This window comes from Pan paniscus, chromosome 1 (genome assembly GCF_029289425.2).
Source record: "Pan paniscus chromosome 1, NHGRI_mPanPan1-v2.0_pri, whole genome shotgun sequence".
Taxonomy (NCBI): Eukaryota; Metazoa; Chordata; class Mammalia; order Primates; family Hominidae; genus Pan; species Pan paniscus.
Window position 1 is genome coordinate 78156734 of NC_073249.2, and position 254957 is coordinate 78411690.

The 254957-nt window shown below is 40.7% G+C and overlaps 1 protein-coding gene, 3 non-coding genes and 1 pseudogene across 20 annotated transcripts; 2 read left to right on the forward strand and 3 right to left on the reverse strand.

Moving 5' to 3' along the window:
- Nucleotides 1-4338: 4338 nt before the first annotated feature.
- PRRC2C (proline rich coiled-coil 2C) lies at nucleotides 4339-114228 on the reverse strand. 17 transcript variants are annotated; one of them, XM_034940483.3, is made up of 36 exons: nucleotides 113972-114228; nucleotides 87552-87720; nucleotides 86581-86758; nucleotides 85117-85226; nucleotides 83904-84029; nucleotides 81948-82171; nucleotides 75776-75858; nucleotides 74674-74807; nucleotides 74506-74593; nucleotides 73065-73209; nucleotides 70181-70234; nucleotides 65048-65663; nucleotides 62409-62578; nucleotides 61729-61978; nucleotides 60541-60751; nucleotides 55792-58050; nucleotides 52322-52530; nucleotides 47759-47913; nucleotides 39829-40732; nucleotides 36864-36949; nucleotides 31535-31723; nucleotides 31113-31364; nucleotides 29621-29713; nucleotides 26537-26638; nucleotides 22740-22941; nucleotides 20234-20437; nucleotides 18406-18518; nucleotides 17908-18044; nucleotides 13675-13906; nucleotides 13321-13443; nucleotides 10642-10860; nucleotides 10112-10215; nucleotides 9358-9484; nucleotides 8257-8493; nucleotides 6654-6706; nucleotides 6051-6268 (listed from the first exon to the last, which is right to left on the reverse strand). In XM_034940483.3, exons 2-36 carry the CDS (start codon nucleotides 87661-87663, stop codon nucleotides 6196-6198), a joined length of 8574 nt encoding a protein of 2857 aa, XP_034796374.3. In that variant the 5' UTR covers nucleotides 87664-87720; nucleotides 113972-114228; the 3' UTR covers nucleotides 6051-6195. The 17 variants fall into 17 exon arrangements, with proteins under 17 accessions (XP_034796346.3, XP_054967618.2, XP_034796360.3 ...); XM_034940455.3 differs by lacking the exon at nucleotides 6654-6706 and having other exon boundaries at nucleotides 4339-6268; nucleotides 36864-36946; XM_055111643.2 differs by lacking the exon at nucleotides 8257-8493 and having other exon boundaries at nucleotides 4339-6268; nucleotides 13336-13443.
- Nucleotides 79866-79969, forward strand: LOC112438342 (U6 spliceosomal RNA). The gene has a single exon (XR_003026788.1). It is a non-coding gene; the product is annotated as a U6 spliceosomal RNA (small nuclear RNA).
- Nucleotides 114229-117693: 3465 nt separating the features above from the next.
- On the reverse strand, nucleotides 117694-117796 carry LOC112438693 (small nucleolar RNA U13). The gene has a single exon (XR_003027068.1). It is a non-coding gene; the product is annotated as a small nucleolar RNA U13 (small nucleolar RNA).
- A 64938-nt stretch (nucleotides 117797-182734) lies between these two features.
- LOC112438305 (U6 spliceosomal RNA) lies at nucleotides 182735-182841 on the forward strand. Its single transcript, XR_003026761.1, has one exon. It is a non-coding gene; the product is annotated as a U6 spliceosomal RNA (small nuclear RNA).
- Nucleotides 182842-207797: 24956 nt separating this feature from the next.
- LOC100968752 (ganglioside GM2 activator-like) lies at nucleotides 207798-209262 on the reverse strand (annotated as a pseudogene).
- Between the last annotated feature and the right edge of the window lie 45695 nt (nucleotides 209263-254957).

The window sequence follows — 254957 nt, forward strand, 5'->3', positions numbered from 1 at the left end:
GGCCACTGTAGGGCTATTAATTGGCCTAATTTCAATATTGTGTCTCCGGGAATACAGAGGCCTAAGGAGACGGAGAGAGGGAACAGCCTGTTTGTGGAGCAATCAGAACACGTGCATTTATGTTCACCATCGTATGGGTGTGGTTCATGAGGCTCCAAAACAATTACACTAGTAACATTCAAGATCCCGGATCACCATAACATGATAATTTAAGCCTGAAATAATTTTAAGAGTTATCAAATGTGACACAGACAGGAAATGAGCACACACTGTTAGAAAAATAGCACTAATGAACTTGCTCAACATGGAGTTGCCACAAACCTTCGATATTTTGAAGAAAAAATCTTGCAATATCTGCAAAGTGCAGTAAAACAAGGTATGCCTGTAACTTCAAGTACAGTGCTTTCACAACAGTGCAGCTTAATAAAGAGCTTACACTTAAGAATTAGACTGTCTGGACCAAAAAACCCTGCCTCCTCTGCTTACTGTGTATCATTGGGCAGGTTACCACACCTCATTCTCTGCATGTGTAAATAATATTACCTACCTTATAAAGTTGGGGGGTGGAGGGGGCAAGTGGGTGATATTTATGTGTAATTTCCAGTTTTTCCCTGTAAGGTTCTAAGCTGGAGATACAATTCTGATAACTGAGTCATGTAACACGAAACTTTATAACACCCATTTATATTCCCAGGTTATAGAAAGCTAAGGCCCAATCAGTCTCCTCAATGGGTATCACGATCAGCTTCTGTGAAGAGTGGGGTTTTTACTCCAAGTACAACCTTCTTTGCAGCTTCTCATACTAGAGAGGGTGTCTCCTCCCCAGAACCAATAAACCTTATTCACATTGGTAATTAAAAAAAAAAAAAAAAGCCACTGAATCCTTTAGCCAAGCAAAATTTTAAAGTGGAATTGCTTCTGTTTAATAGTGTGTACTTCCAATCTGAAAACCACTGCCCTAAGTAAACCAGATTACCTCAGTTCCAGAGAACTGTCTGAAATTAACTATTTCGCCTCTTGACAAATCTAACCCTGGAGGGCCAGAATGCATCTCTGTCCCTCTACACCATCCTTGAACTTAAGACTTATTCACCTGGAACCACAGGCTCTGCTTATTGGAATTCTCTTCCTCTGTTCTCCACTGAACATTAGTGCCTTTTTCAGCTCAGATAAGGAAACTATTGCTTTTTTTGCTCATATACCAGGAAGACCCAAATTTACACTTAATTCTACTTATTAAATATTAGCTAGTATGTGAAGAAATGGTGAGAAGGCCAGATCAGGGCTGACTAAAAACCTCTGGAAGATTTTAATCATATTTAGAAGGTTATGCAGTACAGGCAAATAGATTAGGGGTGAAAGCTTAGACTGGAAAATGGGGTTTGAGGCATCCATGAAATAAGGGCTAGGTATCTATCAGTGATGAAAACCTGAAAGGCCTCAAAGCCACCACATGTATCTCCACCTACACCCCAGACTGTGTTAAGAAACTGTCCTCTATATTCCCAGCACCTGACACATACAGAGTTAATACTTGACTCCTTGCCTGATTACATCAGATTCACCTCTTGCTTAAACTCTCTACCTCAGGTAAGTTTTCCTTTTCCTGTAGCACATTATTCCTTTCTGTTGAGGGAAGTTTTTAAAAAAATCATTACATTACAGTATGAAGTAAATTTGTGGCTCTTAACCAAACTCTATTTAACCACTTCCAAGCTAATATAAGTTGACTGATGACTATTAGCTAGTAGGTGGTTGTCAATATTACTTGATTTCTACAATTTTTACTGTAAAAACTGTGGTCAAATTAGGAGTATGAAGAAAGCTGGAAAACTGAGGGAAGGTATCTGTGAAAGTTCAAGGGAATTCTCTATTCAGATTTCTTTAAGACAAAACTGAAAACTATATATGATGCGTATGTAATAGAATCTAGGCAGCAGACATCTCAAAGAAATGGTGTAGTCCTTCATTAAAAGATTGTATGGAAAATAAGCATACATCTAATACAAGCAATCAAAGTATCTAGACTTTGTGACTTTCCATTTTAACTGACCAACCACCAATCCTAGTTCTTCTACTTCTAAAGCACCTACAAAATAATTAGGTCTGTCAAACTATAATATAGTTTTATATTTATCCATAAGGTGGAAAAAGGTTGCAGGGGCATGTGAAGTCAGTACTGAAAATGGTAAGCATCTATGAAATATGCTGCAATGGCAACATGAAAAATCACTGGTTACTTGTTAGAAGACACTTAAATAGCTTCTGACTCATTCTGCCCTCTGTATCTTGCCTCTGGCCAAGAGTTTGTTGGAACTTTATAAACTATACCCTCCTCTCATTCCCCAACCCTCCTCCCCCAATCACTCTTCTATCATAAGCACTATTTGTTATTAACTAGGGGCAAGGACCTGGACTCCCCTTACCTTCTACCAGGGCAGCTCAAGGGACAATGTTCAGAAGCTTATGTGACCAAGTATCTACAGTCAACTATTAACTGCAAAACCTTTTGGGTTATTCTGTCACATGTCAGAGAAGCCATGGACAAAACTACATGGCCAACTGCAGAGACACTTATATACATTATCTTACTTTCATTCGATATGCTTTTGGTGCCATTTTTCCATTGTAGGTTCTAGCGAAGGACCCAAAGTATTAGTGGTATTTTAACAGTTAATACAACCAAATAGCACATGCCTGCTGGTTTGCAAGTGGGGGTAATGCAAGCTGTATAGCTGGTCACCCATTAGGTCTTAAAATTTAGGAGGATTAAACTTAAAAACTAGAATATGAAAAATACTGACAATGGCAGTGACTTAGTAAGGCAAGTATTTGATTCCCATTCTTATCCATCATACCTCTTCCCCCAATCCCCTGCAATAAACCACAGCTTTTTATTTAGAGCATATTTTGAGAAAAACCCTAGACTGAAAACTTGGATCAAGGCAGGGCCTATTAATACGTATCAGACCTGGTGCGGTGGCTCACGCCTGTAATCCCAGAACTTTGGGAGGCTGAGGCAGGTGGACTGCTTGAGCTCAGGAGTTCAAGACCAGCCTGGGCAACATGGAGAAACCCTGTCTCTACCCAACACAAAACCATCAAAACTTGATTATCTTGTGTTTAACAATCGCAGTATCCATGAGTTAAGAAGGCACATGCGTCATTAGTGACTAAATGACTAGTTTTCTCAAAGCTGGGTCTGGAAGCCGTATGTTCTGAACACGGGATTAAGTAATTACAATCCCTCAGTATTTCATTTCATAAATTGAGTAAATGATAGAATAAATGCCCTATAGCCTTTTAGGGCAGGTGATGTTCATGAACATGCTAACAAAGCTATGAAAAATACAAATGTAAATAATACTGAGATCTATTTTTGGTCCTTCAGCTTCTGACCAAAAGATGGTGAAACTCTTCTACATCTGGCACTGTGCATCAAGAGAATTTTACTCCTTGACATCTCCTGCTTCGGCCTCACAAGTAGCTGGGACTACAGGCATGCACCACCATGCACAGCTAATTTTCGTATTTTTAGTAGAGACAGGGCTTCACCATGTTGGCCAGGCTGGTCTCGAACTCCTGACCTCAGGTGATCCGTCCACCTCAGCCTCCCAAAGTGCTGGGATTATAGGCATGAGCCACCACGCCCAGCTGACAGATTTGTTTTCAATATGAGTTTGGCTACTTCAGAACAGGGGCCATGACTATCTGCCATGACAATAGTTACTTTAGTTGAATGATCTCCAGAGTTCTTCAAAGCGAGAAGTCAAGGCTTTGGATGATAATCCTTTTCTAGAGTATAATGTAATTTTTTTTTTTTTGAGACGGAGTTTCACTCTTTTGCCCAGGCTGGAGTGAAGTGGCTTGATCTTGGCTCATTGCAACCTCTGACTCCCGCCCTAGGTTCAAGCAATTCTCCTGCCTCAGCTTCCCAAGTAGCTGGGATTATAGGCACCTGCCACCAGGCCAGCTAATTTTTGTATTTTTAGTAGAGACAGGGTTTTGCCATGCTGGCCAGGCTGGTCTCAAACTCCTGACCTCAGGTGATCCACCTGCCTTGGCCTCCCAAAGTGTTAGGATTACAGGCATGAGCCATTGCTCCCGGCTGTATAATGTACTTTTTTTTTTGTATTTTTAGTAGAGATGGGGTTTCACCATGTTGCCCAGGCTGGTCTCGTACTCCTGAGCTCAGGCAATTCACCCGCCTCGGCCTCCCAAAGTGCTAGGATTACAGGCATGAGCCACTGCGACTGGCCAGTACTCTTGACCACTATTTTTAATACATGACAAACCCTCTTGCTTCAGATTTTAGGAAATGATTATAAGCTCCAAGAATCATTATTTAGAGAATACTTTATTAGTTTCTGTAATCAAACCCATGTAGATAAGACCTTACATATTTAATACAGTGCGTTACCCCTGTACAAATGGAAAAAAATTAAGTTTAACGTTTCTAGACCAATATGGCTGTTAATTTCTGTACAATGCCAACTCAACACAGTAAACTGGGATACTTTTTCCAAAGTTGACAGCACAGCTAAAGTTTCCAAAAATTCAAATTATATATATATATGTATATATATATATATATATTTATATAAAAAGACCAATAGCAGTATGTTATGCATCAATAGCAGCAACAGCTTTTCCAGGTTCTGCAGTCATCTGAATAAAATTATAGAGACATCCAGCACACTCCATTTAAAAAAAAGGGGGGAAAAAGGTAAAAAACAAAACCCCAGAAAATCGCAAAGTTCTGTTACTGTTGTGGTACCTGGCACCATTTTTTAAAATTAGCTTCTGAATCATCATCTGGAAAGAAAACATTCTAGAATAACATCATTAAAAACAGCTCTGATAAAGCACGGTCACTACTACGTATCATAAAGCAGGTACAAGATATTTTACATTCACAGAGGTATGATACAGTACTGTCCTATATCTATAATACTAGAGGATACAATTAAAAAGGCATTATTTGAGACTTGATTCTACTTTTCCAGCAGAGGGCCCAAAGGATGGCATGACACAGCTCTGTAAAGAAATGCACCTTCTTAGGATTTCCTTTAATTAGTGGCACAGTTCTAGGTACTCACTGTTCTTCATAAACACCAGCTAAAAACTGGTATAAAAAAAAAAAAAAGAAAAAAACCCCCAAATCATGGGATTCATACAAAGATGACTGAGTGGGGGCAAGGAAGACTCAACCTAACCAGCATTTTACCAAATCTGTCATGTTTGAATCATGAGAGCTCCATGGAAGAAAGGAGATGCTAAGTAGCGCTTCAAAGCTTCAGACCACAACCAAAACACAGCACCATTTCAAATAGAAGCAGTAGCCAAACACTGCTCACTTTGATATGGTTCAAGGATGCTGACATCAATATTTATCTGCTCATTCATCCAGGAAGAAGGGGACATCAGTTACTACTGTACTTTGATTGTGTTCAACTCAATCACCATGTTATAAAAATAGCAAGCTGCCATAATAAAAAATAAGGCTCCTCTATCCAGCACCAGTTATCTTCAGTTCTTCACCTCCAAGCCTACAAATGCCATAACCGTATCCGAAGAACATAAGGGAGCAAAAAAACCGCATCTGATGTAGTAGCTGGGACCATCACACTGTTCAGGCTGAGCTATTCCTCTGCTGTGTTATTTAGCTTATATTTTTGGTGTTTCATCTAATCATAAGGATTTTTAGGTCTAAATTATATGCACTCAAAAAAATGGGTGCATATATTTATATATAAATTCTGACTGAAGATGCATGGCCATCAACCAAGCACACGTTATATAGTAGGTACAAGCTTGCAAAGCCTCGTTTTCACTGGTACAGCAGCTGTGTGTCAGTGTAAATTGCTCCTATGTCCCTTGTACATCTCCAAGCTCTGAACAGGATAATGTCACAGGCCATTTTGCCCCTTTGGCTGCCAGCATTATCTGACTTAATTCTCCATGTTTTCCCGCCCCCCTCCCAATCCCCTGCAATAAACCATAGCCTTTAAGATTTTGTTTCTTCGGTTTTGATCGCCTGAGGTTTGATTGGTCCAGTTCTAACAGGTTTGGTGGCTATGGAGGGTGCAGGGGGTGGCTTTTCTTCTACTTTTTCCTGACAGACCCCAGGAGGGTCGGTCAGTGTTTCAGGAGGTTTACTTGAATCACTGTCCACTTTCTGGGCTTTGCCTCCTCCTATCTGTTTGCTCTGTTGCTGTTCAGAGAAGAACCGTTGCGTGGACTGAAGAACCTCTGCTCTCTGCTTTGCCTTAAAAAATGAGAAAGAACAACTGAAAATACTGCAGCATTACCAAAGCCTGTCAAATCACTCTTGGTTCAAATTCTTTTACCAATCACAAATCAGTTTTCCCCACACTGGTTTGGCCAAAGCCAAAAGTACCTCATTGATCTTTGAGCTTTTAATGAATAGATTTCTTCCTATTTTTGAAATATTTCATGTGATTTAAAAAAAAAAAAAAAAAAACCACAGGACCACCTCCCACCACCTTTTCAAGGTCTGCCCTCTCATATTAAATTTTATTTAGGGAACCTGCTTGCAAATCTAAAAACATACATGTAACACTTAAAACTTCTAGTTATCAATATGTGGTCTACAATAAAATGAAAAGGAAGCACTTATATTGTGGCATTACCAACACCTAGGACCAAATGTCTTGTGGCTGAGTCCTCTTCCCACAGCTCTCTTCTGCAGGGGAAGAGCATCAGAAATTAGTAACTACGACTTCACTTGATCACTAAGTTCTGATAGCTCCTACCACATTCTGAGCTGGTAAATAATTTCTTAGTTTTGACTATGTGCCCCCAAAAATATACTTACGTCAAATCTGTAAATTTTACCACTGTAACATTCACAATTAAAACTTAAGTTTCCATCCTTCTTGCATATTAAAAAAATGCTTTATGTTCTATAGGTAACCTGTACTATCCAAAGATCTGAAGCAATTTTCAAGAAGCTTGTACCCTCTCCCACCCCATTACTACTATTAAGCTCTAATGTTATTTCCAACATGGGAATATGCGAAAATCAAGAGCCAAGGAGCCAGGAGTAGAACTGGAATCCAAGGCCAAATAACTTCCTAAGATTTTTACTCACACTGGTATTTCTAATTATAACAAACAGATGGAAATCCTAGGCATACAGCCTTAATAAAAGTAGATAATTATTTAATAAAAGTTTTGCTGCTGGGTAGTCTTTAAATTTGATTACTCAGGATCAGAAACACTAGGGATGTCGACCCAAAAAGGAAACTTTAATCAATCAATCAAATTTTCTAATAGGATTATCATAAACATGTTTCTAATTCAGAGTAAAGCATTACTATGCACATTTCCCTGTTTGAAAGCAGTAAGCTTTTCTTTGTTCTAGTCTGATCTGATGACATATGTAGTGACAAAACAGGCAAAAATTACTAAGATCCCTGAAAGTCAAGCCTAAAGTAAATATAGAAATAAACGGATTCAACTGGCTGTACTGGCAGACATGTAAGGTTTATGCTACAAAACTGTCCCCACACAGACTCCTAAAGGCACTCTTTCTGCATTAGCAAACCTCATGTTTATCAGTGCCTTTCATCATGAAGGATCCCAAAGTGCTTTTCTGAGTTCTTTATCTATAACTGCACAATCCACTGTGGAATACAACCACCTCATGTGGTAGGCCAAAAAGGGTATGAAAACAGTTTGAGAAGAAAACTGTACTTTGATGACTCATAATGGAAAAAAGTACTAAGATAGTAACACATCTTACCCATTCCAGAGTTTTCATATAACCATGATTTACATTTTAAGCTGCTGGGAGGAGGAGAGTCAGGGGAAAGGGGGGAAGAAAATATATATTAAAAAAAAAAAGAAAAAAGAAAGAAAATGGGGAAGTCTATAATAATTCATATTACTTCTTTGCTATTCCAAAAAAAAAGTTTGCATCTAAACTCAGATCTCCCTCAAATATTTATTTGATAACAATTCATTTGGCCACAGTTTAAGACATTAATTCATTTCCTGACTACAGTTGCAAAAAAAAGAAAAAGAAAAAGAAACAAAAAGAAAAAAAAAGATGAAAGGAATGGGAATGGGGGAAAAAAAAGAAAAAAAAAGGGGGAATGAATAAAAGTAGTTAGCTTGGTTAAGTCTGCTAAGACAATGAATGCCTGGATATACAGTTATGGGTCCAGAGGCATTTTAAGACATGGTTCAGAGACAGATTCTTGATCTGTTGGCTGTTAACACTGTACTAACCTTCATGTCTTGTTCAGCCTTCAACGCAGCCTGGGCCTGATTACCTCTGACTCCAGATAGTGATCCACAAGGACCCCTGGCTACATGTGGCAAACGAGCATGGCTCATGAGGCCTGTGGTCAGCGGAGGAGGCATCTGACTGGCCAGTGCCATTGGTGGCCTCTGAACAGGCGCTGGGAAGGTGTTAGTATGTGGGGCTCTTACCAATGGAGGGACCAGGTTAGGCTGAGAGAGAATCTGAGTGAAAAAAACAAAACATACAACATTGAACTGTTAAAAAAAAAAAAAAAAAAAAGAACTGCCAACTAGACCAGGTTGGCTCATCCCAGAGTAAATCTGTGCCCATCCTACCAGTGAAAGGAAGTGTACAGATTGTGCCATTCCATTAACAAGGACAAGGAATAAACAGGCCATGCTTGGAGAGTTTAACAGAAAAATTAGGCAAAGCATGCTATGGCACTTCAGTTGGTCCTAGCATCTCAGTTGTAAATTCTGAAGGGGGGATAGAAAGACTTTTAATTAGGCTATCTTTTCAAAAGGTAGTTGCAGAAAAGGCACACACCTGTAACAAATGTAATCTGAAGATAAATAAAATCAATACTAATTCAACAAATGTGAATTTCTCAGGAACCAGTTCTAGTTTGTGAGAGTTCTTAGTCCTTTTATACGATCAGCAAGGGGAAGAGAAGCCAACATTTTTTACATATATTAAAACATCTTTTTGGAAATTTTATCTCAATTGCACATAAATATCTTAACAACAACAAAAAACAACTTTAAACCTAGAAAACTTCAAGCACTGGGACCCTTCGCTGAAAAGTCAACTCATTAAAAAAAGTTAAAAGGAAAAGGACTCATTATCAGAGCTGTGTGGGGAATCTTTTAACTATTTCTCTTGTCTGCTTTAGAACTAAACAATTACCATGTCTGGCTATAAATCGCAGACTATCTTTATAAAATAAATTTATTGTTAAATTCAGAAACAATTTTTAATTAAAAACTGTACTTCTTAACTGGTTAACATAAGGCAAGATGATAATTTATCAGATTAGCAACTATTTTTAAGTAAATAATACTCATTTCTTAATTATGTCTGCCCACCTGGGGTGCAAACTGTGTAGGAAATGGTTGTGTCATTCTCACAGTGGCAGGGGCTGACTGGAACTGCTTCTGGTAGACAATGCTGTTCATTTTGCTGGACTGGCTGTTCGGACTCGTAGAAGTAGCCCTTGGAAAGAAGCCATTACTAGTCAGTATAGTAATACCAAGTAAATAATGCTGTTAGATTTTTGCAAACACCGTTCTTGGTATTTTCATCATACTTGGCAGTTGGTAAAAATTTACTATGATGATTACCAAAACATTCTGGTAGAAGAGAGACATTGGAGGAGCAGAGGTAAGAAAGGATACCAGTTACCAGTTAGATTGGCTGGTTCGAGACCAGCTTGGACAATATTTTTTAAAAAATTAGCCAGGTGTGGTGGCATGTGTATGTAGTCCCAGCTACTCAGGAGGCTGAGGCAGGAGGATTGCTTGAGCCCAGGTGTTTGAGGTTGCAGTGAGCTATAATCATGGCACTGCACTCTAGTCTGGGTAACAGTGTGAGACTCTGTCTCAAAAAAAATAAAAGAAAAAAAGGTTTGCTCTGTAACAAAAGAATTTACTTAAAATATAGTACAATAAACACATTTTAAATAATTTAAAAGCTTAACATTTTAGACAAAACTATCAAAAAGAATGTCTTAATAATTCCTTTTCTGCTTGGAAAAGGGATTATGTCACACAGGACTGATAAGTATTTAACAAATAGTGACCAAATTGGAATTTCATAAGCAAATTTAAATGCCCATTTTACCGGAAGGGACTAGATGTTGGTGTGGTGCTTCTACCAGCGATTGGAGGTGTGCCTGGTTTTATATCAATGCCACTTCCAAAGGCTTTTAGTTCCATTTCAGACATCTGAGGAGAAGCATAAAATAAACTTAACATTTCTTTAATTCCATAAGCTAAGTGCTGTGTTTACATGTCCTATACGTGAAGACGTAATCTAGGAAAGGGCAAAGAACCTTAGTACAAAACTCCTATAGTTAGGCTTCAAGTATTATGAAATTACCAGACCAAACAGACTTATAATTAAATAAGCCCAAGAGACACTATAAATCCAATTCTTCCAATAAATTTGTGAATTCTTTGTTATTAGGTAAAAACTAGATGGGGCCAAACACATTAAAAGTAAATAGATAAAATGTAAATATACTGGGGTTTGAGATTTTTGCAGGGTGGTAAAAACTGACGCATTTTAGTTTTTTAGATAACACAGATGCATATATCTGAACACACTACCTTAAATTCTCAAATAACCTGTGCAAATGTCTCTTTACTTACTTTTCCTGTGGTTGCAATCATGCTATGCTGTGTTCCAGCAGGAATTAATCCTCTGAAAGGCTGGCTTACTTGTGCAGGACGACTCAGACTCTGAGCCTGTGCTTGGGGAGTGGTATGCTGTAATGGGGGCTGAAGAGTCTGAGGCAAAGCAATTAGAGGTTGCCCTGTAGATCCAAAATTAGGCAAGGAAAGCTGGGATGCTGGTAAAGGTACTGTAACCTAGAAAATAAGTAAAGAGAAACTGAAGCAATTTGTTTCTGTTTACTACAGACATATCCATACAACTATACACAACTCTTCAAATACTTTTGAGTAAGATTTAAAACAGAACACATCGGCCAGGTGCAGTGGCTCATGCCTGTAATCCCAGCACTTTGGAAGGCCAAGGCGGGCAGATCACGAGGTCAAGAGATCGAGACCATCCTGGCCAACATGGTGAAACCCTGTCTCTACTAAAAAAAAAAAAAAATACGAAAATTAGCTGTATGTGGTGGCATGTGTCTGTAGTCTCAGCTACTTGGGAGGCTGAGGCATGAGAATCACTTGGACCCAGGAGGGGGAGGTTGCAGTGAGCCGAGATCCTGCCACTGCACTCCAGCCTGGCGACAGAGCGAGACTCTGTCTCAAAATAAAATAAAATAAAATACATAGAACACATCCATCTACTAATATATTTCACATATTTCTTTTGCTTAGTGATGACAAGTTGAGTATCTCTAATCTGAAAATCAAAATCCAAAATGCTCCAAAACTTTCTGAGAGGCTGATATGACACCACAAGTAAAGAATTTGACACCAAGTCCAGGCACGGTGGCTCACGCCTATAATCCCAGCACTTTGGGAGGCCAAGGTAGGCAGATCACTTGAGGTCAGGGGTTTGAGACCAGCCTGGCCAACATGGGGAAACTCCGTCTCTACTAAAAAATAAATAAATAAATAAATAAATAAATAAAATAAAATAAAATACAAAAATTAGCCAGGCATGGTGGTGGGTGCCTGTAATCTCAGCTACTTGGGAGGCTGAGGCATGAGAATCACTTGAACCTGGGAGGTGGAGGTTGCAGTGAGCCAAGATCATGCCACTGTACTCCAGCCTGGGTGAGGGAGACTCTGTCTCAAAAAAAAAAAAAAAAAAAAAAAAAAAAAAAAAAAATCAACACCTGACCTCCTGCGACAGATCAGTCGAAGTGAGGTCAGAACTTCTGTTTCATGCACAAAGTTATTTAAAATGTTGCTTAAAATTACCTTCAGGTTATATGTATAAAGTATGTATGAAACAAAGGAATTTCATGTTTAGACAGGCTCCACGCCCCAAGACACCTCATTATGTATACGCAAACACACACACAAAAAAACCAATCTGAAATCCGAGACACTTCTGGTCCCAAGCATTTCGGTAAGAGACACTCAACCCTCAACCGTATCTCCATTCTTCTATTAAAGGTATAACATAGTTTAGTTAATGCTACTTGTAGCGAAGAGAATAGAAACTGAAAGAATTAGGACTATCTTTGAATTTATCCACAGGACATGTCAAATAATCACAAAGTAAATGAGGACACAATATAAGTAGTATTCACAAGTTTCCAAACAGATATTTTACATAATACTTTCAAGGCTGGTCAAAATGAGCTATGAGAAGAACAAGAATCTCTCAGTTTTCACATAAACACTATATTTAATCTGAATGTCAGTAAGATATTCATGAATTATCACTCCCTAAAATAGCAAACAACAACAGTTATAAGAAAATGACTAATGACTTGTTCCCCCACCAGCCCTCCACCACTTTTAAAGAATAAGCTAATGAAATTATTAGAGGAGATAGTTTTAAACGTACCATATACTTTTCACTGAAAATTATTATTGCATTCATACACTTAAGAAAGCGTTTGTCATTTATACTCGATCACAGTCTGCCACACTGTTGTATGTATGCTAACCTGCCAGATGGTCTTTGGGAGGCTTCTCCCTAGCACTAATGGGTAAACCACCTGTATCACACTTAATGTAACTATACTCTGGACAATGGTTTTCAAGGTTTTATATTCATTGAATCCTTTGTTAAAATAGAATAAATAATTACACGGAAACCTAAGTTGTTTCTTCCCCCTTAATTAAAAAAAAAACAAAAAACAAAAAGCAGCCAGGTGTGGTGGCTCAAGCCTGTAATCCCAACACTTTGGAAGGCCGAGGCAGGCAGATCGCTCGAAACCAGTAGTTCAAGATCAGCCTGGGGCAACATGGCAAAACCCTGTCTCTACAAAAAGTACGAAGAAAAATTAGCCAGGCATAATGGCGTGAGCCTGTAGTCCCAGCTACACAGGAGGCTGCGGTGCGAGGATCACTTGAGCCTGGGAGGTTGGGCTGCAATGAGCCATGATCACACCACTGCACTCTGGCCTAGGTGACAGAAAAAAACAAAACAAAACCCCCCAAACCAACAAAAAACCTGGAAGATATAAAAAAACAGGAATGACTGAAGTAGGGGGTGATGGTGGTGAGAAGAGGGGTGTCATGAGCCTGAAACCCCTTCTACGTGGACCCAATGGAATTCTTCAGGACATCTCAGTGAACAGTTTAAAAACCATCCTCCATCTTGCATCTTGGTTCAATTTAAATTCCCAAACAATAACAAAAGCAATAAAAATAATAATAAATAAAATTGAGGAAATTTACCATGCCATAGTTTACCTGCTGGAGAGCACTTGGTGACTGGGCAGTGTTATAAAAATTTGTCTGACCAGGCTGTTGTACTTGTCCAGAATAAAGATTTGAGGCCTGGGTAAGATTTGCTCTGGCCTAGAAAAAATTTTTTAAGAAAACATGAGTAAGACTGAAAAAAATTTCAAATTCAGAGGTGGAGATTATGACTTCAAAGCAATGTCTAGCAATTTTTAGTATTAGATAAATGAAAGGACTTTGTTTTTTTCATTGCATCTTCTAACATGTTTTCTTTTAAAAATGTTTCCTTAAAATGATCTGTGGCATAGGAATACAATGAGGGTGCATTGCTTTAGTCCCCTGACTTACCTGGAGAAGATGTGTGTCAATCAGCTGGGAACCTCCTAGTCCTGATGCCTGCCCCAGTTGATGTTCATACAATATAGGAATGGGCTGAGTATTTGATGTTTGCTGAAAGGCAAGACCGGATTGTGCCTTGGCAAGTTCTTGGTGTTGGACAGTTGGAAAGTTGTGAATAGCAGTACCAGAAAGGACCACAGATGGCTGGGATAAACTGCTTTGCATAAAAGCTGGCTGAGATCTACATAAGGATTAAAGAGAAAATATTGTTAGAAGTTAATTTCATCTGGAATCTGAAAATCTTAAGAATGCAAATCCCAAATGACCCAATACAGTCATGTGCTGCCTGACATTTTAGTCAACAACAGATCACATATATATTGATGGTCCCATAAGATCATATGGAAGCTGAAAAATTCCTATCACCTAGTGACATCATAGCTGTTCTAATATCATAGAACATATGACTCAAGTGTTTTTGCTGGTGCTAGTATTAAATATAAACAAACCTACTATACCGACAGTCATAACAGTTCAGAACATACAGTTACATACAGTACATAATATCTGATACTGATAAAAAGAATTATGTTACTAGTTTATGTATTTACTATACATTTTCTGGTTATTTTAGAGTGTACTCTTTTTACTTAAAACTTATAAAACAGCTTCAGGTAGATCCTTTAGCGGGTATTCCAGAAGAAGGCATTGTTATCATAGGACATGACAGCTCTGTATGTGTTACTGCCCCTGAAGACCTCCCAGTGGGACAGGATGTGGAGGTAGATGAAAGTATATTGATGATCCTAGCCCTGCGTAGGCCTAGCCTAATGTGTGTGTTTGCATCTTAGTTTTTAACAAAAAAGTTTAAAAAGTTAAAAAAAAATTAAAAAACAGAAAAACGTTACAAAAGAAAAGGCCAGACATGGTGTTCATGCTCATAATCCCAGCACTTTGGGAGGCTGAGGTGAAAGGGCTGCTTGAGGCCAGGAATTTGAGACCAGCCTGGGCAAGAGAACAAGACATCATCTCTACAAAAAAACAAAAAATTAGGTGGGCATGGTAGCAAGTGCCTGTAGTCCTAGCTACTTGGGAAGCTGAGGCTGGACAATGGCTTGAGCTCAGGAGTTCGAGGTAGTGAGCTGTATGTGCCACTGCACTCCAGCCTGGGTGACACAGACCTTGTCTCAAAAAACAAACAAAAAAACAAACAAAAAAAGAAATACTTCTGTGCAGATGTACAATGTGTTTGTGTTGTAAGCTAAATGTTATTATAAGAGTCAAAAAATTATAGTAAGTTGAGGTTAATTTATTACTGAAGAAAAATTTGTTTTTTTTTTTTTAACAAGTTTAGTGTACCCACAGTGTAGTATAGAGTCCACAGTAGTGTACAGTAATATCACTCGCCACTCACTCAATGACTCACCTACAGCAACTGCCAGTCCTGCAAGCTCCATTCATGGTAAGTGCTCTATACATGGTACGTACCATTTTTAATCTTGTATGCTATATTTTTATTGTACCTTTTCTGTTTAGATTGTTTAGATTTCTATGTTTAGACACAAATATTTACCACTGTGTTACAACTGCCTACAGTATTAAGTACAGTAAAATGCTGCACGGGTTTATAGCCTAATTAGACACAATAGGCTGTACTCTACAGCCTAGGTGTATAGCTGCAGGCTATGCCACCTAGGTTCCTGTAGGTACACTCTATGATGTTTGAAAAAGGATGCATACTTCAGAATGTCTCCCCATCACTGATACCTGGATGCACTCTAATTAGCTCAGAAATCAAGAAAAGAGGCAGAGAATACAGACTGTGTCTAAAGCAACTTGTTTCAAGATTTAAAGCCCTGTATACAAGGAAGCTTCACATGTAAAAGTTCTGTGAAAAGGCCTGTTCTCCCTAAGAAGTGGATTGCTCTTTCCTTTTGAACAGTGAGAATAATTCTCTTTTTGTGTTCACTACAAAGTTCAGAACAAAATCTCTTTTTCTCTTTGGCAACATTCTAATTCATAGCACCAATAGCCCCAACTTTTCTTATTTGTATTTCATTACTTCCCCACATATATTTTTAATATAAATGGCTTAGCCTCAAGATCTCCATGGAATAAAGCACAGTAGTAGCTCATGTCAGAGTTACCCATGAAGATTAAGCAAGCAAACAAACAAACAAACAAGAACATAAACCAAAACCAAACCAAGTCAAAACACACCCCCTCAAAACAAAACCACAATATGCCAGAATCTAACTCCAGACTTCCCTATCATCTCTGAGATGGATGCCTCCAGTCTACACTTTTAAGATGCAGAGATAAAGAATAAGCACCTAAATCAAAAGTAGTGGGTTAAAGAACATTATGCTTTGTTGCTTTGTTAAAACTGACCTATGTGGCAGGAACAAAAGTCACTAAGAAAGAATGCTAGTCTAGGATCATAGCAGTCTTTACAATACCTACTTATAATTTATGTTTCAAACACGAGGTAAGAAAACATGAATATACTGCTATAAACTATCCTGTCTTTGCAGAAACCAATTCAGAGATTCCCTAATAAACACTATGCTGATTAGGTTAAGGAACAAGCAAGGAATGTTTAGGGATAAAATAACTGCTTTCAAAATCTAAACCTGTACTTTCCAATGTGGTAGCCAAGTGCCACAATTATATATGTGTCTTACATTTTATTTCTATTGACCACGTCTGGTCTTAAAAAGTATATCTTCCAAGACAATTAGTGAAATGGGGATTACAAATATAGTACATTGCTACTCCACCTCCCACGGCCTGTGGAAAACATTACTAATTAATCACTGTACTCTTTTTCACAGTACTGAAAAGCGGTTGCAAACTTTTCAACAGTGTTTCAAGCAGCCAATACAATTTAAAAGGAGACTGGCTTGTGAGATTAAATCTAGCTGCTATTCCTGTGTCAGAAATTTTCAAGTTTTATTTTTAATATAAATTCCAAGATAATCCCAAATTCAATACAAGACTTCCTTTAGCTTCTAGTTGGGGCTTCTAACGGGAGAAAATAACGAAATTAAATGAGAGTAAGATGAGGAGGGAAGACCTACAACAGCTATATAAGTAATGATACAGGTGTCTTACATTTTACTAAAGCATCTTTAATCAAAAGGTAAAAATAAAAGCCACATTTATGAGGTTTACTAATGACTAGGCTCTCTGTTAAGAAAGTTTCATTAGCTGAACCTGGCTTCTCTAGGCGTATCATTATGGTAATATAAAACATACTGTATTAACTGATGACAGGTTTAATCTATAAAGTATAGAAATTCTATCTGAACCCACTTCTGAAAACAAATTCCTAAAAACAAATGCACAGCCTTCCTAAACTAAGTGTCCTGAATGTAACTTATTTTTCTTTATGATGATTTAAGGCCACCATCATGAGTATGGATGACAGCTATGCCATGATGCACTGCTCCTACTATCTGACTCTTACTCACTCTTCTTCCCTCATGAAACTGGAAACCAGAGACACTGAGGGTCTGCCACTTTATGTATAACCTCAGGTTAAAACAAAACAAAACAAAAAAAGCCTCACCCTCTTCAAGTCCTAACATCCACATGTTAAATGAGGGTGACTTATCTTAGGTGGTTGTGTGAAGACTAAATTTAGTTAATGTATGTGAAAGGCTGAATATCTATCATATATAAGGAAAGTTCAATAAAAATCAGTTTTCATTATTTCCCTAGTTGCAAAGGTAACTTACAGTGCATCTGAGTGAATTTTTGGAAAAAATGCTTTCTTCACTACACAGCATATTTATCACCATTACTTCCATGCTTTGATATTTACCCCTCTCTGTTCTGTTATATTCCACCCTGCCCTGCACCCCCTAACATGATGTAGTTAACTGCCATGCCTCAGCTCGTACATAGAGGAGATTCAGATTTATAGTTTTTGGTAGCCAGATGGCACACATACTTTTAGGTTCTTTAGCAGCTGCTTTCTATAATTTCTAACAGTTTTGGGGTTGCTGTTGTTCACTACTTCAAGAGGGTTTGAAACCTGACATTCTTTAATAAGATATGGTTGAAATTACCAGAGGCTGAGGTTCATGACATATAATCAACATGCTCAATTAGCCAATGTAGTTTATAGCAGAGTCATCCTAGGTTTTTTTGGGAAGGAACAGTATGGATTACGGCAAGGAGGATCAGCAGTTACAATGTTTTCAACATCATTACAAACATAACTTTTAAAGCATTTACCTATATGGTTGAAGTGAGGAGCTGAACAATTCCTGAGCCTGGGAAACAGCAGGGCCAGCCCCCAAACTCAGTTGGGCTTGATGCTGCCCTTGCAGTGGTGCATAAATAGGGATTGGAATCTGCTGAACTGAAGTTGGCTGCAATGCATTGAGAAGGTATGTAAACATATATATCAACATCATACAGATAAATCATTAACACTGGAATATAAAAATTTGAGACATGAAAAGAGTAAGATTAATACTATATATCAGCTCCATTTTAAAACAAATCTGAATGTAAACATCTAAATTTCCCTTTCAACCCACTACTTATTCTACATTATTACTATTAAGCTTTGGTAAATTTGGGAAAAATTTTAAATTTTGCTTATAGAATATCAAGCTAATCGTGGGTAGCTTGCAATTTCAGAGTCTATTATTTATGTTCCAAGATAACTATTATAACCACAGAAATGCAAAGGAACAAATACAGGATGGAAGAAGTCTTTGATATTACCTGAGAGAGACCTGGTTGGAAACCCTGTTGTTGAGCCAAGGATGGCGGAGCCAATCGTGCATGTTGGGTATTGAATAAATGACTTGTGTCCATATAGAAGGCTGGGATTTGAGCTGTAGACCATCAGGATAAACAAGCAGTAGTAAGTGTCCTAATTTCAGAATTTTCCAAACAGTAAATAAAAACCAAGTTTTGTAGCAGATTCCAAATTAAGTGCACCCTCTGAAAATACAGCCATGGAAAAACTAAAAACGTGACAAGATGCAAATGTGAAAAGATGGAAAACTTCTAGTAGACAGGTACACACAAACATAACTAGTACCTGTGAAGGCATGAAAAAAAAAATTTATATACCGCCAATGGGGTATAGATACGCAGATTTTGTCAGTGGTAAAATTTCACATAATCTACTAAAATTGAAAATGAATCTACCCATTGAACCAGCAATTCTACTCCAATTTTAAACCTACCTACTAGAATCTAGCAAAATATTTAGAGGATTGACATTTAATTTTAAAAGTTTGGTATAAATTTTAAACACATTTCTATGTATGATACATAATATTTGGTGACTTGCTGTTTTTTTTTGTTTTTGTTTTTTGTTTTGAAACAGTCTCGCTTTGTCACCCAGGCTGAAGTGCAGTGGCACGATTGATCCCAGCTCACTGCAACCTCCACCTCCCGGGTTCAAGTGATTCTTGTGCCTCAGCCACCTGAGCAGCTGAGTGTGCGCCACCACGCCCAACCAATTTTTGTATTTTTAGTAGAGACGTGGTTTCACCATGTTGGCCAGGTGGGTCTTGAACTGCTGGCCTCAACTGATCTGCCCGCCTCAGCCTCCCAAAGTGCTGGGATTACAGGCGTGAGCCACGGTGCCTAGCTGACTCGCTGTTTTTATATAGTAGTATGTTCTGCAGAACTCCACATATTATTACGACGAGACAGGGCCTCACTCCGCCAGGCTGGAGTGCAGTGGCATGATTATCACCTGGGTTCAAATGATTCTCTCACCTCAGCCTCCCAAGTAGCTGGAACTAGAGGCATGTGCCACCACATCCAGCTAATGTTTAAAATTTTTTGTAGAGATGGGTCTCACTATGTTGCTCAGGTTGGTCTTGAACTCCTAGGGTCAAGTAATCCTTCTGCCTTGGCCTCTCAAAGTGCTGGGATTATAGGTATGAGCCACCACACCCAGCCTATATATTGTTTTTAACTTGTCATTATTAGAAATAATACTGCAATGAATACCCTTACTTAATCTCTAATAGCTTAAATGTATCCATATGAGATTCCTAGTTATGAAACTGTTACTACAGTAAGTATGTACACTTATATTTTCCAAGACACTTTTAAAAAGAATTATGCCAATTTAGGCTGGGTGAGGTGGCTCATGCCTATAATTCCAGCACTTTGGGAGGCTGAGGCAGGAGGATCACTTGAGCTCAGGAGTTCGAGGCCAGCCTGGGCAACACGGTAAAACCTGTCTCTACCAAAAATGCAAAAAAAAAAAAAAAAGAAAAGAAAAATTAGCTGGGTGTGGTGGTGTGCTCCTGTGGCCCCAGCTACTTGGGAGGCTGAGGTGAGAGGATCACTTGAACCTGGGAGGTGGAGGTGGCAGTAAGCCAAGACCGCGTCACTGCAATCCAGCCTGGGCAACAGAGCCAGATACCATCTCAAAAAAAAAAAAAAAATTATGCGAATTTAAATATTTACAGCAATGTACTTTAAGAGCCTTATGCTTAGCTGAAAGGGTAAGAAGAGACAAAAATAAGCATTTTAGTAAGTCTTCATTTTCTAAATTCCTTATATTCAAGCCTAAAAACATTACCTGCTGCAGACTGAGACACATAAACTTGCGGACTCTGTTGCTGCTGGGCAATAAGGGAAGGCATACAGCTTAACTGTGAAAAATGACTTGCAGAAGGCAGGCTGCTTGTCTGTAACTGCTGAGGTTTCACTTTACAAATATTTGGAGGGTCCGATGTGGTTGTAGATTTTGTGCTCAAAGAAGAGGTAGTGTATGTACCAGCTCCTATATTTGGGGAAGCAAATAAAGCGGAAAATAGAACATATTTAAAAGTGTTGCTATTGTTCACAGTACCAACCAGAAACTGCAAAATTAATGTTTCTACCCATCACGTACTTATATACTGCTTCAGGCCAAAAGTAGATGAGGTAGCTTATAAAAAAGTAATTATCACCAAATGTAAATATGACTAGAAAATATGGAACAATAAACAACAGAAAATCAAAACAAGAAAGAAACAAAACACAAAATTAATAAAATGAGGCTGAGAGCCTATGTAACTGTTATAGTTTAGCCAGAAATGATTTGTTTTTTAATCATCACAAAGAATAGGATATATAATCAAGAGCTTCATTCACTTATGACCACAGATATAAGGACACAAAAGAGAAAAGTGCTATACCTTAGAAATAATTATGAATATACATGGGCCTTGAAAGATCTCAACTGGTCCTAAAATGTCACATAAACTTAAGGCTGGATTTCTCTCTCCTGCAAAAACTGGCACATGTTGAGGCCAGGAGTATAAGACCAGCCTGGGGAACATTGTAAGATCCTGTCTCTACACAAAATTAAAAAATTAGTTGGGCATGGTGGTGCCTGTAGTCGCAGCTACTTGGGAGGCTGAGATGGAAGGATTGCTTGAACCCAGGAGTTTGAGGCTGCAGTGAACAGTGATGACATCGCTGCACTCCAGCCTGAGCGACAGAGCAAGACATCAACTCTTAAAAAACAAAACAAAAAAACCCACACAACTCCAAAAACAACTAACCAAAAAACAAACAAAAACAAAACAAAACCACCTGGTATATAGTAATACCTTTAAAACAAATTAAATAAACTACTTAAGTAAATAGAATTATAAAACTTAGGTGTTAGGGTTAATTTGTTTTATTGATTAGTGAGCTATTATGACTTTATTACTAGCCCAAAATGTCAATACTGGTATTTGATTAAAAAGTAAGGTATAAGTTGTCGTTATCTTCAGATGATGTTCCACCTGAGAGTGGACCAAAATTCAAGTGCTTCTATCCTTCTAGTGAATCATCTACCAGTAGGATGACTAGGCAATAAGGGCCTTGTTAAAAAAATTATCCCAGTCAAGCATAGTGGAGGAAATCTAGACCTGGGGAAACGGGTTAGTTGGGTTCCAAAGAAAGAACTAGGAACCATTATTTCCAGATCTTCCTACCGTACTCTCCTGTTTCCTTTACACCACCTTCACTAACCCCCCATCCCAAAGTGGACTGGGGTTCAAGCTAGTCTAGTAAACATAAGTGAAGATGCCTTGGCAAATGAGTGGTGGAGGAATGCTAGGAAGGGTTTTAAAGTGAAAAGAAATATAGTTGGAACACAGTTTGATTTAAAATGTTAATGCAGCATAGAATCTCGGGAGTTTGTGTTAATATATACTTCTGATTACAGACAATATCAAAATAACTTGTATAAACCTAAGACCAGCTTTTTGGTACCTAAAAATAGCACAGTGGGCTGGAATACTAAAAAGCAATATTGAATGAGAACCAGTCAAACAAAATAATTTATATCACTGGAAAGGAGCTTCCTACTGCTTTGGAAGCAGATAATACTGAGAAAGCTTGAAATTAAATTTTATTTTTTCAACAGAAGAAACTTGGTTCTACATATGGTAAAAGGAAAAGGGTGTACTTTTCTAGAGTCAAGCATTTTGGAAACATCTGTGTTTCTTTAAGAACCGTAAGGTCTCCAAATAATGAGATAGTTCAATGAAAAGATTACACACCAGTAAAAATTTAAGAAAATCTAAGGAAAAAGAGCAAGAAAAGCACCTTCTAACTTTGGGCACCAAAAGACTCTCCTAAAAAACAAAATAAAACAAAATCCAAACCAAACTAAAGCCAAATCCAATGAATTACATCACTCAAATAGCAGAGGCTGAAAATTCTCCATCCCTAAGTCTTTACCAGAAAATACGTTATCCCAACAAGTTTAGGCCAATAGCACCTTCAAATTAGATACAGATTGTCAAACATTTAAAAGAGGTGTGATTCTCTGTTCTTTTTGAGCTGATCTAGTTAGTTGTACATACATAAAAAATGACAATCAAAAGGTGAACTTCCTAGAAAAATTTAGAGGAAAATGACATTTTAAAAAGCAATTACTGGCCACATGTGGTGGCTCATGCCTGTAATCCCAGCACTTTGGGAGGCTGAGGTGGGAAGATTGAATATTACTATTTTGGGAGGGCTAGAGATAGTAAACAAGAAGAGATCATAAAAAATTTTAAATAATGTAAGATATTTAAAGAAACAGAACGAAAAAGTTCTACCTGATAGTGATGCTGTAGGAGTGACTGAAGCAACAGGAATCTGGGGCATGGATGCACTTGAGAACGAATTGTAATTAGCAGTGCTTGGTCCACTGGCACTACTGCTGACTCCAGTTGCAATTGGAGGTGCTGTGGAAGTTACTGGAGACCCCTTTTCCCTTACATTTGGAGAATTCTCCCATGCTTTGCGTGCAGACTCCATCTGCAATAAAACGGACATTTTATAGTAAAAAAATGATGTTAATACAGAATATACATATGTATATACATGTATCAGTATTTAAGTGCCAAATATAATCTTTCAAAAACCACACACACACAAAGATATTTAAAGAAAATCTAAGACCCTAAGACCCTAGGGATTTCAGACTTTCCATTTGCCTCTTTATCTTTGCTCCATTACTCAAACTGGGACTGTGAGAGTGGGGCTTAATTATGTTTCTACAGAGAACTTGTTGATGGTTTTAGAACAAGTCAGCGTACTTTAAAGTCACAGCTCCTGTATCATTTAAACATGAGCCCTTATCCCTACCAGTGAATAAGGAAAGGCCTTCCCCAGTAAATATGCATTCTCTCCATTCTTTCTTTTTACTCCAATGCTTCTTAAATGGCAAATGGCAGGCATCTTTTGGTTGGCTGCTTCATGCTCACAGTGTTTTAAAAGGCAAGGTAACAAGATAGGTTTTAGGCTTGGGTGCAATAGAAATGCTTTTGTTTCACATCCAGATCTCAAGCATTTCATGTACCACCAGATGTAACCATTTGCATTTATGACCCCTGGTTTCAGCTGTATTTTCTTCTCCTAGTTTCTTAAATGGCAGAAAATGGCCTTATTTCAATCTAGAGCAGCACTATTCAGTAGTTTTCAACAGATACATATCTAAATGCAAATCAAATATGTAATTTTAAATTTTCTAGTAGCTACATTTTAAAAAGTAAATACAAATAGATTATATATTTATTTTGAAAACATTTAATTCAACCCAATATTTATAACTAAAACACTAATGAACATAAATTGATATTTTATAAGTTTTTTTAATATTAAAATTTCATATGCAGTATATATCCAACATAATCTATAAGATCCAGCTGCAATGACTTATGAGAGAGGAACTTTTTCAAGTAACATATTTAATATCACTGTTAGGAACTTTGTGGGTCCTTAAAGTATCAATTTCTAAAATTTTATTTTGGTTATAAGAATTTTGAGAAATAGAGGCCGGGTGCGGTGGCTCACGCCTGTAATCCCAGCACTTTGAGAGGCTGAGGCAGGCGGATCACGAGGTCAGAAGTTCGAGACCAGTCTGGCCAACATAGTGAAACCCTGTCTCTACTAAAAATACAAAAAAATTTAGCCGGGCATGGTGTGCGCCTGTAAATCCAGCTACTCGGGAGGCTGAGGCAGGAGAATTGCGTGAACCCGGGAGGCAGAGGTTGCAGTGAGCCGAGATCGCGCCACTGCACTCCAGCCTGGGCGACAGAACGAGGCTCCAACTCAAAAAAAAAAAAAAAAAAAAAAAAAGAATTTTGAGACATAGTACATATTTTACCCTGCCTTCCTTTAAAAACACACTATTCATAATTTAACCTTTTCTTAAGACTAATTGTTATCATTAGATATTTAAAATACAGAACACTTTTATATTTGAGAAAAATCTGAAATCTTTTCTTTTTCTCAAAATCACTTGGTTGATTTCAAATGTGTTTTATTTTAAAATAGAAGTCTTGGGGGAATTTAGGAAGTAAGCTAGAATATAATTTACCTGTACCATCTGAGATTTTGTGGTTTACAGCAAGTTGACAGAGTACAATGTCTTTCATGCCAATTTTGTTTTACTGGGAACATATAAATTAAGTTATAGCTAATCAAACTTACATAACATACAAGCCACATGTATGCATACAGGCCACAAGTTTGACTTGATTCCATTCCTTAAGCAGAAAGATAATTTGAAGTTTTTATTTTCGGAAATTCAGTGAAACTAAAAGTACAATTAGTTAATCATACTTTTTTTCATATTTTGTCAATGATGTCCATAAAAACTTAATGTCGTCAATAGGTTCTTGGAAACTGTGACTAAGCCCAACAATGTATAATCAATATTTTTTCTCATACACTTTAGAACAAGTGGCACTGAACCAAATGATGCTATTCTATGGATCCATCATACAGTTTTGCTTAGAGTTGCAGTTTCCATGAACCCACTGATAATAAGTAAGAATTTACTGTGTAATATAACTTTTCTATGCTTTATGTATTACTCCAACAAAAAGGAGATGGCAGAGGAAGTAAAAATAAAGAAATCAGAGGTTTTAAGCTAATGTAATTTGACTTAAATTTAATTCTCAATGTGTATATTTCTTCTTGGAATGTTAAAAACATGAGTGAAAGGCAAAGTTGAATAGGTATTCTAAAGAAATAAATACTGGCTTAAAAATAATTAAAGATGACATTATATTTGCTTATGTGAAATTAGATTATTACCTTGCTAGTATAATGATAAAAACCATAAAAGTAAGACTAAGTAAGGAACACAGATTAAGACAGTCATTCAAGCCGAAAGACAACAGAAAAGGCTGAACAGGAATTGGCAGTAAAGACTAGGCAAAGACAGGGATGGCACAAAGCAGAAGCTGTTGTCTTATAAAATTTTATGATCTCAAACTTATATTTGTTAAGCCTCTTACAAAGAAGTTGGGCAGACAGGGGAAAAGATAAGGGGACAAAAGTAATATGAGTCCAAAATGAATATTGGCCACATTGTAAAACAACAAAGTTCCTGTGACCCCAACTGAAGATCATCAAAGAGATTGTCAACCAGTGCAACATCAGGAAGCCCTACTATATTAGAGATTAAGAACTTCCCTGGATTATGAACAAAGAACATCAATGAGATAAATAGACTTAAAAAAAATCTTCCCTTGGCCAGGTGTGGTGGTTCCCACCTGTAATTCCAATACTTTGGGAGGCTGAGGCAGGTGGATTGCTGGAGCCCAGAGTTCAAGACCAACCTGGGCAACATGGCAAAACCCCATCTCTATTTAAAAAAAAAATTTTTTTTAATTAAAAAAAACCTCCTTTAATTCCATGTTTGCACTTTTTTAAACTACTGACTACTCCAAAGATGAACTGATTTAAAATACTCTCAAACAACACAACTGTAAAAAATCATTAACATAGCTCAAAATTATAATAGGAGATTTAAAAAAAAGGCCAAAACATTTTGACATCAAAAAGCGCTGAATCTCTTTTGCCCTCTTATTAAATAATTATCCAAAAAAAATCAACTGAAAATCTTCTGACGTCATCTATAAAGCATACTTGTCAATTATCTTCCCATAAAATAATCATACAGTGTTCATTCAATTCACACATAACTTACAGGGAAGACAAACAACATTCTTACTATTATCAGTACTTAATATTTTGGTAACAATCATAAAAACATGAAATAATTAAGATTTTATTTTTTGTATACAAACCCATATATCCAAAAATTATTAAGATCTCTGGGAGGAACTTAACACAAACATGGAAAAATACTCTCCTGTATTTTTAAGACAAAATTCACAAGCATAATAGGCCTCACTTTAAATATGAGGATATCACGTCACCACTTAGTGGTATCAGAAGCTAATAAAACTGTAAGGTATAATTTGACAGCACTCTATTTCCTCAGCTTAGTATTGTTGCTTACCACATAAATCTAGTAAAAATACCCCATGAATATTGTTAACTTATGTCCCCTTGCATGCAACAATTAAGGACTCTTAGAGATGGATGTTGTACATACCTTGAAGGTGAGGCTGAAAGTAGTGGGAGGAACTGAAGTTAGGCTGGAGCTCTGTTGTATAGTCTCCCTCTTAGGGAGGGGAAGGGTGTTGGGCAGGGGCACCTGAAAAGGTAGGCAACACATATCACAATCTAACTATGTGTCTACTACGAAAGCCCCATTAAAGACAATGCTAAGGTGTTCTAAGGGTAGTGTTTATTTTTCATCAGAGCTAACAGAAATATGTGATTACTTAAGAGTCACATTGTGTTTATAGTAGTTGGTAATTAAGGATACCTCAGATAAAACTTCTGAAGGGAAATTATTATCTGCCTTTTTATACGTTAAGTTGGCAGAAAGAGAGTCTGCACCAGATATAAGGTGTATACTCAGAAGGCAGTGCTTCTCATATTTTAATATGTACATAAATCACCTGAGGATGCTGATAAAAAGCAGATTTTGATTCAATTGGTCTATGTTAAGGCCTGAAATGCTGGGTTTCAAACAAGTTGCCAGGTGATGCTGATGGTGCTGGTCTACAGGCTGCATACTGTGTAGCAAAGCTCTAAGGAATAAAACCTTCACCATATATCTACAGGTTCCACCAGAAGTATTTAACATGACAGCAAAAATATAAAAAATTAATCTCTTTCCTGCAATATGGTTAACTTTTATAACAAGATTCAAGAACAAAAGTAATCTTGGGAAGAAAGTATGGACTGTTAGCACCATCTCATTACAATAAAACTGTTCTGCTATAGTAATAATTATGGCAAATATTGTTAGAAACTTTAAGATATTAGAAACTCACTGCCTTTATCTCTGGATCTTGGGACTTTATTATGTATTACGTTTTGGATGGTTCGTTCAGTTGTTCAGGAAAAATAACTGGGATGCTTGAGAGTTTTAAGATAATCACTTTGTGATACTATGGACTACCTAATGGAGATTCTTTCATACATGTTGAAAGCAGCTGTGCTATGATAATCCAAAAGGCCACCTGCATTTAATCTTCAAGACATTCAAGATACAAGATGATTGTACTACTGAGTAATACTAACCAACATGTATCAGTTAAGACCATAAAAAAAGTGTATTAAGCCCCAATAAGAGAAATAAGCCATTTTCAAGTATAATTAAGAAAGACAAAAGTTCTATGTGCAAAATGGAACCCCCAGACAGACAAGTGAAAGAAAAAAGGACATCTCAAGAGGTCCTAAATTTTTTCCCATGAAGGACATTTGTTTTTAACTCTACATTTGAGTTCAGAATCACCAACACACTTGGCACAAGTAAGCAACACCATGAAATCCTTTCAAACTGATGACCATTTATAATGCTCCCTAACCCAAACTGATCTTTCTGCTTTCAAACATACCCTGGCTACACTGCTAACAACTGCATGCAGACTATTCACCTATATATGAGGCTGGGTCTGTTGCCTCCAGTAGTTATCAGTATATAAGTCGCTCCATTAATTAGCCTTATAGATCACACAGAAACCATCAAAATGCTCATCTGGATATTTTCAATGAATTTTAAGGGTTCTGAGAATAATAATTTTTTCTTCCTTATTTTATATATTTTATAAATCATATTTTCAGAGGGTAGTTTCGCAAAAAGCATCATATACTTTAAAAACCACTATCGTAGAAATATTCTGTATTTTTTAAAAATGAGAAAAGACACAAAGTATAATTAAACTTTATTGAGATCTTACTGATTGAATATTTCATAATCTAGACAGTGATATCACAGCACTTAAACTGAAAGGAAGTCTTTTCCTCCTTCCCGTCTTCCATTATTTTTCACAGGAGGTATAAGGAGTTAAAAAAAGAAAAAAAAAAAAAAATATATATATATATATATTTAAACCACTTTCATAAAAGTGGGGGGTGGGTGGGAGGAAAGTTGAACAAATCACATTAATCAGCTCCTAGAGAGCTCTCAACACCAAGAAAAAATATGTGACTCACTCCTTTCTATTCCTTTTCTCAACTACATATTTAGTACAGTCCTTCAGCTGAACTACAAAAATTGGATTAAGTGACCCCTAATGCAGCTCACCTTTCTAAAATTCCATATACTTGATGCTAGAGGGAAGAATAGAAAGCATAGAAAAAAAGTAAGAAGATAATAAAGATTTTTATAAGTCAAAATGATAGTTAAAGCTCTTTGTGACAGACCTTTAAATATTTATCTGTAAAGGATTTTTTTAAAAAAAGGATGATCAACATTTTAGTCTGATAGCCTTTACTTATTACAGAAGGCTATATTTAAAACAGAGAGCACTAACCAAATTTCCATCATACCTCTCTCCAAAATAAGGACCGTGCAAGTAACTTTTAAAATGTTCTTCTAAATAAATGACACTGTATAACTATGGCAAGCTACCTAATGTTTCTGGGCTAACAATTTTTCATCTATCAGACAGTGAGCTAAGCAAAATGATGAACTGTACAGACTTTTAACACAACCTTGAATTATATTAGTAACATGGTTGCTCTGGAAAACTAGGTCCTAAGTTACAACATGACTTAACATCACCTTATATTAGAGCATATCAGAGTGTTTGGCGTACTTATGTATACAATACAATATAGCTCAATCTACACAACAAGAATGTTGTTAACACGCTGGTATTTTTTCTTTTTTAAAGACATACTTGATTCTTTGGGAATTCTATAGTTGTCTTTTAATTCTAATTTTAGTTATCTTAAATAAGTTGGGTTTCACTGAATTATAAAAAGGTTTTATGTAAGAACAAAATCACCAACCGTTCATGTTAAATTTGTAAATGTGAGAGCTAAAAAAACTTCTTACCAATACCAGGTTAATAAGATTAGTATTTACATGAAACCAAGCCTACGCACCACAAACCTTCATCTTAAATGGAAAGCAGATGGCTTTCAGAGGAAAAATAAAAAACTCAGCTTTGACTATTTTTGCTAATTATATTACAGTACTCCTAAACACAAATTTACTATCAACTCTTTCCCTGAGTTAAATATTGATCACTACAGTAAATAAAACATGAAATAATGTGCTTGATAATAATAGCCAGGTTCCAATCCAAACTTGCCACATCTCAAACTGATTACTTACATTATTAACCAAAGTATCCTCCATCTTTGTATTATTAGTAGCCACAGTGTTAGGCAGAGAAGAAGAGGGTGTAGTATAGTCTGTTACAGACTCCTGTGAAGTAGTAATAGAAAAAAAATACATTTTAAACTGAATTAATTGCTCACTTCTTCTTTTTTTTGAGTCTCGCTATCATGCAGGCTGGAGTGCAGTGGCATGATCTCAGCTCACTGCAACCTCTGCCTTCCAGGCTCAAGTGATTCTTGTGCCTGAGTCACTGCAGTAGCTGGGATTACAGGCGTGCGCCACCATGACATTAATTTTTGTATTTTTAGTAGAGATGGGGTTTCACCATGTTGGCCAGGCTGGTCTCGAACTCCTGGCCTTAAGTGATCTGCCTGCCTCAGCCCACCAAAGTGCTGAGATTACTGGCATGAGCCACCACGCCTGGCCAAATTGCTCACTTTCTAATGATAGCCTAATAGTTGTAAAGTTGTTCTGGAAGAAAGCAGGGGAAGAGAGCAGACTTTAAGACTCAACTCACTCAATCAACTAACAATGGAATAATACAACATGGACTCACGATCAAAATGATAGCATTTCAACTACTACTGCATTCTTGTACATTTAGTACTAGGAGACTGTCAACAGTACCAAATATTTATTTCTGTAGGTTATTAAAAGAACCTTTTATGTGTTTCCCACATTCATTCTTAGCTTACTATCAATTACCAAGATCTTAGTTGTTGCAATTACTCAGGTTTTAGGGTACACTCCTTGTTTCCTGTCACAAATCTCATTTTGAAATATGGCAGATTAGGACCACATAAGCTATTACTTATATGAATTCAGCTGTATGGCAATTAAAAAGAGACTAATATTCAGATAATATAAAAAATTGCATGTAACTTTTTTCTCAGAGTTTATGTCCCAGAGTCAATATAAAATCGCAGATATGTTTGCTATTCCCACGAGTGTCTGTTCCCATGGTCAATCAACATATCTTGTCTTAATGAGCATTTTTAGATACACGTTTCATTCAATGTGGCCCCTAAATGTGAGTCAACAGCCTCTAGTGTTCAACCAAAGAAACAGTAATCTGTTCCAACTATGGAAAAAAACTGGCTATACTGGAGTTACTAAAAGTCTGCCTTATTTCCTGACTTTAGAATGTCACCAGTGGGCAAGATAAAGCTCTACTGTAATTCTATTTATATTAAAAGTGATATAGAGCCATCTTTCAAAGTATTCAGATTTTGTATAGATGTTTTTCACTTTAAGCTACTCAAATAGTCCAGAATTCAGAGTAAATTTCCTCAAAAAGAAATATAATTTGCTATAAAGAACTTCTTTAGATTACATATGCAAATCATGAAACAAAATCTTCTTTGTGGAAATAATCTATAGTTATATGCCTCTGCAGGAAAAAAAAAAGCAGACTGTTGCTGTTCTTCTCGTTCATTTTAGACATGGCTTGCATCTGTTGAACTGGTAATCCCTACATGTGGCTTACCTTTGCATTAGTACCATATTCTGCAGATGATACCGAGATCATTGTTCCTATTTCAGTAGACATTTCTGAGACTGCTTTAGTCTCCTTTGTCGTGACAGGATCTGTGCTTCTGACTGTAGCTGGGCTTGGTTTCTCTTGTCCTTCTGGCTCCACCTGTTGGGCATCTTTTACTTTTCTATTTTTTAATGAACGTTCCTTTCCAATGGGACCAGGTTTGTGTTCTTTGTTTTCTACTGGACTCAAATCTGGAAGCTAAAGTCAAATGTTTATGATAAAACTATGTTTATGATAGATGAGTATCTTTCATCATTGCACCATGATCAAAGATATTCATTAAAATTAAGTTCACTTTTAAAAGTATTATTTGCTCTTCATGTCAGTGGCCTTCATAAAATTTTATCTGGATTATAAAGTATATTTACCTTCTGGGCTTTGATAGGTCCTGCTCGTGGCTGCTTCTGCCGCTGTTCTTTAGGTTCAGGTATTTTGTCAGCAGATTTTTCCGAAAGCACAGGAACAACTTCATTTTCATTTCCATTTGAGGCTGGAGCACCAAACTGAATTGTGTCAGTTCCAATTTCGAGTCCACTTTCTTGACCATTCTTCGCTCCCTAGTAAAAGAATATTTTAAAACTTGCTTGCAAAGTATAGTTCAGATGTGACTGATTTATGAAGCACTATACAGTTTAAGTACAATAGAAGGTTTAAGACAATCTACATATTAACTGAGACCGACATTAATTATATTTTAGGATAATTTTCTCTTAACTGTTGTTTGTCTGTACTAGAAAACAACTGATAAAATGAAACTAGCACAAGACTTAAGTTTTTAAAGTCCTGGCTCTCATGAGTGTGATCATGGGCAAAGCACAGCTTCAAGTTGTTTCCTCATTTAAAACAAACATAAAAGCAACACACAAAGACACCACTACCAACAAACAGATGAATACACTGGAAATAAAAGACAGTAATAAGTGTCACCTGCTTCTCAGAAGTCTGCTTTGAAAATGAAATTTAAGAAATATAATAAAAACTTTGTGATTGGTAACACAGAGCAAACATCTAAGCAATCAATCCACCAATTAAACAGTTAATTTGGGCCGGGTATGGTGGCTCATGCCTGTAATCCCAGCACTCTGGGAGGCCTAGGTGGGCGGATCATGAGGTCAGGAGTTTGAGACCAGCCTGACCAACATGGTGAAACTCTGTCTCTACTAAAAATACAAAAACTAGCAGGGCTTGGTGGCATGTGCCTGTAATCACAGCTACTCAGGAGGCTGATGCAGGAGAATCGCTTGAACCTGGGAGGTGGACGTTGCAGTGAGCCTAGGTTGCGCCACTGCACTCCAGCCTGGGTGACAAAGCGAGACCTGTCTCAAAAACAAACAAACCAACCCAGCTAATTTGTTGAGCATCTTCTTTGTGCTAATCAGATGTGCTAATCAGTCTAATTGCACAATTTGCATTCTAGCAGGTGAAGCAAATAAAGAACTGAAAAGTCAGATAAGGAATCTGCAAAGGCAAAATAGGGTTAAGAGACCAGCTACTAGACTGGTAGACAGAGAAAGCCCCTGAGGAGGACACACTGACATTGAATCTAGAAGACAAGATCAGTGGAAAGAGTTTAGGGAGACCACATACCTAGGGTAAAGGTCAAGAACCAAAAAAGGTCAGTGAGGCTGAAGCATAGCAGGTATGGGGAACAGTTGTAGAAACAGACAAGCAGATTAGGTGACCTAGGGCTTTGTTACAACAACTAATCTTTTCATGAAAAGACAAACATAAAAAGCAAAACTAGGGTCAAAATTCAACTAAAGCTTGTTTTAATAATTGAATCACTACTCCATGTCATTTTTGGCATTCCTAAACCTAGCATGGTCAATTACTACATAAGGTTAATGTTATATCTACCCGGATATAATGTCAAGAGTATGAACAATGCATGCAATTCAGATTTACTTTTAATATCTAAATAGTCACCTTCAAATACAGTCATGTGCCATATAATGGTGATGTTTAGCCAATGATGGACCACATATACAAGGGTGGTTCCATAAAATTATAATATCGTATTTTTACTGTACCTTTTCTATGCTTAGAAACACAAATACTTATCATTGTGTTACAACTGCCTATGGTATTCAGTGTAGTAATAAGCTGTATAGGTTTGTAGCCTAGAAGCCATAGGCTATACCATCTAGGTTTGTGTAAGTAGACTCTATGATGTTCACACAATGACCCATTTCTCAGGACGTATCTCTGTTGTTAAGCAAAGCATGAATGTATTGGAAAATACTGATGTACATTAGAATAAAAATTTCTTTGCTTTAGTCAATGTTGAAATTCTACAGTCAGTTAAATGTAAGTGTACAGTAGTATTAGAAAAGAAAATAATGCAGTAAGTAGACTGTGAAGGCTATTAACTGTATATACAAAAATGTTAAGAACTTGTACATATTTAAATGAGTAGAAAAATAACTGTCAAGTTAATGACTGTTAGAGAATGTTATATCCTTTGAAATGAAAGTGTTTATGAAATATACATAACACAAAGAATGATAAAAGCTTAGACAATATTATAATATCAAGTCTTTGTAAGGCTAGTTGGTGTAACTAACGTTGATAACTTTAAGTAAAATAATCATTAAGAGTTCTATTTCACTAGAATAATCTAAGAAAAAGTCCATTAGGGAATTCTTTCCATCCTATGAAATGTCAACTTTGCTAATACAAAATTTCTTCATGAGGAAAAACTCCAAAATAATGTATGATATTCACAAAAAATCATCTTCCATCCAGAAAACATAAAGAACACAAAGACAATGAAGAAAAAGGTATGAGAGAAAAATGAGACACCAATAAAATATCTTGCTCCACCACTGACTGAAGGTAAGCGTAAACACCCATTTATCACTGTAAATTTGTAGAATGCCTGCAAGAAAAATCTTGCGGTTGGGAAACAAACTTCCACTCTTTCCTTCATACCAGCATGAAAAATCCTGAAATGCTCTCTATGACTAATCATGATGCTAATACCAACAGGCAAAGGAAAAATTATTAAACTGAGACTCTTAAATATTGAATGCAGTGACTCTTGAGTTTTAGAGTTCTCTGAAGAATCTGTAACATCAAAACAGATGGTGAAGCCTACTCTAGACCTACTAAGTCAGAAAACTGGAGTGGAGATAGAAGTAGCAGGAAGACTTCTTTAAAGAAAAAAAAATCTTTTAGCACCTATAGGCTATACAAAAATTAAAATAAAAAATTAAAATCTCAACTATATCTTCTTTACTGCCCCATTTTTTTCTGTACTCCTTTATAGCAAAATGACGTTCAAGTTCTTTATACAGTTGGCTCTCCTTATTTGCAGGTTCCACATCTGTAGATTCAACCCAGTATGGATGGAAAATATTCAGAAAAAAATTATAAATGGTTGTCAGTGCTATACAAGAACAGACTGTTCTTTCTTGTCATTATTCCCTAAATAATATGGTATAACAACAATTTACATAGCATTTACATTGTATTAGGTATATAATTAATCTAGAGATGATTTAAAGTACACAGGGAGGTTATGCATAGGTTACATGCAAATACTGCTTCATTTTATATGAGACTTGAGCATCCCTGGGTTTTGGTTTCTATGGTGTTGAGAACCAATCTCTACAGATATGGAGAGAAAATGGTACTCATCTTTCCTTTCATTTTCTCTTAAACTCACTCTTTCATCCAGGCTTTCATCCCTACTACTCCACCAATAATGTTCTTATCAAAGTCATCAGTGACCATCATGTAACTCTATCAATTGAACACCTATATTACTTGACCTACCAGCAGCCATCTGACACACTTAATCTATCCCTTCTTTGAACTTATCTTTCACTTGACTTTTAGGATACTTCTCTAATCACTTAGCTTCTCTAATTCCTACATTTCCTGGAGTCAGAAAGCCCCAAGACTTAATTTTTGATTCTCTTTCCTAACTACTCTCATTCTCCCTTGGTAACCTTATACCATTCCATCACTTTAAACATCATCTATATGCTAATGACTTCAAATTCATTATCTTCAAACTAGATGAACTCTTCTGAACTACAGACTCATATCCAACTACATTTCCACTCAGAGGCATAATAAGCATCTTAAATCTAACATGTCAAAAACTGTCCAATCTCAGTTACTGAAAATTCTAGTATTTCCTACTGTTCAACCCAAAAACTTTGGAGCTAACTTTGACTCCTCTGTCCCTTCTCATACTCCATTTAACACTTTAGTAAATCTTGTCAGCTCAATCTTCAAAATACTCAGAAACCAACTATTTCTCATGACCTTTCATGCCACTTCCCAGGTTTTAAGCTATCATGCAATTATTGTAATATCGTAACTTCTACTCTTGCCACCTATGAATTTATTTTTCACAGACAACCCAGAATAATTTGAAAAGTCAGATCCTGTTGCTCCTTGCTCAAAACCCTTCAGTGTCTTCCCACCTCTTCCATAGGCCCTACAGGATCCACCTGCTACTCAGGTGTGACTTCCAACTTCATCTATTCTCTTTCCATCTCTTACTTCATTCCAGCCACATGGACTTCCCTGAACTTCCTCAAACAAACCAAGTGTGCTCCTGTCTCATGGCATTCATATTTGCTATTATCTGAACCTGGAATCTCTTTTCCTCAGACATTTGAATAGCATACTCTCTTATATCCTTCAAGTCTTTAACTCAAGCATTATCTAAGTAGGCTTTCGTGGTCACCCTATATTAAACTGTCTTCGTGAACCTTGGAAAATTCCTTATGTACCTTTCCTGCTTCGTTTTTCTCCACAGTGCTGATCACGATGTTTTTTTATTAGTGGTTTCTCCTCACAGGACAATGGAAGTCCCATGACAGTAGGGCTTTTTGACTGTTTTTAGTCCCAGTTTTGTAAGCCCGCAGGTTAGAACACTACGTAGAATACTGTGAGTGCTTAGTAAATGTTCATTCAATGAATGAATGAAGAATCACTGACCCCCAACAGTCATTTACCAATATCACATTTGAGAAATTATGTTAGAATAACAATCTGCTATAAACAGTTTCTAAATACTTATACTACTTAAGTCCTCAAGATAGAAACATGGGAGAAACGTCCAGAAAACAATAATTGCACTTTTATTTTCTGTTTTGTTAAGATCTTTCTTGAGACTAAATTGAAAATAAGTGTTTAATGTCTAAAAGTGAGACACACCTTATAAATGTAAAGATGTAGCAGCAAGAGTATCACTTGGGAAATTGTTAGCATTTATTCAAACCTCAACCCAGACCTAATAAGTCATGAACTATGGACATGGGGCTCAGCAATCTGTTTTAATTGCCCTCCAAGTTAATTCTGAGGCATGCTATAAGCATTGTTTTGCTTTCCAGGTGGGGTCTTGCTCTATCACCTAGGCTGGAGTACAGTGGCACAGTTATGACTTTACTGTAGCCTTGACCTCCCAGGCTCAAGTGACAGTCCAACCTCAGCTCCAGAGTAGCTGAGACTACAAGCACATGCCACCACAACTGGCTATTTTTTATTCTGTATGTAGAGACAGGGTCTTCCTACATCGCCCAGGCGGGTCTCACTATGTTGCCCAGGCTGGTCTCAAACTCCCGGACTCAAGCAACCCTCCCACCACGCTAGGATTACAGGTGTAAGCCACCACACCCGGCCACACTGAAATATTAGGGAAAATCCAGCACACCTATGCTGTTAAAAGCCTATTCTTACCTCTGATGAAGTAGCTGATCCAAACGATGTTAAGGGCTTATTCCATGCACTGACTGAAGGTGGCTGTGGTGGACTAATGGGACCTACTGGAAAGAAGAAGCCATAAAAAACATGATTAAGATTTAGAGTCTAATAATCTCTAACCCATTTAACCCTTTCCTTAATCTCCTACTGTGTAGCTATTACTAGCCAGGAAATAAAACAATCACTTTTCAAATCAGACTTACAAAGATTATTATGTATCAACATACAGGCATACCCCAGAAACATTGTGGGTTCAGTTCCAGACCACTGCAATAAAGCAAGTATTGCAATAAAGCAAATCACACTAATTTTCTGGTTTCCAAGTGCATATCAAAAGTTATGTTTACATTATACTACAGTCTAATAGGTAATAGCATCATGTCTTAAAAAAGATGCATACTTTTTAATTTAAAAAAAACTACTGCTAAAAAGGAAGCTAATCATCATCTTAGCCTTTGAATCGTACTTTTTTTGCTGGTGGAATCTTGCCAGTGGAGATGTTGATGGCTGCTAACTGACTAGGATGGTGTTTGCTGAAAGCTAGCATGGCTGTGGCAGTTACTTAAAATAAGACAACAATGAAGTTTGTAACATCAACTGACTATTCCTTTCATGAATTCTCTGTAGCATGTGATACTGTTTACCCATATGGTAGAACTTCTTTCAAAACTGGAGTCAATAGTCTCAAATCCCATTGTTTAATCAACTAAGTTTATGTAATATTCTAGATCCTTTGCTGTCATTTCAACAATGTCCACATCATCTTCACCAGGAGATTCCATCACAAAAAACAACTTTCTTTGCGTCAGAGTTATTTCCTCCACTGATGTCTTGAATTCCTCCAAGTCATCCATGAGGGTTACAATCAACTTCTTCCAAACCCCTGTTAATGTTGATATTCTGACATCCTCCCATGAATCACTAATGTTCTTAAAGGAGTCTAGAATGGTAAATCCTTTCCACATGGTTTTCAAATTTCTTTGCCCAGATCCATCAGAAGAATCACTGTGTATGGAGGCTGCAGCCTTAGAAAATGTATTTCTTAAATAACAAGTCTTGAAAGTCAAAATACTCCTTGATCCATGGGCTGCAGAATGGATGCCATGTTGGAAGGCATGAAAACAACATAAATCTTCCTGTATATCTTCATCACAACTCTAGGGTGACTAGGTGCCCTGTCAACAAGCTTATATTTTGAAGGAAAGCTTTTGAGCATTTTTCCCCCTGAGCAGTAGGTCTCAACAGTGGGCTTAAAAATAATAGGTATGGGCCGGGCATGGTGGCTCACACCTGTAATCCCAGCACTTTGGGAGGCCGAGGTGGGTGGATCACCTGAAGTCAGGGGTTCGAGACCAGCCTGGCCAACATGGCAAAACCCCGTCTCTATGAAAAAATACAAAATTAGCCAGGCATGGTGACGTGTGCCTGTAGTCCCAGATACTCAGGAGGCTGAGGCAGGGGAATTGCTTGAATCCGGGAGGCGGAGGTTGCAGTGAGCTGAGATTGAGCCACTGCACTCCAGCCTAGGTGACAAGAGTGAAACTCTGTCTCAAAAAAAAAAAAAAAAAAAAAAAAACTTGGTATGCCATTTTGTAAACAGATGTGATGTCATCTAGGCTTTGTTGTTCCATTTCTAGAGTACAGGCAGAATAGATTTAGCATAATTTTTAAGGGCTCTAGGATTTCAAACATGGTAAATGAGCAGGGGCTTCAGCTTCAAGTCATCAGATACATTAGCCCCTAACAAGAGAGTTAGCCTGTCCTTTTAAGTCAGGCATTGACTTCTCTCTAGCCATGAAAGGCCTAGATGGCATCTCCTTCCAATAGAAGGCTGCTTCATCTACGTTAAAAATTTATTATTTAATGTAGCCACCTTCATCCATTATCTCAGTTTTGGATCTTCTGGATAACTTGCTGCTTTGCCTTGCACTTTAATGTGATAGAGGTGGCTGCTTTCCTTAAACTTCCTGAACCAACCTCTGCTAGGTTCAAACTTTTCTTTGGCAGCTGCCTCACCTCTCTCAGGCATCACAGAATTGAATAGAGATAGAACACTTGCTTTGGATTAGGCTTTGGGTTAAGGGAATGTTGTGTCTGGATTGACCTGCTATCCAGACCACTATAACTTTGTATCAGCAATAAGACTGTTTTACTTTCTTATCATTAGTGTTGATTACTGAAGTAGCACTTAACTTTTTACCTATCTTGGCTTTTACCATGCCTTCTTCAATAAGCTTAGTCGTTCCCAGCTTTTGATTTAAAGTGAGACGTACGTGACTCTTCCATCCACTTGAACACTTAGAAGCCACCAGAGAGTTATTAATCGGCCTAATTTCAACATTGTTGTGTTCTTAAAGAATAGGGAGGTCCAGGAGAGGTAGAGATCAGGGAACAGCTGGTCAATGGAGTGGTCAGAACATACAAAACATTTATCAATTAAGTTCACTATCTTATTTGGGTGTTCATGGTACCCTGAAACAATTACAATATCAAAGATAACTGACCACCATAACAGATAAATGATGAAAAATTTGACATATTGCAAGAATGACCAAAATGTGACACAGAACATGAAATGACCACATGCTGTTGGAAAAATGACACCAGAAGACTTGCTTGACACAGTTACCATGAACTTTTAATTTTTAAAAATGCAGTGTCCACAAACTGTAATCAAATGAGATATGCATGTACAAGTCCCCCCCCAAACATTGCCTATTATTTTCTCATCAACACAAAATTATTTCCATAAAATATAATATGCTTGTTAAACATGCTTAAAACAAAAATTTTAAGAAAGTTGAGAGGATTACTATTACTTTTTCCTGCAATAAAAAATGAGATGGCTAGAAAACACTTAAAGAGTATATAAATAAAATTGAAAAGAAACCTCAGTATTCCCATGCCATTCCCCACCCCTCACTTCTCTTTTGCAACTTACATTTCTTAGAGATATCATTCAGCACAGCTGGTGGGGCCACCTTGTTATCCCATAATTCAGCTGTCAGAGTGCCATGTGACTGTGGGGTCTGGATGGATTTTCCTGAGGCTACATAATCTGTGCCATTAGGTGTTTGAGCTGAAGGCAGCCTAATTGATGGTGGTGGTTGTTTTGAAGACTGAGATGTAGTCTGTAGTGGATTCTGGACTGGTTTGTGGGTCTGTGCCTGAGTCTGGGCTGGGGCAGGCAGGGCAGGATTTGGGGCTGAGACTGGGGTAGGGGCTGGGGCTGGGGCTGAAGCTGAGGCAGGGGCAAGTGGGACTGAGGCAGTTGGGGCTGAGGCTGGGATAGCTGGTGCTGTGATGACTGGGGCAGCTGGGGAAGAGGCTGCTGGAGCTGGCGTTGGAGCTGAAGTTGATGCTAGGGCTGAAGCAAGAATTGGAATTGAGGCTGAGGCAAGAATGGGGACAGAAGCTGGGGTTGAAACTGAGGCAAGGATGGGGGTTGGAGCTGGGGCTGAGGGTGGAGCTGAAGAAGAGGTTATAGCTGCAGCTGAAGTAGAGGCTGGAACTGAAGCTGAGACTGAGGCTGAGGCTGAAACTGGAGCTAAGGGTGAAGCTGGAACTGGAGCTGAGGTTGAGGCCAGAACTGGAGCTAAAGTTGAGGCTGGAACCGGAGCTGAGGTTGAGGCTGGAACTGGAGTTAAGGTTGCTGGAAGTGGAGCTGAGGTTGAGGCTGGAACTGAAGCTGAGGTTGAAGGTGGAAGTGGAGCCGAAGCTAGAGGTGGAACTGAGGCTGAAGACTGTGCTTGCTGGATCCCTGTAGCCTGTTTTTTGGCAAATCTTGGAGGAAGCTTAGAAGTCTGGCTTCTTCCTTTTTCATTTGCATTCTTTTTGTTCCAGACCTTAAAAAATTAACGGGGACCATTTTTGTCAATAATGCAGCTGAATGCAACAGTTCATAAATGCAACTTTTAACAACTCCCACTAACTTGGCTCCTTTACTTTTCAAAATAGGTACTCAAACCACAAAATGTCAGGGTTGCTAATAAGATTTTGAATGATGAGAAGCCAAAATGATATTGAGACAAAAGACAAATAGGTATTGTACATTCTTGACATACAGGTACACAATTCTGAAATTCAAGAACTAAGAAATTTTGCAGTAAATTCACTGGCAGCAAAACTTACCTGAGCTAACAAAATGCTACTCACAGTCTTAACTCATATATTTGCCACAGGCATTAATTTGGGCAGTGTGGCTGGTACGTTATGATATAGGGTAGATGCACAACTATTTTACCTTTCTAAATAAATGACCTCTGAAAATTTGGTTCCAAAGGTTATAGGCAATTAAATGAATAATTTACCTTGATTCATTCTGTGTATTTAAATGAACTAATATAAATTACAATAGATACTTCTGTAGGCCAGGAATCCAAAATCTACTGGTTCGTGATATTTGTGTTCATTAGCTTTCCAAGATAATTTAAAATCAACTCAACTTTGCCTTGGGGCAAATAAGGTGTCCCTAGCATACAATATGTTGTTAAAGTAAAGATGGTCTTGAGGAAGTAGTGGTTGCCATTCCAAGACAGCTGAATAGGAACAGCTCCAGTCTGCAGCTCCCAGTGTGACTGACGCAGAAGACGGGTGATTTCTGCATTTCCAAATGAGATACCTGGTTCATCTCACTGGGACTGGTTGGACAGTGGGTGCAGCCCACGGAGGGTGAGCCAAAGCAGGGCAGGGCATTGCCTCACCCAGGAAGCACAAGGGGTGGGGGGATTTCTCTTTCCTAGCCAAGGGAAGACATGACAGACTGTACCTGGAAAATCGGGACTCCCGCCCTAATACTGCACTTTTCCAACGGTCTTAGCAAACGGCACACCAGGAGATTATATCCCGCACCTGGCTTGGCGGGTCCCACGCCCATAGAGCCTTGCTCACTGCTAGCGCAGCAGTCCGAGACCAAACTGCAAGGTGGCAGCCTGGCTGGGGGAGTGGCGTCCACCATTGTTGAGGCTTGAGTAGGTAAACAAAGCAACCGGGAAGCTTGAACTGCGGGGAGCCCACCGCAGTTCAATGAGGCCTGCCTGTCTCTGTAGACTCTGTATGCTCTGGGGGCAGGGCATAGCTGAACAAAAGGCAGCAGAAACTTCTGCAAACTTAAAAGTCCCTGTCTGACTGCTCTGAATAGGGCAGTGGTTCTCCCAGCACAGTGTTTGAGCTCTGAGAACAGACAGACTGCCTCCTCAAGTTGGTCCCTGGCCCTGTGTAGCCTAACTGGGAGACATCTCCCAGTAGGCGCCGACTGACACCTCATACAAACAGATGCCCCTGAGATGAAGCTTCCAGAGGAAGGATCAGGCAGCAATATTTGCTGTTCTGCAGCCTCTGCTGGTGATACCCAGGCAGTGGACCTCCAGCAAATTCCAACAGACCTGCAGCTGAGGGACCTGGCTGTTAGAAGGAAAACTAACAAACAGAAAGGAATAGCATCAACATCAACAAAAAGGACATCCACACCAAAACCCCATCTGTAGGTCACCATCATCAAAGACCAAAGGTAAATAAAACCACAAAGCTGGGGAGAAACCAGAGCAGAAAAGCTGAAAATTCTAAAAACCAGAGCAACTCTTCTCCTCCAAATGACCGCAGCTCCTCGCCAGCAACGGAACAAAGCTAGACAGAGAATGACTTTGACAAGTTGATAGAAGTAGGCTTCAGAAGGTTGGTAATAACAAACTTCTCTGAGCTAAAGGAGGACGTTCGAACCCATCACAAGGAAACTAAAAACCTTGAAAAAAGATTAGACGAATGGCTAACTAGAATAAACAGTGTAAAAAAGACCTTAAATGACCTGATGGAGCTGAAAACCATGTCACGAGAGCTACGTGACACATGCTCAAGCTTCAGTAGCCGATTCAATCAAGTGGAAGAAAGTGTATCAGTGACTGAAGATCAAATAAATGAAATGAAGCGAGAAGAGAAGTTTAGAGAAAAAAGAGTAAAAAGAAACGAACAAAGCCTCCAAGAAATATGGGACTATGTGAAAAGACCAAATCTACATCTGATTGGTGTACCTGAAAGTGACGGGGAGAATGGAACCAAGTTGGAAAACATTCTTCCGGATACTATCCAGGAGAACTTCCCCAACCTAGCAAGGCAGGCTAACATTCAAATTCAGGAAACACGGAGACCACCACAAAGATACTCCTCGAGAAGAGTAACCCCAAGACACATAATTGTCAGATTCACCAAAGTTGAAATGAAGGAAAAAATATTAAGCTCAGCCAGAGAGAAAGGTCGGGTTACCCTCAAAGGGAAGCCCATCAGACTAACAGCTGATCTCTCGGCAGAAACTCTATAAGCCAGAAGAGAGTGGGGGCCAATATTCAACATTCTTAAAGAAAAGAATTTTCAACCCAGAATTTCATATGCAGCCAAACTAAGCTTCGTAAGTGAAGGAGAAATAAAATCCTTTACGGACAAGCAAATGCTGAGAGATTTTGTCAACACCAGGCCTGCCTTACAAGAGCTCCTGACACTAAACATGGAAAGCAAGAACCAGTACTAGTCACTGCAAAAACATGCCAAATTGTAAAGACCATCAATGCTAGGAAGAAACTGCATCAATTAACGGGCAAAACAACCAGCTAACATCATAATGACAGGATCAAATTCACACATAACAATATTAACCTTAAATGTAAATGGACTAAATGCCCCAATTAAAAGACACAGACTGGCAAATTGGATAAAGAGTCAAGACTCATCAATGTGCTGTATTCAGGAGACCCATCTCATGTGCAGAGACAGAGATAGGCTCAAAACAAAGGGATGGAGGAAGATCTACTAAGCAAATGGAAAACAAAAAAAGCAGGGGTTGCAATCCTAGTCTCTGATAAAACAGACTTTAAACCAACAAAGATCAAAAGAGACAAAGAAGACCATTACATAATGGTAAAGGGATCAATTCAACAAGAAGAGGTAACTATTCTAAATATATATGCACCCAATACAGGAGCATATATATTCATTTAAGCAAGTCCTTAGAGACCTACAAAGAGACTTAGACTCCCACACAATACTAATGGGAGACTTTAACACCCCATTGTCAATATTAGACAGATCAACGAGACAGAAGGTTAACAAGGATATCCAGGACTTGAACTCAGCTCTGCAACAAGCAGAACTAATAGACATCTACAGAACTCTCCACCCCAAATTAACAGAATATACATTCTTCTCACTATCACATCACACTTATTCCAAAACTGACCAAATAGTTGGAAGTAAGCACTCCTCACCAAATGTAAAAGAACAGAAATCACAACAAACTGTCTCTCAGACCACAGTGCAATCAAATTAGAACTCAGGATTAAGAAACTCACTCAAAACCACACAACTACATGGAAACTGAACAACCTGCTCCTAAATGACTACTGGATAAATAACAAAATGAAGGTAGAAATAAAGATGTTCTTTGAAACCAAAGAGAACAAAGACACAACATACCAGAATCTCTGGGACACACTTAAAACAGTGTGTAGAGGGAAATTTATAGCACTAAGTGCCCAAAAGAGAAAGCAGGAAAGATCTGAAATTGATACCCTAACATCACAATTAAAACAACTAGAGAAGCAAGAGCAAACACATTCAAAAGCTAGCAGAAGGCAAGAAATAACTAAGATCAGAGCAGAACTGAAGGAGACAGAGACACAAAGAAACCCTTCAAAAAAAAAAATCAATGAATCTAGGAGCTGGTTTTTTGAAAAGATCAATAAAATTGACAGACCGCTAGCAAGACTAATAAAGAAGAGAGAAGAATCAAATAGACGCAATAAAAAATGATAAAGGGGATATCACCACCAATCCCACGGAAATACAAACTTACCATTGGAGAATACTTTAAATACCTCTATACAAATAAACTGGAAAATCTAGAAGAAATGGATAAATTCCTCGACACACACACCCTCCCAAGACTAAACCAGGAAGAAGTTGAATCCCTGAATAGACCAGTAACAGGTTCTGAAATTGAGACAATAATTAACAGCCTACCAACCAAAAAAAGTCCAGGGCCAGACAGATTCAGAGCTGAATTCTACCAGAGGTACAAAGAGGAGCCGGTACCATTCCTTCTGAAACTGTTCCAATCGACAGAAAAAGAGGGAATCCTCCCTAACTCATTTTATGAGGCCAGCATCATCCTGATACCAAAACCTGGCAGACACAACGAAAATAGAGAATTTTAGACCAATATCCCTGATGAACATTGATGCAAAAATCCTCAATAAAATACTGGTCAACCAAATCCAGCAGCACATCAAAAAGCTTATCCACCAAGATCAACTTGGCTTCATTCCTAGGATGCAAGGCTGATTCAACATATGCAAATCAATAAACATTATCCATCACATAAACAGAACCAAAGACAAAAACCACATGATTATCTCAATAGATGCAGAAAAGGCCTTCGACAAAATTCAACAGCACTTCATACTAAAAACTCTCAATAAACTAGGTATCAATGGAACGTGTCTCAAAATAATAAGAGCTACTTATGACAAACCCACAGCCAATATCACACTGAACGGGCAAAAACTAGAAGCATTCTCTTTGAAAACTGGCACAAGACAGGGATGCCCTCTCTCAACACTCCTATTCAGCATAGTGTTGGAAGTTCTGGCTAGGGCAATCAGGGAAGAGAAAGAAATAAAGGATATTCAATTAGGAAAAGAGGAAGTCAAATTGTCCCTGTTTGCAGATGACATGACTGTATATTTAGAAAACCCCATTGTCTCAGCCCAAAATCTCCTTAAGCTGATAAACAACTTCAGCAAAGTCTCAGAATATAAAATCAATGTGCAAAAATCACAAGTATTCCTATACACCAATAACAGACAAACAGAGAGCCAAATCATGAGTGAACTCCCATTCACAATTGCTTCAAAGAGAATAAAATACCTAGGAATCCAACTTACAAGGGATGTGAAGGACCTCTTCAAGAAGAACTAGAAACCACTGCTCAACAAAATAAAAGAGAACACAAACAAATGGAAGAACATTCCATGCTCATGGATAGAAAGAATCAGTATCGTAAAAATGGCCATACTGCCCAAGGTAATTTACAGATTCAATGCCATCTCCATCAAGCTACCAATGACTTTCTTCACAGAATTGGAAAAAACTACTTTAAAGTTCATATGGAACCAAAAAAGAGCCCGCATTGCCAAGATAATCCTAAACAAAAAGAACAAAGCTGGAGGCATCACGCTACCTGACTTCAAACTACACTACAAGTCTACAGTAACCAAAACAGCATGGTACTGGTACCAAAACAGAGATACAGACCAATGGAACAGAACAGAGGCCTCAGAAATAACACCACCCATCTACAACCATCTGATTTTTGGCAAACCTGACAAAAACAAGAAATGGAGAAAGGATTCCCTATTTAATAAATGGTGCTGGGAAAACTGGCTAGCCATATGTAGAAAGCTGAAACTGGATCCCTTCCTTACACCTTATACAAAAATTAATTCAAGATGGATTAAAGACTTAAATGTTAGACCTAAAACCATAAAAACCCTAGAAGAAAACCTAGGCCATACCATTCAGGATAGAGGCATGGGAAAGGACTTGGTGACTAAAATACCAAAAGCAATGGCAACAAAAGCCAAAACAGACAAAAGGGATCTAATTAAACTAAAGAGCTTCTGCACAGCAAAAGAAACTACCATCAGAGTGAACAGGCAACCTACAGAATGGGAGAAAATTTTTGCAATCTACTCATCTGACAAAGGGCTAATATCCAGAATCTACAATGAACTTAAATTTACAAGAAAAAATCAAACAACCCCATCAAAAAGTGGGCAAAGGATATGAACAGACACTTTTCAAAAGAAGACATATATGCAGCCAGCAGACACATGAAAAAATGATCATCATCACTGGTCAGAGAAATGCAAATCAAAACCACAATAAGATACCATCTCACACCAGTTAGAATGGCAATCATTAAAAAGTCAGGAAACAACAGGTGCTGGAGAGGATGTGGAGAAATAGGAACGCTTTTACACTGCTGGTGGGAGTGTAAACTAGTTCAACCATTGTGGAAGACAGTGTGGTGATTCCTCAAGGATCTAGAACTAGACATACCATTTGCCCCAGCGATCCCATTACTGGGTATATACCCAAAGGATTATAAATCATGCTACTATAAAGACACATGCACACGTATATTTATTGTGGCACTATTCACAATAGCAAAGACTTGGAACCAACCCAAATGTCCATCAATGATAGACTGGATTAAGAAAATGTGGCACATATACACCATGGAATACTATGCAGCCATAAAAAAGGATGAGTTCATGTCCTTTGCAGGGATATGGATGAAGCTGGAAACCATCATTCTGAGCAAACTATTGCAAGGACAGAAAACCAAACACCTCATGTTCTCACTCATAGGTAGGAACTGAACAACGAGGACACTTGCACACAGGGCAGGGAACATCACACACCTGGGCCTGTTGTGGGATGGGGGGGGGGGGATAGCATTAGGAGAAATACGTAGTGTAAACGATGAGTTAATGGGTGCAGCATACCAACATAGCACATGTATACATATGTAACAAACCTGCATGTTGTGCACATGTACTCTAGAACTTACAGTATTAAAAAAAAAGAAAAAAAAGATGGTCTTTGCTGTAAGTCAAAATATAAGGAGCTACAGTCCTTATATTTTATTTAAAATTTCCTTTGATTCCGGTCAAAATGATTAAAAGTTGGGAAGATGATGTCACTTTTAACACTTGAATAATGAAAACAGCCTTGACAAGTATAAAAACCTTGAACATTTGCTGATACACTTTGGGCAACAAATCTAGATAACTAGCAACAAGTTGAAACAAGATTTAAACCTGTATGACTTGTTCTTCCTTCTTTCGGCGTTCTTCATCCTGTAAACGTTTTTGTTGTTTTTTGGATACCACTTCAGTAAAACCATCATCATTCAAATTTGACTGGGGATCTTCAATTACTGTTACTTCAGGATGATCATCAATTATAACAACACCTGTGGGTGTGGGAAAGGATTTAAGATATTTTCTGTTTTTCAAATGAAAATTAATAAAAATGTTTAGTATAGTAGTACTTAAAAAAAAAAAAAAAACTAGCCAAAGGCCTAGTTCCTATAACTTACAGTGTATAACCTATTTCTCACCCTATCGCATGGCCATTCATTGTAAAGATTTGAAAAGATTTCATACTCTTAAAGTTAAAAATAAAAATCCTAAAACTGGCCAGGTGCAGTGGCTCACGTCTGTAATCCCAGCACTTTTGGAGGCCGAGATGGGCATACTGCTTGAGGCCGAAAGTTTGAGACCAGCCTGGCCAACATGGCAAAACTCTGTCTCTACTAAAAATACAAAAATTAGATGTGTGTGGTGGTACACACCTGTAGTCCCAGATACTCAGGAGGCTGAAGCACAAGAATCACTTGAACCTGGGAGGTGGAAGTTGCAATGAGCTGAGACCGTGCCACTGCATTCCAGCCTGGGTGACAGAGTGCGACTCTGTCCAAAAAATCCTAAAAATACCTGTTTTGAATGATATAGGTCTTTTTTCTTTTCCTTAAGTAATATAGAAGTAATGCCTTAAAAAAGAAAAAAAATCAAAATTATCCTATGACCTAACCTCCACCTCTTAGCCTCAGATCTGTATAGTGCTTTAAAAGATCTACAAAGCATTCTACCTCATTTGCATCTAACCATTCTAAGAGGTGGCTGTTACTATTATTTCTCCTTTGCAAAAAATGAAATAAATTGGCTTAGTGCTGTGGCACATGCCTGTAGTATCAGCATAATGGGAGGCCAAAGTGGGAGGACCATTTGAGGCCAACAGTTTCACACCAGCCTGGGCAACATGGGGAGACCCTGTCTCTACTTTAAAAACAAACACATAAATAAATAAATAATGTTTTAAAAAATGAAATAAACTGATTTGTTTAAGGTAAGATGACCAGCCTAGCTGGTCTTATGACTCTTAATGTCTCTGTTTTATGTAGACCCTTGTCTACAATGTGGAGTTGTTAAAAATAAATATATGTTATGGGCAACACAGTGAAACCCTGTCTCTACAAAAAATGCAAAAATTGGCTGGCGCATGCCTGTGGTCCCAGCTACTTGGCAGGCTGAGGTAGGGGAATCACTTCAGTTGGGGAGGTTGAGACTGCAATGAGCTGAGATCAAGCCACTGCACTCCAGCCTGGGAGAGCAAGACCCTGTCTCAATAAATAAAGAAATGAATAAGTTAATTAATTAAAATAAATGTGTAAGCTGTGTGTGAATGTAAGATGGCATAGGTGAACACATACCAGAATCATCTAAGTGATGAACAACTCAAGATCATTTTTCAACTTATTTTCCAACTAACCAATTATTTTGGCTATCTTAAAATTACCCTATATCCCAGTCAGTATGTGAAATATAAATCCATCAAATAATATTTCCAAGAAAAATTAAATTACCTCAGGTGATGTAATTTTTTATTACAGGTATAATGTCTGAATAATAAGTATCAAGAAAGAGTGAAGCAATTTAAAGAAATTATTTAATTTTCAAACAATATACAATGTTTTAATTGGAAATTACATATACAATAAAAATATTTTTCTTGGAAACGATAAGTATACAATTCAGGATGGTGATAACTTGTTAGGTACAGCAACAAGGGAAGGTGATACTTGTTAGGTATGGCAACATAGGTATGATCAAGGAAGTGGTCACAGAGAAACTATCTACAAACATTTCTTCTAAAATAGTTAAAACTTAGCATTAACATACTCTGAGAGATGAAATGAAAAATGAATACTGGCTTTCACTCCTTAGAAACTGGCTGGGCATGGTGGTTCACACCTGTAATCCCAGCACTTTGGGAGGCCAAGGAAGGCGGATAACATGAGGTCAGGAGTTCCTGACTAGCCTGGCTAACATGGTAAAAAACCCTCTCTCTACTAAAAATACAAAAAATTAGCTGGGAATAGTGGTGCGCGCCTGTAGTCCCACCTATTCAGAAGGTTGAGGTAGGAGAATCGCTTGAACCTGGGAGGCAGAGGTTGCAGTGAGCCGAGATCACGCCACTGTACTCCATCTTGGGTGACAGGGCAAGACATTACCATTATTCCATTTTTCTAATAGAAACTTGTTTTCAGCCAGGCACGGTGGCTCATGCCTTTAATCCAGCACTTTGGGAGGCCAAGGTGGGCGGATCACTTGAAGTCAGGAGTTTGAGAGCAGCCTGGCCAACATGGCGAAACCCTCTACTAAAGTCGCTACTAAAAATACAAAAAATTAGCTGGGCATGGTGGCATGTGCCTGTAATCCTAACTATTAAGGAGGCTGAGGCAGGAGAATCACTTGAACCGAGGAGGTAGAGGTTGCAGTGAGCTGAGATTACACCACCGCATTCCAGCCTGGGGGACAGAGCAAGACTGTGTCTCAAAAAAAAAAAAAAAAAAAAAAAAAAAAAAAAAAAAGAAGGGAAACTTGATTTCAAAAGAAAAAAACCCAGTTTATTCTGATTTATAAAACACTTCTACTTGTTTTTAAAATTCTTTTAAAAATCATTAACTCTGTAAAATGAAGCATATTCTCATTTCGATGAAAGGTCTAAGTCAAACATTTCAAAGGATGTCATGCACACATTACTTCAGACTGATGGAAAGACCTCATCATAATTCTAATTTCATCTCAGTTTTTCACTTACACTAAAATGTGTGTGTGTAAAGCCTATCTTATTATTTCAACTTCCTTAGTTCACCCAACTACATGTAGCATTTATGGAAAATTCGAACACTACTTTTTAGTTTCCAATGTCCTCTTCTTTTTAACATTTTAGGTTAGAGATATTACTTAAAAACAATGTTACCAGGAAAAAGAACTAAAGACGACTAACTCTTAAAGATAACTTTAATGAGTTGAAATGAATAGCTTAATTTCTATCACCACTTCAGAAATATATATAGTTTTTACCTGTTTTTACTGTCTTTTTTGTTTTGTTTTGTTTTTACAGGCATGTACCATCATGCCTGGCTAATTTTGTATTTTTAGAGACAAGGTTTCTCCATGTTGGTCAGGCTGGTCTCAAACTCCCAACCTCAGGTGATCCGCCCACCTCAGCCTCCCAAAGTGCTGGGATGACAGGCCTGAGCCACTGCCCTGGGCCTATTATGTCCTAATATAGCAATATTATGGCTGGGCGTGGTGGCTCATGCCCGTAATCCCAGCACTTTGGGAGGCCAAGGTGGGTGGATGGCTTAAGCTCAGGAGTTCCGGACCGACCTGGACAACATGGCGAAAACCCATTTCTACAAACAAAAATAATAATAATAATAATAATAATAATAATAATAAATTAGCTGGGCATGGTGGCTCATGCTTGTAGTCCCAGCTACTCGGGAAGCTGAGGCTGGGGAATTGCTTGACGTCTGAGACGCAGATGTTGCAGTGAGCCGAGATTGCATCACTGTACACCAGCCTGGGCAACAGAGTAAGTCTCTGTCTCAAAACAAACAAACAAACAAACAAATGAAGAATTTGCATTGCTCACAAATTTCCAGGTAATGCTGATGATGTGGGGACCACACTTTGAGAACCACTGGTCAAAAAATAATGTCCATGAGCTGTGCTCAAATCAGAGCTTAATATGTACAAATAACAATTAGGCAGATGAAAGAAAAACCTCATCTATATCTCTTATACTAGAATAACTGCAACTAACCCAACTTTCCTATTACTACTATTATTACCACTATTGAGCTATCTGGTCTTAACTTAGTAAATCTCTCAATTTTATTCAGTATTTCCAGTTTCATCCAAATGAATGGCAAATAGTACATTTTACATGTACAATGTCTATACACAGATATTCCTTGTCTTTTTCTTCATCCAATATTTTCTTGTTGCTTGTATTATCCTTCATATTTGATCCTCTATTACTTCATGGCTTTCCTATTTATCCACAGTGACACTGCCTCTCGTCCTATTATTTATTCTGAATTTTGCCACATCTTAGACACCAATTTTACCAAGGACATAATTATTGAGTTTAACATTTAGTTCCTTTTGTTTTTAATAATACATCTATACCAATATAACTAACTAAGAATCAAATTTCTGTGCTTTCTCAAATCTGGCAAAGTAGAGTGGTTACTGAATTTTCTTCCTCTTTTTTGGAAGAACAGTGCAATGCTGTTGGATTATTTTTAACAAAAATTTTATTAAGCATTCAAGGCTACGCTAAAAGCTGGAGTTATTTTAGTTTAAGTTCAATCAGTTAGTGTTTCATAATCAGCCACTATGTATACCTTGAATGTCCAAATCTTTCCTTCTTGGAAAACTTCTTTAATTGTGGCATCTACATTTTAAAATGTAACAAATAAATAAATAAATAAATAAATAAAATGAAAGAAACCTAAGACATACTTGCATAATTGTTGAGATCAAACTGTGATAGAGCATCCACTTTCTCTTTTGGTTTTTTAGGGCCTGGTTTGGGGTCTTCTCTTTTTTTCCCAGTAGAATCTTTGGAGTTCTTTTGTCCTGTACCATTAGGTACTCCTTCCTGATGGTGTGCAGAGCTGCCATTGACGAGGTCAACCCCAGTTGTGCCTGCAGGCTGGTCATCAAATGGCCTACAAAAAAATAACTTGAGATATTACTATTTCCACCTACCCAAACAAAAGAAAAATGCTCTTATTGGCAGTTTCTAAAGTTAATTCTAAGATGAAACACTGTTGGGATAGAAAACTCTTAACTGTAACCAAACGAGCATTAGTAACTTTTGTTCAGCACAACCTTACTAAAACCGGGTTTCCCAAGAAAGTACACTAGCTCCCTAGAGTTCTTTCCAGCAATTAAATTCTAGAATTCTAATTATACCAGAAGTTCTTAGAGTCTATTTGTCTATCATATTATAAATGAGCTAATTAACGCTGTTTATAGCAGAAAATTTCTGTGATCCAAGCAAGTTCAAAGTATTCACAAATGGATGCTCTCCAAAAGTGGGCAGCATATGAAAACAAAAATTTTTTAAAAGCATTCTATATTTACAACTATGTACATTTAAAAAAATGTAATCAGATTTACACATTGATATAATTATTTAAAAAAACCTTAATATGGAAATAATTCACTTCACAAACCAAATGTATCCCCTACAGTTCTTAATAGTTCTTATTTCCTAAAAGAATAATTTCAGGTTGATTTTTTTAAATTTCCAAGTGAAAATGATCATGGGAAATGGGTTTACTAATTCATTTGCATCTTAGCCTATAGTATTACTCAAGATAAAAGCTTACCAGGTCCCTGGTCATAACCTGAAACATTTTAAGAATGAGTTCATTTCTTCTATATGGTGCTCTTATAAAAAACATTTAATTATAATCGTCACTGCCATTTCTACAGGTTCAAAGTTGTTGTTATCTATCTACGTGGCACAAAAATCTTGCTACATAGTTGAGATTTACATGGCACAAAAATCTTATCAAAATTTTCCCTGAGTATTGTTACTTAAAATTCTAATAGTTTGGTTACAGGAAATAAACTATTCTGTTTATTTTGGTTATCCTGATTCTCTTGGAATTTTAAGGGAATGTTCAAATTCCAAGTAAAAATTTCCTTTTTCTAAATTATCTGGAACAGCAAAAAGATTTTCTCTAATGCTGTGATTTGAACATATCCCTCAAAAGTTCATGTGTTGGGCCACGTGCAGTGGCTCACGCCTGTAATCCCAGCACTTTGGGAGGCCGAGGTGGGCAGATCACCTGAGGTCAGGAGTTCGAGACCAACCTGGCAAACATGGCGAAACCCTGTCTCTTCTAAAAATACAAAAATTAGCCGGGCATGGTAGCGTACGCCTGTAATCCCAGCTACTAGAGAGGCTGAGCCAGGAGAAATGCTTGAACCCAGGGGGGTGGAGGTTGCAGTGAGCAGAGATTGCGCCACTGCACTCCAGCCTGGGTGACAGAGTGAGACTCCGTCCCTCACCCACGCCCTCAATAAAAAAAAAAAAGTTTATGTGTTGGAAACTTGGTCCCTAATGGCAATGCAGCAGTGGTGAGAGGTGAGAACTTTGGAAGGTGATTATGTCATGAGGGCTCTGCCCTTCTGAATGGATTGATCCTTAACAGGTTAATGAATGGGTTATCAAGGGAGTTGGTTAGTTACCATGAATGGGTCTGTTATAAAAGCCAGTTGTGCCATCTCTTGTGAGCCCCCTCACCATGTGATAAGCATGCTGCCTTGGGACTCTGCAGAGTCTCTACCAACAAGAAGGCCCTCATGAGATGTCGCCCCCTCAACCTTGGACTTTGCAGCCAACAGATTTGCAAGAAATACATTTATTTTCTTTATAAATTACCAGATCTCAGGTATTTAGTTATATCAACAGAAAACAGACAAATATACCTTACGAGTATAGTAATCTGAAGTGCTAAGTATGTAAAACTAAGGAACTCAGATTAATACCATACAGTCCAAATAAATTCTTAAATTCTTATCAGCTCAGGCTGCAAACCTGGCAATTGCTCTAAAAGCAGGGCACACATAATAATGATTACTTACTATATACCAGGTATTAAGTGCATCACAAGTATCATCTTAGTATCTTCACACATTAAGTGCTATTATTTTCTCCCCATTTTACCGGTGAGGAAGCAAAGGGGAAGCAACTAGAAAGTACTAGAGCCGAGATTTGAACCTAGGCATTCTGAATCTTAACTGCTACTTTATAATGCTAACACTAAATAAATAAATCAATACTAGCTTACTATAACCAACATTTTTTTTTTTTTTTTTGAGACGGAGTCTCGCTCTGTGGCCCAGGCTGGAATGCAGTGGCACAATCTCGGCTCACTGCAAGCTCCACTCCCAGTGGCGCCTGCCACCACACCTGGCTAATTTTTTGTATTTTTAGTAGAGGACGGGGTTTCACTGTGTTAGCCAGGATGGTCTCGATATCCTGACCTTGTGATCCGCCCACCTTGGCCTCCCAAAGTGCTGGGATTACAGGTGTGAGCCACCGCACCTGGCCCAACATCTGAATACTTAAAAAAACAGGCCAAGCAACAGGTGCAGTGGCTCACACCTGTAATCTCAGCACTTTGGGAGGCCGAGGCAGGTGGATCACGAGGTCAGGATATCGAGACCATCCTGGCTAACACAGTGAAACCCCGTCTCTACTAAAAATACAAAAAATTAACCAGGCGTGGTGGCAGGCACCTGTAGTCCCAGCTACTTGGGAGGCTGAGGCAGGAGAATGGCATGAACCCTGGAGGTGGAGCTTGCAGTGAGCCGAGATCACGCCACTGCACTCCAGCCTGGGTGACAAGGTGAGACTCCATCTCAACAACAACAACAAAAAACAGGCCAAGTTTAGCTTACTTGAGAAAAAATATTTTTTAAAAAAAATCCATTGCCATGGCAATTATGTTATTGGTGTCCTTGGTAGTAGAACAGGGATTTGTTTTCTGGGCCTCTCTCTAGAGTGACAAAGTATATGGTTATAACATTAATTTAAATCTCAGAGGACACCTGTGCAGCATTAGAGGTTTATTAGGAGAAACTGAGAAAGAAGGGAGGGCTACTCATCAGATAACTTACCAAATAAGGACACAGTACATGTCCCTCCTTAGATGTGAACATTTTCCCAAAGCTACAAGTTTCCAAGAGAACTCTTCTGGAAAATGTAACGTAGCAGGCAAAGACTCCTAAGACACCTTAACCTCTCTTCCTTAAGTACCCTTACACTTTGAGAACAGAGAATAAAGCATTTGGGAAGAACAATGTTTTTTGGTCCTTTATCTAGACTGGCTCTTTGCATAATTCAACCAAGAACTCTACTTTTAGCTTCTTTAAAGGTGCAAAAGCAACTATATTTAAAACAAAGTACTCACCCTCTCTTCCCACTTTTTGATGGTGGGCCACTTCTCCTTTCATTTCTAGGACCTGAGAAATTCCTTCCTGATTTGGGTGGACCATTGTTGCCACGTCGATTCTGACGATCTACTGGTCTCTGACTAGAAAAACTTCTCTTTGCAATTTCCCTCTTTGGAGGTAGAACATTCTCTCCAACCTTTACAACTGTTTGTGCATTCAAGTCAGCATTTTTTTTTTCATCCCTCTCTCGCCTCTCATTGAAATCACTGCTTTCAGAAGCTGTTTCCCATTCTTCATTTGCCTGATCTGAAGAGTTCTGATTAGATAAATCTGGTGTCTTATTCCCCGAAATATCCCCAAGAGTATTAACTGGTTCTTGAGCCATATTATTAACTGTGCCATTTGTGGGCACTGCTACCACCTCATTTGATTTTGAAGCAGCCTCCCTCTCTCTTAGCCGTCTAAATCGAGGTGGCTTGTCTTGCCTTGGTGGTCGAGTAGGACGCTGCCTTCGAGGCCTTTCTCTAGCTGGGTCAAATTTTCGCTCAAATTTTGGAGGTCGTTTATCTGCTGCTATAGGAATAAACTGCTCATGTCTTCTTGGCGGCTCTCCATCTTCTGGTTTAGGAACTTCTGACTGCCTTGGGTTCCACTGATTGTCCCGATAAGCTGGTCTTCGTAAAGTGGAAGGGCGTGATGGACGGCCTCCAGGATCCCTTCCACCACGCCTGAATGTTCCCCCTCTGCCTCTCCTTGTAGGCTCTCCTTTAGGAAGAAAGCCTGGTTTAGCTTTATCGTCATCCCTTACATAAGGCTTTTCTAGCAGTCTATTATCTATTCGAACATGATTATCAGGCTTGAAAGAAGAATGAGGCTTTACAGGTTTTTTGTTTTCAGGCCGTTCCTCTCTTTTGGGAAGTTTGCCTTTACTTAAACTGTCCTTGTCACTTGCACTTTCATGAATTTCACTGTCTGTGTCAGTCTCTGAACCCCGCTGTCGTCTTCTTTTGGGGACAACTTCAAAATCAGAGCTCTCACTCCGTGTTTCACTTTCTTCTCGCTGTCTGAGAGGCCCTGAGGGTATATGCTCTGCTCTTGGCTTATTGTCTCTATACTGAGGATAATCTCGAGTGTGTCCCCTACCACCCCTGCCACGCCCTCCATAAGAACCTCTATAGCTTCGACCTCTGGAGTAATATTCACCTCGGCCTCGACCTCTGTATCCTTGATCTGGAAACCAATCTCTATCTCTAGCTTCTTTCCAATAGGTCCTGGGAGGCAAAGTTGATTCTTTTTTAACTGCTGGTCTTGAATCTGGTCGAGGCCTCTCTATAACAAGGTCTTTGCTGATGACTTTCTCAGGTTGTTTTTCTTCTTTGACTACTGGTGCTGCCATAGTCTGTTGGTTTACAGTCTTAACTGCAGGCTCTACCTGAACAGTACTCACAGGTTCCAGAGGCTTCTCAGTATCCTGAGATGGTTTTTGAGCCAAAGTTGCAGTTTCTGTTGAAGGAAATTTCTCTGCTTCTGGTTGAATTGGTGGTGGAACTGACTGTGGCTGAATTGGTGCTGGTGGCTGAGGTGGTGGTGGGGGAGGAGGAAGATCCTTCTTTTCCGTCTTTTCAGGCTTTACAACTACTTTTTCAGTGACCTTTTCAGCCTTTTCTCCTTCTTTCTCCTTCCTCTGTTCCCGTTCCTCTTTCATATCTCGAAGTACAGGTTTTTTAATGGGACCTGATCTTCTCACAGGTCTATCATTAACTTCTTCCCTTCTGTTAGAGCTTGGTCGTGGGCCCCAACGAGTTTCTGATTTAGATTTATATACTTTTTCAGGTTTTGGTCCTTCAGAAGATCGTATAAAGCCTTCCTTTTTTGGTTTCTCCTCTGGCCTTTCTATTGGTTCTTTTGAATCAATGCATCTGCTGGTTACTTTAGGAATGCCTGCAGATGGTTCACTTCTCTGCTCGTCTGGTTTTTGCGTATGGTTAGATCCATGGGAAACACTTCTTTTCCGGGAAGGCTGACTTTCTACAGCTGAAATCCGCTCCTCTTGAGGAGCGGATAAGGTCTTTTGATCAGGTGCTTCAAAACAAGCAGACTGATTATTTGCATCAGTATGCTGAGGTCTAACATCTTCCACAGATCTGCTTAAAAACTTTTGTACTTCTGCCTCACTTGATTCTCTGACAAAGTCTGCCTTTGGGTGAGCCTCTAATTGATTATGTTCTACAGAATAAGCAGCAGTAATCTGTTCCTGGTCCAACGCAGCTTCAGACCTATGATGATAAGAATTCAAAGGTATAATCAACAAAGCAATCTTTCCCATGTGTAAGTATATAGCAAAATAATCCCTCTAAAACAGAAAGCAATGACTCTTAACCATAATGAGAATCTTTCTCTCGCTATATAAAAAGTTTAGAGGAGAATTACTCACAATAGCCAAGAGGTGGAAACAGCCTAAATATCCAATAGCTGAATGGATAAAGAAAATGTGGTATACACATACAATAGAATATTATTCAGGGATAAAAAAGAAGGAAATAGTGTCATATGCTACAACATGGATAAACCCTGAGGACATTATGCTTAAGTGAAGTCAGTCAGTCAGGACAAATATCTTACATGAGGAACATGAAGTAATCAACCTCATCAAAGCAGAAACCATAATGGTGGCTGCCAGGGGCTAGGAGTAGGGGGAAATAGGAAATATAGGTATAGGTATAATATAGGAAATATAGGTAAAGGTAAATATAGGAAATACAGGTAAAGGTAAAAATAGGAAATAGGTATAAAGTTTCAGTCATGCAAGATAAAAAAAAGTTCTGGAGATTTGCTGTATAACACTGTGCTTACAGTTAACTACATGGTACCATATGATTAAATTTTTGTTAAGAGGATATATCTAATGTTCTAAGTGGTTTCTGCCACAATTAAAAATAAATAGGGCCGGGTGCAGTGGCTCACGCCTGTAATCCCAATCCTCACTTTGGGAGGCCGAGGAGGGCAGATCACCTGAGGTCGGGAGTTCGAGACCAGCCTGACCAACATGGAGAAACCCTGTCTCTACTAAAAATACAGAATCAGCTGGGCGTGGTGGCACATGCCTGTAATCCCAGCTACTAGGGAGGCTGAGGCAGGAGAATCGCTTGAACCTGGGAGGCGGAGGTTGCGGTGAGCTGAGATGGCACCATTGCACTCCAGCCTGGGCAACAAGAGCAAAACTCCATTTAAAAAAAAAAAAAATGGGCCTGAAGCGGTGGCTCATGCCTGTAATCCTTGCACTCTGGGAGGCAGGAGGATCACTAGGGCCCCAGGAGTTTGAGACCAGCCAGGGCAACACGAAAAAACCCTGTCTGTACAAAAAATACAAAAATTAGCCGGGTATGGTACTGCATGCCTGTAGTCCAGCTACTCAGGAGGCTGAGGTGAGAGGATCACTTGAGCCTGGGAGGTCAAGGCTGCAGTGAGCTGTGATTGCATCACTGCACTCCAGCCTGGGTGACAGAGCGAGACCCTTCTCAAAAAATAAAAATAAAAAATAGAAATAAATAAATGAAGTTTATTCCTTAAGGAAAAACAAAGTTAAGACCATGCTGATGTGAATTTCTAATCCATCAAGACCAGTAATTTCCACCTAGAATGAAAGAGTACACTTGAGTAAGCTTATCTGTCCCAGTTAATTACAAATAATTATAAAACATTATAAAACATTACCAAAAAAATATAGCCCATAAAAGGGCAGGAAGTTCCAACTGTATGGCTATAAATTATTACAGTCATCACCAATTGTGCGCCATTTCAAAGTTAACTTTGTATTATTGTATTTCTCCTTATCTTGGCCTTAAAAATGTTCCCTAAAATACTGTTAAAAAGAAACATCTCACTAATGGAAAAATTACATCTAGCTATATTATATAAGCATTGTAGATACACTTAAATTTCTTCACACCTACTCTACAATAAAGACATCCCAAGTGGCTGCACACGATGGCTCACGTCTATAATCCCAGCACTTTGGGAGGTAAGGCAGTCAGACTGCTTGAGCCCAAGAGTTCAAGACCAGCCTGGGCAACACGGCAAAACCCCATCTCTATAAAAAATACAAAGATTATCACAAGGTCAGGAGATCGAGACCATCCTGGCTAACATGGTGAAACCCCGTCTCTACTAAAAATACAAAAATTTAGCTGGGCATGGTGGCGGGTGCCTGTAGTCCCAGCTACTCGGGAGGCTGAGGCAGAAGAATGGTGTGAACCCGGGAGGCAGAGCTTGCAGTGAGCCGAGATCGCGCCACTGCACTCCAGCCTGGGAGACAGAGCAAGACTCTGTCTCAAAAACAAAAACAAAACAAAAAAACCCCACAAAGATTAGCGGGGTGTGGTGGTGAACGCATGTAGTCTCAGCTACTCAGGAAGCTGAGGTAAGCCGATCACTTGAGCCTGGGAGGTGAAGGCTGCAGTGAGCCAAGATCATACCACCGCACTCCAGCCTGAATAACAGAGCAAGTTCCTATCTCAAAAAAGAACCTACCAATTTCAACATCTAATACTAAATTACAGCATACAATTGAGTACAGAACCAGGTTACAAAATGCCCTAATGAATACAGAGAATATGTCCAAAGAGTAAGCATAGCATGCTAAATTAAATAGAAGGAAACCAGATTTATGCTTCAGTCCTAAATTGGAATGATCTTCAGAAACACTACACAGTTTTCCTTTTACCAAAATATTCTGTATCATCTATTAAATTGAAATAATTTATTACCTTACATCCTCAGGCTCTTCTGTTGCTTTGGGAGTAGTTGCTTGTTGAGGCTCAGCATGAGGATAGGGATCTGACCCCCACAGCATACGAGGCTCAGAAAGGGAAACTGCGTGATCTCTTGCAGATCGAGCTATATGCTCAAATGACTCAGAACTGTTCGGTGACCCTTCCATCTGGTCTCTTCTCATTAATGGTTTAGGAGGAATCATTCCTGTAACAAAAGTTCAGAAAAAGGTGAAATGAGGATTTTGAAAAATGAACAAAACAAAACCATGATAGACATAGAATACAGGTTATTAATTGTTAGGTGGAATTCTCCATATGAAAAGCATTTTTTTCCTGAGTAAAAGATTGGTGGAAATTATGTAAGGGTTGTTCTGTGAATGGAATTTTATTACTGCTGTTAAATAAAAATTGCATTTAAGAACTGAGGAAGCAAAATAAGCAAAATCACAATAGCAGCCTGTTTTACTTCAAAAGAAAGAAAATATTACACATATAAAAATCAGACACCAAGTACTGTGACTCTGGATGTCAATACAAACATCATGAAAATTATACTATGATAACTTTCAGAGAAAATTCTTTCCTAAATTCCATTAACCTACCTTAGTTGGTCAATATTCTACAAAATATGCCACTTAAATTTCCAAATACCAGTATAAATGTAAAAATCAAAACATGATTTGTGATCAGCTTATCATCCCTAAAATTTCCTCTGTAACATTTTGGTAATAGATTATCTTGATTTATTCTGATGGATTCCATAAAAGACTGCTAATTCACTTTTTTTCCCCCTAACCTAAAAGGAAATTCAAGTGTTAGGTTGGTAAATGATGGAAGAACCTGAAAAGGAATATATATAACATATGGACAAAATTCAAATGCTGAAAACACTTTAAAGAAGAACAACAATGTAGCCAATAACAAATACTGTTAATAACACATAATTATTTCCATCTGAAGTTTTAAATAATACTTACAAAACAGAAATGAACTAGTATTTTGTTCTTGCCACATAATATGAGTGTCAGATATTTAATTACTCGATGCTGAAAGTTACATCATTTTGATTAAAAATCGGAGGTTTAAGTTTTTCCTAGATTACAACTCTCAAAGGAACTGAAACTAAAAGCAGGGGAAAAAAAATTTTGATCCTGTAAAACTATAAATGCAAATTCAACTGACCAGGATGAATGGGTGGAATATCCATAGCAGGTCTTCCTGACATCATTCGAGGATCCATGTAGGACTGCATCATGAGCCACCTTGGATCAAAACCCATAGAAGCCAAATGCTGAGGATGAGGCTGCATAGGCTGATAAAGAGGTCTGTGTGGTGGAGGAGGGACAGTACTACTGGACGGTTGTGAAGGAACAGTCTGTGGAAGTACACCTTGCTGTTGCTGCTGCTGCCACTGCTGCTGTTTCATCTGTTCCTGAAAAAGTAAGATCCCATATCTTGAGAGTTTAGTTCCACATGACAAATTAATATAATCAATCATATCACAAAATAATGGCCTGTTTTGAATCCCTGAAGGAAAAGTAAGAGTTCAAAAGGTATTTAACAGTTAGAGTTGGCAAGACAAAAAACTGAAAGATGAACTATAACATTTTACCTTATACTCAAGCACTGTATGATCTATCTCCTAGAAATGGAAGATGGTGTCTATAAATGAGGCAGAAGATCAAAAGGAATGACACAGAAGGTCAAGGTAAAACCCACGTTAACTTTTATTTACAAGGAAAAATAATTTCAAGGGAACTTTGTGTGCTTTACGTATTATCAGTTTTATGTCTAATTTCCCAGACTATTGCATAATAAACCACTTCAATCACACATACATGATAAAATATTTTTATCATTACCTGCTGCCGCTGGAATCGTGGAGGTAAAGACTTCTGAAACTGTTTGAAATAGCCAGATAATACAGCCGGCCGAGGTTGAGACCCTGATTCTGGTTCTGTTTCATGCACCACTGGTGTGGCTTCCTTTTCACTGCGATTGCTGTCTTGTCTAGTGAAAACGGGTTCCTCCTCTGCTCAAAGAAAAGGTGAAAGGTAATAGTATTCATCTATGACACTTATCAAACACAGGATTTTTACAAAGACTGAGGTATAATAAAAGTTAATGAGAAAGAAAATATCCTCGACACTCTAAAACATTATTTTCTACTTTAACATTGGTAGTTATCAATGAAGTAACATTAGATTATCAAAACCTTAGATTTCCTAAAAGCTGCATTCTTAGAGATGGAGGGCAGAGATCCAAATGCTTCATCATATAAAATCTATGTTTGTTTCTTTTTTTAAATAATGAAACATTTCCAACTCCACATATTTTTTATTTGTTTCAATAAACATCAATGTAATTGTCAGTATTTACTGGTAGTTCATTAAAATCTACATGAAAACACAAATGGCCTATAAATATTTAAAAAGAGAGCATGTTGGTTTAGTTATTTATTGGATAAAGGGACTATTATCTGTAAGGAAAACTAATGAGTTTAAGTCTGAAGACAACAGAGTGATCACCAGTTATCTTCAAACATAATTCATTCTAGAATGTCATTTGTCACAATTACAAAGCCACGCTTGTTACAAATTCTTTTCTCAAATGACTAGTAATGAATTTAAAATGGAAGTTTATCTCCCAATGTAAAAGCATGCTGTTAAGAATCACAAATAACATTTTTATTGCTTGGATTACATTCAATATTAAGAATGTTGTAAAAGAGTGAGCAGGTCATGGTGGTGCATGACTGTAATAACAGTAACTCAGGAGGCTGAGGTGAGAGGATCACTTTAGCCTGGGAGTTTGAGACCAGCCTGGGCAACACAGCAAAAAAAAAAAAAAAGAATGGAAAATAATATACTGGAGGAAAAAGAGCCACATAGGCACTGACTTTAAAATCACGTGTGTCTTGAGAACATCTCAGAGAGCATTAAAACAAACAAAAAAATTGTATGTGTCTAGTATCAGAATTGAGGGGGAAAAAAAAAATCACATGGGTACATCTCACTGATAAACAAGCTAAAATTAAATTGCCATGAGAGAGAATATATAAAATGTGAATGAAAATAAAAGCACAAATAAAACTTATTAAACTATGACAATGTTTTCCTTTCTCTTGTGAACACTTTATTTCACTATTTTGGTGTTATGAGCAATCTTCATAAGTACTTATGTAATATAAGCCCACTATTCAATAGCAAAGTCTCTCTAGATTGATTAATATGAAAAAAATCTGAAATCTTAGAGTCTTAACAAATGGTCCATACAGGCCTTATTTCATTAAAAAAATTAAAGATAAAATACTCATACTCCTTTATAGTTAAATTAAGAGCCAAGTTTGAAGGTAACCCTGCATATAAATAAAAACTTTATTTTTAAAAACACATTCTTATTATTTTAAGCAGCAGTGCCTTGTAGAAAAGAGCATGAGACATCAGGTTAGAAAACTTACAATATTTCGACATCAGAAAATACACTGAAATAAAATTGCATTTCTATTTTAATTCAAGTCGTTCATTAAAACTAAACTTTAGGCTGGGCGCGGTGGCTCACGTCTATAATCCCAGTACTTTGGGAGGCCGAGGCAGGCAGATCACGAGGTCAAGAGATTGAGACTATGCTAGCCAACATAGTGAAACCCCGTCTCTACTAAAAATACAAAAATTAGCTGGGTGCGGTGGCACGTGCCTGTAGCCCCAGCTACTCGGGAGGCTGGGGCAGGAGAATCACTTGAACCTGGGAGGTGGAGTTTGCAGTGAGCTGAGATTCCGCCACTGCACTCCAGCCTGGAGACAGAGAGAGACTCTGTCTCAAAAACAACAACAACCACCACCACCACAACAACAACAAACAAAAAACGAAAACCCTGAACTTTAACTTTGCCAAGGCTTTATACTATATTTGAATGCCATTAATCAGTCTACAAGCCAACCCGGAGAAGAACAAAAAAGTTGATTAGATCTAGAAAAAGAATTTTATTTTAAAGTATAATTACTCCAGGAAATTACAGTTTAATAGCATATCAACTACACCATGGAAGCTTGCATGTTTAAAATGATTAAACAGCAAACCTGAAATTATGAACTAGGTGCAGTCATTTAATTATGATAATCCAACATACTCATTAAGCTCTATGCCAGTTCAGTTTTAGAGGTATTAATGCATGTGAACAAATGAGATTTTGTTTAGTTAAATGTCTTGGAGTCAGAAAAAAGCAGGGGGAGAATCAGTATATGTGACTATGAAGCCAATACAATTCTGCAGATAAAACAGAAATGAAGCTCATCTAATAACTGGGAAACACTTCAGAGACGTCTGTTCATATACAGAATTAGAAAACATGGCTCTAGCCCATATTTTGTACTGCAAATGCTATCATAAAACAATCACTTTTATATTGATTACATATATTTAAAATATACAAACCCCAAACTGTAACCAACATAAAGCTCTTTGTAAAGTTTTTAAAAGAGAATGAAGAAGACTATCAAACCTTTATTACAGCTGTTTTCACTTTCTTGTTTTTCTACCATGGGCTCTAAATTAGGTTCTCTGGGTTCAATTTTCTCCTCTAATTTCTCCCTTTCCTTCTCCAGCTCACATTCCTTTTCTTGTTCTTTCATCTTTTGTAGTTCTTTTTCCTTTTCTTTCTGCCGTTCTAGTTCTTTTTCTTTTTCTTGCTTTCTTTCTTTCTCCATTTCTCTTTGTTTTTCCTGCTCCTTCTCCAGCTCTTTCTCCTTTTCCTGTCTCTCTCTCTCTTTTTCCCTCTCCTTCTCTCGCTCCTGTTCTTGTTCTTTTTCGAGTTCTTTCTCACGCTCCCGTTCTTTTTCTCGCTCCCTTTCCCTAATTTCCTCAGGAGATGGTTGTTTTTCCAGGATGCCAAGCTTCTCATCCAATCGTTTCAGTTTCTCCGCACAAGCTGCCTTCCTTTGTTCTTCCATTCTTCGCTCTTCCTCTTCACGCCGTTTACGAGCACGTTCTACTGCTGCAGAAATTTCTGATTGTTGTCTTCGTCTTTGCTTCCATATTTCATCTTCATCAGCTACTTGCTGCTTGGAGGGAAAGGGGCCTGGTCTTCCAGGTACTGCCTGTCGATCTGGAGGTGGATGCTGAAACATTAAGGTATCAGATGAGTATGACAACTCTATTTCTGACTAACACTGGGTATCAGGCATGGAGAAGGAAAAACCCCACAAAAATATCAGAAATTTCTCTGATGAACGTACACATTAAAATGAAAACACATAAGATGGGAAATATATTACATCTAGATAATTCACCAAACTAAGACCAGAATAATTAATCCAGCGGTCCAATGTTTACTGAGTATGTACCTATTATTGTGCCAGACGTTGTTGCTCATTCAGTATTTGCTGAATAAAACTAGAAGCACAACAGTGAATCTCAAAATCTAAATTTAGAGACAAAGGAAATTTAGCATGGATACTTTAGAAGCAGCTGCCAGAGTTGGAATGTCTAAGGGAGAGAAATGAAGGTATTAAATATCCAAAATGATGGCATGTGAGCCCTGAGAAAATTAAGGTACAGCTACAGGTAAAAAGCACAGAGCCAAAGAAGCAAAGTGAAAAAGACAGAGTCAGTGCTGTAATGATACCCCAAAGGAGAAGAAATTCCTACAAATTAGTCTGGGTGAAGAAAAGTTCTATCTTTAGACTGAAAGATCCAGAAAAGCGTATCTAGAACCCGGAGTGGAGAATCGGAGGATCATCTGAAATATCCAAGTTTCAATGACTAAATTTTCATTAATGTGTTATAAAACAATGACAGGTTTTAAAATCACTGCTTGCAACTATGCAAAAACAATAAAAGTAATTAAAAAAATTTTTTTTAACATATTGATTTTAAAAGCTACTAGGGTGAAGAAATCTTAAAGAGCCATATGTAACCCAGCTGGAATGCTTATAAAAAGATTAAACAATGACACAACGAAAACACTTGACTGAGTATCTTTTTAAATGAATGCAGACTACCATTTACTAATAGTGCCATCATATGCAAATTACTTCATCTCTCTTGTGCTGAGGTTCTTCATCCACAGCTCAGAGATAAGCTGAAAAACCAAATATATTAGTGCCTAATTTACACAACTCACTTCATAAAAGTAAAATTTACATAAAATGTGCTGTGCTGCACATATTTTAAGTGTATAGTTTGATGAGTTTGGACAAATGATACACCTGTGTAACCACTGCTCCAACGCAGACACAACATTTCCATCACTCCTCTGCCTCCCCCTGTGGCCCCAAGCACCCCAACCCTAACCTTGTATAGTTCTGTTTGTCCTAGAATTTTATATACATGTATAAAATTATATTCTCTTTTGTGCTAGCTTCTTTTGCTAAGTATAATGGCATTGAGGTTATTTTATGTATGAGTAGTTTGCTCCATTTTACTGCTGGATAGTATTCCATTGTGGGCACGTTGTTTCATGTATGATAGACATGTGGATTGCTTCCAGTTTTTAAACTATGAATAAAACAGCTATGAACATTCATGCGTAAGTCTTTGTGTAAATGTATGTTTTCCTGGCTGTTGGATAAACAGCTACAAGTGAAAATCCTGTGTCATATGGTAAATAGATATTTCATTTACAAGAAACTGCCAAACTGTTTTCCAAAGTGGTTATAAGGTTTTCCAATGTATAAGGGTGCCAGCTGCTCTATACATCCGTGCCAACACATGGTGTCATCAGTCTTTAATTCTGGCAGTGTAGTAAAATCTCAGTGGTTTTAACTTGCATTTCCCTAATAACTAAAGACACTGAATATCTTTTCATGTGCATACTGGCCATTCTTACATTTTCTTTTGAGAAACAAATGTTCAAGTCTTTTTGTTTAACTACGTATGATTGAGTTGTAAGATATTAAAAAAAAAAAAAAATACGGCCCAGGCTAGACACGGTGGCTCACATCTATAATCCCAGCACTTTAGGAGGCCAAGGCAGGAGGACTGCTTGAGCTCAGGAGTTCAAGACTAGCCTGGGCAACATGGCGAAACCCCATCTCTACAAAAAATACAAAAAAATTAGCCGGGCATAGAGGCACATGCCTGTGGTCCCAGCTACTTGGTAGGCTGAGGCAGGAGGATCGCTTGAGCCCAGGAGGTTTAGGCTGCAATGAGCTGAGATCTTGCTCCAGCCTCGGCAACAGAGCAAGACTCTGTCGCGCAAAAAAAAAAAAAAAAAAAAAAAAAAAGCCCAGATACAAGTCCTTCGTCAGATGTATTAGGAATATTTTTTTCTGTAACATTGCATTCTTTGGGAAATGTTCTCCAAAGTCCAACTGACCAGCTGCTTTTCCTTTCTAATTCGTGGCCAAGGTCTTATTTATCGAAGAAAACTTTGTCAGCTCCAAGTTCATGAACACTTGATCTTCTATACTTTTTTCTAGATGTTTTAGTTTTAGTTTCTGTGTATGCAGAAATGTTATAAAGAGCTTTCAGTGGTTATGAGGAGAGGGATTGCTGGAAATGATGGTGATGGTTGCGATATGTACAGCTATCACAGTAGGGTGATTACAGAAGGTCTGGAGACCCTGATCATAACAACGATTTCAGGAAAAGAAAAATCTGCTAGTTAGAAAGAAGAACAAGTAAAAAAGTCAAGAAGAGCAATGTGTATGTGGTGAGAACAGCAGATGAAATTAGAAAAGTAGACAGAGATCTGAAAGATCATGAGAAGGACTTGAACAAGGAGTAACGGACCTAATCCATAGTTTTAAAAAGACAACAACTACTACAGAAGAATATGGGATGAAGGTGGCAAGTGAGCAGGCAGCATAAGAGGAAAGCAGTATCTGTCAAGAACCCACTCCAATAGTTCAAAGGAAATATAAAAGGTGGTAGCAAGTAGTCAGTGTACATTTTGAAGGTACAGGTGACAATCTGCTGATAGATAAAGCTAGATGTAGGGTAAAAAAAGAAGAGTTAAGAGTAACTTCTAAGTTTCAGCCTTAGCAAATATGTGAATGATAATGCCATTACCTGAAATGGGAAAGACAGGAGAAGCAGCACTGTGGGTATGCAGGAAAGGTGGGGGTGTGTGTTATGGTTTGGACATATTTGAGCTGTTTACTAGAGATCCAAGTGGAGATGTTGAGTTGATTGTTGAATATATGACTCTTAAAAGTCAGCGCAAAGCTTTTCGGGCTAAATGTACATTTGAATGCCATCAGCTCATAGAAGACATCCCCAAGGAAAAGGATACAGATTTTTAAAATGGACTGAGAAAAAGGCTGAGTGCTCCAACACTCGAAGTGTAGGAGGCCCAGAAGGAATAGAAAGCAAAGAAAAACAAAATAGCGAGGTGTCTCAGATGCAAGTAGATAAAAAAGTGTTTTAAGGATAGGCCAGGGATGGTGGCTCAAGTCTGTAATTCCAGCACTTTGGTAGGTCAAGGTGGTATCTTGTCTAGGAGTTCGAGACCAGCCTGGGCATGAAGGTGAGACCCTGTCTCTGCAAAAAATTAGCCTGGCGTGGTGGTGTGCACCTGTAGTCCCAGCTGCTGGGGAGGTGAGAGGACCCTTGAGCCCAGGAGTCCAGGTGGCAGTGAGCTATGATTACACAACTGCACTCCAGCCTGGGCCACAAAGCAAGACCCTGTCTCTAAAAATATATGCATATACAAAAGAAGGATAGAGAAATCAACTATGTCAATGACTCAGTTGAGATTTAAATGAGATGAAGACAAGAAAACTGAATTTGTCAAGATGGAAGTCATCATTGACTCTGATAATAATAGTTTCAAAGGTAGAGTGGGAAAAGAAAGCATGCCTGGAGAGGGCTAATGAGAGAATGAGCAGCAAAAGACGGTAAGTATAAATAGTTCACTAAAAGAATTTCATTGGCCGGGCGCGGTGGCTCACGCCTGTAATCCCAGCACTTTGGGAGGCCAACGTGGGCGGATCACGAGGTCAGGATATCGAGACCGCCCTGACTAACACGGTGAAACCCCGTCTCTACTAAAAAAAACACAAAAAATTAGCCGGGCGTGGTGGCGGGCACCTGTAGTGCCAGCCACTCAGGAGGCTGAGGCAGGAGAATGCTGTGAACCCAGGAGGCAGAGGTTGCAGTGAGCCAAGATCACGCCACTGCACTGCGGCCTGGGCGACAGAGCTAGACTCTATCTAAAAAAAAAAAAAAAAAAAAAAAAAAAAAAAAAATTTCACTGATGGAGAACAGAGAAATAGGGTAGACACTGCAATGGGATGGAAAGTGGGATGGAGTAATGTAAAGTGAGAGGTTTTTGTGAAGTTGTTTTTCTTAAAATATGAGATAACATTTTCATAAGTGGAAAAGGATACAAGGAACCAAGTAAAAAAGTGTCCTTAGCACCAAAAACAATAGGAAGAAAAAGTATATGGGCAGTGAGATAGAAAAAAAAAGTTATCTCCTAGGTACTTCTTATTTTCTTAGTGAAACTTGAAGCATGCTTATCAACTGAGAATGAAAATGAAAAGGATGAAGAGTAAGACATGTAAGAGTCACAAGGTAAAAAGTTAGTAACTGTTTCATAAAAGTTTTGAATAAAAAATTTGGTGTCTTTCCACCAAAACAAAAGGTCAAATAAAATATATAATCCATAAACAAGCACTTAGTTAAAATTTACCTGCTGTGCAAGCAACTTTGGAGGTGGTGGCAGATGTGAAGATGTTCCACGTTCCTATTATAAAGAAGAAAGAATTATTCTTATTATTCTGGAGACAGTCTTGCTCTGTTGCCCATGCTGGAGTGCAGTGGCATGATCTTGGCTCACTGCAACCTCTGTCTCCCGGGGCCAAGCAATTCTCATGCCTCAGCCTGCTAAATACCTGGGATTACAGGCGCCTGCCACCACAACCGGGTAATTTTGCATTTTTAGTAGAGACAGGGTTTTGCCATGTTGGCCAGGCTGTTCTTGAACTCCTGATGTCAAGTGATCTGCCTGCCTTAGCCTCCTAAAGTGCTAGGATTACAGATGTGAGCCACCACACCAGCTTGAAAGAATTACTTAAAAAGAACCATATAAGAAAAAATATATCTGCTGGGTGCGGTGATCCACACGTGTAATCCCAGCACTTTGGGAGGCAGAGGCAGGCGGATCACCTGAGGTCAGGAGTTCAAGACCAGCCTGGCCAACATGGCAAAACCCTGTCTCTACTAAAAATACAAAAATTAGCCAGGCGTGGTGGCGGGTGCCTGTAATCCCAGCTACTCTGGAGGCTGAGACAGGAGAACTGCTTGAACCTGGGAGGCGGAGGCTGCAGTGAGCCAAGATCATGCTACTGCACTCCAGCCTGGGTGACAGAGCAAGACTCCGTCTCAAAAAAGGAAAGAAAAAGAAAAGATATATCTATTAGAAATATTTCAGCCGGGCACGGTGGCTCATGCCTGTGAGCCTAGCACTTCGGAAGGCCAAGGCAGGCGGATCACAAGGTCTGGAGTTAGAGACCAGCCTGGCGAACATGGCGAAACCTGTCTCTACTAAAGATACAAAAATTAGCCAGGCATGGTGGCGGGAGCCTGTAATCCCAGCTACTTGGGAGGCTGAGGCAGAAGAATCACTTGAACCTGAGAGGCAGAGGTTGCAGTGAGCGGAGATCACGCCACTGCATTACAGCCTGGGAGACAGATCAAGACTCCATCTCAAAAAAAAAAAAAAAAGATATATTTCTGAATGTAATGATTTTCTCAATACCATAAGATTGCTAAACATCTTTCTCCTCTCTTTTTAAATAAAAGCATATCACTCATTACAAGATTACTTTCTATGCAATCACTCTATTTCAGTAAGGTTAGAATCTTAAATGCACTTTACAATAAAAATTTTAGCCAGGCGTGGTGCCTCACGCCTGTAATCCCAGCACTTTGGGAGGCTGAGGCGGGTGGGTCATTTGAGGCCAGGAGTTCAAGACCAGCCTGGCCAACATGGGGAAACCCCAGCCCTATTAAAAATACAAAAATTAGCTGGGTGTGGTGGTGCACCACTGTAGTCCCAGCTAGTTGGGAGGCTGAGGCACAAGAATCTCTTGAGCCCAGGAGGTGGAGGTTGCAGTGAGCCAAGATCACGCAACTCCATTCCAGCCTGGGTGAAAGAGCAAGGCTCTGTCTCAAGAGGGAAAAAAAGAATTTTAGTCTAGCTGTTCTGGAATTCTGATCCAGCAAATCTGACTGAGGAGATCTATGCCTCTAATTATTAAATTTTATTTATGTAAGCTCAATTCTTTTCTAGTGGCAAACTAAAAATATGAGATTTATCTTAAAAAAAGAAAATCTAAAACATAATGGAACAAAATATATGAAACATTCACTTGCTAATATAAACTGTCACATAAACTGTCACATGACTGTCACAAAAAAGTCAAAGACATCAAGACATATTCCATCTATTCCTCTATTCTTTCATGAAAAATTCTCATTCCCCATTATGCCAATAAGTAAAAAGTCACACAAAAAAGTTATTAAAATGTTATTTAAAAAATTCTTCTTTTTCAGGGTTCATAAATTTATTCAATGGATCATCAATGCCTTAAGATTAAAACCCTCATATAGCATACATTTTAAAGAAGTGGTTCTTACATAGCTCTCTTACCTCTCTCCCATATCAAACTACTTAGAATTTCTTGAATGTGCCATGTTTTCTCATACTTCTCTACATGTGTTTCCACTGCTTGTAACAGCTATATTCCCTTTGAATACTGCCTAAATCATGCTTGTTTAAGAATTAGCTCAAGTACTTAGTCTTCTGCAGCCTTCTACCTTAAATGAATTCTCAAAGAACTTATTTTGTACCCTCTATGATTACGCCACTTAGCACACTGTAACTGCTTACTGACTTTTTTTCCTGTCAAGGAAACTGTTAGCTACCTCCTTTTAGCCCTCAGAAGGGACAAGTTCCTCCATCTATTTTGTATGAATCCAACAAATACATGCTAACTATACTGATTCCTTAATAAAGAGATAAGTGGACTCCCTTGAAAGTAGTCCTTTTTATTCCCAGTTTATAATGCAGCTTTTGCAACCATTTACCATCTCAGAAGTGGGATCAAATATCTGTTGCACACACATTTCCCTTCATTCACAATGTTCTTCAAAATGATTCAGACTTTAGATCTCCCTACTCACTATGTGATTTCCCTACAGATAGTGTACCATTCACACAAAAAGACTGACTAGTATTTAAGTATTCAATAAACCATAAAGCACTTCAGCAATGTTTATTTTATTTTAGAAAAATATTATCCCTACACTTTGCTATGATTGAGCTATATCATAAGGTAAAAAAAAAGTGAAGCTTTAGTTTTCACTTGATAATTTTAGCTACTGTATTGATAATTCCGGTTAAATGCAATAAAAATTATGATAGATTCAAGACTATTCAAGAAAAAAATACACAGTTTCCTTTTTCTAAGTCCCGTTCCACTCTGTGGTAAGAATAATTATCCATAGTATTACACAGTAATTACAATAAGGAGATCCTTGCAATAACAAGGATCTCCATGAGTCCAACAAACCTGATTAAATGAAGGTCCTTTCCCATAGGGAACTTTTGCCACTGATGCTTGGGCAGGTATTTGGGAAGATGATTTAGTGTTGGAAACTTCATCTGTTTCTTTTTTGTTTTCATTGTTTTCAGAGGCTTTTGAACCTTGATCCTCACTGAAAAATCAAAATGCAGAAGAAATAAAGTGGACCAACTGTATCATAAGTACACACATTATTTTTGCAATTAAAAAAATTATTTCTGTATGGTTTCTGGGGGGGGGAATGTATTAAGGAATGAGATGGGTGTGTGACCCATTAGTGCTAATTTGTTCTTTCAATAAATATATACTATGAAAGTGCAATACAGTAGTTGTCAAATCTAAACACACGTCAGGCATATATCCTGGCAAAAGAATATAATCACATCATTTCCTATCTCCTCTACGTAAGAAATACAATCCAAATATAACTGGGTAATATTGGAATTATTATTTAACTGCATTCTAATTTATTCTGATTTAATAAAAAGATAAATCAAACTACAGTATTTTTTCAAAGCCACGACAAACCACAGGTATCTCTTAAATGATCATAAAACGATGTTTGTCACAATGCCATAACTGAAAAATCATACCAAATGTGCTTCCAAACTTCCATATATTTTAAAAGCCCAACTTTTATGATATATAACCCATATATTCCTGACTGGTGCTCCAATATTCCAGAATGAAGGAAAAAGAAAGAAAAAGCTCCCCATTTTCCAAGGCCCTAATGCAGTTTACTAAGTTTTAAGAAATCGAGGACCTGAAGCAGCTGTAGTAACCCAGGGAATTATTCTCCAATTTTGTAAATACAGATCAGGTCAAGCAAGTAACAGTTTAAAAAATTGTTCCTAATACCAATTCTCAAAAGATCTCCAAACTAGGTGCCAAGCATCTAAATATCTTTTTTTTTTTTTTTGAGATACAGTCTTGCTCTGTCACCCAGACTGGAGTGCAGTGGCATGATCTTGGCTCACTGCAACCTCCGCCTCCCGGATTCAAGTGATTCTCCTGCCTTAGCCTCCTGAGTAGCTGGGATTACAGGCATGCACCACCACGCCTGGATAATTTTTGTATTTTTAGTAGAGATGGGGTTTCACCATGTCGGCCAAGCTGGTCTCGAACTCCTGACCTCAAGTGATCTGCCTGCCTCGGCCTCCCAAAGTGCTGGGATTACAGATGTGAGCCACCGCACCCAGCCCTAAATGTTTTTAAATAAACTTTCTTGAGACGCATCAAATTTTAATTCCTTGATTAGCTGTATACTGTATTAATCTAGCTCATTAAGCACCCTCTATTCAGTAAAACTTCTGAGAATATATAAATTCTACAAATAAACAATTGTCTATTAACAAAGCCTCTCTGCATAAGTAGCTAATATTGTATCAACAAATTCATACTGTTATTAGTAAAAGATATCACAACTTACCTGTTATTCTCTTTAGGACTGTTACTTCCTTGTTCATCATCATCACTGAAATTCAGTTGCTCTGTATAATCTACTTCCATCTGAGCACCTATTAAATTAAGGAAAACTCAGACTGGCTGCTTGAAAGCATCTAACAATTTAAAGGACTTAATTAATTTTGCCTCTTACCTGCCCAACCTTCATCAGCTTCAGCATCTAGGTTATCAAATTTATCAAGCTCCTTCAGTTCTGATGCACTAAGAATGGATGGGCGTTCAGGCTCAGAGGCCCATGAAGGAGGTGGGCCTCTTCCTCGAAGGCCTCTAATGAAAGGCAGGTCATGGAAAAGATACAAAAGTTTATGATACTAAACTGGGAGAATACTAAAAGATTGGAATTTAGTTCATTTCAACATTAGTGTTTTCTACACCAAGATACCTAATATGTTCTGCATGGACATGTGTATGAAAAAATTAATATTAATACGTAATGATAGGATAATACGTAACTCTTAAGTAACAGCTGACAAAGTTTTTAAGAATTCTCAAATATTTAAGATAAACCAAATATATGTTAAAAGGATAACGATATGAATAAAACTAACTTCAAAATATATATTTTGAGGAAAATAATTCAAAAGGATGTTCAAGTCTCATATAATAAGCAAAAAAAAAAAAAAAGAAAGAAAGAAAATGAGGAGTCCATAATATGAAAGGAAGAAGAGAAAAACAAGTGTCATCAATTTTAGGCCATGTTTTTCAGTTTTCTTTTTGTTTTGAGACGGAGTCTTGCTCTGTCGCTCAGGCTGGAGTGTAATGGCACAATCTCGGCTCATTGCAACTTCCGCCTCCTGGGTTCAAGCAATTCTCCTGCCTCAGCCTCCCGAGTAGCTGGGATTACAGGTGCACACCACCATGTCCGACTAATTGTTTTGTACTTTTTTAATAGAAACAGGGTTTCACCATGCTGGCCAGGCTGGCCTTGAACTCCTGACCTCGGGCGAATCGCCCACCTCGGCCTTCCAAAGTGCTGGGATTACAGGGGTGAGCCACCGTCCCCGGCCTGGTTTTCAGTTTTCAAAATCCTATGTAAATTAATTTAAATGCTTAAAAGAATGAATTATTTCTGTTCTGTCTTATAAGAGTTAGCCAATTATTTACTAATGACAACTGTACTGTGAGGATAGGAAAACGATCAATTACACAACTCAGAATCACACAATCCACTCAACCTTCAGGAAATCTTAACAAGCATATATTCCTTACAGACTTTAATCATTTAATAGCCTTACTTGTTTGTTTCAGATAAAGAAGGTGGGAATCTCATGGGACCATGTAGAGGAGGATATGTCATCCTCGGATACTGTTGGAACATCTGAATGAAGGAAACAAAAAATTGTGATAAATTTAGCAACCTAGTTATTTTAAAAAATTATATATATATATAAATCTGAGCCTAGGCCTGAAGTTACAATTTATAGAAACAATGATTTAAGTGAATAAAACTATTAATGACTGTTATCTATTCATCCTCAATAGCAACCCATTTCCAAGGCCATTGCCACTACCAACTCTTTATAAATAGAATAACTAGAGCACATATGAAAAACTTCTGTATTATATTAATAAAATTACATTAAAGTAACTGTATCAAGATATGTACACATTAAAGTAACTGTATCAATGAGATATGTAATGTAAAATTACATTAAAGTAACTGTGTCAACAAGATATAAATTACATTAAAGTAATTGTATCAACAGGATATGTACACACATGCACCCTAGCAAACGGCAAAGTGAAAATATTTGAAAAGCAAATGCTGTTGGCCTTCCTCCATAAGCAGGAGTAGAATAATCAGAGGCAGATTTGTGGATAAGGAGGATAACATCAGTCCCCAGTCCCAGCACCTCAAAAAGAAAAATGTAGGGGTGGCAGGCGTGGGGAAGAAGAACTCAGCTCAGATAAAATTAAAAGACAGTCCACAATCCAAGGAAGTGAGTTGGAAAAGGGAGACAGAGAGCTACCCAGAAATTTTCTATGTATATGGCATAGGTGAATTCTCAATCGAGTTACTGCACAGATGATCATTATAAACTGTCCCAAACAGGTCCAGATACTGTTCTCTGTAGGAACTTGGCTCTGGGAAACTAAACTTAAGAGAAGACATAAGATAGATTCTGAGAACAAATAACACCAAGGGATTCATCCTATGATTTTGAAGGGAAGAAGGGTCAAAGAATGTCTTGGTCATTGACTATACGCTTATATCCAAGTCAAATTATGTAAATAATAGGAAATTATATTACTGTAAAAACATAATTTATATCCTGAAATAGAAGACTAGTTTTTCTAAAAATTAAGTAGTAACTGTGTGTTAGATAAGAAAATTCTTACATTTGAAGTAAGGCTATGTTTATATGATTATGTTGTCTAAAGAAGAAATTTCTCAGCCAGGTGCAGTGGCTCATGCCTGCAATCCCAGCACTTTGGGAGGCCGAAGCGGGTAGATCACGAGGTCAGGAGATGGAGACCATCCTGGCTAACATGGTGAAACCCTGTCTCTACTAAACATACAAAAAAATTAGCTAGGTGTGGTGGGCGTGCCTGTAATCCCAGTAACTCAGGATGCTGAGACACAACAATCACTTGAACCCAGGAGGTGGAGGTTGCAGTGAGCTGAGATCACACCACTGCACTCCAGCCTGGCGACAGAGAGAAACTCCGTCTTTATAAAAAAAAAAAAAAAAAAAAAAAAGGAGAAGAAATTTCTCTTAAGTCAGGTTGAAGCAATGTTAATTAAGTCAAGCAACAGCTGAAACTCAGTTGGGGAAACTTTGAGGGATACTCTGGAGAATTTTCAGTTGCATCACACTTCTATACTGAAGTTAATAAAGACACTACTGGAGGCATATGTTCATAGCTAAAGTTGCATTAAATCCTTCATCTGGTCATTCCAGACATAATTTCATGTGGTCTTAAAAAATGCTTAAAGTCTAGGAATTTGCCAGAAAATTCATTTTAGAAACAAATTTTAAATTCTCAGTATACAGTAGTGATATTTAAATGTTTTTGTTAATTAGTGGAACACTTTATTCAAATATAATCACTGATGAAAGTGGGAATGATGCCCACGTGGTTTCCCCTCTTTCCTATCCTACCCTCTCACATGAAAGTTCAGGGGTCTTTGGTAGCACAATTTGAAAATGATTAGAAAAAAAGTAATTGGGTATAAATCATTTTTCAAGGCCAGGTCAGCATACTCCCAAACTTCTTTTAGGAAAACATTTAATGGCCAGGCACGGTGGCTCACGCCTGTAATCCCAGCACTTTGGGAGGCCGAGGAGGAAGGATCACCTCAAGTCAGGAGATCGAGACTTGCCCAGCCAACATGGTGAAACCCTGTCTCTACTAAAAATACAAGAATTAGCTGGGCATGATGGCGTGCCCCTGTAATCCCAGCTACTTGGAAGGTTGAGGCAGGAGAATCGCTTGAACCTGGGAGGTGGAGGCTGCAGTGAGCCGAGATGGTGCCACTGCACTCCAGCCTAGGCGTCAGAGCAAAAAACATTTAACAAGTAATTGTATTTAATCATTCATCTCCCTCTGTTAGTCTAGAATGATTAAAAAATAGTAATGGGGGGTCAGCCCCCTGCCCGGCCAGCCGCCCCGTCTGGGAGGTGAGGGGAGCCTCTGCCTGGCCGCCCCTACTGGGAAGTGAGGAGCCCCTCTGCCCAGCCAGCCGCCCCGTCCGGGAAGGAGGGGGGGGGGTCAGCCCCCCGCCCGGCCAGCCACCCCGTCCGGGAGGGAGGTGGGGGGGGGTCAGCCCCCCGCCTGGCCAGCCGCCCCATCTGGGAGGGAGGTGGGGGAGTCAGCCCCCCGCCCGGCCAGTCGCCCCGACCGGGAGGGAGGTGGGGGGGGTCAGCCCCCCGCCCGGCCAGTCGCCCCGACCGGGAGGGAGGTCGGGGGGTCAGCCCCCCGCCCAGCCAGCCACCCCGTCCGGGAGGTGAGGGGCGCCTCTGCCCGGCCGCCCCTACTGGGAAGTGAGGAGCCCCTCTGCCTGGCCAGCCGCCCCATCCGGGAGGGAGGTGGGGGGGTCAGCCCCCTGCCCGGCCAGCCGCCCCGTCCGGGAGGGAGGTGGGGGGGTCAGCCCCCCGCCCAGCCAGCCGCCCCGACCGGGAGGGAGGTGGGGGGGTCAGCCCCCTGCCTGGCCAGCCGCCCCGACCGGGAGGGAGGTGGGGGGGTCAGCCCCCCGCCCGGCCAGCCGCCCCGTCCGGGAGGTGAGGGGCGCCTCTGCCCGGCCGCCCCTACTGGGAAGTGAGGAGCCCCTCTGCCCGGCCAGCCGCCCCATCCGGGAGGGAGGTGGGGGGGTCAGCCCCCTGCCCGGCCAGCCGCCCCGTCCGGGAGGTGAGGGGCGCCTCTGCCCGGCCGCCCCTACTGGGAAGTGAGGAGCCCCTCTGCCCGGCCAGCCGCTCCGTCCGGGAAGGAGGTGGGGGGGTCAGCCCCCTGCCCGGCCAGCCGCCCCATCCGGGAGGGAGGTGGGGGGGTCAGCCCCCCGCCTGGCCCGCCGCCCTGTCTGGGAGGGAGGTGGGGGGGTCAGCCCCCTGCCCGGCCGGCCGCCCCGTCCGGGAGGTGAGGGGCGCCTCTGCCCGACCGCCCCTACTGGGAAGTGAGGAGCCCCTCTGCCCGGCCAGCCGCCCCGTCCGGGAGGGAGGTGGGGGCGTCAGCCCCCCGCCAGGCCAACTGCCCCAAAGGGAGGTGAGGGGCGCCTCTGCCCGGCCGCCCCTACTGGGAAGTGAGGAGCCCCTCTGCCCGGCCACCGCCCCGTCTGGGAGGTGTACCCGGCAGCTCATTGGGAATGGGCCATGATGACAATGGCGGTTTTGTGGAATAGAAGCGGGGGAAAGGCGGGGAAGGGATTGAGAGATCGGATGGTTGCCATGTCTGTGTAGAGGGAGGTAGACACGGGAGACTTTTCATTTTGTTCTGTACTAGGAAAAATTCTTCTGCCTTGTGATCCTGTTGATCGGTGACCTTACCCCCAACTCTGTGCTCTCTGAAACATGTGCTGTGTCCACTCAGGGTTAAATGGATTAAGGGCGGTGCAAGATGTGCTTTGTTAAACAGATGCTTGAAGGCAGCATGCTCGTTAAGAGTCATCACCACTCCCTAATCTCAAGTACCCAGGGACACAAACACTACGGAAGGCCGCAGGGTCCTCTGCATAGGAAAACCAGAGACCTCTGTTCACTTGTTTATCTGCTGACCCTCCCTCCACTATTGTCCTATGACCCTGCCAAATCCCCATCTGTGAGAAACACCCAAGAATGATCAATAAAAATAAATAAATTTAAAAAAAAAAAAAAGAAAAAAAAAATAGTAATGTATATGCTCACTTTGGCAGCAAAATTGGAACAATACAGAGAAGATTAGCACAGCCCCCGCATAAAAATAACATACAAATTCATGAAGCATTCCATATTTTTAAATAAAATCAACAATATGAAGGAATGGAAAGTATGATGGATATTTAGGATTCAAACATTAGGAGTTAAACAACAAACTAAATAAATATGACCTAGATTTTTGTTTCCTATGAGAGTAATGAGTCTTCTGGAAAACTAAATGGATGTATCCAGGCACATGTGACTTGCTTTACAACTTTACATTGGGCTGAAAGTAAACAAAGAATGAGGACACCAAATCTAACTAATAATTTAGAAAATGTGGTGGGAGGGCAGGGGTGGGTGCCAGAGTATATAATAAATGAAATTAAAGATAGAATCAACAAAATCCAAAATCTGAGGAACTTCACAGGTTAACAAATTATAACAGATAAGCTCCAAAGGAAACAGGAGATAGAAATATCTATAGGTAACAAGATTCTTAAAAGAAATGTGAACCAATCTCAACGAATGGATGTTGCCTGGATCCTAATTATGAGACAACTACTGGAATACTAACATAATATTTGAGAATATCAAGGAATTAGTTTTCTTTTTATGTATAACAGCATTGCAAACCTTCTCCCCAAGTCTTTATCCTTTAAAATAGAACTTAAAATATTTACTGATGAAATATCTTGGATTTGCTTTAGTAATCCAAAGTGGTAGGAAAAGAGCGGGCATGGTGACTCATGCCTATAATCCCAGCACTTTGGGAGGCTGAGGCGGGTGGATCACTTGACGTTAGGAGTTCAAGACCAACCTTGCCAACATGGCAAAATCCTGTCTCTACTAAAAATATAAAAATTAGCCAGGTATGGTGGCGGGCAGCTATAATCCCAGCTACTCAGGAGGCTAAGGCTAGGTTAATTGCTTGAACCTAGGAGGCAGAGGTTGCAGTGAGCCGACATCATGTCACTGCACTCCAGCCTGGGTGACAGAGCAAGACTCTGTTTCAAAAAAAAAAAAAAAGTGGTAGGAAAAGAGGCAGATTCATTGCACTGTTATCTTTATTTTTGTACATGTTTAAAATTTTCCATTAAAAAAAGTGTAAAGGCCAAGTGAGGTGGCTCATGTCTGTAATCCCAACACTCTGAGGGGCCAAGGTGGGCAGACTACTTGATGCCAGGAGTTCAAAACCAGCCTTGCCAACATGGCAAAACCCCATCTCTACTAAAAAAAAAAAAAAAAAAAAAAAAGCCAGGTGTGGTGGCATATGCCTGTAATTTCAGCTACTCGGGAGGCGGAGGCACAAGAATTGCTTGAACCCAGGGGGCAGAGGGTGCAGTGAGCTGAGATCATGCCACTGCACTCCAGCCTGGGTGAAAGAGCAAGACTCTGTCTCCAAAAAAAAAAAAAAAATTGAAAAAAAAATTAAAAGTACACAAATAAAAACTTTGAAACTACGGCAAGTGTTCTTTATCATTTTTTCCATGAACCACCCCTTTGGCAGTCTGATGAATCCTATGGACCTATGGACCTCCTCTCAGGAAAACATTTTAAATGCATAATGTAAAATACAAAAATATTGCAAAGAAGAACAATTACATTAAACAGAATGTTAGTGTAATTGTTCTCTGTATTTACAAAATAAATCTGTGGTATGGTAACATACGTGCTTCTTTATTAGATCATTATCTATGGGTCTAATAATTATTTTGAAGTAATGTTGAATGTAATGTGATATGAAAATATCTGCAATCCCTGTTAATAATAAAGATACTGCTGATTTGTTTCCTATCTGGTACAACTACACTTAACCAAATAAAACAGCTAGGTGTTTCTGCTAAGAAACACTGCGTGGTAATGTTTCCCGGATAGCCCAAATGATCTCTATCTTCTGGTGTTTACACCATGTGTAGTCCCTTCTCACAATATACCATACAATAAAAGAGAATGCTAATTTTTAGTTAGATGTTAATGAAAACAAAGACCTAAACTTTTCCCTATAACAATTCGCTCCTTGGAGCCCAGATCAAAAACCACTTGTTTGAATGCTTGTTCATTTAACAATACTCACATAAGGAGGCATCATAGCTCTATACTGGGAAGCGAGAGCAGCCTGCTGTCCATTCAGTTTAGCCTGTGGAGGACCACAAGCTATCCTCTTTTCCACCACTTTGAGGATATCATTTTGCTCTGATGTTCCAGCTGTGCTTTCATCCTGGCCAGGGAGCTTTTCATCTTGATCAGATGACGAAGGTGAGCCAGCAGCCTTACCACCATCTCTCCAACAAGCAACATCTAGTACGAAGGCAGAGAAAAAAGGAAAAAGATAAAAATCTGAAAATGGAACAAAGTGAAACCAAAATGTATTTCAGGAAGATGAAAGCAAGTAAGCAGAGTGAAAGAGCAGGAAAAGTCTAATCCAGGTCCTACTAATGCTTTCAAGTTGTTTGCGTAGTAGTGGCTTCCAAAGTGGAGAGGATGTACCTCAGAGGGTGTCACCACAAGCAAATACTGGGGTGGGAGAAGAAAATATTAGAACTTCTCTATGAAGCTTTATCAATATTTGGTATAGAAATTAAAATCACTGTTCTCCATATATCAGATGGCCATGTTTCAGAGTGACACACCTGAGGTTTCCTGAGGGAAGGAAGATGGGACTTCTACAATCTGGAAGGGTTGACAGTGATATTCTCATTTGTCTGTTTCCAGTATATTATTGTTAGTTACAGATGCCCCCAAGTGAACAGATTGCGTGAAATTATCTGGTGTAATTACACTTAACCAAATAAAACAGCTAGGTGGTTTTGCTAAGAAACACTGCATGATAACCAGTCTCCTGGATAGCCCAAATGATCATTATCTTCTGGTATTTACACTAAGTGTAGTCCCTTCTCACAATATAGCAGGGTTGGTCTGTGTAACCTGTAGAATATGGCAGAAGTGATAGCATGTCCCTCTCCAGATTAAGTTATTAAAGACTGTGGGCTTCTGTCTTGGGTGGAGGGTGTCTGTCTCTCATCATTTATTCTGCAGAAGCCATGTCATAAGCAGCCCCACTAACAGACCATAAAACTAAAGAGCCAAGAGCTACACCAGTCAGTTTGGAAGCACAGCCCCAGTCAAGTCAGCTTCAGACAGCTTCATTGCAGCTTTGAGAGAGAGTCCCTTGGCCAGAACCTCAAACTAAGCTGACCCTGGATTCCTGACCTTCAGATACAGTGGGATATCATAAGTATAGTTCAGTTTGTTGTTTTACATTGCTAAATTTGTTATGCAGCAATAGACAACTGGTGAAAATTCAACTGAACAAAATAGAGGAGTCAGCACATCTATTTCTAATACAAATGCACCAACCACATTATGACACTTGAAAAATAAGATTTAGATTTATTTAGATCTGACAAGAGCTAAAAAAATGTGAAATACATCAGGTTTTTAGAAATATGGAATTTGTAAACACTTCTGTCATAGACGAACCTCCCCATGTAAACAAGGTCCTTTAAGATACTTGGTAATGACAGTATGAAGCTATCACAATTAAGAAGACATTTAAAAATCCCTCGAACATTTTATACTTTTATTTTTAGTTTTTGCTTTGTAATGTACATAAACTATCCCTCATTATCCAAAATTATTTGTTTCCTCAGTTTGAGCTCAGAAAGTGAGGAATCACCGAATATTAATACAGTAGTAAGTAAATAGTTACACATTAGGGAAGCCTGCTCAAAAACTAATATAAAAAAATCCAAATATTGGTATACATGAAAGTCACCTGGACATCTTGTTAAAATGTAGATTTTGATTTAGTAAGTTGGATGCGAGGCCCAAGATGACACATTTCTAACATGTTCTCAAGTTATAGTGATACTGTCGGTGCAAAAATCATACCTGAGTAGCAAGTGACTATAGTACAAAGTCTGCCTTTTCAAACTAGGCAAATAATATATGCAACAGCAAGCAGGAGGTTGTATTGCAAGATAATACACAAATATGATCTCATTTTGTATTAAAGAGAAAGTACTCTTACTTGGTGGACGTAAACTGGGTCCAGGTCCATAGTTGTCATCATTTGTTTCCTTTTCTTTTTTTTCCTGATCCCCAGCTGCCTGCAGGCTGGGAAATTCTTGCTGAAACTGACTATTCACTTGGATTCCTATAGATTTTTTTTAAAAAAATTAAAGGTAACTTTTATACTGAAGATAATACAAACCACCCTCCCAGGATAGAGCTCTCTGCCTCTTTCTCTTAAATTATTCCACATTTCAGTGATGACTGTTCATAGCCATATCACTTTAAAATTCACCTAGACTCCTTTGAAAAGCTAATGATCAGCCATGAGGAGATGAAAGTCTAAGACAGTAATCTACCAGTACCATTCCAGAGGACTCATTTAAGATGACCATGCAAATGAAGAGCTTGTTTCTCTTTCATTATGACTCCTTACATTTTCAATACACATCAAATTCCTTTGCTAAGAATTCTCAGAATTCGTTCAAATCATATTACTGAAATAGTGTTTGATGAATAAAGACCCCAAGATCAAGATGAGGCTAAAATGCCTTTATTTAATTTATTGCTTCATTTACTTTACTCTGATTTAATTTACAGCTAAGATTATTACACCTCACTATTCACCCAACTTCCTATCTACCTATTTTTTGTACTTCTATAAATTAAAAGAGCTAGTTTTGTTAGCTTGAGGGCCCAGATTGGTTCTTCCATAGAATGTTTTATAGACAGTTCCTGTTTCGAAAGTGGGAAAACTAAATTCTGCTGGGGATTCCATCATTCCTTGGGGGAAAGGGGAATATTACAGCAGTGGTGCTTTATGGCTACTTTCTAGTTCTTCTCCTCTCAGGAATCGTGGCAGCATGTCTGAAACAGGAGATGTTGGGGACATAGATGAAAAATGAGTATGGTTTCTAACAATCTATGCGATGGCTGGATACTTTGAAGGTACAAGCTTTGCTTGGATATGCAGAGGTAAAGATAAAATGATGTGGGGCACAGGGTATCTTAAAGACTCCTTTCCTTAACCAATATCATTGACTCATACATGGCTCTTGACATTGGAACTTAGCTAGCCCAAGAGATTTTTTAAAAAACCTTTTTAAGAGCCTCGAGTATATCCTTTAACAATGCTTTATGGCTCTACCAAAACACAGTTCACCCCTTATCTCCTGCATGGCTGTTCAGTAACTATCAAGCCTAGGCAGCTTCCCCAACTAATGTCCACTTACCATCTCCTTGCCCACCTTGCTTGTTACTGGCCCATGATTTGGGAGCAGGTGCTACTTCTGGGGGAGCTGCAACCCCAGGTTTTGGCTGTGCTGGTGGCACTTCTGGTGTTCTTAAAAAAAATATGAATCCATTATTTCAGATACTGTATGTTTAAATAAAACCAATATTATATTTAAGGTAAACCTGTGTACAAATTATTTTGGCTATATGTTTATTCATTGGTAAATCTCCAATAAATGTTTTCTCTCTGCAACATTCCTTTAAATGAATTATGGCTATTTTTATCGTCTTTCATCTCTACCTTTGAATAACCCAATGAGATGAGTTTTGCTTGTTTTCCATTTTGTTTAAAACACACACACACACACACACACATACACACACACTTTTAATTAAACACAGTTACCAAATATCTGTTTTGAAGAAGTGAACACTTATAATTAAAAATAGCAGTATAAACATACATACAGTCTGGACTGGTGAAATTAGTTGAGGGCTAAAGCTAAGCAAACTCTCCACTTGGCAGTCAACAGGATCACCACTGTACTTACTACTGTTATTCAAAGAGGTAACAGCAACCTGCCTAATGCATTCACATGAGTAAAAGGTATTTTGAAAGGGTGTACAGTTTTATTCAATTCTTGTAATGAGGTAATGCTTAAAAATAAGAAAGTAGTTAAGAGGCTCACAAAATGCAATGTGTTTCTGGGACACTCATACCTATAACTGACTCATTACTATAAAATAATTTTACTACAGCTAACAAGCATTTAAGTATTTGATACATTACTACAGAAGTAGTCAAATTTACTATATAAATCTCCCCAGGCAGGAGTATAGAATTTTGATAAGAGATAGGCAAGAAAACATCAAGTATCCAATGGCTTGTCTTATTTTTTTTTAATTACCACTATTTAGGCTTGGTCATTCAATTAGCTAAGAGTCTGGCAAAATCCTTGACACACAGAAGTCTAAATAGTTGTTGAAAGAAGGATGACTAAGATGGACACTTAATTCTATCCTAACTTTCTTGCTACAGTATATACAAATTATTACTTGAGCACCTATGAAACATCAGGCAGTTTCAATGCTGGAGATACACAGTAAATTGGCAGACAGACACCCTTAGTATCATGGAATTTAGGTATCGGAGTCAACTCTTAATCATATTGGAAAGGGAATACCTGAGTTGGTGGTAGTATGAAAGTGGGGAGCCTAATAAAGGCTATGACATAAGCAAGGTTGTGATTCCCAATTCTGTCATCTGTTCTACCCTGACAAATTGAAATACTTTTAATAGGGAAAATTAACCAAAAGTTACTATAGTCAAAAGACTTTAAAGAGTATGAAGTATGTAATATGTAATACAGACAGCGTAACACTTAGCAAATAGTAGGTACTCAAACATAAGTTCCCTACAAAGAAAGGGGAAGGGCTTCATTCTTTAACAGACTTTGACTCACTTTTCTTCTTCATGTTGCTCTTGTTTTGATGCCCACCCTGTGCCATCTTTAGGTACAATGTTTACATTAGGATCATTGCCTTTGTTTTCTGCTTTAAGACTTGGGAGGTTAGCAGGTGGAGGCATACGCCGTGAAATACCGACTTTTCCAAGACTCTGTAATCCATGTCGAGCTGCAACTAAAGATCAATAACATCAACTTTCTTAGAACATCTATTTTATTACCCATTTTATTCCTCAAACAATATAGAAAAACAATAGGATTTAATGCAATCCCTGAATGATTTTCATTCATGTATTTTAAAATAATAATTTTAAAACTAAGCTACACACCTGCAACAAATTTCAGTGTAGAAATCAAGCCATTTAACAGCATTTAACAGATTCCTTAAAAATTTTAACAATGCAATTCAACACACTACAGAAAACATTGATAATACTGATATTTTTTCAGAAAATCTATTTCAAACTCAAAACTTAGAATGTTAGAGAATAAATGCATTGACTGTATGTTCATAAAGAATACTGTTAATATGCCATGCATGATTTTCAGTTTTCACTATATTCACTAGGTCACAGTATCTAACACACACGCACACACACCCCCACACACGAAACATAAGACTTTCTCTAGTCTATAATTAAAAAGATACTAAATTCCCACTAATATATAGGTCTGTGCCTATCAATCTCATTGACTGAGTTTCCCCTTTAGAGCCATACAGTTCTACCTTTTTTCTGCTGACAACAGAGAAAAACAAAAATATTTTAAAGGGCTCTATGAAAGTATAAATTTTCAATTATAAGATGTTTATCACATATCCTCTGAAAAATGTGTGCATGCATAAAAAGGCAAATGTAAATAGCGTTGTATTAACTTGGGTACATCCTAGCTTCTCATAGCAGCAGGTGTATCACTTATAGTAACAAAACAAACCATGAAAAACATAAGTGTCACTTGATTTTACTCACCTGTGGTTTTCTGTGTTTCTAATGATTTCCCCTTGTAAGTATTAAATAAACTGAGTGTTGCATACTTTTTCCCATCCTTTGCTTTTGTGCTCTGGCCTGACTTCTCCGACATTTCGGTGGAAACTCATCGAGTCCAAAACCTCCTGCCACACCCCTTAAAACCCCAGTCCTTAAGATGTACATAAGAAAGAAAAATAAGGATGAAAAACTCAGTAAATTCAAATGTTCACAGAAATTCTGAAAAAACTTCCCATATCAATGATAATTTCATAGAACTTTTTAACTGTCAAATTCCAATAACCAATACACAACAAAATTGATCACAATAAGCTATCATGCACTTGTGAAACATATCAGTTATATATGGTTTATAACTGCTTAACTCTATCATAGAGAATAAGGGTTATAATTCCATGCTGTCATGAATAGTTAAAACACAGTGAACCCACTGAGACTGTCTATTTTAAAAAGATATATTATCCAATTTAATATGCTTGAAATGCCTGACACATCAACCTATGCACATGGAATCCAAATGACAGGACAACATCTTCATTCCCCTACATATTACATCCCTGTATCATCATCAGGCAGTATGTGCCCAACAAAGCTCTATTAACTTTAACAGTTTAGAACAGAAACAACATTCTATGGTCTCTTCATTTCGTAAAAGGTAAAACATCTCACAAACACAAGGTATATAAAAATAACCTATTTCATCACTGCGGACTAAATATTCAAAAAATAGTATCCATTTTTTTCAAAGCATATATAAAGTTCCCTTACATATGAGAAGTTGTTAGAAATAAATAACATTTTCATAAGCATTCAAATACAAAGAGAATCCTCATCTTTAGAGCTAATGTACCCTCATCTTGGTGATGCACCCTAACTTGGTCTATTAATAGATAGGCAAAAAAGAAAAATTATGTCTCATGCTATTTCCCTTCAATTTAATTAAGTTGTAGATACATTAGATACTTATCAACCTAACGGTTGTTTTTGTTTTTGTTTTTGAGGGGTTATTGTAGCAGTAGGGTAGAAGATGGCTAATTCTACCATACAAACGATCAATAGCTGAAAACATTGAGAACTGAAACACAGGAGCCAAAGATAGTATAGAATACGTATACCACGCAAAAAGCATCAAAGTAAAGCCGTTAGTTTTATATTTGTCAATTACAGAATCAGCAGAGATGTCATTTTATATGCATGTAAAATGCCACCCAACGTTTGTATAGTTCCATTAAAATTTATCAGGCATTCTCACCTCTATTATCTCATTTCAGTCAAACAACTTTACAATGTAGTTACTGTCTTGATTTTTACACATAAAGACTAAATTAGATTGAATTTGAAACTAGGGTGTCAGGTTCAATCAATTACACTATGCTGCCTCCTCCCACATAATAGTGGAGATAACCATTTCGCTTTTCACGTATACATTTACAATAAACCATCTTTCCTTGAGACAACCGACAACCTGAAAAAAGACTGACCTACAACCAATAGGACTACACTAATACAATTTGCTACTATATGTAGAAGAATGTATACAATTAATTTTACCCCAAGACCGCTAATGATGATGATGTTGTGAAAAGAGAATGTACTACCAAAATCTATCCTATTGGCAAATTTACCGGTAACATGTACAAAGATATAGAAAGAATATTCATCTACAGTGACAAAAGAGGACAGTAAATATTCACTACCTGACAAAATTAAAATTCAAAGAGCTTTTTCATCAGGTGAAAAAAAAAAGGAACTGATGTATCAAGAAAAACAGTCAACTTGCTTAAGTTATTTAACTAAGAATCCTGAAATCTTGGACTTTTCTGAACACCATTATTACTCAAGCAACACTCTTGGTGAAGACCCTTTCTGTATATTAGAGAGAAAGCAACATCATGAGAAAAGAACTCCTTAAACTTCCTAGGAGCAAATCTCCAAACCAACCTGTATCTAACATCCAAACTTTCCTTCCTACACCTACTGCTACTGCGGTTCGCAGAACCATGTTTCTGGCCGGGCACGATGGCTCACACCTGTAATCCCAGCACTTTGGGAGACTGAGGCAGGCGATCACCTGAGGTCAGGAGTTCAAGACCAGCCTGGCCAACATGGTGAAACCCCGTCTCTACTAAAAATACAAAAATTAGCCAGGCATGGTGGCAGACACCTGTAATCCCAGCTACTCGGGAGGCTGAGGCAGGAGAATCACTTGAACCCGGAAGGTAGAGGTTGCAGTGAGCCGAGATCATGCCACTGTACTACAGCCTGGGTGACAGACCAAGACTCCATCTCAAAAAAAAAAAAAAAAAAACAATGTTTCTGAGACATGTGATTCTAGAGAAACCATGTTTCTCTAGAAATAGGATAAAAATGAAAATTCTCAGGTCCCAACCCAGACCTACTGAATCAAACTCTGAGGAAGGGGCCCAGCACTCTATAGCAAGTCTTCCAGATTGACTAAGACTTACAAAAATGTTAAGACCTACCGACTTATTATAAGCAGATATATTCTAAGCAGTGATTCTCAACTCTTGCTGTATACAAATCTGGGGGCAGGGGGGCAACTGGGCATCAACTCTTTCTAAAAAAAAAAAATTCTTCAGGTGATTCTAACTGAAAGTAGTTTGAGAATCACTGCAATACAGAAAGTTTATCTTTCTTCTCATTCCATTTAAGGTCAATCTTTCCTCTAGTGCTCTTCATCCTATCCCCACTTCCCTTCTTATCTAAACTCTTGTCTAGGAAATCTCATTAGCTCCTTTGGCTTTAACTACTAACTGATTACCTTCAGCTCAGTACTCCTGAGGAATATATCCCCACACTGCCTGTTTACATTTCTTTGTTTTGAATGAAGTTTCACTTTTAACTAGAACAGAGGCATCTATTTCATGGCAAAACTTTAAGAAGCAAGCCTACTAAACATTCTGTCCAGCATAAGACAAAAATAATGGTTAAAAAATCAAATTGGGCCGGGCACGGTGGCTCTGGCCTGTAATCCCAGCACTTTGGGGGGCTGAGGCAGGTGGATCGTGAGGTCAGGAGATCGAGACCATCCTGGCTAACACGGTGAAACCCGTCTCTACTAAAAATACAAAAAATTAGCCAGGCATGGTGGCGGGTGCCTGTAGTCCCAGCTACTCGGGAGGCTGAGGCAGGAGAATGGCTTCAACCTGGAAGGCGGAGCTTGCGGTGAGTGGAGATCATGCCACTGCACTCCAGCCTGGGCGACAGAGCAAGACTCTGTCTCAAAAAAAAAGAAAAAGAAAAAGAAAAAGAAATTAAATTGATGGTCAATGAAGAAAATAATCAACACTTGACAAAATGTAAATATAAGAACTCAACAAATCAAACCAGCCCAAAGAGTAAAGCTTTGAACAGACAATTCACTAGAGAAATGTTAGTAAGCAAGCGTATTAAAATGTCCAACGTTACAACTAAACAAAAATCAAAATAAAATGTCAAGTTCAGCTTCTCTATATTCTTATGAAGGAACACAAAGTAGTAATACACAATTTAACCACAGGGTTATAGAACATCTGATTTAACTCTAGCCATCGCAGAACACTCAAGCTTGAAAGAATCATAAAATGAACCTTAACTTCCCTACTTAAAATCAAGACAATACCAATCCTTCTCAATAACACATTAAACCAAGTTTGATTTATCCCTAGAATGCAAGATTGGTTTAATATATGCAAATCAATGTGATATACCACAGTTTAACAGAATGAAGAGTAAAAACCAAATGATCATCTCAATAAACGCAGAAAACCATGTGACAAAGTTTAACATCCTTTCATGATAAAAACTCTCAACAAAATAGGTACAGAGGAAAATTCCTCAACATAATAAAGGTCATTTACAAAAATCCCACAGCTAACATCATAATCAATGGGAAAAACCTGAAGGCTTTTTCCTGAAATCTAGTACACAGCTAGAATGTCCACTTTTACCATTTCTATTCAACACAGTGCTGGAAGGACTAGCAACAACAATCAGACCAAAAAAAGGAATAAAAGGTATCACAAATCAGAAGGAAAGTAAAACTATCCCTGTTTGCAGATGACATGATCTTTTAAGTAGAAAACTCTAAAATTTCACAAAAACTGTTGAAACTAATAAATGAACTCAGTAAAGCAACAGGATACAAAATCAACATACAAAAAATCAGTTGCATTTCTTTTCACAAATAACAACCTAGATGAAAAGGAAACCAAGAAAACAATCCCATTTACTAGAGCATCAAAAAGAATAAAGTTCTTAAGAGTAATCTAACCAAGGGAGCAAAATACTCGTACACTGAAAACTATAAAATACTGATACAAGAAATCGAAGACATAAATAAATAGAAAGATAGCCCACATTCACAGATTGGAAGAATATTGTTAACAAGCCAGCAAAGAAAGACCTGAGAGGATCAGAGGGGAATAGTGCCTGAAGTTCATAAAGGGCTGGGAATAGTACCTGTTTCACAACCAAGACTAAAAAGATGACATGACATGCTTCACCAGGCATTAGGTAGAGATTTTTTTTTTGAGACAGAGTCTAACTCTGTTGCCCAGGCTACTTAAGTAGAGTAATGCAATCTCAGCTCACTGAAACCTCTGCCTCTTGGGTTCAAGTGATCCTCCTGCTTCTGCCTCCCAAGTAGTTGGGACTACGGGCGTCTGCCACCATGCCCGGCTAATTTTTGTATTTTTAGTAAAGACGGGGTTTCACCATGTTGGTCAGGGTGGTCTTGAACTCCTGATCTCAGGTGATCCACCGTCCTCGGCCTCCCAAAGTGCTGCGATTACAGACGTGAGCCACTGCACCCAACCCAGGTAGAGTACTGAGCAAAGCCTTGCCTCCAGCAGTGGGTGAAAATTACCCTAATGTAAATACTGCTCTGATCTTGTCTAACAAATCTTTTCTTCTTTTTATGTTAAATACATGAGATGGGGTCTCACTATGTTGCCCAAGCTGGTCTCAAGTGATCCTCCCACCTCGGTTCTTCCCAGTAGGTGGGATTACAGGCATGTGTCACCACATCTGGCTTGTCTAACAAACCTTAAAGCTACACTTGAAAAGATAAACAGTTTCCCAGTAACTTAACTGAATCCCAGAATCAAGGGGGGTGGGGAGGGGAATCAAGCAAGTGAAACCAACCTAGTCTTGACTATTGATGTTAGAATTAGTGGACAAGAATGTTAGAAGTTATTTTTCTTATGTCACCTTGTCTAAGAAAAAGCTACTTTATAACTGTATTCTATATGTTCAACAAGCTAAAGATTGAATACAAATAGAGACACAAAAGACATGAAAACATCAAAACGTAGAGAAAAAAATACACCAATTGGTATTACTAGCATTTTAGACACACTGCCAAAGGAAACAATACTGCAGGCTGCAACCCTTTATGAAAAAGAAAACTCCCCTTTCCAATTAAAACACACACACACACAAACACACACACACAAAGAAAAAAAATAGTGAATCTGAAGCCATCAATAGAAGCTATCCAATGGGAAAGATAAAGTGGAAAAAGCTTAAAAAAAAAAAAAGACCTTAAGTGAACCTTAAGACAACTTCAAACAGCCTAATCTATGTGTAATTGGTGTTACACATAGAGGGGCTTGAGAAAGTGAAAAAACAATGGCCAAAATGGTACAAATTTGATGAAAACTGCAAACCCAGATCCAAAAGACTCAACAAAGCCCAAGTCTAAGAAACGTGAAGAACCCACACCAAAGCCCATCATAATCAAAGTATTTAAAACCAGTGATAAAGAGAAAATCTTAAAAGTAACAAGAGAAAATGTTGCTTTACATACAGAGAAACAGAATAACAGCAGAATCCTCATGGGAAATGCTGCAAGCAGTAGAGCTACATGCTTAAAGTACTGAAAGAAAAAATAAAAACAGAATTCTACATGCAGCAAAACATCTTCCAAAAATAAAGGCAAAATTGGCTGGGCACGGTGGCTCATGCCTGTATTCCCAGCACTTTGGGAGGCTGAGGTGGACAGATCACTTAAAGTCAGGAGTTCGAGACCAGTCTAGCCAAAATGGTGAAACCCTGGCTCTACTTTTCACCACTGTGTCATCATAGTGTGTACTTACAAATGTAGATGGCATAGCCTACTGAACACCATGTTCAGTAACCTGCACAGCATGTTACTGTACTGAATACTGTACACAACGGTAACAAAAGCTGAAATATTTGTATATCGAAACATGTCTAAACATAGAAAGCGTACAGTAAAAATATGGTATTATAATCTTATGAGGCCACTGTCATATATGCGGCCCACTGTTGACCGAAACATCGTTATGCAGTGCATGATGTGGATGCAGAAAAACTATCTGACAAAAATCAACCCATTCCTGATTTGAAAAACAGAAACAAAACAAAAACCTCAATAAATAGGAATAGAAGGGAACAGTTAAAAGTTTGTATGCTTGCCCTTCTGTTCCCTTCAATGAAGAGAAATGAGGTAAGGATATCCACTCTCTCTTAACACTTCTTTCTGTTCAACACTATACTAAAAGTTCCAGCCAGCAAAATAAGAAAGAAACAACAAAAAAAATTCAAATTGGAAGGGATAAAGTAAAATTGTCTGTAATAGTTAGCATTATATGATCACATATGTAGAAAATCTGGTATCTTAAAAAACCTACTAGATGGGAGTTTACAAGAGCATATAAGATCAATACACAAAATTCAATTGTACTTCTATACAGCACTAAACAATCAGAAACAGAAATTACATATAGTGCCATTTGTAATAGCAATACAAAATGAAATACAGCCAGGCACGGTGGCTCATGCCTGTAATCCCAGCACTTTGGGAGGCCGAGGCAGGTGGATCACCTAAGGTTGGGAGTTCGAAACTAGCCTGACCAACATGGAGAAACTCTGTCTCTACTAAAAATACAAAAATTAGCCGGGTGTGGTGGCACATGCCTGTAATCCCAGCTACTCGGGAGGCTGAGGCAGGAGAATCACTTGAACTCGGGAGGCGGAGGTTGCCATGAGCAGAGATCGTGCCATTGCACTCCAGCCTGGGCAACAAGAGTGAAACTCTGCCTCAAAAAAAAAAAAAAAAAAAAAAAAATTGAAATACTTACGGATACATCTGACAAAAGATACGTAAGACCTACACATTGAACACTACAAAACATTATTTAAAAAGCTACATAAACATGGCATAAGAACTTATGCCATGTATATGGATCACAAGACCCAATATTAAGATGACAATTATTTTCAAATTTATCTACAGATTCAAAGCAATCCCCAACAAAACCTCAGAAGAAATTTATTGGAGGACAAAAGTTGTCAAGCTGATTCTAAAATTTATAAAGAAATGGACTGGCTCTAGAACAGCACCACCCACCCCCTACCCTCCACCCCGCCAGCTTTGAAAAGAATGAAATTGGAAGGTGAATACTACTTGCTTTCAAGACTTAAGGCACAGCAATGAAGACAGTGTGGTACTGGTGTAAAAATAAGACAAATAGTTCAGTGGAGCAGAATAGAGTCAAGAAATAGAAATACACATAAGCATTTATTTTTGACAAATGCAAAGAAATTCAGTGAATAAAGGACAGTCTTCCCAAAAATGATACTGGAGCAATTATGTGTACATAATATTAAAAACTTAACACTGATTCATACCTTACACCATATATGAAACTCAACTCAAAAATGAACCACAGACAAAATGTAAAACCTGAAACTGTAAAACTTCCAGAGAAAACATAGGAGAAAATCTTTGTGACACTGGGTTAGATAAGGACTTCTTAGATATAACACCAAAAGCACAATCTATAAAAAATGAAATTTATAAACTGGACTTTTGCTTTTTGAAAGATAATGTTGAGAACTAAAGGACAAACTAGAGTCTGGAAAAAAAATTGTCCAATCATAGATCTGAGAAAGAACTTTTATCAAGAATACATACAAAACTCTCATAATAACCAACCCAGTTTTTAAAAATCGGCAGGAGATTTGAAGAGACACTTCACCAGACATATACAAATGGTAAGTAAGCATATGAAGATACTCAGTGACATGGTTTGGCTCTGTCCCCAACCAAATTTCATCTTGAATTGTACCTCCCTCAATTCCCACATGTCATGGGAGGGACCCGGTGGAAGGTAACTGAATCACGGCGACGGGTTTTTCCTGTGCTGTTCTTGTGATAGTGAATAATTCTAAAGAGATCTGATGGTTTTATACAGGGAAGTTTCCCTGTACAAGTTCTCTCTGTCTGCTGCCATGTAAGACGCAGCTTTGCTCCTCTTTGCCTTCTGCCATGATTGTGAGGCCTCCCCAGCCATGTGGAACTGTGAGTCAATTAAACCTCTTTACTTTATAAATTGCCCGGTCTTGGGTATGTCTTTAGCCATGTGAGAACAAACTAATACACTCAGTATCATTTGTATTTGGGAAATGCAAATTTAAACCAAAATAAAATACCTCCACACATCCAATACAATTTCTAAAATTATAGAATGATTATATCAGGTTTTGGCAAGAATATTAAAGAACCGGAAATGAAAATAGCACCATCACTTTGAAAAACAATTTGGCAGTTTCTTTTTTTTTTTTTTTTTGAGATGGAGTCTTACTCTGTTGCTCAGGCTGGAGTGCAGTGGCGCGATCCTGGCTCACAGCAACCTCCGCCTCCCGGGTTCAAGTGATTCTCCTGCCTCAGCCTCCCAAGTAGCTGGGACTACAGGCACGTGCCACCACGCCCGGCTAATTTTTGTACTTTTAGTAAAGATGGGGTTTTGTCATGTTGGCTAGGCTAGTCTCGAACTCCTGACCTCAGATGATCCACCTGCCTCATCCTCCTAAAGTGCTGAGATTACAGGTGTGAGCCACCGCACCCGGCCTACAAACACATTTATATGAACATTCACTGAGCACTCTATCATTATCAATAAGCCTCCTTCTACCACCAAAGGTGTTTATGGTAATGCCTCTAGTTTTCGTGCACCTGCATGGGAACCTAACCCACACCTGTAACACTGTTTCCAAGGGATAAAGTATTTACTTCTCTCTTATATGCCTTTGCCATTGGACATTAAAACCTTAGATAACAAAACCAACGTCGGCTGGGCGCGGTGGCTCATGCTGTAATCCCAGCACTTTGGGAGGCCAAGGCAGGCGAATCATTTGAGGTCAGGAGTTTGAGACCAGTTCTGCCAACATGGTGAAACCCCGTCTCTACTAAAAGTATAAAAACTAGCCGGGTGTGTGGTGCATGCCTGTAATCCCAGGTAGTCAGGAGGCTGAGGCAGAAGAATCGCTTGAACCCAGGAAGTGGAGGTTGCAGTGAGCCAAGATCGAGTCTTTGCACTCCAGCCTGTGCACGGAGCAAAACTCCATCTCAATAACAACAACAATCAACGTCCTTTTAAGGCCTACTAGAGTAGTTGGTATGTTCTCTAAAATATAATTTAGCAAAACAATTCTCTACAGGTTACACAGAAACAAGCCTTTTTTGGTGTTTCAGATATTAGGATATGTTATGAAAATACAGATGATGCCCCTGCCTTCACGGAACTTTTAACAAAACAATAAACAAGTAAATAAAAATGTGGGAATGAAAAAGTCAACTGGGTAAAAAGGGGCAGCAAAGAGGTAAAGGGGACTTTGGATAGGATAGCAAAGGTCCAGAAGACCTCTCTGAAAAGGGGACAGGAGTTAAGGAAAACCAATCAGTGGTTTTCAACTTAGGCTGCACAGTTATCCAAAGTTTTTAAAAAATATTGTATGTCAAGGCCCCATGCCAGGCAATTAAATCAGAATTTCTTGGGCCAGGCCTGGCAATAGTATTTTTTGAAAAGTTCCCCAAGCGTCTCTAAACTGTACCCACAGTTGAGAACCACTGAAAAGCAAACCAATTTCAATCTAAGAACGTTCAAGTGTAAAAGTCATGTCTCAGGGAGACAGGCAGGAGATGAAATCAGAGTAGGCAAAAGTCACATTTTGCAGAGCCTTGGATTAGAAGTGTTATCCTTGAGTTTATTCTAAATGCCACAAAAAAAGCTGGGTGTGGTGGTGTATGCCTGGAGTCCCAGCTACTGAGAAGGCAGGGGTGGGATGATTATTTGAGTCCAAGTCCAGCCTGGGCAATACCAGCAAGACCCCCATCTCTCATTTGCAATAAAAAAACAAAAAAGGTTTTAATGGCAAGAAAAGCCACTGGAGGAAAAAGCTAGTAAAAAAATCTCAATTGCTGAGTAGGCACAGATGCACTCAGCATAACCACATTTAAGTAACAAAATAGTACAATTTACATAATTAGTAATCCCAAAACCCTTGAAACAGCATGCTCAGTAGCATTTGCCTTCAGCTTGCCAGCTCTGATTTCAAAACCCATCCACACAGTTATAGAGGATATCAAAATAAGTATACCCTCTACCTATATCAATTTTAATTTTGAAAAGCTTTTTTATTACTTTTACAATGTTAGTACTTTTTATATTACTGTCCTACTTGCCGTGTATCTAAAAATCTCAATCATTAAGGGCAGAGGATCAGCCTGTAAAAACAAAACCTTCTGAATAACACACCTTTCTTTCTCTGTTTGAGGAAGAGAAAATCATTATTTTAAGTTCAAGGTTCTATGACTGACTGAGCAATGCTGGTAAGAAACTAGCATTTTTCATTGTAATTAGATGTATCAAAACAGGTACACCTCAGCTGGGAGTGGTGGCTCACATCTGTAATGCCAGCACTTTGGGAGGCCAAGGCATGCAGATCACTTGAGCTCAGGAGTTTGAGACCAGCCTGGGCAACATGACAAAACTCTGTTTCTACAAAAAATACAAAAATTAACAGGGCATTGTGGCGGGCACCTGTAGTCCCAGCTACTCAGGAGGCTGAGGCACGGAGGACTGCTTTGAGTCCAGGAGGTCAAAGCTGTAGTGAACCCTGTTCACACAGTCGCTCATGAGTAGTAACCCCAGCACTTTGGGAGGCCAAGTCAGGAGGATCACTTGAGCCCAGGAGTTCAAGACCAGACTGAACCGATAGTGAGACCCTGTCTCTACAAAAATAAATAAATTAGCTGGGTATGGTGGCACACGCCTGCAGTCCCAGCTACTCAGGAGGCTGAGGTGGGAGGACTGCTGGAGCACAGGAAGTCGAGGCTGCAGTGAGCCATGATGGCGCCACTGCACTCTACCCTAGGCCAAGAGAGTAAGACCCTGTCTCAAAAAACAAAACAAGACATGTGCATCTGCATTTTCCATATTTTGTACAACAAATATTACCTTGTAACAGTTTTGTTTTTGGGGGGAGGAAAAAAAGAAATGAAAGAAGAAGTTTAGGAGGAAAAAAAAGGAAGCCAGGGATTTTAAAGCAGATTGTTTCCAAAAGGTCTAAAAGAAATTTGGAAGGCAGCAGTTTAATATATACATTAACCTTTTAAAATCAAAGAATGACACTGAACAGTGATAACAAAAGGACGTTTTTCATGAAAGGATAGCTATCCTAGATTGAAACTCTCTGGAGACAACCTGGGAAACATAGTGAGACTGTCTCTAACAAAACAACTAAAAAGTAGCCAGGCATGGTGGCGTGTACCGGTAGTTCAAGCTACTTAAGAGGCTGAGGCAGGAGGACAGCCTCAGCAGAAGTTCAAGGCTGCAGTGAGCTATGACTGCACCAGTCCACTCAAGCCTGGGTGACACAGCAAGATTGTCTCTAAAAATGAAAAAAATTAAAATTAAAAAAAAGAGAAAATCTGGAAGAAAAAAGTCTAAGTGGTTTCCACATTTGTTAAAGAGATTAGCTATGGTCTCTCAAATTCCTTTGGTACTCAAAACTATAAGATTCTAGTTTTAATACTGAAAACCTTATTTTAAGCAATACTGAAAATTTAGTATATTTGGAAAAATAACCCCCATACTTCAGCAAATTGCAATTTGCTAAATTCAACTGAATGACATAACTTTCTTTCTGGCCACAATGGGTTTCTAAATATCCAAGCTCTGTTTACCGTTCTTTCCTCATTATTCTCATGATGAGAGTTCAGTTCCCGTGGAAAATACAGTGTCCCCCAGATTTAAATAGTTAACATTAAAAATGAACGACAACAATTTCCAGAGAAGTATACTCTACAAGTGTTTTACAGAACATTTGTAAATCAGGAAATAATGTGTATTAACTAATTGATAATAGTCAAGTATCACATATAAATATAAAAGTTAAATAGCATCTGTGTAAACCATTTTCTTTGGTTTCCATGACTATGACAGCTTTCAGCCTCGTTACTTTTTTTCTGTCTCTTCTTGCCATTGCTCCCTTTTCTGTTTCGTCTTTTTTTGAGTCCCACTTTGTCGCCCAGGCTGGAGTGCAGTGGCACGATCTTGGCTCACTGAAATTTCTGCCTCCCAGGTTCAAGCGATTCTCCTGCCTCAGCCTCCAGAGTAGCTGGGATTACAGGTGTCTGCCACCATGCCCGGCTAATTTTTGTATTTTTAGTAGAGACAGGGTTTCACCATGTTGGCCAGGCTGGTCTCGAACTCCCGACCTCAAGTGATCCACCTGCCTCGGCCTCCTGAGTAGTAATCCCAAAGTGCTGAGATTACAGGCGTGAGCCACCGTGCCCGGCCCATCTCTCCCTTTTCTATTAATAAGTGCTTTCTCCTTTGGCCATCTCATCTGCTGTTCACTGCTTCAAATATTATCAGTAAGGACAATTCCAAAACTTTCCTTCAAGCTACAATCTTTAGATACACAGTTTTAATGATCTACAAAACATCACTTACATTTCCTGTTGGAACTTCAAACTCAAAATGATTAGTTCCCCTATTCACTCGTACAAATATTTACCCAGTGTCTACCATATACCAGCCACTGCTAGGAACAGATGAACAAGAGACGTGCTTTCCTCATCCACTGAGTGGAGGCAGAATTTAGAAATTTGAGGAGGCTGGAAAAGGTTTGAAAAGCAAATGGGAGAATGTGAAAGACAGCCAAGACATTGGGAAGAAGCACTGAAAACTTAGTAGGGCTGAGTGTCATGGCTCAAGCCTATAATCCCAGCACTTTGGGAGGCCAAGGAGGGAGGAATGCTTGAGCCCAGGAGCTCCAGATCAGCCTGTGCAACTTAGTGAGAGATCTTGGTCTCTAAACAAAATGAACAATTGGCCAGGTATGGTAGAGTATGTTTATAGTCCCCGTCCCAGCTACTCAGGAGGCTGAGGTGGAAGGGCCATTTGAACCCAGGAGTTCAAGGCTGCAGTGAGCAATGATCGCAACTGCTGGGCAACAAAGCAAGACCCAGTCTCCCCTCCAAAAACAAAAAAAAGAAAGCCCAGTAGAAGCTGGAGAGCAAGGGTATACAGAATTTCCAAGTTTGTGCAGTTACGATTCTCTTCAATGTCCAGTAGGACATCCAGGGAGTTGGGAGTGGTAGGAAGCACAAAAGCAGCTGGACTGAATCAGAGATTAGAGTTGCACCAGTAATCAGTAAACTAGTAAAGAAAAGCAAGGTGGATGAAGATACTGCCAGAATTTCTGGAGTAATGTTTTACTGAAGTCTAATCCAGACAGTGAAAGAAAATGGTTTGAATGCCTATGTTTCTTCCAAATTTCATGCTGAAACTTAACCCCCAATCCAACACTTTTAAGAGGTGGGGTCTTTAGGAGGTGATTGGGCCATGTGGGCTCTGCCCTCACAGATGTGATGTGTGCCTTATGAAAGGGCTGGAGGGAACCAGCTATGCACTTCTGTCATCTGAGGACATGAACAAGGTGCCATCTTGGAGGCGGAGATCCTGCCTGTCGATAACTTGATCTTGGACTTTCCAGCCTTCAGTACCAACAGAAATTAATTTCTGTTATTTATAAGTTACCCAGTCTCAGGCATTTTGTTACAGCAGCATGAATGGACTAAGAGAGGAAGTCAGAAGAGAATGAGGAGGAGAGCAGAAAGGACTGGTGATTTCAGTTAAGGTTGACTAAAAGCTCTAGCAATAAAATAGTAATTATTGGCAGGGCATAGTGGCTCATGCCTGTAATTCCAGAAATTTCGGAAGCCGAGGCGGAAGGATGGCTTGAGCTCAGGAGTTCAAGACCAGCCTGGGCAACACAGCAAGACTTTGTCTTTTCTTAAAAAAAAAAAAAAAAAAATTAGCTGGGTATGGTGGCTCATGCCTGTAGTCCCAGCTACTTGGCAGGCCAAGATGGGAGGCTCACTGGAGCCTAGGAGGTTGAGGCTACAGTGAGCCATGATTGTGCCACTGCACTCCAGCCTGGGGGACAAAAGGAGACCTTGTATCCCCCCACTGCCCCACCAAAATCTGAGCTCCACAGATATAGCATAACGTAAAAATACCCGATTAGGGCCAGGCGCAGTGGCTTACACCTGTAATCCCAGCACTTTGAAAGGCGAAGGTGGGAGGACCACTTGAGCCCAGGAGTTCAAGACCAATCTGGGTAACATGGTGAGACCTCATCTCTACAAAAAATAAAATTTAGCCAGGCCTGGTGGCACATGCCTGTCTCCCAGATGCTCAGGAGACTGAGACAGAAGGATCGCTTGAGCCTGGGAGGTTGAGGCTACAGTGAGCCATGACTGTGCCACTGTATTACAGCCTTGGCAATAGACAGAGTAAGACCCTGTCTCAAAATAAATAAATAAAAATAAAAATAAAAACCAGATTAGGACTAAGAAGGGCTTAAAGCCTAAATCACTGAAAATTACCAATGAAGAAGCAATCTTAGAGAAGTAAAGTAATTTGCTCAAAACACACAGAGCTGGAAAGTGGTAGAGTCAAGACTAAATCCAGGCTGACTTCAAAGCCAGTGCCCAACATAATCTCATTATTTAAAAAATCAGGATTGAACTTTCATTTTGAGAAATTAACAAACTGAAATATAAAACAATAAATGTCACTTAAGAGACCCTAAATGATTCATGTTTTCATTATCAAACATACTGCATTACAATATAGAATAAGATATCAAAGATAAAACACAATAGCAACAAAACATAGCAACATCTCTATTAACAAATGTATTGGTGGGGCATGGTGGCTCATGCTTGTAATCCCAGCACTCTGGGAGGCAGAGGTGGGAGGATAGCTTGAGCAATGGAGTTTGAGACCAGCCTGAGCAACATGGAGAGACCTTGTCTCTACCAAAAAAATAGCCAGGTGTGGTGGCACATGCGTGTGGTCCCAACCAGGAGATTGAAGCAGGAGGATCGCTTGAGCCTGGGAGGTTGAGGCTACAGTGAGCCAATGATTGCACCACTGCACTCTAGCCTGGGTAACAGAGTGAGACCTTGTCAAAACAACACACACACACACACACACACACACACACACACACACACACACGCCCCAAATGTATCGATTTGCTGCTAGAAATGTCATTTTGTAATACAAGTAAGGAATAAGAGCTTGTGAAATAAATTTAAAGTTTCTGGTGATGACAGGGTTTAGACAGCAGCCATTAAAAACCAAGCACAGAGTGCATGTGTGTGCCTATGTGCATACTATACAGAAAATAATAAAGTAAATATGGTAAAATATTAACAAGTGGGGAATCTGAATGAAGGAATATGGTAATTCTTTGTATTATTTTTGTAACTTGTAAAAAACAAGAATCAGGCCAGGCGCAGTGGCTCACATCTGTAATCCTAGCACTCTGGGAGGCCAAGGCAGGTGGATCACTTGAGGTCAGGACTTCTAGACCAGCCTGGCCAACATGGCAAAATACCATCTCTACTAAAAATACAAAAATTAGCTGGGTGTGGTGGCGTGCACCTGTAGTCTCAGCTACTAGGGAGGCTGAGGCAGGAGAATCGCTTGCACCCGGGAGGCAGAGGCTGTAGTGAGCCAAGATAGCACCACTGTACTCCAGCCAGGGCAACAGGGGGAGACCCTGCAAAAAAAAAAAAAAAAAAAGGCACAAAAATCAAAGCTCTAAAAATCGTAAAGGGGGCAGGGGTGCTGATGGACTGATGGGTGCCCCCCTGACATTCATATGTTGAATCCCTAAATCCCCTGGGCTGATATTTGGAGATGGGGCCTTGGTGAGGTAATTAGATTTAGATGAGGTTGTATGGGCCATGAGGGGATTAGTGTCCTTATAAAAAGAGATACCAGAGCTTGCTCTCTTCTCCATTAGAGAATACAGTCAGAAGGTGGCTGTGTGCAAGCTAGGAAGAGCCCTCACCAGAACTACTATGCTGGCACCCTGATCTCAGACTTCCAGCCTCCAAAACTGTCAGAAATAAATTTCTGTTTTTTAAGCCATCCAGTCTATACTATTTTGTTATGGCAGCCTGAACTATGATGAGGGGAGACTGATGCATTAACTTCAAAAACCAGAATTTTATCACTCAAATTTTAACTAAATTGCCCATTTAAAATAAAAAAGCCCAAATATTCACCACACTCCTAGTTCCAAGTGAATCAGCATCCACAAAATATAAACCTTAAAAAAATTTAGTCACTTCCTTCCCTCAATCCACTTGATTTTTTAAGACTACTGAAAGTACTAGTCATTTACATACTTCTCCTTAAATAAACTTAATACAAATGAGAATCACACAATGTTTGAAGTAGAAAATCATTTTATATTTAAAAGAGTGTGGTCAATATGAAATAATTTGGCCTGGATATGTTGGACCCTGTCCTTTTCCATGTCAATAACTTGAATAAAGACTTGGAAAGTAAACATGGCATATGAAATAATATATACATCTGAAGGAGTACCAATGTATTCCATGACCAAGATTTTTAAGGGTCTTAGAATGCTAGGCAGAATTAAACAATTAGTTATACAGTCATTTTAACAGTTCAGAAACTGGATTTCATAAATGCAGAATACAGACCCAGACTGTCATGTGAAAAAGGTTCTAGCTGTGACAGCTAGTAGTGTGACAATACTGCTTTATAAAATTTTAATAGAAATCTAATGCACAGATTTGGAGTCTTAACAGTTCCACTGAATTTTATGTTTGTCACAGTATGTTTAGAGTATTATGCTCAACTCCAGGCTTCATGAAGACAAACATTAACAAACAAATGACTGAATGCAAAGGAAAAACTGTTCAGTTTATCCATAAGTGAGTAAGTTACATTAAACTAAAACTTATAGCATTACTTTAACAATTTGCCAAATAACCCAAAGAGCTGTGAAATGACGTGTAATTTTGCTAAAGCACAAAATGTAACTAACATGCCATGAGGTATGCATCTAGAAAATAAGCTTGGATATCCCTCACCACTCCTAATGCTGAGACCCCAGGCCCAGAGCTTTGTTTTCTTTTAGGGGATACAATAACTCTTACAAAGAGAAATCTGTTTCTTTCTTGAGGGAGGGGGGCAGGGTGGGGAAGAGCAGTGAAGAGGAGGCCAAATCCTAGTGTAGATCACAGAAGGCGAAAGTGAAGAAGTTTGAATGCTAAATACGGAAATTTGTAAGATCTTAGGACATATGCTTTGTGAATGTTAAGGGGTGACTGTAGTAACCTACTAATCATCAGATGGATCCAAGCAAAAGCAAGGTAAGCCTGTCAGAAATATTATAAAGATAATTCTTGCTTTGAGTAAGAAGTTGAATTGGCCACTTACAAGCTCTCTCCCATTTCTAGTAGTTAAAATGAACTAGTAATTCTAAGGTCAAATATTTTAAGAGTACATTTGCCACTATAATAGTAAAGCTAAGAATACCACCATATGTTGAATTCTTTTACTACAAATAGCAGTTCAGCAAAAACATTCAAAATGGTCATTTTTTAAAAAACAAAGTGTAATATAAATAAATCTGTTGGAGTTCTAATCAGGATAGTGGAAGGGCTCAGGCTGTTCTTGGAAACTGAAACATGTGAATTAAGTTTCCGGAGTAGGATAAAGCCTTAACAATCAGAACAGAAATGTAGCTATCAAATTTTCTGTACTAAAAACTGCTGTCCTTAAAAAGTACAGCTGTTCTGTCTACCAATTACTTAATGAGGTGATTGCCAGGGCATTCTTTTTAACAACTTATGTATTTTAAAATTGTTAAAATTACACAACTGTTTCTCTTAAAACTGTTTTTGTTTAAATTCTAGCTCTAATATTTAGTAGCTAGGTGACCACAGGCAAATTACTTAATCTCAAATTTTTTACTTCCTCACCTGGGTGGGCTATAATATCTACTCCAATACTATTATAAGATTTAATTAACAAAGTGTGTATAAAGCTCTTAGAATAGTGTAAAGCCCGTAACAAAAGCTTATTAAGTGGTAATCAATATTTGCAAAACTAATATATTAAAAAGAAAAACCCAAGCATAGATAATTTCTTCTCTTTTTTTTTAAGACAGAGTCTTGCTCTGTTGCCCAGGCTAGAGTGCAGTGGTAGGATCTCCGCCTCCCAGGCTCAAGCAATTCTCCAGCCTCAGCCTCCTGAGTAGCTGGGGTTACAGGCGCCTGCCACCACAACTGACTAATTTTTGTATTTTTAGTAGAGATGGGGTTTCACCATGTTGGCCAGGCTGGTGTCAAATTCCTGACCTCAAGTAATCCACCCACCTTGGCCTCCCAAAGTGCTGAGATTACAGAGTGAGCCATCGCTTCAGGCCCAAAGCATAGATAATTTCTTAGTCAACCTTTATGTATTATTTTTCTTTTCAACAGTTTTACTCTGTCACCCATGCTGGAGTGCAGCAGTGCCATCACTTTGCAACCCTGAACTTGAGCTCAAGTGATCCTCCTACCTCACCCTTCTGAGGAGCTAGGACTACAAGTACATGCCACCCCATCCAGTTAATTGAACTTTGTTTTTTGCAAGGCCAAAATATGTTGAATGTTATGGGAGTGAAAGAGAAGTACTTGCTCCAAGATGCTCATCTAGCATTATGAATTATGGTTAATCTTTCGGATGACCAAAGGGTTGCCTTTAAAAGTCAGAATATTAATTTTAAATTTATTAAGTGTAGAGAATTGGTTAACATCCCTCCGTATCATTGGCCCTCTTCTTCTACCACTGAAATATCCAGTCTTAAGACATGTAAACCTATTTCCTTCCTTCTTTCTCTCCTTCCTTCTCTTCTTTTATTATTTTATTTTATTTTATTTAAATTCCCCGGCCAGGCGCAGTGGCTCACGCCTTGTAATCCCAGCACTTTGGGAGGGCGAGGCAGGTGGATCATTTGAGGTCAGTTCAGGACCAGCCTGGCCAACATGGTGAAACCCCATCTCTACTAAAAATACAAAGATTAGCCAGGTGTGCTGGTACACACCTGTAATCCCAGCTACTCGGGCTGCTGAGGCAGAAGAATTGCTTGAACCTGGGAGGCAGAGGTTGCAGTGAGCCAAGATCGCACCACTGCCTCCAGCCTGGGCGACAGAGAGAGACTCTGTCTCAAAATAAATAAATAAATAAATAAATAAATAAATAAATAAATAAATAAATAAAATTTAAAAAATTCCCCTACCCTCTTGCTTTTAATAAGAAACAGGGTCACCTTAATGTTGTCCAGGCTGGAGTGCAATGGCTATCCCACTATTGATCAGCATGGGAGTTTTAACCTGCTCTGTTGCCAACCTGGACCAGTTCACCCCTCCTCAGGCAACCTGTTAGTCCCCCACTCCCAGGACACCCTATTGATGCTGAATTTAGTGCAGACACTCAGTCCATATGCAGAACACAGTGCGCTACCCTCCACAACTCCTGGGCTCAAGAGATCCTCCCACCTCAGCCTTCCAAGTAGCTAAGACCACAGGCACATGCCACAACACCCAACTCCTTCTTTTTCTTTCTCCTACTTTCATTCTTTCTATGTTCAAGTTTGTCATAAATATAACAGTATAATCAAAATATTTTTTCTTTCTAATCAGAAAACAAATCATTCAGCATGGGTAGGCCATTCTTGGCTTTTTCCATCCCTCTTTAATAGTTATTTCTTCAAGAGAATTTCCCTGTCTCCAAAATGCCAGAAGACTCTAGTTCTACAGTTGGGAGATGTTTTATCTTTCTACATTCTGTATCCTAGTTGTGGGGGCTACAAAAATCCATACATACTAAAACTTAAAGAACTGTACACCACAAATCAAATTTCCAAATATAAACTTAAAATTCACCTGTCTAAAGCCTTTGTTTTCAATGTCCTCTGTTTTCAAAATAAAATGCCACTGTTCCATTTTCCTAACCTTCAGAAGTAACTGTGTACCTTCCCTATTGTGCTTCTTCAATTAAGAGCTATAAAATTTATATAGCTTTAATTATAAAACCTAACATTAAAAAGTTACTTATATATAAAACTACCAGCCACATGACCAAAAATCTAAACTTTAATTTAAACCCCAAAATTACAAAGTTTTTGGGTAAGATTAAATTGTGTTAAGTATTGTTTTACTCTTATCACTCTTCTTTGAAATATGATAAACTATGATATTTAATATAGTTTCTTGATTAATAAAAATATTTAATAAGCTACAATACAGATCTTTAAAGTACACTGGATAAATGAGAATTCTGTACTTGCCCAACCACCTAACCCATCCCAGCAAAAAGTTCAAAGCTTTTTGTTCCTTAGTGACCATTTCTCCAATTTCCCAATTGTTTTTGATGTTGTTCTAAATGTATCCTTAATATGTCTCCTTAAGGAGTCTTTCAGAGCATCCATTGCTCTCCATAGGGCCTTTATGTAACTAGGAAAAATACATCCTTCTGGGGAAATACAGACACTTTTGGCAAGGAGCTGATGCCTTGGAGAGAGAAGTGGAGGCACAGTTCCCTCTGCGAGGCCTAAGCTAGGGCACAGGACTCTGTAAGCAGAACACAGGCTGACTTGTTGCTTCCTTCAGTCCAGCATCTTTGGGCAGTATACAAGCTGCATAACCATATATAGCAGCCCTGTACCTTCAGATTGTTCACTGGCAAACAGGGAAGAAAAAATGAATTATTAACGTATCTAGATACCCATTCTCCAACCACATACATGCATCCATCTCTTATCCTTCAGACTCAAGATTTATTCAGAAGGGATCTTCCAACCTTATAGGGAACGTATCTTCCCCTTTATCTTTAATTTTCCCTTTTCATGGTTCTCTTTTCTGCTTTAAATATGGTCAAGACTCATGTCTTGATATTGTGTAATATCAAAGAATATTAAATTCAGAAGATATATAGAAATACATAAATGTACTCTTTGCAATAGTCCTCTGAGATAGGGGAAATGGATATTATCCTTGTATCACAAATCAATATATTTAAAACTTAAGCCAGGTTAACTTGCCCCAAAATTAACAGCTGGCACAAAGTGACAAAAAGGACTAAACCTAGGTTTTAAAACAATTAGTCTAGAGTCCACTTTGAGTATTCAATATATCTAAAAATCAAGAGATTTTCCCTCTTCCCCCTTTAACCTTCCACTTTTGTAACTTGACCTAGATTATTTTAAGGTCACCAAGGATGTCACAGCCAAATCCAAAGACTACTTGTCACATATTTTTCTGAACTCTGCTACATTTAGCTCTAATAATCCTGTTTTTAGATTATTCTCTTCTGCCCTGATTTCTATAGTGACTTCCTTCTTATTTTGTCTTGTTCTTCCCTTGCCATAGACTGTCCTAGACATCCTATTACATTTCTCTATCTAAATAAACCTACTCCTTTGCGGTTTATCATGAAAGTGGTTGTCTCAAGTATGTAGTTAAGACTAATTCATATCTCTATTCCTGTAATGCTGCCATTTCCTATTTTATCAATCTATTCCATTCTAGGCTTTCGACCTTCATTAACTGTACCTGTGGCCTGATCCTATCCAGTATTCATTTCTTATAGCAGTAATGTCCCAAAGGGTGGAATACAAAGACTGGTAGTATACTGGATGATTTTAAGTGATCCACAGAAAATTATGTAAAATCATGTTTATTTTAAAACATGTTGGGGGGAAGCTAATGCCAAATAATCATAAAAATTTCCTTTTAAACGGCAGGATGCAGTGGCTCACACCTGTAATCCCAGCACTCTGGGAGGCCAAGGTGGGCGGATCACGAGGTCAGGAGTTCGAGACCAGTCTGACAACATGGTGAAACCCCATCTCTACTAAAAATACAAAAATTAGCCAGGCGTGATGGCAGGCACCTGTAATCCCAGCTACTCAGGAAGCTGAGGTAGGAGAATCACTTGAACCCGGGAGGGAGAGGTTGCAGTGAGCCAAGATAGCGCCACTGCACTCCAGCCTGGGCAACGGAGTGAGACTCCATCTAAAAAAAGAAAAAAAAAATTCGTTTAAATTCATTTAATTAAAAGACAGCAAGTTGAATTGAAGAAAAATATTAAGTAACAGGCAGATGGTTTGGGACAAAGCAGAAATTGTGAATGATTTAAGTTTGGAAAATACTGGCCACTAGGAAACCCATGTAGTTGAGTTAGGCACTCAGGCTCTGGATCAATAATTCAAATGCCATTTCTACCACTTAAAAGCTAAGTAACTTTGAGCAAATTACTTAAATCTCTTCCTTTTAGGCTTTCTGCAATATGGATTTAAATAGATCATTCAAAAAATAGTCTTAGTTTAGTAACATGGCATAGTAAGTGCTCAAGAAATATTAATAATCACAATTATTCTTGATTTTTCTTAGCCATCACAGCTTCACTTATAATCAACTAGGAACTCAATCTGTACTATCTGTAATTTTCTGTACCAAATTTCCCTTACCTTCTTATACACCTTTTTATCTTCTGGCATGAATCCAAAGACTACAAGATAACTTTTAACATTAATCCTTAAGGCTGTGAACACCTTGGGAGTGGACCAAATGCCATATTGCTCTGATTCACTGGGCCTTACAAAATTAAAAGAATCTTCAATCTTTGTTGAATAAGCTAAAAATTTTAAAAATCAGATGTAAATAAATCTCACAATGCATATTATTTAACACAAACTCTTCGAAGGTTACCTGTGATACTATTCTTAGAGGTAAAGGAAAAAAAACCTGACAGCGTTTTCTTTTGCTCCAATAATATACTTATCAGTTAATCTTGTGGGTCTATTCTTTTGTGTTTCTCACCCTCATTCATTCAATAACATATAAACTCTAGGTATACGCCAACCACCATACAAGGTGATGAGGACATGGAAACAGTCTAGTAGAGGAAAACAAACTAGTATTAGAACACAGAAAACAGAAAAATTACCAGATAGTATGTAGTACATATTCCTATGTAGTATGCTACATACATAATACCCAATAGTTTTTTTAATACTAGACGTGCTCCTCAAATGATATTCCATCTTCCCTTAATGTTAAGCACATAGCAGCACCACACAGGGTGAGTATATCACACTGACTATAATTCACATAATAATTTCATTACAATCTTGTGTTCAGACTCTTAGTTAACAGCTAATCATGTCTGCCAATGAGATAAAAATTTCCGGTTGAAACTAAGTAACAGTCCTTGTTTGACTGGATTTGCCAGCAAATACATGTAGTCACAGGCCCCAAAACATGCTTTCTGATAATCTGGAGGAAAATAAGGACTAGAAATGTAACTGGCAATGCTGGGAGCAATGGTAGGCACTTCTAGTCCCAGCTACCTGGGAGGCTAAGGCAGGAGAATCTCTTGAGCCCAGGAGTTGGAGGCCAGCCAGGGCAACAGAGTTAGGTCTGTCTCTTAAATAGAAAATTTACTAAAGTTACCCTCTCTATAGAACGCTTTTATCCACAAAGGTGTTCTGGCTCATGCATCAATGAGATTAGCGAGGAATTTAAAATGTTATTACTCATAAAACTAACACAGTAACTCTCAGACTTGTAAGCAACAATTAACATAGACTGAGATAAGCTTTCATTGTGTTGTCCTATTCATAAGGTGACAAAATCACGATTTACCGAAATGAAAGTGTGTCATAACTCAGACACAATTTTTGTATCTCCTTCACTGTAAGAATACAATTCTGTACTAACTTATGTAACATTTTACCAATGATCAATTCTTGTCATTTGCAAATATGACATAAATAGCATCCAAAACACAAGTTACCTAACTAACAAACTGAAGTAGTGTTTAGGGGTGGCACTTGGAGGCAGACAGGGATATAATATAATCTTCAAAGACATTTTATCAGTAAAGAGGGTGGGGTGGGGGTAAGAAGAAGAGAGGGGGCTGGAATGAGCCAGAACTTCTGCATTTTCAGCTATGAACAAGATACTCATCCCAGGGATATTTACTGTAGAGCATAAAGAAATCGCTAAGAAGCAAAATCCTGCATATAAGTAGACATATCAGGGATAAGGGGAGGTGAAATTTTCTTATGTACCTAAAGAAATATATACATCACCCTGAGAATTTACAGATTATTTATTGCTTGGAAGAGAGTATTTTCTTCTACCAATATCCTACCATTCTCCCTCCACTATTAGTTGACCTTTTACTATGCACTAAGCATAGTAATAAGCCCTTTACATACATTATCCATTATCTTTTTTTACTCCTATAAAAGCCTCTGAGGGAAGTCCTAACATCACCATTTTATAGATGAGGGAGTATTCTACCAATAATATAGATCAGACGCCTAAATTTAAAAATTATATCTATGACATGGTAGAGTTAGTTTTAAGTTATCTCTAAGCACTCAAATAGAAAAGGACGCAAAAAAATTAGCCTCTACCCCAAGTCCAAAGTGGATATATTCCATTTTTACAACTTTCAACACTTTAACCTTAGCATGCAACAATATTCATATACTAGTCAAGCTAAAGAAAAACTACTAGTTAATAATGCTTTATCTTATTTAGTTACTGTAGTTTATAATTTAAAAAGCAGGTTGAAGGTTTAGAGCATCCCCTTTGGGTTCAGACAGTATGGAACTGAACCTACACAATACCACCAATAACTGCTATGTGACCTTGGTCAGACTACTCTCTCAGATTTCATTTCCTCATCTGTAAAATGGGGATGATCTTAATAGCACTTTTCTCAAAGGTCTGTTGTGGAGATTAAAAAAAAAATGTATGAAAAGGACTTATTACTGTGCTCAGTGTATAGCAAAAGGTCACCTAATGGAGAACAGCCACACATAAGCTAAGCAGAGCAAACACAATCACTTAAAAAGGCTATATTCTGAAAATCCACTTACAGAAAAGGAGAGAATTACTATTTGACTACATGCTAAAGACAAAATTCAAGTTCAATTTATTCCTAATTTTTTAGGGGATCAATGCATTTGGGGTGAGCCAGAAAAGATGCTGCAGTGCATCTGTGACACACACCTAAAAATGGCTCCAGTCAAAGCAGCATCTTAATTACCAATATGGGAGGTGAAATCTAGTTTTGAAAAATGGTGGGGTTAGGCTTGGTAGGTGCTTAATATCACCCTATTATTTTTATTTGCAGGAGTAAGCTATTAAGTACTCAACAATCAAAAAATCCTCCGATTCTTCTGGTGCATTCCAAATGAAAATCTTACAGCAGAGCCGCCTACTGTACAATTCTAAGTACTCTAACGAGGTATGAATCTATGAACCCAGGCTGAAAAACCAGCCAATGCGGAAATCCGGGTAGCTTTATAAGCCAGCAAACATCAGGCATGTCAGACCCTCAAAAGATTCCAAATAATGTCAAAACACACATACATCCCTTTAAATTAAAGGTACTCCTCTCATGCAAAGGAAGGAAGACTCTATCAATGTCTCTATAGTGGCCCCATGCCCTTCAGTCCTAAAACGGGGCCTTTACCCTGACACCACCAATATCAACGCTATCTCAAAGACAGGGAGCTACCGAGATTCACCACGCAAGTTAGAGGATGGAGCGGCCTAGAGTGTGAAAAGACTACCCAAATCCTCCTCCGGAGTTGGGCAGCACTTCCCTAGCGGAAGTAGGGTTGGTCTTGATTCCCCGAGGAGCCTCTCATCTAACCAGGTCTTTAATCCAGACCCTCCCATACATTGCTCATTGCAAGTCCCACCCTCACTACACAGGAAGAGGTAGACAGTGAAAGCCCCGGTTGAGTCCTTCAGTTGTTTGGGGGAACGCATACCCGACACTAAAAAAAAAAAAAAAAAAAAAAAAAAAAAAGACTGCACGTCCGCCAGTCCAGGAAGACGGAAACCCCCTTCGCTTACCCGGCAACATGCGTGATCCCCTCGCAGGGCCAGGACTGGGGTCTAGGTGGGAGCAAGACAGACCGGTCCAGAACTCCCGCTGCAGACCACATGGGGCGGGTCTGACTCCGGTTTCCCGCTCCCCAAGCTGGAGGCCGACTTCCCCAGACACAGAGATGATGGTAACCAAACAGAAGGGAAATGCCCGGACCCAAGGCCCTCTCCACGCGGCCCCCTAGCCTCCGGGCGCCAGGGTCTGGGTGCGCTCCCACGCCCCAGGCCGCACTCTGGCCGTTCCCGATGGGGCCCTCGTTGATCGCGGCCCCCACACCCTCGCTTTCCTTACCGGTCAGGGTGAGTGTCAAGTTTGCGCACTTCGAGGGTCTCCGCCGATCTCTGACCGAAAGAAGGGGGAGGGAAAGCTAGGGTTAAAGAGGTGGCCGGAAGGGCCACCAGACTGGAAAAGCCGAAGCTGCGGATGGACAAACCGCCAAAGCACTTTCGCAGCTTCCCGAGAGGGAGCGAGCGAGCGAGAAAAAGAAGCAAGATGGCGGCTAGCCAGCCCCTACGTACTACGTCATGACGCTAAGTACGTAGGGCAAATCTCCGCAAGACCACACTCCTGCGCAGAGACGGCCGGATCACGTGAAGCCTCCGTGGCGGCCCAACCCCGACAGAGGGTGCTGGCGCTTCCTGCTGGACGGAGGGAGTTTCTGCAATCAGAATTATCTTTTCAGGACAAAGCTTGGACCTGAGACCTTTCTAAGAAGTCTTGAATTGACCACGTTTACAAGTTGATAATAAGCCTCAGTGAAATGAGCACTCTTATGTCTGGTGGGTGGATGTGTAAATGGTTGAACCAGCAGTTCGCCAGTATGTCTCAGTGAATTTGGGGCAAGCTGAGAAGTCTTGGTGTATTGAAAAGTTATCACAGAGAGTGAAAGTAAAACTAGTGTGAGGAACAGAGTAGCATGGGCTGCTGAGAGCACTTTTTAAGTTTCTAATTATGGATGTGAGATAAGCCATTCAGTTTATTTATATGATCTCTCCAGCACAGTGTTCAGCTCCGTTGAATAGTAAGATTCACCCATGCTGGCTTTTACTAGGCAAGTGTAACAGGCAGATGAGTGTATCTGGAAGTGGGAGACTACAATGATGATAATATTATGTCAGAACAGATGGCGAATGTTTAGTAAATGGTATCTTTTGTCCTCTTTGTGAACTACCTATGACATATTTAAGATTCAAGGATTTCTTACCACTTCTGGTCTGAACGATCTTCCCCGCCAGTAGCTGGTGTATGTCCATGGAATTGTCACTGTAGCAATGTTAGAATAAATGAAATAATAAAGAGAGGTAAATTATGAACACCTCCCTCCCCACTAATATTAATTTGAAGTAGAAAAGTCTGGACTTGCTTGGTGGCTCATGCCTGTAATACTAATACTTTGGTAGGTCAAGGCAAAAGGATTGCTTGAGACCAGGAGTTCAAGACCAATCTGGGCAACATAGTGAGACCCTACCTCTGCAAAAAAATTAAAAAGAAAAAAAGCTAGCTAGGCATAGTGGCACATGCTTATAGTCCTAGCTACTTGGGAGGCTGGAGGCAAAAGGATCACTTGAGCACAGGAGGTTGACGCTGCAGTGAGACTCTTTCTCGAAAAAATAGAAAAGAAGAAAAGAAAAAGTTTTTTTTATTGATATAGGGTCATTGCCAGGGGAAAGCCTACTGATCATCCACAAGAGGACAAGGAAGCATTACTTTAGTGAATTTCTACAACCTTCTAGGATCTGGTCTATAGTGTCCTGGTCACAGAAACATCTTTCTTTGTTTTTTTGGAGGCAGGGTCTCACTTTGCTGCCCAGGCTGGAGTGTAGTGGCATAATCACAGGTCACTGAAGCCTCAACCTCCCAGGCTCAAGCAATCCACCTGTCTCAGCCTCCCAAGTAGGTGGGACTACAGGTGCTTGCCACAAAACCTGGCTTTTTTTTTTTTTTTTTTTTTTGCCAGTAGAGACGAGGTCTTGCTATGTTGACTGGGCTGGTTTCGAACTCCTGAGCTCAAGCAAGCCTCCCACATTGGCCTCCCAAAGTGCTGGAATTACCGGCATGAGCCACCACGCCCAGCCAAAACATCTGTCTTGAGCAATGGAGAACAACTTCAGCAATCAGATGAAATTACATTAACCAAGGTCATAAGACTGACACGTATGGCCGGGCGCGGTGGCTCACGCCTGTAATCCCAGCACTTTGGGAGGCCGAGGCGGGCGGATCACAAGGTCAGGAGATCGAGACCATCCTGGCTAACACAGTGAAACCCCGTCTGTACTAAAAAATACAAAAAAAAATTAGCCGGGCGTGGTGGCGGGCGCCTGTAGTCCCAGCTACTCAGGAGGCTGAAGCAGGAGAATGGCGTGAACCCAGGAGGCGGAGCTTGCAGTGAGCAGAGATCCTGCCACTGCACTCCAGCCTGGGCGACAGAGCGAGAGAGCGAGACTCTGTCTCAAAAAAAAAAAAAAAAAAAGACATGTATTAAATTATTAATTTCCAAGAGCTTTAATTTATACACCTGAACACTCAACAACTGCAAAGCCAATACTTTTTTTTCTTTTTTTCTTTTAATTTTTGCCAGAAACAGAAAGCCTCCGGTATGCCAGCATGGACCCAAGGTTCTATCTTTTCTTGAGTACATTTTCTCATTTCCCTCCCCTCTCCTCCCCTCCCCTCCCTCCCTCCCTCCTTCTCCCCTCCCCTCCCTCCCTCCCTTCCCCTCCCCTCCCTCCCTCCCTTCCTTCCTTCCTTGCCTGCCTGCCTTTTCTTCCTTCCTTCCTTCCTTCTTTCTTTTTTTTTTTTCCCCATGGAGTCTCACTCTGTTGTCCAGGTGGCGTGATCTCGGCTTACTGCAACCTTCACCTCCCAGGTTCGAGCGATTCTCCTGCCTCAGCCTCCCGAGTAGTTGGGATTACACAAAGGCGCCACCACGCCCAGCTAATTTTTGTATTTTTGGTTGAGATGGGGTTTCGCCATGTTGGCCAGGCTGGTCTCAAACTCCTGACCGCATGTGATTCGCCTGCCTCAGCCTCCCAAAGTGCTGGGATTACAGGTGTGAGCCACTGTGCCTGGCCCCGCTGAGTGCATTTTCTGTGTAGCCAAACCTACTCAGGAAACCAAGGCATTATCAGAAGGTTGCTTGATGAGCACATATTCTGAACAAGTGGAGTTATATGTATAGACTTTTCTTGAGTCATCTATCTTCACAACAGAACAATTTTGTCCTGAAAATAGAAGTTCTCAATTTCCAATGGCTGCAGTTGCCCACATTGATCTCCAATATAGTGGTGACATCCTGCTGAGCTGCTGATTTGTGCTCCTTGTCTCCTTAGCAGCACTTGGATGGCCACTGGCCCTAAAGTGCCCCCTGTACGTTACTTTCTCTGTTTCCATGGCTACCCAAACCTCTTTGCAATATTATTTCAATAAAAATCAAGTTATAGTTAAATCAAACCAGTTTGTGTTTTAAAGGTGACTTTGCTTATTTCTGCTCCTAGCTATGTATGTGATCTTAAAGTCTAACTTTTAGAGAGCAGTCTTACTACCTTTGTTTCCAATTTATTGGGGAAAATGTGACTGAAGTCTCCTTGACTTGGATTGCACTTCTCCTGACACTCCACCATTGTAGACAAATTTGTTATAACAAAAATGTCTTCATGACAGATCGAATGAAAACTTTTCATTTAATTTACAACACTTCTATTTAAACAATAATTTTAGAATAACATTATCAAATTTCCAATTGGGTGGTGTGGAATCAGGCAAACTAGTTTCTTACTGAAAACAAATTCACTCTCCAAACAATATGACGTATTTTCTTTGTGATTGTCCAGCCTTATTTGCTAATGATTTAATGAGTTTCTACCCTTCTCATTGTGATTGATTCCATAATCCTGTAGGCACTGAAATTTTACGGTAGAGTAGTTAAAAACAAAATGATCAGTGAAAGTATCATACTTTATTAGCAGTAATGTTCCTTTTTTCTCTCTTCTTTGTTTAAAAATTTTAAATTTTCACATCAGATGGGTAATGGACCACGTCATAACAAGGTTTGAGGTTGGCGCATCTCATACATTCATGTGAACACTGAATCATCACACTTATGAACTACAAAAGGATTAGCAGTTGTGTTTCTTAAGTGTTTAGGTGCATTTGACAATTTTGTTTTCTTTTTATGAATGATCCAGCAAATCATATTTAGTTAAAAACTATGAAACATGATAAGCCTGGTGTAAAGAAAACCAGAATACCCAAATACTGCATGAAAATGTAATCTCAGTTTATAAACATCAACAGATGTTGTACATTTGCTAATAAAGATAAGAAAAATGTTGATAGTTCTTCAACAAATCACCTTTGCGGGAGGTCCAGAAAAAACAAAAACTAAGAAAAAAATGGGCCAAGCATGGAGGCTCACACCTGTAATCCCAGCACTTTGGGAGGCCGAGGCGGGCAGATCACCTGAGGTCAGGAGATCGAGACAATCCTGGCTAACACAGTGAAACCCCGTCTCTACTAAAAATACGAAAAATTAGCCGAGTGTGGTGGTGGGCGCCTGTAGTCCCAGCTACTCAGGAGGCTGAGGCAGGAGAATTGCTGGAACCCAGGAGGCGGAGGTTGCAGTGAGCTGAGATCCTGCCACTGCACTCCAGCCTGGGCGACAGAGCAAGACTCCTTCCCCCGCTCCGCAAAAAAAAAACCTTTGGCCAACTTGTGAGAGGCTATCTGTTGAGTACATTATAATGTTTATATTATATGTTATATGTAAAATTTTACATTATATATAAAGTACGATAAATTATTTATTTATTTATTTATTTATTCTTTTGGAGACGGAGTCTCACTCTCTCACCCAGACTGGAGTGTGGAGTGCAGTGGTGTGATCCTGGCTCACTGCAACCTCCGCCTCTCAGGTTCAAGCCATTCTCCTGCCTTAGCCTCTGGAGTAGCTGGGACTACAGGCACATGCTGCCACACCCGGGTAATTTTTTTTTTTTTTTTTAGAGATGGGGCTTTACCGTGTTCCCCAGGCTGGTTTCGAACTCCTGAGCTCAGGCAATCCACCCGCCTCAGCATCCCAAAGTGCTAGGATTACAGGCATGAGCCACCGCGCCCGGCCAAGTAGGATAAATACTTTATTTTATTTTATTTTATTTTATTATTATTTTTTGAGATGGAGTCTTGTTCTTGTCACCCAGGCTGGAGTGCAGTGGCACAATCTTGGCTCACTGCAACTTCCGTCTCCTGGGTTCAAGCAATTCTCCTACTTCAGCCTCCCGAGTAGCTGGGATTACAAGTGCCCGCCACCACACCCAGCTAATTTTTGCATTTTTAGTAGAGAGGGTGTTTCATTATGTTGGCCAGGCTGGTCTCGAACTCTTAAACTCAGGTGATCCACCCACCTCGGCCTCCCAAAGTGCTAGGATTACAGGCGTGAGCCACTGCGCCCGGCCGATAAATATTTTAATTACCAGTCTGTTTATTGACTTAGCAAACACTTTTTATAATTGAATAAAGGGGACAGTTTGGCTAAAAGTTGTATTTATTTGTTATGTCATAAATTAATGAAGTTTGGATTACCTGGCATTTACTGTCCACCAAAAATTTTCCCAGAGTTTTCTTAGCTGACAGGAGAAACTAAGTTCTTACAGCTATGGATTCCAAGTCAAGAGGGTGCTGTGTTGTTAATAAGCACAGAATATCTGGAAGATTTAGTCCCTCACAGAGCTGCAGGAAGAAGGGAGGGAAAGAGGGGAGAGACTGAGAAAACAAACTTTGCTGGCTCCCATTTTTGCCTTAGGCTGTAAATTCACCTGAGTCAGCAAATGAGTAGCGATAAAAGGCACTGATCTGAAGGGGAAGATCACAAAGGGAAAGGGGTCACAACAAAGGCAGAACAGGAAAAGCTTACAAAAGCAAAATAGCCAGGTGGTAACTGAAGATACAGAAAATTGTAATTTCTTAAATTTTTAGGCCAAAAAGCAGATCCGTGAGATATTACTAATGAATATGAATACAGTGCCCAATAATTATTTTTAAAATTGTAACTCTGGCTGTCGCTTGTAGCATTTCTTAAAGTATACGAGACTTTTTATGTATCTGCTGCCCAACCAATTGGGTATATGTATAAATAAAACTATCTGATGTCAAATATTTTATTGCTTCATAGTAATTAAGAGAAGTAAGATTGATAGTACTTTTTTTGGTTACCATTGGGACTAGGTATTTTGAATAATTTTTAGGCTTGTGGTGGAAGAGAGAATTTCATATGTTACAATGCCACCAGTAGCTTGTACCTAGTTTGGTTTTTTGGTTTGTTTCTCTTTCTCTTCTCTATTTTTTTTTTTTTTTTTGAGATGGACCCTCGCTCTGTCGCCCAGACTGGAGTGCAGTGGCGCGATCTCGGCTCACTGCAAGCTCCACCTCCTGGGTTCACGCCATTCTCCTGCCTCAGCCTCCAGAGTAGCTGGGACTACAGGCTCTTCTCTATTATTTTTTCTGCTGGGGTTAATTAAATGATTGTTTCAGAAATATTTCTATGAGCTGCTGAGAGTCTTAGTGAATAATTGCTTCAAATGGGAATTAGTGCAATTCTCTAGAGGTTGGACCATTGTTAACTTCATAGGGCATGGTCTTGATAGAAGAGAGAAAGGGGAATAGTGATTGAAAGAGAATTGAGAGAAAGCATCTCAAAGTATTTAACAGCCTTGGGGAATTGCAGTGAAATGAAACTCTTCATTTCAATATTCCATAAAAAACAAAAAAACAATATTCCATATTACCTATGTATCAGCCAGGTGTGTGCCTATAATCTCAGCTACTTGAGAGGCTGAGGCTGGAGGATCTCTTGACCCCAGGCGTTTGAGGCTGCAGTGAGCTATGATCTTGCCACTGCTTTCCAGCCTGGAAAACAGAGCAAAACTCTGTCTAAAAAAAAAAAAAAAAAAAAAAAAAGTCATGATATATCAGGCTAAGGAAGACATAAAAATGAATAAAACAGTTTAAATTCCTGTTCTCAGGAGATTCTATTCAAGTGGGATGAGAGTGGGGTGAAATTATACGTAATTATGATTAAAAGTGACATATTAGTCAGGGTCCTTCAGAGAAACAGAACCAATAGGATACGTAGACCAACAGGCTGGAGACCCAGGGAAGAGACAAAGTTGTAGTTTAAGTCAAAAGGCTGCCACACTTAAGAATTCCTTTGGGGGAGATCAGTCTTTTTTCCATTAGGCCTTCACTTGATTGTATGAGGCCCACTCACATTATGAAGGTCAAAATACATCCATTTACAGTTAATATAATCACCCCCCCACCCCCTCCCACAAAACAAAAACACTTCTATAGGCCGGATGAAGCAGCTCATGCCTGTAATCCCAGCACTTTGGAAGGCCAAGGCAGGTGGATCACTTGAGGTTAGGAGTTTGAGACCACACTGGCCAACATGGTGAAACCTCAGCTCTACTAAAAATGCAAAACTTAGCCAGGTGTGATGGCGCGTGCCTGTAATCCCACCTACTTGGGAGGCTGACGCAGGAGAATTGATTGAACCTGGGAGGTGGTGGTTGCAGTGAGCCGAGATTGGGCCACCACACTCTACCCTGGGCGACAAAGCGAGACTCTGTCTCAAAAAACAAATAAACAAACAAACAAAAAACACCTCTTTTATAGAAACATTCAGGATAATGTTTGACCAAATATTGACATAGTAGCCCAGCCAAGTTGACACAGAAAAATAACCATCACAGGTGATAAATTCTCTGATGAGAGAATTAAAAGTGCCTTGTGAGTCCAAAGGAAGGCATCTAACCCAAATTTCCAGGGATGGTGGGGGTCAGGGAATGTAGCCATAATAGATCTATTGCAAGTCAATATGCAGGGTTGCAGCAGAGAAAGATTTAATCATTGGGCTGTGAGGAGTTTAGGGCTTGGGTTTTTAAGGGTTTCAGAGTGGGCTGAAGTGTAGAGATAGTTGATTGGTTGAAGAGTGCAGAAGTAAAGTCATGGGGCAGGAGATGAAGAAACCATATTCTCATGCTGACTAGGCTGCTCTGTGGAGATCTTTAAACTAGTTGGTGTCAGCTGTTCTGTCTGGAATTCAGGATCTGTTTAAGCAGTTTTTGTTTGTTTGTTTGTTTTTTGAGACAGAGTCTCGCTCTTGTCACCCAGGCTGGAGTGTAATGGTGAGATCCCAGCTCACTGCAACCTCTGCCTCCTGGGTTCAAGTGATTCTTGCACCTCTGCCTCCCAAGTAGCTGGGATTACAGACACCCACCACCACATCTGGCTAATTTTCGTATTTTTAGCAGAGACAGGGTTTCACCGTGTTGGCCAGGCTAGTCTCGAACTCCTGAACTTAGGTGATCTGCCCACCTTAGCCTCCCAAAGTGCTAGGATTACAGGCATGAGCAGCCGTGCCCGACTTTAAGTGGTTCTTAAAAGCCTAATGATTTTAATGTTAGAAATCCTATCTATAGGGAAAATCAAGATGCAAATGGTCAGTATCTAGTGTTATGCGACTTTCACTTACAAGGAAGTGGGTCATAGCGCAACCTGATTAATGCTTACAACTACATTTCTGCCCAGAATTAAGCCCCAACAGTTTATAGGAATTAGATACTCATGTGAATATATGTTATGAGTGAGGGTGTGTGTCTGTATGTGTGTGTGTGCAGATATGACAGGAAGTGATGGGGCAAGTTTTGGGGAAAGGGAGGCAGTTAACTTGCATATAGTGAAGGGTGAAGAATGTTTCAGGCAGAGAGACCAGCGTATGGAAAGATCCCAAAAGCCAAATGGAGCATGGCATGTTTGAGGATTTTAAAAAGCATCTTGATAGCTCTGTTATTCATAAAGTAAAAGGGAAGAGGTGGAGGGGGGAGAAAGGTGAAAAAAGGGGCAAAAAAGCAAAACTTCAAAGATGATCAGAGACCAGATTGCAAAAAGTCATGTAAACTGACTTTGTATGACTGAGGGCAATAGGAGCCAACGATTAGATTTAAACTGGGATATTACGTAATCTAGATAAAATGTGTAAGTTTTATGATATCACATAGGAAAGACAGTTTAATATATATTATTCCTTAGTGACTTTTTCTTTCAACAAGTATTAATTGAGCATAAACTATGTACCAGTGATTGTGCTAGCTGCTGGAGCTGTAAATGGTTAGTGTCTGAAGCTTTTCTTTAGCTGAAATGTGAAAAATGGTTTGCCTGGCACAAGAGCAGCTGTTTCAGGGGCTGTAATGATAATCCAAGGAGTAGTGAGAGGAGGCTTGAATCCTGCAGTAGGGGTTGAGAGAAGTAGGCAGGGCTGGATTGTTTCCTCAGATTGTTTTTACTTCCACAGAAACTCCATCATTATTCTCTCAAGAAACTAGGGAGTTATTCTTGCAATGGTGTGATTTCAGAAGGCAAGCATTCTAAAACCCATCTGTGACCATTAAATGCAGAATGTATTTATTTTGCCACCCAGGCTAGAGTGCAGAGGCTGATCACAGCTCACTGCAGCTTCAACTGCCAAGGCTCATGTGATTCTCCTGCCTCAGCCTCCCAAGTAGCTGGGACTACAGGTGTGTACCACCTTGCCCAGCTAATCTTTCTTTCTTTCTTTCTCTTTCTTTCTATCTTTCTTTCTTTCTTTTCCTTTCTTTCTTTCTTTTTCTTTCCCTTTCTTTCTTTCTTTCTTTTTCTTTCCTTTCCTTCTTTTCTTTTCTTTTTTTTTTTTGTAGAGATGAGGGTCTCACTATCCTGCTTAGGCTGGTCTCAAACTCCTGAGCTCAAGGGATCCTCCTGCCTTGACCTCCCAGAGTGCTGGGATTACAGGCATATGTCTAGCTGCAAATTTAAAATTTTATTAACAAGCTAGTATAGCACTTGACTGATGGTTGTGGGTTTTTTTGTTTGTTTGTTTGGGTTTTTTATTTTATTTTATTTTGAGACAAGGTCTCGCTCTGTTGTCCAGGCTGGAGTGCAGTAGCACAATCTTGGTTCACTGCAACTTCCTAGGCTCAATTGATTCTCCTGCCTCAGCCTCCCAAGTAGCTAGGATTACAGGAATGCACCACCATACCAAGCTAATTTTTGTATTTTTAGTAGAGATGGGGTTTTGCCATATTGGCCAGGCTTGTTTTGAACTCCTGGCCTCAAGTGATCTTCCCGCCACGGCCTCCCAAAGTGCTGGGATTACAGGCGTGAGCCACCATGCCTCCCTTGTGTTTTTATAATATGTAAAGTTGTTATCCATTTGAGGTAAGGGTTCTGTGTCTCAGTGAGAGAACCACCAACTGTGGTGGACACTGAGATGTGCTGTCCAGTCCCTCCTGGGGAAGGAATGACTGATTTTAGAGTTCTTGGGAGTGCTGGGTGAGAATAGCCCTCTTTGAGACTAAACCTTCTTTTGAGATTGCCTCAGCTAATGAGAACTGCCTTGCCCAAGGTCACACTCTTTTCAGAGGCATCCACCATCTAAATGACTGATTGGTGTGAGGGTACAAAGATCTGGGCCTTTTATCTCATCTGAGGACCATTATGAACGGATACTTCAGTTTCAGAACTTCATGTACTGTTGGCAAAAGCCTTCATTGGGACTTATCATAGATCAACTTCTCAGTCTGTCTGATTCTGCTTCTCTCTCCTCCTTTCCCCTGGCATTCCCCAAAGCATGCTAGTTAGTGTTCTGCATGCTAATTTGACTGTTACCCCAAGGAAGCCAGCCTGCAATACCATCATCTATCCAGTTTGCTGAAGCCAGAAATCAGGAAAATCCACCAGATGTCATTTTCTCCTTTATCCTGAAAATCACTATATCTAATCAATCGCCAAGTCCTTAATTTTTTTCCCCATTCCAGTTGCCACCATTGTAATCCAAGTCACCACCATATGTCATTTAAGTAAACTATTAAGGTCACTGCTATTTTGTTTTCCTCTCTTTACCTTTGTCTTTATCAAAGTGACTTATTTTTCTTATAATTTTATTACACTGAATTGATTTGTTGAGGTATGTATGACATCCAGTATGCTGTGTATATTTAGAGCATACAGGTCAGCCAGGTGTGGCAGTGCACACTTGTAGTTCCAGCTACTCAGGAGGCCAAGGTGGGAGCATCATTTGAGCCCAGATGTTTGAGACCAGCCTTGGCAACATAGCAAAAGCCTCAGTTCAATTTAAAAAATAATAATAAATTAAAAATTAAAGTATGTAAGTTGATAAATTTTGACATTTTGGTGTGTCCCTTACCCATCGTTCCAGCTTCCCCTGGCAGGGTTCTCTTTTTCAGCCAGGCAGGACTGGACCTTAAAACCGAGTTCTGTGATGCCTTGCTTCTCGTGCCTCAGGGCCTTTGACTGTGCTCCTTCCTCTGTTTCTACTCCTCATTTTCATCTGCTTTTATCCCTGCGTTTGCATCATCTTAAATTTTCTCCAGGCCTGATCATAAAAAGATACGAATATTTAAATGTAATATTTATTTAATATGTATGTTTAAAGTAATTGCTAAGTAATGTTTATTGAGCGCTTACTTTTTGTTAGATTCTGTGCTTTTAACATTTTATCTGGTAAGCCTCACAAAACTTACGATTTGCATTATATCCCTTATTTTGCAGATAATAAACTGTTCCTTCCCCCAAATCATGAAACTAGAAAGTAGAGTTGCTGGACTTAGGATTCAGCTACTTGCTGAATCCTTAGACCTGCCAAAGACTCTCTCCTTTCACCAAAACTCTAATCAGCCTCCTCTGAGTCCTCTGCTTGAATAAACCTCTCTGGGCTTCCCTCTCTGTCCTCATAGAATCCAGTTTGAACAAAAATCCCACTAAGTCAATCCCACTAAGTCGATCCCACTAAGTGAAAAATTCCCCACCCTTGTTATCTCATTACCCCCATATCTTACCACTCTAGGCTAACCTTAACAATAATACTATGAAGTTGATTTAGCCAGAAATCTCCTTATCCTTGATGTTCCCTCTAAGTAATTTTCCAACCACTGACTTGACTCCCATCTCACTACTTGGTTACAAATTTCCCTTGTTTTTGTTGGAGTCAGAGTTGAGTCTAATCTCCTTCCCCCACTGCAAAACCTCATTACAGTTGTTTCTATACCCATTGCCATGGCCCTCCTCCAATAAAGTCAGCTTTACCGTCTTTAACGAGTGTTAGAATAATTTTTTCTTTAACAGACCAAGATAAGTTACTGGTTACAGGCTACTGTGTAACATCCTACAGTTTTCCTTCATAATACTCATTGCTGTGACTATTAAATGTCTGCCATGTGTGATCTGTATTTACATCAGGGCCTAGTGCACAGTAAAGGCATATTTTATATTTCTTGGGTAGATATTGAATGGATAGTAACTTCCATTGCACTTGCATGTATAATAGGTTAGTGACAATAGCTTGGGTTCTGAGTCAGGGAAGTTCAAATTCAAACTGTGCCAATATATAACCTTTAGCTGGTATTTTACCTCTTGAGCCTTTGTAGGATTTTTTTTTCTTTTTTTTTAACCTGTGAGATAGAGATAATAATACATCCCGCACCACACCTCTTACATAATTGCTCCAAGGAATGAATTAAATGATGTCAACAAAGTTCTTAGCATAGGATATGACACATTTTTTCCTCTTTCCAACATTAAATGTAAAAAGTATCCAAGAGCACTGATATAGTTTGGCTGTGTCCCCACCCAAATCTCATCTTGAATTGTAATTCCCATAATCCCCATGTGTTGTGAGAGAGATCTGGTGGGGGGTAATTGATTCATGGGAGTGGGTTTTTCCCGTGCTGTTCTCGTGAGTGCATAAGTTCAGGAAATCTGATGGTTTTATAAAGCGCAGTTCCCCTGCACACTCTCTCTTGTCTGCTGCCATGTAAGACATGGCATTGCTCCTCCTTGCCTTCCGCCATGATTGTGAGGCCTCTCCAGCCATGTGGAACTGTGAGTCCATTAAACCTCTTTTTCTTTATAAATTACCCAGTCTCAGATATGTCTTTATTAACAGTGTGAAAACGGACTAATACATGCAGGTATCAAACTTTATAATTATTTTGTATCCTCTACTATGCCTGGCATATACAAAGTAAACAGTACATAGCAAGATAAAATTTTTATTTATTTATTTCTTCAGACACAGGATCTTGCTCTGTCACCCAGTCTGGAGTGTAGTGGTACAATCGTAGCTCACTACAGCCCCAACGCCTGGGCTCAAATGATCCTCCTGCCTCAGCCTCTCAAGTAGCTGGGATTACAGGCACAAGCTAGGGCGCCTGGCCCTCAGCACCTTAAAATTTTAATGAGTTTATTTAAACATTCAGTGATTCACGAATTAAGCAGCACTGGATCACAAGTGGTTCAGGACTCCACTGAGGGAACATGAGGGGGAAATTTTTATAAGGTGCTCACACAAGCAAGACAAATAAAATATTTGGTTAAAGAGAAAAGTCCCTAGTTAGAGGTTAGAGTTGGCAGTGTATGATTCTTAATGTCTCCAGTTAAAGGTTAGCTTGTGGTTTCTTTTCTTTTCTTTTTGAAACAGGGTCTCACTCTGTTGCCGCGGCTGAAGGGCAGTGGCACAATCACAGCTCAGTGCTCTGCTCAACCTCCCAAGCTCAAGAGATTCTCCCACCTTAGCCTCCTGAATAGCTGGGACTATAGGCGCACGCTCACGTTGCCTGGTGAGATGGGGTTTCACCGTGTTGCCCAGGCTGGTCTCAAACTCCTGACCTCAAGGAAATGCGCCCACCTTGGCCTCCCAAGGTACTGAGATTACAGGCATGAGCGAGCCACCACACCCAGCCAGTTTATGGTTTCTGACTGGTTAAGCTTATGTTTTGTTTTACTGTTTACACTGAGTGGGCTTTTGGTTTGCTTATGTAGGAACCCAAGGCACTGCAGCCTTCTCAGCCTAATGGCTTCCCAATTAATTATTTTAGCAATATATTGAATGCCAGTAGGTATTTCTGTGGACTGGGATTTAGGATTTCAGTCTCCTTACTTTACAAGCCAGGAGATAAATAAGGCAAAGCTTTCCTTTTTTTTTGTTTTTTAGTTTGTTTGCTTGTTTGTTTGTTTTTGAGAGTTTCGCTCTTGTTGCTCAGGCTGGAGTGCAACGGCACAATCTCGGCTCACAGCAACTTCTGCCTCCCGGGTTCAAGTAATTCTCCTGCCTCAGTCTCCTGAGTAGCTGGGATTACAGGCATGCACCACCACACCTGGCTAATTTTGTATTTTTAGTAGAGATGGGGTTTCTCCATGTTGGTCAGGCTGGTCTTAAACTCCCAACCTCAGGTGATCTGCCCACCTCGGCCTCCCAAAGTGCTGGGATTACAGGCATGAGCCACATGCCAGGCAGCTTGTTTTTTGAGGTGGGGTCCTGCTGGCTGCTCAGGAGTGAAATGCAATGAGGCAACACAGATCAGAGTTGAGCCAGCATCTATCTGGCCAAATGATGTAAGATGCAAGACACTTAGAAGACTCATAGACCAATAGGCCTCGGGTGTGGTCAGAGCTCACAGAGTTGCTCATTTCCACAGTTTTTAAAATACATTTTAATTAATTTATTTATTTATTTTTGTTTTTGAGACAGAGTCTCGCTCTGTCCCCCAGGCTGGGGTGCAGTGGCATGATCTTGTCTCACTGCAACCTCCACCTCAAGGATTTACGTGATTCTCATGCCTCAGCCTCCCTAGTAGCTGAGACTGCAGGCACCCACCACCACGCCCGGCTAATTTTTGTGTTTTTAGTAGGGACAGGGTTTCACCACGTTGGCCAGGCTGGTCTCAAACTCCTGACCTCAAGTGATCCACCCGTCTCGGCCTCCCAAAGTGCTGGGATTACAGGTGTGAGCCACCCAGCCCAGTGCATTTCCAGTTTTGATTCATTTGTTTATTTACTCATTCATTGAACATTTATATACAAATACTATATGTAGTGAGCTGCTCTAGGTACCCTGAGCAGTAATTCTCACATGCTGTTGGTATTGGTCAACAGAAAAAGCATCTGAGGAACTGTTAAGGTAACAGATTCTTGAGCCCTACTCTCTGAAGTTCCTGATAAAGGGTAATCCTGGGAACTGGTGTTTTTTTAAAAAAAACTCTTCATGTGATTCCGATGCACTCTTCTGAGGGAGCAAACATAATGAAGGCATTGTTCCTATTCACAAAGATGAATGGGAGAAGAATAAACATAACTTATAAGGAAAACTGCATCAAGGTACGTTAGTTTTTTTTGTTTGTTGGTTTGTTTTTTGCTCTGGTTAACATGAATTTATTTGCCCATATTATCCTTCCTGCAAAACATAGCCTAAAACTTTGGGAGAGGGTCATGTGTTGTTACTTTATTCATGTGACTGTTGGGAGTGAAAGTGTGCTGGTAGAAAAACATGTGGGCTGATATTTTGTGTTTATATATATGCTGGTATGTAATTAGAACACACGTGATAAGTAAATTCTACATAGCCCTGATAAATTTCAGGCTAGAAAAGGGTGCAATAGAATTCTATTTTTTCTTTTTTTTTCTATGTATTTAGGTCTAGGGCAACAGTAGAATTTTCTGGAGAGGTACGACATCCTTACCAACTAGGGTGTTCTTCCAAAAAAAAAAAAAAAAAAATCAGCACTTCACTGATACGTAAACAGGAAGTATTGATAAGTGCCTTTCTATCAATATCCAGAAAATGTCCCCATCATCGCTCATCCTGTGGACAGTCCTGGAAGTTATGAATGGGGGTAATGTAGGGATGCTGTATGTCTCCATCCTACCAGCATAAATTCAGCATGAACACTGAATATAAATATATAAATGTACATATTTGGGACAGCAGGTAATGTACTGAATGTAGATTAAAAAGTGTATAAGAAAAAGCTTTTCAGTCTGGGCAACATAAGGAGACTTTGTCTGTACAAAAAAATTAAAAATTAGGCCGATCGCAGTGGCTCATGCCTGTAATCCCAGCACTTTGAGAGGCTGAAGCAGGTGGATCACAAGGTCAGGAGATCGAGACCATACTGGCTAACGCGGTGAAACCCCATCTTTACTAAAAGTACAAAATATTAGCCGGGTATGGTGGCGGGCGCCTGTAGTCCCAGCTACTTGGGAGGCTGAGGCAGGAGAATGGCGTGAACCTGGGAGGTGGAGCTTGCAGTGAGCCGAGATCGCGCCACTGCACTCCAGCCTGGGTGACAGAGCGAGACTCTGTCTCAAAAAAAGAAAAAAAAAAAATTAAAAACTAGCTAGATGTGTTGGTGTGTGCCTGTGGTCCTGGCTGCACAGGAGGCTGAGGTGGGAGGATAGCTTGAGCCCAGGGGTCAAGGCTGCAGTGAGCTATGACCACACCACTGCATTCCAGCCTGGGCAACAAAGCAAGACACTGTCTCAAATAAATATATAAATAAATAAATAAATAAGAAAGAAAGAAAAGAAAAGAAAAGAAAAAGCCCCATTTTTCCCTACTGAGTTCCAGGATGCAGGATAATGCATATCCATTATGTTTTACCTACTCTGAAATTCAATACTTGCTATATTGGAAAATTTTAGTTTCAATATTAAATTGAATCAACAAATACTGTTGAGCATCTTTTATGTATGAAAGAATCTTTCTAAACATTTTAGTGAAAATAAAACACTGGTACTTAGAGTTTACTCAGAGCCACATTTTTTTTTTTTTTTTTTTGAGACGGAGTCTAGCTCTGTCACCCAGGCTGGAGTGCAGTGTTGCGATCTCAGCTCACTGCAACCTCCGCCTCCCAGTTCAAGAGATTCTCCTGCCTCAGCCTCCTGAGTAGCTGGGATTACAGGCATATGCCACCACGCCTGGCTAATTTTGTATATTTAGTAGAGACGGGGTTTCACCATGTTGGTCAGGCTGGTCTCGATCTCCCAACCTCAGGTGATCCACCCACCTCGACCTCCCAAAGTGCTGGGATTACAGGCGTGAGCCACTGCACCCTGGCCCTGAGCCACTGCACCCTGTCCCTGAGCCACACATTTTATAGGCTATCTCAAAATTGCCATTATTAGGGTCTGCTTTTAGTATGGAGGGTAATTTCATCTGTGACCCAGTGGTCATTTATGTTGTATGATTTTTACATTTTTTTTAGGTGTGAGGTTTTTTTTGCCTTATTATTATTATTTTTTTTTTTGAGATGGGGTTTCGCTCTTGTTGCCCAGGCTGGAATGCAATGGCGCAATCTTGGCTCACTGATGCCTCTGCCCCCCAGCTTCAAGCAATTCTCCTCCCTCAGGCTCCTGAGTAGCTGGGATTACAGGTGCCCGCCACCATGGCCTGGCTAATTTTTTGTATTTTTAGTAGAGACATGGTTTCACCACGTTGCCCAGGCTGGTCTCGAACTCCTGGTCTCAGGCGATCCACCCACCTCAGCCTCCCAAAGTGCTGGGATTACAGATGTGAGCCACTGTGCCCGGCCTAGGTGTGAGTTTTCTTAAGGGTGTTTTTACTGTCTCTATGTGGGAGATAATTGAGTCATAGAACAGGCTATTAACACAGGACTTTCCAAATGACTAAGTGTCTCGTGCAAAGTTATGGACACAGGCTTAGACAACCATCCTGCTTTAGCTTTCAATTTATCTTTTGTTTAAAATTTTTCATGATGGATCTAAAATATTTTTCTTTAAAAAAAACATGATTAAATATATTAAACTGATGTTGAGTTAAAACATCAGGAAGAAACAGATAACTAAAAATAACAGGATATGATTAATGGTTTCGATTCATAGGGCTATTTTTATCCTCTTCTGGAGTTTGAATGCCCAGATTTATATTTGCAGAGCAATATGAGAAAAAATGAGATTGCAATTTTAATTTTGAAAGTTTTCCTCTTTTTAAAATTCTTAGTCTCATTGAAAAGCTATCACTCGAAAACTTGATCCATTTATGAATACTCTGATAAAATTAAATTTCTCCTGGACTAGATCTTAGCCTAGTTAAGGATTTCTTGTTAATATTACGGGATATAAAAAAGTTATTGTGATTACGTTGTTTAAAAAATTCTCATCTCTTAGAGATACTTGCAGAAATATTTATAGTTAAAAATGATGTAAAAGGCCAGGTGTGGTGGCTCATACCTGTAATTCTAGCACTTTGGAAGGCCAAGGCAGGCAGATTGCCTGATCCCAGGAGTTCAAGACCAGCCCAGGCAACATGACAAACCTTGTCTCTACAAAAAATACAAAAAGTTATCCAGGTGTGGTGGTGTGTGCCTATAGCCCCAGCTATCTGTGGCTGAGGTGGAAGGATCACCTGAGCCTAGGAGGTTGAGGCTGCAGTGAGCCATGATCACATGACTGTTCTCCAGCCTGGGCAACACAGTGAGAGCCTGTCTCAAAAAAAAAAAAAAAAAAAAAAAAAAAAGGGCTGGGCATGGTGGCTCACACCTATAATCCCAGAACTTTGGGAGGCTGAGACAGGCAGATCTCAAGATCACTTGAGGCCAGGAGTTCAAGACCAGCCTGGCCAACATGGTAAAACACTGTATCTACAAAAAAAATTATAAAAATCAGCTGCATATGGTGATGCACGCCTGTAATCCCAGCTCCTTGGGAGGCTGAGGCATGAGAATCACTAGAACCTGGGAGGTGGAGTTTGCAGTGAGCTGAGATCGCGTACCTGCACTCCAACCTGGGTGACAGAGCGAGACTGTGTCTTAAACAAAAAAAAGCATGCAAAATCTTGGTTTTGCTTTAAAAATATTCCACCACTAGCTGGGGGTACATGCCTGTAATTCCAGTTACTCGGGAGGCTGAGGCATGAGAATTGTTTGAACCTGGGAGGCAGAGGCTGCAGTGAGCCAAGATCACACAACTGCTCTCCAGCCTGGGTGACAGAGTGAGACTCTGTCTCAAACAAACAAACAAACAAACAATATATGTATTCCACCATCTTCTCTGTAGGCCTAAATCTGAATTTACAAAAAAAAAATTAAAAATTAAAAAAATATACCATCTCGATTAGTATGGTGGTAAGTTAATAAAAATAAAAAAATTAATATGAAAAAAGAAAAATGTTCCACTAAACAAAACAAAGCGAAATGAAAAAGAATGTAGGGGAATACATTTGTAATAAGAATGGCAGAATATTGATAACTGTTTAAAGTGGTGATAGGGATTCATTATATTCTCTCATTTTATGAATTAAAAAAATTTCCACAATAAAATATTCTTTAAAAGGATTTTCTCCGTGATATATTCTACATCATATTTTTACTTCACCCTCTTTTAGAAATCTTTCTTTTGGGAAACCTTCTGTCTTAGTCAGCTTGGGTTGCTATAACAAAATACCATAGACTGTGTGGTTAAACAGACATTTATTTCTCACAGTTTTGGAGGCTGGGAAGTCCAAGATCAAGGTGCTGGCCAGTTTGGTTTCTGGTGAGGGCTCTCTTCCTGGCTTGCAATGGCCGTCTTCTTGCTGTATCCTCACATGCGGGACAGAAAGAGAGAGAGAGAGCTTGATTTGGTATCTCTTTTTATAAGAGCACTAATTGTATCATGGGGACTCTACTCTCATGGCATCATCTAAACCTAATTACTTCCCAAAGGTCTCACCTCCTAACACCATCACATCAGGAGTTAACTCTTCAACATACGAATTTTGGGAAGACATAAACATTCAGTGCATAACACCTTTTCCCCGAAGCACGTCTAGAATGTAAATGATGATGACACTATTCATTCTTTGTTCATGAATATAAATTCATCACCTTTTTATCAAATAATGTGTGCTTGGTGCAATTGCTGCTGAGGCAAGGGGATTCAAAAGGACCTTGTGATCTGGTCACCATGAGCAGGCCACATTTCTGATCTTCAGTTTCCTATGGTAAAATGAGCAAACTAGACTGGATGAGCTCAATAATCTTCCAGTTCTATGTGTCCTTGAGCATAGCTTCATGGAAATAAAGACTACAATTATCCTTTGGTTGAGATAGTTTAGAACAATTAGACTTTAAAAACATATGCACTTAATAGCAACTGACTTTGAACCCCATACCCATTCCTTCATATGATAATAGAATACTCTTCATAGCACTCCTTCTCCTGCCAAGAGCCTGTTATTTTTGTTACAGTAGATAGTCAGACATGGCTAGGGCAGGAGAGGGCTGTCCCTACCAGTAATGTCAAGTGACCATCAGGTGATGGTCAGGTAGTTTTTAAACTGTCTCTGTAAAATAATAATTGGTCTCAGCTGATGCCAGGGACAGGCAGTCTCCCAATAAATAAACACCTGAAGCTGGTGATCAGCAACTTCCCTGTAAGATTTCAGGAGTTAGGCAAGTGGGCTCAAGCATGTTCACTAAGAGGCAAAATGGCAGAGTTTAACTGGTATATGACCTCCTTCTAGGAACACTTAGCTGTTAAGGGAAGAATGCCTCAGGTGAACATGTGTACAATTTCAGTAAACATACTGTGCATGTGGCCCCTCCTATGGGCTAGCAGGCCACTGTGCATGCAGACAGCTCACCTCAAGGGATCAGGGAGAAGTAACAGAAGACCCCAAAAGCATGCCAACATATAAGACCCCAAGTCAAAGGTCACACCATGCACATGAATCTCACAAGTTGTCTGCTTGGCCCTCTTCCGAGGGTACTTTGCTTCCTTTGGTTCCACTTTAAAGCTTTTTAACAAACTTTCACTCCTGCTCTAAAACTTGCCTTGGTCTCTCCCTCTACCTTATGGCACTTGGATGAATTCTTTCCTCCGACAAGGCAAGAATTGAGGTTGCTTCAGACTCATATAGATTCGCCACTGCTCACATACTTTGGTGCTGCATGACTTGGATGTGTTCCTTAGTGCTAACATTGTCTCTCCTGGTGCTAGTTTCTTTCCAAGAATAATCTAGAGTTTTCAGCCAAAAAGTTGCATTCAAGAACCTACCTTACGGTTTTTGCAGTACTTAAGTGAATCTTTGAAATCCGCTGGCAATAATATTTATTTGTAGCAAAAGATGACCTAGTTGTTTCCAGACAATTTATGCTCTTGCTTCCAGTATTTATGACATTATAAAATATCTTATTAATCAAAACTGTTGGTAATTTAACTCACCCAGCTTTTTTAAAAAATGAGAGTTAATTCAGTTTCAGACTTAATATGACTATTTTCCTCAGCTACAAAGAAGTGAAATCAGGAACATGCTAACAGAATAAGCCAAACATAGTTTGGTATTCAGGTATTAGAACATTGGGAAGACTTAAAACTTCAATTTTGACATACTGTTTTAAAAAAGGAAAATATGGCTGGGCATAGTGTCTCATGCCTGTAATTTCAGCACTTTGAGAGGCAGAGGCAGGAGGATCAATTGAGGCCAGAAGTTCAAGACCAGCCTGGGCAACATAGTGAGACCCTGTTTCTACAAAAAAATAGAAAAAATTATCTGGGCATGGTGATGTGCACCTGTAGTCCCAGCTACTCAGGAGGCTGAGGAGAGAGGATTGCTCGAGCTCAGGAGGTGAAGGCTGCAGTGAGCTGAGATCTTACCACTGCACTCCAGCCTAGTCGATAGAACAAGACCTCATCACAAAAAACAAACAAACAAAAAAACAAAATAGTGTGTTTGGAAGAAATTAAATTAAAATAAATGTGGCTACTAGAAAATGTGTTTAGCAGAAGCATGAACAAAAGGTGTTTACAGGGTTGAATACTGCTTGTGTGGAGAATTCAAAAGTTAAAATTATATATGTTTTTTACAACAGAAAAGGGTAAATTGGCCCTCCCTTACACAAAACCATCTTTTATTTGAAGCTTTTTACACTAAATCGTAGTTGTAATCACTTTTTTGTTGTTGTTGGTTTTTGTTAGTATTATGATTTAGGTATAACAAATACCTCTATTAAATACTATCCAAATAGTATCTTACTCAGGGAGGCTTAGAGATTTATTTTGCAGTCAAACTAAGTGTGTGTCTTTTCAAAATCTTTTCTTTGGAACTGGGGGTATAGAATGTAACTGTATGCCTCAGTTAACATTTTTTATTGGCAGAGGGATGGTGATGGGTGGGCCGAAACAAACTGAGATAAATTGGAAACTTCCTTTTTCTTCTACTTTATAAATAAAAGAAAACATCTTGGGTTTGTTCTTTTTTTCAGCTCCTTCACTCATTCTTCCCTTCTCCTTTTCTTCCTTCCTTCCACATTTATTGGGCTCTTTCTATCTGTTAACTCTTAGGGATTGAGACATGGAGATGGGGAGCTAGAGGAGAAGTTCTGACACATCAGTCATAAAGTCCTAAATCTAGGACAGACCTATACAGCACTTTCCAATCCATGGACCATAGCTCTGATTCTATCTGCAGTTCTAGAATTGTGTTTTCAATTCTTTGTTTGTTTGTTTGTTTGAGATGGAGTCTTGCTCTGTCACCCAGGCTGGAGTGCAGTGGCACGATCTTGGCTCACTGCAACTGCTGCCTCCCCGGTTCAAGCGATTCTTCTGCCTCAGCTTCCTGGGTAGCTGGGATTACAGATGTGTGCTACCATGCCCAGCTAATTTTTGTATTTTTAGTAGAGACAGGATTTCACCATGTTGGCCAGGCTGGTCTCGAACTCCTGAACTCAGGTGATCTATCTGCCTTGGCCTCCCAAATTGCTGGGATTACAGGCGTGAGCCACCATGCCCAGCCTCTAATTTTTAATTGGTCATTTTTTTCTATCATTTGTTAACAATTACTATTGAGCTTTATGTGCATTTTTTCATTAAACTCTCCTAGGAAACCCTTATAAGACAGGTAGTCTGGCCATTTTGCAGGTGAGGAGATGGAGGGTAATTATTTTTCTTTTATTACTTTTATTTTTTTAAGACAGGGTCTTGCTCTGTTGCCCAGGCTAGAGTGCAGTGGCATGATCACAGCTCACGGCAGCCTCAACCTCCAGGGCTCAAGTGATCCTCCCACTTCAGCCTCCCAAGTAGCTGGGACTACAGGCATGTGCCATCACGCCTGGCTAATTTTTGTATTTTTTGTGGAGATGGGGTTTCAACATGTTGCCCAGTCTGGTCTCAAATTCTTGAGCTCAAGTGATCTGCCCAACTAGGCCCCCAAAACACTGGGATTAGAGGCGTGTGCCACCGTGGCTGGCCCATCCATGCTTTTTTTTTTTTTTTTTTAAATGACCAGCTCTCATAAGAGGTGCTTTTTAAAAACTACCTTATCACATTGCGTATACCAGGATCCCAAACCCAAATGTCTGCAGGAGGTAAGAGTCCAGTGCAGACTGTGGATATCTGGGTGAATTTGTGCTACACTAAAGTGGCAGGAGCTATTGATTGGCTCTATGCAACTGAGGCTAGGCAGAAATGCAGTTTTGGTGTAATAGTGGTTCTGATCTTTTTGAAAGAAGCCAAATAGAATTTTTTGGGGGTGAAATCTTCCAGTCGTTAAGTGATGGCATTTAATTACACACAGTTATAAATAACGTGAGATCCAAACAAAACATGTCTGCCGACACCTCAATCTCAACACTTCTACAACTGCAAGGGCTTCAATTATGCAAATGTTGGCACTCCTTAATTTGTTTTCTCTATAATCTTTCTCCAATTCTTTTAAACTCTGTATTTCACTTTTCCTGTGCTCCTTCTAATTTCATCCTTACTCTTATTGGATTTATTTTTTTTTTCCTGTATGTTCAGTTCACATGTTACCTCCTACTATTTCTCATCATTTCTTCCCAGAGTTCTGTTCTTTTTCTTTTTCTTTTCTTTTTTTTCTTTTTTTGAGACAGGGTCTTACTCTGTCCCCCAGGCTGGAGTGCAGTGGTGGGATCTCGGCTCACTGCAACCTCTGCATTCTGGGTTCAAGCGATTCTCCTGCCTCAGCCTGCCAAGTAGCTGGGACTACAGGCACCCACCATTGTGCCCAGTTAATTTTTGTATTTTTAGTAGAGACAGGGTTTCACCATGTTGGCCAGGCTGGTCTCGAACTCCTGACCTCAGGTGGTCTGCCCGCCTTGGCCTCCCAAAGTGCTGGGATTACAGGTGTGAGCCACTGCGCCCAGCCTAGTTCTTTTCTCTCTTGTCTTGTCTTTCTTTTTCCTTCCTTCCTTCCTTCCCTCGTTCTTTCCTTTCTTTCCTTTATTTTCTTCCTTCCCTTTATTTTCTTCCTTCCTGGCCTGATTCTTCACTTCCTTCCTTCCTTCGTCCCTTCCTTCCTTCCTTTCTTTTCTTTCTTCCCTCCCTATTTCCTCCCCTCCCCTCCCCTCCCTTCCTTTCCTTTTTCTTTCTTCTCTATAGTCTAGGCTGGAGGGCAGTGGTGGGATCATGGTTCACTGCAGCCTTGAACTCCCTGGACTCAAGTGATCCTCCCACTTCAGCCTCTCGAGTAGCTGGACTATAGGCACGTGACATCACACCTGGCTAATTTTTGTATTTTTTTTGTAGAGACAATAGGGTTTCACCATGTTGCCCAGGCTGGTCTCAAACTCCTGGGCTCAAGCAACTTACCCACCTCGGCCTCCCAAAGCCCTGAGATTACAGGTGTGAGCCACTGTGGCCAGGCTCATCTGTTTTTTGATGGCTATTATTCTCTTGGTTAGTATGATTTGTTCATTGGTAACTTTGTAATTGTTTTCAGTTTTTCTTTCTTTTTTTGAGACACGGTCTTCACTCTGTCACCCAGGCTGGAGCACAGTGGCCCCATCTCGGCTCACTGCAACCTCCACCTCCCAGTTTCGAGCAATTCTCATGCCTCAACCTCCTGAGTAGCTGGGACTAAAGGTGCCCACCACCACACCCGGCTAAGTTTTTGTATTTTTAGTAGAGATGGGGCTTCACCATGTTGGCCAGGCTGGTCTCAAACTCCTGACCTCAGGTGATCTGCTCACCTCAGCCTCCCAAAGTGCTAGGATTACAGGAGTAAGCCACAATGCCTGGCCCACAATTTTTCTTTTGGTATGTTTGTATCAATGCTGCCAGTGCCAGATTTTTCTTTTTTTTTTTTTTGAGATGGAGTCTCGCTCTGTCGCCCAGGCTGTAGTGCAGTGGCACGATCTCGGCTCACTACAAGCTCCGCCTCCCAGGTTCACGCCACTCTGCTGCCTCAGCCTCCCAAGTAGCTGGGACTACAGGCGTCGGCCACCACGCCAGGCTAATTTTTTATATTTTTAGTAGAGACGGCGTTTCACCGTGTTAGCCAGGATGGTCTCGATCTCCTGACCTCATGATCCGCCTGTCTCCGCCTTCCAAAGTGCTGGGGTTATAGGCATAAGCCACCGCGCCCAGCCGATTTTTTGTTTTTTATTGCCTAACAATAAATGAGTTAGATTGTCTTTTTACTTTTTTCTTTTTTTTAGACAGAGTCTCACTCAGTTACCCAGGCTGGAGGGCAGTGGCACGAACACAGTTCATTACAGCTTCAACCTCCTGGGCCTGAGTAATCCTCTTGCCTCAATCTCTGGTATAGCTGGGACCACAGGTGCATGCCACCATGCCTGGCTAATTTTTAAATTTTGTTGTAGAGACACGGTCACACCTTGTTGCCCAGGCTGGTCTCAAACTCCTGAGCTCATGCAGTTCTCCCACCTCAGGCTCCCAAAGTGCTAGGATTATAGGCATGAGCCACCATGCCTGCCCGAGTTAGATTTCTATTAACTTAACTATTTGTAGGAGATTAATGCATAGCAAAAGAGGTGAGTCAGGGTAACCTTTGAGATTTTACAACCCAAAGGCTCTCTCCTTTGCAGCAGAAATATACCAGTCCTATCTGTTTGAATTATCTGTGTAATTCTTTAGGTAGTCCTTACATGCCTACTTCTCTGGATCACACAATGTCCAGGAGGGCTTCTGCTAAGAGCCTTGCTTACCCCACTTCCCATAACCCTTTGTGCAAACAAGTGATATTGCCTTTGAACTGCAGACTGGGCCCCTCGCTTTCAGAAAGTGACCCCCACCCTGGTATTTCCTGAGCTCTAATAAAAATAACCTCTCATCATCCTTCAAATTTCTTCTCTCCACTTTCTATCATATGACTTTTGCCTATTCTCCGCTGTTTTTAGCTGCCTTAATAGGTGTTTTGGAGTCTGCAGATTTTATCTATTTTATCCTAGTCTCACTGAACTATGGAGTGTTTTGGCCAGGTGCAGTGGCTCACACCTGTAATCCCAGCACTTCGGGAGGCCGAGGCGGGCAGATCACCTGACGTCAGCAGTTCGAGACCAGCCTGGCCAACATGGTGAAACCCCGTCTCTACTAAAAATACAAAAATAAACTGGCCATGGTGGTGCATGCCTGTAATCCCAGCTACTGGGGAGGCTGAGGTGGGAGAATTGCTTCAACCTGGTGGGGCGGAGTTTGTAGTGAGCCAAGATTACACCACTTTACTCCAGCCTGGGCGCCAGAGTGAGACTCTGTCTCAAAAAAAAGAAAAAAAAAAAAAAAGAAAGAAAATGGAGTGTCTTATGTATTTGTTTTTGTAATTGTGATAAAATATATATAACATAAAATCTACCCTTTTTTTTTTCTGGGAGACAGTGAAGACAGTCTCACTCAATGCAACCCCCCTCTTCCTGGGCTCAAGCCATCCTCCCACCTTAACCTCCCCAGAAGCTGGGAGCTGGGATTACAGGTGTGCACCACTGTGCCCAGGTAATTTTTTTAAAAAATTTTTTGTAGAGAAGGGATTTCACTATGTTGCCAAGGCTGGTTTCGAACTTCTGGGCTCAAGCGATCCACCTGCCTCAGCCTCTCAAAAAGAGCTGGGATTACAGCTGTTAGCCACCATGCCCAGCCAAAATCTACTATTTTAACCATTTTTTTTAAGATGGGTCTTAGGCTGGGTGTGGTGGCTCATATCTGTAATCCTAGCACTTTGGGAGGCCAAGACAGGTGGATTGTTTGAGCTCATGAGTTTGAGAACCGCTTGGGCAACATGGCAAAACCTGGTCTCCACAAAAAATACAAAAATTAGCTGGGCATGGTGGTGTGCACCTATAGTCCCAGCTACTCAGGAGGCTGAGGTGGGAGGATGGCTTAAACCTGGGAGGCAGAGGTTGCAGTGTGCTTAGATCAGGCCATTGCAATCCAGCCTCGGCGATAGAGTCAGACCTTGTCTCTAAATAAGTAAATAAACATGAGTCTTGCTATGTTGCCCAGGCTGGTGTCAAAATCCTAGCCCCAAGTGATTCTCTCACCTCAGCCAGCCAAAAGTGCTGGGGTTACAGATGTGAGCCACTGTGTCTGGCCTTAACCATTTTAAAGTGTGCAGTTCAATGGCATTAAGTATATTTACATAGTTTGGGTTTTTTTGATCTAGGATCTTGCTTTGTCACTGAGGCTGGAGTACAATGGCACAATCACAGCTCACTGCAGCCTCAACCTCCCAGGCTCTAGTAATCCTGCTACTTCAGCCTCCTGAGGAGCTGGAACTTTATTTTTTGTAGAGACAAGTTCTCGCTATGTTGCCCTGGCTGGTCTTGAACGCCTGGGCTCAATTGATCCTCCCACCTCGGACTTTCACAGTGCTGGGAATACAAGCATGAGCTATTGTGCTGGCAATATATTCATATCGTTGTACAGCCACTACCACCATCTAACTCCAGAACTTTTTCATCATCCCATACTTAAACTCTACCCATTAAACACCAATTCCTGTTCCCTCCTCCTCCAGTCCATGGTAACCACCATTCCACCTTCTGTCTCTATGAATTTGACTACCCTAGGTACCTCATATAAGTAGAATCATACAATATTTTTCCTTTTGTGTCTGGCCTATTTTTATTTTACTTAGCACAATGTCTTTCTAGTTTATCCATCTTGTAAAATGTGTCAGAATTTCATTCCTCTTTAAGGTTGAATAATATTCCATTGTATGCGTATACTACATTTTGTTTTATTCATCTGTTGCTGAATATCTGAAGTCATATTGTTAGCTTTCTTTCCATGTAAGCATTCATCTTGTGGGTTGCTTTCATCTTGTGGCTATTGTGGATAATACTGCTATAAACATTGGTATAGAAATTGTATATCTGTTTTTGTGTTTCATTGTTGTTTTTCATGTTGCTTTGAATGCTTTTCAGGAGGTTCAGGATGCAATTCAGCTATAATTATTTTGGTAGTTCTTTTGGAAGCTGCATTTCAAAATAAATATTTTAGATGATTCTCAAGATTAGGTAAGTTTGGAAAGCACTTCCTACCATTTCTACCTGAATGAAATCAGGTAAAATAACATCAGAGAGAGTCTCTGGCAAGAAAAGAAGCACCAAGAAATCTGGGTAAGATTTTGGGCAGGAGAGGCACTGATGATAGCAAGAGGGAGGTTTGGCGCTTTGAGCAGGTTAAATACATACAAACCAATTGTTCTACTAAGCACCATCTGTCAGAGCTGCTCCTGCTTCTGTGAATCACTATGCGAGCAGAGAGAGAGGATGAAATAGATGGGCTAAAATTGCCTAATTCCCTTTCTGGGTTGACTGTATCTTAGGAAAATCCCCATTTGGCTCTGCTTTCAAGAATGAAAAGCTTAGCTCAGCACTTCTGTGCATCTGCTGATGCTCATATTTTGAACTGGGGGATAACCCAATCTATGTCAAAGTAACTATTGATTCTTGGTTTTAACATAACAATTTAACAATCTGTAAAGTTGTCCAAGAGTAGTCAGCTAGTCTAAACTCACCTCTTGTGCATGTCTTAGATTTTTATCAAAGGAATAATGTAAGATACCCAAGGAATAACTTTCATGACACAAGCCAACTGTAGCCATGGGAATATTTTGAGGCAATTTGTTAGTGAACTTCTGTTTAATCTCCATAAAGCAATGCTACAGTGAGTTAGAGAAAAGCAGTTTGGGATTTTGTGGCAGACAAAGATACACTCAGGTGGCTTTCTAGAGGGAGAAAAAGGAAACATTTGGCTAGTTGCTGGAATATTTTTATTCATTAAGCAAATATTTATTTAACTCCTGTCATATAATAGATACAATGGATAAATCAGAGAAAAAGATTTTGCAAAAAAAGTCCCTGAAATTATTGCGCTTTCATTCTGTGGGGGAAGCAGATAATAAAAAAGTGAACAAATATAAAATTTTCAAACAGCAGAGTACAAAGCATCAAGTAGACCTAACTAAATACTTATTAGTAACTAATTAAATTTATTGCAAGATTCCTTCAGATTGCTAAGGCCAATATTTTATTTCAATTACAATTTTATCTAAAAATACATAATTTAAAAACAAATCTTCCTGACACTCAATTACTTTGCAAAGAAAGGTATACATCTTTTTTTAAAGACTGAGAAAAAAGCCGGGCGCAGTGGCTCATGCCTGTAATCCCAGCACTTTGGGAGGCTGAGGCAGGTGGATCACCTGAGGTCAGGAGTTTGAGACCAGCCTGGCCAACATAGTGAAACCCGTCTCTACTAAAAATACAAAAAATTAGCTGAGCATAGTGGAGGGTGCCTGTAATCCCAGCTACTCAGGAGGCTGAGGAAGGAGAATCACTTGAACCCAGGAGGCAGAGGTTGCAGTGAGCCGAGATCACACTCATTGCACTCCAGCCTGGGCAACAAGAGTGAAACTCCTCTCAAAAAAAAGACTGAGAAAAAAAAAACAAAAAACACTGAGAAACCGTGAATGCTTACATGGGAAGAGAGTTAACAATGTGACTTAATGATATGGTTAAATGCAAACTGGCTAGTATGGATTCTAAGTACCATGACTTTCCAGATAAGAACCAAGATTTTTCATGGTTTTAGGGCCTGACAGTTTGGAAACTTTTGTATGCCCAAACAGGTTTTAAACATCTCCCACAATTTCTTAAATTGGCTTATCCACTTGTTCACTTGCTTTAGTGTTTCATCTGTTAGAAGAGAGTGGGAGGTGAGAGGAGGATAATGTTATTATGTGCTGCTCCCTGTGGGCTGTTTGTATATAAAAATGGCATGGTGGAATTGTTATAATGGTGCTTGTATCTAACTGGGGAAAGCAGTGGTTGACTTTTTTGTTCAGGAAAGTGTAGAAAGAAAGATTCCCAGATGTTAGAGGTCCTTCATTATGTATACTGTTGAGTGGAAAACCATGATGCTGTTCTTGGATCTGACATACCCTTTGAGGAATGAAACATTGATCACCCTGGCTCTATTTGAGCAGGCTAAGGATTTGAATGTGTTTCACTTTCGCTGGACAGTTCTGCAAAAATAAGGTACAACTTTCCCAAAATATTTACATTGAAAAAGTGACTGGCCAGGTGCGGTGGCTCATGCCTGTAATCCCAGCACTTTGGGAGGCCGAGACAGGCAAATCACAAGGTCAGGAGATCAAGACCATCCTGGCTAACATGGTGAAACTCTGCCTCTACTAAAAATACAAAAAATTAGCCGGCCTGGTGGTGGGCGCCTGTAGTCCCAACTACTCAGAAGGCTGATGCAGGGGAATGGCATGAATCCAGGAGGCGGAGCTTGCAGTGAGCCAAGATCATGCCACTGCACTCCAGCCTGGGCGACAGAGCGAGACTCTGTCTCAGAAAAAACGAAAAAAAAAAAGAAAAAGTGACCAATTGAGAGAATTGATCACCAAATGAGAATGCTGCCTAAAATGTTAGAAAGGGACTCAACCCGACAGAAGAGAAACATAGGAAATTAAACTGGTGTCAATAAAAGAGTATTTGGTGGAGTACAATAAAATGGAATTCCTCTTTTGACCATGTCAAAATGGTGCATTTTTGGCTGTGTGTGTGTGTGTATCTTACAAGGTCACTTCTTTTTCTAATCATACTGGGGGCAAATAATTTTGTCTATCAAATATTAATTTAGGACCAGGTGCAGTGGCAGGCACCTATAATCCCAGCATTTTGGGAGGCCGAGGTGGGCAGATCATTTGAGCTCAGAAGTTCTAGATCAGCCTGAGCAACATGGCAAAACCCTGTCTCTTCAAAAAAAAAAAAATTACAAAAATTAACTGGGCATGGTGTTGCACACCCACAGTCCCAGCTACTTGGGAGGCTGAGGTGGGAGGATCACTCAAGCCTGAGAGGTGGAGGTTGCAGTAAGTTGAGGTTGTGCCATTGCACTCCAGCCTGGGTAATAAAGTGAGACTGTCTCAAAAAAGATTAATTTAGGCTAGGCATGGTGGTTTACGCCTGTAATCACAGTGCTTTGGGAGGCTGAGGTGGGAGGATTGCATGAGGCCAGGAGTTCTAGACTAGCCTGAGCAACATAGTGAAACCCCATCTCTAAAAAAAAATTAGTTGAACATGGTGGTGCTGGTCTATAGTACCAGTTACTCAGGAAGCTGAGGCAGGAGGATCACTCGAGCCCAGGAGGTCAAGGCTGCAGTGAGCGTGATCATGCCACTGCACTCCAGCCTGGGTAACAGAGTGAAACCTTGTTTCAAAATAATAATAATTAATTTATTTGAACAGTCAGGACACCTGGGTGTGGTGGCCCGTGCCTACAGTCCCAGCTACTCAGGAAGCTGAGGTGGAAGACATAAGGAAAGAAATATTTGGAAAATAGGAACCTGGGCTGGGCACAGTGGCTCACGCCTGTAATTCCAGCACTTTGGGAGGCCAAGGCGGGTAGATTACTTGAGGTCAGGAGTTTGAGACCAGCCTAGGCAACATGCCGAAACCCTGTGTCTACTAAAAATATAAAAAATTAGGTGGGCGTGGTGGCACATGCCTGTAATCCCAGCTACTGGGGAGGCTGAGGCAGGAGAATTGCTTCAACCTGGGAGGTGGAGGTTGCAGTGAGCCGAGATCTCGCCACTGCACTCCAGTCTGGGCAACAGCATGAGACTACAGTAACAGCATGTAGCCAGAAAAAAAAAAAAAGAAAAAAAAAAAGAAAATAAGGAACCTAGATTCACATTTAGAACAATTACCAAGTAGACTTCATTGTTATCTTGAAGACTTGAAATTATGTCAGACAAAAAGAATTGCATATTCTCTTTGATAAAAACTTATAAATAAGAAAAATACACCCACCATTTGGTTAACTGTTGTCTAGTGAGTGTGTTGCTATCTGTTTATATAATAAAAATCCCAAAGGGACCAGGCACTGTGGCTCATGCCTGTAATCCCAGCACTTTGGGAGGCTATGGTGGGAGGATCCTTTGAACCAAGGAGCTCGAGACCAGCCTGGGCAACATAGTGATACCTCGTCTCTACAAAAAATAAAGAAGCAGCTGTGCATGGTGGTGCCTGCCTGTAGTCCTAGTTACTTCAGGAGGCTAAGGCAGGAAGATCACTTGAGCCCAGGAGTTTGAGGTTACAGCAAATCGTGATCACGTCACTGCACTTTAGCCTGGGGTCAAAGCAAGACCCTGTTTGAAAAAAACAAAACAAAACAAAACAAAAATCCCAAAGGAATATGGGAAATACTGTACAAAAATTCTCCGTTCTCAATTCTGCCAGATTTTGGTATCAGGATGATGCTGGCCTTATAGAATGAATTAGGAAGGAGTCCCTTCTTTTACATTTTTGGGAATAGTTTCAGTAGAAATGGTATCAGTTCTTCTTTGTACCTCTGGTGGAATTTAGCTGTGAATCCGTCTGGTCTTGGGCTTTTTTTGGTTGTTAGGCTATTTATTACCGCCTCAATTCCAGAACTCGTTATTGGTCTATTCAGGGATTCAATTTCTTCCGGGTTCAGTCTTGGGAGGGTGTATGTGTCCAGGAATTTATCTATTTATCTATTTTTTCTAGATTTTCTAGTTTATGTGCATATAGGTGTTTATAGTATTCTCTAATTTTTTTTGTATTTCTGTGGAGTCAGTGGTGATATCACCGTTATCATTTCTTTTCTTTTTGGTGAGATGGAGTCTTTCTCTGCGCCCAGGCTGGAGTGCAGTGGCGGGATCTCGGCTCACTGCAACCTCCGCCTCCTGGATTCAAGTGATTCTCCTGCCTCAGTCTCCCGAGTAGCTGAGATTGCAGGCACCTGCCACCACACCTGGCTAATTTTTGTATTTTTAGTAGAGACAGGGTTTCACCATGTTGGCCAGGCCGGTCTCGAACTCCTGACCTTAAATGATCCACCTGCCTCAGTCTCCCAAAGTGCTGGCTGGGATTACAGGCATGAGCCACCATGCCCAGGCCCCCATTATCATTTCTGATTGTGTCTATTTGATTCTTCTCTCTTTTCTTCTTTATTAGTCTAGCTAACCATCTATCTACTTTATTAATTTTTTTCAAAAAATAGCTCCTGGATTTGTTGATTTTTTTGAAGTTTTTTTTTTTTTTTTTTGTCTGTGTCTCTATTTCCTTCAGTTCAGGTCTGATCTTGGTTATTTCTTGTCTTCTGCTAGCTTTGGGGTTTGTTTGCTCTTGGTTCTCTAGTTCTTGGAGTTGAGATATTAGGTTGTTAACTTGAGAACTTTCTAGCTTTTCGATGTGGTCATTTAGTGCTATAAATTTCCCTCTTAACATGGCTTTAGCTGCATATCAGAGATTCTGGTACGTTGTCTCTTTGTTCTCATTAGCTTCAAAAGAACAAAGCTGGAGGTATTATGCTACACAACTTCAAACTCTGCTACAAGGCTACAGTAACCAAAACAGCATGATACTGGTACAAGAACAGACACATAGACCAATGGGACAGAATAGTGAACTCATAAATAAGCCTGGACACCTACAACCATCTGATCTTTGGCAAACCTGACAAAAACAAGCAATAGGGAAGCGATTTCCTGTTTAATAAATGGTGCTGGGATAACTAGCTAGCCATATGCAGAAAATTGAAACTGGACCCCTTCCTTACACTATATACAAAAATTAACTCAAGATGGACTAAAGACTTAAATGGAAAATCTAAAACTATAAAAGCCCTAGAAGAAAATCTAGGCAATACCATTCAGGACATAGGTGTTGGCAAAGATTTCATGATAAAAATGCTAAAAGCAATTGCAACAACAGCAAAAATTGACAAATGGAATCTAATTAAAGAGCTTCAGCACAGCAAAATAAACTATCATCAGAGTAAACAGACAACCTACAGAATGTGAGAAAATTTTTGCAATCTATCCATCTGACAAAGGTCTAATATCCAGAGTCTACAAAGAACTTAAGAAATTTACAAGAAAAAAAGAAACAACCCATTAAAAAGTGGTCAAAGGACATGAACAAACACTTCTCAAAATAAGACATACATGTGACCAACAAACATATGAAAAAATGTTCAACATCACTAATCATTAGAGAAATGCAAATGCAATGCAAATCAAAACCACGATGAGACACCATTTCATGCCAGTCAGAATGGCTATTATTAAAAAGTCAAAAAACAGATGCTGGCAAGGTTGCAGAGAAAAAGGAATGCTTTTACACTGTTGGTGGGAGTGTAAATTAGTTCAACCATTGTGGAAGACAGTGTGGTGATTCCTCAAAGACCTAGAGGCAGAAATACTATGTGACCCAGGAATCCCATTACTGGCTATATACCTGTAGGAATATAAATTGTTATAAGGATACATGCATGCATATGTTCATTGCAGCACTGGTCACAAGGCATGGACTCAACCTAAATGCCCATCAATGATATACTGGATAAAGAAAATGTGGTACATATACACCCTGGAATACTACGCATCCATAAAAAGGAATGAGATCATGTCCTTTGCAGGGACATGGATGGAGCTAGAAGCCATTATCCTCAGCAAACTAATGCAGGAACAACAACAACAAACATATATATATATATCTCACACACACATATATGACAACAACAAATATATATATTTAAATAAATAAAATAAATAAAAACTAATGCAGTAACAGAAAACCAAACACCACGTATTCTCACTTATAAGTGGGATCTGAACAATGAGAACACATGGACGCATCACATTGTGGGGAACAACACACACTGGGTCCTGTCAGAGGTGGGGAAGGTGGGGAGAGAAAGCATCAGGAAGAATAGCTAATGGACACTGGGCTTAATACCTAGGTGATGGGATGATCTGTGAAGCAAACCACCATGGCACACGTTTACTTATGTAACAAACCCGCACATCTGGCACATGTACCCCTGAACTTAAAATAAACCTTGAAAAGAAAAAAAAAGGAAGATATGTTTAGTATACTAGCAAGAGTATCATGATCCTGAAAGTTTCACAGTGCTGATTATATCAATTAATACAAATGTTTTGGATAAGCAAGAGTATCATGATCCTGAAAGTTTCACAGTGTTGATTATATCAATTAATACAAATGTTTTGGATAATATTTATGAGGCTAAAGTGTGCAGACTGACTGATGACTTACTTTATAACCTTAACTACTGTTCCCTTGCTCCACCTTTTCATCCTCTTATTTCTTCTTTCTCTTCCTCTCCTGTGTCTTCCCAACTCTACAGAGTTGAAGTCATTTAGTCACTCACTCAACAAATTCTTTTTGAGTGCCAGGAACTCTCTTAAGCTTTGGAAATATAGCAGTGAACAAAACATACAAAATTTCCTTTTTTAAGAAATCTGAGGGCTGCCACCTTAATAAAGATATCTGAGGGCACCTCCCAAACTTAGTTTGGAAGTATGATTCCTGGGAAATAAAATTAAAAGAGAGAGAGGGAGGGAGAGAGAGCGAGCACCAAGATAACTTCACAAACAATGCGACAAATCCAAATCATGTGCCTCTTGATATGATGCACTGTCTGCAGTATTCCTGCCCAGAATGCATAACCTGAGTCTGATCACAAGGAAATATCAGACGAACTCAAATTCAAATTGATGGACATCTACAGAGCAACTGGCTTGAACTCTTCTTTTTTTTTTTTTTTTTTTTTTGGTGAGACAAGGTCTCAGTGGCACGACCATGGCTCACTGCAGCCTTGACTTCCAGGGCTCAAGCGATCATTCCACTTGAGCCTCCTGAGCAGCTGGGACTACAGACACACACAAACATGATGCCCATATTTTTTGTAGAGACAGCGTTTTGCCATGTTACCCAGGCTGGTCTCAAACTCCTGGACTCAAGTGATCCGCCAATCTCAGCCTCCCAAAGTGCTGGGATTACAGGCATGAGCCACTGCACCCAGTTGGTCCGAGCTCTTAAAAAAATGTCAACGTGAAGAAAAACAAAAATAAAGTTGAGGACATGTACCAGATTAAAGGAGACCAAAGACTACTTCATGCAATGCATAATCCTGGATTGAGTCCTGGATTAGAAAAAATAGCTATAAAATAAGCACTGGGACAATTGATGATATCTGAATATGGACTTTGAATTAGATAATAGCATTGTTTAGATGTTTCATCTTCAGATTTGGATAATTATCATTACACATATCATATGTAATATATACAAAGAATACATAAAGTATAAAGTATATATATACGAGACAGGAGGGAAATGTTAAAGCAAGTGGGCCAAAGGGATAGAAAATAAACAACTGATGAATTTAGATAAAAAGTATATTAGAATTTCTTGGACAGGCACGGTGGCTCATACCTATAATACGAGTACTTTGAGAGGCTGAGGCGGGCAGATAGCTTGAGCTCAGGAGTTTTAGACCAGCCTGGGCAACATGGTGAAACTCCGTCTCTACCAAAAATACAAAAATTAGCTTGGTGTGGTGGCACGTGCCTGTAGTCTCAGCTACTTAGGAGGCTGAGGTAGGAGGATGGCTTGAGCTCAGGAGGTGGAGGTTGCAGTGAGTCGAGATCATGCCACTGCACACCAGCATGGGCAACAGAGCCAGACCTTGTCTCAAAAAAGAAAAAAAAAAAGAAAAGAAAAAGAAAAAAACAAGTATATTAGAATTCCTTGACCTAGTCTTGCAAATTTTCTGTTAAGTTTGAATTGTATTAAAATAAAATGTTAAGCAATTTCCTGTCTTGGTGGAACTTACCTTTGTGTTTATGTGGGTGGGTGGGGTGGGATGTGGGGAGAGTTGCATGTTTTTTTTTGTTTAATTTAAAAACTTTATTTTTTAGAAAAGTTTTATGTTTACAGAAAAAACCCACTGAGCAGAAAGTACAGTCTCCACATACACCTCTCCTTAACACAGTTTCCTATATTATTAAACATCTTGTATTAGTATAATACATTAGCTGCATTGATGAACCAATATTGACACATTATTATTATTAATAATAATAATGTTTTAAACTCCATGGTTTGCATTATATTTCATTCTTGTGTTGTATAGTTTTATGGGTTTTGTCAAATGCATATTATTATTTACCACTGTTACAGTATTGTACAGAATAATTTCACTGCTTTCAAAATCCCTTGTTTGTCACCTATAAATCTCTTCTTATACTTTAACCCCTGACAGCCACTAATCTTTTCACTACTTCTACAGTTTCGCCTTTTCCAGAATGTCATATATTTGGGATCACACATCTGTGGCCTTTCAGACTGATTTCTTTCATTTAGAAATATGCATTTTCCTCTTTTTGTGGCATGATAGCTCCTTTCTTTTTATCACTGAATACTATTCCATTGTATGGATGTACCTTAGTTTCTTTATCCATACACATGTTGAAGGATATCTTGGTTGCTTCCATTTTTTGGGGGGGGGGCAATTATGAATAAAGCTACTATATACATTTATGTACAGGTTTAAGTGTGAATGTAAGTTTTCAATTCATTTGGGTAAATACCGCGGAGTGCAATTACTGATCATATGGTAAGTTTGTGTTTAACTTTGTGAGAAATTGCCAAACTTCCTACTGAAGTAGCTGTGCCATTTTGCATTCCTACTGTCAATGGTTGAAAATTCTTGTTGTTCCACATTCTTACTAGCATTTGGGATTGTCAGGTTTTTGGATTTTAGCTATTCCAATAGGTGTGACACTGCATTTCATTATTGTTTTACTTTGCAATTCCTTCATAACATATGATGTGGAGCGTTTTTTCTTGTGCTGATTTACCATCTGTATTTCTTCTTTGGTGAGATATCTGTTCACATGCTTTGTTCACATTGTTCAGATCTTTTATCTGCTAGAAGGTTGCAATTTTAAATAGTGTGGCCAGGGAAGGTCTCATAGAGACTTTTGAATAAAGATCTGAAAGAAGTGAGGGAACAAGTTGTTTAGAACTCTAGGGAAAAAACATTCCAGGCAGAGGGAAAACACCTGCAAAGGACCTGAGTCTGGAGTGTGCTTGGTATATTCTAGGGTAATAGGTGGCCAGTGTAGCATGAGGGATTGGCCAGAAGGAAAGTATTAGGAGATAAGGCCAGAGACAGTGGGCTCAAGCTTATGTGGCCTTGTGGATCATTAGGCCTTTGCTTTTATCTTGAGTGAAGTAGGAGACCAGAGGATCTTAAGCAGAAATTGAGGTGATCAGACTTGTGTTTAATAGTATATTCCTGTTGCTTCATTAAAAATGGGCCAGGCCGGGCATGGTGGCTCACACCTGTAATCCCAGCACTTTGGGATGCCGAGGCGAGTGGATCACTTGAGGTTAGGAGTTCGAGACCAGCCTGGCCAACATGGTGAAACTCCGTCTCTACTAAAATACAAAAATTAGGCAGGTGTGGTGGCATGAGCCTATAATTCCAGCTACTCTGGAGGCTGAGGCAGGAGAATGTCTTGAATCGAGGAGGCAGAGGTTGCAGTAAGCCGAGATCACGCCATTGTACTCCAGCCTGGGTGACAAGAGCGAAACTCTGTCTAAAAAAACAAAAAACAGAAAACAAACAACAACAACAACAACAAAACAGAAAGAAAGAAAAGAAAAGAAAATAGACCAAAGGCAGGTGGATGCAAAAGCAAAGAGACTGGTTAGGAGGCTATTGCAGTAATTAGGCTATAGGTGATGGTGACTATGCCCAGAGGGGTATTGATGGAAAAGATGAGAAATGATTTAATTTGGCATATATTTGGAAGATGAGGGATTGGATGATGGGTGGGAGAGAAACAAAGAAATCAAGGATTGTTTCAAATTTGTTCTGTTTAATTTTAGTTCCCATAAGCAACTGAAAGAATAGCATTGATTATGCTCTGGTATCACAGGTCTATATAAGGCCTTCTTTTTTCTCTTTATTCCTAATGCCCATTCTGATTTTTTCTGTCTCTCTCACAGGCATCACCAGTATGCTTGGAAATTATGTATTGCTTAGAGTGTTTTAAATTTACACTGGTACTTTGATACAGATTTTGTTTTGTTTTCTATATTTTCCCACTTGACACTATGTCTTCAAGAGGTAGCTAGATAGCTGAATGTATGTCTGGTCCATTAATTCTGACCACTGCCCAGTTTTCAATTGAATACATATATCACATATGATGGAGTTCTGTCCCTGCCCATCATGTCCCATGTTTTTCCAGGCTTCTGCCACTACAAACAATGCTGAGATGCACATTCTCATATCTGTTCCCATGAATACCTGTGTGCAAGTTTCCTTGGAGTGAGATTTCTGGAACATATTAAGTTGCATAAATACTGGCAAGTCACTTTCCAGTGTGGCTTCCTCAGTTTGCAGTCCAAGATTACCCCATCCTCCCAATTCTTACGAATTCTTGATATTACTAAGCCTTTAAATTTCTGTGAAGTGGTATCTTATTGTTATTTTAACTTGAAATTTTTTCTCACTAGAGAGTTTGAGAGTCTTTTTATAGATTCACTAGGCATTCAGAGTCCTTCTTCTGTGATTTGCCTATTTTATCCTTCATCTAGTGTATTAGCTGTTCTTGCATTGCTATAAAGAAATACCTGAGACTGGGTAATTTATAAAGAAAAGTTTAACTGGCTAATGGTTCTGCAGGCTCTACAGGAAGCATAACAAAGGCATCTGTTTCTGGGGAGGCCTCAGGAAGCTTTTGGTCATGGTGGAAGGTGAAAAGGGAGCAGGCATCTCACATGGTGGGATCAGGGGCAAGAGGGAGAGGGAGGTGCCACACACTTTTATTTATTTTATTTTTTATTGATCATTCTTGGGTGTTTCTCACAGAGGGGGATTTGGCAGGGTCACAGGACAATAGTGGAGGGAAGGTCAGCAGATAAACAAGTGAACAAAGTTCTCTGGTTTTCCTAGGCAGAGGACCCTGTGGCCTTCCGCAGTGTTTGTGTCCCTGGGTACTTGAGATTAGGGAGTGGTGATGACTCTTAACGAACATGCTGCCTTCAAGCATCTGTTTAACAAAGCACATCTTGCACCGCCCTTAATCCATTCAACCCTGAGTGGATACAGCACATGTTTCAGAGAGCACAGGGTTGGGGGTAAGGTCACAGATCAACAGGATCCCAAGGCAGAAGAATTTTTCTTAGTACAGAACAAAATGAAAAGTCTCCCATGTCTACCTCTTTCTACCAGACATGGCAACCATTCGATTTCTCAATCTTTTCCCCACCTTTCCCCCCTTTCTATTCCACAAAACCGCCATTGTCTTCATGGCCCGTTCTCAATGAGCTGTTGAGTACACCTCCCAGATGGGGTGGTGGCCGGGCAGAGGAGCTCCTCACTTCCCAGTAGGGGCGGCCGGGCAGAAGCGCCCCTCACCTCCCGGACGGGGCGGCTGGCCGGGCGGGGGGCTGACCCCCCACACCTCCCTCCCGGACGGGGCGGCTGGCCGGGCGGGGGGCTGACCCCCCACCTCCCTCCCGGACAGGGCGGCTGGCCGGGCAGAGGGGCTCCTCACTTCCCAGTAGGGGCGGCCGGGCAGAGGCGCCCCTCACTTCCCCGACGGGGCAGCTGGCCCGGCGGGGGGCTGACCCCCCCACCTCCCTCCCAGACGGGGCAGCTGGCCAGGCGGGGGGCTGACCCCCCCACCTCCCTCCCGGATGGGGCGGCTGGCCGGGCGGGGGGCTGACCCCCCCACCTCCCTCTCGGACGGGGCGGCTGGCTGGGCGGGGGCTGACCCCCCCACCTCCCTCCCGGACGGGGCGGCTGGCTGGGCGGGGGGCTGATCCCCTCACCTCCCTCCCGGACGGGGCGGCTGGCTGACCCCCCCACCTCCCTCCCGGACGGGGCGGCTGGCCGGGCAGAGGGGCTCCTCACTTCCCAGTAGGGGCGGCCGGGCAGAGGCGCCCCTCACCTCCCGGACGGGGCGGCTGGCCAGGTGGGGGGCTAACCCCCCCACCTGCCTCCCGGACGGGGCGGCTGGCCGGGCGGGGGGCTGACCCCCCCACCTCCCTCCCAGACAGAGCGGCTGGCCGGGCAGAGGGGCTCCTCACTTCCCAGTAGGGGCGGCTGGGCAGAGGCGCCCCCCACCTCCCGGACAGGGCGGCTGGCCGGGCGGGGGGCTGATCCCCCCACCTCCCTCCTGGACGGGGCGGCTGGCCAGGCGGGGGGCTGATCCCCCCACCTCCCTCCCGGACGGGGCGGCTGGCCGGGTGGGGGGCTGACCCCCCCACCTCCCTCCCAGATGGGGCGGCTGGCCGGGCGGGGAGCTGACCCCCCCACCTCCCTCCCGGACGGGGCGGCTGGCCGGGCAGAGGGGCTCCTCACTTCCCAGTAGGGGCGGCCGGGCAGAGGCACCCCTCACCTCCCGGACGGGGCGGCTGGCCAGGCGGGGGGCTGACCCCCCCACCTCCCTCCCGGACGGGGCGGCTGGCCGGGCAGAGGGGTTCCTCACTTCCCGGTAGGGGCGGCCGGGCAGAGGCGCCCCTCACCTCCCAGACGGGGCGGCTGGCCGGACAGGGGGCTGACCCCCCCACCTCCCTCCCGGATGGAGCGGCTGGCCGGGCAGAGGGGCTCCTCACTTCCCGGTAGGGGCGGCCGGGCAGAGGCGCCCCTCACCTCCCGGACAGGGCGGCTGGCCGGGCGGGGGGCTGACTCCCCCACCTCCCTCCCGGACGAGGAGGGAGGACGCTCCTCACTTCTCAGACGGGGTGGCTGCCGGGCGGAGGGGCTCCTCACTTCTCAGACGGGGCAGTTGCCAGGCAGAGGGTCTCCTCACTTCTCAGACGGGGCGGCCGGGCAGAGATGCTCCTCACATCCCGGACGGGGCGGCAGGGCAGAGGTGCTCCCCACATCTCAGACGATGGGCAGCCGGGCAGAGACGCTCCTCACTTCCCAGATGTGATGGCGGCCGGGAAGAGGCGCTCCTCACTTCCTAGATGGGATGGCGGCCAGGCAGAGATGCTCCTCACTTTCCAGACTGGGCAGCCAGGCAGAGGGGCTCCTCACATCCCAGACGATGGGCGGTCAGGCGGAGACGCTCCTCACTTCCCAGACAGGGTGGCTGCCAGGCAGAGGCTGCAATCTCGGCACTTAGGGAGGCCAAGGCAGGCGGCTGGGAGGTGGTTGTAGCGAGCCGAGTTCACGCCACTGCACTCCAGCCTGGGCGCCATTGAGCGCTGAGTTAACGAGACTCCGTCTGCAATCCCGGCACCTCGGGAGGCCGAGGCTGGCAGATCACTCGCGGTTAGGAGCTGGAGACCAGCCCAGCCGACACATCGAAACCCCGTCTCCACCAAAAAAATACGAAAACCAGTCAGGCGTGGCGGCGCGCGCCTGCAATCGCAGGCTGAGGCAGGAGAATCAGGCAGGGAGGTTGCAGTGAGCTGAGATGGCAGCAGTACCGTCCAGCTTCGGCTCGGCATCAGAGGGAGACCGTAGAAAGAGGGGAGAGGGAGAGGGAGAGGGAGAGGGAGAGGGAGAGGGAGAGGGAGAGGGAGAGGGACACACACTTTTAAATGAGTAGATCTTGTGAGAACTCAGTCGCTATCATGAGGACGGCACCAAGAGGATGGTGCTAAACCATTGGTGAGAAATCTGCCCCCATGATCCAGGGGCACTTCCTGCCAGGCCCCACATCCAGCACTGGGGATTACATTTCATGGGCATGGATGCACATCCAAACTATATCATGTAGTTTTCTATTGGACTTCACGTCTTTTGCTTCTTGATCTACAGAATTTCTGTGTATATTCTACATAACAATTCCTGAGTTGCATAGGTGGCAAATATACTCTTCTAGGCTATCACTTGTCCCCTAACTTTATTTATGATAGTCTTCTTTGAAAAGAAACCCTGGTGTTTTTTTGTGCGTGTTTTTGTTTTTGTATTTAAATCCACAAATTTCCCCCTTTATGGTAAGATTTTCAGGCCTTTCTTACTAACACCTCCATTTCAAAGTCACAAAGATATTCTTCTCTACTTTCCTTATCTTCATTGATTTCCATTTCAGATGGAAGTAATCCATTACAGTTAACATTTGTATATGGTATGAGGCAGGAATACAACTGGGTTTTTCTCCATGTACTAGCTCTCCCAACGTCATTCTCTAAAAAAAAAAAAAAAAAAAAAAATCTATCCTTCTTTCTTCATTGATTAAAGATGCCATTTCTACGATATATGAAGTTTCAATATGCACATGGGTTTGTTTCGGGGCTCCTTATTTTGTTCTACTGATCTATTTGTTCTTTTTTTTTTTTTTTTTTCTTCAGATGGAGTTTTGCTCTTGTCATCCAGGCTGGAGTGCAGGCTGGAGTTGCCCAGGCTGGAGTCACCAAACGTGGCTAATTTTTGTATTTTTAGTAGAGATGGGGTTTCACCATGTTGGCCAGGCTGGTGTTGAACTCCTGACCTCAGGTGATCCACCTGCCTTGGCCTCCGTCTGGTAGTGCTGGGATTACAGGCATGAACCACGGCGCCTGGCCTATCTGTTCTTGTGGCAGTATTAAATTGTTTTTATTTCTGTGAATGTGATTTATCTTAATATTTGGTAGAAAAAGTCCTCTATCTTTGCTCTTCTTTTTCAAAATTAGTTTAGTTATTTGTGTCTTAGCTATTCTTTGTTCATTTCAGAATCAATTTGTCACATTCCCCTCAAAATCCAGCTGGAGTCCTGGAGAGTGGGCTGTCCCGCTTCTGAGTGGGAACGTTCATAGTGTCGTTGATGAGAGATTAAATATGGGTGATGTTGAGAAAGGCAGAAGACTTTTGTTCAGAGTGTGCTCAGTGCCACATGGACCCAATCTTCATGGTCTCTTTGGAAAACAGATGAGTTCACTGGATTCTCTCTCACAGACATTAGTAAGAACAAAGGCATCATCTGGGGAGAGGAGACACTGATGAACTATTTGGAGATTCTCAAGAAATACACCTTAAACAAAAATGATCTTCACAGGCATTAAGAAGGAGACAGAAAGGACAGACCTGATAGCTTATCTCAAAAAGCCCTAATAAGTAATAATTGGCTACTGCCTTATTACAAAGCAGAAATGTCTCATAACTTTTTTCTTTCATTTAAGAGATAGGGTCTTGCTCTGTTGTCTAGGCTGGAGTGCAGTGGCACAACCATGGCTCACTGCAGCCTCAAATTCCTGGGCTCAAGCAATCTTCACACCTCAAGCCTCCTGAGTAGCTGGGACTACAGGCGTATGCCAACACACTTGGCTGATCTTTAATTTTTAATTTTTTGTAGAGACGAGAGTTTGCAGTGTTGTGCAGGCTGGTCTCGAACTCCGGGCCTCAAGCAGTCCTCTCACTTTGGCCTCCCAAAGTGCTGAGATTATAGGTATGAGCCACTGTGACCAGCCTCATGACTTTTTAAATGTGTGTCATAATTTAATTGATCTCATACACCAGAATTCAGATCATTAATGACTGACAGAATATTTTTGTTAGACAGTCCTGATTTAACTAAGTCTGGCTTATGGTTAAATGAATACAATTAGTTTCTTGAATTTTGATAGTAATTCCAATTCAGTAAATGCTCTCACTGTTTCCTCTTCTAAAGATAAGTTTGGACTTGATTAGTAATGTTCAACTTTTCACAAAGATGGAGAATGCCATCACAAAGCCTATTGGAAATTGATTTTATGTTTTGATTTATATAGTTATATAAATGAATATATGAATATATTTAAATACTGGGGAAATCCCTTCACTATCTCAGAACCAAGCAAGAATTACCTGTGTTTTAACTTGTGATCATTAGCCTGTTAAGGGCAAGGGCTGAAGATAAGGTAGCAATGTCTGCTTTATATTTTTGGTCTTAATTATGTCAATCTAATTAGAATTCCTGGTATCCAAAATGCTATTTTTATTTTCTTTCTTTGTTTTTCTTTTTTATTTTTTTGAGACAGGGTCTCGCTTTGTCGCCCAGACTGGAGTGCAGTGGTATGATAAACAGCTCACTGCAGGCTCAACCTCCCAGGCTCAAGCCATCCTCCCACCTCAGCCCCCGAGTTGCTGAGACTAGAGGCAAGCACCATCATGCCAGGTTGGTTTTTAAAAAATTTTATGTAGAGACTGGGTCTCACTTTGTTGCCCAGGCTGGTATGAAACTCCTAGGCTCAAGCAATCCTATTACCTTGGCCTCCCAAAGGGCTGAAATTACAGGAGTGAGCCACTGTGCCCTACCTAAAATTCTACTTTTCAATTATTGAAAGGCATTTTAGTGTAATTTATGTGTAACACCAAATAAAGAATATTTATCACTTATAAGAAATTCAGGCCGGGCGTGGTGGCTCGCACCTGTAATCCCAGCCCTTTGGGAGGCCAATCACAAGGTCAGGAGATCGAGACCACCCTGGCCAACATGGTGAAACACCATCTTTACTAAAATACAAAAAAAAAAAATTAGCCGGGTGTAGTAGTGCACACCTGTGATCCCAGCTACTCAGGAGGCTGAGGCAGGGGAATTGCTTGAACCAAGGCGGCAGAGGTTATAGTGAGCCGAGATCATGCCACTGCACTCCAGCCTGGCAACAGAGCAAGACACTGTCTCAAAAAAAAAAAAGAAGTTCAGGTGGAATTTTGATTGAAAATGTGTCATACCTTGTTATTTTTAGAAGAGCCTACAGATTTCTACTGTTGAGCTATTTTATTTCTCCTTTCTTTTCTTTTTAAATTATTATGTTAAAACAGAAATGGGGGGGTCTTGCTATGTTGACCAGGCTGGTCTCGAACTCCTGGCCTCAAGCAATCCTCCCATCTCAGCCTCCCAAAGTGCTGGAATTACAGGTGTGAGCCACTGTGCCCAGCCTGTTAAACTATTTTATACAAATAGTATAGCCATCTTTTTCAACTTCTTTTGTCTTTAAGAGATTTTTTTTTTTAATTTTAATTTTTATTTTTGAGACAGGGTCTCACTCTGCCGTCCAGGCTGGAGTGCAGTGGCGCTATCTTGGCTCACTCAACCTCTGCCTCCCGGGTTCAAGTGATTCTCCTGCCTCTCCCATGTAACTGGGATTACAGGCACGTGCCACCACACCCAGCTACTTTTTGTATTTTTAGTAGAGACGGGGTTTCATGTTGGACAGGCTGGTCTCAAACTCCTGGCCTCAAGTGATTCGCCTGCCTCGGCCTTCCAAAGTGCTGGGATTACAGGCATGAGCCACCGTGCGCAGCCTTTTGTCTTTAATAGGGTTTTAAGGGTATTTTTAAGGCTCTTCACTGTGAAAATTATTAGAGTTATATTTAAAGACACATTTATGACTGAGCGCGGTGGCTCACACCTGTAATCCCAGCACTTTGGGAGGGCGAGGCGGGTGGATTGCGAGGTCAGGAGATCAAGACCATCCTGCCTAACACGGTGAAACCCCGTCTCTAGTAAAAACACAAAAAATTAGCCAGGTGTGGTGGCAGGTGCCTATAGTCCAGCTACTCAGGAGGCTGAGGCAGGAGAATCACTTGAACCTGGGAGGCAGAGGTTGCAGCATTCCAGGCTGGGTGACAGAGCAAGACTCTGTCTCAGAAAAAAAATAGTAATAATAATAATAAAGATACATTTACAAAGGTGTAATGAATATTTGGAAATTGTCTAGATGTCTACTAATAGAGGAATGGTTAAATAAATAGAAAACAGATTGATGCATGCATTTGCGGAAAATCACATTTAAATCACACTTTCAAAGAATGTTTAATGACATGAGAAAATATTGTTATACTGTTACATTATTACTTGATGAGATTACAGGGATTTAAACAGTCTTTATTACTTTATTATAATTTGTAGGATATGTCCCAAGTTTTCTGAAATAAACATGATTTATTTTTACAATTTTTTTTTTTTTTTTTTGGAGACAGAGTCTCACTCTGTTGCCCAGGCTGGAGAGCAGTGGTGCAATCTGGGCTCCCACTGCAACCTCTGCCTACCGGGTTCAGGCGATTCTCCTGCCTAAGCCTCTTGAGTAGCTGGGATTACAGGCAAGCGCCACCATGTCTGGCTAATTTTTGTATTTTTAGTAAAGATGGGGTTTCACCATGTTGGCCAGGCTGGTCTCAAACTCCCGACCTCATGATCTGCCTGCCTTGGCTTCCCAAAGTGCTGGAACTATAGGCGTGAACTACGGTGCCTGGCCATAATTTTTTTCCTTTAAAGAAGTTGTTGGAAGCAAATTAAGTTTTGTATTTGTCATCTGAGTCTATTACAGGAATATTGGGAAAACGATTTCTGACTCATCTGATGAGCTCATCAAGCAATAAATAATAACTCACATGTAAATTTTCTAGCTTGACTTCCTGCCTCCTCCATCTGCTGGGACTCCTTACAGTTTGTTAGGCCACCTGACTCAACTAAGTATAAGTAAACGAAATTTCACACATTCATTTTTTTCTTGTTACAAATATTTAATAATCTGCTGCTATGTTCCAAGTACTCTACTAAATCCATTAAAGATAAAGGAATCACTTAAATTTTCTCTGTCCTAACGGGGCTTAGTACAGTTGGTCTTCTGTTTCTATGGATTCCAGATCTGTGGATTCAACCAACCATGAGACAAAAATATTTTTTTAAAAAAGAAAAAAGAGGAAAAAAATGGTTGTGTCTGTACTGAGCATGTATAGACTTTTTTCTTGCTGCTATTTCCCAGACAATGTAGTGTAACAACTATTTACATACTATTTACATTGCACTGGGTACTATAAGTAACCACGAGATGATTTAAAGTATACAGGAGGATATGCAAATACTATACCATTTTATTTTATTTTATTTTATTTTATTTTGAGACAGAGTTTTGCTCTTGTTGCCCAGGCTGGTGCTCAGCTCACTGCAGCCTCCACCTCCTGCGTTCAAACAATTCTCCTGTCTCAGCCTCCTGAGTAGCTGAGATTACAGGTGAATGACACCACGCCCGGCTAATTTTTGTATTTTTAGTAGAGACGGGGGTTTCATTGTATTGGTCAGGCTGGTCTGGAACTCCTGACCTCAGCTGATCCACCTGCCTCATCCTCTCAAAGTGCTAGGATTACAGGCGTGAGCCACCGTGCCTGGCCTACTATACCATTTTATAGGAAGGACTTGAACACTGATACGGTTTGGCTCTGCATCCCCACCAAAATCTCATCTTGAATTGTATTCCCATAATTCCCATGTGTTGTGGGAGGGACCTGGTGGGAGATAATTTGAATCATGGGGACGGTTTCCCCCATACTGTTCTCATGGTAGTGAATAAGTCTTATGAAATCTAATGGTTTTATCATGGTTTTTGCATCTTCCTCATTCCATACTGTTCTCATGGTAGTGAATAAGTCTCACGAGAGCTGATGATTTTATCATGGTTTTTGCATCTTCCTCATTTTTCTCTTGCTGCCACCATGTAAGAAGTGCCTTTCGCCTCCCACCATGATTCTGAGGCCTCCCTAGCCATGTTGAACTGTAAGTTCAATTAAACCTCTTTTTCTACCCAGTCTTGGGTTTGTCTTTATCAGTAGCATGAAAACCAACTAATACCAACATCCATGGATTTTGGTATGGATGTTCAAGTACCTCATATAAAATGAGGTCCAGAAACCAATCCCCCGTGGATACCAAGGGATAACTCTGTGACATATAAAGATTCAGGATTTGGCTGTCAAGTTCAACCACGCCAACTCTCAATATTTCTGTGCTCCAGCTACCCCAGATTATTCCCCCCCTACTTTTCTCATGCTGTTTCCTCACTTGGAATTCCTTTCTCTTCTTATCCACCCATAAAAATGCTACTTATTAGCTGAGTATGGTGGTGCACACCTGTCGTCCCAGATCAGATACCCAGTAGGCTAAGGCAGAAAAATCTCTTGAGCTCAGCAATTCAAGGCCAGCCTGGGCAATATAGTGAGAACCCAGCTCTGGAAAAAAAAAAAAAAAAAAGCTTATATTTCATATAGTTTTGTGAGAACTTCTCTGATTCTCCTATTTCCTCTAACATTCCATGAGCACTTCAAATGTAGCTCTAACTTGGCACATTCTTCCTGCTGCTTTGTTTTTGTTTGTCGTTTTTTTCCAAAAGCAAAGATGATGGCATGATTGCTGTCTGCATTAAATACTGCAATTATGATCTTAGTGAACAGGAAAAATAGAAATTCAAGCACCTATATTTTCGAACAACACACTCCACACAATACTTTTACCATTGCTATATTGGTTAGTAGATGGAAAAACTGAATATTGGGGAAAATTGTCCTGGCAATCTTGGGCAAGTACAGGACCCTGCTGGCTATAGACCACTGTACCTGTTTAAAAGTTCCTATCAAAGAGACTTGCTGGTTTCATTGAGGCTAAGGGGTGATTTACAGAGACTTTAGGAAATTAATGGACCACAAAAATTCAGAAACCAAAAGAGGCAACCTAGCAGGAGACGAGCAAACAGGACCCGATAGTGTCCCTGAGGGCTCTGTCCACTTGCGTAAATTATATCTTATTCTTATTTCCACAGGTTACCTTCCAATCACCAAGCTTTGCTCTATAGGACTGTGTTCTCCTGAGGAGGTGCCTCTTTCTACTTTGCACAGAGAGGCTGAGTAAGTTCCAGCTGCCCCTGTAAGCAGAACAGGTTTCATTCCTTTTCCCAGGCTCCCCCATCAGCTCACTCTTCTTCTATGATGAGGAGTGGGTGAGGGGATTATGGGGAGGCAGGCAGTGTTCCTTCTATATTTCTCCTCCCTGGGATATGCAGTTAAAATCCTTTCCACCTTTCTTGACTACATGAAGAATTTCCTATGTGGAATTCCCACCTATAATCATCTTATGTAGTTCTGACAACCACTTGGTGGTATTCTTCCTCTCATTTTATAAACTCATGGTAAATTATGCTGAGAAAATGGAGCCAGCAAGAATTGACTAATCATTCTGGAATTTTGGATGAAATGAGAAAAAGTTTGAGGTGCAAAGTCAGAGGCCTTTTTTTGAATGAGAGACTTGAACTTGTTGAGAGGACAGTAGTTCTCAAACTTGAGTATGTATCAGAATCACCTGGAGAGCTTATTAGGCCTTAGTCAGCTGGGCTGCATGCCCAGAGTTTCTGATTCACTAGATCCGGGGTGGGGCAGGAAAATTTGCCTTTCTAACACATTCCCACATGATGCTGATGCTGTTGAGACCTCACTCTGAGAATCTGTTATAGGCTAAGTCAAGGAAGGCAAAATATGGCTGACTGCCTGTTTTTGTATCACTCCTGAACTAAGAATGGATTTTACATTTTACATCTTTGAAAACAATATTTTGTTCATGTGAAATATGAAATTAAAATTTCATTGTCCGTAAAGTTTTATTGGAACACAGACACACATTTATTATTTATTGTCGATTGTTTTCATGTTGTAACAGCAGAGTTGAATAGTTGTGACAGAGATAGTAAGGCCTACTAATACAGTTTAGATATTTGTCCCCTCCAAATCTCATGTTGAAATATAATCCCCATGTTGGAGGTGGGGCCTGGTGGGAGGTGACTGGGAAATGGAGGCTCTTTCATGAATGGTTTAGCACCATCCTTTCGGTGATACGTTAGCTCTTACTCAGTTCACTTGAAATGTGATTGTTTAGGCTGGGCACGGTAGCTCACGCCTGTAATCCCAGCATTTTGGGAGGCTGAGGCGGGCGGTTCACCTGAGGTCAGGAGTTCGAGACCAGCCTGGCCACATGGTGAAACCCTGTCTCTACTAAAAATACAAAAATTAGCTGGGCATGGTGGCATGTGCCTATAATCCCAGCTACTCAGGAGGATGAGGTAGGAGAATTGCTTAAACCTGGGAGATGGAGGTTGCAGTCAACTGAGATGGAGATTGTGCCTGGTGATCATGCTTGGGATCACTCCAGCCTGGGTGACAGAGCAGGACTCCATCTCGTCTCAAAAAAAAAAAAAAAAAAAAGTGTGGTTGTTTAAAAGAGTGTGACAGGCTGGGTACAATGGCTCATGCCTATAATCCTAGCATTTTGGGAGGCTGAGGTGGAAGAATTGCTTGAGCCTAAAAGTTTGAGACTAACCTGGGGCAATATGGTGAGACCCCATCTCTCCAAAAAAATCAAAAACATTTGCTAGATGTGGTGGCTCAAGCCTGTAGTTCCAGCTACTCAGAGAGGTAGAAGGATTGCTTGAGCACAGGAAGTTGAGGCTGCAGTGAGCCCTGATGGCACCACTGTATTCCAGCCTCGGTGACAGATGGAGACCCTGTCTCCAAGTAAATAAATAAATAAAATAAAAAAGTGTGATGCCTCCCCGTTCACTCTCTTGCTGCCACTCTCACCATGTGACATGCCTGCTCCAGCTTTGCCTCCCACCATAAGTAAGAGCTCCTTGAGGCTTTACCAGAAGCACGATGCTTGTTGTACAGCCTGCAGAACTGTGAGCCAATTAAAGCTCTTTTATTTATAAGTTACCCAGCCTCCAAAATTTCTTTATAGTGCCCAATTTCTTTATAGTGGCAAAAATTTCTTTATAGTAAAAACAACCTGACACACCTACAAAGCCTAAAATATTAACTATGTGATACTTCACAGAAAAAGTTTGACATCCCCCTGGGCTAAGTTAATGAGGGTAGTTGAGATGGAGAAATTACTAATGCAGGAGAGAGATAGCTAAGTGAAGGGGCAGCATTCTTTGTGGAGCAATAAGGAATGCAGTTAAGAAAGAGGAATATCTTATTCTCTAAAATTGGAGATAAGTTGGTGAGAATTAGGGAGAATCTAGGTAAAATTATAGGTGTGTGACTTGGTTGAAATTTGATGAAGGTCACTTGATAGAAGTGAAAAGAGAGGGGAGTTGATAAAATTGGCTAAGGTTTAGATTAATCTTTAAAGCGGAATAGGAGAAATTGCTAAAAGACCTCATTGAGGTTGAGGGTTGTTAATTTTTAGCGGTACATTTGCATAATGATTATCATTTTATTCAATTGTGCTTATTGTCCCAATGTAAGAGTAGAGAAGGCAATTGTAGAATTGACCCAGAACTTAAAGATAGGTATGCCTTGGAATCAAGGCTGTTCATGAAAAAATTGTGCATATGATCCACTATATAAGAGTATCCTGTGTTCAGAAGGAAAAGAGGTTGGGAGAAGATTGGGAGAAATGAAAGAATAAGAAGTAGAAGAACAGTCTTGTGAGAGTCAAAAGGACTGTCTAGTGGGTGCTTGAAAGATGAGAGTCCTTGTCAGAGGATGAGTTATTATAGTTTGGAATATAATTAATGGATTAATAAAGTAATTCCAGATGATGACACGGTTCAGGAATGATCACAAGAATGAGTAGCTGAATGAAGGAGAAATGGTAATGAGTGAAGTTGCAGGCATCAAGAAACTAGGAAGCTAAAGTGTTAGAAGCGTTATCCACTGAACATTGAAAACTACCAAGTATTCCAAGAATGCAAGCATGTAAAATATACAGATGTCAGAGAAAGAATAACTCTCAAAAGGACAGTGACACTTCAAGGAGAGTGAAGGCCTGGAAGTGCTATTAGGAGTGAGGAAAATCTTAACCTCACTTACCCAGCTTTAGGTATATAGGATGGGGAAAAAAACATTAACGAGACTATAGGGGAAATGTTCTTGAGTCAAAGCTGAGTCTTAATCATGACTAGGAATTGAGGTAGTATTCTATGAGTTTGGGATGCAAAGAGGGTACAGGTATAAGAGGGAAGGAATAATAAGGCAATATGGGAACGAGGGTATTGGGAAAAACCTGTTTTTGTTCCTGGTCATTTATGCCAACTCTGTAATATCTAGTGTGGTTGAACAATTATAATGGCCCCATGTGGGATGGCCCTAAGTCTCAAGATGGAGTCAGATGGTGAGGTCTGGATGCTGAGGCTAGTGCAGTTAAAGGACTTAGATTGAGAGTTGTGGACCTTATCTCGTAGGAGTTTTAGGCTGATGCAGGCTGAAGCCTGGTAAGTGAGGATTTCATAGTGAAGAATTTCCTTAATTACTCAATTGACAAATGATTGTTAAATAACTAGTTATGTTTCAGGCAATGTAAGATACTTAATGAACACAGAAATGAATTAATACAGGATTGCTGTCTTTGTGCATGTAAAAAGTTTAGTGTAAGAGTATGATAAATGAACACAATGTAATATTAACTTTTTTTCTGTTAAAATTTACTTATTTGTTCATTTATTTATTAATTTTTGAGACAGGGTCTCACTTTGTCACCCAGGCTGGAGTGCAGTGGCATGATCTCGGCTCACTGTAGCCTTGACCTCCCAGGCTCAAACCATCCTTTTGCCTCAGCTTCTGGAATAGCTGAGACAACAGGTGTGTGCCACCACACCTGGCTAATTTTTGTATTTTTTGTAGAGACAGGACGGGGTTGGGCCGTGCAATCTGCCTGCCTCGGTCTCCAAGAGTGTTGAGATTACAGGTGTGAGTCACTGTTCCTGGCAAAATTTACTTTTTAATATCATTTTATATTATTTGCCTGCACTGTGAAAAACAGCAGACAGAACAATGTAGAATTAAAAGTGTAGTGGAGGGACACGTGTGAGTTAATGGGAGGAGTACACACCCCATTTGAAATAAAGGAAAGCTTCCTGTTTGAGGTCTTCATTGAAACTTAAGAGATGATTTGGATTTAGGCCAAGCTGGGTAGAATGGAGGTGCTGAGAGTTCAGGAAGAGGAAATGGGAGATTGTAAGCAAAATGAAAGTGTAAATGTCTAGAGTTTTAAGGGAATGGGCATATTTACAAATTTGTTTAGAATGTTGGGGTGGAATGTCTTATGGCTGGAAGAGTTCAGAAATGAGACAGGCGCTCTAAAAGCCAAGTTTGGTCTTTTTTCATGAGGGTTTCGGTGAGTCACTGAGAATTTTTAAGCCAGGAAATGACATGATGAAATTACTTTTTTTTTTTTTTGAGACAGAGTCTTTCTGTATCACCCAGACTGGAGTGCAGTGGCGTAATCTTGGCTAACTGTAACCTCTACCTCCTCGGTTCAAGCAATTCTCGTTCCTCAGCCTCTGGAGTAACTGGGAATACAGGCACGCGCCACCATGCCCGGCCTATTTTTGTATTTTTAGTAGAGATGGAGTTTCATCTGTTGACCAGGTTGGTCTCGAACTCCCTGCCTCAAGTGATCCACCCGCCTCAGCCTTCTAAAGTTCTGGGATTACAAGTCTGAGCCACTGTGCCCGGCCCAAAGTTACCATTTAAGAAAGTTTATTTTGGCCGGGCATGGTGGCCCATGCCTATAATCCCAGTGCTTTTGGAGGCTGAGGCAGGCAGATCACTTGAGGCCAGGAGTTCGAGACCAGCCTGGGCAACATGATGAAACGTTGTCTCTACTAAAAATACAAAAATCAGCCAGGCATGGTGCCACATGCCTGTAATCCCAGCTACTCAGAAGGCTGAGGCATAAGAATCGCTTGAGCCTGGGAGGTCTAGGCTGCAGTGAGCCGACATCTTGCTACCGCACTACAGTCTGGGTGACAGAGCATGACTCTGTCTCAATAAAGAAAAGAAAGAAAGAAAGTTCATTTTGGTGGCAGTATGGAGAATGAACTGAAACAAACACTCCCCTCCCTAATTACTCACAATACAATACTTGGCACTTTAATTGTAGCATTTCTCAAGCACTCTTTTATATTAAAGATGTTTGTGTAAACTGTCTTCCCTACTACTTTATGAGCTCTCAGGTGCCAGAAAGCCTGTTTTATTCAAAGGCATAATATCTCCTCTCATTACTTAGGATTTTCTTCAATCTACTAGATCATCAGTAAGTGCTTGTATGAATATCAATATACTCTTTTATAGACAGCAATCTTTCACATTTAATTGTTTCCCTGTTCCTCAGGCCCTGATTCACTCTTCCCTAGAGTGAGAAATCAACATCATTTCTTGTAGATATGGTACCCAAAATCAGGATTGACAATCTGACAAAATATATTTTTCTTTAATTTTGAATTTATGTATATATCAAGTCTGCAAGAATTAAGTTACATTTGGTTATATATTTTTGTTTTCATCCAAAAGAGGAAGATTATATAAAACTGGGACTGCTTTGGGAAGCCTAAGATGCATGGTTTCTATGCTATTGTACATCAGGGACTTGGAGAGAACATGATGAGGTCACCTGTTTTGTGAGTTGAGGCGGTGTGATCTGCGTTCCCCAAGTCTGAATCATGTTGAATAAACTGATCATTAACTTTCCAGACTATAATCCTTAGAGAGCAAATTTGGAGTACAGAGTGGTCAGCAGTCTTAACACTTCTTTTCCTGACTCATCTGAATAGTCAAATAGGAGAGAATAGAAATATATATTGCTCTGCATGGGTGTTTTTTGTTTGTTTGTTTGTTTTGTTGTTGTTGTTGTTTTTTGACGGAGTCTCGCTCTGTCGCCCTGGCTGGAGTGCAGTGGCACATCGGCTCACTGCAACCTCTGCCTCCTGGGTTCAAGCGATTCTCATGTCTCAGCCTCCCAAGTAGCTGGGATTACAGGCATGTGCCACCACGCCTGGCTAATTTGTATTTTTAGTAGAGATGGGGTTTCACCATGTTGGTCAGGCTGGACTCGAATTCCTGACCTCAAGTGATCCACCCACCTCAGCCTCCCAAAGTGCTGGGATTACAGGTGTGAGCCACGGCACCCAGCCTCTGCATGGATTTGAGGCCTATGTGCCTTCTCAATTCATAAAACCTGTTCTCAGACTTCTGAGGTGTTATCACTAGGGATTTCCTAGACTGAATTAATCACCTATTATCAAAAGCAATATTAGGCCTGAACGATATGGCTGATGTTAAGCCTTGCACCTGCAAAATGCTCAGAGTTTTTGTGGTTGAAATTTTACCCTAGGAGCCCAGATAAAATGATACTTTGACCTCAGAGACCTCCTCTGTTTCTCCTGTGGGACATTCCAGACAGCCTTATCCCCTCTGCCCCTAGTCCCTCTCTAAGATTACTTGCCATGGATTTCTGAGTTTTCTAGTTTTCTGTGTCTTATTTTTTTCTATCAGACCATCAGCTCTATGAGGCCACAGCCTCAGTCACATTTGCATTTGTATCTGTAGGGACCAAGGGAAAACTTGCCCTTAGCCCTTTGAAGTTTCTCTGAAGCTGGGCACTTTGGGAGGCCAAGGCAGGAGGATCGCTTAAGGCCAGGAGTTTGAGGCCAGCCTGCGCAATGTAGTGAGACATCATCTCTACAAAAATTTAAAAAAATTAGCCAAGTATAGAGGCACAATGCCTATAGTCCCAGCTACTAGGGAGGCTGAGGTGGGGGAAATGATGGAGGTTGCAGTGAGCTGAATTCAAGCCACTGCTATCCAGCCTGGGAAGCAGAGTGAGACCCTGTCAAAAAAGGAAAGAAAAGAAAGAAAGAAGGAAAGAGAGAGACAGAAAAACAGAAAAAGAAAAAAATACCATGAAGTTTTCTGAAAAGCAACTGAGAAAATGTAGATTAACAGGAGAAAAGGCATGCAAAATCTATTAATGTGCTGGGCACAGGGGGAGAATCACAGGGTGATCACCCAACAACTCAGTGGTACAGAAGCTTCTGTACCCTGTTTCATGGGGTGGGGGGAAGGATGGAGGAATGAATAGGCCCAATGCTCAGACTATGGTTCTCTGTGGGAGCTGATTGGGAGTAACTCCAAAGTTGAGAGGCATAACAAAGGTTTTTTATTATTATGTAGATGAAGCCCCTCAGGTAATCTCTTGAAGCTGCCCTCAGAAAAACAAATGAAAATTCTGTCTGGACGTGATGAAGACTCCTGGTCTCTTCTATTCTCTGGTGGTTGATCTTTCCTGGTCATTTGATGAGATTTTCTAGGGAGGGAGTCTTAAAACAATTGCATTTCTTTTGGAAAGATGCTTTCTTAATCAGATAAGGAAATTCCCGAGAGAGTCCCTTCTGGTGGCTTGGAAAAGAGGACTAGAGAGACCAGGCGTTGGGGAAAAGTGAGAGAGAGATTTTGGTTCTGAGACCTATTCTGATGAAATGGATAGGAGGCAGGGAAATACTGGATAGAAGATGGCAGCCCCAGGGAGGGCCCCACCCTCAAGCCTGGAACTTCGGCTCAAAGTGAGAACATGCATTCTTGTTTTCCTACTTGAATGTTGCTTTTTGGCCCGCCCCGCCCCTGAGTACCCGTAAAAACCCCAGGCTCCACTGGCAGAGCAGCAGAGCAGAACAGCAGAGAAGGAGGGAAGAGAAGAAGCAGCTGGACATTGGAGAGAAGCAGCTTGACTTCAGAGGGACAACTTGACAGCAGGACTTTGGAGAAGAGTTTGGCCAGGGATGGAACTGAGCTGGCCGAACTCCAAGGGAAGACTACCTTCCCACTCCATCCTTCTCACTCCATCCCCTTTCTAGCTGCCCATCCTGCTGAGAGTCACTTTCATAGGCAATAAAATCCCCCACATTTACCATCTTCAATTCGTTCATGTGACTTGATTCTTCTGCATGCCGAACAAGAGCTTGGTATACAGACAGCTGTCACACTGAGCTGTTAAGCACTTAAGCCATTTGTAGACAGCAAAGTTAAAAGAGCACACTGTCACACGTACCCTCTGGGGCTCTAGGGGTTGCAGGTACCCCCAAGATGCTGCCAGGGGCCACATGGAGTTCTGCTCCTGTCAGCTCCCAGAAGCACTTACCTTGGCCCCTGCACCTGCCCACTCACATGCTCCCCCTCCCACGAGGGGTTGAGAGCTGTGGGCTGAGTAAATGAGCCAACCCCTTCACAAGTCCTGCAAAGGGGTCAAGGAAACTATTCTGTTTCACTGAGGCCTTTCAATTTTCAAAAGCACTCAGCAAGCCGAAGTCCATATTTTGGGGAATCGTTTTCTGCCCCCCAACATATCCCTCAATGTGCTTGGTATAGTGCTGTGTATGTGTCTGTGTGTTAAGTATTTGCTAAACATAAATTTAACTGAATTTACCTTTATATGGTTAGGCAAATAAGATAAATTATAAACCAATATAAAGTTTGTGAAAAACTTTAGCTCCATTTTATCCTTATGTTAGGATGACAACCCTGCCCCCCGCCCCCTCAGTTAGCTATGCTACAAGACTGGCCTTGGCCAAAGAAAAAGAAAAAAATTGAAATTGGAAAGTAAAAGTTGCTAGTGGTAAGAGGTAATAAAGAAATAGAAATAGATCCAGAAGACACAGAAAGCTCTTTCTAGAGCAAGAAAAGGAGGTAAACAGAATTCACACTGGATCTCAAGGCAGTGCTCAAGTGGTTAAGAGAGGGGAATACAGAACATATATCTGCACAGTTCTGAGGATGTTTTAATCATCATAATTTCAGTGGCACTGGAGAAGGTGTGAACCCCAAATACCTGAGACAGGACTCAGTTAATTTAGAAAGTTTATTTTGCCATGGTTGAGGACCCGCACCCGTGATACAGCCTCAGGATGTCCTGACTACATGTGCCCAAGGTGGTCAGAGCACAGCTTGATTTTATACATTTTAGGAAGACATGAGACATCAGTCAACATATATAAGATGAACAATGGTTTGGTCCAGAGAGGCGGGACAACTCAAAGCAAAGGCGGGACAACTTGAAGTGGGGAGGGGGCTTCCAGGTCATAGGTAGATAAGAGACAAATGGTTACATTCTTTTGAGTTTCTTATTAGCCTCTCCAAAGGAGGCAATTAGATGTGCATTTATCTCAGTGAGCAGAGGGGTGACTTTGAATAGAATGGGAGGCAGGTTTGCCCTAAGCACTTCCCAGCTTGACTTTTCCCTTTGGCTTAGTGATTTTGGGGCCCCAAGATTTATTTTCCTTTTACAAAGGCAAGTCGACCTAGGGGCAGTTCTCTTCCCCCTCATTGTGTACCTCCTAAAAGACCCATTACTTGGAGAGGTTTCTCAGTGAGAGCAGTGTGGAGCCAGAGGTGAGAGAGGGCAGAGGTACCAAACGTAGGAAAACTACTGTGTGTGCTATAATCCCTCTCCAGTTTTTCAGTAAACTTACTAAATTTACAAAATCACAAGGGTGACTACATTTCTGGAGAAAAGGGGCTAAATGTAGAATGTTATGTATGGGTTAAGGAAATAGACTAATAAAGGGTTGTGATTATTACAGTTTTAGCAAGATCCCTAGAGGAGAGTTGCTGATGCTACTTGAGAATGCATCTGTCCCTGGAGGCTGGAAGATCAACTGAAGGAGGGAGAAATGTTGTTTACCCCGAGGTTGCATGAGGAGGGGCCAAGAAGATTTAGTGTGGGTTTCTTGGGATCCCAGGAAGAGGGAAGGAAATGGATTCTCTGGGTATAAAGTCAAAAACAAACTGTTTTACCTCTTTACTCTCACATATCACAAAACAGTTCTGTGACCAGCTATGTGGAGATTTTCTGTGTTAGAAACAAGTGCTTGGCGTAGCCAAAAGAAACCGGCACTTAGACAGAAAATTTCTCAGCAAGGCAGCTTCACTTCTGCAGAAGGGTGCTGCTTGCGCCTGATGCATTCACAAGAGCACACTGAACAAAGGAGGGAAGGAGCTTTTAACCCTAACGCAGTTCCTGTTTCTGTGTCCTTCCCCTATTGGCTGGGGTTGGATGCACAATCTAAGCTGATCCTGACTGGCTGGGACTTAAACCTTCTCAAATAAGGTAAATGCACGATTTGCGAAAAGAAAAAGGGGGGAAGAAGGGGGTAGAGTTGATTTAAAACTTTTACAGCTTATGACCAGGAAGTTGAGGCTTTGAAGAGGAACTTAGTTGTCCCAACATTCTGCATACACCAAACAATTCTCCAGAAGACACCAACTATGTGTCCTCTAATTCGATTCAATCCTGATGTTATTTGCCTGGAATTAGTGTCAGATCCCACAGGTTAAGGGGTCAGTGCCACAAGACTGTCCTTCAGATGTCAATTACAAGTCCCAGATTGTTACCTGTGCTTCTGACTGACTGGCTATGGTTCAAGGTTCCAGCTGGGCATGGTGGCTCATGCCTGTAATCCCAGCACTTTTGGAGGCCTAAGTGGGAGGATTACTTGAACCCAGCAGTTCAAGACCAGCCTGGGCAATAGGGCAACAGGTCTTTTGTGAGACCACATCTCTACAACAACAACAACAAAAATAAAATAAAATAAAATTTCTGGGTGTGGTGGCCCATACCTGTATGCCTAGGTACTCCAGAGGCTGAGGTGGGAGAACTGCTTGAGCCCAGGAGGTTGAGGCTGCAGTGAGCTGAGATAGCACCACTGCCCTCCTGCCTGGGCAACAGAGCCAGACCCTATCTCAATCAATTAATCGGGGTTCCCATATCTCCTTTCCTTGGATTCCATTAATTTGGCAGGGTGGCTCACAGAACTCAGGGAAATACTTTACTTACATTTTCCAATTATAAGGGATAATATAAAGCATACAGATGAATAGCCAGATGAAGAGACGGATACGATAAGGTATAAGGTTGTGGATCTTCCATCCCTTCTCTGGCACAACACCCTCCTTCCCAGTACTTCCAAGTGTCCAGCAACTTGGAAGCTTATCGCATCTCACTTGGTCTTTCCAGTGACTGACCCCATCCTGAGGCTATCTAGGGGCTCCACCGTAAGGTTACCTCATTAGCACAAACTCAGCTGTGAGCAAAAGGGCTTATTAAGAGTAACAAAATAAACTTTTATCACTTAGAAAATTCCAAGAGTTTTAGGAGCTCTGTACAAAAGACAAATATTATAATGAAAGATGCTTTTGTCACCCTTAACGCTAAGGAAACTAGAATAATTTAGGAGCTCTGTGTCAGGAAGCTGGAATGAAAGCCAAAAACAATAGACAGTTGGCCTTTTGTATTCATGAGTTCTGCATCCACAGATTCAACCAACCACTGATCAAAAATACTCCAAAGAAATTTGTGTCTGTACCGAACATGTACAGACCTTTTTTTCTTGTTATTATTCCCTAAACAATGCAGTATAACAACTATTTACATAGCATTTACTTGTATTGGGTGTTATTAAGTAATCTAGGTATGATTTAAAGTGTACGGAAGTTCTTCCTGGCTGTTTCTGGGGAAAAAGAATATACAGTATACACATCCTCTGGGGAAGATGTGTGTAGGTTATATCCAAATACTATGCCATTTTATGTAAGAGTCTTGAGCATCTGCTGGCTTTAGTATCCACTATTGGGTCCTGGAACCAATTACCCATGGATAACCAGAGACAACTGTATTGCTTTTCTTTTTTAAAAAAATAAAAATAAGAAAAAAATTTATTACAAGCCCACAACTAACATCATAACTGTATTTCTTTTTTCTTTTTTTTAGAGGTTGGGTCTCGCTATGTTGCCCAGACTAGTCTTGAACTCCTGGGCTCAAGTAATCATCCTGCCTCAGCCTCCTCAGTTGTTGGAAATATGGGCACGAGCCATCATGCCTGGCCCAACAACAGTATTTCTTATTGCACACTGGGGCTGGTTAACAGGCTGGGACTTCTGAGAACTCTGAGAAACAGCTCAGGCCTTGCCTAAAAAATGGGGGCAAGGCAAGCCGGCTGCTGGGTACCAGCAGCAATGACAGAGACAGATTGTAAGGAAGCAGATCTTAGGATCGCAAAAGGTTTATTAGAAAGAAAAAATGAAATTAAAAAAATAATAATAATAAAAGAAAGAAGCAGATCTACGTGGGTAGGGCTGCTTGCAAGAAGCCAGGCTGTTGTGAAGCAGTATGGTGAGCCTGGGGTGAGTGATGACGGGATTGTGCAGATGGGTCAGGAGGTTGCAGCAATTTGTAGTGACTGGGAAGTTGAAAGACAAGGTTGGGAGGATACCCAAGTATTTGTGAGCTACCCCACCCCTTAAAGATTCTCCTTTCTTTGAGGAGAAAACAAGATCTAAGTTAGAAGTACCCAGAATGTGGATATAGTGGGTGTGGGGCAGGGGCTGGAGTTGGTAGAAACAATAGAAACCTTGTCCTCCTAGCTGCATCCATAGGCTGTCCTGGCCCAGGGGAAATAAACTGTGACACTAGGCGTTCCCAACCCCCGAGCTGCAGACCAGTACCAGTCTGTGGCCTGTTAGGAACCGGGCTGGCAAGTGAGCATTACTGCCTGAGCTCTGCCTCCTCTCAGATCAGTGGCAGCCTTAGATTCTCATAGGAGCACAAACCCTATTGTGAGCTGCACATGCAGGGGATCTAGGTTGTGCACTCCTTATGAGAATCTAATGCCTGATGATCGGAGGTGGAACAGTTTCATCCCAAAATCATTTCTGCCCACCCTGTTAGCAGTGGAAGAGATCGGAGTTACCCTGAGTTACCAGCAGCTATCCATACAGGTCTGCAGCAACTTTAGTCCTTGCCTCCTCAGAAGGAAGAACTCAATGAAGGGGCATAAAGCAGAAAAAGAGACCGAAGCAAGTTCCAGAGCAGGAATGGAAGTTTATTTAAAAAGGCTTTAAGTCAGGAAATAAAGAAAAGAACCCTTGGAAGAGATCCAAGTGGGTGCCTGAAGGTCGAAGAGAGAAAAAGAATATCAAGTCCCCATTTAACCATGATCCTAGGATTTTTATAGGCTTGCCTCTTTCCCAAGATTCTTCCCTTAGGGTGGGCTTTCGCATGTGCAGTGCTTTCCTTACTCTTTGGGACTGAGCACACACAGGGTGTTTAGGGAGCTATACACAGGCGCATCTGAGTTTTTTTTCCTTTTTTCGGTGGCGTTTGTCCCTGGAACATCATACTTTGCCATTTTGTCTCGCTCTCTGTTTTTTGTTTTTGTTTTTTTTTTTGAGACAGGGTCTCTCTCTGTCGCCCAGGCTGGAGTGCAGTGGCGGGATCTCAGCTCACTGCAACCTCTGCCTCCTGGGTTCAAGCGATTCTCCTGCCTCAGCCTCCTGAGTAGCTGGGACTACAGGGGCAGTGCCACCACGACCGGCTAATTTTTGTATTTTTTAGTAGAGACGGGGTTTCACCATATTGGCCAGGCTGATCTCTAACTCCTGACCTTGTGATCCGCCTGCCTCGGCCTCCCAAGTGCTGGGATTACAGGCACGAGCCACCGCATCTAGCCTGCCATTTTGTCTCTTAACACGCATGCGCATGCCCGAGAAGCTGCTGTTCCATGGGGTCTGCATTCAATTAACACTTTTAATGTTAACAGGTGTGGACCATGAGGGGCCTGTCTCTCCTGGCTGCCTAATTATCATTTTTAGCGAAGCAATGTGATAATTGCTGAACCATCACCTGACATTCCTAGTGGGTCGGGAGAGCCCTCTCCTGCCCTGCTCATGCCTATATAACTACACCCCCAGCCCCACCACCAGCCGAGGAAATATTGTCTTCCATGAATCTGGTCCCTGGTGCCAAAAAGGTTGGGGACTGCTGTGTTACACTGTCAGAAGTTAGAAGAAAGGAAGGGAACTATGGTTATTGTTAAAATATTGTAACTAGCTTGAATTTTATCATGGCTAGTAGAACAATAGAACACTTGTGCTCCACTCTCTTGCATGTGAGAGGGGAGAGAGAAAGTTATGTTATCTAGCTTCTAGAATTATGATTTTAGTACTAACAATAGTCAGTATTTATTGAGTACTTACTATGTGCCAGGCATCACATTTAAGTATCCTGACAACCCTCAAGTAGGTTCTCCTGTTATCATTTTACAGACGAGAAACTGATATTTTGAAAGGTTTATTAACAGCTCGGAAGTGGCCAGATTAAGATTCCAACTCTGCTCTATCCATCTGTGAAGACTGTGCTCCTGACTGCTGGGCTATGTTGCTTAGTCTGTGCTTGAACAATAAGAGATCCTATCTGTGCATATCCTGCCCTAGGCGAGCCTTCAGGTGTGTAAGGCACTCTGACTTGGGAGACAGGTTTTCACTCGCTTCTTGAGGTCGTAAAGAGGAGAGGCTGGAACTGACTCAACAAAGGCCCTATCCAGCTTTGTCCTGAGGGGATCAAGTTCCTTTGGGAATGGGGAATAGGCAAGGAGGAGAAAATATGAGGGCTTTGAGAGGAAAGAATAAGAAAATCCCAGACTGTAACTTGTGAGCAAGGGTTTGTCCTTCCTGCCAGCAGCATTCTCATACATCTCTCTCTAAGGACTCCATTTATTCATCATGTGGGACTCCCTCTCCCATTAATTCAATCCAAAATAATGATCAATGTTTGGGTGAAATGGGAATGCATTAAAGGGTTTTAAAAAGGGGAGTTTAAGACTTTACATTTTAAAATGATTACTCTGGCAGGCTGGTTGTAAAGCAGCTCAAGATTTTTTATAACCAACTTTTTTCCCATCCTCTGTAATTCAGCGGTAAGGGGAGAGAGGAAAGAAGAAAGTTCAATACCTTCCCTCTTTCACTATCCCCTAAAGTTCTAAGATTTCCCAAAATATGTCTCTCCCTGCTCACTTCAGCAATTTACTTGACCCATTCTGGAATCCCAGCCAAATTTACCTTCTCTCTGCCCCATTAGGGGCTCCTTAGGATCTTAACAGAAGGCTTAATGCAAAGAGGGCCTTGCACTTGTACTAATATTGAGACAGAGTAGGGACAGGACTTGGTCCCTCCACCCCCGTTAATACATAATTTTCCTCTTTTTCTGTCCTACCTGCTGACCCGGGGACCTTGAAGAAACTAAGATAAGCAGCATCCCACCATCTTAGTCAAGGCAGCATACCCACTGATCTCAGGACTTTGAAGAAACTAAGACAAGTAGCATCCCACCCTAAGTCTTACTCAAGGAAGTCAACTCTATCATCCACACACATACAAGACCAGAAGAATGATGATCTTTACCCTATAGAGTTGCCTCATTATAACACTAAAATCTCCTGCCCAGAATTTTTGTATTTTTAGTAGATATGGGGTTTCACCATGTTGGCCAGGGTGGTCTCAAACTCTGACCTTTGGTGATCGGCCTGCCTTGGCCCTCCAAACTGCTGGGATTACAGGCTTGAGCCACTGTGCCAGGCCTGATCCTTCCTCCTTTAGATTCCCAAGTAGCTGAGACTACAAGCATGCACCACCATGCCTGGCTAATTTTTAAATTTTCTGTAGAGACGGAGTCTTGCTATGTTTATCAGGCTGGTCTTGATCTCCTGGCTCCAATCGATCTCTGGCTTTTGCTTCCCAAAGCACTGGGATTACAGGCATAACACACCACACCCAGACTGGATTCAAAGACTTTCTGATTTGCAATTGGTTAAAGAGGTTAAGCTTTGTACAAAAATTTGAGATCAGCAGAAAAGAATGTTACCTCTGCCTTGTGGGTGTGACCTCCTTCAGGCCCCTCAGGAAGAGATTCAGAACAGCCATCAGAGTTCAGTCCTTGGTTCCTCCTTAGCTGAGCTCTATGTGCCGGCAGATCCATTTGGTGGGGATCTGGGTCTCCGACAATTCAGGGACATATGTTAAGATGTTATCTTTAGTTTCTATAGAGAACAAAACATCTGACTCTAACTTCCTTGGCTACTGTTTTATTATTATTATTTCTTTTTATTTTTTGAGATGGAGTTTCACTCTTGTTGCTCAGTCTGGAGTGCAGTGGCGTGATCTTGGCTCACTGCAACCTCTGCCTTCCAGTTTCAAGCGATTCTCCTGCCTCAGCCTCCCGAGTAACAAGCTATTCATTTACTTCTCAAGGCTAGCTAGGTGCCTGGAATTTCCCTAGAAGGAACTCAAGATTTTCCTTTATTTCCATGCTAGGGGAGAGGGGAGGGGACCCACAGGCCTCAAAGAGGGGTCTCTGTTCTGTCTGTTTTACCCATAGCTCTTGGTAGTTTTTTTAGGGGGGGAGGGGCGGGGCGGCAGTGGAGATGTTTCTCTTTCTCTCTTTTTTTTAAAAATAAAGTCACAATCTGTTCCCCATTTGTCTTATTGATGACTCTTCAGGATGGACACAGTAACGACAGAGACAGGAGGCAGCCAAGAGTCTCCCAGTGAAACCCCTCCTTCAAGCCTAAAACAGTCTGAAGGCTGAAAAACCAGAGTGCTAGTCTGGATGAAGCCTGCCCTTTCCCAACCGATTCTTTCTGAATAATGGCCACCTGCGCAGTGGGAGGACTGGGTGGAGCCTCGGGAAGTTCACGCTATTTGCAGTGGCGAGGATCCTGGCATCTCCTGTTCCTGTCTGGTGACCTGGGATTCAATCTTTGTGGAGGAAAACCTGCTAGCCGGCCTCTCTTTCAGTTTGCTGGAGTTCCTGTTTCCCTTTTTTTTTTCCTTTTCACCCAATAAACCCTGCCGTACTAACCTTACAGTGTGTCCCTGTGCCTAAATTATCCTGGTCATTTGACAAGAACCTGTTTTTTTTCTACATCAGTAACAGCAATAGCTAGTACACACGTCCTTACTTCATGTACTGCTCTGCACTGTTCCAAGCACTTTAGTCATTTAGTCCTTATTACATCCTTCTGAAGAAGGTACTATCATTACTCCAATTTACAGATAAAGAAACATGATTCTGCTGAAAGAGGGAAAACAAACAAACGAACAAAAAAACCAGAAGCACAGGATGGTTAAATCACTTGTCCAAGGTCCACAGCTAATAAATACCCTTAAACAGTATGCATAACTTACAAAGAATAATTTGGAGCAATTTTAGAGCACCAAAACATCAATGTCCATTTATCTTAAGATGAGTTTAATTTTGTGCAACTCTATATTGCTTCAACTATCTGGATGGAGCTATTTCACTATTTCTCACCCCCATTTCCTTTTATGGAAAACAGCACAAACAAATAGAGGACTCAGGAGTTCTTTAGTCACATAAGAACAGACCAAGCCAAAGTGAAACACTGTTAAAATACCAGATGAGTGTGAACATTATGCAACATTTTCAGAAATTAAGTGTTCTACAAAGACACTGGCTTGTTACCAGTCTTATCACCTATAGGTGTGTCTCTGGCCCTTGTTATGGTAATTATTTCCTGTTTTGCTTTTGTTCCCACTCACCTGAAATGAGTCACTCAGATAACTCAGAAATTTGCCTTTATAGCCAGAAAGCTCTAAGGAGGAATGAAAGGAACTGAACTCTGAACAAACTATTGAAAGGAGACCCACTGCTGAAACTTCAAATTTAGTTCCAAGGAGAGATAAATAATGAAATAGTGTTAAAATAATCCATTGCTACATTGTCAGAGCAATCCTACACTGGATTCTCTCCCACCAAGCACACACACAGGTTTGTTAGAATAACCACCACAGGACCGGAGTGGTGGCTCACTTCTGTAATCCCCGCTGAGGCTGAGGAGAGTGGATCACTTGAGGCCAGGAGTTCAAGACCAGCCTGGCCAACATGATGAAACTGTGTTGCTACTAAAAATACAAAAATTAGCCAGGTGTGGTGGCATGTGCCTGTAATGCCAGCTACTCAGGAGGCTGAGGCACAAGAATCACCTGAACACAGGAGGCAGAGGTTGTAGCAGTGAGCCAAGATTGCACCACTGCACTCCAGCCTGGGCGACAGAGTGAGATCCTGTCTTGGAAAAAAAAAAAAAAAAACCCCACCACAGTACTGATACTGATTTTGTGATAGGTCACAACAAAACCACTCAATCTTTCTGCTTCCTGTTGTTCCTGGATCAAACTGAGGGCCAGGCTGCTATTTCTCATGGCCCAGTAATGAGATGCAGATGAACTGGGGAGGAAGAGAGTTTTTATTTCTGTAACTGATTACAGGGAGAAGGCCTGGAAATTATCACCAGACCAACTCAAAATTACGAAGTTTTTCAGAGCTTATATACCTTCTAAGCTATATGTTTTCGTGTAAGTGTGCATTCATCTAAAGACATAAGTGATTAACTTCTTTTAATCTATAACTAAGGTCTGGGTCCTGGAGACCTTCTTCTGGAGCCTCAGTAAGTTTACTCAATCTAAATGGGTCCAAGTGCCAAGTGCTGGGTTGATTGCACTTATCTTGTCTCCTGCTAAATCACAGAGTTTTGGGGAGTTCCTTCAGATTTCCAATAAACTTGTTTGTGGAGGCCTGGAGAGTTTCTTCAGACCCTCAATAAAACTTGTGCAATCCTAAATGGGCCCTGTTAAGAATTCTTTCATTATTTTGTCATGCTTTAAGGCTCAGGAAAGGCCTAAGCAAAACTCATGGTGGACTTTTGTTATATTGCAGCATTTGTATAAGGGCACTAGCTTTTAATATTTAACTTAACCAGTCAGTCAGTACTAAAAAAGTTGTTATGGAGGCCTGCCACACTGTTGCAGTGATGTGATAGAGCCAGACTAATGCCACTCACACAAATCATCAACTTTTAACTTGATTATATAACTCTAGAGCTGTAATGAAAAGGCTTTCATAGATCATCTAGGTAAGAGGATGGTAAGTTTTTTTCCATTTTACCAGTAGATTCTTGTTTTTATTTGTTTCCTTTGTAAAATTGCTTAATTATTATTATTTTTAGAAGCAATGTCTTGGTCTGTTGTCCAGGCTGTTGTGCAGTGGCATGATCATAATTCACTGCAGCCTTGAACTCCTGAGCTCAAGGGATCCTCCTGCATCAGCCTCCTGAGTAGCTGGAACTATAGGCACATGCCACCATGCCTGGCTAATTATTTTATTTTATTTTTTTTGTAGAGACAGGGTCTTGCTTATTTGCCCAGGCTAGTAATTCATTTTTTAATTGACAAATGACAAATTGTATATGTTTATGGTGTACAATGTGATGTTTTGAGATATGAATACATTGTGGAATGATTAAATCAAGCTAATTGACATATTCATCACCCCACATACTTAAATGTGTGAAGATAACATTTAAAATCTATTCTCTAATAATTTTCAAATATACTCTACCTTATTATTAATTATAGTTATCATGTTGCAAAATAGATCTCCACAACTTATTACTCCTAACTTCAACTTTGTATCTTTTGACCAACATCTACCCATTTCCTCCTCCTCCCCAGTCACCTCCATTCCCAGCCCTGGTAAACACTACATGCCAAAAATAAAATTCTAAGCCCTCTAGCTGACTGATGGGTCCTCCCCTTTGCCCAGGGCATTCCAAAGTTATCCTGAAAAACTAGTTCAGGCCATAACAGGGAGTGGGGGTCAGACATGCCTCATTATGCCCTCCTCCCTGTTGGAGTTCAGGTACAGCTGTCCAGCATTAACATCAACACAGAACCCTTAAGACTGATAGAATAGTGCTTGCTTTGGCAGCACATATAGTAAACTTGGAATGATACGGAGAAGATTAGCATGGCCCCTATGCAAAGATGACATGCAAAGTCATGAAGCATTCCATAAAAAAAAAAGACTGATAGAACAGAGTTTTTAAGTCTGATAAGAAACATTTACAATCTATTCTCTCTGAAGCCTGCTATCTGGAGGCTTCATCTGCTTGATTAAAATCTTGGTCTCCACAACCACTTACCATAACCCAGACATTTCTTTCTATTGATTCCAGGTCTTTAGATAATAACTCTTTCAACCAACTGCCAAAAAGAAAATCTTTGAATCTGCCTGTGATCTTGAAGCCCCCCACCTCCTTCTAGTTGTCCTGCCTTTCCAGACTAAAGCAATGTACGTCTTACATGCATTGATTGATGTTCCATGTCTCCCTAAAATGTATAAAACCAAGCTGTAGCCCTACCACCTTGGGCATATGTTCTCAGGATCTCCTGGGACTGTCAGAGACCATTGGTCACTCAAATTTGTCTTAGAATAAATCTCTTCAAATATTTTTCAGAGCTCGACTCTTTTTGTTGACACTACCACTTTACTCCCTGCTTCCATGAGTTTGATTTTTTAATCCCAGCACATTTGGAGGCCAAAGCAGGAGGATCACTTTAGTCCACACATTTGAGACCAACCTGGGCAACATAGTGAGACCCTGTGTCTACAAAAAATTTTGAAAAAACTAGCCTGGTGTGGTGGTGCCTGCCTGTAGTTCCAGCTACTCAGGAGGCTGAGGTGGGAGGATTGCTTGAGCCCAGGAGTTCAAGGGTGCCATAAGCCACAGTCATGCCACTGCACTATAGCCTGGGTGACAGAGTGAGACCCTGTCTTTAAAAAACAAAACAAAACAACAAGATTTTGGGCTGAGTGCAGTGGCTCGCACCTGTAATCCCAGCTCTGTGGGAGGACAAGGTGAAAGGATCACTTGGGGGGAGTTTGAGACCAGACTGGGCAGTGAGACCTTGTCTCTAAAACAAATAGACTGGGCATGGTGGTTCACACCCATAATCCCAGCACTTTGGGAGGCTAAGGCAGGTGGATCATTTGAGGCCAGGAGTTTGAGACCAGCCTGGCCAACATGGCAAAACCATGTCTCAACTATATATACAAAATTTAGCTGGGTGTGTAGTCCCAGCTACTTGGGAGGCTGAGGCACAAGAATCGCTTGAACTTGGGAGGCAGAGTGAGTTGAGATCATGCCACTGCACTCCAGCCTGGTGGGTGGAGTGAGATTCTGTCTCAAACAAGCAAATAAACAAACACAAAAAACCCTCAAGATTTTGGTCTTCATTTTCTTCTTAGCAGTTTTATAGTTCCAGCTCTTACTTTTGAGTCTTCAATCCATTTTTAGTTGATTTTTAAATATGGTGTGAAATAAGGGCCCAGTTTCATTCTTCTGCATGTGAATATCCACTTTCCCCAACACCAGATACTATCCTGTCTTCATTGTATGATTTCAGCAACTTTGTTGAAGATCAGTTGACCATAAACATGTGGATTTAATTTTGGGATTTTGGGCTTTTTGTTTTGTTTCATTGACTTGTATGTCTGTTTTTGTGCCATACTGTTTTGATTATTCTAGCTTTGTAAGTAGATTTTAAGATCAGGTAGGGTGATGCCTCCAGCTTTGTTTTTCTTTCTCCAGATTGCTTTGGCTACTTGGGGTCTTTTGTGGTTCATTTTAGAATTGTTTTTCTATTTCTGTGGAAATTTGTCATTGGAATTTTGATAGGGGTGCATTGAATTTTTAGATTGTTTTGACTAGTTTGGACGTTTTTACAATATTTACTCTTTAAATTCATGAACACAGGTAGCTTTTCATTTATTTGTGTCTTCAGTTATTTCATCAGTGTTTTGTTTTTTTCAGTATACAGGTCTTTTACTTCTTTGGTTAATTGTATTCCTAAGTATTTATTTTTATTTTTAAAATTTTTTTAGAGATAAAGTTCTTGCTATGTTACCCAGGCTGGTCTTGAACTTCTGGCTTCAAATGGTCTTCTTGCCTCAGCCTCCCAAAGTGCTGGGATTACAGGCATGAGTCACCATGTCCATCTGGACTAAGTATTTTATTTTTTATGCTATTGTAAATGGCATTGTATTCTCATTTTTTTCTATCATAATCTAGCCCCAAATGTTATATTTTCATTTTTAAATTTTATTTTTTATTTCCATTTCCCTCCACTCTATTTTTTAGATCTTTGTTATTGTATAGAAATGCTACTAATTTTTGCATGTTAATTTTGTATCTTATAGCTTTATAAACCTTGTTTATTAGTTCTAATAGTTTTTTTGGTTGAGTCTTTAAAGTTTTTTACATATAAAATCATGTCATCTGCAAACATAGACAATTTTCATTTTTTTTTTTTTTTGAGACAGGGGTCTGTTGCCCAGGCTGAAGTGCAGTGGCACAATCTTGGCTCACTGCAGCCTCAACTTCCCAGGCTCAAGCGATCCTCACACCTCAGCCTGCCTAGTAGCTGGGAGTACACATGCATGCCATCACACCTGGCTAAGTTTTTTTTTTTTTCTGAGATGGAGTCTCACTCTGTCACCCAGGCTGGAGTGCAGTGGTGCCATCTTGGCTCACCACAACCTCCACCTCCCAGGTTCAAGCAATTCTCCTGCCTCAGCCTCCCAAGTAGCTGAGACTACAGGCGAGCGCCACCACGCCCAGCTGATTTTTTGTATTTTTAGTAGAGATGGGGTTTCACCATGTTAGCCAGGATGGTCTTGATCTCCTGACCTCGTGATCTGCCCACCTCAGCCTCCCAAAGTGCTGAGATTACAGGCATGAACCACCATGCCCGGTCGCCCGGCTAATTTTTGTATTTTTTGTAGAGAGAGGATTTCATCTTATTTCCTGGCTGGTCACAGGCTCCTGGACTCAAGTGATCTGTCTGCCTCTGGTCACAAGCTCCTGGACTCAAGTGATCTGTCTGCCTCAGCCTCCAAAGTGCTGGGATTACCAGTAGGAGCCACTGTGGCTGGCTCCTTTCTTTCTGTTTTGCGTGCCTTTTATTTCTTTTTCTTGGCTAATTACTCTGGCTAGAACTTCTAATACTGTTTTGAATAGAGGTGGAAAGTGTGGATATCCTTGTCTTGTTTCTTTTCATAGAGGAAAAGCTTTCAACTTTTCATCATTGAGTATGATGGCTTTTATTGTAATGAGGTACATTCCTTTTATACTTAATTTGTTGAACGTTTTTATCATGAAAAGGTATTGAATTTTGTTATGTTTTTTCTTCATCTATTGAGATGATCATATAATTATTGTCTTTCATTCTGTTAATGTGATGTATAACAGTTATTGATTTGCATATGTTGAACCATTTTTGCATCCCAGAGATAAATCCCACTTAGATAATAGTGAATGATCCTTTGATATGCTTCCAAATTCTGTTTGCTAGAAATATAGCAATATTTGACTGGGTGCAGTGGCTCACGCCTGTAATCCCAGCACTTTGGGAGGCCGACGTGGGTGGATCACTTGAGGTCAGGAGTTTGAGACCAGCCTGGCCAGCATGGTAAAACCCTGTCTGTAGTAAAAATGCAAAAATTAGCTGGGTGTGGTGGTATGCGCCTGTAGTTTCAGCTACTTGGGAGTCTGAAGCACGAGAATCACTTGAGCCTGGAGGTGAAGTTTGCAGTGAGCCAAGATCGCACCACTGCACTCCAGCCTGAGTGACAGAGCATGAAAAAGAAATAAGATAAAAAAAAGAAATATAGCAATATTCATCAGGATTATTGGCCTGTAATTTTTTTTATGTAGTTTCTTAGTTTGGCTTTGGTATCGGGGTAATGCTGGCCTTGTAAAATGTGTTTGGAAGTATTCCTTTCTCCTCAGGTTTTTGGAAGAGATTGAGAAGGATTGGCATTAGTTATTTAAATGCCTGGTAGAATTCAGCAGTGAAGCTAACAGATCCTAGGCTTTTCTTTGGTGGGAGACTTTATTACTGATTCAATCTCCTTACTCATTATTAATCTATTCAGATTTTCTATTTCTTCATAATTCAATCTGGGGAAGTTGTATGTTTCTAGGACTTTATCCATTTCCTTTAGGTTATCCAATTTGTTGGAGTATAATTGTTCATATTAGTCTCTTACAATCCTTTGTGTCTTGACAGTATCAGTTCTAATGTCTCATCTTTCCTTTCTGATTTGATTTGAATCTTTTTTTCTTAGTCTTGCCTTTTGTTGATTTTGTTTGTCTTTTAACAAAATCAACTCAGTTTTCTTGATTCTATTATTTTTCTAGTCTTTATTTCATTTATTTTTGCCCTGATCTTATTCCCTTCTGAGAGACAGGATTAGTTGGATTTCCTAGGCTGACTAAGAATTCCTAAGCCTAGCTGGGGCAGGTGACCGCACCTTTAAACAGTGTTTAAACCTTTAAACACTGGGCTTGCAACTCAGCTCACTAAAATACCAATTAGGCTAAAAGCAGGAGGTAAAGAAATAGTCAATCATCTATCACCTGAGAGCACAGGGGGAGGGACAATGATTGGGATATAAACCCAGGCATTGGTGCTGGATTGGGCAACCCCCTTTGGGTCCCCTCCCGTTGTATGGGAGCTCTGTTTTCACTCTATTAAATCTTGCAACTCACACTCTTCTGGTCCATGTTTGTTCTGGCTTGAGCAGAGCTTTCACTTGCTGTCCACCACTGCTGAATGCTGCCATCACAGACCCCCCGTTGACTTCCACCCCTTGGGATCTGGCAGGGTGTCCGCTGTTCTTCTGATCCAGTGAGGCGCCCATTGCCACTCCTGATCAGGCTAGAGGCTCGCCGTTATTCCTGCATGGCTAAGTGCCCAGGTTCATCCTAATGGAGCTGAACACTAGTCACTGGGTTCCACGGTTCTCTTCCGTGACCCATGGCTTCTAATAGAGCTATAACACTCACCACATGGCCCAAGGTTCCATTCCTTGGAATCTGTGAGGCCAAGAACCCCAGGTCAGAGAACAAAAGGCTTGCCACCATCTTGGGAGCAGCCTGCCACCATCTTGGGAGCAGCCTGCCACCATCTTGGGAGCTCTAAGAACAAAGACCCGCCGGTAACACTTCCTTCTACTAACTTTGGGCTTAGTTTGTTCTTCTTCTTCTAGTTCCTTGGGGTGTAATGTTAGGTTGTTTTCTTTTTTTTTTTTAGATCCTTCTTTTTCAATGTAGGCATTTATTACTATAAATTTCCTTCTTACAGTTGCTTTTGCTGTTATCCCATACATTTTGGTATGTTGTTTTTCCATTTTTGTGTGTCTTAAATTATTTTAAAATTTCCCTTTTGATTTCTTTTTTGACCCATTGTTTGTCCAGGAGCCTGTTGTTTAATTTCCACATATTTTTGAATTTTCCAAAATTCCTCCATTTGTTGATTTCTAATTTTATACCATTGTGGTTGGAAAAGATACTTGATATAGTTTTAGTCCTCTTAATTTTAAAATAATTATCATGTATACATTATTATATAATTATATATTATAATTACCTATGTGTTATCATACAACACATTAAATTTATCACACTATATTGCGCAGTGTTAATATAATAAATATAACAGCTGATGTATTGTCTGTAATATTAGAGTGAATATAATGTCCAATATGTTATATTGTATATTATTATATTTGCATATAATAACTTTAGGGAGATATGTACAAGATTTTAAATTGCAGCTGGTTCTCCCAGCATTGTATCCCTCTCTCTGGTTTATTTCTTTTCTTTTTTTTACAAAAACACGTGTTCCTCTTTTTTTTTTTTTTTGAGATGGAGTTTCACTCTGTTACCCAGGCTGGAGTGCAGTGGTTTAATATCGGCTCACTGCAACCTCTGCTCCTGAGCTCAAGCAATCCTCCTGCCTCAGCCTCCCAAGTAGCTGGGATCACAGACTCATGCCACCATGCCCAGCTAATTTTTGTATTTTTGGTAGAGATGGGTTTCACCATGTTGCTCAGGCTGGTCTTGAACTCCTAAGCTCAAGCCATGCACCTGCCTTGTCTTCCCAAAGTGCTACGTGTGAACCGTCTCACCCAGCCAAAAATAAGTGTTCTTTTAATCACTAAAAGCAGGGTATTCATGCAATTTATCCAAAATTATCAAATTTTTTCTGTTCCTTTCCCTTCTATAGTCCAACATCTCATCTATCACCCCTGCTACTACTTCCCCTGCCCCCACCTGCAGGTATTTTCCATTTGCTCTCTGGGTTATTAATGCCAATCTCCTTCTAATATGTGAATTATTCTGAAGAATGTTTTGTGTGCACTTGAGAAGAATGTATATCCTGTTACTGTTGGATGGAATATTTGTATATGTCTTTTAGGTCCATTTGGTCTACAGTGTACTCCAAGTTCAATGTTTTCTTTTTTTTTTTTTAAATTACATGGATAAGTTCTTTATTGGTGATTTCTGAGATTTTGGTACACCCATCACCTGAGCAGTGTAGACTGTACCCAATGTGTATTCTTTTATTCCTTACCCTCCTCCCACCCTTCTCCCCAAGTCTCCAGAGTCCATTATGTCATTCTTCTGCATTTGTGTCCTCATAGCTTAGCTCCCACTCGTAAGTGAGAATATATGATGTTAGGTTTCCCATTCCTGAATTACTTCATTTATATTAATGGTCTCCAACTTCATCCAGGTTGCTGCAAATGCCATTATTTTACTGCTTTTTATAGCTGAGTAGTATTCCATGGTATATATATACCATATTTTCTTTATCCACTTGTTGGTTGATTGGGCATTTAGGCTGGTTCCATATTTTTGCAATTTTGAATTGCATTGCTATAAACGTGCATGTGCAAGTGTCTTTTTCATATAATGACTTCTTTTCCTCTGAGTAGATACCCAGCAGTAGGATTGCTGGATCAAATGGTAGTTCTAATTTTAGTTCTTTAAGGAGGCTCTATACTGTTTTCCATAGTGGTTGTACTAGTTTATATTCCTACCAGCTGCGTGAAAGTGTTCCCTTTCCACCACATCCACACCAATATCATTTTTTTTTAATTTTTAAATTATGGCTATTCTTGCAGGAGTAAAGTGGTACCACATTATGGTTTTAGATTCACATTTCTTTGATAATTAGTGATGTGAGCATTTTTTAAAATATGTTTGCTGGTCATATGTATATCTTCTTTTAAGAATTGTCTATGGCCAGGTGCAGTGGCTCACACCTGTAATCCCAGCACTTTGGAAGGCTGAGCCAGGTGGATCATGATGTCAGGAGTTTGAGACCCTCCTGGCTAAAATGGTGAAACCTTGTCTCTACTAAAAATACAAAAAAATTAGGTGGGTGTGGTGGCACGCACCTGTAATCCCAGCTACTTGGGAGGCTGAGGCAGGAGAATAGCTTGAACCCAGGAGGTGGAGGTTGCAGTGAGACGAGATTGCACCACTGCACTCCAGCCTCGGTGACAGTGTGAGACTCCATCTCAAAAATAAATAAATAAATAAATAAAAATAAATGTCTATTCATGTCCTTAGCTCACTTTTTTTTTAAACATTTTAAAATTTATTTTATTTTATTTTATTTTTGAGACAGGGTCTCTCTCTCTTGCCCAGGCTGGAGTGCAGTGGTGTAATCTCAGCTTACTGCAGCTTCCACCTCCTGGGTTCAAGGGATCCTCCTATCTCAGCCACCCAAGTAGCTGGGACTACACAGACGCCACTGGACCCTGCTCATTTTTGTATTTTTTTATAGGGACAGGGTTTCTCTATGTCGCCTAGGCTTGTCTCAAACTCCTGGGCATAAGTGATCCACCCACCTTGGCCTCCCAAAGTGCTGGGATTACAGACATGGGCCACCAAGCCCAACCGTTAGCCTAATTTTTGATGGGATTATTTGTTTTTTTCTTGCTGATTTGCTTGAGTTCCTTGTAAATTCTGAATGTTAGTCCTTTGTTGGATGCATAGTTTGTAAATATTTTCTTCCACTCTATGGGTTTTCTGTTTACTTTGCTGATTATTTCTTTTGCTGTGCAGAAGCATTTTAGTTTAATTAAGTCCCAGCTATTTATCTTTGTTTTTGTTGCACTTGCTTTTGGGTTCTTGGTCATGAACTCTTTGCCTAGGCCAATGTCTAGAAGGGTTTTTCCAATATTGTCTTCTAGAATTTTTATGGTTTCAGGTCTTAGATTTAGGTCTTTGATCCATCTTGAGTTGATTTTTGTATAAAGTGAGAGACGAGGATCCAGTTTCATTCTTCTATATGTGGCTTGCCAATTATCTCAGCACTGTTTGTTGAATAGGGTTTCCTTTCCCCACTTTATGTTTTTGTTTGCTTTGTTGAAGATCAGTTGGCTGTAAGTATTTAGCTTTATTTCTGGTTTCTCTATTATGTTCCATTTGTCTATTTGCTTGTTTTTATACCAGTACCATGCTGTTTTGGTAACTATGCTTTGTAGTACAGTTTGAAATTGGGTAATATAATGACTCCAGATTTATTCTTTTTGCTTAGTCTTGCTTTGGCTATGCTGGCTGGCTCTTTTTTGGTTATGTATGAATTTTAGGATTTTTTTTCTAGTTCTGTGAAGAATAATGATGGTATTTTGATGGAAATTGCATTGAATTTGTAGATTGCTTTTAGCAATATGATCGTTTTCACAATATTGACTCTACCCATCCATGAGCATGGGATGTGTTTCCATTTGTTTGTGTCATCTATGATTTCTTTCAGCCGTGTTTTGCAGTTTTTCTTGTAAAGGTCTTTCACCTCCTTGGTTAGGTATATTACTAAGCATTTTATTATTATTATTTTTTGCAGCTATTGTAAAAGGGCTTGAGTCCTTGATTTGATTCTCAGCTTGGTTGCTATTGGTGTATAGCAGTGCTGCTGATTTGTGTACATTGATTTTGTATCTTAAAACTTTACTGAATTCATTTATCTGATCTAGGTGACTTTTGGATGAGTCTTTAGGGTTTTTAGGAGTATGATCATATTTGACATATGATTATTTGTCAGACAGTGACAGTTTGACTTCCTCTTTACTGATTTGGATGCCCTTCATTTCTTTCTCTTGTCTGATTCCTCTGGATAGGACTTCTAGTACTATGTTGAATAGAAGTGGTGAAAATGAGCATCCTTATCTTGTTACAGTTATCATTGAAAATGCTTTCAACTTTTTCCCATTCAGTATAGTGTTAGCTACGGGTTTGTCATAGATGGCTTTTATTACCTTAAGGTATCCCTTCTGTGTCAGTTTTGCTGAGGGTTTTAATCATAAAGGAATGCTGGGTTTTATAAAATGCTTTTTTTGTGTCTATTGAAATGATCATATGGTTTTTGTTTTTAATTCTGTTTATGTGGTGTATTACATTCACTTCTGTATTTCAATCATCCCTGAATCCCTGGCATGAAACTCACTTAATCATGGTGTATTATCTTTTTGATATACTGTTGGATTCAGTTACCTAGTATTTTGTTGAGGATTTTTGCATCTATGTTCATCAGGGATATTGGTCTGTAGTTTTCTTTTGTCCTTTCCTAATTTTGGTATTATGGTAATACTGACTTTTTTTTGGATGGAGTCTTGCTCTGTCACCAGGCTGGAGTACAGTGGCGTGATCTCGGCTCACTGCAACTTCTGACTCCCTGGTTCAAGTGATTCTCCTGCCTCAGCCTCCCGAGTAGCTGGGATTACAGGCATGCACCACCACACCTGGAGAATTTTTGAATTTTTTAGTAGAGACGGGGTTTCTCCATGTTGGCTAGAATGGTCTTGATCTCCTGACCTCGTGATCTGCCCGCCTCAGCCTCCCAAAGTGCTGAGATTACAGGCATGAGCCACCAAGCCCGGCTGGTTATACTGACTTTATAGAATGATTTAGGGAGGATTCCCTCTTGCTCTATCTCTTAGAGTAGTTTCAGTAGGATTGGTACCAATTATTTTTGAACGTCTGATAGAATTCAGCTGTGAATCCATCTGGTCCTGGACATTTTTTTTGTTGGTAATTTTTAAGTTACCATTTCAGTCTTGCTGCTTGTTATTGGTCTGGTCAGAGTTTCTATTTCTTACTAGTTTAATCTAGGAGGGTTGTATATTTCCAGGAATTTATACATCTCCTCTAGGTTTTCTAGTTTGTGAGGGTAAAGGTGTTCACAGCAGCCTTGAATGATCTTTTGTATTTCTGCCATATTGTTTGTAATACATCCCATTTTGTTTCTAATTGAGCTTATTTGAATCTTCTCTCTTCTTTTCTTGAGTAATCTTTCTAATGGTCTATGAATTTTGTTTATCTTTTCAAAGAACCTGCTTTTTGCTTCATTTATCTCTTGTTTTCTTTTTTTGTTTGTTTGTTTCAATTGTATTTAGCTCTGCTCTGATCTTTGTAATTTCTTTTCTTCTGCTGGGTTTGGGTTTGGTTTATTCTTGTTGCTCTACTTCCTTGAGGTGTGGCCTTTAATTGTCTCTTTGTGCTCTTTCAGACATTTTGAGGTAGGCATTTAATGCTATAAACTTTCCTTGTAGCATTGCTTTTGCTGTATTCCTGAGGTTATGATAGGTTTTGTCACTATTATCATTCAGTTCAAAAAAATTTTTCTTTTTGGCGACAGAGTTTCACTCTGTCATCCATGCTGGAGTACAATGGTGCAATCTCGGCTCACTGCAACCTCCATCTCCCAGGTTCAAGTGATTCTCCTGCCTCAGCTTCCCAAGTAGCTGAGATTACAGGTATGTACCACCATGCCTGGCAAATTTTGTATTTTTAGTAGAGACAGGGTTTCTCCATGTTGGTCAGGCTGGTCTCAAGTTCCCGACCACAGGTGATCCACCCACTTTGGCCTCCCAAAGTGCTGGGATTACAGATGTGAGCCACCATGACCGGCCCAGTTCAAATAATTTTTTAATTTCCATTTTGATTTCATTGTTGACCCAGGGATCATTCAGGAGCCGATTATTTAATTTACATGTATTCATATAGTTTTGAATGTTCCTTTTGGAGTTAATTTCCAATTTTATTTCACTTTGCCCTGGGAGAGTACTTGATATAATTTCAATTTTCTCAAATTTATTGAGACTTGTTTTGTGGTCTATCATATTGTCTATCTTGGAGAATGTTCCATGTGCTGAAGAATAGAATGTATATTCTGTAGTTGTTGGGTAGAATGCTCTGTAAATATCTGTTAAGTGCATTTGTTCTAGGGCATAGTTTAAGTTCATTATTTCTTTGTTGACTCTCTGTCTTGATGACCTGTCTAGTGCTGTCAGTAGAGTATCGAAATCCCCCACTATTATTGTGTTGCCATCTATATCATTTCTTTCACCTAGTAGTAATTATTATTATTATTATTATTATTATTTTTGAGACAGAATCTTACTCTGTCACCCAGGCTGAAGTGCAGTGGTGCCATCTTGCCTCAATGCAACCTTCACCTCTCATGTAGCTGGGATTATAGGCATGCACCACCACACCCAGCTAATTTTTCTATTTTTAGTAGAGATAGGGTTTCACTATGATGGCCAGGCTGATCTTCAACTCCTGGCCTCAAGTGATCTGCCTGCCTCCGCCTACCAAAGCACTGGGATTACAGGTGTGAGCCACCACGCCTAGCCAGTAGTAATTGTTTCATAAATTTGGGAGCTCCAGTGTTAGATGCATATATATTTAGGATTGTCATATTTTCCTATTGGACTAATCCTATTATTATTATATAATGTTCTCTTTGTCTCTTTTAAATTGTCATTACTTTAAAGTCTGTTTTGTCTGATATAAGTATAGCTACTCTGGCTTGATTTTGGTTTCCATTAGCATGGAATATATTTTTCCACCCCTTTACCTTAACTCAGTGCGGGCCCTTGTGTGTTAGGTGAGTCAGTTGAAGGCAGCTGATTCTTGGTTGGTGGATTTTTAACCATTCTGCCATTCTTTATCTTTTAAGTGAAATATTTAGGCCATTTACATTCAACGTTTCTACTGAGATGTGAGGTGCTATTCTATTCATCATGCTAGTTGTTACCTGAATACCTTGTTTTGTTTTCACTGTGTTTTATAGGCCTTATGAGATTTATGCTTTGAGGAAGATCTATTTTGGTATATTTTGAGGTTTTGTTTCAAGATTTAGAACTCCTTTTGGCATTTCTTGTAGTGCTGGCTTGGTAGTGGTGAATTCTCTCAGCATTTGTCTGAAAAAGAGTTTATCTCTCTTTCATTTATCAAGCTTAGTTTTGCTGGATACAAAGTTCCTGGTTGATAATTATTTTGTTTAAGGAGGCTGAAGATAGGACCCCAGGCAGGGCACAGTGGCTCACGCCTGTAATCCTAGCACTTTGGGAGGCCAAGGGGGGGCAGAACACGAGGTCAAGAGTTTGAGACCATCCTGGCCAACATGGTGACATCCCATCTCTACCAAAAATACAAAAATTAGCTGGGCATGGTGGTGCGTGCCTGTAGTTCCAGCTACTTGGGAGGCTGAGGCAGGAGAATCGCTTGAACCCAGAAGGCAGAGGTTACAGTGAGCCAAGATCATGCCACTGCACTCCAGCCTGGGCCTCAGTGTAAGACTCCGTCTTAAAAAGAAAGAAAGAAAAAAAAGATAGGACGCCAATCCCTCTGGCTTATAGGGTTTCTACTGAGAAATCTGCTGTTAATTCAATAGGTTCTCCTTTATGTTTTACCTGATGTTTTTGCCTCACAGCTCTTAAGATTATTTCCTTTGTCTTGACTTGATGATTAAGTGCCTAGGTGATGATCTTTTTATGATAACTTTCCCAGGTGTTCCTTGAGTTTCTTGTATTTGAATGTCTAGATCTCTAGCAGGGCCAAGGAAGCTTTTTTTTTCATTATTATTCCCTCAAATATGTCTTCCAAACTTTTAGATTTCTCTTCTTCCTCAGGAACACAAATTATTCTTATGTTTGCTCATTTAATAGAATCTCAAATTTCTTGGAAACTTTGTTCATTTTTTTAAAATTCATTTTTTCTTTGTCTTTGTCTCATTGGGTTAATTTGAAAGCCTTGTCTTTAAGCTCTGAAGTTCTTTTTTCTACTGTTCTAGTCTATTGTTGAAACTTTCCAGTGTATTTGGTATTTCTCTAAGTGTGTCTTTCATTTCCAGAAGTTGTGAGGGTTTTTTCTTTATGATATCTATTTTTCTGGAGAATTTTTAATCCATATCCTGTATTGTTTTTAAAATGTCTTTAAGTTGGTTTTCACCTTTCTGTGGGTGGCAAGCCACCCAGGTGCCAGCCAAAGCAAGAGACCGAGGGTACAAGCTGTTCCAGTATAATAAAGAAAATATATAGAATAAGAATAGTTATACTAGAAATAGATTATGGATATGATTACATATGAATATTATTAATCATTAGTAGCTTTATTCTTTATTCCAATATTATAATAATCTTTGTTCTACAATTATAACCTAGGAAAAACCAGGCCATACAGAGATAGGAACTGAAGGGACACAGAAGTGACCGGAAGACAAGAGTATGAGCCATCTGTCACGCCCAGACAGGGCCACTAGAGGGCTCCTTGTTCTAGTGGTAATGCCAGTGCCTTGGAAGGCACCTGTTACTTAGCCGACCGGGAAAGGGAGTCTTTCTTTCCCCCAGGGGAGTTAGAGAAGACTCTGCTGCACCACCTCTTGTGGAAGGCCTGACAACAGTCAGTCTCGCCCTCAGCCATCCGGAGGCCTAATCCTTTCCCTGTGATGCTGTGGTTCAGCGGTCCCGCTCCTGGTCCACTTTCATGTTCCGCCCTGTACACCTGGCTCTGCCTTCTAGATAGCAGTAGCAGAATTAGTGAAAGTACTAAAGTCTTTGAAATGCATAGAAGAAATAAGGACATAAGCTGTCCCCTCTCTTTCTCCGCCTCGGCTACTAAACAGGGAAGGGGCCCCCCTACCCCGGTCTGGTGGACACGTGACTCGTGTGATCTTACTTATCATTGGAGATGGCTCACACTCCTTACCCTGCCCTCTTGCCTTGTATCCAATAAATAACAGCACAGCCAGGCATTTGCGGGCACTACTGGTCTCCGCGTCTAGGTGGTAGTAGTCCCCCGGGTCTAGCTGTCTTTTCTTCTATCTCTTTGTCTTGTGTCTTTATTTCTACGATCTCTTGTCTCCTCACATGAAGAGAAAAACCCACAGGCCCAGTAGGACTGGACCCTACACTTTCTCTGGTACCTCCTTGAGTAGCTTAATAATCAACCTTCTGAATTCTTTATCTGGCAATTCAGAGGTTTCTTCTTGTTTTGGTTCCATTGCTAGAGAGCTAGTGTGATCTTTTAAGGGTGTCAAAGAACCTTGTTTTTTCATATTACCAGAATCACTTTTCTTGTTCCTTCTCATTTGGGAGGATTATTTCAGGTGAAAAATCTGGAACTCAAGGGCTGCTGTTCAGGTTCTTTTGTTCCACCACGTGATCCCTTGCTGTGGTGTTCTCTCCCTTCTCCTGGGATGGGGGCTTCCTGAGAGTTGGGCTGCAATGATTGTTACTGCCACCCAGCAGAGCTACTGGGCTCTGGGCTAGTACTGGGGATTGTCTGCAAAGAGTCCTGTGATGTGATCTGTCCTTTGGTCTCCCAGCTGTGGATACCCAGTGAAGGTGGCAGGGGAGTGAAGTGGACTCTGTGGGAATTGTTGGTTGTACTTTTGTTTAGTGCACTGTTTTTCTAGAATGCTGGTAATCCTAGCAGTGAAGTTGTCATGTGGAAGGATTCAGGAACCTCTGGTTAGCCATGTTGTAGGCAGTGGAATTAGCTGTTGTTTTCTCCTTCTTTGGAGCAGGGTTGTTTTCTTATGAGTTGCTATAATGGCTTAAGTTGTGTGACCTCCAGCTAGGAAGTGGCGCTTTCAAGAGAGCACCAGCTGTGGTAGAAGGGGGATATAAGCTTGCCCTGTGTTGGTCAGGATAAGTGTTCAGGCTTCTCAGGTGATGGGCAAGGCCACAGAGCTCCCACGAGTTTATGTCTTTTGTCTTCAGCTATCAGGGCAGGTAGAGAAAAACTATCAGATGGGGGCAGGGTTAGATGGGTCTGAGCTCAGACTCTTCTCTGGGGCTTGCTGAGGCCACTGTCCGGTATGGGGAGTGTTGTTCTCAGGCCAATGGAATTATGTTCCCAGGGGGATTATGGCTGCCTCTGCTGTGTCATCCAGGTTGCCAGGGAAGTGGAGAAAGCCAGCGGTGGTTAGCCTCCTCCAGCTTCCACACAGCCAGCAAGGCCGTCTCATTCCTGCTGTGCCCTGCCAACAGCACCGAGTTTATATTCAGGCAGCTGGCATGCGGGGCTGAGCTCTTGCCCCAGGCCGTAAGCTTCCCTGCTGAGAAGGGTAGCAGAACTTTCAGGCCTTGCCCCTCCCTGTCTGCCTACACCTTTGGCTGTAGCTTCTGAGCTGCTATCTGCACTTCCTGTTCACCCCCTGAGTTCTGCTCACAAAAATTCATGCTGGGTCAAAATTATTACAAAGTTCAGGTAGAAGCTTCTTTCACCCTTTGACCCTTCCCTAATTCCTCTGGCTGCCTTCCCCGAGGACCCCTGTGAGATTAAGTCAGGGACTGGGAGTGCCTACAAGGCTCTTCCCACTGCTTTTTCTACTTTTCATATTTTGCTCAGCTCCCTAAATCTGTTTTAGCTCTAGGTAAGGTTAAATTCTTCTCCTGTGATCTGGATTTTCAGGTTCCCCAGTGGGAATGTGTGTTTGGAGGCAGGGTTTCCCCCACCTCACACGTTGGGAACTCACAGTTTTTCTACTATCTCATAGAGTTTGCAACAGCAAACTGCTTCTTTCAGAGGGTCTGTGAATTCTTTCAGTTTTCCTGATATGTTCCTGCAGGGGTACTTGAGCAAAATTTCACGATGTGAGTCTCTACAAGCTGTTCTGTTCATCCAAGTGGGAGCTACACATTAGACCTGTCTCCTATCTGCCATTTTCTTTCTCACTGCACCTTCTCTAAGAGTTTTTTCCTTTTTTTTTTTTTTTTTTTTTTTGAGACAGAATTCTCCCTCTGTCATCCAGGCTGGAATGCAGTGGCATGATCTTGGCTCACTGCAACCTTCACCTCCCAGGTTCAAGTGATTCTCATGCCTCAGCCTCCTGAGTAGCTGGGATTACAGGCACCCGTCACCACGCCTAGCTATTTTTTTGTGTGTGTGTGTTTTTAGTAGAGACAGGGTTTCACCATGTTGGCCAGGCTAGTCTCAAACTCCTAACCTCAAGTGATCTGCCTGCCTCAGTTTCCTAGAGTGCTGGAATTATAGGCATGAGCCACTGCCCCTGGACTACATTTTTAACGACTTGTTTTGTGGCCTAACATATCTATTCTGGAATATGTTCTGTGTGTATACTTGAGAGGAATGTGTAGTTTAGTGGGGTTGGATATATTGTCCTATATATGTCATTCAGGTCCATTTGGTCTAAAACAAGCTTGTCCAACCCATAGCCCATGGGCTACATGCAGCCCAGGATGGCTTTGAATGTGACCCAACACAAATTCGTAAACTTTCTCAAAACATTATGAGATTTTTTTTTTCTTTTAGCTTATCAGCTATTGTTAGTGTATTTTATAGGTGGCTCAAGACAATTCTTCTTCTTCCAATGTTGCCCAAGGAAGCCAAAAGATTGGACACCCATGGTCTAATGTGTAGTTCAAGTCCAATGTTTCCATATTGATTTTTTGTCTGGATGATCTGTTCATTATCGAAAATAGGGTTTGAAAGTCTCCTGCTATTATCATATTGCAATCTATCTTTCTCTTCAGATCTGTTAATATTTGCTTCATGTATTTAGGAGCTCCAGTGTTGGGGGTGTATATATTTACAGTTGTTACATCCTTCTCTCTAAATGTGTGAAATAAAGTTGTCATATCCTTTTGATTACTTGACCCCTTTATCACTATATAATGACAATTTTTATCCATTTTTACAGTTTTTTTACTTAAGATCTATTTTGTCTGTTATAAATATTGCCACTCCTGCTCTCTTTTGTTTTCTATTTACATTAAATATCTGTTTCCATGTCTTTGCTTTTAGTCTAAATGTGTCTTTATGATTGAATTATATAGGCAGCATATGGTTGAACTTTTTGTTTTTTAGGCATTCTCTGTCTTTTGACTGGAGAATTTAATCCATTTACATTTTTTTTTTTTTGAGACAGAGTTTCACTCTTGTTGCCTGGGCTGGAGTGCAATGACACCATCTCGGCTCACCACAACCTCTGCCTCCCTGGTTCAAGCAATTCTCCTGCCTCAGCCTCCCAAGTAGCTGGGATTACAGGCATGTGCCTCCATGCATGGCTAATTTTGTATTTTTTGTAGAGATGGGGTTTCTCCATGTTGGTCAGGCAGGTCTTGAACTCCCGACCTCAAGTGATTTGCCTGACTTGTCCTCCCAAAGTGCTGGGATTACAGGCATGAGCCATAGCACCCAGCAATCCATTTACATTTAAAGTAATTTTTGACAGGTAAGAAATTATGATTGCCATTTTGTTAATTGTTTACTGACTGTTTTGTAGTTCCTTTCTTCCAATCTTGCTGTCTTCCTTTGTGATTCGTTGAATTTTTGTAGTGGTACGCTTTGATTTCTTTTTCTTTATCTTTTGTGTATCTACTAGAGATTTTTTCTTTGTGGTTACTATGGGGCTTACATAAAGTATCTTATAGTTATAACATTCGAATTTAAGTTAATAACAGCTTAACTTCAAGCACGTACAAAAACTGTATACTTTTACTTCTCCCTTATCCCATTTTATGCTATTGAAGTTACACTTTACATCTTTTATAGTATATTTTCATTAACAAACTGTGGTAGCTATATGTTTTTAATTAATTATTTTATTTTTTATAGCGATAGAGTCTTGTTATGTTGTCTACACTGGTTTCAAATTTCTGAACTCAAGTGATCCTCCTACCTCAGCCTCCCAAGTAGCTGGGACAGGTGCATGACACTGCACCTGGCATATAGTTATTTTAAATACTTTTAATTCCTGTTTTTAAATGCAACTTTACATGGACTGCTACTATACACAGCCTGTAATCCAGTTTGCCTGAATTTTCTCCCATCTCCTGAGAAGCATCGTAAGGCACCTGTACCGAACACAGTTTGAGAACTTCTGATCTGGTTTAGATCTCTCATGTACAAATGTGAAAGTTGAGGTTCAGAGAAGGGTAATGACTTTTCTAAAGTTACTCAGATTTTTAGTGGCCAAGTTGTGGCTAAGAACTTGAAAGTTTAGAAAATGGCAATTCCCTTCTTCTAGTTGTCCTGGTCATAAATCTTGAACTAATCCTGGAGTCGTCTCTTTCCTTCACTCCTTATTTCTTGCTGTCCATTATCAACTGCCCTTTAAAAATACATTCAGAATCAGACAATCTCTCCCTTCTACTATGCTACAACTTTGATCCCAGTTACCATCATTTCTCTACTGCAATAGCATCCTGAATCATCTCTCTGCTTTTCTCATTTTCCCCCTTCCTCCTTACCTCCCGTACTGGCTTTATTCAACACTGGAACCAGAGTGATCCTTTTAAAAATACCACATTTAATTGAATCTAAGATGCCATCAATTTAAGTTGCACTATTATCTTTTTAAATTTTTCCAATTTAATTTTTTTATAGAGATGGGGGTCTCGCTATGTTGCCCACAGTGGTCTTGAATTCCTGGGCTCAAGCAATCCTCCTGCCTTGGCCTCCCAAAGTGCTGGGATTACAGGCATGAGCCACTGCACCTGACCCCACCATTATCTTATATATTACTAAGAAAGAAAGATGCTTCCCGTCGTATGATGATTTATTTTTATTTTATTGATTGATTGATTGCTTCCTGCCCTTAGACACAACATATGATGATTTAAAAAAGTTTTAAAGACATATTTTGAGACAGAGTTTCACTGCATCATACAGGCTGGAGTGTTCTGGTGCAATCATGGCTCACTGCAGCCTGACCCTTTCAGGCTCATGCAATCCTCCTGCCTCAGCCTCCTGAGTAGCTGGGACTACAGGTGTGCACCACCATGCCTAGCTAATTTTTAATTTTTTTGTTTTTTTAGAAATGTGGTCTCACTATGTTGCCCATGCTGGTCTTGAACTCCTGGGCTCAAGCAATCCTCCTGCCTCAGCCTCCCAAAATTTTGGGATCACAGGCATGAGCCACTGTGCCTGGCCCATAAGATGATTTAATACTTTCCATCACTTACATTTTTTTTTGGTCAGTAAAAGCTCTTTATTCATTCACACATGACAGCCTTGCTGTAGTTACAAAGTAAGATGGAGCAGGTCCTGCCTCTAAGAACTCTAAGCAGACATTCAGGGAGCTCACAGATCAGTGTAACACCAATTGCTACTGTGGAAGCTCCAGGAGGGGAGAGGTGTTGATATGGTTTGGCTCTGTGTCCCCACCCAAATCTCATCTTCAATTGTAATCCCACATGTCAAGGGAGGGACCTGTAATCCCCACATGTCGAGGGTGGGAAGTGATTGGATTATGGGGGCGGTGTCCCCAATGCCGTTCTCATGACAATGAGTGAGTCTCATGAGATCTTGATGGCTTTAAAAGTGGCAGTATTTCCTGTGCTCACTCTCATTCTCTCTCCTGTTGTCTTGCTTACCCTTTGCCTTCCACCATTTTTTGTAAATTTCCTGAGGCTGCCTCAGCCATGTGGAACTGTGAGTTAATTAAGCCTCTTTCCTTTATAAATTACCCACTCTTGCTATTTCTTTACAGCAGTGTGAAAACGGACTAATATAGGTGTCACAGAGATGTTGCAGGAACATCTGGCAGTCTGTAGGGTTGGCCTTCACACAATTCTTGTTTTTGCCTTTGTGCTTTCCTCCAGAAAAGCTTCTCTGCTCTCCTAAGGCTGTTAGATGTTCCACCCAAGTGCTCCCTCAGCTCCTTCTACTTACTTGTCACTTAATACTGTCTTTGGGTTACCTGCTTACTTGTGTATTTTCTTCTTGGGATGCTAAGGTATTTGAGGATAAAGATTGTGCCATGGCTTGGTGAAGCTGCTCACAACTGTAAGCCCAGTGCTTTGGGAGGCTGAAGCAGGAAGATCACTTGAGCTTGGGAGTTTGAGACCAGCTTGGGCAACACAGTGAGACCCCATCTCTCAAAAAAAAAAAAAAGTAGTGGTGTGTGTCAGGCCTCTGAGCCCAAGCTAAGCCATCATATCCCCTGTGACCTGCACGTATACATCCAGATGGCCTGAAGCAACTGCAGATCCACAAAAAACTGAAAATAGCCTTAACTGATGACATTCCACCATTGTGATTTGTTTCTCCCCCACCCTTAAGAAGGTTCTTTGTAGTTCTTCCCACCCTTGAGAATGTACTTTGTGAGATCCACCCCCTGCCTGCAAAACATTGCTCCTAACTCCACCACCTATCCCCAAACCTATAAGAACTAATGATAATCCCACCACCCTTTGCTGACTCTCTTTTTGGACTCAGCCCGCCTGCACCCAGGTGAAATAAACACAGCCTTGTTGCTCACACAAAGCCTGTTTGGTGGCCTCTTCACACAGATGCGCATGACAGTGTGTACCTGTAGTCTCAGCTGAGCATGAGGATTGCTTAAGCCCAGGAGATTGAGGCTGCAGTGAGCTGTAATCACACTGTGGCAGGCCAGGTCCCACTAATGCAGGCCTCCAAAACAACTGTTTCAGTACTGATTGAGTGGTTAAGTTAAATATTGAAAGCTGAAAGAGCTAGTGCCCTTGTACAAAGTCTGGAATGTGACAAAAGCCCACCAAGAATTTTGCTTAGGCTTTTCCTCGGCCTTAAAGCATGACAAGATAATGAAGGAATTCTTAACAGGACCTGTTGAGGATTAAACAAGTTTTATTGTGGGCCTGAAGAAACTCTCCAGGCCTCCACAAACAAGCTTTATTGGGGACTAAAGTAAGTCCCCAAACCTCCATGACTTAGCAGGAGACAAGATAATGGTCGGTAATCACCCCAGCACCTGGACCCATTTAGATTAAGTAAATTTACTGAGGCTCCAGAGGAAGGTCTTCAGGACTCAGATCTTAGTTACAGATTAAAAGAAGTTAATCGCTTATGTCTTTAGGTAAATGCACACTTACACGTACACATATCGCTTAGAAGGTATATAAGCTTTGGAAAACTTTGTAATTTTTAGTTGGTCTGGCGATAATTTCCAGCCCTTCTCCCTCTAACCAGTTATAGAAATAAAAACTCCCTTTTCTCCCAGTTCATCTGCATCTCGTTATTGGGCCATGAGAATAAGGAACCCGACCCTTGGTTTGGTCCGGGAACACCACTGCACCTCAGCCTGGGTGACAGAATGAGACTCTGTTTCAAAAATAAATAAGAAAATAAAGGGATTGTGCCTCACTTATTATAGGATCTATAGGAACTACTAAAACAGGCTCATTGTCTGGGGTAAATTCCAAGGTTCTTGATCTCATGGCCAAGGAAATCAAGGATGCAGATGCATACAGACTGAGATTGGAGCAGGAGTTTAAAAGGTGAGAAGAAAGAACAGCTGTCTGTCACAGAGAGGGGTCCAAACTGATTGCCAAGTTGTAGTAAAAATGTCAGGGTTTTTAAAAAATGAGCTAGTGAGAAGGGGGTGTCTTAGCTCCATAGGGCCTGAAGAACTGGTTAGGACCAGGTGTGCCGTCTGCATAGAGCAGAGTTTCTAATAGCCCCACCCCATTCTTTGATTATGCAGGCAGGCTTTTAGTTTGTGCTGCTGTGCTGCTGCTTATCTGCGTGTGCTAAAAGGGGAGGGAGAGTTTCTGTGCCCGTTCCCAGGCACCTTCTTGCAGCTGCAGGCCTCCGCCGCCCAGTGCATGCTTCCAGCTTCCCTATCTTAGTGAGGCTAAATAGAGGGAAAGGAATGTGCTTATTAAGGTGCACTGGGGGCGGGGCGCGGTGGCTCACGCCTGTAATCCTAGCACTTTGGGAGGCTGAGGCAGGCAGATCACGAGGTCAGGAGATGGAGACCATCCTGGCTAACACAGTGAAACCCCGTCTCTACTAAAAATACAAAAAATTAGCCGGGCGTGGTGGCGGGCGCCTGTAGTCCCAGCTACTTGGGAGGCTGAGGCAGGAGAATGGCATGAACCCGGGAGGCGGAGCTTGCAGTGAGCCGAGATGATGCCACTGCACTCCAGCCTCGGCGACAGAGTGACACTCCGACTCAAAAAAAAAAAAAAAAAAAAAGTGCACTGTTTTTACTGGGGTCCATTGTAGGTATGTGAAGTTTGGTGATAACCAGGAAGCTCCCCACTCTGTGCCCAAGTTGCTTATCTGTGTTTTACAGCCTGATCTTCCAGGCTGTTCTTTGTTAGAGGAGAAGTGATTTCTTTGAACTGCATGAGGTTAGAAAGGGAGCAATTTCCGAGCTGCTTTTTGTTAGAAGGAAAGTTTTCTGCTGGGGAGTCTCTTCATCCTAACAATGTACCTAAATGATTTCTTTCTATCTCCTATATCACTATTATAGTGATGACACACAATAAACGATCAATTACTGTTTGCTAAATTAATAAATCTTATATAGACTGATTGTATTATCAATGCCCAGGCATTAGAAAAAAGCCTGAGTCCCCCCAAACTTTATTTACTACATATACCAGCAATTATCCTGCCAAACTTAAGAAAAAAACACTGCTTTTTTACTCTAAGGGATACCATTATGTAAGATGACCAGTCATCCTGGGAAAATCACTATGATTGGTCATCCTACGATTATGATAATAGTACACAAGCCTTTACAATTTTATTGTGACCCCATGGAGCTTTTATGTCTGCACTTGTATATTTTTAAAGGAGTTCAAAAGCAGACTTTGTGCCTCTGAATGTACTTACAATATTTTTCTCCTTAAAATTATGTTTTTAAGTTCATATATTTATGACAGATTAAGCTACAGTCATCCTTGACTCCCCCGATTTTTTCTTCTACATAATTAATTACTATTTTTAGTTTGCATGTGTCCTTGGGGTCTTTATTTATCCATTTATATGCATATTTATACAAATAAACTGATGAAAATACACAGTATTATTTTAGGAGTGCTTATTTTAAAAATATATTATGCAAATTGTTTTTTACTTAAAAATTTGCTATAGTTCATTTTAATGAGAACTCTATAGCATTTATCACGTATAATTAAACATAACTAAATATAAAAGACAATCCAGCCTGGGCAACATGGCAAAACTCTGTCTCTACAAAAAATACAAAAGCTAGCTGGACTTGGTGGTGTGTGTCTATTTGCCAGCTACACAGGAGGCTGAGGTGGGAGGATAGCTTGAGGCTGGAAGGCTGAAGCTGCAGTGAGCTGTAATCACACCACTGCACTCCAGCCTGGGTGACAGAGTGAGACCCTGTCTGAAAAACAACAACAACAAAAAAAGAACGAACAGTAGTTTTTGTATCAATCTAGTTATTCCTAGAGAATTAATAATAACTCTCTCTCTCTTTTTTCTCTCTGAGACAGAGTCCCAGTCTGTTGTCCAGGGTGGAGTACAGTAGTGCAATCTCAGCTCACTGCAATCTCCTCCTCTGGGGTTCAAGTGATTCTGGTGCCTCCTCGAGTAGCTGGGACTTCAGGCACACACCACCATGCCTGACTAATTTTTGTATTTTTAGGAGAGAGGGGGTTTCCCCATATTTATTGCTATTCCAGGCTTCAAATGAGCCCAGAACTCAGGTCTGGTGTGTGGTTCAGAAGTTGTCATGGCATAACAGGGTGGTGGACAAATCCAGGCAGCCTGACCTTGAGTCCACCTTATCTTCCTTGGACCCCTGCTCCAGAAAGCAGCTGTTGGTGGGGCCAACTCTTCCACATCTGCCTCATTCACCCTACAGAGCTCCAAGACTGGGGCAGGTGGCCTGCTGATCCCCATAGCTCACAGATGAGAGGCTGCCCATACCTCTCCTAGCACTGGAAGGGCCTTCTCCTTAAGATCAGACACGATGGATTTGGCCTTGTGGAGGGAGAAGTGGTGCCACAGGAGTTGTTTTGAGAGGACAAGGCATGCACCGTCTTAGATCAGAGGCTGCAAAATGGCCTCCCACAAGCTGGCTTTCCCCACTCACATGTCCGCTCAGCCCCTTTGGGCTGCACAGTGTTTAAGGAAAATAATTGCCGGGCACTATGGCTCACACCTGTAATCCCAGCACTTTGGGAGGCTGAGGCGGGTGGATCACGAGGTCAAGAGATCGAGACCATCCTGGCCAACATGGTGAAACCCTGTCTCTACTAAAAATGCAAAAATTAGCTGGGTGTGGTGGTGCGTGCCTATAATCCCAGCTACTCAGGAGGCTGAGGCGGGAGAATCATTTGAACCCGGGAGGCGGAGGTTGCAGTGAACCGAGATCGTGTGACTGCACTCCAGCCTGGTGACAGAAGGAGACTCTGTCAAAAAAAAAAAAAAAAAAAGAAAAAGAAAAAGAAAAATAATTAGTTGCCAATCTTTTGAAATGGTAAGATTTCATATAAAATTCTGGATTTTTGGCTTCTCTAGGAGTAAAAATTGAAACTATCTGTCAAATACTGGGCCTATGACATTCTTATGTGGCACTAATTTTTATAGCAAGGTAGCAGTTGTCGTCACAGACTGGCTGGCTGTGTACTCTCCAACTTACTCCAGTCCTTGTCACCCTTAATTATATTTCCAACTGGAGACCAGGCCTCAGCAGCCTTGTATCAATGCACATGTGCTGTGACTTTCTGTATAGAATAAGAAAGAGTTACATTGTAGTATTATCTTTATCTAAAAAGGAAAAACAAACATCTCCCTTGGAAGCAACCTGTTTCTCATGGTCCTTGTCACTCATCTCTTGCTTGGCCCTGTGGGCACCTGTGTTTGTAAACAATAGAGCACTCCTATCTCCTATCTCCCCCAAGAGACTCCTCCCACACACCCTGCTCTCCAGGATACACTGTACCCCAGTATTAATTGGGCAAATCTAGAAAAGAAATCAAAATTAATCATAGAAGTTAAGGGATAAATAGACTAAGACCAACTACTTTTCCCCTTAATTGTAAGAGGGAGCTGGAGTAGAACAAAAATGTTAATACTCTCACTCTGCTTTTAACTCAGTGACAAAAAAAAGTCACAAAGATTTTTCAGGAGGTCAAGATTAGATCAGTGTAAACATGAGGCCCCAAAACACATTGGTTCCCATTCCTCAACTGTTTTGGAAATGAATGAAGCTCTTTAGAGAGAATGTCTAAAGGAGGATGGGTAATGTGGCCAGCCCAGCAGATGTCCTGGGCTATCAAGAACTGTTCAACTCTGGCCAGGCATGGTGGCTCGCCCTGTAATTCCAGCACTTTGGGAGGCTAAGGCGGGCAGATCACTTGAGGTCAGGAGTTCGAGACCAGCCTGGCTAACATGGAGAAACCCTGTCTCTACTAAAAATACAAAAATTAGCTGGGTGCCATGGCGCCTGTCTGTAATCCCAGCTACTCAGAAGGCTGAGGCAGGAGAAGCGCTTAAATCTGGGAGGTGGAGGTTGCCCTGAGCTGGGATCGTGCCACTGCACTCCAGCCTGGGTGACAGAGTGAGACTCTGTCTCAAAAAACAAACAAAACAAAACAAAAAAACTGTCCAACTCATCCTGCCTTAGTTCAGGGCTGCTTGTCCCAGCCTAAAATGTAAGTGGCACACAATGATTTTCAGTGAGGATAGCTGACTCATTGCAGAAAGGGCCTTGAGGGGCAGAGAGTCAAAATTTGACATTGACAAGCACAAGACAGAGGAAAAGGAACCTTCCTCATATCCCTTAATTCTGCTGTGGCTGATGCCATGTTATATTCCCTTTAGAGAGACAGCAATCTTTTTTTTTTTTTTTTTTTTTTTTGAGACTGAGTCTCGCTCTGTTGCCCAGGCTGGAGTGCAGTGGCACAGTCTGGGCTCACTGCAAGCTCCGCCTCCTGGGTTCATGCCATTCTCCCGCCTCAGCCTCCCAAGTAGGTGGGACTACAGGCGCCCGCCACCAGTTTCACCTTGTTAGCCAGGATGGGAGAGACAGCAATCTTGAGGCAGCTCAGACGCTTTCCTCCGCTGCTCAGGATGCTCTCAATGCGGTAGTTTTTGGTGCTGAGCCAGCTGGGCAGCTCCAGGTCAGGCACAGTGAACTCACTCATGGTGAGTAGGTGCCTACTTTGAAGGGACAGTGGCAAAGAAGCCCATAGGTATGCAGGGGCTCTGGGCAGGGCTCCCTAGGGGGAATGAAAATATCAAGCACATCACAGAAGTTTTCATAGGCACAGCTGCCAATCTGTTCCATGCATGAGATCTTGACCCAGAAGCCAGACACTTCCTTCTCTATAGTTAATTCCTCCCTTCAGAGGAGATTTGAGGGGGACACTGGTTCTTGTCCTCAGCACTGATGATCATGTTCCCAGGAACGACGTTGGGGTCAGCTTCCAGAGACAGGCTTTTGATCACCACAGGGTCCTTCCCTTTGTCCCAGTTATCCCAGGGAAAGCTACTAATCTGGTTCAGGTGGACGTGGGCAGGGGCTGCTAGGCCTGCAAGAAGCAAGCCCAGGACAATCAGGAGTGGAGCCTCCATCAGGGATTGCACTGCGAAGGGTGAGTCTGTGTGGAGTTAACCACCCACATTTTCAATCCTTTAAGTTACAAATCTCAATAAACAAAGTTCTGGAAAAAAAATTATTCTGGCTTGTGTTGTGATTCTACCTCTTAGCCTGGTGAAAGAGAGACACAGAGAGTGAGAAGAAAGGAGAAGGGAAACAGAGAAAGGGAATAGTGTGATAGGGTGGGATGACAAGAGAACCTTGATTTATGGTTTCGTCAAGACTGCACACAATGGAGAAGGTCTTTTCTGTAAAAGAAATTAGGAGTGTTGTCACAAAGAGGGGAAATATGCTAGGCAGTCAAAATTTCCAACAACTGTCACAGCAGATATTCTATGCTTTGAAGCAAAACTTTTTCAGATGTCAAAATAGTCAGCATATGCGTAATTCATGTAATTATGATTGTTTTCCTAAAAGGAGTAAGTCATTTTTCTTAGTAGAAAGATGCTTATATATTCATTGCCCCAAATGGGCCATTTATCTATTCAACGTATATTTGTTGAATATTGATCATGTTTCAGTCACTGTTTTAGGTGTGGGTGATAGTGGTGAACAGGATATAAACACTGCCATCATAGAGATCACATTCTAGCGGGTCAAATAGGTGATTTTTAAAAAAAGTAGATAGACTCACATGACGATTTCAGGTAATAAATCAAGGTAAAAGGAATGGGGGTATTTTGCTTATGGTGATCAGAAATGACTTCTTTGTGGAGGTGACATAACAGTGGAGAATTAAATGACATAAAGGGTCATGGCAAGCAAAATTTGAGGAACGTTCTAAGTGGAGAGGGAAATAAGGATAAAGATGGAGGGCGGAAAAAAGCTTGCCATGTTTCAGTCACTGCAAGAAAGGCAGTGAAGCTGCAGCTGCGTGAGAGAGTTGGAGAGGGGCAGGAGATGAGATAAGAGCATTAAGTTGGTTGTCAGAGCATTAAGTTGGTCACCAGGGTATGAAGGGCCTCATATGGAGTCTGAAATCTATTATAAGTGGGTTGGGAAACTCTTGAAGAGTTTTGAGTAGGGAAGTATATGCTTTATGGCAGCTGAAGGGAGAATGGATTTGAAGGAGCAAGAGTGGAAGAAGGAAGACTACTACTGCACTGAGAGGTGAAGCCAGCTGGGTTCTGGGTCGGGTGGGGACTTGGAGAACTTTTCTGTCTAGCTAAAGGATTGTAAACACACCAATCAGCACTCTGTGTCTAGCTAAAGGTTTGTGAATGCATCAATCAGCACTCTGTAAAAATGGACCAATCAGCACTCTGTAAAATGGACCAGGTTTGTGAATGCATCAATCAGCACTCTGTAAAAATGGACCAATCAGCACTCTGTAAAATGGACCAATCAGCAGGATGTGGGCTGGGCCAAATAAGGGAATAAAAGCTGGCCACCAGAGCCAGCCCCAGCAACCCACTGGGGTCACCTTCCATGCTGTGGTAGCTTTGTTCTTTCGCTCTTCCCAATAAATGTTGCTGCTGCTCACTCTGGGTCCACACTACTTTTATGAGCTGTAACACTCACTGGGAAGGTCTGCAACTTCACTTTTGAAGCCAGTAAGACCATGAACCTGCCAGGAGGAACAAACAACTCTGGACATGCCACCTTTAAGAGCTGTAACACTTGCTGCGAAGGTCTGCGGCTTCACTCTTGAAGTCAGCAAGACAATGAACCCACCAGAAGGAAGAAACTCCGTACACATCTGAACATCTGAAGGAACAAACTCCACTCACCAAGAGGGTCCGTGGCTTCATTCTTGAAGTCAGCAAGACCAAGAACCCACCAGAAGGAAACGCATTCCAGACACAGCTCTAGTCCAGGTCAGAGATGGACGGGGCTTGGGCTGAGGTGGTAGCTGTGAAGGCATTAAGAAGTCAGTTTCCATTTAGACATTATGAAGTATGCAGATCTTGTTGGTAGATTGAGTGTAGGAGGGTGAATGAAAGAGAGTAACCAAGGCTAGCTCATAAGCGCTTGGTTTGAGCAACTCGGCAAGTGAGATGGGAATGATTGGGATAAAAAGCAGGTTTTTGGTGTAGAAAATAGATCTGTTGGTCGGGTTTGGTGGCTCATGCCTATAATCCCAGCACTTTAGGAGGCCAAGGTGGGTGGGTCACCTGAGGTTAGGAGTTCAAGACCAGCCTGACCAACATGGTGATACCCTGTCTCCACTGAAAATACAAAAAATTAGCTGGGCATGGTGGCAGGCGCCTGTAATCACAGCTACTCGGTAGGCTGAGGTAGAAGAATTACTTGAACCCGGGAGGCGGAGGTTGCAGTGAGCCAATATTGTGCCATTGCACACCAGCCTTGGTGACAAGAGCAAAATTCCACCTCGAAAAAAAAAAAAGAAAATAGATCTGTTTTGGCTATGTTAAATTTGAGATACGTATTGGACAACCAAAGGAAGCTGCTGAACTTTGTATAGAAAAATCCGGGACTCTGAGGAGAAATAAATCTTTGAGAGGTCACTGTAGAGCTGGTCATTAAAACCATGGACCTGTGGTTAGAAGGAGAGTGTAAGTACAGAGAAAAGAGAGCTAAGAAAAACAAAACACAAAAAACTGAGTAAAGGAAGAAAGCGATCGCAAAGGAGGAGTAGGAAAATAGGCTTTAGAATTTTGGGGAAGGCCGGTCACGGTGACTCATTTCTGTAATCCCAGAACTTTGGGAGCCGAAGTGGGAGGATCTATTGAGCTCAGGAGTTCAAGACCAGCCTGAGCAACATAGGAAAATCCCATCTCTACAAACAATTTAAAAAATTAGCCAGGCATGGTGAGGCGTGCCTGTGGTCCCAGATACTCGGGAGGCTAAAGTGAGAAGATCATTTGAGCTTAAGAGGTCAAGGCTGCAGTAAACTGTGATGGTCTGAGGAGATGGCTGAAGCAAAGATTTCAGAGACAGGAAATGATCCTCAGTGGTCAAGGACTTGAGAAGCCCAAGTGTTGGTTGACTCATGTATTTGGATTGTAGAATCAGTAAGATGCATGATAGCAGTTGTGGTAGAAAGACACAGAAGCTCAAGAGCTTCACATCTTTAAGGAACGAGGGAGGTTGATAGATAGTCATAAAATAAAAGGGCAGGGGATATGAGAACATCTAATGGAATGTTCTTTAAAGAGTAAAACTTTTGTATATGAGAATGAGGGGCAAGGATATTTATACCATCTCCAGGCATTGTGAGAGGTTGAATGTGGAAAGAAAAAATTACACACGAGGAGGACCCAGGTGTAGCAGTGTACTCAAAGGGGTTATTGAGGAGCACATAGAGTAGGAAACACTCAGGTGTTTGAGGATAGAGGGGGTTTTGCTGACACTTGTGAATTCCATAGGACATAGTAGAGATATTTGTGTGGCTCAGGAAGGACAAAGATTGGACCAGTCAGACATGTACAGTGTCCTGTGGGGAGAAAAATCTAGTGATGACCCTAAATTTTGGAACTTGGACTTTTGTGGATGACTCAGGTAAATAGGAAAGCAAGGCATGATGGCATTAGCTCCTTAGAAGGTGGGAGGTCAGTTCATTTATAGCCTCTTTCTCTGGTGTGGACTCTTGGGTGGTTTCTAGTGGTAAGGCTGTGGGAGGAACAATCTCACCAGGGGCTCCAAGCAAACAATTCCTGCTCTTCAGACTCCTCCTGATGTTTTTTATAGCACATGATATCTTGATGCCTTACCATCCTGGTCACCCTCTACTGATTGCATTCAGTCAATCAACGTCATTGTTAGAATGTGTCTTTTAGAACAGAATATGATATTCTGAATGTGGGCTAGAAAGTACAGGGTTCCCTGAACTTGGTACCTCTTTTGACTTAGATACTATTGTTACATTCATCCACCTGTTTGTGCTTCTCAGTTCATGGTGAGATAATTATTCTGGGACTTTTTGTCCCCCTCAGGAACTGCCATTGTGCTAATTCTTCCTGTTATCCTACAGTTGTAGAATTATACAGTTCTTGAACACAATCAGTCGGACATATTCAATCTAGCATATTTTATAGATGGGAAACAGAGCTCCAGTTAGAATAAGTGATGAGTCTGATTTGATATTTTGAATCAAATACTTGGCTGGTTTAGAAAAACACAAGGTTAATGAAATCACTTGCAACTAGTTTCAGTTTAGGGATGTGAATCCAAACTTCTTTCTCTTTGGTAAGTGTGGGCTAATCTAAAGAACAAAGGGACATTCTCCTGGTGGTGGTTGGATTTACCCTTGCATAGTGGGATTTGCCTACAGCCTTGATAGCCCAGATACCTGACCTGGAATTGGGGCAACTTGTCTACTCACTTTATAGGAGCTGATTTACCTTTGGATTTGTGCTTTTTTTTTTTTTTTTTTTTTTTTTTGAGACAGAGTCTCACTCTGTCTCCCAGGCTGGAGTGCAATGGTGTGATCTCGGCTCACTGCAACCTCCGCCTCCCTGGTTCAAGCAATTCTCCTGCCTCAGCCTCCCGAGTAGCTGGGACTACAGGTGCACGCCACCATGTCCGGCTAATTTTTGAATTTTTAGTAGAGACGAGGTGTCACCATATTAGTCAGGCTGGTCTCCAACTCCTTACCTCATGTGATCCACCCACTTTGGCTTCCCAAAGTGCTGGGATTACAGGTGTGAGTCACTGCATCCGGCAGGATTTGGCTTTCTTTACCCTCTTTGAATTTTTATCTGAAAGTAACAGGCCAGTCATGGATTTCATCCTGTCTTTTACAAATTGTCCCACTAAACAAAATGTTTTCTCCATGTAATATGACTTTTAGTTTATGTTTTTATCAGGTACACTCTGAGTATTTACTCCATCCCCTACTCATACCGTGTAACTTGATGTGGTCTCATCAACAAAGCCTATAGCTCATAATTGCTACTTGCATTATCACAAAATCAAATCATGCATTGTACTGTAGATGTCACTTAACTGTAATAACATTAAAGAAAAAACATGTTTAAAATGAACCTAATGTAGTCTGTGTCAACATTAAATGTTTATTCCCTTTTCACTGTAATATGGGAAGACAAAATTTATTTTTTAATTATAATGTGAAACTATGTTGAGACATGGTAGGGGGATGAAAATTTTGATGAAACCATTGTTGACAGACTAGTTAAGTGAGCCTGCCTTTTACATACAAGAGGAAGAAAAAAACCTAAACAAATCTAAATAACCAAGCATCATTTTTTTTAAGACCTGGATAACATGCTGAATTATTATTTTTTTCCTTTTTGGAGACAAGGTCTTGCTGTGTTGCTCAGGTTGGAGTGCAATGGCACAATTATAACTTACTGTGGCCTCAAACTCTTGCATTCAAGTGATCTTCCTGCCTTGGTCTCCCAGTGTTGGGATTACAAGCATGAGCCACCACGCATAGCCTAAACATCTTTTTTTCTCTCTCTCTCTCTTTGAGACATGGTCTTGCTCTTTCACCCAGGCTGGAGTGCAGTGGCACGATCTCAGCTCACTGCAACCTTGACCTTCTGGGCTCAAGCAATCCTCCCACCTAAATCTCTCAAGTAGCTGGGATTATAGGAGCATGCCACCATGCCTGGCTAATTTTTGAGGGTTTTGTAGAGATGGAGTCTTGTCATGTTGTCCAGACTGGCCTTGAACTCCTGAGCTCAAGCAATTCACCTGCCTTGGCGTCCCAAAGTGTTGGGATTACAGGCGTGAGCCACTGCACCTAGCCAGCATCAACTTCTTAAAGTAAGCATCACAGCTGTAGGCTGATTCATGTACCTGGGTTTATAGAAAATAAGTATCAATTCCTTGCATTTCTCTCTAGGGAAATTTAGATCAAATCAATTTTCTGATTGTTTGTTATACAAGGATGACAACCTACTTATCTAACATCCATTACCCTAGTCCTTTCATTCTTTTCCTACTTAGAGCTGATATAGTATAGTGGTTAAGAGCATGAGCTCTGGAATCGGCTGCATCTAGATTTGAATCATGGCCATGCCATGCACTAGTTTTCAGTTATTTAATTTCCTTTTTATTTTTCTGGTTTTTTGTTTTGTTTTGTTTTGTTTTTTGAGGCAGAGTCTCCTTCCGTTGACCAGGATGGAGTGCAGTGGCACAATCTTGGCTCACTGCAACCTCCACTTTTCAGGTTCAAGAGATTCTCCTGCCTCAGCCTCCCAAGTAACTGGGACTACAGGTTCGCACCACCATGCCTGGCTAATTTTTTTGTATTTTTAGTAAAGATGGAGTTTCACCATGTTGGCCAGGCTGGTCTCGAACTCCTGACCTCAAATGATCCACCTGCCTTGGCCTCCCAAAGTGCTGGGATTACAGGTGTGGGCAACTGTGCCCAGTTGGAGTCATTTAACTTCTTTGGACCTCAGTTTTCTCACCTATAAAAGGGGAACAGTGGGCCGGGCAGGGTGGCTTATGCCTGTAATCTCAGCACTTTGGGAGGCCGAGGTGGGTGGATCACCTGAGGTGGGAGTTCAAGACCAGCCTGGTCAACATGGTGAAACCCCATCTCTACTAAATATATTTAAAAAATTAGCTGGGCGTAGTGGTGGGCACCTGTAATCTCAGTTACTCAGGAGGCTGAGGCAGGAGAATTGCTGCAACCTGGGACACGGAGGTTGCAGTAAGCTGAGATCGCACCATTGCACCCCAGCCAGGGTGACAACAGCAACACTCTGTCTCAAAAAAAAAAGGGGGGGTGGGGGGTACAATGATACTTGTTTAATAGGGCTACTGTAAATATTAGTGAATGAATGTATAACATTTAGGATGCTGACTGGTAGACACAAAGTAATTGCTCAAGAAATGGTAACTATTTTTATTTTATAGATTTAAAATGACGAATTCCTCTGTTTTGAATTAGAACACTAGAAGATGGACTCAAAATCCTAGCTTTTATTTTCTTAGGAATATAACAATAGGAGGAAACAAATAAGGATATCTACCCTAAGCATTTTTCTGGCTGAGTTTGAGAACACACTCTCACATAGCATGGTCCCAATAAACAAAAAGTGTCTGATGGAAATTTCTTGTTTCTAGGATATTCAACGCATGTGGAATAAGGGTTTCTAATTTGCAGCACTTGCTTGTATTTTAACTCCATTAGGATGGTCCCATCTGGTGGGACTTAAAGTATGGTCTACTTTATTTTCTAAAGGTCATTTCTCCATTCCCTACAGATTATAAACCTTTAATTCACTAGTTATTAAATCTAAAGTGCTAGCCAGTATGTTTCCTCCTGGGCAAATTCCACTTGGGGTATCTCAGGTAAATAGTTTACAGGACAAGCAGGAGAGATTCAGGCACTGCTCTCCCATTTATTGACCATGGTCTTACTCATTTATCACCTTGTGGCAAAATCTCTTAGAAGCAACGTAAAATTCTTTGCAGCTTTTATCGATCTTTCCTTGACGTTTATTTCTGTGGTCAGGAATCTATTCTGAATGTAGCTGTTTTGCTACATATAGCCCTCAGAGCTACTGAAGCTAACGTAGAGCCTGTATCTTAATAGCATCATGAAAATCTAGGTCAGTAGATATTTAACTTAGCTGAAAGTAAAATGTTATGTGATGTCATCTACACTCTCCTATTAAAGCAGCCATTCCATAATAGCTTGACATCATATCTCTCTGAACAAAGTGCACGACCCCCTGCTAAAAAAGACAAGCACACATATGCTGATACTATGTTTTATTATCAGGAACTATTGTGTAATTACTGTACTCTCTTATTGTAAAAAAAAGAATGTTGAGGTCCGGCGCAGCGGCTCACACCTGTAATCCCAACACTTTGGGAAGCTGAGGTGGGAGGACTGCTTGAGCCCAGGAGTTCGAGGCCAGCCTAGGCAACATGGCAAGACCCTTGTCTCTATAAAAAATACAAAAATTAGCCAAGTGAGCTGGTGCACACCCATAGTCCCAGCTACTGAGAAGGCTGAGGTGAAAGGATTGCTTGAGCCTAGGTTGAGGCTGCAGTGAGCCATGATCGTTACATTGCATTCCAGTCTGGGCAACATAGTGAGACCCTGTCTCAACAACAACAACAACAACAAAACGATGTCTTAGATGAGTTTTGAAGAATTAAGAGTGGTGGCTCAGGCCTGTAACCCTGGCACCTTGGGAGCACAGGAGGATTGCCTGAGCCCAGGAGTTCAAGATCAGCTTGGGCAATATAGTGACACCTTGTCTCTACAAAAAACAAATTTAAAAATTAGCTTGGACATGTTGGCTTGCACCTGTAGTTCCAGCTACTCAGGAGGCTGAGGTGGGAGCATTGCTTGAGGCCAGGAGTTTGAGACCAGCCTGGGCAAGATAGCAAGACCCTGTCAGAACAAAAAATTTAAAAATGAAAGAATTGTGTAACGTGTGTGTATTTATGGAAAGTTAATATATTAAAGTTGGCATTTCCAATCAATGAGGGAATAATGAATTGTTCAACAAATGCTATTGAGAAAATCAATTACTCTTTAAAGAAAAAAAATTTAATTCCTATCTTACAGCATGCATAATATAAAGTCCAAATTACTTAGAGGCTAATGCATAAGAAACCATACTAGATGAAACAAAACAAAGCATATCTTAGTAATTTTCAAAAGGCAAAGGCACCTGCAAGACACCAAATCCAGAAGCTGCAAAGAAATAGATGAACAGATGTGCTGTAATAAAACTCAAAGTGTTTTCATGATGAAAGTTACCATACACAAAATAAGAGACAGTCTGGGAGAAAATTCATGCAACATAGATAACAGACAGAAATTAATATTTACAAAGCATAAAGAGCTCCTATAATCATTAATAATAACAATAAAAAAGCCAAAAAATAAGAATGGAACTACAAAGGATGAGATAAAAATGGTTCATTTACTTAAAAAGTTGCTCAACCACCAAATCAGGGAAATGTGAATCAAAATAGATTCTGTTTTTCACATTTATTTATAAGTTATGAGATAAAAATTATATAAAAGAGCTAATAAAAAAGACCTGGATTTGGTGGGGATGTGAAAGAGGGGGCACTGAAAAGAGAAGGAGTAAAAATTGTTTTTCTATTTTTAGTACAGACGGGGTTTCACCATGTTGGCCAGGCTGGTCTCAAACTCCTGACCTTGTGATCCGCCCATCTCGGTCTCCCAAAGTGCTGGGATTACAGGCGTGAGCCACCACGCCCGGCCTGAGAAGGAGTATAAATTGTTGTAGCCATTTTGGAGTATAATTTGGTGGTATCTATCAGAATTTTATCTATTGCCTCAGCAATCCCGTTCTAGGAATCTAGCCTATAGAATTATTTGCAGGCTGGGCACAGTGGCTCATGTCTGTAATCCCAGCACTTTGGGAGGCCAAGGTGGGTGGATTACCTGAGGTCAGGAGTTCGAGATCAGCCTGGCCAACATGACAAAACCCCGTCTCTACTAAAAATACAAAAATTAGCCAGAAGTGGTGGCAGTCGCCTGTACTCCCAGCTCCTCAGGAGGCTGAGGCATGAGAATTGCTTGAACCTGGGAGGCGGAGGCTGCAGTGAGCTGAGATTGCGCCATTGCACTCCAGCCTGGGCGACATAGTGAGACTGTGTCTCAAAAAAAAAAAAAGAAAATTACGTATGAACATTTTTTTTGTTTGTCTCTGAGTGTTAGATCCTTATTTCCATTTCCAGCTAGTTACTGGATAGCTCCATTTGGATGTTGCGCAAAGATCTCAAAACTCCATGCCCTCATCTTTCTTTTTTTTAAACTGAACTCTGAACCTTCTGAGTCTCAAATCTGATTTTCATGCCATCTCCCTTATATCAGAAAATGATGTCTCTTCAATCTATTTTCATGCCAGTAAACCAGGAGTATCTTTGAGATCTCCTTTGCATCACATGCCCAATTCATCATTAAGTCCTGTGGATTCTACCTTCAAAATATGTCTGTAATCTGTCAGTTGTTTTCCACCTTCACTTGCCCCCCTTTTTTATTTTAATTTTCTTTTGAGATGGGGTCTCACTCCCACCCAGGCTGGAATGCAGTGGTGCAATCACAGCTCACTCTAATCTCCACCTCCTGGGCTCAAGCAATCCTCCCACCTCAGCCTCCTCAGTAACTGGGACTACAGGTGAGAGGTGACAATGTGCTAGCAGCCCTCCCTCACTCTTGGCACCTCCTCGGCCTTGGTGTCTGCTCTGGCCATACTTGAGGAGCCCTTCAGCCCATCACTGCACTGTGTGGGAGCCCCTCTCTGGGGTGGCTGAGGCCAGAGCCGGCTCCCTCTGCTTGTGTGGAGGTGTGGAGGGAAAGGCGCAGGCAGGAACCGCCGCTGTGTGCAGCGCTCGCAGGCCAGCGTAACTTCTGTGTGGGTATGGGTTCAGCAGGCCCTGCACTTGGAGCAGCCGGCTGGCACCGCTGGCCCCGGGCAGTGAGGGGTTTAGCACCTGGGCCAGCAGCTGTTGAGGGTGTGCCGGCTCCCCCAACACTGCCAGCCGTCCCAAGCCATGCTTGAATTCTCACCAGGCTTCAACCGTCTCTCTGCAGGGCCAGGCTCAAGACCTGCAGCCTGCCATGCCCAAGCCCCCACCCCTGCCTGTGGGCTCCCGTGCCGCCAGAGCCTCCCGGAGAGGCGCCGCCCGCTGCTCCGTGGTGCCTGGTCCCATAGACTGCCCAAGGGCTGAAGAGTGTGGTCATGCTGTGCAGGACTGGGGGGCAGCTCCACTTGTGGGGGCAGCTCCACTTGTGGCCCCAGCATGGGATCCACTAGGTAAAGCCAGCTGGGCTCCTGAGTCGGGTGGGGACTTGGAGAACTTTTATGTTTAGCTGGAGGATTCTATGTGAACCAATCAGCACTCTGTGTATAGCTAATCTGTTGGGGACTTGGAGAACTTTTATGTCTAGCAAGAGGATTGTAAATGCACTAATCAGCACTCTGTGTCTAGCTCAGGGATTGTGAATGCACCAGTCAGCACTCTGTAAAAACGGACCAATCAGCTCTCTGTAAAACCGACCAATCAGCTCTCTGTAAAACGGACCAATCAGCTCTCTGTAAAATGGACCAATCAGCAGGATGTGGGTGGGGCCAGATAAGGGAATAAAAGCAGGCTGCCTGAGCCCCCAGAGGCAATCTGCTAGGTGTCCCTTCACATTGTGGAGGCTTTGTTCTTTTGCTTTTTGCAATAAATGTTGCTGCTGCTGATTGTTTGGGTCTGCGCTGCTTTTATGAGCTGTAACACCACAAAGGTCTGAAGCTTGACTCCTGAAGCCAGCGAGAACACAAACCCGCCGGGAGGAACAAACAACTTCAGACACACTGCCTTTGTGAGATGTAACACTCACAGCAAAGGTCTGCAGCTTCACTCCTGAAGTCAGCAAGACCATGAATGAACCCAGCAGAAGGAAGAAACTCCGGACACATCTGAGCATCTGAAGGAACAAACTCCGGACATACTATCTTTAAGAACTGTAACACTCACGGTAAGCGTCTGTGGCTTCATTCTTGAAGTCAGCGAGAACAAGAACTCACCAATTCTGGACACATAGGCACATGCCACCATGCCTGGCTAATTTTTATATTATTTGTAGAGATAGGGTTTTGCCTTGTTGCCCATGCTGGTCTCGAACTCCCAGACTCAAGAGATCCACCCGCCTTGACCTCCCAAAGTGTTGGGATTATAGGCGTGAGCCACTGTCCCTGGCCTCTACTTCCCCCATTTTTAAACCAACATCTTTTGCCTGTACTAAGGCAGAGGCTTTATAACTTGCATAACGTGCAAACTCGTATCCCCATCTATTCAAATTCCTAAACAGCAAGAAAATAGGTGAGCCATAATGAGGAGAATGTATTTCTAATCAGGAGTAATATCCAGAATAGATAAAGAACTCTTATAACTCAAAATAACTCAAAGTAAGACTAAAACCCCAATCTAAAAAATGGCCAAAATATTTGAATAGACACTTCACCAAAGAATATATACATCTGGCAAATGGGCACATGAAAAGATGTTCAATGTTTTTGTTGCTTAGAGAAATGTAAACTGAAACCACAGAGAGATACCACTACGCACCCACTAGAATGACTAAAGCAAAAAAGACAGACAATAAAAAGTGCTGGTAAAGATGTAGGGAAATGGGAAGCCCCATACATTTCTAATGGAAATGCAAAATGGTGCAACCTCTTGGGAGAACAGTTCAAGTTCTTAAAAAGTTAAACAGGAACTTATCATAGGACCTAGCAATTCCACTGTTAGGATTCTACCCAAGAGAAAGAAAGCATATGTCCACACAAATACTTGTAGATGAATGTTCACAGTGGCCTTTTGTAATAGCCAGCAATCCAAATGTCCATCAACTGGTGAATGGATAAACAACATGTGTTATATGCATACCACCGGATGCTACTCAGCAATAAAAAGAAACAAACTGTTGGTACACACAGTGTAATTGTAATAGGTTCACTGCCCCATGCACATAACAAGTCAATGCACTGAGACACCAGGTTGCAGCAGAGAAAGAGTTGTAATCATAAGGCTGCTGAACAAGGAGACAGGAGGAAACCTCAAATCCATCTTTTTGAGGAGCTTGGAGGTAGGGTTTTTAAGGGTTTCAGAGTGGGCTGAAGTGTGGAGATTGTTGATTGGTCGGAGTGCAGGGTGAAGTCATGGGGCAGGGAGATGAAGAAACTATTCTCACGCTGACTTGGTTCCTCCTTGGGGTCTTTAATCTGGTTGCTGTCAGCTGTTCTGCTGGAATTCAGGATCTGCTTAAACATTTCTTTCTTTCTTTTCTTTTTTTTTTTTTTTTGAGGAGTATATCTTCATTTATTTTTATTTTTATTTTATTTTATTTTATTTTTTATTATACTTTAAGTTTTAGGGTACATGTGCACATTGTGCAGGTTAGTTACATATGTATACATGTGCCATGCTGGTGTGCTGCACCCACTAACTCGTCATCTAGCATTAGGTATATCTCCCAATGCCATCCCTCCCCCCTCCCCCCACCCCACCACAGTCCCCAGAGTGTGATATTCCCCTTCCTGTGTCCATGTGATCTCATTGTTCAATTCCCACCTATGAGTGAGAATATGCAGTGTTTGGTTTTTTGTTCTTGCGATAGTTTACTGAGAATGATGATTTCCAATTTCATCCATGTCCCTACAAAGGACATGAACTCATCATTTTTTATGGCTGCATAGTATTCCATGGTGTATATGTGCCACATTTTCTTAATCCAGTCTATCATTGTTGGACATTTGGGTTGGTTCCAAGTCTTTGCTATTGTGAATAATGCCGCAATAAACATACGTGTGCATGTGTCTTTATAGCAGCATGATTTATAGTCCTTTAGTCCTTTGGGTATATACCCAGTAATGGGATGGCTGGGTCAAATGGTATTTCTAGTTCTAGATCCCTGAGGAGTCGCCACACTGACTTCCACAATGGTTGAACTAGTTTACAGTCCCACCAACAGTGTAAAAGTGTTCCTATTTCTCCACATCTTCTCCAGCACCTGTTGTTTCCTGACTTTTTAATGATTGCCATTCTAACTGGTGTGAGGTGGTATCTCATTGTGGTTTTGATTTGCATTTCTCTGATGGCCAGTGATGATAAGCATTTTTTCATGTGTTTTTTGGCTGCAGAAATGTCTTCTTTTGAGAAGTATCTGTTCATGTCCTTTGCCCACTTTTTGATGGAGTTGTTTGTTTTTTTCTTGTAAATTTATTTGAGTTCATTGTAGATTCTGGATATTAGCCCTTTGTCAGATGAGTAGGTTGCAAAAATTTTCTCCCATTTTGTAGGTTGCCTGTTCACTCTGATGGTAGTTTCTTTTGCTGTGCAGAAGCTCTTTAGTTTAATTAGATCCCATTTGTCAATTTTGGCTTTTGTTGCCATTGCTTTTGATGTTTTGGACATGAAGTCCTTGCCCATGCCTATGTCCTGAATGGTAATGCCTAGGTTTTCTTCTAGGGTTTTTATGGTTTTAGGTCTAACGTTTAAGTCTTTAATCCATCTTGAATTGATTTTTGTATAAGGTGTAAGGGAGGGATCCAGTTTCAGCTTTCTACATATGGCTAGCCAGTTTTCCCAGCACCATTTATTAAATAGGGAATCCTTTCCCCATTGCTTGTTTTTCTCAGGTTTGTCAAAGATCAGATAGTTGTAGATATGCGGCGTTATTTCTGAGGGCTCTGTTCTGTTCCATTGGTCTATATCTCTGTTTTGGTACCAGAACCATGCTGTTTTGGTTACTGTAGCCTTGTAGTATAGTTTGAAGTCAGGTAGCATGATGCCTCCAGCTTTGTTCTTTTGGCTTAGGATTCCCTTGGTGATGCGGGCTCTTTTTTGGTTCCATATGAACTTTAAAGTAGTTTTTTCCAATTCTGTGAAGAAAGTCATTGGTAGCTTTATGGGGATGGCATTAAATCTGTAAATTACCTTGGGCAGTATGGCCATTTTCACGATATTGATTCTTCCTACCCATGAGCATGGAATGTTCTTCCATTTGTTTGTATCCTCTTTCATTTCCTTGAGCAGTGGTTTGTAGTTCTCCTTGAAGAGGTCCTTCACATCCCTTGTAAGTTGGATTCCTAGGTATTTTATTCTCTTTGAAGCAATTGTGAATGGGAGTTCACTCATGATTTGGCTCTCTGTTTGTTGTTGGTGTATAAGAATGCTTGTGATTTTTGTACATTGATTTTGTATCCTGAGACTTTGCTGAAGTTGCTTAGCAGCTTAAGGGGATTTTGGGCTGAGACAATGGGGTTTTCTAGATATACAGTCATGTCGTCTGCAAACAGAGACAATTTGACTTCTTCTTTTCCTAATCGAATACCCTTTATTTCCTTCTCCTGCCTAATTGCCCTGGCCAGAACTTCCAACACTATGTTGAATAGGAGTGGTGACAGAGGACATCCCTGTCTTGTGCCAGCTTTCAAAGGGATTGCTTCCAGTTTTTGCCCATTCAGTATGATATTGGCTGTGGGTTTGTCATAGATAGCTCTTATTATTTTGAAATACATCCCATCGATACCTAATTTATTGAGAGTTTTTAGCATGAAGGGTTGTTGAATATTGTCAAAGGCTTTTTCTGCATCTATTGAGATAATCATGTGGTTTTTGTCTTTGGCTCTGTTTATATGCTGGATTACATTTATTGATTTGCGTATATTGAACCAGCCTTGCATCCCAGGGATGAAGTCCACTTGATCATGGTGGATAAGCTTTTTGATGTGCTGCTGGATTCGTTTTGCCAGTATTTTATTGAGGATTTTTGCATCAATGTTCATCAAGGATATTGGTCTAAAATTCTCTTTTTCGGTTGTGTCTCTGCCCGGCTTTGGTATCAGAATGATGCTGGCCTCATAAAATGAGTTAGGGAGGATTCCCTCTTTTTCTATTGATTGGAATAGTTTCAGAAGGAATGGTACCAGTTCCTCCTTGTACCTCTGGTAGAATTCGGCTGTGAATCCATCTGGTCCTGGACTCTTTTTGGTTGGTAAACTATTGATTATTGCCACAATTTCAGCTCCTGTTATTGGTCTATTCAGAGATTCAACTTCTTCCTGGTTTAGTCTTGGGAGAGTGTTATGTGTCCAGGAATTTATCCATTTCTTCTAGATTTTCTAATTTATTTGCATAGAGGTGTTTGTAGTATTCCTTGATGGTAGTTTGTATTTCTGTGGGATCGGTGGTGATATCCCCTTTATCATTTTTTATTGTGTCTATTTGATTCTTCTCTCTTTTTTTCTTTATTAGTCTTGCTAGCGGTCTATCAATTTTGTTCATCCTTTCAAAAAACCAGCTCCTGGATTCATTAATTTTTTGAAGGGTTTTTTGTCTCTATTTCCTTCAGTTCTGCTCTGATTTTAGTTATTTGTTGCCTTCTACTAGCTTTTGAATATGTTTTCTCTTGCTTTTCTAGTTCTTTTAATTGTGATGTTAGGGTGTCAATTTTGGATCTTTCCTGCTTTCTCTTGTGGGCATTTAGTGCTATAAATTTCCCTCTACACACTGCTTTGAATGCGTCTCAGAGATTCTGGTATGTTGTGTCTTTGTTCTCGTTGGTTTCAAAGAACATCTTTATTTCTGCCTTCATTTCGTTATGTACCCAGTAGTCATTCAGGAGCAGGTTGTTCAGTTTCCATGTAGTTGAGCGGTTTTGAGTGAGATTCTTAATCCTGAGTTCTAGTTTGATTGCACTGTGGTCTGAGAGATAGTTTGTTATAATCTCTGTTCTTTTACATTTGCTGAGGAGAGCTTTACTTCCAAGTATGTGGTCAATTTTGGTATAGGTGTGGTGTGGTGCTGAAAAAAATGTATATTCTGTTGATTTGGGGTGGAGAGTTCTGTAGATGTCTATTAAGTCCGCTTGGTGCAGAGCTGAGTTCAATTCCTAGGTATCCTTGTTGACTTTTTGTCTCATTGATCTGTCTAATGTTGACAGTGGGGTGTTAAAGTCTCCCATTATTAATGTGTGGGAGTCTAAGTCTCTTTGTAGGTCACTCAGGACTTGCTTTATGAATCTGGGTGCTCCTGTATTGGGTGCATATATATTTAGGATAGTTAGCTGTTCTTGTTGAATTGATCCCTTTACCATTATGTAATGGCCTTCTTTGTCTCTTTTGATCTTTGTTGGTTTAAAGTCTGTTTTATCAGAGGCTAGGATTGCAACCCCTGCCTTTTTTTGTTTTCCATTTGCTTGGTAGATCTTCCTCCATCCTTTTATTTTGAGCCTATGTGTGTCTCTGCACGTGAGATGGGTTTCCTGAATACAGCACACTGATGGGTCTTGACTCTTTATCCAATTTGCCAGTCTGTGTCTTTTAATTGGAGCATTTAGTCCATTTACATTTAAAGTTAATATTGTTATGTGTGAATTTGATCCTGTCATGATGATGTTAGGTGGTTATTTTGCTCGTGAGTTGATGCAGTTTCTTCCTAGTCTCGATGGTCTTTACATTTTGGCATGATTTTGCAGCGGCTGGTACTGGTTGTTCCTTTCCATGTTTAGCGCTTCCTTCAGGAGCTCTTTTAGGGCAGGCCTGGTGGTGACAAAATCTCTCAGCATTTGCTTGTCTGTAAAGTATTTTATTTCTCCTTCACTTATGAAGCTTAGTTTGGCTGGATATGAAATTCTGGGTTGAAAATTCTTTTCTTTAAGAATGTTGAATATTGGCCCCCACTCTCTTCTGGCTTGTAGGGTTTCTGCCGAGAGATCCGCTGTTAGTCTGATGGGCTTCCCTTTGAGGGTAACCCGACCTTTCTCTCTGGCTGCCCTTAACATTTTTTCCTTCATTTCAACTTTGGTGAATCTGACAATTATGTGTCTTGGAGTTGCTCTTCTCGAGGAGTATCTTTGTGGCGTTCTCTGTATTTCCTGAATCTGAACGTTGGCCTGCCTTGCTAGATTGGGGAAGTTCTCGTGGATAATATCCTGCAGAGTGTTTTCCAACTTGGTTCCATTCTCCCCATCACTTTCAGGTACACCAATCAGATGTAGATTTGGTCTTTTCACATAGTCCCATATTTCTTGGAGGGTTTGCTCATTTCTTTTTATTCTTTTTTCTCTAAACTTTTCTTCTTGCTTCATTTCATTCATTTCATCTTCCATTGCTGATACCCTTTCTTCCAGTTGATCGCATCGGCTCCTGAGGCTTCTGCATTCTTCACGTAGTTCTCGAGCCTTGGTTTTCAGCTCCATCAGCTCCTTTAAGCACTTCTCTGTATTGGTTATTCTAGTTATACATTCTTCTAAATTTTTTTCAAAGTTTTCAACTTCTTTGCCTTTGGTTTGAATGTCCTCCCGTAGCTCAGAGTAATTTGATCGTCTGAAGCCTTCTTCTCTCAGCTCGTCAAAGTCATTCTCCACCCAGCTTTATTCCATTGCTGGTGAGGAACTGCGTTCCTTTGGAGGAGGAGAGGTGCTCTGCGTTTTAGAGTTTCCAGTTTTTCTGTTCTGTTTTTTCCCCATCTTTGTGGTTTTATCTACTTTTGGTCTTTGATGATGGTGATGTACAGATGGGTTTTCGGTGTGGATGTCCTTTCTGTTTGTTAGTTTTCCTTCTAACAGACAGGACCCTGAGCTGCAGGTCTGTTGGAATACCCTGCCATGTGAGGTGTCAGTGAGCCCCTGCTGGGGGGTGCCTCCCAGTTAGGCTGCTCAGGGGTCAGGGGTCAGGGACCCACTTGAGGAGGCAGTCTGCCCTTTCTCAGATCTCCAGCTGCGTGCTGGGAGAACCACTGCTCTCTTCAAAGCTGTCAGACAGGGACATTTAAGTCTGCAGAGGTTACTGCTGTCTTTTTGTTTGTCTGTGCCCTGCTCCCAGAGGTGGAGCCTACAGAGGCAGGCAGGCCTCCTTGAGCTGTGGTGGGCTCCACCCAGTTCGAGCTTCCCGGCTGCTTTGTTTACCTAAGCCAGCCTGGGCAATGGCGGGCGCCCCTCCCCCAGCCTCGCTGCCGCCTTGCAGTTTGATCTCAGACTGCTGTGCTAGCAATCAGCGAGACTCCGTGGGCGTAGGACCCTCCGAGCCAGGTGAGGGATATAGTCTCGTGGTGCGCCGTTTTTTAAGCCGGTCCGAAAAGCGCAATATTCGGGTGGGAGTGACCCGATTTTCCAGGTGCGTCCCTCACCCCTTTCTTTGACTCGGAAAGGGAACTCCCTGGCCCCTTGCGCTTCCGAAGTGAGGCAATGTCTCGCCCTGCTTCGGCTCGCGCATTGTGCGCGCACCCACTGGCCTGCGCCCACTGTCCGGCACTCCCTAGTGAGATGAACCCGGTACCTTAGATGGAAATGCAGAAATCACCCGTCTTCTGCGTCGCTCACGCTGGGAGCTGTAGACCGGAGCTGTTCCTATTCGGCCATCTTGCTAAACATTTCTTGAAAGCCTAATGATCCTAATATCAGAAATCCTATCTATAGGAACAACTGGGATGCAAATGGTCAGTTTCTAGTGTTGTGTGACTTTTGGTTACAAGAAAGTGGGTCAAAGTGCAACCTGATTAATGCTTAATTATAACTATATTTTTCTCCAGAATTTTTGTTAACCTTTTGAGGACAGCTTCAGCAATACTGATGATCCTCAAAAACATTGTGCTAAATAGAACAAGTCAGACGCAAAACTCCACATAGTGTATTTAATTCAGATGAAAATTCTGGCTGGGTGCAGTGGCTCATGCCTGTAATCCCAGCACTTTGGAAGGCCAAGGCGGATGGATGACTTGAGGCCAGGAGTTCAAGACCAGGCTGGCTAACATGGTGAAACCCCATGTCTACTGAAAATACAAAAATTAGCCAGGCATAGTGGCACATGCCTGTAGTCCCAGCTACTCGGGAGACTGAGGCACGAGAATTGCTTGAACCCAGGAGGCAGAGGTTGCAGTGAGCCGAGATTGTGCCATTGCACTCCAGGCTGAGTGACAGAGTTAGACTCTGTCTCGAAGAAAAAAAGAAAAAAGAAAGAAGAAAAAGAAATTTCTAGAAAAGGCACACTTACTGAGACTGAAATCAGATTACTGGTTTCCTTGGGCAGTGGGTGGATACGAACAGGCACAAATGGGCACAAATGAACTTTGGGTGACTGCAGCGATAGTTGCACAATTGTGTAAATTTACTAAAATTCCTTAAACTGGCTTAAAGTGGGTGATTGTTATAAAATCCCTCTGTAGCACTTTTTAAATTTTAGAAACATAAATCAAATTATGTCATCTTTTTGTTTATAATACTTATCTTAGGTACAATCAGAACTCTGTACAGTGACCTAATAAGGTCTTCATTTATTTGCTTTATTTGGCTTTGACTTCAGAATCCTTCCCTGACCATCTTCTTGCCAACTGATTTCCAGCCCGAAAGGCCTATTTTCAGCAATGTGAAGTACTCTTTTTTTTTTGTCTCAGGGAATGCCTACGTGCTGTACTTCTGCCTGGAATAGGCCTAATCCTACATTCTTTATTGGAAGAGGTATTACTCATTCTTTATGTTTCAATTTAAACCTCACTTTCTCAAAGAGCTCTTCCTTGATATACCCCATTCACAGTTTAAATTAGGTTACTGTCACACGAGTCCATGTGAAGAGAGTCCACCAACAGGCTTTGTGTGAGCAACAAGGCTGTTTATTTCACTTGGGTGCAAGTGAGCTGAGTCTGAAAAGAGAGTCAGCAAAGGGAGATGGGGTGGGGCGGTTTTACAGGATTTGGGTAGGTAGTGGAAAATTACAGTTAAAGGTGATTATCTCTTGTGGGCAGGGGCGGGGGTCACGAGGTGCAGATCATGAGACTCATTGTCCAGGAGAAGGAATGTCACAAGTTCAATTGATCAGTTAGGATGGGGCAGGAGCAAATCACAATGGTGGAATGTCATCAGTTAAGGCAGGAAGTGACTATTTTCACTTCTTTTGTGGTTCTTCAGTTGCTTCAGGCCATCTGGATGTATATGTGCAGGTCACAGGGGATATGATGGCTTAGCTTGGGCTCAGAGGCCTGACAGTTGCTCTGTCATTCTCTCTACTGGACTGTTCCTTCAAAGCATTTTTCACAATCTGTAATTATTATTATTATTTTTTGAGATAGAGTGTCTGTCACTCTATTACCCAGGCTGGAGTGCAGTGGCACAATCTTAGCTCACTGAAACCTCTGCCTCCTGGGCTCAAGCATTCCACCTGTTTCAGCCTCCTGGAGTAGATGGCACCACAGGTGTGTGTGCCACCATGCCCAGCTAATTTTTTTTGTTGTTGTTGTAGAGATGGGGTTCTGCCATGTTGCCCAGGCTGGTCTCCAACTCCTGAGCTCAAGCAATTCACCTGCTTTGGCCTCCCAAAGTGCTGGGATTAGGTGTGAGTCACTGCATCCGGCCATACAATCTGTAATTATATATTTTGTGATGGCTTATTTAGTTTCCATCCATGAGAGCAGGAAATATACCTATTTTATATATTCATTTTCAGTAGATATTTCCAACAGTTAGTTGGTCTATACGAAATAAATAAGCAGGCAAATTCATTTAATTACCCAGGATTACATGCTGCAATTAGAATATCTGGAAGTGTCCACCACAAAGTACACTGCTAAGATGAAAATAAAAACACTTCATTGACGTTTTTCTTTTTTCCTTTTACCAGTTGTATAATTGGTAACATGAGCTTAGAGAATCGTCTAGGCCAAAGGTATTACAGACAAGCTCTATGGTATAGAAGTTTGGGCTCTCGTTGTTGTCCAAAGGTTTCTGTATACATTGGCAGAATTGATCATCAATGTGTGGAGAAAGACTTCCTCAAGTGACTACATATCTGTAGGGAGTCAAACTCTTGCTAAAAGCTCATTTAAGAGGGATAATATTAAGAGAAGATTTCTAAGTGATATGCAGTCCTTCTAGAACGTCAAGGACCTGCTTATTTTTACTGGATTATTTTGGTCCCTCCTAGAATTGCTTTTAGTGATTGAGTTAATCTGTTAATACATAGAACAATATTTTAAGACATACTGTTGGTGTAACATTTACAGACTGCCATGTTCTATATCACCCAGTGTTCTCCTTATGAAAACTCACCGTCTCTCAAGAGCTCCAGGCATATCCAGCTACCTGCTAGGTATCTCCACTTGGATGCAGTTCCAGGGACGAGAGTAAGCAAGATGACTGAGTTTCAGATTTATACATAATATCCTTTTCTATTAGAGTTGGTAGGAATGTGTGGCTTACAATTTTTATATATATTTTTCAAGATAGAGTCTCACTCTGAGACTCCAGGCTCAGTCTGGAGTGCGGTGGCCAGATCTTGGCTCACTGCAACTGCCACCTTCTGGGTTCAAGTGATTCTCCTGCCTCGGCCTCCTGAGTAGCTGGGATTACAGGTGCCTGCCAACACACCCGGCTAATTGTATTTTTAGTAGAGACAGGGTTTCACCATGTTGGCCAGGCTGGTCTCGAACTCCTGACCTCAGGTAATCCATCTGCCTGGCCTGCCAAAGTGCTGGGATTACAGGCATGAGCTCATAATTTGTCTCCAATGCTGACTTTTAAAAGTCAGTGTGTGATATTCCCCACCCTGTGTGCAAGTGTTCTCATTGTCCAATTCCCACCTATGAGTGAGAACATGTGGTGTTTGGTTTTCTGTCCTTGTGATAATTTGCTCAGAATGATGGTTTCCAGCTTCATCCATGTCCCTACAAAGGACATGAACTCCTCATTTTTTCTGGCTGCATAATATTCCATGGTGTATATGTGCCACATTTTCTTAATCCAGTCTATCATTGTTGGACATTTGGGTTGGTTCCAAGTCTTTGTTATTGTGAATAGTGCCGCAATAAACATACATATGCATGTGTCTTTATAGCAGCATGATTTATAATCCTTTGGGTATATACCCAGTAATGGGATGGCTGGGTCAAATGGTATTTCTAGTTCTAGATCCTTGAGGAATCACCACACTGTCTTGCACAAGGGTTGAACTAGTTTACAGTCTGACCAACAGTATAAAAGTGTTCCTATTTCTCCACATCCTCTCCAGCACCTGTTGTTTCCTGACTTTTTAATGATTGCCATTCTAACTGGTGTGAGATGGTATCTCATTGTGGTTTTGATTTGCATTTCTCTGATGGCCAGTGATGATGATCATTTTTTTCATGTGTCTATTGGGTGCATAAATGTCCTCTTTTGAGAAGTGTCTGTTCATATCCTTTGCCCACTATTCCTTTGATAATTTTATCTTGCTTTCTGACTTCTTCTGAAAGTCCTGTTATTCAAATGTTCAAACTTCTAGACAGATATTATAATTTCCTTAGTTTTTTTTAATTGCTCACCATTTTACCTTTTGTTCCACCTCATCTTTATCTGAATTTTCATTCCTATTTTTAATTTCTGCAAGCTCTTTCTTGTTCTATTTTTCTTTTTACAATAGTATTCTGTTCTTGTTTTTTGGATGCAATACTACCTTTTGTCTCTCAGAGGACATGGATTACAGTTCTTTTGATGTTAACTTGTGCATTATTGTTATTTTTATTTTATTTTATGTATTTATTTTTGAGATGGAGTCGTGCTCTGTCACCCAGGCTGGAGGGCAGTGGCACAGTCTTGGCTCACTGCAACCTCCACCTCCCAGGTTCAAGCACTTCTCCTGCCTCAGCCTCCCTAGTAGCTAGGATTACAGGCATGCACCACCACACCTGGCTCATTTTTTTTTTTTTGTATTTTTAGTAGAGACAGGGTTTCACCATGTTGGCCAAGCTGATCTTGAACTCCTGACCTTGTGATCCGCCTGCCTCGGCCTCCCAAAGTGTTGGGATTACAGGCGTGAGCCACTGTGCCTGGCAGCTTGTGCATTATTTTTATTTTCTCCAAGTTCTTTTTTGTGTGTTTGTTTTCATCTCTGCCTTCTGTATTAGATGATTTCCTTAAATGTCTGTTGACTCTTTACCTTCTGTTCATGTTTTAGAGCACAGCTCCAAACTATTGATTTGCGGCTTTATATGTTTGTGGAGGACTTTTTAAGTAGTGGGATTTATCGTGAGGTAATCAGGCTGAGAGTCTAACTTTTTTGCTGGGAGTTAGTACCAGGAATTTTTCTCTGGAGCCATTCAGAGTTTCCAGGGAAAAAAGACCACTCTTCTGCCCAGCTGTTGGTGAGTGCAGGCAGGGGAAAGCAATCTGGAGCTCATCCAGAGTAGAGACTTTAAGCTGGATGTGGTGGTGCACACCTGTAATACCAGCTACTTGGGAGGCTGAGGCAGGAGGATTCCATGAGGCCAGGATTTCAAGACCAGCCACTGCAAAAGAGCAAGATCATACCTCAAAACAAAACAAAAATAAAACCAGAAAAAATACTCTAAATTTAGAGTCCATCTGGCTTTGTCCACTTGTTCCATCCTTTCCCTTTGCTGTGCTGGATGCTATTAAATCCTGAGCTTTTCCAAGGTTCTGTGGATTCTTTCTTATGGTATTTATCTCTATTATAATTCAGGTTGTAAACTTTCTCCACTTTGTTAGTTAGTACTCTTCCATCTGCTTTCTATCTACTGAAAATGTGATGACATTGCTCATCTGCTGTTGTCTCTCATTTTTTTGTTTTGATGGGGTTCCAAAGAATGAAATAAAAATAATTACCTGTGTTCCACCTGCCATGTTCAACCAGAAGTTTTAATAAGATTGCTTTTTATTGAACACCCTAGAAAATAATTTAAAATGAATAGGTGGACAGTCTATTTAATTTAACCAAGTGTCCTTTCTCCAGTCTTTTTTAGAATTCCTTGTTTGGAATCACGAAAGTAAACCAGTTTCATTATGTCAGCTTTTATTTTTAGTTTTTTAATTTGTTTTTTTGAGACAGAATCTGGCTCTATTGTCCAGGCTGAAGTGCAGTGGCTTGATCTTAGCCCACTGCAACCTCTGCCTCCTGGGCCCAAGCCATCCTCCTACCTCAGCTTCTTGAGTAGCTGGAACTACAGGCACAAGCCACCACACCCATCTAAGTTTTGTGTTTTTTATAGAGACAGGGTTTTGCCATATTGCCCAAGCTGGTCTTAAACTCCTGAGCTCAAGCAAAGCTTGCATTTATTTATTTGTGTTTTGTTTGTTTTATGTCCCATAAAACATTACCACAAAAGCTTTTATTATTAATTGAAATAACATTTCTCAGTTTGTCTTCATATCTTACTCATGCAAATTGGGGTCTAAGTGATTTCAAATTTTTTTAATTTTTATTTTTTTCTAGTTGCTTACTGCAGCTAAGTGTTTTTTTTTTTTTTTTTGTGATTGTGTCTCACTCTGTTTCCTAAGCTGCAGTGCAGGGGTGTGATCTTGACTCACTGTAGTTTCCAACTCCTGAATTCAAGTTATCCTCTGTCTCAGCCTCCCCAGTAGCTAGAACTACAGGTACACACCACTGTGCCTGGCTAATTAAAAACAATTTTTTTTTTTGTAGGGACGGGGTCTTGCTATGTTGCTTAGGCTGGTCTCAAACTCCTGGCCTCAAGTGATCCTCCCATGTTGGCATCCCAAAGTGTTGGGATCACAGGTGTGAGCCACCATGCCTGGCCAGAGTAAGTGATTTTTAACTGCTTTCAGAAATCAAATTTATTCCCAAAAGATGATTATTTAGTTCAGCTAAAATTCCTTGATGACAGATCTATGCTATAATGCATTGTTTCACTCCCAGACCACTGCTTGAGAGGCTCAGATGTCCTGTGTTAGATGCCCCAGAATGCTATGCTATTGTGGTTGTTTGGTTTTCTGTCTTTCAAGTTGATGGTGTTTTCAAGGATTATTGAAACTGTTTTAATTCTTCCACATGACCTAGGGGCCTCTACCGTTCTGCTCGTAGTGTCTGCCTCTCTCTCTTCTCTTTTGGGTGTTCCTCTTCTCTGCTTTTGTCTGTTACTGCATTTGCCACGGTCAGGGATCATTACATCTGACCTTTTGAACTGTTGCTCACAGGTAGCTGAAAATTAATTGAGAGTGGTCAAGGGAGGCTAGATTGCTTGGTACAAGTAGAATGAGTTCAAATGAACTGTATGCATGTGTAGAGGGGGTATAGTTCTGGTTCTCTCCTGCAGGGTAAATGGTAAGCACTGTGATTACTATTCCCATAGAGATTCACAAGTTGGCTTGAACACTTAGAGTAAGCCCAATTCATAGAGGTGAATGTGTTAGAACATGTATGCATATGGGTGGGCCAAGAAAAGGAAAAGAAATGCTTTTGAGCTTCATTTATTCCCTCTTAAGTTATCATATGTATTATTATTAAAGTAGAAAGTACAATATATGAAGCTCAGTCTTTTTTAAATAAAATGATTTCCCAGGCTGGGTGCAGTGGCATATGCCTGTAATCTCAGAACTTTGGGAGGCCGAGTCAGGCAGATCACTTGAGGCCAGGAGTTCAACCCCAGCCTGGCCATCATGGCAAAACCCCATCCCTACTAAAAAATACAAAAATTAGCAAGGTGTGGTGGCACACACCTGCAATCCCAGCTACTCGGGAGGCTGAGGCATGAGAATCGGCTTGGGAGGTGGTGGTTGCAGTGAGCCGGGATCGCACCACTGCACTCCAGCCTGGGTGGTAGAGAAAGACTCTGTCTTAAAAAGAAAAAAAAAAAAAAAGAGATTTCCCCCTTCACTTGAAGGACTTCCTTTTGAGGAGATAAATTTCCAGAAATTGCGTAACAGAAGTATCTAAATATAATGCTGACCTTTGAACACATTTTAACATTGTGCAAGAGACTATTACAACTAGTTTATTTTAAATTTCCTCGAACAATCCTGTGAAACAAGGTTTGCCTCAAAATGCTTCTTAATATTGCATTATTTAATTTGAATTATAATTTTATGTTTAAATATATGAATTCTATGATAATTTACAGAAGATAAAATGCCTTTAACACATGTATTATTTTTATGTATGTATATATACATGTATCTACATGTATGTATTTTTTATTTATTATACTTTAAGTTCTGGGATACATGTGCAGAACATGTAGATTTGTTACATAGGTATACACGTGCTATGGTGGTTTGCTGCACCCATCAACCCATCATCTACATTAGGTATTTCTCCTAATGCAATCTCTCCCTAACCCTCCACCCCCTGACAGGCCCCACTGTGTGATGTTCTCCTCCTTGTGTCCATGTGTTCTCATTGTTCAACTGCTACTTATGAATGAGAATATGTGGTGTTTGGTTTTCTGTTCCTGTGTTAGCTTCCTGAGAATGATGGTTTCCAGCTTCATCGATGTCCCTGCAAAGGACAGGAACTCATCCTTTTATATGGCCGCATAGTATTCCATGCTGTATATGTGCCACATTTTCTTTATCCAATCTATCATTGATGGACATTTGGGTTGGTTCCAAGTCTTTGTTATTGTGAACAGTGTGGCAATAAACATACACGTGCATGTGTCTTTATAGTAGAATGATTTATAATCCTTTGGGTATATACCCAGTAATGGGATGGCTGGGTCAAATGGTATTTCTAGTTCTAGATCCTTGAGGAATTGCCACACTGTCTTCCACAAGGGTTGAAGTAGTTTACAGTCCCACCAACAGTGTAAAAGTGTTTCTATTTCTCCACATCCTCTCCAGCACCTGTTTTTTCCTGACTTTTTAATGAGCACCATTCTAACTGGGGTGAAATGTTAGCTCATTGTGGTTTTGATTTGCGTTTCTCTAATGACCAGTGATGATGAGCTTTTTTAAAATATGTTTGTTGGCCACATAAATGCCTTCTTTTGAGAAGTATCTGTTCATATCCTTTGCCCACTTTTCGATGGGGTTGTTTTTTTCTTGTAAATTTAAGTTCTTTGTAGAGTCTGGATATTAGCCCTTTGTCAGATGAATAGATTGGGAAAATTTTTTCCCATTCTGTAGGTTGCCTGTTCATTCTCATGATATTTCTTTTGCTGAGCAGAAGCTCTTTAGTTTAATTAGGTCCCATTTGTCAATTTTGGCTTCTGTTGCCATTGCTTTTGGTGTTTTAGTCATGAAGTCTGCCCGTGCCTATGTCCTGAATGGTATTGCCTGGGTTTTCTTCTAGAGTTTTTTTTTTTGTTTTTTTGTTTTTTTTTTTTTGAGATGGAGTCTTGCTCAGTCGCCCAGGCTGGAGTGCAGTGGCATGATCTCAGTTCACTGCAAGCTCTGCCTCCCTGGTTCATGCCATTCTCCTACCTCAGCCTCCCGAGAAGCTGGGACTATAGGCACCTGCCACCACACCCAGCTAATTTTTTGTATTTTTGGTAGAGACAGGGTTTTGCCTTCTTAGCCAGGAAGGTCTTGATCTCCTGACCTCGTGATCTGCCTGCCTCAGCCTCCCAAAGTGCTGGGATTACAGGTGTGAGCCACCGTACTCAGCTTCTTCAAGGGTTTTAATGGTTTTAGGTCTTACATTTAAGTCTTTAATCCATCTTGAGTTAATTTTTGTATAAGGTGTAAGGAAGGGGTCCTGTTTCAGTTTTCTGCAGATGGCTAGCCAGTTTTCCCAACACCATTTGTTAAATAAGGAATCCTTTCCCCATTGCTTGGTTTTGTCAGGTTTGTCAAAGATCAGATGGTTGTAGATGTGTGGCATTATTTCTGAGGCTTCTGTTCTGTTCCATTGGTCTATATGTCTGTTTTGGTACCAGTACCATGCTGTTTTGGTTACTGTAGCCTTGCAATATAGTTTGAAGTCAGGTAGCAAGATGCCTTCAGCTTTGTTCTTTTTTGCTTAGTATTGTCTTGACTATATGGGCTCTTTTTTGGTTCCCTTTGAAATTTAAAGTGTTTTTTTCTAATTCTGTGAAGAAAGTCAATGGCAGCTTGATGAGGATAGAATTGAATCTATAAATTACTTTGGGCAGTATGGCCATTTTCAAAATATTGATTCTTTCTATCCATGAGCATGGAATGTTTTTCCATTTGTTTGTGTCCTCTCTTATTTCCTTGAGCAGTAGTTTGTAGTTCTCCTTGAAGCGGTCCTTCACATCCCTTGTAAGTTATATTCCTAGGTATTTTATTCTCTTTGTAGCAATTGTGAATGGGAGTTCACTCATGATTTGGCTTTCTGTTTGTCTATTATCGGTGTATAGGAATGCCTGTGATTTTTGCACATTGATTTTGTATCCTGAGACTTTGCTGAAGTTGCTTATCAGCTTAAGGAGATTTCAGGCTGAGACGATGGGGTTTTCTAAATGTATAACCATGTCATCTGCAAACAGAGACAATTAGACTTCTTCTCTTCCTATTTGAATACCCTTTGTTTCTTTCTCTTTCCTGATTGCCCTGGCCAGAACTTCCAATACTATGTTGAATAAGAGTGGTGAGAGAGGGCATCCTTGTCTTCTGCTGGTTTTCATAGGGAAGGCTTCCAGCTTTTGCTCATTCAGGATGATACTGGCTGTGAGTTTGTCATAAATAGCTGTTACTCTTATAAGATATGTTCCATCAATATCTAGTTTGTTGAGAGTTTTTAGCATGAAGCGGTGTTGAATTTTATCAAAGGCATTTTCTGCATCTATTGAGATGATCATGTGGTTTTTGTCGTTGGTTCTGTTTATGTGATGGATTACATTTATTGATTTGCATATGTTGAACCAGCCTTGCATCCCAGGGATGAAGCCGACTTGATTGTGGTGAATAAACTTTTTGATGTGCTGCTGGATTTGTTTTGGCAGTATTTTATTGAGGATTTTCACATAGATGTTCATCAGGGATGTTGGCCTGAAATTTTCTTTTTTTGTTGTGTCTCTGCCAGGTTTTGGTATCAGGATGATGGTAGCCCCATAAAATGAGTTTAGGGAGGAGTCCCTCTTTTTCTATTATTTGGAATAGTTTCAGAAGGCCTGGTGCCAACTCCTCTTTGTACTTCTGGTGGAATTCAGCTGTGAATTCATCTAGTCCTGGGCTTTTTTTAGTTGGTAGGCTATTAAATACTGCCTCAATTTCAGAACTTGTTACTGATTTTTTCAGGGATTCCTCTTCTTCCTGGTTTAGTCTTGGGAGGGGTATATGTCGAGGAATTTATCCATTTCTTCCAGATTTTCGAGTTTATTTGCGTAGAGGTGTTTATAGTATTCTCTGATGGTAGTTTGCATTTCTGTGGGATCAGTGGTGATATCCCCTTTATAATTTTTTATTGTGTCTATTTGAATCTTCTCTCTTTTGTTTTTTATTAGTCTGGCTAGCAGTCTATCTATTTTGTTAATCTTTTCAAAAAACCAGCTGCTGAATTCATTGATTTCTTTGAAGAGTTTTTTTGTGTCATTATCTCTTTCAGTTCTGCTCTGATCTTAGTTATTTCTTATCTTTTGCTAGCTTTTGAATTTGTTTGCTCTTGCTTCTCTAGTTCTTCTAAGTGTGATGTTAGGGTGTTGAGTTTAGAGCTTTCCTGCTTTCTTCTGTGGGCATTTAGTGCTATACATTTTCCTCTAAACATTGCTTTAGCTGTGTCCCAGAGATTCTGGTATGTTGCGTCTTTGTTCTCATTGGTTTCAAAGAACTTATTTATTTCTGCCTTAATTTTGTTATTTACCCAGTAGTCATTCAGGAGCAGGTTTTTCAGTTTTCATGTAGTTGTGTGGTTTTGAGTGAGTTTCTTAATCCTGAGTTCTAATTTGATTGCACTGTGTTCTAAGACACTGTTATTATTTCCATTCTTTTGCATTTGCTGTGGAGTGTTTTACTTCAATTATGTGGTCAATTTTAGAATAAGTGCAATGTGGTGCTGAGAAGAATGTATATCCTGTTGATTTGGGGTGGAGAGTTCTGTAGATGTCTATTAGTTCTGCTTGGTCCAGAGCTGAGTTCAAGTCCTGAATATCCTTGTTAATTTTCTGTCTTGTTGATTTGTCTAATATTGACAGTGGGGTGTTAAAATCTCTTACTACTATTGTTTGAAAGTCTAAGTGTTTTTGTAGGTCTCTAAGAACTTGCTTTATGCATCTAGGTGCTCCAGTATTGGATGAATACATATTTAGGATAGTTAGCTCTTCCTGTTGCATTGATCTCTTTACCATTATGTAATGCCCTTCTTTGTCTTTTTTGGTCTTTGTTGACTTAAAGTCTGTTTTATCAGAGACTAGGATTGCAACTCCTACTTATTTGCTTTCCATTTGCTTGGTAAATATTCCTCCATCCCTTTATTTTGAGCCTATGTGTGTCTTTGAATGTGAGATGGGTCTCCTGAATACAGCACATTGATGGGTCTTGACTCTTTATCCAATTTTCCAGTCTGTTTCTTTTAATTGGGGCATTTAACCCATTTACATTTAAGGTTAATGTTGTTATGTGTGAATTTGATCCTGTCATTATGATGCTAGCTGGTTATTTTGCCTTTTAGTTGATGCGGTTTCTTCATAGTGTCAATGGTCTTTACAATTTGGTATATTTTTGAAGTGGCTGGTACTGGTTGTTCCTTTCCATGTTTAGTGCTTCCTTCAGCAGCTCTTGCAAGCAGACCTGGTAGTGACAAAATCTCTCAGCATTTGCTTGTCTGTAAAGGATTTTATTTCTCCTTCACTTATGAAGTTTAGTTTGGCTGGATATGAAATTCTAGGTTGAAAATTCTTTTTCTTTAAGAATGTTGAATATTGGCCCCCACTCTCTCTGGCTTGTGGGGTTTCTGCAGATAGATCCGCTCTTAGTCTGATGGACTTCCCTTTGTGGGTAACCCAACCTTTTTCTCTGGCTGCCCTTGATATTTTTTCCTTCATTTCAACCTTGGTGAATCTGATGATTGTGTGTTTTGGGGTTGCTCTTCTTGAAGAGTATCTTTGTGGCGTTCTCTGTATTTTCTGAATTTGAATGTTGACCTGTCTTGCTAGGTTGGGGAATTTCTCCTGGATAATATCCTGAAGAATGTTTTCTAACTTGATTCCATTCTCCCTGTTACTTTCAGGTATACCAATCAAATGTAGGTTTGTTCTTTTCACATAGTCCCATGTTTCTTGGAGGCTTTGTTCCTTCCTTTTCATTCTCTTTTCTCTAATCTTGTCTTCATGCTTTATTTCATTAAGTTGGTCTTCAGTCTCTGATATTCTTTCTTCCACTTGATTGATTTAGCTATTGATACTTGTGTATGCTTCACGAAGTTCTCGTGCTGTGTTTTTCAGCTCCTTCAGATCATCTATGTTCTTCTCTCAACTGGTTATTCTAGTTAGCAATACCTCTAACATTTTTTTCAAGGTTCTTAGCTTCCTTGCATTGGGTTAGAACATGCTCCTTTAGCTTGGAGGAGTTTGTTGTGATCCACCTTCTGAAGCCTACTTCTGTCAATTCGTCAAACTCTTTCTCTGTACAGTTTTGTTTCCTTGCTGGTGAGGAGTTTTAATCCTTTGGAGGAGAAGAGGCATTCTGGTTTTTTGGAATTTTCAGCCTTTTTGTGCTGGTTTTTCCTCACTTTGTGGATTTATCTACCCTTGGTCTTTGATGTTGGTGACCTTCAGATGGGGTTTCTGTGTGGACATCCTTTTTGTTGCTGTTGATGCTATTCCTTTCTGTTTGTTAGCTTTCCTTCTAACAGTCAGGCCCCTCTGCTGCAGGTCTGTTGAAATTTGCTGGAGGTCCACTGCAGACGCTGTTTGCCTGGATATCACCAGCAGAGGGTGCAGAACAGTAAAGATTGCTGCCTATTCTTTCCTCTGGAAGCTTCGTCCCAGAGGGCACCTGCCAGATGCCAGCTGGAGCTCTCATGTATGAGGTGTCCGTTGACCACTGCTGGGAGGTGTCTCCCAGTCAGGAGGCATGGGGGTCAGGGACCCACTTGAGGACTTTGTCTGTCCCTTAGCAGAGCTTGAGCACTGTTCTGGGAGATCCACTGCCCTCTTCAGAGCTGGCGGGCAAGAATGTTTAAGTCTGCTGAAGCTGTGCCCACAGCTGCCCCTTCCCCCATGCACTCTGTCCCAGGGAGATGGGAGTTTTATCTACAAGCCCCTGACTGGGCTGCTGCTTTTCTTTCAGAGAGGCCCTGCCCAGAGAGGAGGAATCTCAAGAGGCAGGGTGGCTACAGCGGCTTTCCAAGCTGCGGTGGGCTCTTGCAAGTTCAAACTTCCTGGTGGCTTTGTTTACACTCTGAGGGAAGAACTGCCTACTCAAGCCTCAGTAATGGCAGACACCCCTCCCCCCACCAAGCTCAAGAGTCCCAGGTCTACTTCAGACTGCTGTGCTGGCAGCGACAATTTCAAGCCAGTGGATCTTAGCTTGCTGGGCTCCATGGGGGTGGGATCCGCTGAGCTAGACCACTGGGCTCCCTGGCTTCAGCCTCCTTTCCAGGGGAGTGAACGGCTCTGTCTTGCCGGCATTCCAGGCTCCACTGGGGTATGAAAAAAAAAAAAAAAAACTCCTGCAGCTAGCTTGGTGTCTGCCCAAATGGCCGCCCAGTTTTGTGCTTGAAACCCAGGGCCCTGGTGGCGTAGGCACCTGAGGGAATCTCCTGGTCTGCGGACTGTGAACACTGTGGGAAAAGTGTAGTATCTGGGCCAAAGTGCACCATTCCTCACGGCACAGTCCCTCATGGCTTCCCTTGGCTAAGGGAGGGAGTTCCCTGACCCCTTGTGCTTCCCGGGTGAGGTGATGCCCCACCATGCTTTGGCTCACCCTCCGTGGGCTGCACCCACTGTCTAACCACTCCCAATGAGATGAGCCAGGTACCTCAGTTGGAAATGCAGAAATCACCCACCTTATTTGTTGATCTCACTGGGAACTGCAGACCGGAGCTGTTCCTACTCTGTCATCTTGCCACCCACCCACCAAGATTCCCTTTAATTATATTTTTAAAATGTAATGGGATTACGAATTGTTCTTGGGAACTGTGTTTCATTCTCAACCAGGGAGGTGCAAGACTCATAGCTGCTGCTCTGAGAGAAACTGTCAGCTTCAGCTTGAACCATGACCCCTTATAAAGGCCCAAGTACAGGCTCAGACTGGATTTTCCAATTACTCCTTGCCATAAACTGTACACACAGCAGTTCAGCCTGCTGCACTTGATTGGTCCTTCCCTGTCTGCAAGACCTAATTAGAAATCGTTGACTGTCAAGGGTCAGATTAGGTCTAGGCTGAGTTTACCTAAGTGAATCTCAGTTTCTCCATTATTAGGATTAAAGGATTCCTGAAATTAAATTCTAAGCTGAATTGCAAGCTTTGGTTGGCAGCATATGGCCTGCTGGTCAAACTTCGCTCATACTAATGCTAAATGGTTGAAATTGCAAAAATGCCAGAAAGAATTCTGCAGTGTCAGATGAGACATTTGAAAAGTCTCAAGAATATGAAGGCTTATCTTTGCCTGCTTTCTTAGGTGACTTGCATGCATACCTAACTGACCTCTCATACAAATTAGTTTTTTGAGATGGAGTCTCACTCTGTCACCCAGGCTAGAGTGCAGTGGCTTGATCTCAGCTCATTGCAACCTCCACCCCCCGGCTTTAAGCAATTCTCTGCCTCAGCCTCCTGAGTAGCTGGAACTATAGGTGGCTGCCACCAGGCCCAGCTAATTTTTGTATTTTTAGTAGAGAGAGGGTTTCACCATCTTGACCAGGCTTGTCTTGAACTCCTGACCTCATGATCCTCCTGCCTCAGCCTCCCAAAGTGCTGGGATTACAGGTGTGAGTCACCACACCTGGCCCAGGTTCTTAATTAATAGTAATAATACCTTCTTACATTTAAATCAATTTCATATTTTAAAATCTTCTCTCAGGAAAAAAAAATATACCTTTAGATAGGGGAGATTCTAATTGGACCATGGGTAAATATTTGTAGTTACAAATGCAAATTATTTCTCTGGAACAGTCAAACTGAGTAAATGTTGATCTTAACCTGTAACTTAAGGAGAAGGCATTAAGTATCAGTAGTGGTAGGAAACATATGCAGAAGAGAACAAAATTGGTATGTGGACTCAAGTTCAAAGCAGACTCTGCCAGGTATGGTGGCTCATGCCTGTAATCCCAGCACGCAGAAAGGCAGAGGAGGGAGGATGGCTTGGGCCCAGGAGTCTGAGACCAGCTTGGGCAACATATGGAGATGCTGTCTCCACAAGAAGAAAAAAGATCAAAAAGCAAAAAACAAAGGAGACCCTGGAGAACTCTTAATTACAGAGGCTGATATTTGAGTCACAGTACATGGGTGGCAAGCTTACCTTCAACTGAGGCAGTGGCTGGTACTGGAACATTCAATTCACTGATGGAAATCAGCCTTGAAGAAATTGAGTGACATTTTAGTCCTTGGGACTCAAGTAGGCAGGTGACTTCTATCAGGAAATTTGCCCCTGTGATGTGGTCCTCCAGCCATCAGAAAATGTTTTACTTTCACGTGAGACTGATTTGAGCAACTTTCTGCATCAGTGTTCAGGGGAGGGCTGAGTACCAGCTAAAAATTTAAGGAAGTACCACATAGACTTTGGAGGACAGCTGGGCATGGTGGCTTGCACCTATTATCCCAGCTACTCAGAGGCTGAGGCGGGAGGATCCCTTGAGCCCAGGAGTCAGAGGCTGCAGTGTGCGCAGTGTGCTATGATCACACCATTGCACTCCAGCCTGGGAGACAGAGCATGACCCTGTCTAAAAAAAAAAAAAAAAAGGAAATAGACCCATTTAGCTTCAGTCCATGCCCTTTTGTTGGCATCATGCTGCCAGTTATTTTGGAGCAGTAGTTGGCACCAAGTAAGCACTTCTCCCCAGACTTAATTGACTGTGAAAAATACTGTGTCAGAAGAATTCTTGTAAATGGTTTACCCATGTCTGGAGTGTAAAAGTGTAATTTTCATAACTTTTTTTGCAAACTAAAATCATAACTTTTTTTTGCAAACGTAGAACGAGCACATGTCAAAGATTTAATAATTTTATTAGTTGGGAAAACTACTATAAAGCTGGTTTTAAGGGTATTTATAGAGAATTAAATAAACAAATGTTAGAATAAATTTTCTAAGTTAGAAACAAAGCTGACTAATGTCTTACCCGGCAGTAAACTGTAACCTTTGGAATGATGTCTTTTGCTGGAGAGAATTCATTTGCATCTTTTTTGTTGTTGTTGTTGTTGGGACAGGATATAGCTCTGTTGCCTAGACCAGAATGCAGTAACATGATTACAGCTCACTGCAGCCTCAACTTCGCAGGCTCAAGTGATCCTCCCATTTTAGCCCCCTGGTAGCTGGGACCACAGACATGCACCATCTCACTCTACCAATTTTTAAATTTTCTGTAGAGATGGGGTCTCACTATATTGCCCAGGCTGGTCTCAAACTCCTGGGCTCAAGCAATCCTCCTGCCTTGGCCTCCTAAAGTGTTAGGATTACAGACATGAGCCACAGTACCTGGCCTATTTGCATCTTTATCAGACATAAATCTACAAGTCGATATAACTTCACAAAGTTAAAGCCCCTAGTTAATATTAAATAGAGAAGTTAGAAAATGGCAACTTCTCCTAAAAATAAAACAATCCTTGGAAGGACTGTGTGACCTTTTATTTAAAAAAAAGTTCTTCAGAATTACATTCATGACCTTATTTTCATGTTCTTTGTTGTTTTTCTTGAGAAGTGTGTGCAGGTAACCTCCATTCTAATCTGTAATGTCTGTGATGCTCTAACTTTAGGTGGGTGCAGCAGTGTAATATGTGGTTAAGTGTGGGGACTCCAGAAGGAAGACCTGCCCCAGTTTTAATCCTGGTTCCATCCTATCGTAGCTATGAGCTTAGGCAAATTATATAACTTATTTTCCTCAATTTCCTCATCTGTAAAATGAGGATAATAATCATCCTTACCTCGTAGGTTGTTGTATTAAATTAGTTATATATAAAGTGCTTAGAACAATGTCTGGTACATGATAAGAACTGTATGTATCATTTGGAAAATTTGTTAAAATATATAGTTTTTAGGATAGACAGGCCAGAAGTTCAGCACTCTGCATTTGAAACTACCCACCCAGGTGGTTTTAATGAAAGTAGTTCATGGGCCATATTTAAAGCTACACTGCTGTGTGCTTTCCACCTCAGTCAGCATTGACTCAAAAAGTTGAGGGGGAGAGGAAGCCTGCAGGAGGGGGAATGATAGAGTAGTGAACCTACTTATAAGCGGGAAAAGCAAGGCTGGGGAGATGGGGAGAAGCCTGTCTGACCCAGGCATACATGATTCATCAAGAAAGGATTTTAGAGGGAACCAGGGATTCAAAATGCTCAGTGAGCATATCAGTGAGCATGAACTCATGTTTTTCTTTCTTCTCGGTGATCCCCAGTAAGTGGCGAGAGGCAGCATAGGGTGCTAAAGCAAGCACAGGAATTGTCTTTTTTTTTTTTTTTTTGAGTTGGGGAGTTTTGCCTAGGCTGGGGTGCAGTGGCACGATCTGGGCTCACTGCAACCTCTGCCTTTCAGGTTCAAGTGATTCTCCTGCCTCAGCCTCCTCGGTAGCTGGGACTCCAGGTGCATGCCACCATGCCGGCAAATTTTTTTTATTTTTAGTAGAGACAGGGTTTTGCCATGTTGGCCAGGCTGGTCTCGAACTCCTGATCTCGAGTGATCTGCCCACCTTGGCCTCCCAAAGTGATGGAATTACAGCCATGAGCCACCATGCCCAGCCAGTCATAGGAATTTCCTTAGAACAAATAACTTGGGACCACACTTTCTAAAGCACTTGATAAGAATATGGAAATTCATGAAGCACATTTATCAGATGGTTACAGAACTTGCTATAGGTAAGCGAGGGTTGTATGCATAGAAAATGAGGCCCTAAAACTGGAAGAGAGAGAAAATTGCAACAATTTAGTATCAGCCATTACTGATTTAGTTAAGACAGAAAATGTGGAAGGATGTCTCTCTCTCTCTCTCTCTCACACACACACACACACACACACACACACACACACACATGAAGAGCAATTGGAGAGAAAACTAGCTCAGTTAAGAGAACAAAGCAAGGAAGCCTGTGTCATCCCTGGTTATGCAGTGACAGACAGTAACAGCGTAAGTGCTAATAGTAAAGTGTGACATATTTCTGTCGACAGTTTGAACATAAGAAGAGTTTGAGAAGTTTTCTTCACTAACTTCATTGTTTTGATCAACTGGACTCAATCAAAGGGGAAAGATATTCTAATCCTGAGGAAGACTACCCAGTTGCAGCTGGAAATAAATAGATCAGAAAACCTGGATGGGCCAGGATGGAATAAAGGAGTGAAAATGACAGTTATAGACTCCTAAGATCAGCCAAACAAGATATGTTTATAAGTATAAATTATTTGAATATAATAATTCAAATAATTTCAATATATAATTATTTGAATATAATAATGTACAGTTGCAAAACACTTATGGGCCGGGCGTGGTGGCTCCGCCTGTAATCTCAGCACTTTGGGAGGCTTAGGTGGGCGGATTGCTTGATCCGGGGAGGTGGAGGTTGTGGTGAGACAAGATCACACCACTACACTCCAGCCTGGGTGACAGAGTGAGACCATGTCTCAAGAAAAAAAAAAAAAAAAAGAAACACTTTATAGTGAGAAGCAGATTACTTTAGAGGAATATAAAGACTCTAAGCAAAGTGATACAGAAACTTGTCTTAGATTTAAATATTGGTGATATTAGAAAAAAGCGATATGTATCTTGAGTAATTCACATAAGAGATTTATCATTCACTAGTGTTTTTGTACATAGTTTCTCTATTTGCAAAGAAAATGTTTTTCTCTACCCCAGCCTTACACATTAAACATATTTTGGTGGAATTCATGCCTTTGGCCAATTGGTTACTGATATCTCTGTTATCTATGCAGAGCAGTGTTCCACAAACGATTCCACTAAGCTAAGGCAGTGACCAGCACACATTGGGACCATTTTATAACCATTATGGACTCTACAAAAGGATCTATACTCATTAAAGAGTCAGTTATATACTAGCAATTTGTCAGAGCACCAGGAGGCCAAATAAAGAGGAAAATGTATAATGACACCATGCTACTCCAGGAAAAACCTTTTAGAGTGCTTCTTTAGAACACATACATATTTTAAGAATTCTGAATCACAGTAAAAATCTTAATTGCAGGAGTTATGTAGAAACTCTAAGTCATGTCTTTGCTTTAAAAAGTATATATTATTTAAGCCAGGAGTGGTGACCTCACGCTTGTAATCCCAGCACTTCGGGAGGCTGAGGCAGGAGGATCACCAGAGGTCAGGAGTTCAAGATCAGCCTGGCCAACATAGCGAAACTGCACCTCTACTAAAAATCCAAAAAATTAGCCAGGCCTAGGGGTGCGTGCCTATGATCTCAGCTACTCAGGAGGCTGAGGCACGAGAATCACTTGAACCCAGGAAGTGAAGGTTGCAGTGAGCCGAGATCGCACCACTGCACTCCAGCCTGGATGACAGAGTGAAACTGTGTCAAAAAAAAAAAAAAGTATGCATTATTCATTCATTTGTTTATCTGCTTCTTCCTTTAGTAAACAAATAAGACAAGTTCTTATAGTGCTGACTGTTAAGTTGGGGGATAGAGTAAATAATAAAGGAACACACAGATGATTTCAAATAATGCCAAGTACTATGAAGGAAACCAATATATGAAATGATTGTTCACAAACAAAGGCAGGGTAAAGGGATGGGGAAAGTTCCTGTTTAAAATAGGTCATCAAAGAAGACCCCTCTAAGGAGGAGACTTTTAAACTGAGCCCTGAAGAATGAAAAGGAACCTATGACATGTAAAATGAATTAAAGGATAGCTAATATAGGTGAAGAAGAGTAGAAATTGAAGGGGAAACTGGCATGAGACAGGGCCAAATGAAGCAGAACTTTGTAGGACATGATAACGAACTTGGGTTTTATTGGAAGTGCAATGGGAAGGTTTTAAGTATGGGTGTAATTTGATATGATGGCAAGATTAGAAGTGGGAAGACCTGTTTACAGTCATCTGCATGAGAGGAGCTTGGATTAGGGTAGAACCATATAGTCTTCTGTCAACCTTTACTGCCACCTGATCTCTGCTTCCAACATAGACACAGTATAGGAAGAATGAGTGAAGTTGTTTGCTAATGGATGTTGATAGCACTTTGAGGTAGGAAGCTGACAAAGTAGCAAGCCAACAAATAAAAGGGAGGGAATGCAATAGTAAGGGAGTTTTTATTGGGCATGTTGATGATGTAGTTGTAAAGAATTATGATTTCAGTGGAAAAGCTAGGAAGTAGGAATTAGAGATACAATTAAGTGACATATTATTAGTATATAACGGAGTCTCTGAGAGTCCTTGCTCCCTGAATAACACCTATCTTCCTTGCATGGATTCTAGATAATTTGTAAGATAAAACAAACAGTAAAGATTGAGTCAAAAATATTCATTTCATGACTGATAAAAATGAAGGTGGAATGTATGGCTTACTAACTAAGCCTCAGAATTAGGAAATTCCTCATCCTGTTCCTGGAGCAGAGCTGAGAGTGTGCTCTGTGTGGGCGGGCTCACTCCACCAGAAAGAGTGTAGAGTTGGTGGGGAGTGTTATTCTCCGCAAATTTACCAGTCAGAAAAATCACTGCACAAGCCCAGACACAGAAGCAGTGTAAGTAAAGGGTTGGGGAGAGGCTCAGGACTACATTAATTGGGTTCCTTTCTTGGGAAGGATGCATGAGAAGTGGGGAAGAAGTGTATCTGGGAACATACAAGATGCAGAGAGAGAAAGGTACATTTCACAGAGAGTTGCAGAGACCGTGTGGACCACTCCAACTCTCGAACTACAGACAATATTGAGTGTGTAGGGGGGTAGGAAGTGGGAGGATCAACTACGTTGGACGCTGTTTGGAAAAGTAACAGCTTCGTCTTATTCTCTACCCAGTAGGTTAGAAGTTTTGGAATGTAAGGATATTACCTTCAATAAACATTGACTGTTGACCTCTCTTCTTTCCTACTGATTGAGGAGAATTGATGACTCATTATTTGTTTCCAGAGGTACAGGCATTGGAACTGCTGAAGGCCCGAAAGACCCGTTCCATAGCAGGAGGCATTAGACTGTTCCCAGAATCCACTGAAAATTGATCTGGAAGAGTTTTTTTTTTTTTGAAACTAGGCTTGCCCCATCTCTGCCAGGTTGGGGTGTGGTGATGCCATCATTGCACATTGCAGCCAAGGAACTCCTGGACTCAAGTGACCCTCCCACCTCAGTCTCCGCAGTAGCTAGGATTACAGGCATGAGCCACTGGGCCCAGCTGGAAAAGTTTCAGAAGCCTTGTTGACTTGGGAGAAACTTAATTCAATGAACTGCTTTATTGAGCTGGATTTAGTCAGGCTGCTTTCTACTCCTGTCTTTGAAGAGTGGATAACCTAAAAGAAATGTAGAAAATAATCACAAAGAGACTTCTTTATCTGGGGATTTATTATCTGAATCTCTAAAGTTATAATACTGTGTAGGAAAAGGAATTCATCATAATACAAAAATATTCAGTGCTTTTCTATTTTTATTTATTTCCTTTTACTCTTTTGCCCTTGATATGGTTTGGCTGTGTCCCCACTCAAATCTCATCTTAAATTATAGCTCCCATAATTCTCATGTGTTGTGGGTGGGACAGGTGGGAGGTAATTGAATCATGGGGGTGGGTCTTTCTCATGCTGTCCTTGTGATAGTGAATAAGTCTCACGAGATCTGATGGTTTTATAAAGGGGAGTTTCCCTGTACATGCCCTCTTTGTCTACCACAATGTAAGATGCGACTTTGCTCCTCATTCGCCTTCTGCCATGATTGTGAGGCCTCCCCAGCCAGGTAGAACTGTGAGTCCATTAAACTCCTTTTTCTTTCTAAATTACCCAGTATCTGATATGTCTTTATTACCAGCATGAACATGGACTAATACAGCCCTCCTCCTTCTCCTCTGTCACATTTTCTTCTTATAGGTCTCCTAACACAGAGCTTCCTACCCACTGTGCTGGAGAAATTGATCCCCTCAGCCCTCAGATTGGCAAGGTGTGACCATGGGCGAGTGCCTAGGCAGGAATCTGGGACCTAGAGCAGCATTTCGGACAGCATGCTCTATATCATCCCCTTTTGGCGGCAGCGTGATGTGTGAGTCCTGCATTTGATACTTCCCTGGGTTGCTTTGAGCTTTGTCAAAAAGATGCTGAACCACCTAGGCATCTACTTTAGGAGGATTTACAGAGCATGCCATTCCCCACTGTGGACAGGGGTTGTGGACTTGTTGGTGAAGTTGCTATGATAGGTGCCTAAGGTGGTGATGGTGGGTAGGGTGTTGGAGGTGGCAGGGAGTAGGTAGGGCTTCCTGGTAGGTGCAACTTCAGTCTGTAAAATTGTCCCTATAAATTTTGTAAAATTAATCAGGGAAGAAGCAAAAATAAACCAAGCTTGCAGCACGTTTAGCATTAATCATTAGGTCAGCTTGATCTCTTACCTACTTCCTCATGAATGTCTGTTGCCCCAGAATCATGTAGACCTGTCACAAGATGATAGTTCCCCTTAACCTCTCCATAGACAACAACTTGAGCACTCTGAAATGTTAAGTTTTCCATTTGAGATGTTCTTTTGTGTCCTGCATGCTGATAAAACTACTGACATTAGGCTGGGCATGCTGGCTCATACCTGTAATCCCACCATGGCCAGCCTAATGTTGGCAGTTGTGAGTAGTAGTCCATGGTGTGTGAGCGTGTGTGTGTATTATGTATATATATAACATTTTCTTTTTTGGGGGGTGAGGGACAGGGTCTCGCTCTGTCACCCAGGCTGGAGTGCAGTGGTGCAATCATGACTCACTGCAGCCTCAACCCCCTGGTCTCAAACAATCCTCCAACCTCAGCCCCCCAAGTAGCTGGTACCACAGGCGTCCACCAACATGCCCGATCAATTTTTGTATTTTTTTGTAGAGATAGGGTCTTGCCATGTTGACCAGGCTGGTCTCGAACTCCTGAGTTCAAGCAATCCTCCTGCATCAGCCTCCCAAAGTGCTGGGATGACTGGCCTAAGCCACATTGCCTGGCCTCCACATTTTTTTTATCCAGCACTTTGGGAGGCAGAAGTGGGAGGATCACTTGAGCCCAGGAGTTCGAGGCCAGCCTGAGCAACATAGTGAGACTCTGTTTCTACAATAAACTTAATAAAAAATAAACAAAACAAGACAAACAAAAATAAAACTATTGATGTTAGCTTGTCTGAAGGACTCCAAGAAGAGGTGACTCACCAAAGAATGCAGTTTCTACATCCTGATGATTTCACCCCCCTTTTCCTAACCAGTCAATGACCCTAATTTTCTAGCCGTTTGCCCTCCACAATCCCCTTAAAATCCCCATCCCAGAACTCCTTGGAGAGTTGGATTCGAGGCTCCCTCCTGTCTCCTCACTCAGCCACCTGTGATTGTTAAACTCTTTCTCCATTGCAAACCTTGCTGTCTTGGTATACTAGTCTGTTACTGCACAGCAGATATATGAACCTGTTGGTCCTGTAAAAACAGTGGCTTGGAATTTCTACCTTCACATATAGTAGTTAATTGTGGCCAAGATGCACTTTTAATGTATTCAAGCTACCTGCAGGGTGAATGCTCTAAGTTAGCTCCTTCTACTAATTAGAACGTTGTCTTATTTATTTTCATTTTTAGTTTTTGATACACAATCTCACTCTGATTTCCCAAGCTGGAGTGAAGTCATGCAATCATAGCTCACTGTGACCTTGAACTGCTGAGCTCAAGGGATCCTCCTGCCTCAGCCTCCTGAGTACCTGGGACCACAGGCAGATGCCACCACACCTGGCTAATTTTTAAATTTTTCTGTAGAGTTAGAGTCTTGCTATGTTGACCAAACTGGTCTTGAACTCCTGGCCTCAAGCAATCCTCCCACTTTAACCTCCCAAGGCATTGGGATTACAGGTGCGAGCCAGTGTTCATGGCTAAACTTTGTCTTATTCTAAATTACTTGTTTTAAAAAAGTTTGACTGGATTTGAATCAATTCTTATAACACAAAAAACTTTAAATGTTACATTTGTCAATGAGAAAAAAGGAAAAAAACACACTTGGATTTAAATATTTCAAGTGCTCTGATTATTTTTGAATGACTATGAAATGGTTTTACATTATTTTCATGCCAACTTGCCGAATGTGAAGTGCTCATCGTTAAAAAAATCTTAAGAATTAAGTATATAATTTCAAGTGTAAAATATGATAGAAAAACTTATGTTTCCAGAAATGAGCTCAAGTTTTAATTAAAAACTGTGAATATTTATTTGGAAGTATGTTATACATTCTGTATTTAATATTCTTCCTAAAATTTTATATTGATATTTTGCTTAATTTTATTTTAATATATAAAAAGATCATTTTTTCCTGTGCTCACATAGATAACCACATTCCTTCTAACTTATCCCAGTGTGAAATACAAACATTATCATCATTTTTCTTTTTTTATTTGTATAAATTTAAGGCATACAAGTGTAATTTTGTTGCATGCATATATTGTTAGTGGTGAAGTCTTGGGCTTTTAGTGTAAACATCACTCAAATGAGGTACATTGTACCTATTAAGTAATTTCTCATCACCCTCCCTCCCTTCGACACTCCTCACCCTTCTAAGTCTCCAGTGTCTATCATTCCACATTTTATATCCATGTTGATATGGTTTGGCTGTGTCTCCACCCAAATCTCATCCTGAATTGTAGTTCTCCAAATACCCACATGTAGTGGGAGGGACTCAATGGGAGGTAATTGAATCATGGGAACGGTTGCCCCCATGTTATTCTTGTAGTAGTGAGTAAGTTCTGACAAGATCTGATGGTTTTATAAGGGGCTTCCCCCTTCGCTCAGCTCTCATTCTTCTCTCTCCTGCCACCATGTGAAGAAGGATGTGTTTGTTGCAATGATTTTAAGTTTTCTGAGGCCTCCCTGGCTGGAGCCATGTGGAACTGTGAGTCAATTAAACCTCTTTCCTTTATAAATTACCCAGTCTCAGGCAGTTCTTTATTGCAGTGTGAGAATGGACAAATACGCATATGTACACATTATTTAGTTCCCACTTATAAGCGAGGACATGCAGTATTTGACTTTCTGTTTCTGAGTTGTTTCACTTAAGACAATGGCCTCCATTAGAACATGTGGGAAAAAAAAAGATAATGGCCTCCAGTTCCATCCATGTTGCTTCAAAAGACATGATTTTATTTTTTTATGGCTGAGTAGTATTCCATGATATGTGTATCTATACACACACACATATAGACATACACATGTAGACACACACACACACATACATACACACCCACATATATAGGTACCACATTTTCTTTATCCAGTTATCTATTTATGGACACTTAGGTTGGTGAGTAGTGCTGCAATAAACATACAAGTGCAGAAATCATTGATATAATAATTTATTTTCCTATAGGTATATACCCAGTAGTGGGATTGCTGGATCAAAATCAAATGGTAGTTCTATTTTTAGTTCTGTATGAAATCTCCATTTTTTTTTTTTGAGATGGAGTTTTGCTCTTGTTGCCCAGGCTAGAGTGCAATGGCACAATCTCGGCTCATTGCAACCTCCGCCTCCCAGGTTCAAGTGATTCTCCTGCCTCAGCCTCCAAAGTAGCTGGGATTACAAGCATGCGCCACCACACCTGGCTAATTTTGTACTTTTTGTAGAGATGGGGTTTCTCCATGTTGGTCAGGTTGGTCTTGAACTCTCGACCTGAGGTGATCTGCCTGCCTCAACCTCCCAAAGTGCTGGGATTACAGGCGTGAGCCACCACGTCCGGCCCATACTGTTTTACATAGAGGTTGTACTACTAATTTACATTCTCACCAACAGTCTGTAAGTGGTCTCCCTTTTCTCCATGTTCTGACCATCTGTTATTTTTTGACTTTTTAATAATAGCTATTCTGGCTGGTATAAGATGATATCTCTCTGTAGTTTTAATTTGCATTTCTGAAATGATCAGTGATGTTGAGCATTTTTTCATATGCTCATTTGCTATTCATATGTCTTCTTTCATTATCATAATCTTCTTTTTTTTTTTTTTGAGATGGGATTTTGCAATGTTGCCTATTGGTCTTGAATGCCTGAGCTCAAGTGATCCCCCCACCTTGGCCTCCCAAAGTGTTGGGATTACAGACATAAGTCACTGTGCCTGGCCCATTACCATAATCTTCTATGTGTCACAATGTGAACAAGATTGGAAAGCACTGTTCTAACATCCCTGATTCAGGCCTACTTACTGATCCGTCTTTCAGAAACAATACCGTTCTATGAAATATTCATGTGGGTCACATCCTCACTTTATGCAAGTTCCAATAAAAACATTTCAAGAGTCATCTCTTAAGAGAAGTCTTATCTGAGCATCCTATCTAACCCCCACCACCCTTTGTCTCTTAA

Bases quoted from the DNA above. Each gene is read 5' to 3' on its own strand.
- PRRC2C (XM_034940453.3), bottom strand. From the start codon at position 87,663: ATGTCGGAGAAGTCAGGCCAGAGCACAAAAGCAAAGGATGGGAAAAAG. The intron at 62,579-65,047 runs GTTTGATAGTCT...TTCTTTGAGCAG, and splicing joins TGAAAACAGCTGTAATAAAG to AGGAGGAACCCGTTTTCACT. The intron at 8,494-9,357 runs GTGGGCAGACAT...TTTTTCACTCAG, and splicing joins CTACACAGTTTGCACCCCAG to ATTCTCTCTCAGCCTAACCT.